Genomic DNA, 288,358 nt, shown 5'->3' on the forward strand with positions numbered 1-288,358 from the left:
AGGGAGGGTGAGACAAACTACACGAGACAGGATGACACACAAAATGGCGCCTAACCTAATAAGTCCTGCCCTTGAATAACCTCTCAAAACTCAAAACATGCCGCCAGTCCTAGCCCAACTTGGCATCCCAGTCAAGGTCCACTCCATCCTATTCTGGCCCCGTGGGCATCATTACTAGTTTTTGTAGTTTTGCTATAGTTTAATTTTAGATGACAATCACATACATACTCACATACATAGTTTACTGAGGGAAACCTTTATATTTTTTTAGGACAAATTAAGCTATTCATAGATACCTTCTTTATATCACCTATGCATTTGACTGCATGAGATAATTGTTAAGCTGGTGAAAGTTGCCTTTTTTGGAACCTCTTTCATGTGTGCAGTATCTCTAAATGTAATATGTGTTACAAACCCAATGGACAATTTCAGTCTGTGCAAATAAAGATTTTTGTTCTATATAGGATGAGTAAGTAAGATAAATGTTGAAATTGATGACTGGTTTCAGTTAAGCAATGTTCAAATATTTGGAAAACATTTTGGAAAAATCTATGCACATTTTAGGGCTAATTTATTGCTCTGCAGTTGTTATAGGGGCGCCGGCTTTCTAACAAGTGCCTCTTTTTCCTACAACATTGTTGCAACATCTTTTCATTTCTCTCACTTGGTTAGCCTCCTTCTTTAATTTCTTCTCCTCATTTTTCTTTTTTCTTTCTCTCTTAACAGGGGGCCCTCTATATCTCTATGGCTTCCTCTCCATTCCGACCCATTTGCCCCTACCACAAATAATGGGTCATTTTTTTACTGAGCGTTTCTAAATTACAGTAAGAAAGTAAGAAAGTCTTTCAAAGTAGGGTAGGACATTCCAGAGAAGTGGAACAACACATGTGAAATCCTGAATACGTAAGTGGGAATGGGTAATAAGAGTAAAAGAGAGATGCAAGTCATGGGAGGAACGAACAGGGTATCTAGATAGTAGATATATAAGTGGTTAAACAAAATGCTGTAAACAAAATATATGCTCTGTATTAATAATGTTACATGATATCTGTAGCACCAGGCAAACCAGTGAATGATTGAGCAAACAGTCTAGCTTGGCTAGCCATTTAATGTGAATCACAAGTAAGCCAGCTGGCCACTGGATGATGGTAATGGTGGCTAATCACAACTGGCTCGGTTTGATTATGTGTGCCTGGGATAGAGATAAACAATAAGGCAGAAAGTTTAGCTTGTGTTTAGGCCCAACCATAATCTGGGGTACCTCTACCCATGCCCGGACTGGCCGTCTTGGCACACTGGGTAAATGCCCGGTGAGCCGCTGGCATCACTCACATAGTGTGAGGCCACCAGCTGGATGTACACAGCCACAGACTACATTACCATAAAAACATATTGTGTGGCCTTTCATATGCAGCCATCGGCCACATTTACATCATTGGCGGCCACTGGCCTTAAAGTGCCAGGGCTGACTCCTCATCCCCTGGCCAACCTTGCCTCTGCTGATCAAATTTATTACTAGCCTACCTCTAGATACAAAATGAACCAAAAGAATAACCAAAAGTAGTTTGTAAGTTGATCTACAGTGGACTGTGAGCTACAATTTAGCACTGTGAACCCTATATTAATGATGGATGGTGAGGGTTTTATCTTTGTAAGGAACCAAATAAAATGCTTCAACTTTTCCAAAAGTTGCTTCTTCTTCTTCTCCTAATGTGTTGTTTTACCAATGTTCCACTTCCTCTCCTTTTTTGCTTTTGGTTGGGAGAAGGAACCAGGGTTTGCACGCACCTGTGTTTCACTTGATCGACAGTGGATTTAATTGTGCTGAGTTAATTTTGAATAGGCAGATGTTTTATGCTTGGTAGCATCAGCGTACAGACACTGGAGAATTAGTATTTCCATATGATCTTTCTCATACAACATATGGCAAGAGAAAATGTTTATCCTAAACATGGGATGCATTTGATACAACAACAAGGTATATGGGCAAAAATATAAATACCTCTCTTGAACAAAGCCCAGCCTCTGACAGATGTGAAAATATCAAATAGGTTACATTAAGTCTTGTGGGTAAATTGTAAAACTTTAGCATGTGCGTAGCAAGTACTTACTACTTCTCTCCTCAGGAGAGTGATAATGCACACGGAAAAGACCATTTAAAAACCATAGTGAAATAACCTAGAAAATTGGATGACTTGAGAGATGCAGCGGTGCTTCACCTGGAGCCTCCCAGCAAAACCCGGACAGTTCCTTCCTAGCTATGAGGGCAGTCTCTAGGGGCAGACTGTCTTATTGGGATCACAATCTATAGCTAGTGGTTAGGAGCATGGCTACGGGGCAGGACTTCACCAATACTTTTTACGCTGGTTTTTGACCAACTTTCGCCATTTATGTTATTTAGTAAGGTATTTAGAATAAGAATAATGTATTTTATTTACATAATTTGTGGGCACATTTTCTGCTATTTCTATGCACAGTAATGTAACTTTTAGGACTGTAGAACATTGCAATACACCCATACCAAGCAAACACTTTGAGTTCCTAGAAAAGGGGGAACACCAAGGGGGGAAAGAAAAACAAAGAGATTTGAGTCCTAAAGAGGGAGACTTGGGAGATATGCGTTCGTAGGGATATGGGGTGTTGCCATGCCAAATAAGAAATAAATTTATGTGGTAACATGAGTGAACTCTATAGTTGGAACCATGTCCAGAAACTGTCTGTTTTGTATGAGTATAATCTCCTCAGCATGACCAACCCTTTCATACATATTTGGTCATTCATCACTCTTCCAAGTGATATAATATCCAAGCCGTGTAAGAAAAGAGAGAGCGAAGCAATTTGTGTAAATATTTTGCATAACATTTGAAAATTTACGACTACCCCTTTCAAATTCTGCTTTAAAGATAAAGCTATCATCATTTGTCACTGGACTTGCCTATGAAACAAATCTGGCACTTGGTCTCCATTTCAATCCAATTGTTTCCACTATAAATGTTGGTATTGAGGGTAACTAGATAAGTATCTGCTTTTAAAAAAAAAAGCCAATGCTTGTTACATTGGGTGCTGCCCAGAGCTCGGTCCCACTGACAGATTTATGGCCTTCTCCGGGGCTGCTGTGGTATGATGGAAATGGCAGGTGCTGTACACCACAAAGGGGATTTCTGTCTCATGGTCTTGTGTTATGCACAGGTGCAAGAGCAGCTGGAGGTCAGTTGGCAATTCTCTGATAATGTATATTTGGCCTAAACACTTTGAGCATCTAGGTGTTGGTTTAAACTGCACTAGCTATGGAAATGACACACAGACCTACGTGGAGAAGGACTTTCATATTTATTTTTCTCCCTATGCTGCTGACAACCATTTCTCCTAAATGGGACAGATGGTGCACTTTTAAATTATAAACACACTAGTAAACATAGGCATCGCTTATGCTTATCATACTTGGATTTAGAGTGGCTTTATTGCGCCTAGGTCTTGGGCATGAATTTGAATAATGGTCCCCCCTGTCTAATTGAACAAATATTTATAAATACCAAAGCAGACCATAATCTGCATCGTTTAACTCTTCTATGTGCCTTATAAGGTAAGCTATATTGCTGAACCATGGGCAAGTCACCAATTTGCTCATTGGATAAAAAGGTCCTATATGGGAACTTCCCACCTCTCGTGGTTTCTCGACAATCTTTTTTTTTTTTTTGTCAGTTAAAGTTATTATTGAAGATTATTACTAGTATATAACCTTAACGGTTATGCAACAGATAATAGTGTAAATGCCCACCCCGCCTGCCCCCGACTCTACAGATAATTGGGGGGGGGGTGCCAGCTGAGATATCTTGTTATGGACAGTTAGGATGTTGCCATCAATTTTATACCCTGCCAAACCGGTATACAGCCCTAGCCAGTTGGTCCAGATAATCTCAGACGAGAGCATTACCAAACAAGCAGATGCTGTTGGTTTCATGCAATAAAACCAGACCTCTGTATGCTTCCTAATTTGGTCAGGAGTAATGGCAGCCAATTCTGGCATGCAACAGATCTCCTCAACCTGTTCCTCCAAAGCAAAGGAATGAGTTTGTTTGCTGCTGTGAGTAATTGTGCCACTATATTTTTTTTATAAACTGTCCTTGGCAGTGGTGTATGATGCAGCAACACATATTCCGGTAAGGATTGTGTTGGCCAATCAGTCAGCTGAGTGATTATGTCGTACACCTTTCTCCAGAACGGCTGTATCAGTTCCCAGCCTCACCACACATGGAAGAGAAGTGTTTCTCCCACAAACCGTAATGTTGGGTGGGATATCTTCAGTAGCCTGTCCGGTGTCAAATCCCAAAGTGTTAGCCACTTTAAAAAAATTCAAATGTTAGTCAAATAAAATATCTTTTCCCACTGTTGTGGGGTGAAGTAAATGTTTGAAATTGTCTCCCAATTGCCCACCAGGGAAAGAAGCGGGGTTATGTCATCTGTCAGCAACATTGAATATAAATGCAGGGGTGCAGTCTCCTACATGCAGAGCTTTTCAAAGCATTTTTACCAGCAAAAGATGAAAGATGAAATGATATAACTGGGATGAATATCCAGGTCCCCAGATACTTCAATTTTTGCAACCACCACCTATAGGGGAAGTTAGGCAACATCTGGGAAGCTTATGCCTGATCCAGGAAGAAAATCACCAATTTATAGGTATTGATCTTACGTTTTGAGAGCCTTCCATACTCTGTAAGCTCACTCTGAATGTTAGGGATAATTACTAGGGGCTGTGTTATCAGAAATAGGAGGTCATCAGCATAGGCCGCCAGTTTGCTTTGCCCTGGTCCACAGTACAACCCATGGATGGTGTGGATAGCGTGCAGGAAAGGCAACAATGGACAGCCCTGTCATTTATCATTTGTGATCTGGAACAGCTCAGGCACCACCCCATTAACTCGGACACATGCCACGACCGAGTCTATCCAGGTGCCTATGTTGGGACCAAACCCTTAATGATGTAATGTTGCCAGCATATGTGATGAACACGATGTCTGTGAAAAAAATATTATCTTACATACTGTAGTGGTGTTGAACTGATTCATAAATGTATGTTTGTGATCCATTGGTAGGACCGGTAAACTGGTTCAACTGTTGGAACCATTCTACAAAGTAGAGGTTTATGTGATCCAAGGCAGGCTCACCTACAATATAAAGAATTTATACAGGAGGCTCACAAGAACAAACATTTGTGTGAAAGGGGGGTTTGTTCCAACCCAGCTTTCACTGGCACTCCTCCTCATTTTCCACTGGAATATATGCCAGATTTGCCAAGTCCAGTCCAAGACTTTGATAAAGCCTGCAACAAGTGCAGGTGATGGACATTTAAACACAGAAAGTTCCCCACTGCACCCAGGACAAGGAGACATCCTGAAAGAAAATCACTAAGCCATGTGTGGCACTATTTGCCTGGACCTGTGTGTGTCTTGTCTTGATTTCCTGGAGATTTTCCAGAGCCTGGCTTAGCTTGGGTCTGACATGGAAGTTAAAGTTAATTGAGAGTTAGGCAGGTCAGTGTGGGCCAGCAAAGTGTAGTCAGAGAGGGCTTCAATTGGGAGCTAGGCTTTATTTTATTGCAGTATAAGTGAAGGTGTATCTGGCTAAGATACATTCAGATTTTTGGTTACAGGTTAGAAGCTTCTATTGTTAAAAACATAAGAGTCATAATGTGTGGTTTACTTGTTTTGTTGTGTTTATATTTTTAAATCTATTGCATTAATTAACAGATGAGTATTTGTCATTCGACTTCAATGATTTTGCCATAAACTCCCAAAATAAAAACGTGTATGCCCGTCCACATAGTTAGGAACCCACATCACATGGGAGCATCTACCTAAACTTCCTGTCCTCATGATCTGCATTCTATTAAATATTTTCAAAACCTTTTGTTAAGATGAGAAGAGGTCTTTAGGCTGAACTAAATATCTCTAAAAACAGTCACACTAACTCATACCTTGTCAGGACTCGGGTGATCAGGTCAGGTAGGAGCCCATGCGCAGGGGATACTTGGGGTTCAGTATGTAACCCACGGTGCATGATTATGCAAACAAAGACACCACAAACAGAAATCCAGGTAATGCAGTGTATTTCATGTATATAACAGGACCAGCAAACAAGGGTAATATAGTCTAAGCAAGTAACCGGACGTATGGCAAAATAAAATACAGGTAATAAGTCTTTTGGCAGGGAGCCCGCTTGGAAGGGCGCGACAGGCAGAGAGCCCGCTTGGAAGGGCACGAAAGGCACACAGCCCGCTTGGAAGGGCACAAAAGGCACACAGCCCGCTTGGAAGGGCACGAAAGGCAAACAGCCTGCTTGGAAGGACACAAAGGCAGGGAGTCCACTTGGAAGGACACAAAGGCAGGGAGTCCACTTGGAAGGACACAAAGGCAGGGAGTCCACTTGGAAGGACACAAAGGCAGGGAGTCCACTTGGAAGGACACAAAGGCAGGGAGTCCACTTGGAAGGACACAAAGGCAGGGAGTCCACTTGGAAGGACACAAAGGCAGGGAGTCCACTTGGAAGGACACAAAGGCAGGGAGTCCACTTGGAAGGACACAAAGGCAGGGAGTCCACTTGGAAGGACACAAAGGCAGGGAGTCCACTTGGAAGGACACAAAGGCAGGGAGTCCACTTGGAAGGACACAAAGGCAGGGAGTCCACTTGATCAGGACACAAAGCAGGAAAGCAGGGAACCAGGGAACCAGGAACAGTACAGGTGCAGAGGCCCAGCAGGAAGGTCCATAGACTTCAATACAAAGGCCCTGACTGAAGGGCAGGGCAGGTTCATAAAGGCAGGGCAATCCAGGTAACAAGGCCCAGCTGGATGTAGACTAGGGCTCAACCCAGGTAACAAGGCACACCTGAGTTCCGAGTGCTCCAGAGGGCGGAGGGTGGCCACTAGTGGTTGCAGATGTAAACGCCACAGGTATAAAAAAGCCATGGTTCAGGTAGCCAAATATTGGTTCCTGACATACCTATACAAGCAAATATTGTGCAAATTATGGACACATGCACAAAATAAATAGAAAGATAATCTAGCTTCTTGTTTTATTAGAGAAAAGGTAAAAGCTGTACAATGATGAAGTTGGGGAAAGATGAAAGTGTCAGTTTTTACTTTTAAGGATTGGCTCTTTATGAGCCCTGCTATGTTAATGTTTCCTGTGGGGCTATTGTGAATGAAAGTATTGCACAGGTGGCCGTCAGCAATTTATAGGTACAATAACCGAACAAGAAAAATAAGAGATGTAAGATTTAGAAACACATGGAATGCAGATGGCCCCAACCTTTTTAAGATAAGACATAAATTGTACATGACAGAGATGATTTGTAAATGAAAGACGTGTTCTAAGTTCAATGGCTTCCTCGCTTCTATGCGTACCGGGGAAAATACATATTCATATTCACGTAAATTATTGTTAAAGATTAGTGCCAGAGCTTCCACCAACCAGTGTGATTTACTCCACCTAATATTGATTTTGCACTTTTTAAAGGGTCTGATGGAGTTTTGAGGAGAATTTAGCACTTCAACTCCCTGATATCACTAGATATTAACAGGGACAAACTTACAGTAGGCTCCTCATGCACAAAGGCCTGAGTTGGCACTCCAAAATGTGGTTATGTCTCTTTAACTCCTATCACTGGCAGTGTATTACACAAGTCCAGCTCAGCTGTTCCTACAGGATAAGCTTATTTAGGAATATTCCTATGCATGTTAACATTTGCACAACAAATTGTTAGCAGGGCCCTCTTTACCTAATTTATCGGTTTGTCTTAGTCTGTCAGTTCTGGTTTTGTCATACCTTTTGAATGTACAGTATCTCACAAAAGTGAGTACACCCCTCACATTTTTGTAAATATTTTATTATATCTTTTCATGTGAAGAAATGACTCTCTGCTACAATGTAAAGTAGTGAGTGTACAGCCTGTATAACTGTGTGAATTTACTGTCCCCTCAAAATAACTCAACACACAGCCATTAATGTCTAAACCTTGGCAACAAAAGTGAGTACACCCCTAAGTGGAAATGTCTAAATTGGGCCCAATAATCCATTTCCCCTCCCTGGTGTCATGTGACTCATTAGTGTTACAAGGTCTCAGGTGTGAATGGGGAGCAGGTGTGTTAAATTTGTATGTACTGTAAGAACCGCTGTGTAAAGTCTTGGAGCAATTTAAATAAAAGATAATAATAATTCCGTAATATACAAGTTGCTTACGATTACATACTATTGTAGGGGACTTTTAAGTTTTGCGTGGTTGAATAGCAACTAACATATCTCAACGCAGGAGACTGTATAGCCTATTGTGGAGCATATATATATATACGCCAATGGACCTGCAGACCCAGGTGATGAAGGATGATAGTTGGACTTTATTTCATCTAATTTTCAGGACAAGCAGGACTCAAAGCATTCAGGCCAAAGGTTGAGGCCACAAGCAATACATTCAGATTCAGATGACATGCGGAGGTCTAACACAGAAGTCATTTTAAATTCAGGAAAACCAGGAAGGCAGCAGAAATTTGAATGTCATTTTCGAACTTAGAAATTAAAATTAGCACTTTCAAGCTGTACACAGATGCACATGCACATATGTAACACATGTTTAATACTTTTTTTTCCATAATTTGTAGTGAACTTTCCGATCTTACATAATTCATTCACCATCAGCATTCTTAGAAAACATCTGGGGAAAATGTATTGTGCATAAAAGGTACAATACAAACCATGTAGAGGATTTTAGTCAGACAAAAACCTTGCGGAACACCTGTGTTTTGGTTGCAAACTTTCATTAAAAGATTGTTTAGAAAAAGTTATTTTGAAGTATTGTGGATACTATGTCTGTATATAAAACCATGGGGTAGATTTTAGAAGAAATGAAAACCTGGAGAGTAAACAACCACATGTAATTCAGTACATGCATCTCTCTTTGTAGGAGTTAACAATTCAGACTTATTTCTCATTTTCCTTCTCCTCTAAGTAGGCAGCATACTTAAATATGCTACTAATGCATGTGCAGAAGATAAGATTCTGAAACTGTTTGAGGGGGGTCCTCCCAGTGGCGTAACTACCAGGGTTGCAGTTGCGACATGGCCTGTCCTTCAAGGGGGCCCGGGGCGATTCCTGCGGCCCCTTGTTCTTGACTCCTCCTACCGATTCAAAATATTTTAGAAAGTGCCCTTCCAACCTGGACCGTGAGCATGGATGTCTATCCCAGACGAGTTTCCAGCAATTACACAGAGTTGCTTTATTTTATTTATTTCTTTTTGGCAACTTTCCCAGAAAATGTGGTTACGGTTCAAAGTGGGTACATGTGTTAAGCATTCAGGGCACACGCAATCTAACAGGTGCTACAAAAGTATTAGCAAATGCAAACTCCACTGCTGTCCAATGAATTCTACGTATTCTGAATTAAGTCATCTAAGCTTCTTAAATACCACCAAATTAGAGTAGAAAATCAAGAAGTGGGGATCAGACTGTATAACACTGGAAATATGCTCATTTACCCTGAGCATATGACTACCCCTTCTGCCCCTAACCCTTTTATACTCTTTTTATCACCCCTTTCCGACCATCTTTTCCATATATACTGTATATGCATGTGTTGAGATAGATATGTTAAGGCATGAATGATTTTACATTTTATACATCTGAATCCATTTCATTGCAATCACTGTTACTCAAAAAAGATACAGGCTGTCATTAAAAGTTTTGTTAGTGCTATTAATAAAAAGTGAAGGCCGATAAAAGTCTGTTCCCTTGCTAAATGAAACAGTAATTCTAATCTAAAAAAGCCTCTGAAGGATTCTGCACAAGTGAATCTGCTTGGAAAAGGTGGTAAAACATATTAATGAGCAAAATTGTGAATGAGGCAGAAAAGCTTGTCCTGAGCACTGAATTGGAAACGATAAGGGACTAGTCAATATGACATGCTTTAAACTCGGATAAACATCAGTACCATTAATAAGAGATGTGCACTATTAACTCAGACTCTTTAAATTATAATAGAAATTGAAAAGAAAGTCTTAAGCTTGTAAACCATATATCGCATCTGTCTTATCTATAACATTTATCAGGTGTTTCAGGTTTCTGTTTTTATTTTCTACCTGTAATGCATTTTAATTATATGACTCCTGGGCCCGGTCACAACAGGGTTAATTAGTTAAGTATAGTTATATACAGTAACTTGTAACTTAGGCGTCAACATGTGTAGACCACTGTGCCGAATAGATAAGCAAACACCCAAGCACATAAGAACCAAATGCATTCATATTCGGGTGAACATGAAAACGAACACGAAGGGTGCCTTGTCGTTGTTCAGTCCGAATACCGAACAAACGAACATGGCGGAGGCAAAACGTATATGAAGACAAAGACACACAACACTAAAATCTTCGTGATCGTCTTCGTTTACTAATCTCCCTGGGCCCTTCCCCATCTACCCTACCTTATCTATTCAGCATCGCAGGGGTTAACGGGAGCAGAAATCCGTAGGTTCGCCGTCAGGAGTTAAAGGGCCGTGCGAGCGACTCTATTGGTCGCCTGCAGGGGCCTCCATCTGGTTGATAAGAGACATGTGGACCAAGCTCCCATACAGTAAAACAATAAAAGGAAAAGAAAGAAGGAAAATAGGTTATGCGTGCAAATTGCTGGACAGTTGACCATTTTAATGCTGGAGCTGGTCAGAATTCTTTATCCAGTGCCAGTCTATTAACTTGTGGTGGGCATTGTGGGGTCACAGCTGCATGTCAAGTAGACCAGAGACATTGCAGATCTGATGATCATGATGGAGTTAGTGTGTGTATCTATATTAAGCTGATGGAATGGCATAGCTGATGTGGAGTTGGGAGCTGTACTTGGCACCTGGTCCAAAACTCCTCCTGTGGTAGCATTCTAAATTACCATCCACACAGTTGCAGCTGGTTTTCGATGTGACTGTAGTAATTTTTTTCCAACAATGTAATGTAATGTAAGCAGATAGCTGCCCAATATTAAACATAGATTTCCACCTAGTACACAACAAGACTATTACTGTTTCAGTATCATAACTTGTTTTATTGAAAAATACGGTGAAGAGTTATGGGTTTGATGCCTATGGTTTTACATCAACAAATATTTTGTAATTAAAAAACATTATGGAAAATAATATATTAATATCTGCCAATTACTTTTTGGGTTTTTTTTTATATCAGGATGCACTAACAGAATTTATTAGGTGATTCCAAGCTGTATCCTTCATTATGAGCTAAACAAAGTGGAGTCTGTGATATGAAAAATGAATGTGTGTCTGATAAGAGACATGTGGGCCAAGTTCCCATTATTAATATATCCTGCCATTTTACAGATGTATGACCCTTTCTGCAGTGCACAAGGGAAACGCGAGATAATGCACAGTGCTTAGATATTGAATTATAAGCAAAATTCACATGCATTATACTAGCTATGATTAAAACAATTAGGTATTTATTTACAGTAACAAATACATTAGGCTGTACTGCGATGGGCTAATTTAGAAAACAGGACTAGGTGATGGATAGCAGTAACGCTATCCTGTGTTAGGCGTTGCATATGAACAAATACAGTCTTTAAGGTTTCTGAAAAGGTCAGCAGGTCACAGGAGGTCAGGAATGCCTTTTTAGGAGTAGTTGCAGAAATACAAGACAGTACAGTACCCGTCCTCAATATTAGAAGACACGGTTTAGGTTTAGAGGGTATAATAACCCCAAAGGCTAAAAATAAACGCAACTGAATATCTGTGATATAAGACATGTCCTTTTCCAAATGCATGGAAAAAAACAAAAGCTTTAGAATACCCTTGAGTTCCAAACACCTTATAGATCTCTTTTTATACATGTATATGGAATAGTTTTAGATACATTTTGGACTACAACAATTTTCACAAAACTTCCCAACTGCTTAAACTGTTTCTCAAATACACCTAACAGATTAATATTAATCAAGATAGAGGTTGTGAAATTGTATTCATACATTTTATAGAACATATTGGGTATATTTTTTTTCTACTATACAAAAAAATCTTTGATTTATATCTTATTTTGTAATGACTTTATTAAAGCATGTAACATATAATATGGAATAATTGACAGGAACACACATGCAAAATACTGTATTATCCTCCTTACCTTCAGACACAGAAATTAAAAAATAATCTTATTTTTAATAAACATGCTTCTGACTTATCTTTGAGATCAATCCACTCCACTATTCTTCAAAGGACAACATTAGATCCTCCACACTCACCGTATATGCATGCTGATGTGCCAGCATGCAGTGTAAACACTCGACCCACATGATATATACACTATATAGACAAAAATGTTGGGACACTTAACCATTACACCAACAGGGACTTATGACATTGCATTCTAAACACATAGACATTAATATGTAGTTGGTCCCCCCCTTTGCAGCTTCCACTTGGCTGGGAAGGCTTTACACAAGATTTTGGAGTATGACATGTTTGCCCAATCATCCAGTAGATCATTTGTGAGGTCAGGCACCGATGTTGGATTAGAAGGCCTGGCTCACAATTTCTGTTCCAGTTCCTCCCAAAGGTGTTTGATGAGGTTGAGGAAGGGCTGTGTGCGATCCAGTCAACTCATCCAATCGTCCTTTAAGGATCTTGCTTTGTTCAACAGAGCACAGTCATGCTGGGATAAAAAAAAGGCCTTCCCCAAACTATTTCCACAAAGATAGAAGCAAAGCATTATTATGGTATGCTGAAGGGACATAACAAGACATTGTGGACAATAACAGGTCATAACCTTTTTAATGGCAAGACTTGTGTAGTCCGCTCGCTGATTTCTGTTATTGAAACACCAGGATCCAGACACAAGCTTTTTGCTCTTTACCATAGTGATTTGCAAAATAATCTTCTAGTTTTTTTTTTTTAGCAAATGTAATAGAGTGATTTTTACATATAAATAAGACAGTCCCATAATTGTCTAAAAAAATGGTTTTGACAGATGACACCCTGCTGAGATCTGTTTGTAAAGGAGATGAAATTAAAGGAGCATTAAATGTCACAAAGTGTTAACGTATATTAATACACATTTGTAATGCTGGAGCGGGCATTTGTTTAATTTTACTTGTATAATATACAAAGAACGTGACAAGTCGCACTTGGAGTTCTATTTCAATCACAGGAAAGCCACAGTTTGTAGACTAATCTCTCAGTGAAGAACAAGAGCTGCCCGTTCCCTGCGGTTATAAATGGGAACACTGAGTTCACACTGTTCCAAATTATACTCCATCTTGTGTCATCATTAATTTTCCTATGTTAAAAATGACTTGGCCCAAGCATTAATATCCATCTGTCTTAATGGAATGACTGAATAAACAAAAAACCTCTAAATTGTTTAAAAAGAGCTTGCATTTGGAATATATTTGGAGAACATATTTGGTCTTCCAATAGCAGACTATATCTTTTCCTACAGGAATAGTAGGCACAAGTACACGTTGTTTATAGTGATTTATGTAAATTCCTTACAAAAAGTGTTTTGTTTTCTGGATTCATAATTTAAGAAACACATGAAGATAAAATGAATAGGTTGCCACAAATGAGGCTGCTTGCTTGGCTGTCACTGGTTCTACTGCTAACAGATGCTCATGGGTTAACTGCAGACCCAAAAGATCGGTAGTTTCAATGCTACTAGCAACTTAATCAAAAATGTCATCAGGCGTTGATAAAACACAAAAATTCTAAAACATGAATCCAACCAAAAATATCATTAATTAATATATATATATATATATATAAAATAAATAGTTATATAATCTAATACATTTCATAAATTGAAATCTTATGTAATGTTAAACAGTGCAGGACGCAGAAGCCAGTCTCAAACTGTACACTAGTCAAAACAAATTAATATAAATATTTTTTAATTATAAGTGTCCCCTATTTGCATATACTGCAGCAGTGAAACAAAATTCAACAGTTCATCTTGTCATTTTGCGTATAAAGTTTAGAAACACTCTAAAGCACCAGGTCTACAGTTTGCATAACAAGAAGTTGTTCTTTCCTGCTTGCATGCAACTCTATATATTGGACAACAGACCTTTCTCATAATGTTTTAATATTTTTTTTCAACATGCTTAAAATACACCCAAACTTCAAAAGTAGAACAGCATACAACATGTAACATCATTACAATGAGTTGACATGGAACATGATAAAAACGAATCAATTTTATATACTTGCTACATAATATAACGAAATCAATTCCATCCTTAGGTTTGATGCCATGGAAAGCATTTGGGCTAACAGTTGCTAAGCAATTCTAGATGGCTTGGAATGTGAACCCATCAGGCTAAGTACAATTTATTGCTATCACTACAAAGGAGGTTAATTATTGCTAAGTTAGCAATACAATCAAATGGCCATTTATGGTCTCTCCAGATAACGCAGGTGGGGACACGGACATCCGATTGAATAGAGCACTTACAATCACTAGTGATAGCTTGGCCAAGGATGGAGTTCTTTATACATTAAACAAATGCCACAATCAATAGCTGCATATAGACAAGAGGAATTGTGACACACATGTTTGCACAAAATGATCAGCAAATAGTCCACAAAGGAACAGTTTTAGCAGGTCAATCAAGTCATTATCATGTGATAAGGACATGAAAAGTGGTACGGTGTATTGACAAACAATCCTGACATAGATTAACGAAAAAGAGTATATATTTTATTAGTTCATAGCCAATGCTTACAGATTACATATAGGTGTTAATTATATATCTTACCGGCTATATTATTAGGTATATTTAAATGAAGCATTTTATAGTATTTCCAAAGATTATATATAGCTTAAAATTAATGGGTGATACACCAAAGGTTTTTGGATGAATACATATAGGAAATACATAAGGTTGATGTGTAAGGTTTTGATTATGCGCATAATATAGTAAACATAATAAGTAGTGAAATCAGCCTCTTGTATGTATGATATGTTTTAAAGATGTGTTAAAACGTTGCTGCCAACAATATCCCCTTCTGTAAATGTAGGCAGCTTCTGTGAGCAGACACTTATCAGGCAGACTGAAGCTCATAACTGAAGCTCAACAATGGACACTGAACTACACACCCCATGTAAACATGTTTGTAACCATTCTATCTGTATATTCCTACATTTATGTAACAGCTTGAATAAGTAAACATGACCAGGAGGAGTATGAGGAGGTTCTGGCTTCGGAGTATGAGTTATTATAGTAAGAAAAAAGTTATTATAGAGGGTTATGCAGTAAGGGATGAGTTGGCCTGAGACAGCCACTAGTACTCATTACATCTAATTTTCATCTGGCCATATTCAAGCCCAGACTGGCACCCCAAGCAAATGCCTAGGAGAGGCAGTGGCCAGAAGGCTCAATATGATGTTGGCAGTTCTTTTTTTCCCTCCTACAACTGCAACATTAGAAATGAGGAAATACAGTAGTTTGCTCTGTACCAAATTAAAACCTTCCTTACCATGGTGTCATCATCTCGACATCCAGGGGATTCCTTGATCTTTAAATGACCTATCTTCAAGAGGAACAAAATTCCCATGGTTATTTTCATGAAACGACAGTAATCTTAGGAAGAAAACCTATTTTCTTCTACTCAGGAGACTACCGTTGATAACAGTAAAAAATGTACACTATTTCAACAGCAAAAAAAAAAGTTCAACATTTATTTTTCTGCTGCATTTCTGTACTTTTCTACCACAACTTTTGGTTACTATTTCATATTATTGTGTTGCTGTAAAAAGCTACCACGTTGTAAAAAGGAAAAAAGTCTATATTCTTATATTTTCTTATTTGCAGCTGTGTAAGAGCCAGGCAGTGCAGGGATACTGTAAAACCTCAGCCCTTGAATTCTGCAGTGATAAGGCAGACTCCGAGGATTAGCAGGCCTGTCAAGTGTTAGTCTCTGAAGTGCTTATTTGTTTAGAAGGGCTGCCTAATTCGTCATGAGGGAGTGATAGAAGTGGAAGCCCTCTAACACAATAAATGAGGTCTACCAGAATGTGTGAGAGTGGGCATGGTTGTAACAAGAAGATTAAAGCGGCTATCTCATTGAGAAATTTATATTAAAACAAAATAAATTACATGTGTTCATCATGTCATATTTCAGATCCTTTATACATCTTTCTGGATGAAGATAATAAAGACTAGTCCGACAGAATATTTATTATAGTACAGTAAGTAAATAAAAATAAAATTACATAATGAAACTCACCCTCTTGCCAGTAACCCCTACTAATGTTCATCAACAAAAAACAAAGCCTTTTAATGTATCCTATGTAATTTTACTTTATACATAAAAATATATTTTTATTTTATAAATAGGTACTGTAATGCAAAAACAAAAGCATGGACTATGGATCTATACAGTCTACAAATGGCCTCCTGGATTTAACATAGCACTACTTGAGTCTCACATAAATGAGAAGAAGGAGAAAGGAACTGTTGGTCTAAGCGTTAAGGAAAGAAGAGAAAAAGGAAGAAGGAAAAAAGAAGAAATGGAAAATAAGACCAAGTACACCTGCATGGAGAATTTTTTTTAACTGGAAACCTCTTGGTGCTTAGAGGACTAAAACAATGATGTTGCACACAGTAACAACATTGTGTAAATACAGAGTCCACAAATGACATAGCGTCAAAGTCTTTTTGAGTTTATCCAATGGCCGTACAGGTTAATTACCCAAAAGTGTCAACTAGTATAACCACAAATGAATACCATTCCAAGTTGCCCAAGATATGTGAACATACAGATGCTTTATGCTAAGATATATTAAAATGTGCTTGCAGATTTTTGATAATAAAATATAGTTGTCTATATTGTGTTATTTGTGAATGGTAAACTAAATCTACTTTAATATTAGATCACTAAAACCGTCTCCTAAGACATCCTTACATAAAAGTTAATGCGTTTCTTTGTAGGTTTATTGTAGTCTGTTAAATGTTTATCTATATTTCTTTTACTAAGTTGGTGGTCCTGTAAGTTCTCACACTAATTAGTTCTGTACGGTGACGAAATTTACGATGTCTTTGTTCAACAAGGCATTTTTTATTTAACTGTGGTGGTAAAGTGTCATACTGGATACTTACCAGAAATACACCTCTGGTGGCATGGAAAGATAATGGGTATATGTATCCAGAACAAAATCTTCAAGAGCATAATCTGTGCTTCAGTGTAGTAAGTCTAGGGTAAACATAAAAAATACTTGGGCCTGTATAAATCTAGGCTTCGTAAAAATTGCTGTTCATTTGTACATGCGTTTAGTAATATGCATACCAGGAAACTCCTTGGGTAATCAGCCTAGATTCCCCGAGCCTATGATCTCCGGGAAGGCGTAAGGTTGTTTCTCTATGCCCGATCCCCAACTTCCTGTCTAATGAGGTAAGCTATGCCTCCATGACTTGGTTGTATTACAACGCGTGTAGACCTAGAGTTGGACCAACTGATTACTAAATGACTGTTTTGTAAATAATAATAAATTCTCATTTGTGTGAAAACTCAAAAAAATTTCATCTTGTAGTCTCTCCTTGACTATGTCAGCGCTTGTTAAAATATTCCTTAGTTATTTGACACCCTATTTCTTTTCCTGCCATAGCTGTAGATAGCAGCGAGAATGCAGTATAGAGCTCTCTGTTTTCACATACCGACATGTCCATTATTTGCATTATTTGGAGGTGACTAATAATGTTTATTTTAATTCAGCCCTCAGACCTCTCTTTGGTCATATCATCTACTGACCTACATATGTCAATATGTTTTTGTCTTCCCTTCTTTCTCCATACCACTTTTGGTCTGAATAATATGGAATGTCAGCAACTACAAATGCAAATCCTTTACTAATTAAGACAGCAGAACGTCTCAGGCAATGTTTGCACATCTCCTGTGTTGTTCTAGCTCATTTTGCAGTGTCTGAACGCCATTCATGAGGAAGGAATTAAAAGGAGTATAGTTTGAGCTCTATATAATCCTTTACTGATTAGTGAGCTTCTCATCAGCACCTATTCAGAATGCACGTCTCTCGCAGAGATGTTAAAGCCCTTCAGTAACACAGTATGGAGTTCCAAGCACAGCTTTACCTTCTGCATCCAATCAGAGGCAAACAGTCAGGTCACCTGGTTAAGCTGGCTAATCCTAAATCGGATTTTAGATTGTCACTTAACAACTGTGAGACACTCAAAGAGGATATGCTCAAATCCTATGGTAAATGATGCCTAGGCAAAGTGAAAAATGAACAAATAAAAAAAACTGCAAATGCAAAAAACTGTGCATCGAAATCTATCCCCAAAGACGTATTTAAACATGCTTTTTTAAAACTAGAATTAGAATGTTTAGAATGCGGTATGAGTTTTGTTTTGATGGCTTCATTGTGTTACACAACGTGTATCCCTCAGAATACTCCAAGTCTTACATTAACCTAACATTTTGTAGGTTATGTATGCATTCTAAAGAGGTTTAAGGTGTTAGTCAATATAATAAGTATAGGCTAGGAGCACCGTTATCAGACATCCTTATTCCTACTAAAACAGAGAGGGGTATCTATGAAGCTGCTCTGTAGTTTTCTTTAGGGCTTTTCACAAGCAGCAGCAGGGTTAAAATTGGGAAGTAACCTTTGTTCACACAATTGAAAAAAAAGGAATAGTGACATATTGGTCGAAGAGAAAAGGAAGTCTCTAGTTAAAGTTGATCCTACTTACCAGGAAACATAGGAAACCACTTTCAGAAATTCAAAGGTCTCGCCTCAAGATGAGAAGAAGAAGCCCCTGAGGTCCTGGTCTACATTGATACCAACTTCAACTAAATACTCAATGAATATAGGAAAACAAATACAGTTTAAGTTAATTCTATGTTGTAATTCAAAAACAGAATAATAAATATATAGCTAAATCTAGACATCAAAGTCCATTTACTATAAAAATTCAGTTACAACATGTGAAAAAAATATTAGATGAAACAAGGTTATGATGGAAAAAACCCAACGCTGTACCTTAGCTTGGCCTTGTCCATGAGCGGCAGTTTTAATATATGCCAGCCATACCCTCCTGTTGGCACATCTTAGTACATATAAGCGTATCCATTGTGTCTGTGTTCATTTCACGGAACATGTTTCATTAAAAATACCTATGAGTGATAAATATCAGGATCAATGTTCCATCTAATTTTTCTTAGTTGGCGTGCGCAGAAAATTTCTCTTGTCCAAAAATTTTCACAGAGCACAAATTTTGTGCGCACAATATCCGTGCCGCATAAAGTTTCAAAAAAATTATTTATTTTTTCTTTTTTTGGGAAAAACTGTTGTGCGCAATTTTTGGACATGTGCGCTCTCTAAAAAGCTATGTGCGCGCGCACAAGCGCACAGCTTAGAGGGAACAGGATCTTTAAGTATAGACAGTCAGGGATAGCCTGAAATGACTGAGAAACTTCATGGGTTGAAGACGAGGGTTCAAGGATATTGTTTGTCAATGACATGCGATTAAATACAAAATGAACCTTTAGGGAGTTCTTCCACCCCTTCCTTCCCCCTGCTCGGCCACTTTATATGCTATCAACATGCTTTAGCGCTTTGTATATTGCATGATATCCATTTATATCATGTATGATACAAGTCATTTTACTCTACCACAGGACTGCTTCAGGAAAAAGGGTAATGAATATGTGCGTTGTGCTATGTATTAACTGTTAAAGACATATGAACTACCAGAGAAAAACAGACATTAATAAATAATTGGAGCACAGATGTTCAGACAACATAAGTCTTTATGAAGTGAGAGTTAGAAATATATTGAATGCAATGTCTGATTTTAGTACTTGGCAAAAGACATTTAGGAAAAAATAAATAAAGTACATAAACATGGTGTGCAGTTGTATTCTTCTATTTTTTTTATCTGCTAGGACATTTTTAAACGTTTTCTAGGATTAAATGGCTTTCCCTGCTGTGGAGGACTTGATATAAACTCTTGTACCAAAGGCTTAAAGTCTTAAGCAAGTTAGAGGCATCCATCAATCACTTGGTATATGTCAATGTGTTAGTTGCTGATCTGACCAATTTGTTCTCAGTGGAAAACAGCAGCCAGAAATGACCCTAATCTTTATACCTAAATTTATTCCAAAAGAGGAGAAATGTTAGAAAAAGAGATCATAATCTAAAACTAGATGGTCAGTGGCTTTGATGTAACGTGATGATGTTTTATTTTAACGAGAGGGTGGTAGATCATTTAAAGATGCCCGGGCTAGGCAAAACCAACCAAAGCCCAGTTATGGTTTGAGGCAGTCTAGATTGGCCACCAAATCTGTTTCTATCTAGAATTGCAAAAATAAAGCATTAAATATTTATAGATGTATCTTTATTTTCCTCAAAAAGTCTTGCTCCCTGCACATTTTCTGACAATGTCCTCATTGTCATACCCAATTTGAATGGAGGGTCTCAAGGAACATTTAACTTTGTGAAACGTTCTTATTAATTAAGATGATAACTTTATTTCACTACGTGGACTTTTTCATCGATTTAACTCTAAATAACCTATGGTAAATTTTTGGGCTATCAGTATTGAAATAAAAGAAAATAAACACAACTTTCAATGCTAAATCGATTCAACATATAATAAAAGTCATTGTTATGATAATTTATAAACATTCAGGTTACAAGAGGGCCATGGAATTAGATTAGAAGAACATCTGCTCTGAAAAAGAATTCCAGTAATCATTTTTTTTTCTGTGTCTGATTACCCAGCCTCAAGGGTTTCATCCAAAAAAAGCAAATCTAAAATAAAAAAGGCCTATCTGCATACTCTTCATATCAGACAAAAATAACCACTTCGCTGCCAAAAAAGGCATTTTCAGAAATTATAGATATATTTATAAAATTTGAATTCACAATAGCGGGTGCTAAAAAGGACAAACATTTTTTTCTTAAACCTTCTGCTCTGTAATTAAAAAAAACATCATGATGGGTACAATGTCTATATGGTTATTAAATTATGTTATACAGATGGAGATAAAAAGGTCACAGTGTTATGGAACACTGTGAAAATGTATTTTAAGGCAAACAAACTGTATTAAAATATATGAAGCAACTTATCAAACTTGTTGGCTGACACTTACTAAGTGATGTGGCTGGGGTCTCTGAGAGAGCTGACATAGACGTAGCGTCCCCTGCACTGCCGGCACACTGCTTGCCACTAAGCAGGGATCAAGCCCACATTGAGTCCTGCATTTAGCCACTTGTACTACTGCCACCAGAATTAGCCACGTTAGCTGACCGCAACACTGATGCAAGGCCTCAGGGACCCCCGCCCGGACACCTCGGAGCATATGAAGAGTAAATCTGGCCCTGTGAGCATGGGCTGCTTCTTCCTTAGCATTCATCTTGCTGGGGAGTAGTAGAGAAAGCACATTCAAAATTTACCTACTTCCAATATTGTAATAATTGATTTTATTTATTACCTAATGTAGACTTTGGTTTGAAAGCACTTTCCATGTTCATTTGTACTTATCATATAATGCCAGAACATTGCAAGCCTCTTCAATGGCTTCTATTTGTTTCTATGCAGTGGTACTTTAGTCTTGGCATCTTAATGCTATTTCATTTTGTCACCTGGTAGTATGCCCTTGTTACTTATTAGGGGTCAGCTTGCAAGGGGGGCTAAATGCAGTTGTTCCCTAGGCCGCTCTTTTGTGTATTGTACTTGTAGTCCAACACAAGAGTCTTTAGATTAACAAGGATGTTATGTAGCAGTCATACAATTTCTTGTTAATGTCTATGCTCCTACTATGGCAGGCCTACTCTATGTAGCCCTATTTTGGTGATTTTATGTTATAACTCAAATACATTCTGATTTACTGTGTTAATTGACCACTTTCCTGGGTTTCCCCCGGGCCTTTGTTATCATTTAATCATAATACATTAATAGGGTTCATTTACTCCAGTGAGGTAAGCAAGAGTGGTTTAACTATGCATTATGCAGGACCAACTCATATTCATCAGGATAAACTTGACATGAGTTGGTTTTTCTTAGTACATTGTTAATGTGGTAAGAAGGCTTTTTTCATCTCAGAGCAAATACTCACAACCATACCTAACACTCCGGGTAAAGCATTGCTTCTCTGGGTGACCACAGAAAAACTCTGGGTAACACGAGCGGCGTTGCTCCATGCCCCACTTCCAGCCCACTGCGCATCAGGCAGCTTTCAGTGGGGTTGCCCACTGAGGTCTGCAGACCCCCCCCACCAAGATCAGAGGACCACCCAACCATGTCAGCGGTAGCCGGAGCCTGGATGTTCCCAGGTATTCCCAGGTATGCCAACAACTCCCACTCTTCCCACTCTTTTCTGAAGTTTTGTTCCTGCTGGGGAGGATTTCTTCTGTATTTTGTTTTCTAACAAGACAAAATGAATCTCTCTCTCTCCCTCTATATATATATATATATATATATATATATATTCCAATTATCTGTTTAAAGAAGTTTACTTAAATGCACAGTCAGTAATTCCCTCCAATACGCAACTTGTGTTTCCATCTATTCTGTTAACATTTTTTGTTTGAGATGAAGTGAAGGCGCTACTTTGTCCTACTTTTATTATCTAAACCATTTCCAGTAGCCTCATTAAATCCCTAGTTGTGTTTAGATTTCATAAGCTGAGGTCTTCTGGGGCATTAAAATATAATTTGTTAAAGCAAACCCACCAAGGGCTGATGTAATAATGATCCGTTTGTTGCCTAACCCATCTTTAAGAATATGTATTCTCCAAGCAAACAGAAGGTTCTTCTGCCAGACCTACAACTCCTCTATATATAAAACAAACATGACCTCTTCTTGTTTGTATGTATCACCCTATTAAATGATTAGCAAATCTTTAAAAGAAAGAATTCTTAGCTAGTAGCTACTTCTCCAAAGCTGTAAATGCATCGATACATTAGCAGTGTCAGGTTGCTTTCGGTATTAATCCAAGACAAAGTATAATGTCTTATTTTGGTAAAGCACGACTGATCATTTTAACTGCCTGTGCTTCAGACATTAGAGCTCAGCATGTGCTGTGTACTGTCTTCAAGGTGCAGCATCTTTCGGGAGTCCGACCAAGCCAAAAGAATTACACTAAATTATTTAAAGGATTAAGGGTGTTTAACTTGGGGTCATAAATAATGAAGACAGAAACATGTTAAAATTAAGCTGCTAAAGACTACGTATTACATTTGCTTGGGCAGTCTGGAATCCCTGGTTTAATTTTGGATACTTCCGTTTTAAAGTTATCAGACCCAAATAGAGTACAAACTAACAGAACAGTGAGATAACATTTCCAAAATATCTGAACACAATTTAGCACTCCTTAGATGAACTCAAAAGTGTTTTGGGGGTTTTTTCACATAAAAATAATTAACAATTATATTAGAATATTTTCATTATGTCTACATTTTCCTTCACAATTGGGTAGCGACAACTTAAGAAGAAGGGATACTCGTGTATTTTCCCATGATATTCATATACACCTTTACTGGTAACACATTTATATTAGTTTATGTAGCGTCAGAAATGTAGAATGTGGGAGCAACTGATGTTTCTGCTGAGTTCTTATTTGTAATAATGTAAATCAACATTTGGGTTTAATAACAGATCCTTGAACGTAAGCCTTTTTTCAAGTTTGATGCAATAGATCTAAACCACAGCGTTAAATACTAACATTTCCATTTCTCATAAATTGTGAATGGGAATTTGAGCCGTGAATACAATCTCTTGATTGTACGCTCATTTGAGCAGGGCCCTCCTCACCTGCTGTTTCTGTAAATCAAATTGTTATGTTACATACTACTTGTTCTTTTTACTTGTTATACAGTGCTACGGTATATGATGGTGCCAAAATCATAAAATAATAAATAATCCCTGGTCATGTTTTGCTAACACAATTATCATGGCGCATTTCAGAAAACATATTAAGCATATTCTGTTGGTGCTATATAAATAATAGATAATAATATTAATAATAATTAATAATAATAATAATTCAGGTCTTTATTTTTAACCCCCCCTCTCTCCTACCCTTGAAATCCAGCAGTAAATTACCTAGTTACCAGGCTGAAACCATTTCAAAGGCATTTTATTTGCTTAAGATAAAACGTTTAAGCCTTTATATTTATTAACATTTTCCCTAGATGGCAGCATTTTCCTTTCCATTATCTTTTGGTTTAAATAATGTAGACAATAAAATGTTCCAAGGTTTTGTACTATTTAAATATACACTGCCTTTATTTTTCCTTTATTTGATTTGTTGTTTTTTTCAGAGCTTTTTCAGAGATGTTCATGATTAGGTTGGTAACATTGCATTGCAATAATAACATGTCACTAAAGGAAAAGTATATATATATATATATATATATATATACACGCTACTGTTCAAAAGATCAAGTGGAGTATTTTTTATGCAAATACCAATCCGAGTTGGCAAGAGTTCCATTTTATGCCAATGTACCGATGTCAGAGCTTTTCAACTGAATATCACTAGGCCAAGAGTTTTTATACAAACACCAACAGTAAAAATAAGTTCCACTTTATTAATTGAGTTTTCGCTCCCAGCCTGGGAACTTGAGAGGTTCTGCCAACTCTATTAAAACAGTAAACAGTGGAATTTTAAGGGGAATATTCACTAAAAAGTGAATTGTGATAAATACAAAACATATGGGCAAGTTTCTTCTACGTTGGTCCTGGACAATCCATTGGTATTGTGATGGGATTAAATACTTCAACCGGTCATTTAGTCCTAATAACTCCTTAGCGACTAAGGAATACAGATCTGTGTTTAATAAATTGATACAGGCTTAATTCTAGAAGACAAGTCATAGTTTTATTTATGCCACATAGATACCGATATATGTTTTTAACATATAACAAAATTCAAAAAAAGCAGCGGAATAGAAGTGTGGAAGCAGCTAGCAATTAGACACATATTATAAGTTTCCTTTTTACAGTAGCAAATACAGATGATCTTTTCCTAACACAGAAGCAAGGGTGCTCTATTGAATTACCACATAATACCTGTTTATATAAGCTGCATACTTTAGATAAGTATTCAGTGGAAGAAAAAGGTCATCGCATTGAAATCAGATGCGGCCGGGCTCATAATTTCTCCCCATACTTCTGTCCTGTTTTCCAAGCCCTAGAAACATGCCTGTCTTTTCTCCTTCAGTTGACGTGACCTGTTAAATTATCCATGCGTTTGGGATACTTTCACGAAAACATCAATGATTGCTTGACTTCACAGCACATAAATCTAAACCATGGAAGAGTTATTCATTAGACCACTGATGCTTACATGCTTACTTCTCCCAGGCATCCAATCAAGCCCAAGTCTTCTGCTCATCAGATAATGTCAGCTTTTTTCAAGGCACGTTCAAGGCATGATAATCTCAAGAACCTGGCATGCAGAAAAGTTAAAACATAGAGCGTCGTTCAGTAAGGATTCACATTTTAGTTTTTGCTGAATGTTGATTCCTTGAATCATTTAAATTTCAATAAAAGTTTTAAAAAATGTTGACCTGTGTTTTTCTTCATTATTTAAGGTAACAGCTAACTGTAGCTTTTTTTTTAAAGTATTTTATGTTTTGTTTTTTCAACATACCAACATAACTACAAATGTGCCTGTAATTTACAGTTTTTAACATTTTCATTTGTAACGAATATAGAAATAAAATTTTGAACCAACAGTTAGAACTTTGAACTAGATTGTCTTGAATTAATTAAATAAATAAAAATATACATTTATCGTATTATTTTCATGTTCAAAGACAGAAGATATATCTTGTGTCATTTTCATTCAGCAGGGTTCTCCTCAATGAACACCTTCTCTCGTGGAATAATTTCCATATGTTGCATGCCATTGAGAAAGTTAACCAGGAAGGCCAAAACAACATTGAAAGACTTCGAAAGCTCGCAATCAAAACCTTATTGTCTTAAATGTTTCATAAAATCATTAAATGCTTAAGGCTGAGCCTAAAACCGTGTAGGATATCTAACATACTTTTTCTCCTCAAGGACCTCTAGTAGTTCAGGAATGCCTTTAAAAAATCGTGGTTTACTTTTTAACCGGCACACATGAATCTGTCGGGTAAACTGATTGAAACGCTTGCGTTGTTATGAAGATATCCCCAACTTTTGGGGGATGTTAAGGCTTTAAGATGTGAGTCACTAGACTAAAATGTTCATTTGTAAATCATGAGATTTTATCGTTGGGTGCTGTGTTATGTTCAAGCTAATTAAAACTCTATTAAAAGTGACATATTTAGCTTGGGCACTGCTGCAGTTCCCCAGCCATCGCTTTCTTACCCCTGCCTGTCAATGCCTATTCTTATAGTCCATTGATTGAGCTCAGTAAGGTGGCTGCTGGTCTGGGTAGTTGATGACTGGAGATTCAGAACAGATCTGGATAATTTTAACAATCTTTCACCTGGATATAACTGGATGAGCTGGAATGTCGGAATTAGGAACTCCTTAACTTATCTGAGACCCGAATATGAACAGTTTTGAATCTCAGTTATATGATTTTGGAGTTAGCATCCACTGAAGACAGAAGAAGGCAAGGCTCCCCACTGTGGGATTTGTTCCAATTGACAATGATCGGGGCTCCTCGAGGACAGCCATCATAGAAAATGGGACCAAACTGAAATTTTACGCCTCCTACTTTAAAGGGACTGCAAGTAAGGACACATGATGCTCGATCAGCAAATTATTTGCAGCTTTGTTCATTACTTACGGTGCAGAGTACGTTGTCCTCAATGAAAAATAATATATTCACAGCTCCCATTGCAAAGTTCTATTTGCACTGTACAAATACAAAAAATAGTAGCTAATTAATACATAAATTAATTTGAAAACTTCCAATATTATGTGCATTTTAGTCAATCACTCTAATTTGACTATATTTAGTTTAAAGGACTATTTTGCCTCAAAGAAGCTGAGATCCATGGCAAAAAGTAACAAAACAAGCAAAATACGTCCATCTTAAACAGAGCTTTAGTGCCAGATCCATATAAATGTACAAAATAAACAAACGTGTTTACTAGTGATATGCATTATAAGGTCCTAGTAAACTACAGCAGATGTTTGATGTTTCTCTTTCTGATTAGGCTAAAGAAAAATAATTATACTAACTTCTACAAACTACACCCTTCTTTAGTGTTTATTTTACACCTGTTGTATAGGGAAAGATGAAAACTCCATAGTTGAGGAGGAGTCCACTGGCAAAGCTCCAGCTTGCATGCTTCCACTTTTCACAGTGCTCGAACTCTGGCTTTAATTAGCAATACTTCTGTCTACAATAAATATTTTCTGACATCCACTGTAAAAAATTAATGACTTGAATATAATTGTTAATAATTGTTTTTGAGAAACGTAAAAAATATTTAATGAGCTTGACCTGCAGCCCTAGCAGGACTTTGTGCCCTAAGGATTCTTGGTGCTTCAAGCCGTAATGTCCACTGAGCGGGGGGGGGGGTAGCACCAAGCGCCGCCACAAGGTGAGGGGCACACTCAAGCTGCCCGGCCTCAAATCCCCTAAGGCTTCCGTATGGCATCTCTAGATGTGTGCCTATGAGTGAACAACTATTCATAATGGTAATCTTCCATAACAAAATGTTAATTTAAGGGTATAGCACAACTTACAATAACATATATTATTTTATCGTTTACATACTGACAGTATTGTCATTTGAAATATCATAGCTACAATGGTTACAAGTCACAAATCTCTGAATTTTAGAAGAGGGGATAACCTTGTGAATTTTATATTTGCAAGTTCTCATATTTTGGGTCTCCATTTGACTGGCTAATGGGCACTAAATAAGGGAGGAACTCTCTACAATTAAATTGTCAAAAGTCTTTCCTCAAGTTAGATAACTCAGGAGAGTTCTCACAGACATTCAAGTCTCTGTTGGTCAGTCTGGGCCTGACTGTCACTGTAAATCTTCCTAAATTGTCTTAATCACCTATAACGGGTTCATCTGGTTGTAATGCTGATGTATTGTGCTTAAGTGAGCTTTTGTAGGTTTGCAGCAGAGTTGCAGTTTTAGCAACTCTGCTGCCAGACTCGACATGTTACACCAAGAACCAAACTTGCCCGGATGATGTATAGTTCAATGGATGAACACGCTGAGAACATGCTGATACCATTATACATTATACGGGACCAACCCAGCTCTTCTTGTAGAATCTCATTGGGGTTGGCCCTTCTAGAGAACCACCTATTCTTAATATGTTTTGTGAATTTCCTCCGGTTGGAGATTGACATGATTTTGCTACAGTTTGAAATGTGATGATGTAGGGATCTTAAAAGGCAAAATGTTTCCCAAGCAGTCCCTAACGTACACTTTGAGCATATGTGTTTTAGAAAACAGGAGAGTCGTTGCCAACTATTTTGGTTTCGTGATGTACTCAAAGTAGAGGTTCCAGCTGCACACAAACACTGGTACTCAAAGTGTTAGCACATTACTGTGCACGCCTCGTTTCTCACTTCAAAGACCTGATGATAAAGGTTTGTAGTCTTATATGTTCTGCAAAGATCCTGCGGGTAATGGAACACCTCAGGTAAAACAAGCTAAATAAACAGTGTCACGGTTCTAGCAAATAAACGTGATAACCTATTCACCATGTGAAACAATTGGGATCCATCAAAGCTGCAAACATAAACCAAGTGTCGGAGGTGATCGTGATGTTGACTGGCTATTGCAATTTGAAGTAAATGTTTAAATGAATCACAAAATACCATTTTTTTTCTCTTTAAGTCATAAGAATGTAGCAGTTTCTCTTTATCACACATGAATTACATTGCATTTATTTGTATTGTGAGCGGATTGTGGAGCGCTGTTACAATAGGAGACAGTGAAAATATTTTAAAAGACAACTTAAAATGTATAATTTAAAATTAGCTCTCTGTAAGAAATATTTGGTACAAAAGAAGACACCCCTACTCCCATGAGCTTGCAATCTTATCTCCTACTCCCAAGAGCTTGCAATCTTATCTTAACAAAGCAGATCAATACAACACAAATATTCTCCTTAAAAACTAAATTTGAGACATTTGATATTTACAAGCAACACTTTTGCAGCTTTCATGATGCTTTGTAGATTACCCTGCTAATTGCTTTAGATCTAAAACATAATGTGGGGATTTCTCAGGAGCACAGATAAGTCTGATGATTTGCAGATCATGTAAGTGAACTGAATGTTCTAGAAGGATTGGACAGACAACACAGCACACACCAAGAATAACAATTTCTAAAACAGCCGCTTGTGTAGCTAATGTGTTATAAAAAGGCAAGCTAGGTTGCTGGAGTTACTGCAAATATGTATGTTAATAAAGGAAAAAAAACATGTTATTCATCAAAACATATGTACAATCAAAAGCCACACTATTATTCATCTATATTATTATATTATTATATATAAAACAAATCATGATTAATATTGGTGTGTAATGAGTGTAGTTCGTGAGTGAGATACATTCTAATAAAGATGATTAAAGTCCCACAGCACATAATTGATTCATACTCAGGGCGACAACCATTCCAAGGTGAACAAAAAGTAAAAAAAAAAAAAAGCAAAATAATAATAAATGCCAAAAATTAAGAAATGTCCCAAATCCAAAAACAACAAAATGAGTAAAAAAAATCTGAGTTTTTATACGATAAGACACAGATAAAATCATTTTTTTTTTAATTTTAAAGAAATAACATACCCAACTTCAACATAGTCAGTTTAATATTCCACATATTCTCGCCTAGGCTGACTAGGCCACACAACCAGGGGCCTGAATGCTCTATTGGTCGATCAGGCTCCCCGACATGCAGAGCCGGCCTTAAGTGTTCTGGCGGCCCTGTGCGGACTACTCCTCTGGCGCCCCCTTCTCACTACCCCCCCTCTGCCCCTTCTCACTATCCCCCCTCTGCCCCTTCTCACTATCCCCCTCCCTGCCCCTTCTCACTACCCCCCTCTGCCCCTTCTTACTATCCCCCCCTCTGCCCCTTCTCACTACCCCCCTCTGCCCCTTCTCACTATCCCCCCCTGCCCCTTCTAACTATCTACACCCTCTCCCTACTTCTCATTATCCTCACTTACCTTGTTGCTGGAGTCCTGCGGTGGGAGCGGGAGGCATTTCATGTTAAGCGCCGGAATATGATGTCATACTCCGACGCTCAACATGAAATGCCGGCACTGCGACGGAGTCACAGAGAGTGAGGGGCGCCGGTTGCTGAAAACTTTACGAGCAACCGCTCGGCGCCCCTGCCCGGGACTTAAAGCATCGGTTTTAATTTTTTTTTTAACTTAATTTAACATGAAGGATGTTATATAAAGTTTTTACAAAAAAAACAATGTTTTAATTTAAGTCCCGGGCTGGTGCCCCTGCTGCCATGGCGCCCTGTGCGGCCGCACAAGTCGCACACCCCTAAGGCCGGCCCTGCCGACACGCAACTTATCCTTGGGCCAGCAAGCCTTTTAACCAGATACAGCAAAAAATATTTTTCAATGAGGAAATAGTCAATGAGGCTTACAAGCTTATCACCATGTGCTCTTCTGACAAACTAGAGTAAGTACCAGGGTCAAGGCTTTTTGAAGTCCAGTGGTCATTTTGAAGCCAATTAATGTCAAACCCTTGTTATGGCTATTAGTTTGAGAACCACCAGCGGCATTGAGTGTATCTGACCCCAGCCTCTGTAACAATGTGACAAATGAAAGGAGCGACTGTTTAGAGAAGCGTATTGGCATTTTTTCCCCAAGACATGAATAATTGTTGTTTGTTGATGACCAACACCTATCGTTCAACCCTATAGTATGTTGAATGTACCAAGTCACAAAAGGCAATAAACTAATTAATTAATCATGTTTATATGTCCCCAATAATCCAGAGTTGTTCTTTATGTGCATGGTAGTCTGTAGCATGTCACAAATTAGATTACTGAAAAAAATGGCTGATATAGCAACCCTCATTTAGAGACAGTTTAGTGTTCTGCCATTTTGTTTGGGAGAAGTAGTATTTTGGGGATAAAGTACCCCAATTACCCCAATGCAGTTTACAATCTCAACCTCCTATTGCTTGCTGAAGCAGATTTTCTTTTAATGTATCTCAAGAACACTATATCTTCTACAGGCGCTCTTGAATTAAATCATTTAAAACACTTTAAAACAGATTTTTCATACATTTAAGTACCATTATTACTTTAAAACTAAATTATATTTTAAAAAAAAAAACACTTATTCTTTGCTATAGTTTAAGTAAGTGGTATGTAACCACTTTGCAGAAAGTATGTGGCATGAACATCTTAAGCAACAAATCAAATTAAGAAAAATAAATGCACAAGGAGGCTTAAAATGTAATTCCAATGCCACACATAGCAAAGTTTACTGCGAAAAGATGAATCCTGATTGCTCTTTGAATGGCAGGTATTGGGCTCCTGGATCATATCCTACAGGAAACTGATATGTTTAGAGATTTACAGTAGCTAATGACATAAGCATTTCCATCCATGCGCTGGAAATTATAGTAACTCAAGGGTTTTTTGTATTATTACTATTTTAGTCCACGTATAAATCTACAGAACAGAATTTGACTTTCTTCACTTATCACTGGGTGTTTCAATGACTTGGTACAGCACAGCGAAATATAAAAAAATGCTTCCACGTGAACCAGACGGGGCCCCAGGAACAAACTTTTACTTGGAGGACTTTCCTTGGGAAAATGACTAAGCACTGAACTAATAATAAGGTTAAACATTGTAATGTATTAGGTAAAGCAGAACATTTGTGTGCAGATATCGGTCTATTTACTAAGAAGTCAAGTGGTCATATGGGTTAACGGTTGCATTATTGTGAATGAATGAATTTATGTAGGACCTCTTATGAGTGTTTAAGAGTTTAATAGTATACAATGACATCACATAAGTCATATTGTTCTTTTTACATTTCATAGACAAGGCCTTGATTTTTAGTTTTATTCTATTTCTAAATAATTGTATGTTGGTGAATGAATGACTTTCACTTACCACCAGGACTGCTGCTAATATATAACCCCAAATGTGTTGGTATAATGCATTACCCATTCGGAATTGAGCAATCATAGAAACACTTATATGAATACTTATTATATAATCAATATACTTAAGATGGTGTAATCTAAATTTGTTTATGTTCTTTAAATAACAGTTCTGCAACAACAGCATTGGAATGCTCCGGTGATTTATTAGGTGTTGTAAATATTTGCCTATCGTTTTTTGACTTGAGATAAAGAATATGTCTCGTGAATCCTTATCTTGAGCCTGCCACTTTGTTTGTAGCATCTCACTCTTTGTTTAGACGTTTTTCTTGTTTCTGGACTGATTCTATGAGTTGCGATAAGTGTAATGTTTTGCTAAACAGTTTTACCTTTAAATCTACACATATACTGTGTGAGGGGTAAAATATTAGATTAGAAAAACTGAACGTTCAAGCAATTTAGAAATAAATCTGTACTAATTATTTTATTTTGGTTCCCACTATTAAATACTTTTATTTATTTTCTATACTATACAAGCAGTTTATTCAAGTTGTTTTGCAGCACTCTTAAATATCTTGCTAGCCCATAAATGATATAAGATTTACAATTTATGATAAAAATTAACTCAGGCGTCGTTTACCTAACATAGAACAATTGGACAATCTGATTACACACTGTTCCATTTGGGGAAACGGGGCATGATGATTTTAAATGTTTTAAATAATATATATTTTTAATGATCCTACGGGTGACAACACATTAATTATATCGTCTGTTTCTGAGGACATTTACTGCTGAACAAGGGGGGGATCCACCATGATATGCACATGATATCCACCGACACATCTGCATCTGTAAACCATGAAACATGTTACCTTGTTATAAACTCAATAATTAACATATTATATATGAGAAGCTAACTGCCTTCAATGAGGAGAAACCCCTACTGGACTGTTACCAGAAGCTTGTTTTTATTTGTTGTGTGTCCGACTTGTAAATTAGCATTGAGTACCAAGAGCTCAGACATCACTTGGGTGATCCTCGCCCTAAATAAATCTCTTTTAGTGTTTTCTTGTCTAACAGCGTGCACAGAAACGTAGAAACACACAATGCGATGGCAAATAGGAACCATTCAGCCCATTTAGTCTGCCCATTTTCCTAAGACTCAAACCTTTGTCTTAGATTTAGGATAGCCATATGCCTATACCATGCATGTTTAAATTCTCTTACTGTGTTAACCTCTACCACTTCTGCTACTCGGCTTTTCCATGTATCTACCACCCTCCCAGTAAAGTAAAACTTCCTTATGTTACATCTACGCCTCTGAACCTCTTTTTTTTTAGATTATGACCTCATGTTCTAATATTTCTCATCCTTTGATATAAACATCATTCTTGAACTTTTTTAAGTCACTGTAAGTATGTAAATGTTTCACCATATTAATGGCCTTCCTCTGAACTCTCTACAATGTCAACATCCTTCTGGAGATAGGGTCTCCAGAACTATACAGAATACTATAGATGAGGCCGGAACAAAGATCTGTATAGGGGCAGAATCACCTCTCTCTCCCTGCTACTAATGCATCTAGCTATACAAAACAAGCAGTGCTTGCTTTTTCCAGTGGTTTGTTGCATTGCCTACTTACCTTCATATAGTTATTGCTATATAAGCAATTGTGCTGTGATTGCCCCTAAGTCTAAGTCTGGCATGATAAGCTGGGTGGTTACATAATGATCACAGCCTTTATAATTTAATGTATAATGAATGATACATATTTGGATTGTGCTTTTATAAATGAATATAATCAATATGGAGCAGCCACAGGTCTATCCAGAAAAAAAAGAGTAAAAACAGTAGCTTTGCCTCCAGATTTTCAGTTCGTAGAAGGGTTTATCTCAAACTACAGATTCATATGTAATTTAGATTATTTTCTGAACCCTGCTTGACCAAAAATGGCAGTAGAAAGAAACTCACCTGTAATATCATAAACCCAAAGGTACTTCATGCAGTGACATAGCAAACCTTATCAGTGCATGTGTTATCTAGACCAATTAATCTTGGTGCTAGATTAACTTGATAAGGGATTAAAAGATTACCAGTAACATCTTTAAACAAGGAGCAACATGCCATGTGTCAACAGGGTAATGATAGAATTAACTCAGCAAGCCCTTTACAATCAAGCTCATGGTTTGCTCGCCTTAATTTGGGTTTATGGCATATTAATGACTTCAAGGAAAGCAAATAAATTGATTTAAATACCCCCGCTAGGAGCAAAAGGTTAGATTCACACAGAAAAGTATGCCCTGAAGCTTAACCATGTCAATTTAGGGCTTCACTCTATTAATCTCAATGGAAAATATCCCATATTTCAACAGAGGATAATGATCTAAAATTAACTAAAATGGACAGCTTCTGTAAAAGATCATTCTCTGCAGCTAATGATCTAAAAGGTGTCATAAATGTTTCTCAGATATCCACAATACTGTAACTTGAAAAACCTTCATTACTGCTTTTTCCCCTTTTTTAATGTCTTAATTTTGAGTTAAATCATTTAGAAAATTTGATTTAACGCTTAGCATTGCTCATTGCCCACCACTGGAAAAAGAAGAGTAATAGACAACAGGGACCAGTTATATGCATGATATAGCAGTAAAGAGGACAGCTTGTGTTTTTAAAAATTTAATTATATTTATATAGAGAGCGTTAGCAGATTCAGTAGCACTATTACAATAGGGGACACTGAATATTTACAACATTTAAATGGTCAATATACAATTTGAGAAAAATAGTTGCACAATCTCTTTATGAAAAATATATTTTTTTTATCTTCTAATTTTCTATGTTAATGCCAGCACTATAAGAAAAAAACATAAAAAATACAGTAAGAGGAATTAGAAAAATAATCAAAAACAAATATCTCAGAAATAGATTTTTAATTGCATAATTTCAAATAGATAGATAGATATAGATAGGTAGATAGATAGACAGATAGAGATAAATAGATAGATAGAGATAGAGAGATAGATAGATAGATAGATAGATAGATAGATAGATAGAGATTAGATAGATAGATAGATAGATAGATAGATAGCTAGATAGATAGATAGATAGATAGATAGATAGTATAAACTGTTGGAATTGTTTTTGTACATGAATTATTTCCTGTACATTAAAGTTGTAGAAAGCATCATATTTTTAAAGCATTAGAAATTTATAGGCACCTCGTTCCACTTGTCATATGCAATAAAATTATCTAATTTAGGAGTTCAGCTAAATGCACTTAAAATCTTGTGTTCTTTCCCAGTGTCCCATTTTGCTGACATTTACCTTGTTTTATTCGATGAAACATATTACTTGTTTTTCCTACTAAATGGATACAAGATCTCTGATGAAGGTACTGGAGGTCTATATACAAAACCATGGGAAAATAGGGGGATTGCAAACGGTTATGTTATCCTTAAACTTTTTAATAATAATAAAACATCTGGGGACATTACAGATTTGGATAAAAACATTACTTTCCATACTTTCCAAAATGGTATTTCTGAAGAAAGTCACATATTTAATTTATATGGCTACCCATCTGTTTTTCTGTAGTACATATATCTTAGTGGCAGATGGAAGCCAGTATTTTTCTGAATAGGATCAGAGCTTATTCACTAAACCCTTAGTTGCCTTGAGTTCACTCAAGTCCACACCGTTCTTAATAGTTGGATGGAAACTTGGCAATTATGGCCTTACCTAATCATTAAAGTGAAGTTAGTTTCAACTCCCATAAAGTTATATTTAAACCCAGGCAAATTGTTACAACTTTAAACTTTGCCAAGTTGGGTGTTAGCTCTTTTAATTTATTATTATCTGTATGACCTATTTTACAGTGTTACAGAATCCTTTGGTGCTATAGAAATAAAACATAACAACTCTAAAAACATTTTCTGTCTACTGAGTTCAACTAGATTACCATTGAAGTAAAGGAGAACTCAACAATGCATGGGAAAATTATTGTACTTGCCGAGTTGTATCTATTAAAGGTTATTGAATATCAAAAGTTGTATCCACATTCAGTCCATGCTAAGCTAGGTTGGCGAAGATGCCTTGAATCCAACTCAGGAATAACTACATTTCTCTAAAGAATATTCTTTGCTCTTAACACATATTTTGAAAGTATAGAAACTCTTGGAAAGTTCTCAATGGTAAAAAATTACACTTTCCAAACAAATTTATTAACTCACAATTCCCACTCCTCGAGACGGTGCTGCAATACAATTTTTTTATACTTGAATACTTTGTCAAAATACAACTCCCAACATCCCCAAGGGTTTCACCAAGTCTATATATTCCCTAATTAATTTAGATTAATTCTTCCTTTTAGGGAAACATAATTGACAGATTAATATACAGTGTCTAGAGGAGCAGGTTGCAATTTTTCATGAAAGCAAACAAAATATGTTTGATCAGAAAAATTTATTTAAGAAACACTTAAATATTTGCAGAATTATTGCAGGTTCACTCCATCTGCTGGCACAATTTCTGTCATTTTGAAACCAGCTCGTCACTAAAAAAATCTATGTAGCCAGTTTCACTCTATGAATAGTCCATCCTGGTACTAGCATTAATAAAATAATTGACTGTATGAACTAATCTTATTTTACAGGCATAGTGACACTTCAGGGTAGTGCTTTTTCTTTATGATGTCATGTAATGATATCACAGAATGACATAATGCTTATCTCCTACAACTGTGACACTTCAGGGTAGTGCTTTTTCTTTATGATGTCATGCAATGATATCACAGAATGACATCCTACAAATGTTGTTTTTTGTTTGTTTTTTTCTGAAAGACATATTTGGCAATTTCATCCCATTCATGTCCGCTGGTGTTGGACAAACAATAAATTTTTTTAATTGTCTATTCTTATTAAACTGTTCCATCAAATCTCCCCATGATGAGGCCATCAGTCATCCTTATCATATCCCTTTGTACAGATCAGTAACAATTGTAGATTAAGGATTGGTACATTGAACGCAGTCAAAACATGTCAAATGAGAAAGGTTTTTTATCATACTATGTTTTTATTTTTATGTACACAAGACAATAAACTCAAAGTTTTAAGGCACATATGCTAACCCTTTGGATCTGGTAGACCCTCAATGGTACCAGCTCAATGATACACATGGATTGCTTCCTTAAACACAAGATTTAATTTACAATACGTTCTAAAACTTCTATTTGATGTCAATTTACAGTCATACCAGTCTAATCATCTGCTGCAAGGCAACATAGACAAAAAGCATCCACGTTCAATAACGTGGGAGCGGCTTAGACAGATATGATAAAAATCATTTTTGAATACTAAAAAAGAAAATGTTAATGAAGATGGATTTCCAAATTATTAATGAATTTTTTTTGGTGCAGTTTCTCGAGAAAATGAAAGCTATGCTAGTTGAATCTCTCCTCAAACAGATTGCATTTTATTCCTCTGCAGTTTGTCCATCAGGTCTCACTCTGACAACATAATCCAAAACTAATCCTAGGCATTCAGTTTTCCTTGTTGGCTCTCATGCAGCCTGCTTAGACAAATCCTGCTACCTGTCAGCCCTCCTCTATGTGCCAAACCAGGCAGCCAGGTTAACCCCAGGGGAAGCCAGGAGACCCCCAGCTTAACCCCTGCTTCCCTCCTTAAATAATCCACTCTAAATACAGGATCAGCCCAGGGTTGGTCCACTCAGCATCTGTTTCATAGACAGCTCTTAAGAAGTGAGGATCTGGGGATCATTGTAGCTACTGTGGGGATATTTCAAAGCCTGGCTTCAAACAGTAGGCAATAGATGGATAGAACATACCGAAATCTCTATATCCCCTCATGTACTTTGTCACCTTGATGACTGTTTAGATATCCCCAGGATAGATAAAACCTCACTCTCTCCAGAAGCAGTGTCGGCTTCATTCAAATGATATATGTACCAGTGTACCCATTTACTGGATAGCCATAGTGACAGACAGGTACATTTTCTGTCTATTTTTCTTTAAACTTTGCTATACTGGACCATGAATAGCTTTTGTTACTACATCAAAAGACGAAAAGGGCTGTTTAAAATAAATAAATAAATAAATAAATAAATAAAAATACTCACTTTGCTGTTTTGTTAAACCCTGTTGTCTTCATTGGAATTCATGTCACAACTTTCCGTGGGTTGGTGGAGCATCCAAAAATCCGCAACAGAAAATGTCTTGCAGAAAGCACGTTATACCTAAGAACGTTTGAAAGATCTGCTAAGCTACCCACAAGGGAGAGGTAATAAACCATCACTCATGTGCTTTGATGTTAGGAAAGGCATGCTGTACAGGCTGATATCCACAGTGAAGACAGTGAAGTTAATGTACAAGCAGAATGACCCTAGGTTTGCCAATGGCACTGTCCATTGTGACTCCTGATAAGAACATTACTATTATCCCAATTAAGTTTCAGACATTCTCTGGAAGAGGAAAGAAAAGCTTTGGTGCCCTCCCCCATTTTCTTCACACTTCCTCACCCCCTCCTTAATTTCACACATCAAACAGGGGACTTAAGAGATGCTGCAACTAGGATGTACGTTGTTTGGTACACACCTTCCACACAGTGCTATTCAACATCTGGCATTCCTTTGGCTGGTTGTGCATTAGAGGAGTAGAAGTCTACAGCATTGTCATTACAAATGATCCATTGCATCTGTCACCCTTATACATCATTATACGGCGTTTTAAACGTAGGTGTACATTGTACTTACCCCTCCCTGTGATTGTACCTGTGTGTCCACCCACTCGCTGCTACTACTTATACTGTAAGTTCTATGGGGGAGGAACCGCCTTTCCTGATGTATTATTATACCCCCCCTCCGGCATTATATGTTAACATAAACCCCTAACCTAAACCTTTAGCCCCACACTGTAAAGTACCCCCCCATCCCATCTCCTGATCTCACAGATTAAATACCCACCCATAAAGTACAACCCCTGGTTTCTGGGAACTAATTAAACTTAGTAATAGGTTGCATAAAAGAAGGCATGACTGGGGCTATTCCACCATATATTTTACAGTTTCTTAGTTGATATATATATATATATATATATATATATTTTGCCCCTTGTATAAATGCGTCTAATAAACCGCACATTGACAATCCTCAAACAGGCAGACTAGATGGGCCAAGTGGTTCTTAAATATTAATCAATACACTCATCTAGAATAAGTCCCATGCCTAAAGGTAGTGAATGTCGAACTCTCTTTCGGGTGAATGGCCAGGCCTGAGACCAGTTTGGAGACCTATGTTGATGGATGAATTAGTATTCTTTGATCAAGGTCAGAAAGGGGAGTCTTCTGATATATAGTGTACATTTTACTTGTAAGCTCTGTAGAGGTCTAGCTGTAAGTCAAGGCTGACAATTATGTCAGTCTCACTGTGGTCACAATTTAATTTACTGTCTGTTTATTTAATATCACTTATGTGAATAAATTATGAGTAACAGGTTAACAGCGCTGAGTGCGGTGGGGTTAACCCAAAGGGCACCTGTTATTTTTCGGTTATTTCGTACACAGACTGTATTTCATATAACAAACCATACACTGCATTCAATAATAGCCAAACAGCAAAATACGGAGCGCATATATATGAGGGAAAGAAAAATAAAACACAATAGTGTAATATGTAAAAATCACAATATAAAATATGAATATAAGAACCACTCACAAATGAACTGAGTGTAATGAGCTCGTCAGCAATCCCATATAAGAATCTTGAATGCTGTAAATGAAAGTAGACAAAAAATGGTGCAGTATCTTCAATAGTCGGATATGAAGAAAACGAAAATGCACTTACAATTGCGGTGGCACCACTCAAAAGGAATAGTGCATGGGCGTGTAAATAAAATAGAATTAAACCAAATGTTGAAAAAGTATTCGGTTTATTGTATCCCTCGACGCGTTTCGCCGATCGTACGTCGGCTTCTTCAGGAGTAATAAAATCAATATATAAAATCATAAATTACAAAACATAAAATCGTAAATTACAAAACATAAACCTATCTGCTTGGAAAGAAAAGAACAGGAATCCCTGAAGAAACTAAAAGAAGAAAAACAAATTGTAGTCAAGGCAGCGGATAAAGGGGGGGCGGTAGTTATCATGGATAGGGCTTATTATATCCAAGAAGCAAACCGTATTTTGGACGATGAAACAACTTACCGTAAACTAACAAGCAATCCCACTAGATTATTTCAAACTGAATTTAGGGAATTGTTACAAGAAGGTAAAAATAATAAAGTGCTCAGTAAACATGAATATAATTTTCTTAATACGGAATTCCCTAAGGTTGCTGTATTTTATTTTTTGCCCAAAATCCATAAGAACATCACATCCCCCCCAGGGAGACCCATCATAAGTGGAATCAATTCTCTTACAAGCAACACTTCACAATATATAGATTTTTTTCTACAAAAATATGTGTGTTCCACTCCATCGTATATCAGGGATACCAAACACGTTTTGGAAATTGTACAAAATATCAGATGGCAACCTAATTACATGTGGGCTACTGTAGATGTAGCCTCTTTATATACAGTTATACCCCATGATCAAGGCATAGAGGCTGTCAAAAAAGTCCTTCAGGAGGATCAAAGAATGGATTTGTTGCAAAGTCAGTTTATTATAAATTGTATTAAATTTATACTACATCATAATTTTTTTTGGTTTAACGATAAGTTTTATCTCCAGCTTTGTGGCACCGCCATGGGGACCAAATTCGCGCCAAGCTACGCCAACTTATATGTGGCCGATTGGGAAATCCATCACATCTGGTCCCATAACCCGTTTTGTGCGAATTTGGTCCTCTGGCGGCGCTACATTGACGATATATTAATTATATGGAAAGGATCGTCAGATGAATTAAACCAGTTTCTTAGTTACATCAATAAAAATTCATATAATTTAAAATTTTCGTCATGTATCCATTCCCATGAGATTAATTTCCTGGATCTCACCCTTTATGCTGAGGGTGATAAGATCAAATCTAGAACCTTTTTCAAACCAACTGATGGCAATAGTTATATTGACTATGGGAGTTGCCATCATCCAAAATGGTTGCAAAATGTTCCAAAGGGACAATTTGCACGGATCCGCAGGAACTGTACTGAGGACCATGATTTTTTCGTCCAAAGTGAAACATTAATGGATAAATTCAGGGAAAGGAACTATCCGGATGAGCTACTACAGAAACAATTCAGATCAATAACAGAAAAGGAAAGAGAGCTCTCTCCGGGAGACAAAACTGACAAGCATAAAAGATCGTTCGATTTTGCCTTTCTCACTAAATATAGTGATAAGGCATTCGAAATTAAAAGGGCGATAACGAGATGTTGGCCCATCTTGCAACAAGACAGTGTTTTAAGAAATCACCTCCCAGGAAAACCTAATGTCATTTATAAAAAGGCAGAGAGCCTCAAATCCATCTTGTCTCCTAGTACCTTACCCGCTATAGAAATAAATAAAAGTGACAACTTTTTATCCAATAAAAATCCAGGTTTTTACAGGTGCGGAAGGTGCAAACTTTGCAGAACTTGTTATAAACAAGACAAAAAAATCACCAGATTTAAATGTTTTAATACAAAAAAGGAATATGGCATTAGGCATTTCATCCATTGCAAGTCCAAAAATGTGATTTATCTCTTAGAATGCCCATGTGGGGCCCAATATATTGGGCGAACAACGAGGGAATTAAAAATCAGGGGCTTAGAACATCTATGTGGAATACGTAATAAAAATCAGAAACATAGTGTACCTAAACACTGTAACACTTGCAGGGATTTTTCTCTGGCAGATTTTAAAGTAATAGGGATTGACCTTGTTTCACCCCATTGGAGAGGTGGTGACTTAAATCAGGCTCTGGCAAAAAAAGAAACACAATGGATCTTTAAATTTCATACACATAAACCTGGGGGTTTAAATATTGATTTGGACATTTTGGCCTTTATGAATGATTAAAAAATTAAAAAAAAATAAAAAAAATAAATAAATAAATAAATAAATAAATAAATTTACTTACCTTTATACACTATGTAGTCATTCCCATATATAGGGAGCCTTTTGTATTTTTGCCCTTTTACATTTTGACTGCACACAGCACTTTTATATTGGATTGCACATTATATTTGTAAGGAATGCACACATATTATATTATATATTTTTTTCACTTCATCTCTATTTCTTTGAATGCATATCTATGTATATTATGGAATCTACTTTACGGATATCTTCCTCCATATACTACAACATATGATTGCACTTTGCACCTTGTATTTCTAACTGGTTTTTATTAGAACCTCCTTTTAGTCGGATATGTATTTATGTATTTATTATCTTATTTCATATTATACTTTATTGTTTTATGCCTCTGCTGTGGGACGTTCCCGTGTCCTGATGAGGACCCGAGGAGACCTAATGTGGATGGACACACGCTCGCTCCGGTTCTATTGATGTAATGGTGGACACTGGACTCCGTCTGCGGATGATGGAGGCTGGAGAGGGTTTTCCCCGAGGATGACGTCGGCGCGCCCCCTCGCGCATGGGACCCATGAATTAAGGCTACACTCGCGGACGATGTGGATGGGGAGGATTCCGTTGCGGATGACGTCGACACGTCCCCTCGCGTGGCGAGCGCGATGACGCACCCGGAAGGGATTTAGTGTGTACATAAGGACTTACGGACTTCCAAGCAGATAGGTTTATGTTTTGTAATTTACGATTTTATGTTTTGTAATTTATGATTTTATATATTGATTTTATTACTCCTGAAGAAGCCGACGTACGATCGGCGAAACGCGTCGAGGGATACAATAAACCGAATACTTTTTCAACATTTGGTTTAATTCTATTTTATTTACACGCCCATGCACTATTCCTTTTGAGTGGTGCCACCGCAATTGTAAGTGCATTTTCGTTTTCTTCATATCCGACTATTGAAGATACTGCACCATTTTTTGTCTACTTTCATTTACAGCATTCAAGATTCTTATATGGGATTGCTGACGAGCTCATTACACTCAGTTCATTTGTGAGTGGTTCTTATATTCATATTTTATATTGTGATTTTTACATATTACACTATTGTGTTTTATTTTTCTTTCCCTCATATATATGCGCTCCGTATTTTGCTGTTTGGTTGTATATACACTTTGAGGAAGAGTGGTTTTGGAAGCTGCTATTTTGAGGGAAGTATTTATTTATTTATTTTGTTATTATTATACACGTGAGATTTTTGGCTTTTTCTTCTACTGCATTCAATAATCACTGCTTTGCCTGCTGCTTTATAACTTTACAGTGTATATTGATTAATATATATTAATACCTACATGTCTTTGTAACATTTAACATCCCCTTATTTGTTTTAAATTTTTATGGCTTGTCTCTTAAACAGGATTTTTTCCCCGAATGGAACAGATTACGGCAGAAAACATTTTACGAATTCAATAACAATAAAGTAATATGATAATTGGATAAGTATTCCCAAGAGGGTTTGCTATGTTACATCAAAAATGTCAGAGATTTAGCTTGCACGCAATTCATCCAGTGTTGTTTAGAAAACTATTGGTTATGTTTGATTGATATATTTATATGAGTTATTGAAGTATTCCTAAGCAAGGTTCACAGTATGGTGTATAACCATACCTGGGAACTCTCCGGGTTTGACGCCCCTGACGTCAGCGGGAACTCCCACTGACGTCATCAGGAACACCCACAACATCATCAGGAACGCCCCTGAATCAGAGGGGACTCCCACTGACGTCACGGGACCGCCCCTTGACGTAAGTTGGCAGTCCTGGCCCGCGTCCTGCAAGGGAAGGCTCCGGGTAACCGGAGCCCAAAAGTTCCCAAGTATGTGTATAGCACTGTGATGCAAGCAGAAAATGTGTACAGTCCAACAGGAAGTCCAAGGACTAAAAGAGCCCCCCTGGTTGTAGATCATATGGTTTTATAACGGTCTAAATCACGCACATATTTCTTCTAAGCTCTTATTGCTCCCCCTGTAAAAGAAACTTAGAGTCAACTAATAAAATACATATAGTGTTAATCGTACCTAGAACGTTACACTGGGGGGAAAAAACATGGTTCTTTTCAAAACTTATCGAAACCTCCAGGTGGTTATCGGACAGTAATCAGAATAAACATTATAGGAAGCCTGCTATTACAAAAAAGAAGATACTGTGATGGCAGTGAAGGGGTTACATCAGAAACAAGACAGAAGCCAGTAATTAAGACCAGGCCTAACCAATGTCACGCAGTTAGCCTTTTCACCTAATAACTGGTGATGGAATGAATAAAAATAGATGACCTTTCCGTGTCGGCAAAGACTTTTCATTATATTAAATATATATGAAAGCCGTATGCGAAGCTTTAATTAAAGAGATAAAAGGAAATTGAAATCAGATAACTTTTGTCAAGATAATACAAATCTGCCCGCTGGGATAAAGTTAAGAGGCTCAACTATTCCTCCAAAAAGAATACCAGATGCCAATAAAGCAAGTCCAAAATCCAGATTTATAAAAAAAAAAATATTAAGAGATATTTATGTAAAAATGTGTCATCTTCTTGGAAAAACAGACATTCTATTATAGACAACCAAAAACACATCTCAAATATATATTTTTTTACTATAAATGGCTACTGTCATGTTAAAGACTTGGAAATTTGTTAGGCACAGGTTTGGTTGAGACTAGTAATGACTAGAGGGTTGTCTGGAACTATTATTAACCTAATTGTCAGGCCAACACAGGACCGAGCCAAAACACTTGGAAGGTTGGATACACAGATACCAGAAATAACAGGAAAAAATCCATATTAAAGGAAAATTTGATCTAATTTAAAAGAAACAGAAAATATTTCTTAAATGGGCACTTCAAGCTGTACAGTACAATAAAAAATGTAATTAGTATATTGTTCCAGATATATAGATATAGGAATAGAAGTTCTCCGTAACCTACTCACCTACCAGGAGTACCTGTGAACGTTAAAAACATATATATATATATCTATATCTATATATATATATATAGATATAGATATAGATATATATAGATATAGATATATATATATATATATAGATATGTTTATAAGTGTTTATAGATCATATATAACAAAGACTAATAAACATGTATTTATTTATTACATAAATACTGCTTAGCTGGAAGCTGGAAGAATTTGGCTGCAGACTTTTACTTCTTTATACTTGGAATAAACTTTCAAAATTCCCCAAAATAACTGATCTTCTGTTGAAAAGGACTCTGCTAAAGATGATAAATGATATGAATTCATGTTCTCCCACTTTAGATGTTCAGGTGCTGCCAGATTATACCAGATTAGCTGGACACATATTCAATAACATACTGCAATAGCGCTATAAAATCGGCTAGTGTACTGTAAATAAAATGTTAATAATATCTTAGGTACTTTAAAAAGTCTCCTACTACTGGGATTAAAGCACATGACCACATACAATATTTGTTATTTATTGCAGTATATTTAATTTTTAGATCGCTAGCAGATTCCATAAGGCTCAGGGGAGTATCTAGAATAGTTGGGACCTGAGGCAGATGTCATATGTGGCGCCCCCACTTTAAATTATAGGATACTACTCCTTTCTATAAAGATAAAATCTCCCAAAACACAGGTCCAAAGTGACAATCAATTTACATTCTTTGCCTCGGAGCCTCAATTTCTGCAAAATGATCAATTACTTATTCAAAACTACAATAAATGTTACTATATAGTGAGCCAGACATTGACGGTGGTACAGCATAACGCCCATCACTATAAAATGAGCCAGATATTATTGGTGATACTCCATAACTCCCATCACTATATATGGAGCCAGATATTATCGGTGGTACACCATAGCTCCCATCACTTTATACTGAGCGAGACATTGATGGGGGTACAGCATATCTCCTACACACTCTCTCACACACTTGCTAACATTTGCTCACACTGCTCTCTCAAGGTCTCCCTACCTTTCCCGTGTCCCTATCTCTTTTCCTACAGCACCTTTTTCTGTCTGTGTTAATAAAGTCTTCAAGTCCAGAGCACTTCTGCATCTGGTGCTGGGCCCAGCTTCAGTGCTCAGTACCGCGATATGGCGTCATATGATGCCCTGCTCCCTTAATTTTGGCCCCCACAGAAATGCCACTGATAAGGCTTTTACAATAGGGGATAAACCAAAATTATTAGATACTTTTGTATAGATAGTAAAGGAACGTTCAATTAATTCAGCAGCACATATATAAAAAAAAAATACAAAAAACTCATGGAACAATAAAATATATGTATATGTGTAAAAAATATAAATTTAATCCACTCACACTTTACAGAGCAGATCAATTTGTTGCAATTCTTCTTCTTAACAGTAACATTAACATTTACAGTATACAAAGCTGGCAATAACAGAAGATCTCCTATCTGATGACAGCTTTAATATGTATTAGACATTTATTATAAGTGCTTCCTGTATGTTTTGTCAAAGATAAATTGTTTTCATTCTTAATAATTAATCATTTCATTTTTATTCTGGACCAGTCATGGCGTAATCAGCAGCCAAGGAGTAACACACACTTTATCAAACTGTTTACTATAAATGCCATTTGACATTTATTAGAATGGGTTAAACTTGGAGGAAACATGACTTGCTTACATTGGAGCCCTGATTGATTGCTAGATTGATGCGTTGATAGGCAACATCAGTACTGCCATGTTTACCCATTACCCAGCTATTTTAACTGGACAATGTTAGCTTAATGCTTGCTTTCCAATCCCTGTTTTGCACTGGGTGGTTATCAGCCTACAGCACATCCTCCACCAAATTTGTAAACCACAGTTTGTCTGCTGACATAAACTTTCATCCAGATTGTTGTTTCAGCCAGGTGTGCCATTTTATTTACTTTCAATTGTTTTTAATGTAAGAAAAAAGATATGTTGTATAGATGATATAGTATTTTCTTTTGATATAATAATGTAATAAATGATGTGTAAAAACAAACTATTTTTAAATAAAACTCATGCAACAATACATGTTTTAAAAAGGGCTAAGTTTATTAGACTGATTTTAAAACACTTTGTAATGTAAAACATTTCTGCTATTTTTTTTATATGATTTAACTTTTTCGATGCAACAAAACACAAGCTTACATTTTATAGATATCAATCATTTCATGTAAATATAATGTATTAATATTGTTAATTGTTTTAATCTATTTTCTCATATTTAATATTAACTAAATAATGTTTTCAAGACTATATTTTGTGACTATGTGCCATACTTTTAGTTTTACAGCAAGTATGAGATATATAGTATGAGATATATACAATATATATATATATATAAATATCCCCCCCCCCTCCCCCCAAGGTTCAGTAGGGTGGGAGAGCTAATACAAACTTTTAAAATTGTACATTTTCTTAAAAAGTAGAAATATCAAATAATATCATATTATCTTTCAGATACAATTGGGGATTACAAATTAATTAACGCTACTATGAACTAAACCCTGGCTAAGCCCCTCACTATGTGCAAATCCAAGAAGAAAGAAAATGAATTAAGTCTTAAAGGATCTATATAAGTAATTAAAGGTGTCCTGTTCAATTCTGATACACTGATTTCTCTTTGTAGATTCTTTTTTTCATCCAAATGTTATGAGCACTCTGAAAAGATAAAGAATCACAGAGCTGATTTTGAACAGGGTCACAGCAGGTTCACAACACAGCTCATTTTAGGAAGAATCTGGTAAGGCTTGTAGCGGAAGTATGTCACTCTCTTTTAGTGGAACCCCAAAGCGATAGTTCAGCTGGGAAATGCCCTGACTGCAGAGCCTGTTCAAACCTCAGGGTCCGGGCAGGGTCAATTCTGCCCTTCATCCTTCTAAGACTGATAATGAGTACCATCAATTGGGCAATTTGGTTTATTGCTCCAAGAAAGCCCATATAATGCTTGTTATTATGTTAGAGATTTTTACGTATATTCCTCAGCTGTTATAGTTACACCAACAGGCACAGATCTCTTCTACGTGTACCTGGTGAGTGTCTATGTTAACCCAATGACTGAATAGTTTGGTTCAGGTATTCTGTAACATTGAGCAAAAAAACAAACTTGGGAGTAGCTCCAGACCTGAAGTGTAGTAATCTCTCTCCTAATGGGTATGAAATCCAGTGCAGAAATTCACTAAGTACAAAGGATCATAGGTTGCCAGCTGACACCAAGGAATAGAGAGGAAGCATCCATTGTAAAATGTATCAAAATTTAATCAACTCCATAGACCATAAAATCAAAACAAGGGGTACATAGACTGCTCTATAGTTTTTTGTCCTTTCAATGTTTCCCTTATATTTGCATGGTTTGGGATATAAAGGGTGTCATTGTTTTGTGGGAGGAGATTTAAATTTGAATCTCTATATGCATTTTCAGTTTCCTCTATAAATGCACTGTTAAATTTTGTTAATTAGGAGCTATCACTCCCGCCCCCATATCTAATTACACACCTGGTTCATCTTTACCACCCAAATGCTTTTATTTGGTTTTTGTATATAAAGGTTGTGTGTTTGGTTATAGAGCAGGCTGCTTATGATTAAGCACTTCCTCGTGCGAAACGCATTAAGCGTCTAGACTGTGTTTCCATTTTGTGCCTGTCTATGTACCTCTTGTTTTCATTTTGATGGACTTGATTCAATTTTGATACATTTTACAATGGATGCTTTCTCTCTATTCCTTGGTGTCAGCTGGCAACCTGTGATCCTTTATTCTGTAACATTGATAAAGAGCTGGAACCCAGTGTAACTGGGAACCTCCTAGGAGAGGCTACTTGGGGCTTTTCATCTATTTGGGGATGCAGAGCAAGCACTGAATGGGGCAGGACCAGCTATGAATAAAGGCAGGGTTAGCCCCAGACAATATTAAATAGAAGGTGAAGTGGGCATGGCTAAATATCACTACCCCTAATAGGAGAAAGAGAGAGGTGACTCTGAGACCCTGGGAAACAGGTCCAGGTCGAGTTCGAAATGTGATGAAGCAACAACATGAGCACAATATGTCCAAAAACTAGAACTTGAAGACAGTGATGATTGACGTCAGGAACAATAAAAGACAAGCTGGAATGGACGAACAGGAAACAGGAGTTTTGATCATCAGAACAGAAGCTGGGAATCAGGACCAAAAGAACGAGAAACACCTGCATCAGGTGTACCAGTGGTTTCCATCCAAGTTCACAAGGCACACTTAAAGGGCAGGATTTAGTAATTACCCCATTCTATTACAACAGAGAGGGTTATATAAAAATCAGAGAGTTTACATAGGTCCTGCAAACTGCTTCGGAACAGGAGTCAGTATAGACATTAGCCATAAACATACAATGAACATGCAATTAATGAGAGGAAAGTTCTAAAGTTAAAGCAGCAGCTAATTCTATTGTTCCAGGTTGCCTGCTCACAGTTTTTGAGTCCTTTGAAAGAGACCTTGTGTTCCCTACTTTTGTGACCATCACATCACTTTTCACTAGACATTATGTGTGTAGGGCAACTGTGATCCTTTGGAAACTTCTATTAACATTCAGTGGGGCCTTTAATGGGGTAATTGGAATTCTCAGCTCCCTGATATAGCTATGTATTATGAAGGGAAAAACCTCAGTGAGCTTCTCCTATGGGAAGAGTAAAGCTGGACCCAAATAAATCAGGGCATGCATTCCATAGTTACACTTTTGCACATGCAAAATAGTATTCTCATTCTAGTCAATGGGAGATGAGCTCACCATGTTATTAATTTGGGTATCAACAGCCAATCAGACCTATGATATCTAAACACTGATTGGTTGTATTGATGCAATTGGCTCATCTCTTTGTCTTCAATGTGACGTATGCTTTCTGTTTACAGTTCAGTACAGGCTACCATTGAAAATATATGATTACTTTGTTTAAGTGCAAGTTTAATGTTTTTTAAGACAATTACAGACACAATTTCAGGAACACCTGCATAGCCAGTTTAGATTGTGGTGTTAATGTTAAATACAATGAATCCTCTTCATAGGGAGATATGATATAGATTTGGAGCCATTAAGACATGCAATGCTGTGAACTCTGCAGACAGACAGTCAATTGCATAGAGTGCTTTTGCCCATACATAGCAGTCTTCTGTTCAGTCCTGCAGTCCATAAAAGGTTATCAGGTCTGTTTTTGAAGGAAAAAAGTCTGCTTTCTACTAAACCATTTCATAGCTACATAGTCGCAAATGTTACTATTCAATATGCACAAAGATAAGAACTTTAGTTCTTACTGAAAGGAAATTATGTTATGTTCTATTTACAGATAAATATGAAATTTGTTTTTCATTTACATTTTGCCACTTTATTTATTAAGTGGCAAGCTTGTTTGAGCAGGGCCCTCCTCACCTGTTAGTCAATTTGTTATGTTACATACTACTTGTTATGTCCTGTCTACCCATTGTACAGCGCTACGGAATTTGATGGCGCTATATAAAACAATAAATAATAATAATATTATTTCAACATAACGTCTATATATATATAAAAGGGACACTCCTGTGCACTTTAATACATGTAATAGCTAAGTGGTCCTATTAAATTTACATGGCACCCCCAATGTAAAATCTAATAAGACCCCCGTGGAAATGCATGGAAAGCAATTTTATTTCTGGAACACTGCAGGAAGCTAAGTGATTTAATATTTTATTTTAAATAATGCATATCAAAGTATTTACAAATTACTTTAAAATGCATTCTTCTTTAGTGAGGCTGTGTGGGACATTAAACTGTCTATTTAAAGCTGGATTCTACTAGATTCTACTAGATGGCTTCTTTAACAAAAACCCATTTTCTTATCTGACTTGTAATATAATGGCTCTAAGATTTCAATCAAAATTATTTTGTATTAAAAGGCTTTGCCATTAAAAAGACCTATAATTTGTTTCCTACATATGACATAAGTTAATATTGTTCCTATATCCTTCTTTTATCTGAGCCATTCTACTATATCCCTTGGCCCAAAGAAGGAGGACCCCATGCTCGCACTGTTGATTCACAGAACACGAGCTGCAGTCAGTTCGTGGAACCTTGTAACGCTTGGTGTAGCTTCTGGCAAATGGGACAACTTGGAAAAGTACACTTATGTTCCTAATGGTTGAAGTGTACAATAAATACTGAACAACAGTGGATCATGGAAACAGCAACATTCATATTAAATGGGGATTTCCCAATGGAGGAAAATATAATGCAGTTAAAACATATATGTACCAACATTGAAACAATATATACAAACAAAAACACTAATGAGGTAAAAGGTAACAAACAGACCTGGCAAAGGCCTGCAGTCCTCATTAGACTTGTGCGGATTCGTATGAATTCATACTTATTTTGGTAAATTCAGCAATTCATACGAAGCACTGAAAACGAGGCCAGACCCCCTACAAATAAGATTAAAACAAAGAAAATTTTGTGGGCCCACAATCGGGTAGAGGACATCAACTAAAGAACCTTCATTTTGGCGGGGCTTGCGGTTATGTCCTCTCCCCAGTTGGAAGATCGGGCAGAGGATGTCACCGAGTGTGCTCTCATATTGCCCTGAATTCAAGTGAGGGTGAAATGACAGTGCTTGTGCCAGTTAGGCTTAAGTTCCTGCCAGGTTATGCCTGCAGAGGTGCGGACAAAGATAGAAGATGAAGAAGATGACAAAGAGGGAGTGGTAGGCAGAAGCGAAAGTGGTCGGCAGAGATGGCAGGGAAGAGATTGTGAGAAAGAAAGTGGACAAGAATGAGAGTGTGAGAGACAGAGTGTGAGAGAGTAAGTGAGAGTGAATGTTAGCACCGGGCAATTAATTTCGTTCCCAATTTAAAAATTGTTGCCCAAAAAGGAATGGTCAAAAAACGAACCAGAAAATGTATCCAAATCTTTTTTGGTCCATTTGCACATCTAGTCCCCATGTCCCCATTTCCCATTGGTCCAAGTCAGGAGAAGACTGGCACCATTAAGAACGGAGGGCATGTCCAGTGATGTGGCCCAATAAACCAGCAAAACAGAACACATACTCGATGTGTTCTATTTTGTCTGGTACAAAACACATTTTCACAAAGGGAATCCATTAAAAGCTCAGAAAGGAAACAGCCATTCAGGAAATGCGGCCTAAAGTCCTACTCGAAACAGCTGCTGGCTGTATGTGGAATTGCAAGTAAAACACACAAAATTGGTTGGAACTTTAAGATACCCAGGTTTTATCTGTAAAGTGATATAAGTATGTTGATATATCAACTCTGTGCATGTTTTCGTATTTATTACTGCATATGGACAGAGTCAAATAGCCAAAGCACGAACTCCAACTGTGTTTGGATAACTGAAAATATTATTATGTGCAGAGTCAGGCAAGGCTGTTCTAGCTTACCAAAGATAACAGACTCAACTAACAATGGTCTGTCAGTAGGGGTGGTATATAGGTTTTAAATAGCACTTGCTTTTGTCACATTAACTGTGGGAACCACGGTGCAAATACATTTAGACACTTGAAGAGCATAAGTTTTCAGATAATGTCGGGTGAGACTGTGTACAGCAAGCCTGAGAGCTAAATTGCAGACAGAAACTAAACATGACAGGGGCAGATAAAACACTTATTATGATTAATACCAGAAGCCTAACTTCCACCAACCCCAGGAAACCTCTTTTTCTTTTTATCAGATAATGCTTCCAAACTCCGTTATACTGAAATTGCTTGCACGTTTTCTTTTTTCCTCGTAGACAGCAGTCTCTTCTCAACGAACCAGTAGTAACATTTTGTAAGGCGTACCACATATTTATGTATAGCACTAAAATACTTGTAAAACAAAAAGTTACTTCTGTGACCGTAACCATTAAAATGACACCAGTGTTTCCTGTCTTTAAGTAACTGGCATGTTATAAACTAAAACTGCAGAAAATAAAAAATTTTTATCTCATTTTGTTAAAATAAACTGCTATTCTGTGAAGACCTGGAAGTCGCCATTGTTGGCAGTCATGTGATATTTTGGGTAACTTCCCCTGCTCGAACACCACACTGAGCTGATTACTTATGGCAATGCTAATGAAGTATGTAAGTAAGTCATTTTTCCTCCATATACCTTCTTTTACTTAGAGAGTCTGGCTGGGTGATTAAGACTGAGCTATTGTATTGTTTCCATCAGGCAGTATGATAAGGAATCGGGTGTTTGCCTTGTAAATTGGGCTAAGATAACAGGGTTAGAAAAATGTCTAATATGCAGCTGTATGGGAACATTATATTATCCAAAAAACTAGAAATGTTTTAAAAAAGAGAACACCACAATGTTTTCGAAAACTTATTTTGAATCTGATACTAGTATCCCTTTAAGGGATAAACCAGTATTAAAAAGGTTTTAGCTACTTGCTATTTGATGCTTTTGCAATTACAATGTAAAATCAATACATCAGCTTGCAGGTACAGTCCTGTTTCTTGGGGGCTGTCCCATCAAATACTGCCTATGCACAATGCGTTACACTGTGCACAGGCAGCATTCCGCTAAATTTGTTTATGTCTAAGAGACACACACAGTCTAAACGCTGTTAAATTAGCTCCAGACACCCCGGAACAGAGAGGTGGAGCTTAAAGTGGGTGGAGTCACTCAACACCAAATAACCCCGCCTGCTTTAGACTCCTGTATGTACCAGTACACCTGGAGCAAGTATGCCATAGTCCCTTCTTAAACAATAAAAAAGTTCAGAGGCCACCATCATACCTGGAACTTCTGGGCTGTGGCTACCTGGAGCCCACCCTTGCGAGGCTGCGCGCTGAAATTCACATACAAACTCATTCCACATTTGCAATGTTGTACATATACTAATAAACTCATAAATAGCAACAATGACTTTCAAACATATGCATTCACAACCTGTTAAATAAAACAGCACACCGTCATCTGAATACAGTTGTGGTTGTTCATTAAGTACAATCACCGTTTTGTGGCTCTGGATTATGTAATCAGTGGAATGAGAGTATGTGCTATTAGTGCTTGTAGCTCAGAAGAATGCCACATGATTCTTCTATACACTACAATACACAGGGAGCTCAGAGGACTCAAAAGGGATATCAACGACCCAATTACCATCATAGGCCTACAAATGGTTTATAAATGGGGAAAAACAGCTATGTTTGGAGTGCTGGTTAGATCTCAAATTTGCTCTCCAATCTCTTATTTCAGGGTCCCTACAAGAGATGCTCATAACCACGTATTGAAAAAGGATAAAAAATTCCTTACACATGGTCGTTTTTTAGGTTTTCTCCGTAGACAAACCCTCTTTTCACTGTAGAGTAATCAAATACTATATAAAAAAAGAATTGTTTCACATGGTATGCTGTGTCTTGGCCAGAAATGACCTCATCTTGCAACTTGGACACAGAGGATTCCTGTTCACTTGTTGATTCACGAACAGAAACAAAATCCTTGTTCTTGATAAGCTAGGTCCAACAGTTTTTGCCCAGAAAAATATTTAAGTTTAGTACACAAAGTGGCGATTTGATCAACATAGATACTTCTTTGATACCGTGCTAAAGAAAAAACAATACAACCACAGGGCACTGCAAATTGACACATGGCAACTAATTTTTTAAACCAACGTGCTGTGAGTGGGTCATTTACTGGCCCTTCTCACTTCATGTCTACTATAGGATGGGGTAGATAACTACGTGGGAGAGATTCCTGTTGCTTACTGCACCTTAGATAGGACCATATTTATAAGGATGACATAAAATATCCTTTGTTGCAATAGGGTTAAAACGTATTGAAATGTACATTCATGTGGGGCCTGGACAAATAAGAGTTGCATCTGCCCCATCTAAGCTACATGCTAAAGCAGTGGGCAACTTATTAATCTGATGTCTGTAGCTGCGTTCTCAGAATGGCTGGCAGTAATCTACGAAAGCTCTGAACGGGAGGTTTGAAACATGCAGACACTAACTAAATGTTGAACAGCCGTGATAATGTGGTATGAATGGATCTTGGCCAAGTCTCCTACAGTTTGTTTCCTGAGATCTGCATCCGTTGCCAGCAAAATGTGTGATACTCTGACAGTCAATAAAAGCCAGGTTTTCTTGTAACTTTCGGAAGAGGTTGGTGATGATAACATTCCGAAACATTTAGTAAACAGCTTTATGAAGGCCAACCCTGTGAGTTTATCCTTTGAGAAAGTGTAAACCTTGCAAAATGCCTGTCTATTCAGTGTGATTTTTGAACTCATTCTCACCTCTATTTTTCTTGAGTTTTACAAATTGCAGTGAATATTTGGTTCAGTTGGGATAAATTGTTCATTGTGGACTTGGGGTTGTTTGTGCTATAAGTGTAGCCTCCAGTTATTTAGGCATTCCCTCTACTTTTTTTATAGGATTAGAACAACATGGACCCGATAGGGGACCTGAGCTTCTTTGACCCATGTGGCCCCTCCATGCCCGGTGAAGTATGAAAAATACACAAAACCTTGGTTAGTGAACAATATACACTATATCTGTTGGACAATATACTGTATATTTGCCATACATTTGTATACTCAGACTTGCAACAATCATTGTAGGCAGTAAATTCTCAGAAATGCTAGGGGAATTATTGTAGATGTCTAAGGATGTTCTTTTCCTTAAGCATGTATTAAAAAATATGCTTACAGTAAACATGATGATTTGTCATTCATTTCGGGGGAACATGATCAGATTTCTTTTGATTTTAATGTGACAATCTTATTGGATCTAAAAATAATGGACGTCAATCCCCTTCATCTTCCTTCTCACTAAATATGAACAATGCATTATTGTTTGCAAAAGTAGTAGGCGTACTTACTGGTTTTAATGGTTAACTATGGTGAATGGTTGAATGTTATTCTACGTAGCTCACCTAGAAAACGAGGTTTAGTGAATATCTTTTGACACTTTAGTAAGCATACACTCAAACATAAACAGAAGGATGCCACAGGGTTTTTTGAAACTAGAGTAAATTGTGCAGTGCCCCCTACTGGATGGGGCCATGTGCCTCCATACCCAAATGCAAGTACATAGTGCCACCTAGGGTGAAGTTTGAAATGATGCCCCCCGCCGCCGACGCCACTGCTCATTATCTACCTTTTTGTCTCCCTACCTTCTCATTATCTACCCCCTCCTTCTCTATTATCTACCCTATCCCCCCCTTTGTACTTCACTTACCTTCCAGCAGTCCTGTGGCGAGAGTGTCCCTGCTCTTCCACGGTGTGCGCTGCTTCACTGCTGAGCACCGGAAATGACATCATATTACGGCGCTCAGCATTACAAGCCGGCACTGAGACCGAGCTAGAGGGCTCGCAGAGGAGAGAGGGGCGCTGAGCGGGTACTGACAACTTGATAAGTGAAAACCACTCGGCGTCCCTCTCTCTCCTCCGCTTAAAAAAAAAAAGGCGCTTGGGCCGCCTCTTCAAAAGTGACGCCTGGGGCAATTGCCCCACTCTGCTCCACAGCAGGGCCGGCCATGAGTACTGTGCATATGAAATGAAGCCAGAGAACGTATTTCACTTTATGTAAGAAGCATTTTTGCTTATTTAGCAATGGAGAATCAAAAGAGGTCAGTGGGAGAAAATGTGAAATGATAGCAAAATGTAAAATGAGGAGGAACTGTATCAGCAGACAGTAAATAATTTTCTTCTTACAAACAGTGCAAGATTTTTGTGAGGGTGGAAGTTCAAAGCCTTCCTTACTACATGATAGATTTATTACTACTTACACATCATACATCTATAAAGACTTTCCAAAATCTTTTTTTTTAGTCAGATTTTTGTCAGTGGGCACATATCAATTTGAAATTGATTTTAATTTTTACCAAGAAAAATAATACTTTGCTAAGTAGATCTTTCTCCACATTTCTATCCGGCTGGAAAAGGAGAGTAGATAAGGTTGTCCTGGTTAATGCAAAATATGCCTGCCAGCTTTTTTTAACTTCTACTCCTTTACACAAAAATGTACATAACTCATGGGGATGTTTGATTGCGAAGGGAAAATTCCCTGTTTGTGTTCCCTCACACTCATTTATGAAATGAGAGCAAACAACAATGGATATATTCTCTGCTACCTGTGACAAATGTATCACCACCATGTATCCTTACTATACTATATTACAAAGCACGTACCTTGGATATCTCATTTTACATGTTATTATTATTATTATTATCTTTTATTTATATAGCGCCAACAATTTATGCATTGCTCAATACAATACATCAATTCAAGGGATTTGACAAGACAAGAATTGACAGACTAAGACAAACCGATACGTTCGGTGGAGAGAGCCCTGCTCGCAAGCTTACAATCTAGAGATTGTTGTAACAAGTATGCTTGCAGTAAACATGATGATTTGTCATCCATTTCAAGGTCTATTTCATTTGGTTGTGCATGTATTATATATTCAATGATGTTGTAAATAATATTATTAAGACTTATAACATGTAAGTATGAGATGTATGGTGGTGTATATAAGGTCTTTGCACAGGAGCTAAGATGAGCCCATCGATGTATCTGAGAGATCCATTTGTTTTAACACTAAAGCAATATTTTACTCGGTATATCATTATTTTTGTTTCCATGTTACTTTTTTTATCCTATTTTTAGACCAGGATTGTTGCTCAACAAAGTTCAGATACCATAGTTTGGCACAAAGATCCATAATTTAAAAAAAACAACCTTCTATATAAAAAATTTCCCCTTCCTATAGAAATCAGAAAATAATTAATTAACTCGTACTCTGGGACAAAATTCCCATGGGACACACAAAGCATTTCATTTTGCCAAAGGTTAAGTGCAGTCGACTTGTAAGTATGGCAAATTGTTGATCATTTACTGTGTGTAAAAATGCTTCACAACTTTAAATGGTTAAACTATCTTAACAAACGCACACTACCCTAAGGGCCTACATTTCCATTTAGTGTACAGTAACTTTCTAAAACTCTATAAACAAGTTTTATAAAGTGACAAACTCCTGGAATGAGAATTGTCTGACCTAGATGCAGCTTCCTTCTCTGAAAAAAAATACTTTTGTTAAGTTTTAAATGTTTTGCAATCCTGTGCAGTGGTATATTTTGACTATATGGGCACCTATTGGACAATCATTGTTTCTCATGTGCCGCTGCTCGGTGGACTGGTTATAAAAGAGATATCTGATGTCCACAGCAGGCCTACTTAGGAGAACTGTGCCTAATGTGTTCATGGCATGGTATACCTTGTGTCCCCCATCCTTCTGAGGCCAGGCACTGGGTTATGATCCTGTGGCTTAGCAATGGGGATGGCCATGAAGGTGTCTTTCAGAGGTTGCTTGGGTATTGGGGTATTGAGTCAGGCCTAGGGTAAATACATCCCTAATTCATTTGCATAAAAACAAGTTAATGCAATGTAAATCCTTTTGTGTTAATAAATAGAGCAGGTGTGCATATAATTCAGTTGATATATTATTTAAAGGGAGATACGTAAGATTTATTCTTCAAAAGTAAACAGTATTACCTTTCAAAATGTTACTTACCTTGTTCTCTTTAGTGTATCTGGTAAATAATGAGATGCATGAGAATATTCCTAAGGTGATAGTTATGATGTCATTTGTGGATAACCAAGCTCCTTAAAGTGTTCTTTTTATGCCATTAAACCTTAGAAGAAACATTGGGTGTTATCCTCGGTGGTGCTCTCACATGACTTACATTTATTATAATACCGTCATGTATTTTTCCCTTGTCGTCATAAATATTGTTTACCTTCGTTTTGCCACAATTTTTTTGTTCCTTGTGTTAAATATGGATCCACCGAAAACTTTTCACATATGACTCCCAAAAAACAGTATTAACCAGTATAACACTGACCATTGCCTAGTATAATGGTCAGTGTTATATTCTGGCCTAGGTTGACTAAGCCTAGAATAGCGGGTCAGGAGGGGCAGTACCAGATCTAGAATATAACAGACCAATGTATGTATTCTTGAAAATGATAAGTTACCAACTTACCCTTTAACATTATTACTTAAGAATAAAACAAGTGTTTAATTTTGTAGGAGGCTATATAACATGACTCCCAGGTATGATGTATTGCTAAGAGTTTACGGTGGGGGCTGCGTAATCTCATGTAAGCACTCCTGTTTTACATCATTAATTACCAAAGCTATTCATGATCACAAAAGGACTGTATGCCAAGATTTTGAGTTTGCTCATACGCTCAAAATGTTTTGTTATTTACGCTTATAATATATATTGTTAAGACATGTACGATCAATAATAAGATAGCCGATAATACAGTCATTGCTATTTCTTCCAGAAATCATTGGATATCTAGTATTCTTCTGTCCCTGTCTTTTCCACATAGTTTCAAAATGCATTTGGCTGATTTTAGTAAGTTTTATTTAATATCAATATAATATAAATGATATTCCTTTACATTAGCACTCCAATTGTTTACATATTTATTATATATATATATTTTTTTTCCAGATATAAAGTGATTTTACCATCTTAAGTAGAACAGTTCCCAAACCTCACCTCTTTGGTACCATATGAGAATATTATGATGTCCTCTGGAAACAGATTGAGCTTTTTCATCTCATAAATGTGTTGTTGTTTGTTTTCCTCTTTACAGATCAAGTACGGGACAGTTTTTAAAGACGGTGTTCAAATGGCAGAAGGAAAAGTTCAAGCAAATCCATAATTCAAAAGAAAACAGCCAACAAGTGTATGCATTGCATGTATAGAATGTACAGTGTGTTTATATTACATGCCGTTATGTTATATGTACATGTATATGTCCACATATACACTCAGTTCATAGCATTAATGATAAACTAATGGATTAAGCCTGTAGCACATATGTGCTCTTGGGTAGGGACAAATCATGTAAAAATTAGCTAATATAAAGAAGGTGTACATACGGCGTCCCATCTAAATGTAGCTGTTTGTGCTGTCTGATCCTATGCCCCTACTTTCCAATGTTGTATCATTGTACCCATACAATGGAAGGGCATTTGAATATTAAATAACATAACCCTATCGTATTTAAGCTATTTCTATGATGTTCTCCTGCATCTGAATTTCGGATTTCCTTTGTATCTTAATTTTCTGAAAAATGAAGTCTCTGACAACAAAAAACGATATTCCATTGAAGTACCTCATCAAGCTGACTCGTACCTTTGTCACAGAGTAAGGAGATAAGGAGAATTAACACTCAGCTGTATTTATCAGTGAGCAGAAAATTAATCTCTAGTGAAAGAACTGGAACCCTGGTTGATAAATGGCAAACAAAAAAAGGGTGAATTGTGGAAATCAGTCAAAAAGTGAGATAGTGCAAGTGCACCTGGGTCACTGCTAAAAGCTGTATTTGAGAAAGAATGTACTTGTGTCTGAAGTGCTTGTTAATTTTCGAAGTGTATTCCTCCCACTTGCTGGCATTTAAAAAAAACGAGTTGCTATTTTGCTATCACTCAACTTGAACATTCCCCCAAACAAATTTGTTCTCCAGAGGTGAACCTGCCTGCCAGATGCACATATATCTTATCATGGCGTGATGGGGTAGAATGCTTTGTGTTTGGTTTAGGGGAGTACAATTCTTCCCACTGAGTAATAACCATCACTTAGTCATAACCCTGTGGCTGGCTTGTTCTTTGTGGTATTAAGTAAAGGCCTTGAGCTTCTTCAAGAACACATGAGATATTTCACAATGTTCTTTTCTCATAGTCAACATTACAATATTATTAATGCTTACTTAATAGTGATACAACGGAAAACATTCTTAAAAACAGAAATGTGAAACCACCACGTTCAGTGCTGGATTTACAACCCAGATGCCCCTATGGCCGGGTTATCTCCAGCAGTAAAATATACACATTGTGGCAGGATGAGAAATAGGTCTGCATAAAGTATAAGATGGACCCTTCTCTTTAGAGTGATAGGCACATAGTTCTGTAGTACTCTACAGGTACATAAGATATTTTAAATAATATTAACCCATGTGGTTAAAAATTACTACATTTTTTAATTGTTCAATTTATGAAGTACAACATTTGTCACCATGAGCCACATGGTTAAGCACAGAGTGGACACCAAAGATAATAACAACTGAAAGTTGAATGGCTGTCAGAGATATCACGGTTAAAAGAACAGATTGCAAGAATGGCTTTCAAAGAAATAAGGAAATGTTGGCCTCTGTATAAGGAAAGGTTTGACGGGAAGAGCTTTCTTCACTGGTCTGTAAGCTTTCAAATATTGTTTATAGTTACTGTCCTTAGTTTTACGATGGACAGTATATTTCTATATTTGTCTAGCGGACATTGTTGTCGTAGCTCACGGACTGTACTTCCATAGGCAAAGATACATAGTAGAAGTGGAAATGGAAAGTGTTTTCCAACCTAAAAAGGGGTTAAACAGAGTATTTAAATACCTAAAGTTAACTCAAAACTCGATTACTCATTTGATTTTGGAATACCAGATGATAAATCACTGTAATAAGTATATTATGGAAAAGGTAAAACCTTTGAAATGGATCACTGGCCTAAAAATAAAAAAATAAAGACATGAATCTAAATAATGGCAGGGGCCATAATACGCCACCTGCAAAACCATTAGCAAAAAAAAATCCCAGAGAAAATAGAACACATTTTATTGTAACAAGGCCACTATCTAGTATTTTAAATTAAATAAAATAATAAAGTATTAAATAAAGGCCAAGTTTTATTATATAGTAAATTGTATTAATCCCTTTTGCATTAATGTTGTAGATTACTGATAGATTTCGGTAAGTGTTATTTGTTTTCACTGAGGAGTGACAAAGCAAGGTCCATAAAGACCTGGTCGGATGAGTTTGGTATGGAAGAAGTTGACTGGCCCACACAGACTCCTGACCTCAACCCCATCGAACATTTTTAGGGAGGAACTGGAACCGAGATTGTGAGCCAGGCCTTGAATGGGCAAAAATTCCCACAGAAACACTTACCAAAATCTTGTCGAAATCCTTCCCAGCACAGTGTAAGCTGTTATAGCTGCAAAGGAGGGACCGACTGCATGTTAATGTCTATGTATTTAGAATGCAATGTCAGAAAAGTCCCTGTTGGTGTAACGGTCAGGTGTCTGAATACATTTGTCCATATCGTCTATATTTTGTCCATCTGAATATGTAGAAATGCACTATAACTATTACCGTATTTGCTCGATTATAAGACGAGGTTTTTTTTACCCCTCGTCTTATAATCGGGGTCGTCTTATAATGAGACCTCAAATATGTCTGACTATGAGACGACTAAGATCCAGATCCCCCGCAGCTGCAGGGGACCTGGATCCTCCTGTCTCCCCCCCCCCCCGCCCCACTTACCGGTGCTTCTGAGTCCCCGGTGTGTAGCTGGGGCAGCGTGTAGATGTCTACGCGATTCGCGTAGACAACTTCCGCTGCAGCAGGAAGGAGGTGTGGCTAGCAGCGGGGGTTGTCTGCGTCCATCGCGCAGACCTTCCCCGGCTGTCAGAGATCAGAGTTCCCTGCACTGGTGCCTCCTTCCGGCTGCCCCGGCTACATGACAGGGGAGTCAAAAGCACCGGTAAGTTTGGGGGGGGCGGTTAAATGTGCCTCCAGAAATGCCTTTTTTAACCCTCTATACGCCACTCTGCCTCCTGAATGCCTTAAACCTCCCTATATGCCACTCTTCCCCATAATATGCCTTTTAACCCTCTAAATGCCAGAGTGGCATATAGGTGTATAAGGAATTTCTGGAGGCAGAGTGGCACATAGGTGGTCAAAAGGCATATCATGGGGCACAGTGGCATATAGGGTTAAAAGGCATATCATGGGGCACAGTGGCATTTAGAGGGTTAAAAGGGATATCATGGGGCACAGTGGCATATAGGGGGTATAAGACATTTCTGGGGCAGATGTGCATAACTGGGGGGCAGGTTGGAAAATAGAAGGAAATAAAACCAAAATATTTTTCTCAATCATAGCTTTTATTAAAAAAAAATTAGTTTAGATGAATTAACATTTACCGGTAAAACTTTTTTCCTATAGGGTCGTCTTATATTCAGGCTTTTTCTTTTTTTCCTAAATTAATATTCAGATTTGGCGGGTCGTCTTATAATCAGGGTTGTCTTATAATCGAGCAAATACGGTATATATGAATGAGGAATCAACAGCAGAGGTCTACAAGGCCTTCCCCCAGGGTCATTAACCCAACTTAACATAGACATATACAATGTATTGAGACCTCCTAGTTTACAAAGCAGGAAGAGAAAAGGTGATGTACATTTCAGTTTTACTTTTAGCAGACACTTCCTGCTAAAACCTGTCCCAAACCATAAATATAGAGGGATACTGATAAGTGCTTACAACTTAGCAACAGCTTCAAAAGTATTGTCACAGCATATGCGACATCTTGAAACACAGCCAAGTGATAGTACATGATAATACTGTACAATTGAAGTAGCACTTCACTATCTAATGTTGGGATTAGAGCTGATCTAAAGGTTCGCACCAACGAAGCATCGCTGCTAAATCTGAATTCACAGTTCCACTTCTCCGATATAAATAACAGGCATGGATTAGCTGGAAAAAAAAACCTGAATAAATGGGGACGTTGTGCAAGTAATGGAAACTTGCTTTTTTGTCCAAGAAGAAACGAAGTAGACTTTCAAACAAGTTTAGAAGCATCTGTTTTCCACTAACACCATGTATGTCTGGGACTTTCCAAAGATGCTGACTCTCGATAAGGTCATTTTCTGTATTCAGTTTAGAACAAAAATGAGCTGGCCAAGACAGAAAGCGTTTGCCACACAAAAAACACATTGATTGATAGATGATCATCGGATTTGATTGAAAGTATCTGAAGCGGTGATTGATTGTTGATGGATTTATCGTCAGAAAAGGGAAGAGAAACTGAGAACAAAACCAATGCCAAAATACATTTATAATATATTTGAAATGCTTGCTCTGGTACTATACCATGGCATCTTCTTAGGTGGTCCTGGTTTCCAAGGTCATATTTAGCACTTTGCTCAATGATACAAAAAATTGTATCATTGGACATGACAAGCCACCCCAAAGAGTACGGTAATTTGTGGATCCCAAGTAAGAAATAAAAATAAAACAAAATAAAAAAGATATATAGGACTGCGGTAGTAGCTGAATTTAACACTTTTATAACTGAATGCACCATTAGAAAGCAGCCTAATTCATGATTTTTTACAGGAACACTTAATTTTCATGTGACATGAAAGGTGGTTGTTGCTATAGAAATGGAAAAGGTTTATTTAAAGTAACAGTTTATTCTCTAAACAGAGGCTTATAATTTTTTGTCTAAGTGAAACTGCATCTATAACCTCAGAACCATAATTTGGATCATCCCACATTAGGCTACCTGGCACTCTCCATCTTCTCAGAGAATGGTCCACGTAGGGGCAGTAGTATTCAGCTGTAGTTTTTCTGCCAGTGATAGGCTGCTTTGAGTAGCCAAACTGGCATGAAGTGCGAACAGTGGAGAGGGCATTGTGCTGCAGCTCTAGAACTGCAGCTTCTTCTAAAGATGCTTGTATGCCTTTTCCCCCTTACATGTTAAGAATGCATTTTAAAAAAACTTGCAAAGTGGTGGGGCTTTATGGGAAACTAGACTGTAAGAAAGAGAAGTTGATTTATTGTTTTCCTCTAAAAACTTCTGTATTACACTTTTAGACCATTCCCAAACTTTGCATTTATCGGATAGAAGCAAATATATAAACAATATTTTGACAAAACACACCGTATAAAACTATCTTCAAAGATGATCTAAAGTTTTCACAAATCTGGATAACAGAAAAATATTCAAGTTTTATATGTAAATGCTAGTAGGAAGACTTAATCAAAAATAGAGCCTTGTGTTGTTTTTCAGGTAATGCCTAGAAGCCATCCAAAATGGTCTCCAAATAAAAGGATTATGTTGTTGTCATGCCTATTTAGTATTAGTTATATAATAAAATGAGTGTGGATTCTGTTTGCTTTCTGTTGTTTTTTTTTGCCCAGTGATGATTTGAGTTAATATAAAAGAAGCCAATAGAAAAAGAAAACAAAAAGCAGTTAGGGTAGTAATAGGGCATCATGTGAATCATTGAAAGCAAAATACAAGATTAACCCTGCGCAAGTTGATACTAAAAATACGTAAAAATGCACCCAGATAAAATGTGTAAAATATAATTAACTTGGCACTTTTTAAATACAAAATACCGGTAATAAATCAAAAATAGGAAATACAATCCTCCAATCTTCATATGAGGATGCTACAATATAAGAGAACACATATAGTGTAAAATAGTATTGTAAACTCTAAAAAAAGATATAGGGTTTCACTCCCACGTTACCATTAGGAGCCAATCGTGTGATGAATTGAGTGACTACGCTCTTAAACACATACGCAACATACTTTGGCTATGGGGATTGGTACACTTTATTAGTAAAGTAAATTATCATGAGCGTATCATGTCTCCACTTTGTAGGTATTTTAATATGCATTCTTAACATGTAAGGGAATGCATCCCTGGTGCCCTTGCACCCTTTCAGCTATTTGCAGGAAATTGCTTCTGAATATTCTTCCAGGGTTGTATTCCTTCAAATACACAGATGTTGTCCAGAAATGATGTGACGTGATGATGCCCCTCTGATAGTATGTGTTGAAGATCTCTGTGAACTTTTTAACCGGTCATCAAATATGTTTCAGACTAGCATATTGAGTATGTACAGGTGAAGCTCCAGATCCTTCACCAATTTTAGCATGTGGGGGGAAATGTGCTCTGTGCTTGAAAGTGAGAACAAGCCGTCTTGGATATATATATATATATATATATATATATATATATAATACCAGGTTAAAATTGAATTGCCTCTAGGACTGTAACGAGCTTCTTGCTTCTCTATGCAAACTAGGTAGATGTTTATTTGCTAGGTTTGCTTCCCACAGTTTCTTCTTGATCGTATTAAGAGCATACATAATCCACTACACGGGGCACCACACTGAGTAACAAGTCACTTTATTAACAGCAAGAGGTTTTGGCTGGCAGGTCCTGCAGGGAAACAGAATCCCATCGCTAAATTCCTCGACGTTAAAAACCTAGCATCCTTACGGAAGAGTGAAAAAATACAGCTGCCTTCTCTGTCTCTTAAACCTAATTAGTGAACAAAGGCACCTGCATTCTTCGAAATAACCCCTTGATATCTCTGTTCTTGCTTTGAAAAAAAAAAATCTGCAAAACACTGATTAACACCTCATCACTCAGGGTAACTTGTGACAACATAAAATAAAAGCCACGGTTATATATAAAAACCATGTTATCGGAATATGGTAAGTAAAACATTAAGTCTATGAATCAACAGATAAACATAAAAGTACATTTTTATTAATGACACCAGTGATAAATTTTTTCCGTATACGTCAACTTCATAGCGCTACTGTCATGGCAGGATGCGGAAAAGAATGATTTCCCAAACCTTGCAAATTTTCTGCACGCAAAAGCTTGCTTCATACAAGATGTGTTATGTAAGAATCACAAACCAAACTTGAATAAAAATATATAAAAAAAATATATATAAAAAATTATCTAAAACATGATGCATTGTCAAAATGAGTTATGCTTTGTTACTACTGAAGTTGGTTAAAATTAATATCATTCGGATACTAGGAAAAAATATACTTTCATATAAATACCTTTATATTCCTTACACTTTATATTTGCATATCTTTTAGGGCATGTGTAAGTCTTCCGTTTTGTACACAATGCCATACAATGCCTTATTGCTGTTGGCTGGGGTTTGTGGGAGCTGTAGTCAATTTGGTTTAGTTAGCATGCAGTAGATCTAATTTGGTTGGTGTTACAAAAAGCCACATGATACAAGATGAATATATAAATAACAATATATGGTTCTGCGTTCACTGCATCTATTGGTGCAAATACTCCTTAAAATATGAGACTCAAAATATGAGATCATTTGGCTATTGTTATTGGTTTAATAACAGCAAACATATTCTGTAGCTATATAATGGGCTTTCTAGGGATTGATTTCATAAATGGCACAAATATACTCTCTGCTAATCCAGTTTTAATCCGTAATACACAAAGATAAAAAAATAATAATAATAAATGGCATCAAAGTAAATAAAAGGGCAAACCTTTAAAAACATGACCACAGATCCAAGCAATTCAGAAGTTATGTTCTAATTTTGCATATACATGAATGAATCCCTGATGGAAATAAAATCCTCAAACATCCATTATCTCTCCTGCTATCTCACCCCTAGGAAATGGTTGCTTACCTATTGACAGTCTGTAAATGTCACGGTAATTAGACAGACACTTAAATGACATGTGAGATTGCCCTTGTGCAGTAACCTGACCAAGCTAAAAGGGCAATGCTATAAATGGTATTACTGGACAATGTAAGTGAAAAGAGTGATAACATAGGAACCCCACTCAGTGTTCCTCCTGTAACCCTTAACTTAAAGAAAAGTAAGCTTAATAGCAAGTTATCATTACATGCTTTCCCACCGTGTCTGTGTGTGAGTGCTTTTCTCTCTTTGCACAGAAATATATGTAATATAACGTACATATTCACCTGCAGTATTTACCTATGGATCACAATGAGCGCGGTTCCAAACCCAGTTTCCTACTGGTTTAATAGGTGCAAGAATAACTGTGTCTCCTCCAACACATATCTCTGTTTTACTGCTTGCCATTACTAGGGAATCGTTATATGTCATGTCATAATGCCACAGGTTTAACCAGGAGTCTCCAGGAAAAGCTTCGCTTCCCTGCCTCAGTTTTTTCCTTCTCCGGGTAGGGGAGTGATATTTGGCCCTCATCCCTTCCACTCTCTACCCACTAAAAGCTCCTTGCAGCTAGACCTACCACTTCATATGGTTAGCCATGCGACTATACATGGCTAGCTCTGCCTCTTCAAATAGTTCAAACTGGGAAGTTCCCAGGTATGGTTGTAAGCTGGTGCTACCTATCACTCAACATGGGCTGACAGAGTAAGCAAAAAGAAAAGAACTATGTCAGTGGAGCCATAGATCTCATCAGACAACCAGGGTCAAATAGAGCTGGGTAAGATGGTGTGGGATGTTGCTAACCTCTTTCTTGCCTGGCTAGTCAAGAAGAGTAAAGACTACAGCCAAACTTGCCAACCTTCAGTCTGAAGTCTGATTTGGCTCATGGTAGACAACCAATCTCGCTCTGCCCCCCTCCAACATTCACAGGTAAATGCAGGTTACGTGATGAGCAGCGTGGATGGGACCCTGCAATCAAGTCAACTACTAAGTTCTATTGTACCTGAACAGGAATATAGATAGAAGTAGTATATTCACCTAGTAACCCTGGTGGACAGCACCTTGAAAAATGTAGGATGAACATGTGTGCCTGTATGTATCACATAATGCCTGGTGAAAATCTTGGATGGCCCTTATCTTTAAATTCCCCTGTGGAATATTAAAAAAAAAACATTTGGCGGTATCAATAATAAATTTATCTCAGGTGATAGAATTTGACCCACACTTTTTTTATGCGCACATGAAGTTTACTTTCTCGGAGTGAGCTTGAGCAATCATGCCTATAGTTTATGACTGGAAATGTGAGACTTGCTATAAAACTGCTGTCTGGCAAGACTCAGTTCTAAAAATGACAAGGAAAACTCCATATACTGGAATGTAATAAATATATATGTTTTAAGCTATTTAAATGTTAATTTCACTTTAAATATTTAGAAATATATTCATTCCAGAACAGACAGGACTGTACAAACACATCCCATCACAAAAGCAGTAAGTGTATAGTACTGATATTCTACAACAAAAAAAATATGGAGATCTTAAACAGTTCGAGTGTTACCTAGCAAATGCAAATTATAACATAATATTTTGCAGGTTCAATTGTATTCCTTTTAACAAGACAAATTCCTGTGCTGGTTGTTCAGGTTTCCGCTGTGTTCTTCATAACAGACAATGGAGCCACTTGCAACTTATTCTACAAAATATTTCTTCAAATAGTCCACATCTTTCTTTTTTTGGTGATTTTTTTTGTAATGTAACATTTGTGTGAATAATATGCACACATGACTTATACTTAAGAGTTAATAATACTTTTTTAGGCTACTCATCGTTAGCAAACAGGTTAGGAAATTACACATTTTTGGAAAAAAAATCTATTTCTGAAAAATATTATAATCTATAAGCATAATAGATTGCGATGTCTATCTATCTATCTATCTATCTATCTATCTATATATATTTATAGAGAGAGAGAGAGATATATATCTATATATATAGATGCTATCAGAGCCGGCCTTGGGCGTTGTGGCCCCCTGTGCGGACTACTCCTCTGGCGCCCCGCCTCACTACCCCCCCCTACCCCTTCAAACTACCCCCCCCCTTACCTTGTTGCCGGAGTCCTGCGGTGAGAGCGGGAGGCATCCGTCTTCTCGCTCTGCCGCGGTGCCGGCATTTCATGTTGAGCGCGGGAATAGTCCGGCGCTCAACATAAGATGCCGGCACCGCGACGGAGTCACGGAGAGTAAGGGGCGCCGAGCGGTTGCTGAGAACTTCACGAGTAACCGCTCGGCGCCCCTGCCCGGGATTTAGATTAAAGCATCGTTTTTTTTTTGTTTTTTTTTAAACTTTATTTAACATGAATGATGTTAAATAAAGTTAAAACAAAAACAAAAAAACCCGATGTTTTAAGTTAAGTCCCGGGCAGGCGCCCCTGCTACCATGGCGCCCTGTGCGGTCACACAGCTCGCACACCCCTAAGGCCGGCCCTGGATGCTATATTCTCCAACACCATGACAACCTGAAGATGTTGATGTACAAGCATGGAGACATTCTAATGACATTTCTATAATTGATGATTAGCTCCCACGAGACCACCCATTTTTTTAATACTTAACCGTTTAAATAAAAACAAAGTGGGTTTTGACCTTTTCCGTGACAATGGAAACGAAAAGAATTTGCAAATAACACCATGTGTAAAATTTACTGTTCTGAATGCAGTAGAGGATAGATAATATAAGTGAAAATGTGCAGTTTATGTATTGAGATTTATATACCTTTCAGGAAAGAAATGGATTGGAATGTAACCATGCAAGGTCATGCACTTAAAGTCACGGTGACAAGGAGCAGTCCTCCGTAAACTAGGTTAACTGAAATGAGTGTTATGTACCAGCCACTTAGTGGTTATTGTTTTGTTTTTTTAGTTAGCCCCTGACACAATCTATGCAGCCGCTCACTTTAAAAATTATTCCTTTAGCTCTTATTGTTAATATTTTATAATAGTAGTTCTTAAGAATGATTCATTTCAGGACATTATAAGCTTCTACAATGTTGCGTTTGCAGCCAAAATTGACATAAAGGAGGAACTATATAGTAAAAGTGTAATAAGGAATCAAATTAAATTTATATGATTATATATATACAAATATTGCAGATCAGCATTGCCATTTTAACACTTTTTACATGTTACCACGGAACCAACACAGACTGAATGAAAAGAAAATGATCTTCATCCGCAGAGAAAATTATCCATTGTTCATTTACATTACATCAGTAATGACTACTGAGAGCAGGGCAATGTTAACCTAGATTCTGACCATGCATTGTAAAAGCTTTTGTATAAAATCTCATCATTCCATGTCATGGGATAAAGGTGTCTGTTCTGATTGTTAGTCAACATTATTCTAGCTTGAGAGTATTTCTATTACTGCATACGGTTAAACTGACAGATGTTCGAAAGGGTTAACACACATCATTCCTGATATTCACATGCTTTAACTGTTTTTGGGTACTGTACAGCAACAATTATTGCCAGTGAATCCAAAGTCACAAGGTCATAAAGCTAACTTCTGTCAATAGTTTCTATTTAAAATTGTATTTAATACACAATGAGTTAATCAACTAAACGCATCATCGCCTTAAATAACAAACACACAGCTGTTGCAGGTTCAACATTCAAAAAGTTGTAAAAGCAGTTGTTTTAATTCTGTGTGGGTTTACTTTTAGTACATTTGAGAGAATCACAAAGTTAAGTTATGCTACTTTTGATCCAAACTACATGATTAAAATGTAAGCGTTGTGTATTACTTCAGTGATAGGGTGGTGGATAAATGGAGTTGCCTTCTGGAAGAAGTGGCAGGGCCTGAGGAAATGTATACAGATGGGTCTCAAACAGATAGCTTTCTAGCTAATTTTAACTATCTGGAAATCACTAACATAGTTCTTGAAAGGCTGGCACATTCCATGTTTGAAGGAGGGGGGGGTGTATCTATTCTTGCAAGTAGATGAAAATCACAGACATAAATGTGTTTCTATAGAATGCATCAGTGTTGATCAGTATAGATTAAAAAAAACACTTTTGACATTAAACGTTTAAAAGCCCCGGCAACCTTTATCGCTACAGCTATTTATTTAAAAATCTCATCGTTCACAGACAGTTGGAAAAAAGCTAATTGCACATGGAGTGATACAGTAAATCCGTCCCACCGGGGCAAAAAATCCTCATTTTGAAAATGATTTTTGAAATGAGAGATCAAAATTATTTTAGAAGCTTGTAACAATCATAAAAATGCATTGTAAAAATGACACCCACACTTATTATTGTAAAAGAATCTGTGTGCAATTAAGCTGAACCTATGCTTGGTATTCTTTACCAAACATGTAAGGGCCTGGAGCACATAAATTCACAGAGCTGCAACTATGTAGAGATAAGCTAGAAGTCATTTTTTTAAAGCCATAAGGTTAATGCATTGTATATTTTCTGTAACAGTTCCAGGTGAAGGGGAAGTCTGGACACCATAACCTGTTCTGCCTAAGAGTTACCCATCTAAGTCAATAGTTAAAAGTGGACATGCAGCCTAATGAAAGTCCATGCTGGCATAGCGTATTCTATCGCACCATTGGCTGATGAGGCTCCCTGTAGCGCCATTGCTCAATTGGGCGGTTGGAATGGATAGCCTCCATAATTTACTTCTACCTGGTGCCATGTGCCTATAGATATAGGACGCAGCATGGTAGAGGCGGTTGGCGGCAATATCCAGGTTTAGGCCTAGGGAACTGCTGAAGACTGATATGCCACTACACTGTGGAGCTGGACCAAGCCAGGACCTATTCTTTTGACCAATTATATAGACATTTTAGATGGCCAACTTGAAGCAAGCAGATGTTAGCTGAAGGCATGCTGATTTCTAATTCAGCAATACAAGTCATATTTAGAAAGGATAATAAATGTTTGGGGTCTCCAACAGATTAAATACTTATATTACATATCAATAGCGAGACCCATAACAGGTATTTAAACAATGGAACACATATTTCAGTATTAAAAATATTTTCTTGGTCAGTGACTAAAAAAGGCATGTTTTGAATGTGACAATTGAAAAGAAGTATAAACAATTCAACATGTTTCGGTATTAAATATAGCAATTATTCAGATATAAATAAAGGAGAAAAGTGACAAAATATTTACCACTCAATGTGCATAACTAACTGTGATTACAAAGCACAAAATGTGCCTGGAAGATGCAACTGACTGCAGTATCTCAGTGGCTCCAGATGGGGGCAGCACTAAGCATTATTTAATAGCTCTTGAGTCATTAAGACACACAGGCTTTTCTAATGTCAGGTTGTGGCTCCCTCTTCTGTTTCCAAATAGACTAATAACACTAATGACAAAGGAACATAATACATTAAAAAGCAGAAACAGTACCCTGTACTTGAAGGTACTCTCTACAAGGTAATCTCTCGAAGCTAAAATAAATATTTACTTTCATCATAGTTTAAATGCTACAATTACGTGTGGTGTATTTTAAGAGAAAGACAAAGTAACGTTTAAGATAATTATTTATGTTGAAATGTTTGTTCTTGTTTTCCAGCTTCATGCAAAGGATTTAAAGATTAGGTTTTTGATTTGGCTGCTTATTGTGATCATTTAATTTGATGATCTCATGCTAAAAAGCATTCTGGTCCTAAAAGTATTTTTCACAAAAATTACATTTCATATAAATGTATGTAAAAAAACCAGAGGCAAACATTTGCCAGAAAAGGCTCCCAACAAATTTGAAATCGTTGTTATTTTAACTGTGCTAGACCACTTGCTATTTTTGATGCTCCTGCGGCCACCATCTTGTATTACGTAACTTCCTGTGTATGTGAACATCAGCCTCGGCAGCCATTTAGTATGTGTTAACATACAGAAAACAATTACAGAGCATGTCATAACAATATAAACCTCAGCTATAGTTAAATTAAGTACATTTTTTGTACTTAATCATTGGGTTTTTATTATACATTAAAGAAAAGAGGTTGAACATTTTTTTCCACTAATAGCAACCATTTTTTTTCTTTCTTTTTCGTTTGTGTGGGCTCTAATTGTCTATAAACTGGGTACCAGAGCAAGAGAGAACATATTTTAATATAGACAACATGATTTCTAATAATATCAATTAAATCTTTATTGTAGTGAAGAAGCACTTCTACAGAAAAAAGTACATCATCTGAATGTTTTCTCACAGAGGATATTGTCTAAATTTGCTTAACTTTAGCATTAAACTTGAATCCTTTTATTTATGTGGTATGGGGAAGAATAAAGTAAATCTTAATTTGCTTCCTACAGCCAATTAACTTGAATAATAAAAAGATCTACTACGTATATTGCACGTTCAGACAGCCGCCCGGTAACAAATGAATGAAAGAAAGATAGCACTCAAAAGATTATTGACATTCCACAAACCGCCCTGTAAAATACATCCTTAACCTGTTTAGTGGGTGGCAAATAACAGGCAAACTAGCTGAAACAGGCTCAAAAAAAAATCTTCAGGCCCTCGGTAACTCTGCTTATACTGCAACATTTTTCCCTCTCATGTGTCTCCCCCTTCATTCCTTTCTTCCTTCCAACACCCGTAACACACAGAATATTATATACTTTTTATATATTTTCTTCATAGGTTCACAATAACTTAAAACAATAATTTTATCAAGCTGCATTTTACTGTCATTGTTATTATTATCTTTTATTTATATAACGCCAACAATTTACGCAGCGCTTAATACAATACATATATTCAAGGGGTAGGACAAGACGAGAATTGACAAAGACAAATCGATACATTAGGTGGAGAGAGCCCTGCTCGCAAGCTTATAATCCTGAGGGAATGGGGTGACAAACATAAGGCACAGAGAAAGGGTAAGAGGTAGTATGGTGGTTGTATCAATGACAAGGAGGTTCTAGCAGCTAAGATGGTGCGGCTTCTCTGAAGAAGTGGGTTTTGAGATGTTTGTTGAATGTTGGGAGGGTGAAAGCTGAAGGTTCGGTGGAAGTAGATTCCAAAGATATGGGGCAGCCAGAGTGAAATCTTGTAGACGGGAAAAGGAAGAGGTGATAAGTGAGGAGGCGAGCCTTAGCCCATGAGAAGAACATAAGGATCGAGTAGGAGAGTATTTGCTCATGAAATGGCACCAGAAATGCATGGAGGAGCAGTGTTATGGAGGGACTTTTATGTTAGTAGCAGGATTGTTCTAAAGATATTTAGTTTATGACCTCATAGGAGTAGAGATATGTTGTGAAAGGAGGCAAAACTAAATCAATACTTAATCAATATACTCATGTTGCCCCCCTTCTCCGTATGTCATTCTTACAAACAATGCCTAAACTGCCTAATCAACAGCAATCAACTTGATTGGGCCAGAGTTAAATGTGGAAGAATAACCATACAAAACCCTGAGAACATGAAAGTACTTTGTAACTACTTATATGTGCATTCACTAATGTTAAAACCAAAATAATAACTTAGTTTTATAGGGAAAGCTGCAGCTCCAGAGCTGTTATCAGATGTTGTGCACCACTGGTTGGCTGCTTGAACGCATGGCGGGAGATGTGCTTGGCCAACAACTAATAGCTTCTTCAGAATCCCTCCATGTATTTGGGGGACACCATGAAAATGATAAAAATGACCATTCATATGATCGTAAAACTTTTTTTTCAACTATTAAGAACACGGCATCTGGTATTGGTATCTTGAAAAGCTGGGGAATGTGTGTATACGTTTAGTATTTTAGTTTGAATACTTGGCCACTACATCTTTCTTTCCAAGCTGGCCTTTAATATTTCCATCTGCTGTTCTCAGACAGCTTTGCCTGTTTCTCTTTTTTTTTTTTTTTTTTTGCTTCAGGCGGTAAATGGCAATTTAGCAAAGCAGATTCACTGTTTTCCTGTCTCTTGGGTTTAGATTTACTCCAAAGACTTAGACTTTTGATATAAACGGTTTCACTCCATGCCACACAGCATAAAAAAAAATGAGTCAGGATCACATTGCAGTCTCTTTCACAAGGACTAATCCCCCCTGGATTTGGCCTACTCTTCCAGGCTGCATTTCCTGTCTCTACCCGCCTCTACGTTGTGAAGACTTTGTAAAAGCAAAACAAAACTTCGGCGAGGGGCCATATTTTTTTCTTCCAAAAAGCGCCAAAACATTTGAAATTCCGGGTAAACATCAAAGAATTTGTCAAAGTTGCAAACCAGACTCCTGGTTATTTTTGACTGCAACGGATAGCACAAGCATCTATCCGAGGATCAACCTTAAGCCCTGAATAATAAGGCGGAAACTACTGATCGATTTGACAGCACCGAGCGTTTCTTGGTATTATCCTTCCGATTAACCCTTTATTTACATGTTGCATGTCAGCCAATTCGAAATAACTTGTTGGACGTTTTATTTCAAAAATGGCTTCTTCAACTATGTGGTGGAAAAAAAATAACAGCTAAAAAAAGTGTATTTTAGTACTTGCTTATATCACAGAATCAGACACATTGCTCTTGCATTCTGACACTGAAATATTTTTGGTTTAGCTTTGAAATACTTTCATGGAGGACTCAGAGTGCAAAGGGGAATGGGTTTGTTAATCTGCTCTGCATACAAAAGTTTTAATACTTGGAGTGGCTTGTAAATCAACACTAAACAGAGCTAGTGCAAATAGACTTTTCACATCTAATATAAACCCACTGCATGAAACAAAATATCTATGTTGTTTAACTTTCACTTTTACGACTATTGTCTGTTCCTGAAATGTCTTTGTTACGTTTTTGTTAAAGTTTGGCGTAGCATGAAGGAAATTCTAATTAAATGTTGAGTAAAGCAATTAATTCCATTAATGAAAAATAGCTGTTGAGCGTGCATTGGTAAATAAAGCGGCATAGTCCTATGGAGTAGAAAGGGTTAAAATGCGGCTTGATTAGAAAAGTTGTTATGTGTTGCCTGCTAACCCTTTCATTACTGGAGGGGTTTGCAACTTTGGCTAAATGGTCTATTCCTGGTATATATTCTACATCAAGAAGTTTGTATTATGATTATTATTATAATTAGTATATTTTATTTATATAACACCAATAATTTATGCAGCCCTTCTTACTGTACATACACTCAAACGGTATGATGAAACTAAAATATATTATTATTATTCCATTTTATTTATATAGCACCAATAATTTCTGTAGTGCATTTTAAAGAACATATATTCAAAGTGTATGGCAAAACTAGAACTGACAGACAAAGACAATAATAATTTTCCACTGTCATGGTGTCTTTGCAAGTTATGTGCAGATCTAGTTACGTTCATGAGTAAAACAGGCAGATTACAGAAAGAACTGCATGGAACAAATCTGAACAATTCTTGGCCTTGCAAGTACCATGGATGCTACTTAGCTGATCCGACACTACAGCTACATACATTTATTTACAAGCCAGCATTTCCTAATACTGTCCTCAAGAAAGTGTGCTAGTTGGAATATAAAAACAATCAATTTAACGATCATTATTGAAAACATTTCATTCAATTCAAAAGGCTCAAATATATATATATACATTAAAAATTATATGTTATTTTAAAAGCTGGGGCATCATGTTTCTGTCTGGTGCTGTGAACTGACACCATAAGATGAAAAGCCTAACGCGTTTCGCCAACACTGGCTTCTTCTGAGGTGAGTACGTGTAGGTGCAGCATACAATAACCGTTGTTTTAGTAACTTGCTAATCAAAGAGCCAAAGGAATTCTGATCAATAAAATTCAGATGTTATATTAAAAAAAATGTATATAAGATGTGGACCACTAGTTGTAAGAAGTGTCGGTACAGCATCCGTTTATGGGCTCGTGTGGAATTATAGTATTATACAAGTAATAGACAGTTTCATGGGTGCCTGATACCTATACATTAATACAATTTTTATGTGCCATACAACGTGATGATGCTTATACACATTTATACTTTATGAGGTGTCTCAGGTGATAGAATAGCTCTCTATAAAAGAGAATCAAGATGTAGTTCCATTCTATAAAAAATTCCAGTCTCACGGCCTTTTCTAGGGGCACTGAAAGTATCTGAAGTGTCTAAGTTCAGAAGTTTGATAGTTCGGACCTCTTCCAAAGTTCTCTTGTGCTTTATCATTCACAAATGCCAGACACATTTTTAACATGTGTTCTTTCCAGAAGACGCGAGTGATTCCAAGCCATGCGCACAGTCACCACTCATTGAAATTGTTACACTCTGCAGAGGCCTGGATAGACATGAACATTTACATTTACACCATTCATACTGAATATGGAGAAAAGGCCAAGAACAGAAACTAGAAAATAGCATTCCACTGCAAAACCTAGAGCTGTGTTTCATGTTGAATAAAAAGCCTGTTAACCCTGTAATATACATATTGTACCGTAGGCTGTCTGTATAAAAAAAAAAATCACATGAGACAGATAACTCATATGAATGAATGTATTTTAATTTATAGTCCATTGATTGTATCTTTTTACAAAATGAGTACTACTACTACTACTACTGTATTAAAACCGTATTAGCCATAATCCACACTATGTTAAAACTTTGCATGTCCTCACCTAACATTACCCAACATATCATAACTCTTGTTGTAGGTCAGTTGTTCCCATTTAGTCTACGGTCATACATGATACATTGTAATTTCATATGTCTTGTTATACATGTATTCGTATATATATAACTAATAGCCCTTCACCCATGTGCAATCAATAAAAAAATGTTTACTGTTTAAACTATGCTCTTGTAGGCCATTCGCGATAATAAACTTAAATTCTCTTTATTCAGAATATATATTTTTGGCATATTAGGCTATTGTGTTTATTTTATTAAATTATTACCGCATGGTCTAGAGTAGAGAGATGGGCCTTGAAGTCAATGGTTCCCACATACAAAAAAGAATGATCTATACACCAGAAAAGCAGTTCTACTGGAAGTACCGTAAACTAGATAGAGTAGATACTGTAGATACATTTGATGCATTAGATAAAGTGATAGATCAATGCATAGATAAAAAAGGCAGTGTTGTCCCTTTTGGTTCATCCCTCATCTATAATTCCAAAGGCTGATGCAGGGTATAAGCATAGTAGACACTACTTTATAGAAGTTGATGTAGACGCATGGCCTGACCGTCGAGGTGTTGATGGCTGTTTAGGGATGACTGGTGTAGATAAATGACAGTCAATAACAACAGATATATTGCGGTACTTGACAGAATTGTACCCTTTAAGAGACACTGTAAAGCATAAACTCTCATAGGTACTTGAAATGAGGGTTATGCAAAACACACAGATTAACTAGGATAAAAAATGTTTGTCACCTTAGACGTTAAAATGACATGTAAATTGAGTTGTTTTCCATGTTTATATCTGCTATACTGTTGCCTGTACTTTTCAAAGCTTAACAGTCTAAAATATAAATAAGGGAGCTTTGGTTACACTGGCAGACGGGGCTGATTGTCAGTAAATATTTCCAAATCAATCCAAGGTTAACACGGTGACAGAATGATTTTACCCTCAAGACAACCTAAAAAAGAAACAAATATACGAAAGTGTAAAATGATTTCTCAGTTATATGGATGTAGTCTCATATTAAAATATTTAAAAATATATAAAGCATGCACCTATCTCTGCTGAGTAGGCTCTCACACCACTGGGATATGCAGTATGACTGAGGGTTCATTCATTTAAATGGAAATTGGTAGTGGAATTGGAGAAATTACTATGAATTAGATTGGGGAACAAGGCAATGAGACATTTCAGGTGTCCAAATTGAGACACTTTTGCTGGGGGAATGATTAAAAGTAGGGTGAGGGCTGTGTTGGCGATGGGGCAAGGGCATGACCACCTACCTACTTTACCTGTCCAGCCACGTTGTGGCAATCATTGGAAATAAAGCACCAATGTGGGAGAACTTATTGAGGTCTGTGTTGCAATCTATGCCATAGCTCACTGAGCTAGCCGGTGCGACCAGAGGCTATACCTAACCAGCCCACGATTCACACTGTATGTAAAAGCATGACAGTGTGTGAAGGGTGACCCCGTCAGCCATGTTTTCCAGGACATGCACTTTATCTGGGCTGGTCACCAATATAGAAAACTTGTACGTGTCTTGAAAAAAATGGCCGATGTAGTTATTTTATGTGTGTGTGCGTGTGTGTGGGGGGGTGTTTGACAGAACAGCCCCACAAAAAATGGGACAGTTGGGAGGTATGATGAACTTTCACTTATTTAATTATGCATTGTATTGTGCCAACTCGGCCCCTTTTGTATGAATAATGTGCCAGTGTTCGCCTTTCACAACATATTATGAAGCCACGAAGGACCTAATAATAACCTAATTAAACTTGGCAATATTTTGTGTATGAAAGCGGGCTCCATATTTTCAATGACTGGCTCATTGTTTGCAGATGTAAACGACTAAACAGGAAGGATGATCACTACAAGAAAGGAAAATAGAATAGAATTTAAATGTGTCTGCACAAAGATTTCCACTAGAGATTCTGAATAATACAGAATATATTAATAACACTATCCTAAGTGCTGAGCTGGTTCTTTCATAAATCAGCAGTCCCCTGTACCCAAAAGAAGAGGGCATGACTTCTATTCTTGCCTGCTCAGGATTAAGTAAGCAAGGGCTTTTAAGTGGTTTGGATAATCCAATTTACCTCCTCTTATCAGGCGGTCAACTAGCAAAAAGGCACAAAACTACCTACCCCTTGGCTGTGAGTCTGCTGTTTAGAGTGACCACATTTTTTCCAGGGCACATATCAATTTGACATATTGCTGGCCAGTAAAGGTAAAGTGCTGCCTCCTATTGCGTGTGAGATGTACTACTGGCGGATTCCTTTTATACATCCCATATACTGTAGGGGGCAGTACTTTGCCTGTACTGGTCAGCAATATGTAAAAATTATATGTGCTCTGGAAAACATGTGGTAACCCTAATGTTATTGCCACAACTTTAAATGGTCAAAAGCCTACCTAGATGGAGCTTCCTTATACAAAGATTATGAAGAAATTTATAGTTAACCGATTTTGGGGGATGGAGCCCCGAGGTGGCTCCCCCAGACTTGGGCTCTTAATATGCCGTTATGTGGGTGCCATTAAGGCTCCTGGCAGCTGCCAGTTGGTGGTTATATTGTGGTATACTGCTAATACTTAATATAAGTATTTATTTATAGTACATTTACAACATATAATAATTATATACAGTTAATGTGGATATTTTGGTGGGGGTTTTTTTATTTACAGTATTGAATTAATTGAATAGACTAATGTAAATGTTTTTACAATGACATACCCCAGCCATTTTCCCTGCTGATGACAGCTTCCTAGAAATCCTCTTGCAGCAACAAGTCAAGTACAGCATGAAAATATTCTAAACTATACACTGTGCAGTGCGACATATACCTGGCCTGGCCATCTTAACGTTCTTAACCCTTTCAGTGCAGAAGGAAAAAAAAAAAGCACCTCCCCTCCGTTCTTGGCAGGAAAGGGTTAGCTGCTGTTATCCAGCTGATAGATAACCCGAAAGAATTCAATTTGATCTTGATTGCTTTTAAAGACGTTTAACAAATACATGCCTGGAAATGGAGCCACCTGGCTTCTTTATGTGTTCATTGATTTGCAAGCTGCAAATGCGGTGTAATGTAAAACACAGACCGTGGATTAAAAATGTAAATCACACTCAGTATTTCCCCCCCCCCTCTCGAGGATGTACTCAATTTATTTTCTCTGTCCCTGCATGACAATAGGTTACCATGCAGTAAAAACCCTAATGCCCATTTGCAACGATTGACTGTACATCAGCATTACTTTGCAAATCCGTACGTTTCACGTCAGGCATTAAATGGGATGAATATTGATCTTCTAAAGAGGATTTATTTATTTCCAGCACTATCCAAAGATCAACTGCAAGCAGCTTTCAGAGGATCTGTTCGGCTCTCACAGCACAAAGCTATTGCACACATGACACTGGACTTGACATTTCAGTTCTGGAAGAAAACCAAACAGTAAATTTAGTGCAATAATCCTAGATAAATGAGATGATCACTAGGAAATCTGAGATAGTTAAGTGGGCTATCATTGAAGTCCAAAGGATGATATTGAACTGTTACACAAGATAATATTCGCTCTTGTCAATATGCACCGAATCACTGCCATCATTAGCCTCCTCCTGCTACGCTTGTTACGACATGTTCTGTTGGTTTAGAGAGGCATTGGATTTTTTTACTATTAAAAAAAATTAAGAAGACCTCAATCGTCTTAAAAGAGCGGTAGTGTCATTATGTAGAGACGCCGTAAAAAGTTACTTACCTATTACGCTTACTTCTTGCACTCATGCTGCCATGAACAACTACTAGTGTGTTCAGCTAGCGGTTAAGTAACACTCAAGTGGATATAGTAATAAGATCTAATTATGGTCTAATCATTTTAATATTCTTGGAATCATAATGATATGAGTCGATTATAATAAACTTCCCCAAATCCATATCCATAATGAAGTTAAAGAGGTAACGGTTAAATGGTTTGGAAAAATCACAGGTCTACCCATGGCTTTGGGATATTATATTCTGTATAGTGCTGAAAAAAAGGAAGTTGCATTTAAAGGTGGTATTTTACTTAGACAACCATTAATTGCGCTCATGAGCATGTTAAACAAAAAAACCTTTCCAATCTTTTATTTTACTCTTTTCTCTGAAGTTTTATTCCCATAAAAAAAGCACAGAAGCTTATTTTTTCAAATTCTATGGCAACAACCTATCGGTGCATGCTTTTGAATAGCATAAAAAAAGTGTTCCTGACAAAAGAATCTGAATTTAGCAAAACTTTACGTGATTAAAACTGTTTTGGTAACAGAAGTAGGTAGAACAGCATCTCTAATTGTTACATGAAGTCCCTGCGTATCATGTTCTAGGGCAGATCAACTGCAGCTGATCAAGGAGAAACATTTGCAATCTAATGATCCATAATGTTATATCAAAATAAATCAAAATCGAATTTTCCATCCATATCATACGATACTAGGATTTTGCATATATATAGTCATTTACCATTTGTTTGTGTCAGTTTTTATTTTGTTATTGTCGTAATATATTTTCATATACATATTGACCTTTCAATATAAATACATATATTTAGAACCTCAAGAAAAAAAAAAGGAGCAGGTATTGTGGACTCAGTCAGAGGCTTATTTAACTTCGCTGCCAGTATCAAATAAATAAAAATGTTCATTCTATCAGCAGGATAAATATTGCAATGCTCATGTTATGTGAGCCCCTGTTTGTCCCCTTGTGTACCACTTAGTGTGATTAAATTCTATTCGCGATCTAGAATGTCTTGTTTATCAGGGACAATTAATGCAGATAAGACAAGGTTGCTAGCTGCAAAATAGGACAGACTCCTTTACCTGACACCAGAAAATGATGCTTATGTAAGATATCGAGTAACCCAGTATTGGTTATGCAGATAAAATTTTAGAAACGATCTCCTATAAAAACCTTAGAACATGGGACATATTTTTGACATGGTTATACAAATGTAGATTATGAGGGATGTTTTGAAATAATCAAAGTAATACAGGGCATGTGTGAGGGGGATTAGGAATCTCAAAAGCACAAAAAAAATTCAAAAATATCAACAGTGTGCCTGAATGTGGAATTTGATCTATACAATGTATATATCAAATATACTGGCAACATAGATCAACAGTGATTTTACCTTTTATACTTCTGGTTTTTTTCCACTCATTGTAGCAAAGGACTAGATACAATAAATAAGTATAGAAATATAGATATATTTCATCAACAGGTTTGCTAGCGAATGGAATGTAAAAACCCTGCTCACAGTAATGTATTTTGAAAAGCAAAAAGCCTGTAAGGTCAACCTTATGGTTAATCCAGAAGGCGACACATTAAAGTCATTTCAAATTGTGCCTCTAAAAGGGCAAACAATTAATTCCTAATTCCAAACCTGATTTCTCACTTGATCGTCAACCTATTCTTAATCGTGACTTTATTAACCTTTATGTCCACTTAATATATATATATATATATATATAAATGTGTGTGTGCTTTTGCCACTGTCCTTTATTTTTTTAAAGCTAAGTAACAAGCAAAGCCTAAAGGCTGTGATGAAAATATATCAAGCATGATTTCTTCCTGAATAGATGATCTTCAATTGTTTGAAAAAGCTATTGCGTAACCGTAGCGCATCATTTCTGTCTCATGCTTGGAACACAGAACATTTATTTCTCATACATTTACCCGTAGGTTTCCTTACAGATGTGCTGTGGTATCCCAGGCCTTAAGGTGGGTTAACCAGATCATTCCTTTGCTTACCTATTTGATGGCTCTTTAGGGCACTAGCGTTGTCAACATGAAAGGATGCAAAAATCCACAGCAGCAGTAGCTGTTTTTTATGCATAATCAACCATAAATGTAACTCTTCAGTAAACCTGATTCTCATATACATTGCATAACACTTAATAAATCACTTGGAAACCAGATGGACGCAAGCCAACAGTGCCTAACTAGTAATAAGAGATTTATAGACAGAGAAGGTCTGTCTGGATTGTGCTCTGTATTAGACTCATGCTGTGCAGGAGTGCCTTCCAGGGCTCTACAATGGAACATCTTCACCACTATGAAATAATGACATCATCTTTTTTTTGTAGCCTTGCAGCCACACAAGTCTTTCCATTAACCACTAGGTGGCACTATTATTCTGATATCTTTACCAAATTTAGTGGAAACTATTCTGGAGCAGAAGATGTCACTGACCATTACAAAATGTTTGCAGTTCACTTTTAATTTCTGTGATTATCATATATCACCTACCAACCTTTTTTTCTTTTAACCACCTTTACCATGTTCAACAACAATCATCAATGATCTTGACCTTGACTGTGAAGACTAAGTATGAGAAGTCAACATTTCATAATCTGTATTAAAAGTTCTTATGTTCAAAAGAAGAACCATGCTTAGGAGGTACATAGTTGCTCTTATTTCAGTATATCCCTATAATATTTTTACAGATGATACAGTACTATAAACCTCTTTATTTGTATTATATGTATCAATAACACAGATAATTAACAGGGTCACCATAAGAAGTTTTGTGTCCCACAATCACTCAGCCACAGCCCATCATGTTTATACCCCAAAGTGCCCTCCATATAAAAAAAAAACCCTCACCCTTTCTCATAGATTTCATATTTGTTTTTTGTTGTTTTTTAAGCCAAATTTATATTTCCGCATGGTCATCAATATTTAATTTAAAAAGTCAACTGTCTTCCTCCAAGCTCCTCATGTTAAAGAAGAATAGTATCCCTGGTCCCCATGCTGCTAGTCCTTTCCTTGAAAACAATGTAGTAGTATTGAAGGTAGGCATGTAAGGAGAGTACACCAGTATGGGACTGTGGGGACAAGGACCCCTCCAAAAACTGGGACCCATACAAATGTACTGGATGTACCCTTTTTAATTAACCCAGTCTATATATAAGATATATTGGTATCACTCTATTTGTGTTGCACAGGCTAGAAATATAATGTTTTAAATATATAATGTGGATCCTAATGTCTTTTCACAAAAGTTCCATACACCTTTAGGTTTTTCCTATAATGTGTAAATTGTTAAGGCGTACTATAATACATGATGAACAGCCTATAAGTAACAGTTAACAGATTTGGTTGTACCCACAGTGCCAGAATCCAGCAATGAGTTTAGTTATAAATGTGAGCTCCATGCACATATATTGTGTTTAACTTGGCGCTTGTGAGCATTCAATTTCTCTGCAAATGAATTCAATTTATGAATTAGAGAGCAGGAAATTTCACCTAATTGTTACAATAGGGAAATATTTTGTAGTGCAAATTTAATTTGCTTGCTGTAAACTGGAGACTGGGACACTTTCCAAAGCCTAGACATCTGAAATAGATGCCTTGCAAACATTTAGCCTGAGGAACAGACATTTTTACTTATGTGGCCTTTATTAAAGTGGTTCAAAGAAACAATACAAAAGGCTAGCAATATGCAAGAACAAAGACTTCGGATATGACTTTGTTGTCTGCAGACAGCGTTGCTGTTTACAAAATACAGAAGGGGTGTCATGACAAAAGCAATCAAACATTGTTCCAGTGCATTTTGCATTTCCTTGCAATAAAATCAAAATATATATAAAATCAAAATAAATATGTTTTTATATTATGGCTTAAATATTGAGTATAGTAGTACGCAAATAAATGTATGTATAAACTATGTCAATACAGAAAATAAGCAAATGTTCAGGTGCAGTAACAAGCACATACCACTAGATGGCAACACTTGCTTGCAGAATAAAATACTGTCTCATGCCTGCTTGCAACAAACTAGTAGTGATATGTTAAGGGTTTGTTAAACAATCTACACTTTTTTGTCAAACATTTGTATAATTATGTGTTTGCATTGTGTACACAAGCATTTCAATTGTGAGTATACTTGTCAGTCATCCCTAAATGATGTGGTAGATTGTGTTCATCTGTGGTGAAGTTGTTCTACAAACCAAGATACCACATACAAAAAGAAAAAAAATCACGATATTAACCAGTATCACTGTTTGTAAATCTGAACTATTCTTCAGCAATCTATGGATTCACAATATCCATGGATTATATGGCATTAAATTTACGTAATGGTACGTTCGCCAAGCTGTAAACAATGTGAGACTGGTCTGGCTCATATGCTACAGTATTGCTATAAAATAAGATAATACAGCTAACAAATATTGCTAAAATGCTACTTACTTTACGACTTTCCACCAAGGGTGATATTATGAGACTAGCTAACCTGAGTATACACATATACAATAACAATCATAAGCATATACACTCATGTTATACTGCATTGAATAAATACAATTGTGTATTTCATTTTTCTAGCGAGGTTCTGATCAGACATACCGCTTTTTATAAGGTCAGCTTGTCAATTTTCATCCAGCATACAGCTTTACATAAAATGAAATATGCTTATCCATCCTTTTAATTATTAAGAGTGGCTGTGAATCATGTAATGAAAAAATTAAGTTAAAACACCTAATAAGAGTTCTTATTTGGCACAATCTAAACATCTGCAAAGTAATTTTTGTAATTAAAGATATTAACTAGGAATGTCCATCTCCCCTTCTGGCAGCTTTTCACCAACAATCTTTGTAAAATGGGATATAGCCTGCTCAAGTACTAAGATATTAGACCAAAAAATATATACGATAAAAGGTAATATAAGAAAGTAAATAATGTATAATTCATTTTTATATTAATTGCCCCTTTGTACATTAGAACAGTCGTCCTTATATATATAACAGAAATATTTCTATTCTTGAGTCTGTTCCATATTGTAAGTAACTGTTATGAGCCTATTCTAGATAAAAACAGTATTTGCAGACCCAGACGTTCCGGTTTGTAATATGGCAGCCATGTTCTCAGACTAAAGTTATTGGTCTGCATATTTCTGTTTCCTTTAGCTGAAAGTAAGCAGTAGACATAATCTAATGCATTTCATGGTATGTATTCCACAAAGGCTATATGTATCCCCCACCCCACCATTGCCTAGACTAGGCAGCGTGTTACTTTTTTTCATAACTGTGAATAAAGGTGGAAATGAAACATTTAAAGGAGCTGTTCCACATTAGGGGCCTCTTAAAATCTACCCAAATATGTTCTTCATCATGTAGAGAAAAATAAAAAAATAATCTGTCCTTTTGGTTTGTTTTTTTTAATGTTCCCTGTCTCTTAAAGACCATGTTTAAAAGTTTATTCAAATACTACAGTTGCCTAGCAACAGAGTCCTGTCATGCCTCCAAAGCCCTCCCCTATGTATTACATAAAAGCAGTCTGACCACCAGCAGCCACGTCCACCTTCCATTTCGTGCTCATGCATGTGAAACAACAAACCTTTACAGAGCCACATCCACACAGTGATGGCCAGTGAGTGTGATTCAGTAAGGTACTTTGTGTGATAGGTGCGATGAGAGTTATTAGAAGAGCTTAATGGCAACGCCCAATCTGTGATGTCAGAGATGGGCAGGCTTAGCGATGAAGACAGACAAGATTCAGAGGCCCCACTGAAATGTTTTCAGCAAAAAATACAGCAAAATTGTATGTTATTTTAAAAACAGAATAACCTTACTTAAGAATGCCACCATTTAGGCCTATAGTTTATTGGTACTCTATGCAAATATTGTTGAATCAGAGATTTCTATTTTTATGTCTGCCTATTGCCAGTTTTCTCCATAATATACGAATAAAGACACCAAGAACGATTTGTGTATTTTTTTCCCCCCCGAATACTTATTAATAGCATATCATTCACATACTTTAAACAGTAGTCATACTTTTAATGCTAAGAGATGCAAAAAGGATTCTGTTTCAAGGACAAAATATGAGTCAGATGGAAATGTCATTGGTGGCCTAAGCAGATATTCTAGTTAAGTGTTGGACAGATTTTGCTGGACTCTTGTCATTTGCTAAATGTGTACTTTCTGCATCACTAAAGGAGTAAGTTGACATGCAAATATTTTATTTCAATTTAAACATAATCTGTCGCTTAATATTTCAAGATCAATATAGATGTTGGGCTCAATAAGATTAGAACTATTTTACTAATGTTTTCAAAGTCATTGAAACTACGTCTGACTACAGTGCTGGGAACAAAAGAACGTTTGGGTCGGATCGGGAAAATTGATACATAGTGATCTGTGAGTGTCTCAGTAAACTCGCTGACCTCTGTGTGTAACTGAAAAAAGAAAACCATAAAAAGATTTTTAGCATTAGCTTTCAACAGATGTGAAACACACAGGTCATATGATAAGTTAACAGGCATACATTAAAGATGAATATGAAATAAAACAAAGAACATTTTTTATTTTGCCGCTAACCTGCTATACCTTACTTAATATTTACATGAACAAATATTTTATTATATTCATGGTATTTTTGTACTGCCCAGCTTTCGTTGCATCATAATTTTTCATTATTCACCTTTTATCACCATAGGCAAGAGTACTTCCTGGTACTCCCACCACAATCTTGGGAGCAAGACGAGATGAGCTTTTAGGCCAAAATTAAAAGAATTACAACTTCTGAATATAATACTTAAAATGCTTTAAAATTACCCAAAGAACATACTGACATTGCAGAGGCGCTAGCCTAAAAATGTAAATGTTATAAAATATTCAACAAGTAGCAAGCAAGGGTGTGAAAGAGAAAATAACAGAAAGAAAAATACCTATTTTTTTTAATAAGAAGAAAAATAAGTTATTAATAAATACACAACTTAAAAAGATGAGTAAAATCATTATGGTGAGGTTAGCAAATTCCTGATGATGTCCATTAACTAACACACAAACTTACCTCTCTTAGGCACCAGATAGTCTCAGATGGTTGCTGGTGTGAGGTCATGTGGCATCACATTACATGGTGCTTTTGAGAACTCATTTCCTGATTCTTCATTTGAGTTAAATCATGAACCTGGACAATTGGCAACTCTAAGCCTGGCACCCCTTTGGACATTTGGCACTAAGACCGACCATATCTAATTCACAGGTAACATTGACACCTTGACCATTTAAATCCTGGCACCTATACAGGTTAGTCTCACAAATGCTGCCCAGATAAAATTCATTCATTGCATTCAATACGTGTTAAGGGTAGGAGTTGTATGTAGCTAAATTTTTTGTAATATTCTAAGAGTCTTTGTGAACTGTGAAAATAATGAGGGCTAATTTAAAAATGTAACAAAATTTACCAATTTTGTCAATTTTTACAAATGTCCGAAAACGAGGACATTTTTTCACTCACATACCTTTACTCATGCTGTCTCACACTGTAATTTACACTCTCTCACACAATCTCGCGGTCTGTCTCAATGTCTCCTTATCTTCTCCGATGACCGATTCCGTGTCCCTGCCTCTTCTCCCGCAAATCTGCTTCTTCTCTTCATCATTTTTTCTGTGTCTTTTTTCTTTACCAGCTTTTCCATGAGAGAAGGTGTGAAAGCGAATGTAGGTGCAGGAGTGAATGAGGGTAAGTGACAACAATTTTTGTTTCCAGGAAACAAAATTTGTTGCTTGAAAAAGAATGGACCAAAACGAATGGCAAAATTAGTCTAAATCCTTTTTGGTCTATTTGGAAAAGTATAGTAGGCACAGATGATCAAAACGAATTTCAAATCAAACAGAATCATACTTGACTTTCAGGAAGTGTAGTATGACTTCTCTTGAACAAATACAATTCTCGTTATTCATTGACAATGAGAAGTAGGAAGGTTGTGGCAAAGTCAAATATTTTATCTCACAAACTTCACTATGCATTATAAAAGGATAACCCCAAAGAGTTTTTCCATTAAGTAATGTGTAGGTAGGAGAGTGTACCTTTCTTAATGACTATAAAGGGACCGTGCAATGTCCCATATAGCCACACCAATGGAGAGTGCATATAAGAAGGAATTTGTAAGTACTTTTATATGCATCATTTACCTGTAAAAAAAAAAAAGTTAACTTGCCATGTTTTAAAGCTACAGATCTCCACTTCCTCTGCTGTCCATATTTGGTGCCAGTAATTGGCAGGGAAATGTTCTCATTGAAATCTGTGGGAGTACTTTCTGTAAATGCGAAAGTTAGGATCTTGTTAAATCCAATAGAAAACTAACACGGCCTGTGCTTGATGTTGGTGAGTATACATGAACACATGTGCTTTGGTCTCCTCCAAGTCAAAGGGCTGGGATGCAGGGACAGAGTGCATTAATTTAAAAGTGCATATGATGGCTGGCGTGACCCATTAACTATGTTTTATGGTTGGCCCTTCCCATAGGAGAAACTATCCAGGGCTGCCCCTTCATAGTAAAGCCTGTTAGCTTAAATAGTTCTCATTTCAAGAACCGGCATGCATACCCTAATATGATGATCGCTGTCTTGAAATCTTGATATTTCAAGGTTAAAAATACTATTTCAATATACCACCATATTAAAAAATTATGACTTATAAATACATTGTTTCATTTAATAGTAGATCCCATATTGAAATTTAACACAAGGTGCTATTGACCCAGGTTTGAACACTTTGCCACTTTTAACTAATTTAAGGCAAAAAGATGTACAAGGTTTGTTATATATATCTATATATCTATATCTACCTATAGATAGATAGATAGATCGATAGATATATATATATATATATATATATATATACAAATAAGCTACTATGAACAAGCTACTTGACGATTTTTGTTCCAGACTTTTCAGGGTTAATGCATTCACTGGTTAATCTGAGACTTGCTAACTATGGAGGATAGGAAAAAAACCTGAAATCTATAAGTTACATAGTGAAAAATGTCAAAACTGAAATCAGAGACTTTAACTGTAATTTTCATACTTTTCAGTTGCTTAAATAAACCCATTTATTCATGTTCGCCGATTGTTGCATTCTTTCTCCTGACCACTACTTTATTAAAAATAAACCCTGATACATACTATACATACATACTATACATACATACTATAAAATAAACCATTTGAGACGAATAGCATGCTTTAATTACCAAGGCTTAAAATGCACAGTATTTGACTCCAAATCAAAAAAACTACCAGTTGGAACCAAGAAAGGTTTTATTTTTTCCATTCGAATTGTTTTGGTTTTGTCTGAATTTGCATGCCATAGTATCAATTTCATAAGAATACTGTTTAAATCACATATTTGTTTGTGAGAATCATCTAGATTTAATAATCACCAAAGACATTTTGTTTAAAATGAAGCACATTGGGTTTTGTGGATACTCATACCCCCATTTCAGGTGCCCAAAAAAACATTTTGGTTGGGAGGGGGCAGAGCTGGCGAAAAGATCTTCCTCTTTGCGATGCCTGAAGCAAAACTCTGAGATATGATGTCATATCCCTGTGAGCAGCTTCAGTGTGTCACAAAGAGGCCATGTGGGCGCTGTTATTGAGGTCTGTGCTGGAGAAGGTGTGGGGTAAAAATGTGCTCTGGCAAAAGCCACTGTGGATACTGGGTCACAAAACATTGTAAAGAGGCACTGTCTGAAGGGATATGCAACCCGTTCCTTCCCCTCCTCGGCTGAATCCTGCAGGGGCCAGATCATCCTAGTTTGCCTAAAGTAGGGCTGATAGGGGGACCACTGATGTCTTCCAGGAGAAGTAGTAGCCAAAGGCTATACAACAATGACTCTACTCGGACCTGGCTCCATTGTGGCTTTTTCAGTGCAGTACAAGCAGTGGCCATATGCATTACCATATTGTTATGATGCACAATAAATGCAATACAAAAAGCTCACAAAAATTAATGATTCACAAAACCAGAGAACTCAAAGACAAATGTGCACACACAAAATAAAGTGCCTTTAGTAGGCCTAAATTGGCAGTCTGACATTATAAAAATTCTTCTTCATCACCTGCCAGGGAGAAAGGGCTGTAAAAAAAAATATGTTGTTGAGAGGGTTCTGCCCTCCATGCATTTCTCTTCTTTCCCTTGCCATTCAGCTCTATGGTTTGCACTGGTTGCCGTCAACCGTCAACCATCTCCAGCACTGGTCTGTGTGAGAATTCCAGGGGCTCTGTCCATCTGCAGAAAGTCCTTCCACTGATATCAACCAAAGGCGGGGGAAAAAACCCAAATCACTAAGGTGTCCTGAAGCTCTGGAGCTGCAGCTTCTTCTAAAGGTAGGTGTGTTTTTTATATTACAAAGTACTTTACTATGCATCATTGGATAATAATTATCATATCACAATTATCCAATCATTATTGGATCATATTTATTCTTCCTAGCACTATATCCCTCAACTGCAGCCTCCCTGTCAGAGCACACACTGTACTTTGTCAACCTGTCACAAAAGGTTTGATAACCTTCACAATGGGGCATGATCCCCTCTGGATCCTGGCAAGAGACATCATCATCAATGCCATTTAAAAAAAGATATCGCTACAGAAAATAAATTTAGATCTCCAAGTTTTTTGCAACTAAGTTTATATTGACTACGAACTATCAAATAGTATAGTTATGAATCACTTCATAACAGAGACTGTCATTGAAGCCAAAAGAAGTATTATCACATTGTCCAGGCTGTGCTTGTCATCACAATTTAAGGAATGGGTGTTCATATTTAAAAAGAATGCTGTGATTTAGTAGCATGTCTACCAGAATAACATTCTTAGTAAATCACACCCAGTCCAAAAATTTTTTTTTTGCAATACAAGACCTTTTTTGTAGCTCAAGCAAGGTTTTGTATGTATAGTCCTTTAACAGTATTCCAGGATGACCCTAAAATGATTAATTTCACAAACAGCAAGAAAGGACCCTAAGATATACACTCAATCATTTCAGCAGAAAAGCCAAGAAAGTGTTAGTGTAGCTTCATGACATTTATTAATATTATGCAATGATCGGTCTGCTAGTTCATTGAAAATATATACAGACTGCGCTGTGTCTAGAAATGTGGTTGGCCCTTGTAAGTATTACCCTAAGAAAATATTCCACTGTCAATCTATTTTAAGTGGAAAACGATACTATTCGTACCATGAAACATTAATAATTTTACCACATCTTCAACCATGGAAATTAACCCCTGAATTGCAAATGCAATTATTGGAAAATAAAAGTCACCTGAACCAAGGCTAGCTATGCGGTTATCATAAAACATTATTGGTTTTACTGCAAACATTTAATGCATGTTTTGAAATACTAAGCTTGGAGTACCTTAACAAAAGGTTAAAAAATTCATTTACTGAGGTTAACATTTTTCTCCAAAAGTCTCCAATTATCATATAATTTCGTTATATTATTTGACAATCCAGTGTTCTGTTCAACCCCACCAATGATGAATGCATATCAAAGTAGTGTGTAATTTAACCTGTAGGTAAAATAACCAAGGTACTTACCTTTAGGAGAAGCAGACTTTTTTGGGGGGTTCTGTGTGTTATATGTCAGCTGGTGCTCTATTTGGAGCTCTGCCATCAGTCTACCATATAATAGTTTTCCAGCTATCTGGATCTTCTGAGCTGCTATCTTCTAGAAGGCAAAGTTAATTTAACAAAACTACGGAATCTGATATATTGCGGAGTACAAATGTCTGTCCCTGAATACGTACCGTGAGAGTCATATTTTGGGATCACTGATACTTAATTCACCCCAGGCTCGAAGAGGAAACATCTCCTACAATTAGTGAATTTACGAAAATCATTCCTCCATAACATATAAATTCATACGAATTTCTATACATTAATCCTACAGTCTAGCTATTCTTGGGGCAGGATTAGCCACACTTGGGACAGGGCTTGCCCTATGCTTGAAAGGGGCTGAGTATGTGTGGGACCAAACCCAACTCCTCTCATTGGGAGTTTAAACACTGACCCATAGGCCAGATAATTAACACTGATATAGAGAGCCTCTGGGCAAAACCCCGGAAAGTTTCCCAGTATGAAACCAAAATACAAAAGCAGAGGAGGTTTTTTTACCAACACGTCTCTATCTTACACTCCAATGCTTTTCACGAGCCAAGCTCAGCTAAAGGAACTAAGTTGTTAACCTGGTTTGACCCTGCTAAAACTATTAATGTAGCACTGTATATAAAAAGAAACACTATAACATTCAAAATGAAACATGGTCTCGGTATCTAATATTAAACTAAGCCTATCCAGACCCTCAACACAGGTGGGGCAAAAAAAGGGAGCACCCTCAGGCTGCCATCTGTTTAAACAGTGGGTCCAGAAGACCACGGATACTCTTTGGACTATCCTTCAGTGCCCATATAAACAGCTTCCAAAGTGTGGAATGATTTGTAAAACAGACCCTTGGAACATTAGCTTGGTTAATATATAAGTGTCCTGTGAACTATGTAAAACAATTGCCCCTGACAGATATTTGTTTATATCTCTGTGGGTGTGCATATTCACTGACATATGCTGAAAGATTAAGGAAACATACGCATTGAAACATAGGACAAAAATGTTGGTGTCTGAACAGAATACATACTTGACTTGTAATTGACAAATGCGGTTTGTGGTGGCTCTAAGCCAAGGATGGGTGCATTGAAAGGAAAATGGTAAAAAAAACCCACAACAACAAAAAATGATGTGTTAAATTATTTGTTGTGAAAAGGATTAACATTGAACTGTCGCGGCATGTGTATGTGTTCATATGTTTAAAATTGTTATGCTGACAAGCAGATGTTGAATGGTTGGGTATTGTATTTTCTTCATACTGAGAAAGGAAACCTGGCAGCACAAGTAGTCTATTAGACAATGTGAGAATGTCACATTTCAGGAAGCAGTTCTGTAGTATTAGAGCAAACCAACATATTTCGTCTAAAGTACGTTGCAGCTTTAAACAATTATTACCAAGTGCCTGTTCTGAGTAAAGCAGCCTGTGACATGGCATATCCATCTGAAAAATATCAACATTTATTCCCCTATCTCCAGTTGAGTTTACCTTTTTCTTTGGATTCTGACACACTTCTGTATAGGATACTGCTCGCTGTAGTGAAAGCTAAGAAAATGTGATTTTGCTGTTAAAGTACCATAGAATTTCACTGATCTTAGTTGTCGCATCTGCTGGTTTCCAAACAATTTACACTTCAAGAAAATAGAAACAGTAAGATGTTTTATTTTTCTTTCCTGGGTTATGCCGTGGGGTTTATGGCAGGGGAGTATGCAAGAGAGTCGGTCTTTCAACTCCTTGTCTTATACATTATGGAGGGCAAAGCCACCTTGAGCTTATGCTGTAGAAGGAGTGTGTCTCACCCGTATGGTAATCTATTCAACTATGCATTATGCAGGGCCAGCTGAGTCATTCTTGCTATAGAAACTTGTCAGTGTTGGCTGTTTATAATGCATTATGAAGTGAGAGAGATGAAACCATAACACTCCTGCAAACTCTCGTTTGACTTTTCTGTGAATAAGCCCCTTTGTAAACCTTTTGACCCGATACTTTTTAATCCTTTCCCTATGTCCAACATTTGGCCGGGAAAAGACTACAGCTAATGAGCCAGAAAGTCAGAGATCCATTATTATAAATTGATTGCTGTTCATCACTGGTCTAGAAAGTCCAGAAACACGCATACTCTGAAACATCCCAGCGTTAGCTGCTCAGAGCTCTCCATCTCCTTGGCGTGGAAAGTCATGCTTAGGGTGTGGAGTGAACCCAAGTTAGACTTTGGAGGGAAGGAAAATGGTTGGGACATGGACAAGATTTGTATGCATTTGAATTCGTATATATTTTAATTTTTTTTAAATTTGTCAATTTGTACAAATGTCTGAAAATGAGGATCGGCCCCAATTTTCAGTAAATAATCAGTAAATTTCTTACCAGGCTCCATAAGTCAGTTTTCAAAACTGTTCGCAATGTAAAAGTCTACCAAATCATAGTTTTTGAAAAGAAAAGGCTGCATTTAGAGCCACATTTTTTGAAAGCTATTGCAATTGACATAAGACACTAATTTAGTATCACGCCATTATTTTAGGGTAATCTATGAAAGATCCACTTAGTCCTCTAGCTGTTTAATTTATTTTAGGGGGTCCTTTCTATAATATTTCTGGAACCCTCACTGCTTCCCACATGTACTTACAAAACAACTTACATACAGTAACAGCTAAATCTCATGTCATGTCTCTGCTCTCTCTTGCATGACATATACAGTCCTGCTACGGATCTCCCCACCACATACCCCAATAGCATAATCTAGCAGTAGCTATTCTAAGGTCCTATGGCTAACCTTCTTCTTGTAGTCCATCTATGACAATTGGAAACATTGTCTGGAACTATAATATGGAATACACAACTTGGTAAATATCAGAAACATGGACAGTTAAGGTATTTCAGTTTCTATTTTAAAGATGTTGAATATGTGAAATCATCCAACATTATAAGAACATATTCCTTTATTATTCAATAGAAACCCTCACAGGAGCTTTGGTATATGTCTCAGTGAACAATTTGTAATCTGGTTCAGTAGAGTAATTAAGTTATTTCACGTCCCTCAGCCTTGTCCTATGTATTATGAAGAATTATAGTCACAGAATCTGTTATAGTGTATAAAAGTATACATTGTAAGGATGCAGTTTAACAATTTTATCTGTCTACCAAGTCAACTAGCATCCAACTCAAATGTATAGGGAGATCCTACACCAAACTATGGAGTGATGTATATATTGGTTACCTAATTAGTAATCTATACTCTAAAAAGAATATATGCTAGTATAAAAAAGAAAGTCAAACTATTTACGTATCATTTATATTAACTACTTCATATACAGCAAGAAAAGATCAGATACATTTTAGTTATTGAGGTCATGTGTGATGGGTGCAATGTATGGGTATTGTGTGAAAAGTCTACACACCCCTGTTAAAATGCCAGGTTCTTGCGATTTTAAAGAATGAGACAAAGATAAATCATGTCAGAACTTTTTCCACCTTTAATGTGACCTATAACGTGAACAATTCAATTGCAAAACAATCTGAAATCTTTGACCTGGCATTTCAACAGTGGTGTGTAGACTTTTTATACCCACTGTATATTATTAGCTATTATTAACACCTTGCTAATTGAAAAGCTGTATGAAGGTTTATACATATTTAATAAATAAACTCCTGTGTTCAAATACATTATGTTGAAATTCAGAAATTGTGGTAATACAGATTGTTTCTGCTTCATTGGTAAAATTCTGTTCATTATCGTAACTCATCAGGTCCATAGTTTGGCCCACACAAGAAGCAATTTGCTGGCTTCAACAATAAGTAAATGGCTAGCAGATTGAGACTGCTCACCACAGAACAGACGCTTCGAGGAACTGATGGTATTAGCCTACTTAAAAGCAGGTTGGCCTCATTACTGCCAATTAAAGATAATCAGCAACAGTTGCTTTGACCAAGATACAGATCAGTGCTGAGCACTAGTCTAACAAGTACTATAATAAGGGCAACGGAGAATAGAAAATCCTAATTGTGCATGCACTGTGCCAGGCAACAGAAAGCTCTCTCCCATCTCATCTGTGCTAAATACAAGCACAGCTCTGAATTATAATATACCAATGCTACAGTTAGGCTATATCACAGTTACCAAACTCCCCACTCACACAAAAGTGTTTATGGAGATTACTGGTCTTATGTTTTGCATTAGCCTAAAATGGTTGCGATCAAGTGGCCTGGTAATGTTATAGCTCTGCATTATGGTAAAGGCTGAAACAGGCTGCATAACATTTTAAGGAACAGTAAGATTCTGTTGCCTGAAGCTTACAAATTGCATCTGCAAAATGGAAAGACAAGACTCTTGCCCAAGGTCATGCCATTCCCACTATGACTGTAAATATCAGGTTGATTAATTCATTGGAGAATGGTGCTTAAACCTGCCAGCTACGTCTACAAGAAAACTTAAGGGCATGGTAAATAATAGTTCATCAAGATTATATTAGCCTTTTTGCCATTAGCAACTCTGTAAAACCAAGTAAGAGTGGAAAATATGTTTCTTGAATATGAGTTTGCCTGTCTCTCTAAGGCCAACACGAATGGATAGTCTCACCTGGCTTGCTAACAAATATCAGCCAAACTGCTAAATAAAATCTTGAACTTTTCCTTGTCCAGTTAGGGTGGAACATGATATATTTTTTAATTTTATTGAACTTTTTATTTAAAGGCCAGCAGTTAATTGTAGAATTTAAAAAAAATATATAATAAGTAGTTATTAAGTATAATGTTATTCGATCATCCTGTATGAGATCTAGTTACTACATGCACTTCTGTATTCTTAAAGTGAGTTATTGAATAGTTCTGCATATGTTACTGTGGTTGATTTCCTATTGAGGACCTCAGTCATGAGTTTCACATGCATCATTCCTCATCTTTACTGTATGGTCTTATTTGCCTACTTTGGGGGCCATTGAATCTGGTAATTGTACTGACAGTTCCTTGTAAGACAAATCATATCATTATATTATTAATAAAGCACATTTTTGGAACTGAAGAATGTGTTATCTCCCATAGCAAACTGTTGAGTATCCTCCTGGTTGGCCTTTTGCTTCAAACCTGCCCTTTGGCTTTCCTTTCACATTATCTTATGTCCCTGTCTCATGGGGATCATCATCAGTATCTCTCTCTCCCCATACCCATCTGTTCCAAAATCTGCTTTCTCAATCTCTAAAACCACTAAGCCTCATTTAAATAAGCTTCTTTTTAAAAATTTAGGTTGTTTGATCCCATGTTGAAAAATGTTGGCATTGTTTGATTTCAAAGGGATCACGCTCCCTTATTTTTTATACATAGACAAGTCATATAATATCAGTCATAATAAGTCATATAATGTTTTTTTTTAAATATGGGACAATGATATGGGTGAAGCTGTGATTTTAGATTTTATTTATATAATTGATGTCACTCATATTTGTTTTAATGAATTATTATCCATTATATTTTTTGTTAAGTATAAAATCATGTATGGTTAGTGGAATAGTGTGTTAGTAAGTTGGCACATACTTGTGAAAATATACCCAGAAGTACAAGTAGGTGCTACCAAGAAGTGTTTTACAATTAGCATTGGTCACTACTTGTGCACTGCACATAACACTAGGCCATCTTTCTTGACAGTCTCCTTCAGAGGGACAGCCAAGACTAGACTGTCTTTCTGAGATGATGAAGCAAATATTGTTGCTCATGAGAACAGACTTTTCCATACAGAGGTAATACTTAGCTACTGCTGCATCATGTTCAATAGGACAACTTGGTCTTCTGCTCTTGTGTAGAACTGGTCAAATCTTTTTTCAGATTGCCTACAGAGACAAGGGAACAGAAGCAGGCAGTATCTACCCACTGATGTCACACAGGTGACCTTTCCTGAAGTATCACATATATCACATCATGTACATTGTAACATCATTCAGCAGCATTCACACCACATACACATTGGCACATACTAAGACATGGGAACAAAGGAATGGCTGCCCCTTTGAGCTGTTTCTAAATGCAAGCCAAGATTGTATGTGAAGACTATAAAATTCCAATATACTTGATGTACCTTTTGAGGTGTGAAATAATCTTAAACCATTTCAAGAGAGCTTTTTTGAAGAAGTTCATTATGTATAACAGAAGCATTCTATAACCAGAATGCAGAAATTGACAAAATTAGAAATAGAATAATCCACAATATTTCTTGATCTTTCGAAATAGGACCCTAATTTGTTTTTCCACAAGCCTGTGTGTATTTTAACAAGATGTTTAATCTTAAGAGTTCTTATGTTTTAAAGCGTTTCTTAGTATGTTATAGAATGTCTAAATCATCCATCACACAGGGCTAAGGTACCACCGGGGAATTTCTGCTGTAATTGGAAACAGACTTTAAAACAATGAATTTTACAGAATGAAAGAATAGTGTATATTGAATGACAGGTGATTTAGTTTTGGCCATTAGAGAGAAAGTGCATGTGTTGCTTAATACTTTGAAGTATGAAGCTAATGTACGATAGATCATTTTTTGTCACTTTAGCTTCAAACATGCTTTTAAAATTTACCAAATTGGACCTGTTAGTAATGTTTACATAATTAAAGTGAAACATAAGCAACTATCGCACATTTTGCCAAATGAGAATGTCAAGATTGATAGTAAGAACGTGTTTGTTGGCTTAAGGACATCTTCAGGTTTTTGGATGGTATCTGTATTATTGCTGTGCAGAGAAGAATGACCAGTAATTCACCAAGGACTACTTAAATTTCTGTTTGTATTCTGTAAATGTAGATAGACATGATTTCAGTTCGTGTATTAGTGGTTTTATTTAAAATGTGCAAGGCAAAGGAATACTAATACAAAAAAAACATTTACTATCTTATAATTTTACGCAGGCCCTTCATGGAAATTGTTAGGGCACCGATTATATCACAGCCACTTATGTTATTCCCCCAGGTTGCCTTCCATGCTAAATAAAAGCATATACCCACTTCTGCCGTATTTATTCCATGTTTTAAAAATCCTGGAGGCTTTTCCGGGATTTTTGAAAAGAATTGTTATTAGGTAAGCTGAGTACCTTCAGTAGCTGGGGTTTGATGTTTTTCTACATGTAAATGGGTGGGATGGGCAGAATGGATAGTGAATAGCAAAAGGAGAGTGAATGATAGTAGTGGAAGTGCATGAAAATGTTTTTAGTACTCCAGAAGAAAAAAAAAGAAAAACATGAACGTATTATTTTTTCAATTAATGCTGGTATTGGGTAAAACGCATTACTGTATTGAGTCATCCCATCTGAACTGATCGCCCGGCACACTTCTTGGAAAAAAGATGGCTTGATAAGATAAATGTAAGTGTTGGATAGATAATGTCACAGCTCATGTACCTATGTTGTTCTTGTTTGTTTAATTCTTAATTGATTGAGTCATTACATAGTTTGTAAGAAGCACTAATTGTTTTGGAAGGAATTGGAATGTCTCAGGTTACATGACCTCAGGAACTGTCAGCAAACAATTGTAATCATATATTCTTTGCACCTTAAAAGACAACAGAGGGATGTTTTTTTTTGGGGGGGGGACTGAGTAAATGATCAAATCAAAATAAACCGATCAGTAACCAAAAGCATATGATTCAAAGTAAGACCAATTATTTTGTGTTACCGGCGTATGGATCTATGTAACATGTATATCGTGTTCCGCACAGGAAAAGATCAATAACGTAAATTTAAATGCAGGCATAATACAATAAAGTGATACTTTTTTTGTGCCAGAAGAATAGGAAATAACAAAGATTAAGTATTAGATACCTTAGGTTTATTAATGTTTTACTATAAAGCTGCTTAATGCACCACACCCAAGGGAGAGGTCCTGTTTTAGACTTGAGTTCCTCTGTCTGATTTGCTCATAATGATGATATCATCTGTATTTAAATACATATTTCTCTTAGTTTTGCAAAGAGATTAAAATTCCACAAATGTATTTAAGACAATAAGAAGCTTTACTTGTGCTTGCAACACAAAATACTGTTGACGAAATATGAACTTTAACAAAGTAAAACTTTCTTAGTAGAGTGACTCACAAAGACTTATTTTAAAAATGTAGAAAAATGTGGATTTCCACAGATTCAAAACAAAATTCTGATCATTGTGGCAATTATAACAAAATCAATATGCATTACTTTAGGCATTAGCAAAAACTCAACGCATCCAAACATGCCATAAAGCGTTTTCTATCATATAGAGAGTGGTAAATGTAATACATTTTATAATTAATTACTACTCCTACCTTTTATTATTTATAAAACAATTGTGTTAATACTAGACTTGTACATTTGTATTCGTAGAAATTGCAAATTTACTGAATTTTGGTAAAATAAGGCCAGCACCCCTGCAAAAAGCTCTAAATTTTTGTCAAAAATGTATTGGTTTCACATTCACTCACACACTCTCGTACACTCCTGCTTTCATATCTTCTCCGGCATCTTCTATCTTCTCCCTTCTCTTCTCTATTCTGTCTTCAATCCTTAATCTTCTATATTCTTTCTTTGTCCGCATGTCTGTGGAAATAACCCGGGGGATGTCATAGCAGCGCAGCAGTGAAGATTCGGACTACCCCCTCTCCCCCCCTTCCCAGGCTATCTACCTCCTCTCCCTCCCTTCTCACTAGCTACCCTCTACCTACCCCCCATTCTCACTATCTACCCTCTCCCTACCCCCTTCTCACTATCTACCCTCTCCACATCCCCTTCTCACTATCTACCCTCTCCCCACCCTCCCTTCTCACTATCTACCCTCTCCTTACCCCCTTCTCGCTATCTATACTCTCCCTACCCCCCATTCTCACTATCTACACTCTCCCTTCCCCACTTTCTCACTATCTACACTCTCCCTACCCCCCTTCTCACTATCTACCCTCTCCCTACCCCCCTTCTCACTATCAACCCTCTCCCTACCCTCTTCTCACTATCTACACTCTCCCTACCCCTTCTCACTATCTACCCTCTCCCTACCACCCTTCTCACTATCTACCCTCTCCCTACCCCCCATTCATACTATCTACACTCTCCATTCCCCACTTTCTCACTATCTACACTCTCCCTACCCCCCTTCTCACTATCTACCCTCTCCCTACCACCCTTCTCACTATCTACCCTCTCCTTACCCCGCTTCTCCCTATCCCTTCTCACTATCTACCCTCTCCCTACCCCCCTTCTCACTATCTACCCTTTCCCCATCCCCCTTCTCACTATCTACCTTCTCCCCACCCTATCTTCTCACTATCTACCCTCTCCTTACCCCCCTTCTCACTATCTATACTCTCCCTACCACCCTTCTCACTATCTACCCCCTCCCTACCCCCTTCTCACTATCTATCCTCTCCCTACCCCCTCTCACTATCTACCCTCTCCCTACCCCCCCTTCTCACTATCTACCCTCTCCCTACCCCCCTTCTCACTATCTACCCTCTAACCCCCTTTTGTAGCTCACTTACCGTGCAGTCCTGTGGTGGGGAGGCGAGGCCTCCGTCTCGCTGCTCTGCCGCGGTGCGCATTGTTTCACTGCTGAGCGGCCGGCTGATGCCTGTCCCCCCTGACTGGCAGAACTCCAGGGCCCGGTCGCGACCCCTGCGACCCCGGTAGTTCTGCCACTGATTACCAGTATGTGTGTCAATGACTTTGGAAAAAGCATGAACCTTTTACGCAATTTTTTTTAAAAATATTTAGGGCAATCAAATTCCTCTTTTAGCAAGCGTTGTCATATAAATAAATGTTTATGTTATTTAGTCTTTTTTTTTTCTTCTAAAGTTCAAATAACAAAAAGAAAACATAAATGTCTAGATTGTAAGCTTACGAGCAGGGCTGTCTTTAATGTATTGGTTTGTCTTAGTTTCTCAGTTCTAGTTTTGTCATACTCTTGTATGTATTGTAAGAAGCACTGCGTAAATTGTGGATGCTTTATAAACCATAGCAATAGTAATAATAAACAGTGCAATTGTTTTCAACAAAATAATAGGCATTTGTATTTAGGTTAAAAAAAATCAGATTGTAAATATATATTTTTTGATCCTATTTCTGCATGTACAATGAATTTATAAAGATTTAACTATGCATCATATACTCAGTTTAACCCTTCTTTGAGGAAAAGGTCATCAGAGTTGGTCCTTTAAAAAAGCCTATGATTGTAAGAAGCAAATGTGAAGTCCAGGATAATAATGAAAAGCCATGTAATTCCCACATCTATGATTACGAGTGACTACTACCTAATTTCAATGGGGTAAAACCTGCCATTAGTATTGTAAGTATTGTGTAGGTAATACAAATGGTCAATGCACGTGTCCGAATAGTGGTACATTTCTTTCTTTAGGATCTTTTTTTTCCCAAGCTGATAATCACAGACTGTGCACAGACAGACAGATCTTTTTCATTTTTTCTCCTATCTCATGTGCTGAACCTCTTGTTTGTCTTACTGCTGAGCTCTCCAGTAGGTATTCTGTTGTGCCATCCGTTCTGCTAAGGAGAAAACCACTAGAATTACCCAATAGGTAGCTACTAACTTGCCTTAGTTCCCAGGTAACATGTAAAATGTTATCTATTATGTCTGGGAGTCTATGATGCATACAGAACTGTCCCGTCTTAGGATAAGTTCTTTCAGTAGTTAGTTATGTGGGGTTCATCGTGATGGGGACATATTTAGAAGTATTTAAGCTAAGTCAAGGAATATTACCATATTATGTAAAAGGGGTAAGTTATAAAGCAAACATTGCCTTAAATTTAGAGACATATATAGTATCCGTGACATACAACAAAACAATGAATTTGCACACTCACAAAAATATTGGGATTCTGTCACTCTATATGGCCAGATAGTGCTTAGCCCACCACTATATCAAAGAACCCCAACCTTGGCGAGTGTTATCTAACGCTAATATGCCTGTATTGCTAACAATGGTACTAAATCAATATTATCGCAACACTTTAAACCACTAATACTGTCATGCAATGTAAAACCTTATCTGGACAGTAACCAATATATACATACATACATATGTCTATATACTGCTGATCTCACCACCCCCAGCAAGACCACAAAATTAGGTTAGAGGGAGTATAGGGTTATTGAGAATGCCGCTGTGTATGATCTAATAGCTTAGTAAAAAACGCACCCTATGAAATTGAAATATTCCATTAGCAGAATGGATATTTAAATATTTGGTATATAATGTTTTGGGATTTATTAAGTCTACATAGTTTTTGCATAAATATCTAGCAGTATTGTGAAATAATCATAAATAACTGAAAAGTTAATTATTACTTAACCTTTTGAAAATCTTTACCATTGGATAAAAACAGGCCATAGCCAATCAAAGCCTTTCAAAGTGCTTGGCATTTGGAGGCTTTGCATATTAGTCTGGATAATTGAGAAGTTCAGATAAAGCTTCTGATCTTATACTTGGCAGATGGTTGCAAAGTCTGGCAGCTGGCACCAGAAACCCTAAGGCACACACTATAGTACTGGTTTAAAATGAGTATCTTCACCAACTTGGCAAACAAAATTAAAAACATTGAATAGAATCATCCATCCTCTTGATAATTTGGGATATTTTGTTTGGCAAAAAATAAATATTACTTTAAGTAAAAAAACATACTTCTCTAATTAACAATGAAAACCACTTGGAAAAATAGTGGCATATAGAAATTATTTTCATGCAGTTTTCATGGCTGATTTAAAATGTCTCCTGATCATACTTGTTAGAAATATTGCTTACAAACTTACTTATATTACAGTGAATATAGTATAACTTTTCACCATGGCCAGTCCTAGGTGGCATTAACCAGTACATTGCACCCATGTTAGTGAACTGATTGCACAGTGCTAAAGAGGTCTGTAAAACCACCTGTTACTTAAGTGATCAAAACGAGTATTTCAGAGGCTATGGTTATTTAAAGGCTCCATGCTGACAGATACAATATAACAGTGCTTGTAACAAGCTTTGTTACATTTAAATGGATTTAAATGCCAGGACTACAACTACATCACATCAAAGCTGACACCATAGTATTGATACTTTGTGTAACAGATATGACACCATAACCGCCCCCGGTGCTACCTCTACCACCGCAAACACTGCCAGCACTCCCCACAGCAAAGTTGGAAAGTCAATGTCAGATGATAGCAGCAGATCTTTCTTTGGTCTAGAAGATTGTGGGGAAGTGGAGGGAAGGTCTACTCTTACGGTAGGTGGGGACCTTGCTCTGCCTTCTGCCCAGGTAGAAAAGTATATAGGCACTGACTATGACAATGTTGATGATGACAATGACCTGGATTTAGATTATAAGCCAGATGTGGAGGAGTCAAGTGACACATCTTCCAGTAATAATTTCTCTGTTACGTGTGTTGCTCCTTCCACTTGGCAGAAGCAACAGCAGCATAGCTATGTCACAGGTTCCCTACATGCACTGGCAGAACTACCGCCAACACCATCACAAGCATCACGAATACTTTTATGGAAAAAAACAAAACATCAGTACTGGAAAGTGCAAGTTGTGTCGTAAGGTAGTGAGCTGGGGTAAGGTGAAAGGACATCTGGGATGAATCAACACCTATGTACACACCACAGTGTAGCTTTACTTCAGGAAAAACTGGCAGCATTGACGACAACAGGAAATCCACAACAGCCACCACCAGCAGCAGCTGTCAGAGCAAAACAGGACTCAAGCGCCCTCCATTTACTAGGATTGTGTGTCATTGTTTTAGGACAAGCTGTCCAGGGCTGCTGGACAAACCATCCATTCCAACATACGGAGCGCCACTAGTGCGCAGCGTACCTTTTTTTTTTAACTGTAGGCTTTCAAAGCTGATTGAAAACTGCTGTCAAATTGCAGGGCATTTTCACCGCAGCGGGAAGGCAGGTCTACCCCACCACCATCTACGTCAGGACATCTTCATGTCCTTTGAGCAGAATATTGGGGCATTCAGCCCATTGGGCAGAGGTGAATGGGCATTAATGGGGCAGGTGGTGGCAGTCTTAAAGCCATTCAGGGATGTCACCGAGAACTTAATTCAGAGCACTGACACTTTGAGACAGATCATCCTGTTACTTGCCTACCTTAAACAAAACATGAATTAATTCCTGGAAAATGAGGTCTTTCCAGGTGACAGATTCATGCTGATAAGCTGATCAGTAGGCTGACAAAGGACCAAGGGCCAGTGTCCTGCTACTACTGCTCCTCTTTCACCTTCTTTACTCCGGGGGATCATTTTTATTTTGTTTTGATAATATTTGGGAAATTCAGTCCTGCACCAAGGGGCTGCATGTGCCAACCATCTACCAGGCCTAGTGCCTTATGGCTGCTGCTCCTCTCACACTCCTCTTTTTTGCTGTTGGCTCACACGAGTCACATGAGCTTTTAAGGCCTCAGAAATATCTTCCTCGGATTTAATAAGTCAGTTCCATTACATGAAGAAAGAAAATTTGAGGTCCAGAAAACTTACATGACTCTGCTTCTATCCTAGTCTACTTATTGAAATGATGGTTTTATATCAATTGGATCCATGCATTGTTTAACAATTACATAATGATGACTGGAATCACTAGAATAGTATTGGCAATATAAATAAACACTGGTGAAAACAGTTTATGGATCTATACTTAAACTCTTCTCAAGCAAAATACTGAAAGCAAAGACAAAAAGCCGCTATAAATAACATGAGTACAGATAAATTAGCTGTATATAAAAATGTTATTATTTGAAGCACATGTTTGCCTGGAAATGATACCATAGTGTAGCTCTCTGTTCTAGAAGTGGAGGTTACAGATTTATACTTATAAATCCCCTTCTGAGAGAGGTCCATGTTCTGTTTTATGGTATGTCGAGTGATTAATGCATCCACATGTAGATTTGTTCATACTGCATTGCCTGTTACTGTTTTCTGTCCACAATGAAATCATCTCTTGTCTCTGTCAATTTCTGGCAGTCATGTTTGGCCATGATGAAAATCAAAGGCTTGAAAGTAGTGGACCACATTGGATAATGCTTGAGGAATCTTAATATGCGCTACTGATGCCTTCTTATTTTCTCATCTCACATTCTTTCTTCATAAATAGACTTTATCAGGGGTGGATCAAGATCAGTTGGGACCCTGGGGCAACACTGCAGAATAAATACACACTATATGACCAAAATTACAGTATGTAGACACCTGGCCACCTATATGAGCTTGTTGGACATCTTATTCCAAAACTATGGGCATTAATATGGAGTTGGTTCCCTTTGCAGCAATAACACCCTTCACTCTTCTGGGAAAGCTTTCCACAACATTTTGAAGTGTCTCTGTGGCAATTCAGCCAAAAGGTCATTTGTGATGCACCTGAGGAAGCCGATTGGTGAAAGGCGTTGTGCTGAATAAGCCCATTGAGGAAGTGGACACAGAGGAATCCTGTGAGAACCAAGCTGTTACTGCTACAACACAGCATTATTCCGGTCCTTTCCACGGGAGCGTTAAAGTATTCTTATATGTAAGATACTACTTTTTTTAACTCTTTCTCCTCCGGTCTTTTCTGTTACACCGGTAGAAAGAAGAAACTCCATTCCCCAGAAGGGGCTCTATGGGCTTCCCAACATAGGAACCTATTGAAGAATCCACTTTAATGAATTTAAGTATTATTTAATTTCCGCACATATTGTGGTGTCGTTTGTAAATTTTGCCCAGCACTTTATTTCTTTGTTTTGTGTATTATCTTTTACACACTTGTGGTCAGTGTGTTGGTTCTGCAGCACCAAGGTATTATACTTGTTTAAGTTGTGTCATTACACCAGATATCTGGCATTTTTATTTTAAGCACTGAATATACTAAATTTTCCATTTGTGAGGTCAGGCACTGATCTTGGAAAAGAAGGCCTGGCTCGCAATCAGCATTCCAGTTCATCCCAATGGTGTTCAACAGGCTTATGATCAGGGCTCTGTGTGGTCCACTCAAGTACCTCCACCAAATGTATCATACCATGTTTTTATGGACCTTGCTTTATGCATAGGTGCACAGTCATGCCAGAACAGGAAAGGGTCTTCTAAAAAACAGCCCCACACCGTTATGCCCCCACCACTAAACTTTACAGAAAGCATTTTAGTAGATAGCGTTCACCTGGAATCCACCATACTTCTAGATAGTGAAGCATTCATTCATTACTTCAAAGAGCAAGTTTCCACTCCTTCAGAGGCCTGTGGCGGTGTGCTTTCAGTGCACTCCAGCCGAAGCTTGGCTTTATGCGTAGTGATCTTCGGCTTGTGTGCAGCTGCTCAGCCATGGAAACCCATTTCATGAAGCTCTGACACACATTGCTTGTGCTGATGTTGCTTCCAGAGGCAGTTTGGAAATCTGTAGTGAGTAATGCTACAGAGGACAGGCATTTTTTTCGCTTTATGTGCTTCATGGCTGAGGAGGCAACTTATGACAGTGGCATGTTTAAAGTCACTGAGGTCTTCAGTATAATCCATTCTATTGCCAATGTTTGTCTATGAAGATAGCATGCCTATGTGCTTGATTTTATACACCTGCCCTTACGAAAAATTACTGCAGTTTTTCTGAAGTAATACTGCAGTTTTTTGGACATGAAAAAACTGCAATACTGCACTTTTACTGCAGTATTACTGCACATTTACTGCAGTTTTACTGCATTTGTACTTCACTGTACTGCACCCTTTACTGCAGTTATTTTTGTACGGAAGTACAAATGCAATAAAGCTGCAGTACATTGAAGTACAACTGTAGGTTTGCAATATAAAAAAAAACTGCAGTAAATGTGCAGTAAAAGTGCAGTACAGTGAAGTACAAATGCAGTAATACTGCAGTAAAAGTGCAGTATTGCAGTTTTTTCATGTCCAAAAAACTGCAGTATTACTTCAGAAAAACTGCAGTAATTTTTTCGTAAGGGTGTTAGCAATGAGTATGGCTGAAACACTTAAAGTCAATAATTAGAAGGGGTGCCCACATACTTTTGGTCATATAGTGTATACATACATAGAGTGCATCAACAAGTCATTGTTTACTAAATTTTCCTTTCACATGTCTGGATTTTTTATTGATCCATAGAGGGCCACCGCACAATTCAGCTGTGGGTTTCATCACCATAAATCATATTTAAGGGGAATTAATGGAACCATAGACAAAGGTAAGGAAACCGTTGTGCAAAAGTAAGTTCCCATGAAGCTGCATGAAACTCTAAAAGCTAACTGAATATCCTCACATAATGAGATACCCATCAGACTTTGCATATATATGATGGAAGCAGAAATACTGTTTCTGTCACTGTGTTGCTACATTGATATACATAGACAGATTAAGGCATAATGTGCATACGTGCATGCCTACACACACAGATATGCTTAAAAGGCACAATCATATACATACAATACATCTTATATACAAAGATATCCCATATAAATAAACACACATAATTCTATTTCCATTTTACTAGGACTGGTGGGCAGATTTTGCCCTATATATAATGCATAATCCAGTGTTTGAGGAGACATTGAAGAAATTCAGTTGATTTAATTATACATTTTTGGAGGACAGCCAAGAACTTCATACAGGAGAAGCACACTGGAATTGGCTCCTTATCAATAATTTTGAATCCGAAATGTTGAACCTACAACTCTCCTGCAAACTTTCCTGCCAACTTTTAGTGAAAAGCCCTACTTACTTCTATAAACAAAAGTTCAAAATCCTATCCGCATAGGCTCTTGTTTCATGTAGCTGCAGCTTACTGGCTGAGAGATCCCCTTACCATCATTGGCACATCATTACCTCTTTTGCCCTATTGTTAATCTGCTTTTGGTTATGTTTGCTCTCTAACAAGTCCCATTTACATCTTCTGTTACACCCTTTTCTGCTTTTAGCAGCTGACACATCTGGGCCTGGCCCTTCCCTGCTGGTCCCTCTTTTTCCCTCCGCCATTTAATGTTCCAGGTGTCCCAATAATCATATCCTCATACCCTGCTGCTACTCTTGCTCCTTGAACCTTGCCTTCTGGAATACCTGTTCTGTGTGTAATAAAAACACAATCACTTCACGGTTAGTACCAACAACTTCTTTCTCTGAGTGAAACCTGGCTAACCTCATATAGCACTGTTTTTCTTGCTGATTTTTTCAATGGTGGCCTCTACCTCACTTACCTCCTGCTCCACGACTCTCTTTTTCCTCCTTTGAGGTTTGGCTATTCAATCCTATATCTCTATGCACTGGTGTTGTATACCATTTCCCTGGTCCTGCTAATATATTTGTTGATCACTTCTCATCATGGCTTCCCCAATTCCTCTCCTCTGATGTCCCCTTTCTCATGCTTGGAGATGTGAACATTCAAGTAGATACTGCTTTAGAGTCTTGTGGCTTCTAAATTATTTTCAGTACCTCCTCCTTTGATCTCACACAGTATATTAACTTCCCTATAATGATGGTCATACCCTGGACCTTTTTTTTGTAGCATCTGCTAACTCACTAACTTTCCTTTCTCCTTCTCTGACCACCACCTTTTTTTCTGCTCTCTGACTTTGCTTCCTACTCCTTCTCAGTCCTTCCAACCACTACGGCTAAACAGAGACCTTAGCTCAATCAATCCCATCTCCAACATACCATGTCCTAACCTAGCTACCTCTCTCTACAGGTCCATTCTCGTGTCTGCTCTTGAAGGCTTACCCGCAGCCGCTATTCGCTCTTTAAGAGGCTCATGTTTCCAGCTGGCAGAAGGCATTAACTGTTTTGGATGTTAATTGGTTTATATATGCTTCTGCATGATAGGATCTTTAGACCCATCCGTATAACTTACCATATTTCATCTATCTTGATACTGTGTAAACAGCAGTATTAACAAAAACAATATAGGGGTTCAAATCATTATAGCCCTGGGCTCACCTTCTATCATGGCTTCTCTTATGCAGATTCTTCTCCCAAAATATGATGTATTAGATCATTCATGATAAGAAACTTTTGAAGAAAGATTGTTTTGGTATTAGAAACTGTATATCAAAGTTTCCATTTGCTGACCATCGCCATAAATATTGAATATTTGTTTAAACACATTTTTTATCAATGATAAATGGTAGAAACAGTAATCCAGAACCTGAAATGTACATAACATCCTTTATGGATATAAGTCTAAAACTCCATATGTCCTGTCACTACTTTAATGATATCCCCATAAAACAACCAATGGCTTAAAATGGAAAAAAAATTTAAATGTGTAAAACAGACGTAAATCAGATGTTTGGCGCATTACTAGATAGCAGTGTAAAATACTGAAAAAAATAAAGATAGATTAGTCTAATCTATCTATTCATCTGTAAATTAGACTTGCGCATTCGGATTTTTGCGAACTTGTTGTTTTTAACAAAAATTGCTGGTTTCGCGTATTTGTACTAAGCTCCAATAACGAGGAGGTTCCCTGTTGAAACGACTGAAAACGAATTGCAAAAGTGCAGAATTTTGGTTAGAATTTGTCCATTCGTTGCCACATGTATCCGCCATTACAAGCCGTTTTGCAGCCATTTCAAACCGTTTTGGCGCTTGTGTGTAGGATGGTATCTATCAATGGCTGATAGGTAGAAGAAACCCCCCCCAAAAAATGGAGGGGAGGTGTCATTGATGGTTATAGTTGTGATTGATGGGTTCAACCAGAGCCGGCCTTAGGCGTTGTGGCGCCCTGTGCGGACTACTCCTCTGGTGCCCCCCCCTTCACTACACCCCCCCCTCTGTCCCTTCAAACTACACCCTCCCTCTGTCCCTTCAAATTCAACCCCCCTCTGCCCCCTTCAAACTACACCCCCCTCTGCCCCTTCAAACTACACCCCCCCTCTGCCCCTTCAAACTACACCCCCCCTCTGCCCCCTTCAAACTACACCCCCCTCTGCCCCTTCAGACTACTAATTTAAGTCCCGGGCAGGCGCCCCTGCTACCATGGCGCCCTGTGCGGCCGCACAGGTCGCACACCCCTAAGGCCGGCCCTGCGTTCAACAAATAAAATTAAAATAAATACTGTTCTGTTCCTGAGTAGAGTTTAGGGTACTAGCCAAACCTCTAATTTGTGGACAATACAAAATATTTTGTATCACCTTGCTATTGTATCATATATTACATATATTAATCTTCATCTTCATGGATAAATATTGGTGACAAAACTAGGAATGCTTTCAGTTGTTTAAAAGTTAAAACCTGTTCCTGAGTGGTTTAAGACCACTCAGGTCAAACCTCTAATTTGTGAACATGTTATATTTTTTATTATCATTTAATCATTCTTCATGAATAAATTAATTTTGGTGATAAAACCAAGCATTATAATATGTATAATATATAATATTGGGGAAAGTCAGTCCTGCTCCAAGGGGCTTCATGCTCCTATCATCTGCCAGTACAGGTCTACTCAGGCCCAATGCCCTACTACTGGTGCTCCGCTTTCACTGCCCTTACTCTGGGTGACCAACTATTTTAATTTGTGTAATGTTAGGGGAAGGTTCAGTCCTTCTCCAAGTAGCTGCATGGTCCTGTCATCTGCCAGGGCCTATCTGCCCAGGCCCAGTGCCCTACTATTACTACTGCTGGTGCTGCTTCTTTTTCACTGTCCTTACTCTGGGGAAACCTTTGTTTTAATTTCTATAATATTGGGGAAATGCAGTCCTGCTCCAAGGGGCTGCATGACATCATCTGCCAGTGCCCTACTACTATTGCTGTTGCTGCTCTTCTCTCATCGTCCTTACTCTGGGTGATTAATTGTTTTCATTTTTGTAATATGGGGGTGGGTCAGTCTTGTGACTGGATATGTCTGTCTGTGCCCGTCCTGTCCTGTTCCTCCCACCTGAGCCTCAATGATATTCCTTACTCTGGGGAACCAATTCTTATTTTGTCTAATATTGTGGAGGATCAAGTCTTTATATTGTAATATGGAGGGGGGATTGAACTTAGGGCTGGATATGACTCTCTGCCAGTGCTTGGCCTGTCCTTCTTTGTGCCCTGCCCTCTGCCTCAATGCCCTTCCATACTGTGGTGGATCAATTGTTCTTGTTGCAAATATGAGGAAGGGAATTTAGTCTGTCTGCCAGTGCCTGTCCTATGCCCTGCTCTGCCTCTGCTGCTGTGGCTCAATTTCTTTCCTTACTCTGAGGAATAAATCTATCTATCTATTGCAGCATTCCTCTAACAACTTATTGTTTATATATATCTGTCTCTAGATATTTCCAGGGAACATGAAGGAAAACATATTTGTGCAAAATGATTGAATGAAGTCAATGAAATGAAAACCACTCAGCCAAGTAATGTTTTACAAATCATATATATTAGTTGAAAAAATGCAGAAAATGGAAAGGCTTACAGTCAGGTCAAAGGAGTGGCATAATCATAGCACAAGTGGGTGACAGAGATGATAGAGTGATGGATTATCTAACACGAGTTGATCAAACACAGGGACACACTGATTTCTAACCCATAGTGCGTACAGTTGTGAATGGAAATAGCTGTAAGCTTATTGGTCCCTTTTCAACGCAACATCTCTGTTATTACTGTTGAATTGGCTAGTCTCCTTTCATCTATCTTCCATCTTGCCCTCTCTCCGTGCAGTTTCTGATTTTGCTCTAAAAGACAATTATGCATTTTATCTTATTTTTTTATAGGTTTGGGTGATATATAATACTTCATCTCTAGAATGAAAATCATTACCAAGTTACCTGATATTTGTATTTGGCATTATGCCATACATGTCATTTTGGAAAATTTACTGACAGTGTGTTCACTTTTGGCTACTAATAAACTTTGTTGGTTGCTTCCAGTTCATAAAAGGCTTGGAACTTACAGTATATATCATTTTGACACAACAATGAAATGTCAACATTTATCTTCCACATTTTATTTGTAACAGATGAACCAAAAACGTAGGAGAAATCACAATATATGCACCACTACTTTGCTTGTATTCACAAATCCCATGTCATGAATCAATTACTATTTTATGTTCCATTGAGCAAGCACCTGGTGATGGAAATGTGTCGTTCTTACCAGTAAAAATATAATACATTTTTGCTATTATTGCAAAATATCTACTTAGGGAAAATAATAATGATAAAAAAAATTCTAACAGGCCTGACCTAAAAGTCAAAGGTGCATCCGAGTCATTTGCTGTCAGTTACACTTTGCAGCAGATGACCCCCCCATCCTATCAGTGAGCGTCAGAGAGAGAGTCATAAGGTAAAAAAAACAAATATTTTATTACTATCTTTACATTTTATTTTATTACATCTGATTGCTGATTAGGGACACTTGCAATCGAACTTTTATTTTACAATATTTAGTTATTTTTTAGCAGCTTTTAAACTAATAAATTATCTCATCAATTATTAATGGTTCTTTAGGTCACTGATCATTTTTCAGGTTGACCATTTCATCCAGTGACCTAATCTGGGGGGTGCATATAATACACAGGTACTTTCCCACAACATTGAGTGTTAAACCATGCCTGGATATTATACACAGGTACAGTGGCGGAACTACCGGGGTCGCAGGGGTCGCGACTGCGACCGGGCCCTGGAGTTCTGCCAGTCAGGGGGCCCAAGGGTTTCAGCAACCGCTCTGCGCCCTTCTGTCTCCTCTGCTCCCTGCCGCCACCTGCCTCAGCACTGCCACGACTGCAGTGGTGGGAGCGTGAGGCGTCTGTCTCGGGTGCGGGTGCTTCACGCTGAGCGCTGGCATATGACATCATATCCTGGCACTCAGCAGTGAAGCCTTTGCGCACCGTGGCAGAGCAGCAAGACAGAGGCCTCGCGCCCCCACCACAGGACTGCACGGTAAGTGACCTACAAAGGGGGGTAGGGAGAGGGTAGATGGTGAGAAAGGGGGTAGGCAGAGGGTAGATAGTGAGAAGGGGGTAGGGAGAGGGTAGATAGTGAGAAGGGGGTTAGGGAGAGGGTAGATAGTGAGAATGGGGGGTAGGGAGAGGGTAGATAGTGAGAAGGGGGCAGGGAGAGGGTAGATAGTGAGAAGGGGGTTAAGGAGAGGGTAGATAGTGAGAAGGGGGGTAGATAGCCTGAGAAGGGTGGAGAGGGGGTAGATAGTGAGAAGGGGGAGAGGGGGTAGATAGTGTGAGAGGGGGTAGATGGTGTGAGAAGGGGGTAGATTGGGTTGGGGTGGGTGTGGGGGCCTTAACAGATTCTCGCACCGGGTCCCTGAGGTACATATTATGCACAGGTACATATTATAACGTAACGTTCTTATATGTGTCCTGTTAAGCACTGATTTGCTCTTATGAACATATGGTATTTTTGTGATCCAACATATAAAGCCTAGTATAGCAGGTATGTGGGTTTACACTATCTTAATTTTAGCGTTTATTATAATCATGTTTGTTTTTGCATATAGTGTGTTGGAATTAGAGATCATGAACTTTGTCGAGAGACAACAAAGACAGAATTAACAATTACTTTCACTTACTTTCAAATTCAGTGCCAGGGAGAAACTGAATTCTGGAGTTTCCTGGTAATCTGGCCGAGTGCCTTTTTGGTTCAGGAACATTTCACTCACCACTTATTTTGTTACTTCTTTCATATGACTATGTAAAGAATCTCTAATTGTTTGCCTTTCATCATCTTTTTCCCTGGCCACTTGAGCACGTGTCTACATAAACATTAACACATTTGCGAACACCATTTTGACAGCGCCACACACATTTTACGATACATCATGTAGCATAGTCTAACATGCATGGTGTCAAGATGTGCTGTTACAGTTCAGCTTAATGAGGTATGCATATTAAGGTACTTTAAAAGTAGTTTAATATGCATTATTATTTTAAGGAGAAAAATAATAGGTTTATCTTAAAGATGTGCTTCACTACACATGCCAGTCAATATATGGCTCTGATACCAACCACAGCAGGTGGAGAGTCTGGAATGTGTTTATTGTAAGGCATAAACTAGGGTTTAGGAGATTTCCCAAGATTCTGATCAGTCCCACATCTCGTGCAACTGGCTGGTGTTATGTGCCATTATGCCTGAGACCAGAGTAGAAGGAGTAGGTGCAATGGACTTGAGTTTGAATGAATGATGACATGTGATGCTAATAAATGTTATAATAATTTATAACCAGGCATTGATGTGGCATTTGTTATGTTATCTTTGCATTATTTTTATGGAAAAATCAGTTTGGTTTATTTACTCTATATTTACTGATTTCACGCATGCAATGACACATTCCAATTTTGTATCTACAACAGGCTACATTCAACAGGACAGTTCAACACAACTTACAAGGGATCTAGCACAAAAGTTGAACAAAGTTTGATTTTGTTAAAAAAGTTTGTCTATAATAGATCACACACACACAGTATAGCACACACCAGGTGGAAAAACCTTTAGTAAAACATCACTCGGCTGTACCCCTTGCCCTGAAAAGCTTCATATAACAACACTGATTGATTATAAACATTTGGAAATATTTGTAAAATTGTCATATAAAGCACTTTTATGAAAGGTCACAAGCTCTGAGCTCTACACCATTACACATATGTTTTTTATCTGTAGGATGAGTGAATCAAGTGGTATTGTAATATAGTATCTTTAGAAAGATCTTACTGTAAGGAGGCCAGACACAATATTTACATGTAAAATGAGTAGAGTCGTGTAATGCTAATTAATTACTAATGGAACAATTAACCCTTTCCATTACCATTCAGTCTGCTAGTGCTTGCTGCAGTGTTACTCCGCCTTGACTGCTTCTCCAATAGGTTGTAATTAATATATCATAAAAGTTATGTTTTATTGCGGGCTGGGGGTAGTTAATATTATTATTGATTCACCACTTTTTGTCACTCTTATCTATAGGGGAATTTGTTGTGCATATATGGATCTAACACAGAAAAAATAAAACATCTTTCCTGTTTTTTTATATACCTGTGTGAATGAAACTTTGTCAGGAAAAAAACATACACACGAAAAAGTAAATAATAATGAGGCCATTTGTTTCTCTCAATCCAAATGCATCCCATATACAATTGACCTCAGTATTAATGCTGTATAAATGAACACAATATTATTTATTTAGTTGAAGTAGCTTCCTCATTTTGGCTTTATTTTTATTGAATAAATTATGACATGGTGTATATATGTCATGTGGTGGTGTATTTACCTTATTTTTAGACGTGCTAATGAACAGATGATTGTTATTATGCCCTGATATGTACAACCAAAGAATTCAAAGAGGGTGTACTTTCTTTTTCAAACAACTGTATATTGATATTATGCTGAGTATAATGTGATTTCCAATGCATATCTGCCAATTTAAGAACAATTTTAAAAGGATGTAATTTGTCCAAAGAAATATGGATACTGGTAACATAAACTTATTTTCTGTTTGATTTGGTGGTCATAATCCCTGCCATGGCCAGCACCTGTGATGTGTAGGTGACATCAGCATGCATTGGTAGCAAATTCTGATTTAGGACAATACCTTTTTTACAATGTAATGTGATACTTCCTTTATCCAGAAGAAGAGAATTATGTTACTCAAAACAATAGCGCTATGTAAAATAAATAATGTCATTTGGAAAGGGTATCCATCAGACTCCATCATCTAAAGGTAAAACTGAAATATTTTTGGAAAAAAAGGCAGACAGGCTTTTGGAACAGCTATAGTAGAGTTGTGCCTTAGAAAAGCCATTCGTTATTTTTTTCTCAGAAACCTGAGTGTGTGCTGATGATTTGGTAAATATACATGACTCAATGTGTACAGTAAGATTACAGCAGGCTTTTGGAAGAATTTTCTAAACTGTTTAAGCATTAAGAGTCTGTGTGTTTAGCCCACCTTCATTGTGTGAACTACGACTTTCTCATTAAAGGTTTCTGATTCTACGTTGCTTGTATAACAATAAACAAATCTTGGATTTCATAAGGAAGACAACCAATATGTTCATATGAATGGTTATAAGTACAAGGACGTATAATTGCAGGTAAGCTAGATTCATACTGTATGTTTGCTATAAAAACTATTTTTGACAGGCAAGTAGAATTATTAAAACATTTCAGTTTCAGAAATCACTGATTGACCGTGGCTTCACTAGAGCTGAAATACCAAATAGAAAAAAAATACTTGTTCTAAAATAGTGCCATTTTCTATTCCAAAGACTCTCAAGGTACAAATATTAGTCACTCCTTACCCCTTCAATAAAGAGTAACACTAAATACACATGTACAGAACACGTGTGCATGTAATGAACGTTGTGACGACAACAACAAGGCAACTAACCAGTATTTACATTAACTTTTGTCCTATCAAGTAGACTTGGGCACCAGGGGGCTCTTCGTCTTCGTGCTCGTCTTTGGCAAAAAAAAAAATCTTCATATTCCGTGAATATTCGCCCGTTCCTGTCTTCTCTTCGGGCGAATATTCGTGTTTGATTTTTCTTTGTTTTTTTCCGGTTTTGTATAAGAGGTTAATATGGGGTTAACTCGTACCGCAGCAGCTCTGGCGCCAAGAGTTTAAATGTCCGTATGAACAACTCTATTGGTCGCCAGCCATCGACCAATGGTTGATCAACCATCATGAGTCGCTCATACGGACATTTAAACTCCTAGACCAGTGGTGTTCCTGCTCTATCAGTTAAATGTCCGTACCAGCGACTTTGTTGGTCGCTGGCACTGACTTTTAACTGCTGCAGCAGGGTCCCAGGTTGTTTTATTTTTTTTTTTTGAATAGCAACCAGTGGTCAGGTTGCACCTTAGGGAGTTAAGGGGCCGTGCTAGTGAGCCTATTGGTCGCTTGCACAGCCCTTTAACCTACGGATTTCTGCTCCTGTTATCTAACGCAGCATCGCAGGGGTTAACGGGTTCGCTGTCAGGAGCTAAAAAGGCCGTGCGAGTGAGCCTATTGGTCCCTGTAGGCTCACTCGCACTGCCCTGTAACCCCTGGCGGCGAACCTAAGGATTTCCGCTTCCGTCAACTCCTGCGATGCCATGAACTTAAGGTAGGCTAGATGACTCATCAGGGAGATTAGTAGACGAAGACGATCACGAAGATCTTCTTCGTTTTGCCGCCGCTCTCTTCTTTTCTTCGTGTCTTCGGAACGAACACGAAAACGCACTCTTCATGTTTGTTTTCATGTTCGCCCGAAGACGAATGCACAAGTCTACTTTCAAGTAAGGTTCAGATAAACTTCTAAATTTGTTGGGATTGGATTCAGCATCATCTCACTCTCCATTCCTTATTTATTTGTACTTTATTTTGCTGTTCTTCTTTCTCTCTGTCTACATTGTGTCTACTTTAAGTTCTGCATGTCATGGGTTTTCCAGCGATGAACAATGTTTGGCTATGTTAATGTATCGTTATTTGGGAAAGGTATTTTGATGTCCTTCTCTCAAGATCTTCATGATTATTCCTTCCTTTTACATTATTGCCCGCTTACTGTTTCTGATTGTTGTTGATTTGTTAAGGGCAGGTGAAAGAAGGCAATTAATTAAAGACACATGCCAGCTTCCATGAGGTAAACTTTTGAACTCTCCAAAACAATTATACTAATTGCCAGATAAAGCATGTGTATATAGTTTTAATTAATTTAGTTATACTAGGTACAGTGCCACATTAAATCTTTTTTATCTAAGTGACTATGTAGCATTAACTGTACCCAGCTAGGACATGACATACCCAACACATTTTCCAGATACTTATTGACAACCATGAAAGCTTATTATTTTTGTGAAAAAAAGAAAATCAACATACACAGTATGGTATTGTACAAAATCAATAAGGTAATACAGAGGCTGACCTACATAGATGATAGTAATAAATAGTAATTCCAGAAATAACAGCATGGATGCAGGAAATTTTAGATATATTGTACCAGATATAGGTACCGGGTTTGGTACCTGCTCTATGTGAATATGCTCTGAAAAGAAAAAAAGAAGCCTTTACCTTAAATTGACCTCCTCTAAACAAATTTAGCACCTATTTTTTGGCAGTTTGCCCTTTGATGCAGACAAAGTTGAATTTGATATTAAATATCACACTCATTTTCTAAGAGGGAAAGGGAGAGCAAGGAGGGGCAGTCAGGTTCTTAGGTATTTTAACTTAAAATAGAATAAATGTAGAGATAATCCCTAGTCAGTGAACGTTCTTTTCACATGAACAATTATATAGTTACTGGAGAGTTATGTGTATAATATATATATACACACACACACACACATATATATATATATAAATACTGATCAGCCATAACATTATAACCACCTGCCTAATATTGTGTAGGTCTCCATTTGCTGCCAATACAGCCCTGACCCATCGAGGCATGGACTCCACTAGACCTCTGAAGGTGTTCTGTGGTATCTGGCACCAAGACATTAGTAGCACATCATTTCAATCCTGTAAGTTGCGAGGTGAGGCCTCCATGGATGCATCCTGGTGCCATGTGTTCTCCAGGTAAGTAATGCACACGTACCCGGCCATCCACATGTTGTAAATAAAAACATGATTCATCAGAACAGGACACCTTTTTCCTTTGCTTTGTGATCCAGTTCTTATGCTCTTGCTTTCGGCAGCCGACAGTGGTCAGCATGGGCACCCTGACTCATCTGTGGCTACACAGCCCCATACGCAACAAACTGCGATGGGCTGAGTGTTCAGACACCTTTCTATCAGAACCAGCATTAATTTTTTTAGCAATTTGAGCTACAGTAGCTTGTCTTTTGATAGGTACTGACCACTGCAAACGAGGAAGACCCCACAAGAGCTGCAGTTTTGGAGATGATCTGACCTAGGCGTCTAGCTTTCACAATTCCGCCCTAGTAAAAGTTGCTCAGATCCATACGCTTGGCCATTTTTTCTGCTTTTAACACATCAACTTTGAAGACAAACTGTTCACTTGCTGTGTCATATCCCATCTACTGGTGCCATGATAGTTATTCACTTCACCTGTCACTGGTCATATTGTTATGGCTGACCTATGTATATAGTATATAAAGGTTAAAATATAAATTCACTGTTACAAAAGCGTAATCTAAAGATATTATTCACATAATCTTGCACACTTAAAATGAATACCCTTTTATTTCCAACCCATGCCTCAGAGCTATAAGGTAGTAAGTAGACTTGGGCGCCGGTCAACTCTTTGTGTTTGTCTTCGTGGGGAAAAAAAATCTTTGTTTCCGGCGCTCAGCATTACAAGCCGGCACCGAGACCGAACAGGGAGACTCGCCGCAGGACTGCTGAAAGATAAGTACAAGGGGGGGGAGGGAGAGGAAGGGTAGATAATGGGGGGGCGGCAAGGACGGAGGGAGAGGAAGGGTAGATAAGGGGGGCGGCGACATTTTAAAATTCGCCCCAGGCGGCATTTTGCCTTGGGCCGGCCCTGGCAACAGGTTTTTAAAGGTCTGTACGAGCAACTCTATTGGTAGCCGGCAGGGGCCTCCTCTGCCATCAACCAGTGAAGTGCACAGGGGAGGGCTGGCAGCCTAAGGCCTGGGGGGCAAGTCAAGTGAAGTGGCTCCGCCCCCTCGCACTCACCTTTCACCCCTCACGCTGCTCCCATCACTATGCGGCCGTCAGACTGATGGAAAATTTATCGAAACGGCCGCTGGGTGCTACTTTAATCCTTTTTTTATTTATTTAATATGCCGGATCAGCTTGCCATATTAAAAATAAATAAATAAAGTATTAAAGTAGCTCCGGCCGGCAGCATCAGCACCCAGCGGCCGTTTAGATTCGATTTCCAACAATCTGATGGCCGCATAGTGATGGGAGCAGCGTGAGGGGTGAAAGGTGAGTGCGAGGGGGCGGAGCTTTCACCCCTCAAGCTGCTCCCATCACTTGGCGGCCATCGCATACGGCCGCTGGGTGCTGATGCCGCGCTGCTTTAACCCCTTCAGGACCGGGATTTTTAAGCTAGGGTGTCGCTAAAGGACCGGAGCCGTTTTTGTGTTTTTGCCATGTCTTTCTTCAACTGTAATTTCTCTCTTATCAATTGGTGCACCCACACAAATCATATATTGTTTTTTTCAGCACAAGTAGGGCTTTCATTTGAAACCATAGTAAGCTGGGTAGTACATTGTTTTGTTTGAAAAAAACTGGAAAAAGTGGGGAAAAAATGAAAAAAAAACGCATTTTTTTACAGTTTTGTATACATACAAATTGTACACACATTAAACCAATGGGAAAAAATTATCCCAAATATATTCATTAACTTGTCCTGATTTGGAAACCACCCAACATGGCCAGGATTTTTATCTATTTTGACCAGTATAGGGCAAATATTGCAAGGCATGCATCACGTTTTTGAAATGTAATTTTTTTCAAATTTGGCATGGTAGTCTAATAACTGCAATAGTTGTCACAAATACTGATTATCCCCCCAAAATTATATGTTTATGAAAAGTAGATAAGTTGTAAGGTGTACAACTAGGGTCATTTTGACACTTTTCAAACAGGGATTTTATCGCCAATTGCTGCCAAATTTTGAGGTATTTTTATATTTTTTTTGTTTTTTTTGCATATGTTGCAATGTTGCTTTAGATTTTATATTATATTTTGTATAGAATATGTGCAACTGCAGAACAAAACACCAAATTGTGTTCACCAACATCCCCCAGTTCCAACAAGGCCTCACATGCATGGTTCATGCATTTTTTGAGGAAGCTATGAGGGCAAAACTGGAACATGCGCATTTTCGTTTTCACATATGGAATTTTCAGAAATTGGTTTCCTGGGCCCATATCCCATTTGGGACATTTTGGAAGCCCCCTGCTGTAAATTACCCCATAAAAGTATATATTTATGAACAGTAGACAAGTCAAGGTGTTCAACTAGGGTAGTTTTGACAGTTTTCAGCTAGCCTTTTCTTCACTGATGTCTGCCAAAGTTCACGGAAAATTTATTTTATTGCGTTTTTAACAAATACATTTCAATGTTAAAATTTATTTCTTGCACAGCATATGTGCAACAGTGGAAGAAAGCACTACATTTTGTTCACCAACACCCCCCGGTTCCAACACGGCCTCACATGCATGGTTCATGCATTTTTTGAGGAAGCCATGAGGCCATAACTGGAACATGCGCAAGTTTTCAGAAATTGGTTTCCTGGGCCCATATCCCATTTGGGACATTTTGGAAGCCCCCCCACTGTAAATTACCCCATAAAAGTATATATTTATGAACAGTAGACGAGTCAAGGTGTTCAACTAGGGTAGTTTTGACAGTTTTCAGCCAGCCATTTCTTCACTGATGTCTGCCAAACGTCACAGGGAAATTATTTTATTGCGTTTTTAACGCATACATTTCAATGTTGCAATTTATTTCTTGCACAGCATATGTGTAACACTGGAAAAAAAACACCACATTTTGTTCACCAACACCCCCCGGTTCCAACAAGGCCTCACATGCATGGTTCATGTATTTTTTGAGGAAGCTATGAGGGCAAAACTGGAACATGTGCATTTACATTTTTTTAAATATTTTTTTTCATCAGATTACTTGTAAGTGACAGGTTTAGGCCGATCAGGGAGGGAGACCGATCAATAATCAGCGACTTAAAATGTCACCGACAAGTGATCAGGTAATAATTATGATTTTTTCATTTATTAATAATTTGTGTTTTTTCATAATTACCCTAGATGACCCCTCTCTCTTTGTAGAGCAGGGTCATCCGTGGGCTGCCATAATGATCCGATCACTCCTATTGGCCAGGAGTGATCTGATCAGCCCAGCATTTGACCTGGAAGCACCCTGGACTTTCAGGTCAGTGCTGTTATTTTTTTTTTATTATTATTTTATTATTTTTTTTAAATTTATTTATTTTTTTTACATTTTTTTTAATTATTATTATTATTTTTTACATTATTTTTTTTAAACTCTTTCAATGCTGATGCTCCATTGAAGCACAGCATTGATTGATATTTAGTCCCCACAAGCTTGTGGGGACTAATATTAACCCCTGCAATGCTGCGATGGGGGTCATACACAATCGCAGCATTGAAGGGGTTAATTGAGGAAGAGGGGGGTAGGGGTTAACTGAGGAAGGGTGGGGGTGGGGGAGGTCTGGTCTCCACACTCATGTGGAGACCAAAGAACCCTGTCTCCCTGTCCCTGAAGCTGCCTCTGGCAGCTGGGACACAATCTCCAATAGACTGGAGATTGTAGGGGAGGAGTCTCTCTGATCAGTCCTACAGGACTGATCAGAGGACTTCTGGGGGCTCGTTTTTGCTGTTGCTGGTCTGCCTGGGCTTCCAGGCAGACCACCAGCAGCAGAACCCCCTAAAAAACGGGAATTAACCCCTTCAATGCCGCGATCGCGGCATTGAAGGGGTTAACGCTGCACTGACGCTCTCATGGAGCGATCAGGCAGCAGGGGGGTGTTGGATCAGGTCCCCACACTTGTGTGGTGACCCATTCAATACCCCCCCCTTCCCTGAAGCTGCCTGTGGCAGCTGAAACCGCGATTGCAGATTTTTCTGCAATCGCAGTTTCTGCCTAGAGAATCACTCCGTGGGAGTGATCGTGGGCTTGGGGGCGGGCTTATACAGGCTGTGCTGTCTGCCCAGGAGTCCTGGGCAGACAGCAGCAGCAGCGCCCCCACGATCACCGCGATTGTGGTGATGTGGGGGCGTTTTTTGGAGGAGACGTACCTGGTACGTCCCGGTCTACCGGTGACTGTTAACCAGGAAGTACCAGGTACGTCCCAGTACTGAAGGGGTTAATACTATTTTTTTTTCCATTTAATAGCCGATCCGGCTTGCCATATTAAATTTAAAAAAAAAGTATTAAAGTAGCGCCGGCCGGTGGCATCAGCACCCAGCGGCCGTTTAGATTAGATTTTGGGCGGCCTGGGAGGCAATTGCCCCCCTGCCCCCCGGCCCAGCCCGCCCCTGGAAGTGCACCTGCTGATGCTAGAGGAAGCCCCTGCTGGCAACCAATAGAGTCACTCTTGTGAACCTTAACTCCTGACGGGGAACCTACGGATTTCCACTCCCGTTATCTACGCAGCATCGCAGGGGTTAACTGGAGCGGAAATCGGTAGGTTCCCCGTCAGGAGTTAAATGTCCAAATAACATCTACATCTCTTGCAAAATCCAAATTTTGTTAATAAACCCTATGGAGACCTATTTATGTTCTTTTACAAATACATGTACCAATACAATAATAATAATAATAATAATAATAATAATAATAATAATACACAATAATTAGAGCTGCCTAAGTCTACTAATTGCACAATATTCAAAACTAGACTTGTGCATTCGTCTTCGGGCGAACATGAAAACGAGCACGAAGAGGCCGTTTTTTTGTTCGTTCCGAAGGAACGTAGAACAGAATACAGTGCCGGCAAACCGTAGGCGAAGACGAAGACTCACAATCACGAAGATTCGAAGATTCTTCGTGATCGTCTTCGTTTTTGCCGCGCAACCGCCAAAATTTCAAACAGGAGTGAGCTGATCCTCGTCTGTCCAATCAGCTCACTCTTGTGACGTAACGCTAAGGGTCTCGTCCAATGCCTGTGCTGCTGTTTTTTTAATTCTGAAGGCGCCTTTATAAGACCAGAGCTTGCCTGAGAGATCCATTCATTTTTCGCTGTGACTGCTTTGGCAACACTGCTGTGCTGCATCCGAGCGTTACAGAGAGAGATTGTTCTGTTCTGTGTGAGACTGGTAAGCCTTAGCCTGCCATTTCTCACTGTGTACTTCATCCTCACTTCAGTGCTACTTAATTAATATATTTAATAATAATAATTTGATTAATTTAATTTTTTTAAAATTAATTTGTCATCAACTTTAGTGTAAGTGCTGTTGAGTTGACAGTGCACCCAGTGCCTCAGTGGCACTGGGGTGCCCTTGCCCTGGGCTGGCACTAGTGCCTATTGCCTGTCCTGCTTAAATAAATTAAATAGAATTTATAAATTACAATTTAATAGAATCTATAATTTAATAGTTCATTATAATATTATATATATATATATATATTTGTCAGTCATATATATATATATATACTATAGTATACTAGTGTAGAGTGTACTGTAGACATTCATCTACTAGTGTCTAATTTAAAATCAGTAATATTAATTAATATAATTAATAATTGAATTCATTATAAAATTATATATATATTTGTCAGTTATAGTTAGTAATAGTATACTAGTGTAGAGTGTACTGTAGACATTCAGAACATCTACTAGAGTCTAATCTAAAATCAGTAATATCAATAATTCTCTAATTCTTTCTTATCTTAATAGTTAATTAAATTAGCTATAAATAAAAGTAATAATATTAATTAATTACTACTAGCGTATAGTTCAGCTAATCTTATTAGTACTGGTGCTGCAGCTCTATAGTTTGTGCTTTGTTTTAGCAACAGTAAGAGACCAAGTCAATTTTTCTTAATTAATCTTTCATTTTATTTCATTTGTTTTGCTCACCTCAGTCCATCAGTGAAGTGAACTTGTTGGGCTAGTGAGTGCAGCCGCATAAGTGCTGTGTTTTTTTTTGATCAGCAAGCAGTGACGTTAACTGTTTTGCAAAGATTTTCTCATTTATTTTACATTTTATTTCAATTTTATTAAAAGTACCCTTAGTGTTTTGCTCACCTCAGTCCATCAGTGAAGTGAACTTGTTGGGCTAGTGAGTGCAGCAAGCAGTGAAGATAACTGTTTTGCTGTGACATTTTATTTTATTTCTAATTCTTTTCAAGAAAAATTGACTGTGACGAGCTGTACTAAGCAAAGCTTCAAGCTACTAGCTGTAGTACTAAAATAATTCTAATCTTCTTTAATCTTAATCTATAATATATTATAAATAATAATATTCTAATTCATAATCTATAATATAAGTAATTCTAATTCTAAATTCTAATTCATAATCTATATTCTTCTATCTATAATACATAATATATAAGTAAATTAGTTCTAATCTATTAATATTATATAACTTAATATTAATTAATAAATCATATACTGAATCTGATTTAACCTCACTTTAGCTTAGTGGGTTTGAGAGCGTCTGCCTAGAGGTAGACTTATAGTAAGGAAATATAGCTTTAGGCTAGCATAGTGGTAGGCTAAGCTCTTAGGCCCGTGTAAATTCAAATTAAAAATAAAATACTGCTAGTTATTAAATAGTTAATCTTGAGTTAATAATTTCAATAACTTTAGGATTTTGGCAGATTGCACACAGCACAGTGCAGTAGTGCATAGTTTTACTTTTTAAGCAGTAGCACTGAAGAGAACTTCCTCTAATTTTTTTGTCTTTAATTCGTTTTTCCTTTTTTTTATTTTTATTTTTTTATTTTTTTTTTTATAGTTTTTTAAACACTACACTACACTACACTACACTACACTACACTACACTACACACACAACACAAAATTTGAAATGGATCCTCCTTTTGGGACTAAGGAGGGACAAGCTCCATCTACCACCACCACCACCACCACCAGCACCACCACCAGCACCACCACCAGCTCTAAGATGCAGCCTTTGCGTCAGTCTAGTCGGCCAAGTAGGCCAAGCTCTCGCTTATCATTTGGGGAAGCATTGCTTGAAGGATCATCAAGTAAAGGAAAGGCACCAAAAGCAGGCAGTAGTAGTGCGGCTAGGCCCACAAGCTCTATGGTTTTTTACGGAAAGCCTAAAGCACCAGAAGCACGTTCAAAGTTAAAGGGTAGCACAAGTAGTACCAGCCCAGTGACTAAAAAGAAGTGCCTTTTGCCCCAAGCAGCATCTTCCCCATCCACCAGCAGCATGCAAGGTACCAAGCAGAGCCAAATTAGCAGCAAGACTCAGAGGGGTCCCAAACCAAAGCGATCTCATTCCTTTGTAGGGAAAACCACCACCACCACCACCCCCGCCTCTACCACCACTAGTGCTGCGCCTACTGTTCCCACTGGTACCGCCACGCCATGTCCTCCTAGTACCTCTAGCAAGCCACCAAGTCCTTACAAAATTTTTGTAAAGACAGTTAGAGAGAGGGCTACACATAGTGGAACTCCACCTAGCGAGGTAGCAGAGGAGCCTGAGACTGAGAGGCCAAGTGCAGAGTCTATTCTTCCTGCTCGCACTACTACTAGTCACGAGTCTCACGACGATATCAGTCTTAGCTCCAGCCTAGCAGGAATTCCATTCGATCTGGCTAATGAAGAGCTAGACTATGAGCCAGAGGAAGTAGAGGAGATGAGTGGTCAGGAATCAGATTCCTCAGGGAGCAGTGTCCAAATGACTAGTGCACAATTTTCCCCTGAGCCTCCACCTTCTCCGCTACGATCATCACCATCACCACCACCAGCAGCAGCAGCAAAACCTAGCAAATCTAAAGCAATTAGCAGTCCCACTATGGCCAGTACTGTTACCACCAGTCCCACCACCACTAGTTCTGCCTCTGTTCATCCACCCCGAGCAGTAAGAGCAGCACCCAAGGCACACTCCAAGGCTATGCGCGCCCCAATTTGGGAGCACTTTGAAAATGTTGAAGAAGGGCGCTATGGAAAGTGCAAACATTGTGGGAAGCTAATAAGCAGAGGGAAAGTGTCTGGCCATTTTACCAGTGCTAGCATGAAGCATCACCTCAGCACTCAACACAACGCTGTGCTATTGGGGAAAGATGCAGAGGTAAAACTTAGTGCAGGCAGCATAGCTGGTGGCCGTGGAAAAACCCCAACAGCTTCTTCTTCTGAGCCAATAGCAGCAGCAGCAGCAGCAGCAACTAGTGCTGGCAGCCAGAGACCAAGGCAGGTTGGAGCACTGCATGCCCAGCCCACCCTGGAAGAATTTGGGGCATTCCACTCCAAGAGAACGATGCCCAAACAGCAGGCCAATAAAGTAACGCGACTTATTGGTCAGTTCATTGCTGTTGGAGGGGCATCCTTCTCCATGATTGAAGGGGAGCCTTTCAAACAATTGATGGCGGCTGTGGCTCCACAATACACAGTTCCGTCACGTTCCACTTTCAGCAGGAACATTGTCCCCTCGCTGTATCGGTCCTGTGTTGCAGCAGTGAAAGAGGAGCTTTCCAAGGCTGCTGGTCAGTGTGTTCATTTCACTACAGATTTGTGGAGTGCACCTAGCGCCCAGCATGCCTTTCTTTCTTTGACAGCACACTGGTGGCAGCCCGGTGTGTCTAAGGAAGTTGCTGCAGCAGGCTACCGATCATTCCTTCTCCATGCAGAAGTGATGGATGAAAAGCACACTTCCCAAAATATTCTGCATGCGATTAGGAAAATGTTTAGCCTTTGGGTGGGAGCAGAGGCGGGCACCAATGTTGAAGTTGGTTTTGTGGTAACTGACGGAGGTGCCAATATGGTGAAAGCGCTGCGAGATGGTCATATTGTTGGTGTGCGCTGTGCAGCCCACATCATCCATCTTGTAGTGAAGGCAGCAATGTCAGAAGGAACTAATGTGGCAGCAGTAGTTCTGTCCCGCTGCAGAAAGATCGCTGGGCACTTTCACCATAGTGTTAAGGCTAGCCAACTTTTGAGGGAAGAGCAAGAGAGGTCAGGTCTTCCCGTACACTGCCTACGTCAGGATGTCAGTACACGGTGGAACTCCACGTTAGACATGCTAGAGAGGATTTTGGAGCAGCAGAGGGCAATCCATAATCTTGCCTCAGAGCACAATATTGGGATTACCTCTCCATTGAATAGGGAGGATTGGACAGTGATCGCCCAGCTAGTGGCAGTCCTTAAACCATTCAGGGATGCCACAGAAAATTTAAGCTCAAACACTGCCAGTCTGGCCCAGGTAATCCCAGTGTTCTCCCATCTAGGCAGCAAGATGGATGTGTTCCTTGGAAACCGTGAGGCTGTTCAAGGTGGCACTCTACATCCTGACGTAGCAGCCATAGTCAGGAAGCTGAAGGATCTGCTAAAAGTACACCTTCGCAAGCGAATGGAAGAGAGTCCCGAAATGATGCTAGCGTGCCTTTGTGATCCAAGAATTAAGGGAAAGCTAGCTTTGAAATTCAATGTTCTCAGTAGCTACCGGGAGCAATTGGTCAACAAGGTGCGTGACTGGCAGCGTAAAATGGGAATGCTGTCCGAGGAGGGTGAGGTGCAGGAGGAGGAAGAGATGATGTGGTCTGCTACCCCTAGCAGCAGCATCAGCAGCAGTGCCACAAGCAGCACAACACAGCTGAGTGGAGCAGCTGCGTTTTGGGAAGAGGCACTTGGCAGTATAGTTGGACCATCTGACAGAGCTAGCAGCAGAAAGGAGAGTAGTGCTGCTGAAATGGTCAAACTTTACCTCTGTGAAGTTCCTTCTGCTCCTAATGTTGATCCTCTTAGCTACTGGGATGAAAAGAAGAGTGTGTGGCCTGCACTCTCATGGGTTGCGCAGCAGCTTCTATCATGTCCGCCAACCACTGTTCAAAGTGAGCGCGTGTTTTCTATGACTGGAAACATACTGAGTCCACAGCGCTCACGCATGGCACCTCATCTGATGGAGCAGATTGCCTTTCTTAAATTCAATCTGCCCAAATTGGGTTACCCAGCTCTTAGCTTGGAAAGTTAAATTTTTTCTCTCTAATGTTTAAGGTAGTTTCTCCCCCTGGTTGCACTTGCTGCGGTGTGGCAATGCCTGCTACCTCCGCTGGTGTAGCCAATTTACGCTAGGGCCTAGTGTCTGAGCTCTGTAAGTCCGCTCCCAAACGCCTAGGACTGACAGTCTTTGGATGCTTTGCCCTGGGGTGAAACAGGTGAGTGGGTCGTCAATTGCCCACTCATTCACCTTTTTCCGTTTCCAACGCTGCTGCTGGTGGTGGTGCCAGTATCTTTTGCCAGTTCGCTTCCTGGCTGAAATCATGCCTCAGATGTCCCTAATGGAAAGGGTAGTTTCTCCCCCCTGGTTGCACTTGCTGCGGTGTGGCAACGCCTGCTACCTCCGCCGGTGTAGCTAGCTTATGCTAGGGCCTTGTGTCTGAGTTCTGTAGGTCTGCTCCCAAACGCCAAGGACTGACAGTGCTTGGATGCTTTGCCCTGGGGTGAAACAGGTGAGCGGGTCGTCAATTGCCCACTCATTCGCCTTTCCCAATTCTGCTGCTGCTGGTGGTGGTGCCAGTGTCTCTCTTCAATGCCAGTTCGCTTCCTGGCTAGTGTCATGCCTCGAATGTCCCTGATGGTAAGGGTAGTTTCTCCCCCCTGGTTGCACTTGTTGCGGTGTGGCAACGCCTGCTACCTCCGCCGGTGTAGCCAGCTTACGCTAGGGCCTTGTGTCTGAGTTCTGGAAGTCCGCTCCCAAACGCCAAGGACTGACAGTTTTTGGATGCTTTGCCCTGGGGTGAAACAGGTGAGCGGGTCGTCAATTGCCCACTCATTCGCCTTTTCCAATGCTGCTGCTGCTGCTGCTGGTGGTGGTGCCAGTGTCTCTTCTCTGCCAGTTCGCTTCCTGGCTAGTGTCATGCCTCAAATGTCCCTAATTGTAAGGGCAGTTTCTCCCCCCTGGCTGCCTCTGTCTGCGGTGTGGCAACGCCTGCTACCTCCGCCGGAGTGGCCAGCTTACGCTAGGGCCTTGTGTCTGAGCTCTGGAAGTCTGCTGCCAAACGTCTAAGACTGACAGTGTTTGGGTGCTTTGCCCTGGGGTGAAACAGGTGAGTGGGTCGCCAATTGCCCACTCATTCGCCTTTTCAATGCTGCTGCTGGTGGTGGTGCCAGCATCTCTTCTCTGCCAGTTCGCTTCCTGGCTAGAGTCATGCCCAAAATGTCCCTAATGGTAAGGGCAGTTTCTCCCCCCTGGCTGCCTCTGTTTGCGGTGTGGCAACGCCTGCTACCTCCGCCGGAGTGGCCAGCTTACGCTAGGGCCTTGTGTCTGAGCTCTGGAAGTCTGCTGCCAAACGTCTAAGACTGACAGTGTTTGGGTGCTTTGCCCTGGGGTGAAACAGGTGAGTGGGTCGCCAATTGCCCACTCATTCGCCTTTTCAATGCTGCTGCTGGTGGTGGTGCCAGCATCTCTTCTCTGCCAGTTCGCTTCCTGGCTAGTGTCATGCCTCAAATGTCCCTAATTGTAAGGGCAGTTTCTCCCCCCTGGCTGCCTCTGTCTGCGGTGTGGCAACGCCTGCTACCTCCGCCGGAGTGGCCAGCTTACGCTAGGGCCTTGTGTCTGAGCTCTGGAAGTCTGCTGCCAAACGTCTAAGACTGACAGTGTTTGGGTGCTTTGCCCTGGGGTGAAACAGGTGAGTGGGTCGCCAATTGCCCACTCATTCGCCTTTTCAATGCTGCTGCTGGTGGTGGTGCCAGCATCTCTTCTCTGCCAGTTCGCTTCCTGGCTAGAGTCATGCCCAAAATGTCCCTAATGGTAAGGGCAGTTTCTCCCCCCTGGCTGCCTCTGTTTGCGGTGTGGCAACGCCTGCTACCTCCGCCGGAGTGGCCAGCTTACGCTAGGGCCTTGTGTCTGAGCTCTGGAAGTCTGCTGCCAAACGTCTAAGACTGACAGTGTTTGGGTGCTTTGCCCTGGGGTGAAACAGGTGAGTGGGTCGCCAATTGCCCACTCATTCGCCTTTTCAATGCTGCTGCTGGTGGTGGTGCCAGCATCTCTTCTCTGCCAGTTCGCTTCCTGGCTAGTGTCATGCCTCAAATGTCCCTAATTGTAAGGGCAGTTTCTCCCCCCTGGCTGCCTCTGTCTGCGGTGTGGCAACGCCTGCTACCTCCGCCGGAGTGGCCAGCTTACGCTAGGGCCTTGTGTCTGAGCTCTGGAAGTCTGCTGCCAAACGTCTAAGACTGACAGTGTTTGGGTGCTTTGCCCTGGGGTGAAACAGGTGAGCGGGTCGCCAATTGCCCTCTCATTCGCCTTTCCAATTTTTCAATGCTGCTGGTGGTGGTGGTGGTGGTGGTGGTGCCAGCATCTCTTCTCTGCCAGTTCGCTTCCTGGCTAGAGTCATGCCCAAAATGTCCCTAATTGTAAGGGCAGTTTCTCCCCCCTGGCTGCCTCTGTCTGCGGTGTGGCAACGCCTGCTACCTCCGCCGGAGTGGCCAGCTTACGCTAGGGCCTTGTGTCTGAGCTCTGGAAGTCTGCTGCCAAACGTCTAAGACTGACAGTGTTTGGGTGCTTTGCCCTGGGGTGAAACAGGTGAGTGGGTCGCCAATTGCCCACTCATTCGCCTTTTCAATGCTGCTGCTGGTGGTGGTGCCAGCATCTCTTCTCTGCCAGTTCGCTTCCTGGCTAGAGTCATGCCCAAAATGTCCCTAATTGTAAGGGCAGTTTCTCCCCCCTGGCTGCCTCTGTCTGCGGTGTGGCAACGCCTGCTACCTCCGCCGGAGTGGCCAGCTTACGCTAGGGCCTTGTGTCTGAGCTCTGGAAGTCTGCTGCCAAACGTCTAAGACTGACAGTGTTTGGGTGCTTTGCCCTGGGGTGAAACAGGTGAGCGGGTCGCCAATTGCCCTCTCATTCGCCTTTCCAATTTTTCAATGCTGCTGGTGGTGGTGGTGGTGGTGCCAGCATCTCTTCTCTGCCAGTTCGCTTCCTGGCTAGAGTCATGCCCAAAATGTCCCTAATTGTAAGGGCAGTTTCTCCCCCCTGGCTGCCTCTGTCTGCGGTGTGGCAACGCCTGCTACCTCCGCCGGAGTGGCCAGCTTACGCTAGGGCCTTGTGTCTGAGCTCTGGAAGTCTGCTGCCAAACGTCTAAGACTGACAGTGTTTGGGTGCTTTGCCCTGGGGTGAAACAGGTGAGTGGGTCGCCAATTGCCCACTCATTCGCCTTTTCAATGCTGCTGCTGGTGGTGGTGCCAGCATCTCTTCTCTGCCAGTTCGCTTCCTGGCTAGAGTCATGCCCAAAATGTCCCTAATGGTAAGGGCAGTTTCTCCCCCCTGGCTGCCTCTGTTTGTGGTGTGGCAACGCCTGCTACCTCCGCCGGAGTGGCCAGCTTACGCTAGGGCCTTGTGTCTGAGCTCTGGAAGTCTGCTGCCAAACGTCTAAGACTGACAGTGTTTGGGTGCTTTGCCCTGGGGTGAAACAGGTGAGTGGGTCGCCAATTGCCCACTCATTTGCCTTTCCCATTTCCTTTTCCATTTCATTATTTTCCTTCTGATACACAACCAACCAAACATAACACACACAATAACACATATAACACATATAACACACAGTGACATCACACATAACACACATACACACACACTTACAATGCACAAAACACAAGGACCTTTTCCTTGTTATTTGCCCTGGCCTTCACTCACTAATAGCATTACATTAACACTATAACTCACACTTCACCCTATAACATTTTTCCATCCACATACCTGCCAACAGACCCAACTTTTTCAGGGACAGTCCTGCTTTTTTCCAGTCCTGTCCCATCTAATTTAGCTAAACTAGGTATGCAAAATGCAAATACACATAGGTAGTTATAGCTCGGTAGGTAACGCTACTATAAACATTTAATAAATATAATCAAGTACTAAATAATAAATCTAACTAATTAAAATACATTTAAATAAACCCCTATTTTTTTTTTAAAAAAAACATTAAAATTAAATTATTATTATTTAGACATAATCCATCTTTAACCAAACCAGTGCACTGCTACTAATCTTAAACATAACCGTACATTAACCCTAAGCTATTTTTTAGTTCTTGTCCAACATTTTTCCATCAGCATACCTGCCAACACACCCAAGATTTTGGTGGACAGTCCTGCTATTTTCCAGTCCTGTCCAATAAGTAAGTTGGGTTGTTGCAAAGTATGCCATTGTAAATAGGTAGCAAATGTTAGGCATGTAAAGTGGTCCAAAATCAATTTAAAAATGTAAAATATTCCCTATTCTTTTATTAAACATCTATGGACAGTACACCTCGGTATGTGTGTGCAACTCTATTGGTCGTTTCGGCAGGGGGCTCGCCTGCCATCAACGAATGAAGTGCATTCTGCAGTTCTGCAATTCACTCGTTGATGCCAGACCAGCCCCCTGCCGAAACGACCAATAGAGCTGCACACACGTACCTTCACGGCAGCTGCTGCTGCTGTGATGTGTTATTAACCCCGTATTAACCCCTGCTAGGCAACCAGGAGGAAAACGAAGATTAAACGAGCACGAAGAATGTCCGCGAATATTCGCCCGAAGAGAAGACAGGAACGGGCGAATATTCGCGGAATACGAAGATTTTTTTTTCCCCGAAGACGAGCACGAAGACGAACACGAAGAGCCCCCTGGTGCCCAAGTCTATTCAAAACTTGATTATTTCTTAATCCATGCACTTAGCATCAAGATGTACAGGTCATGACTTGTGTTCTTTCCTAAACTGTATGGAAATAGGACATAATGGAAAATAAAAGTTAAAAGCTTTGTGCCAAAGTCTCACATACTTAGGTGTCTATTTGAATCTAGGAATACAATTCATTCTTTCCTAAAGATCAGTAACATATTTCTGCCTTAATTGGGTTCTCATTGGGTGTTACTTGCCTAGACAAGCGTGTGTGATTTTACAACAAGCCTTTGACTTCAGTAAAATACATAAAGGATATATATATATTTTTGAATAATAGCTGGTATGGGAGTTGTAGGGGGGGTGTCCTTACGTGAGCCTTGAATGGAGACTCTCAGGCAGGAATGTAATTGAAAGACTGAATCACCATAAAGAGAAGTAACACCAAAACACTAATCTCTTGAGGAGAACCCAATTAAAACACAAATGATGTGAAAAACACTGATGTTTATAGTATTATAGTGTTATGGTGTCTGTAGACTCTGCACTGTGAAGTCAAATCTCTATGTCACATGCTTATTTTGAGATTATTATTATTATTATCTTTTATTTATATAGAGCTAACAATTTATTCAGTGCTTAATACAATACATAAATTCAAGGGGTATGACAAGACAAAATTTGACAGACTAAGACAAACAGATACATTAGGTGGAGAGAGCCCTCCTCGCAAGCTTACAATCTTGAGGATACTTTCCTCTTATTATTTGTGTATTTATTATTTGAGCTAATCATTAGTTTAGCAAGGGAAATATCTCAATTGCATTACAACATATAGTATAACAGCTTACGGTTTAGGGTAGATGTATGAGGTAGAAACTGACAGAAACTGTATGGAATATTGATCTTACCTTCAGTGAAGGATCTAGGTTGTCACTTGCATGCAGATATAAACATAAAATGTGGTCTTGGTTTAGAGTCAGGATAGGCTTCTACCTATCCCTTGCATGTGTAAATATCTTCACTGTATTAGCATCTATGACTTCTGCTGGGAAGCTGTTCTATTTACAATATCTAGTATCTACCACCAACTTGGTAAAATAAACTTCCTTACATTGCATCTAAACCTCTGAACCTTTATATTATGACCTCCATTACCCCATTTCATTTTGGTATTACAAAATGTTTACCTTATTCGGTTTGTTCCCTATTGTGTATAACCTTTCCAGAATAATTATTATCATTTCTGATGTGTTTTAGATTTTTTTCTTATGGGTTAGATCACTGTTGAGGCTGTGACTTGTAAATTATCTTGTTTAAGAGGTACTTTAAGAGTCGGTCATTTTTAACAAAACTTTTTTCCACTATTTTAAAAAAAAAAAAAGATTTTAAATAACAATTACAAGGTGTTTTTTTTAACATTCCTATAGACTTGGGTCGACAACGGTGTATGTAAGGTCATTGTTAAAGTGCAATTTCTTAAATCTCCCCCAACTCTACTTAAAATAACATTTCAGTAGAGAAAGGTCACCAAGTACTATGACACAGAGCCTAGCCTTCAGAGGAGGGACAAATTAAAAGGAATGTAATTTTGGAAGTTGCCTTAAGGTGTTACGTACATACCCTTTTAGATGGTAAAAGTTGCATGAGTCAACATCTTATTGTGTAGAAAAAGCTCATAACAGCAGACTGTACAACATTTAGCCCTTCTCAGGAAAATTGTTGTTTATACATAAGCCTCATAGGTTCTGTAAATCAGCATTGTACACACACTATGTCCCTACTGCTACCTGGGGCATAACATATATGAATTATGATTTGGGTGGGTGTGATGATGGTCGAGGGCAGCTCTACACTCATACATGCATACACACACATACTCACTAACACCTTACATACACACACACAGCCACTCCAATACCATACACTTACACACACACACATACACGCATACATACACACACTATACAATTACACATACACAAACATGTTTTTATTATAATTATAGATCTTTTTAGGATATTTATTGTAAACATTTTTATAAGCATTTCTGTTAAACTATGTGTTTCTTGTTTGATCTATACCTGCAATACAGCAGTTGCATGTGATATTCAGTTAATATCTGTTTCCATGTGGTTCCTATTTCAGCTGTACCTACAATGCAAGGTTTGCATGTGATAGCTGATCTTTATGTTTTTGTATGTGGTTCTTATTTGATCTATACCCACAAGTCAGGGTCGGCATGTGATATTCAGTTGATCTTTATGTTTTCTATGTGATTCTCATTTGATCTATACCCACAATTCATGGTCTGCAGGTCGCAGCATTTAGAAATGATCTATCTATACATAGATCTTCGTCATGTTATATCTATCTTGTGTTGGTGTTTTTGGGGGTTTTGACAAGACAATGGAAAGAAGTTTCTGATTTTGTAGCCATGTGTCAGTAAAGTTATTTATTTTATATGTAATTATCTAATATTGCCAGTAATCTAGTAAGGCACTGAAGTGAGTAGGACACTGCAGTAAGTATGAAGCCTGAGTGAGGGAAACTGTTGATACCTGGATTCCCAAAAATACAATATTTTCCATTATGGTCATATGGAGCACATGTAGGAGTTTGACATAGACAATTTATCGTCATGGCATTCATATGCTGACATGCTTGTGTTTTCGGAAGCTAACAAGCGAAATCATGTTTCCAGAAGATAGCTGTATTGCAGTTTTGTTACCAGTTTATACAGACAGACTTGTGTGTGTGGAGCAAAGCAAGCTACTGACGATACAAAGCAAGTTTCTTATGGCAGAGATCCCCCCAGATGTCCCTTCAAAAGCCAGCTGTCCTGAAGCTCTAATGCTGCTACATCTTTGACAATCCTTGGAAATATTTCAGGTCATGATAGTCCTGTACATTTCAGCCTACATTTTTATATATCATAAAATTGAAATAGTAATTATAACCAATATTTTACCTAGAAGTACTCTTTTTGTATGAAAACGTTTTCAATATTTCTGAAATAAGAAATCTGAATAACGAGGTTTATCAAAAATGGAAAATGTTCAGTTAAGGGCTGACAAAAATATGTCAGTATGTGCCAACACAAAAGATAGGCAACAAAATCCCATTACAGTAAAATATAAAAGAGAAAAAAATGTAATATTGAGAACTGTGCTATTTCTCTAGATTTTCATATGGCTCCAGACAAGATATCTATCTAATCAGTTTACATAAAATACTAGGCATAGCCTATGACACTGCCACGAGTAATTAACTATACTTCATGAAGGAAACTAATAACTGGAGAACTTAAAAATTTTAAGTGCTTTTTGAAGCTGGAATTCAAATGCTAAACGCCAAGATTTACTTTCACGATGTCACAATAAAAGGTCCAGCTTTTAACTGTGATTCAATTTTTTAAGGCCTGCAAAGAAAACTTCACTTGGTACACTTTCACTGTTCTTTTGGCATAAGAAATGTATTTCTAAAAAAAAGTAGCCAAGGTGTCTATGACATTTTACATTTTCTCAGCATGATGAGATCTCTACGGAATGACTAAAATTAATGTATATATTATTCCCATAAGCAAACATTCCAGTTCTGTGATCTAGAGTATTGAAAATCCCAGTGGTAAGCCACAAATTGTTAATGTTCTAATAAAAATAACTGTTTGATGGCAGCTCATATACCTGATAATGTTGTCTTTGCGTGCTACTCTCTACTAAATAATCTGTAGAAGCTATCTATAATGTTTTAGAATTTCTTTTCCTGTTTTACTCAATTTGGGTCCAAGTAGGAGATAAAATGCAGGCTCTCTTTAGCAAGCAGAAACTGCTAAGCACTGCCATATTTTAAAAGTTATCAGACGAGACGCTTATCTTCTAGAAAGCTAGTAAAAGATTCACTGTTTATTGAACCTTGGGTAAATTAAGCGGGCTCAAGAAATGCATCTATGTATTTTCGAAGATTTGTGGTTCCACTCTAGATTTAAGGGCATATTCCAAATAAAGTGTTAGGTGTAAATCCTGATTGACGATAAAAGGAATTTTGATTCAAGAGACTTATCTGGTTGCTCATAGAATGATTTCTAAGACGCAGTAACCACTTTGTAACCAGCATTTGTCCTACAAAGAATATTTTTCATTTATTTATGTGTTTGGTACATTTAAACGAATGAAAACATTGATTCTGTGTGTGTGTGCTTGTTTTCTCCAACTGTTGCTAAATAGAGCTCCCTAGAAATGCCCAATGGCTTCCTCTATACTAAAATGCCCCTATATTGCCATTTACCGACTGCCCTCTCAAAAGACTGGAATGCCAAAACTAACATGCAGCTCCATCTAAAATTAACCAACTGCAGCTGACAGACCATGGGTGTGGATAACAATTCTGAGGGTTTTTGATTTAATATTAAATATCCTAGGTACTCAGGGCCGGCCCAAGACAAAATGCCGCCTGGGGCAAAGTTTAAAATGCCGCCCCCCCCATTATCTACCCTGCCGTCCCCCATTATCTACCCTTCCTCCCTATTATCTACCCTACCCCCCCTTGTACTTACCTTTCAGCAGTCCTGCGGCGAGTCTCTCTGCTCGGTCACGGTGCCGGCTTGTAATGCTGAGCGCCGGAAATTACGTCATCTCGCAGAGGAGAGAGAGGGGCGCTGAGCAGGTACTGACAACTTGGTAAGTGAAAACCACTCAGCGCCCCTCTCTCTCTCTTCCGCTTTAAAAAAAAAAAAAAGGGCTTGGGGCGGCAAAGTGCCGCCCCTTTAAAAGTGCCGTCTGGAGCAGTTGCCCCACTCAGCTCCATTGTCGGGCCGGCCCTGTAGGTACTAACTAAAAATTGAGGTAGCCATTGAGTTTGTGTGGTAGTGCATATGTTAGTTATTGGGGGGGACAAGGAGCCGTTAGGGCTATACCTGCACCCCATGCCAAAAGGTACCAGCCCTCCCTTGCCTTCACTGTAGTCACTTCTATATTTCTGTATTTAAGGGCTTACCTGATGCCATGGAAAAATCCAAGACAGAAAAAAAACATTGTAGACTTTCACAAGTCCAGTTCCTCCTGCAGGTACCACAATTAACTGTAGAAACAATTGGATGTAAATATAAGCATGGGAGCACAAAGAATAGAAGGAGGCACAAATTAGCTTCCAGTAGTGAACTTTGGTCCAAGATGGTCAACTGAACGACAACAAAGGTAACTCCTCCAAGACCAGCATAAAAAACAGAATGAAGTTTGCAGGTGATCAGCATAATGAAAACCTAGCCAGTTATCGTTCCTCCTTCAGGGTGAAGTCTTTCACATTTAAAAGTACATACAAGACTTCTGTTAAATAGGATAGCTGTGCGTTTAATATTTAATGTGCTAGCTTCCCGAAATAAAGAGAGAGAGAGAGTTGTAGATCGGTCATAAACTGATCATCGGCTTCTCTAACAATAAAACTGCACATTCGCTGTCTTTATCGGCCATGGAGCAGGCAACCTGATACATGGCTGCTTGCTACCATGGCAACAGATGCTGTAGCGGTGTAGAGGGGTTAAAGTGGCAGAATGCATCCAGGTGACTTCTCGTGATATCAGTTGGCTAGCATGCTGGTAAAACAACTGACCCCTGCTACCAGGCAATGATCAGGGATTGGAAGAGGACAAGTGTTCCACCCAAAAAAAAAACAGTTCCTCCCATTAAAAAAATGTTTACAAGAAAACAAATACATTAATAAATTACAAAAATATATGATTTTAAAGAAAATAAACAGACAGATAAGCTTTTGCTGACTTCACTTCCCATCACTGTAAAGTTAAACAGGAAGATTGATGAGTGTAATGGAAATTGTAGTCTTCAAAAGCTGGTGTGTCACAGGTGAAAAGATGGTCGACATACTGGCACGATTAAGTATTTTCTATATAGAGTTTGAGCCTTTAGCAGGATTAGGAAATTTAACCGCTTGCTATATGTCTACCATGCATTATATTGTGTAGTGTGGCCTTCATGGGCTATGTGTCCCAAAGCCAAAATTTTCTGCGCACAATATGCTTCTGCAAACGTTAAATTTAAATTGTTATTCTATATTTTTGGTACAGCTCGCTCATGGTTAATAACACTACATTATCACACTATAATGTAGTGTTATTAACCATGAGCGAGCTGTACCAAAAATATAGAATAACAATTTAAATTGTTACACAACAGTATTACTTACTGTAATGTTTTTTTAAAGGTTAAATTCTCACTGCATAAGTAAATTATGAGCGAATCGCGAGCGGAGGCTCCAGGCCGCATAAAGGATAAAAAAAATTTGGGACGTACTTAGAGTATTTGGCACCTGGGGCGGATCCTGTACGTGGGACTCACACACACACTTTAAAACTGCATAGCTTCTATCGTTAGGCAAACATTGACAGGGGTACAGCATAACTGTTATCATTATTTACTAAGGCAGACATTGACGGTGGTACAACATAACACCTATCACTATATACTGAGGCAGACATTGACGGTGTTACAGCATAACTGCTATCATTATATACTGAGGCAAACATTGACGGTGGTACAGCATAACTGCTATCATTATATACTGAGGCACACATTGACATTGGTACAAAATAACACCTATCACTATACATTGAGCCAGACATTGACAATAATGCAGCATAACCCCAATCACTATATACTAAGCCAAACATTGATGTGGTGTAGGCATACCACTTTAGTGTCTGGCCTAGTATATATATATATATATATATATATATATATATATATATAGGAATGCACCGAAATGAAAATTCTGGACCTGAAAATTTAGCATTCACTTGACTGAAACTGAAACTGACCCCCCCACACATTTAAAAAAAAACAACAAAAAAAACACTTTTATTAAAAGTAAAACCAAAATTGCTGTTAGCAATCATTATATATATATATATATACATATATATATATATATATATAAAAAAAAATTAATATTGTTATCGAATTTTTCTGTCCAATTTTGGTGTGTTACTTACTTTTCACAAAGGTGTGGTTGACACACCAAAATTGAACAAAAAAATATATAATTGCTACCAGCAATCTCACTCCTATCATGCCCAGGCAGCCAGTACATGCTGGAACCTGAGCATGATAGGAATATGATTACAGCCTCCCTATGCCATTACTATCCCCCCACACACACACTTACACATCCATGCTATCACACACACACTCATTCACAAACATTCAGTTTAAACTACAGCATAACACCCATCACTCTCACACACTAATTCACTCTCACAGAATGTTTTCCTACCTTTTCTCTGTCACTTTTCCTCCTCGTCGTTCTTCCTCTTCTATGTCCTCTCCTTCCGGTGCAGTAAAGACGGTGGGCGTGGCTTCATTGCTGTGCACATCGCAAGGGAGCAGGATCGGAGGTCTGTATTAACAGACCTCCCGCTCCCTTGATTGATTTTAAGCCGGTTAGAGGGAGATCCTTGATCTCCCCAACCGAGCTTGCTCCTCTAGCGGCGGACATTACTGTCCGTCTCTGGAGGGGTGCTGTGCACACAACCGGTAGCGGACCGCCCCCCCTTTGGTACGCTACTGGTTGTGCGCACAATTTCTGTTCGTGTGCGCTCCCTCTGAAAGCTATGCACAACAAGTATAGTTTTCCCCTAGTTAAAACTGCAAGCTGTGTATAGAATTGTCACCTCAACGTAAATATAGCAAAATCGGCCTCTTCCCTGGTGGAACCAGTACATAAAGGTTGAATGCTGAAACTTTGATTTTTGTGAATAAACCATGCTAAACTTTCTTCATCAAACCCCGAGAATGCTTACTATTTGGACTCAATCAGCCATGTTTTTTTATGGACCTTGCTTTGTGACCACTATATGGACAAAAGTATTGGGACATACCTCGTAATTATTTAAATCAGGGCTTGGGCTGAATCTTAATGCTTCAGCCTACCAAGACATTTTGGCCAATGCAATGCTTCCAACTTTGCGGGAACAGTTTGAGGAAGGCCCTTTTCTATTCCAGCCCAACCGTGCCCCAGTGCACAAAGCAAGGTCCATAAATACATAGTTGGTTGAGTTTTGTGTGGAAGAACTTGGCTGGCCCGCACACAGTCCTGACCTCAACACCATCGAACTCCTTTGGGGTAAACTTGAATGGAGATTGTGAGCCAGGCCTTGTCATTCAATGTCAGTGCCTGAACTCACAAATGCTCTACTGGATGAATGGACAAAAACTCCCAGAACATTGGAAGCTGGTATAGCTGCAAAGGAGGGAAGCAAGTACACATAAATGTCTATTTATTTAGAATGCAATAAAAGTGTTGGTGTAAAGGTCAGGTGTCCCAATACTTTTCTCCATATAGTGAATCAAACATGTGATTTTTACAACAAAAATGCATTTAAAAAAGAATTAGTTATCATTTTAATTACATTTGTTTAGTTGTAGATTACAATGTGCAATAAATCCAGTTAAAGGAATAAGGCTGCTGTAGGAGACCCACCTATGAAAAGCTGTCTGAACGCCTCTAAGTGGAGAATTTAAACCTGCAGGTAAAACGGCTGGAGAAAAAATGCAATTGTGGGACAGCTTTTGGTGGCAAGGCTTTTAAATTACAATAAAAAGTCAACAAATTCAAACAGTAACATCCTTCATATAATTGAAACCATTTAGAAGCTCTGTACCTAAGCCAAGGATTACCAGTGATAACCATCTACTTGGTTGAGTTTGTGAAGAAAATGCCCCTCCCTAAAAAAAGCTAGTTTAAAGCCAAATGATTCTGACTTGCATAAATCTTTAATAGGAGCTGCCCTACAAAGATTGTCTGTACTTTCTTTTCTCAGCCCAAGGGATACGCAATATGTCTTAGAAGAGAATAATAGGAACTCCATCTTGTGTGTTACATGATATCTTCAAGTAATCCAGAGGATTTTGGCTTTTGTCTGCAATAAACAAAAGGCCACCCATACATTATGTGTCCAGGCTTTACCAGACTCCTCACCTTTGCAGGTGGCACTGACAAGATGGACGTAGAAGACTTAACTGTCTGCTAGCTGCAGGCACTAGTACTTTCAAAACAATTTAGAAGATTGAAATCAAAAGCAAATTTCTCGCCTTGTAAGAACAATTGCCAGGTTTCCAAACAGTTGTCATTTTTTTTTTTACCTGAAGCTTTATGAAGAAGTTAGGATCATTAGCCATATGTTTTAACACTCTTTTCTTTGTATTATTTGTTTTGGTCTTTCAATTGATGTAGATGACATTTTCTTCCAAAAACTAAATTAACAACGATGTCCGCCTCTGTTCTTGTGGACCGTTGTTCCGTTTTATAATGTAAAGGCATGAAGTATACCCTGTTTTTTTTTAGCAATGTCTTTTACTTATCTGTGATAGATCAATCATGCGTAAATACAAAATACAGATAATAAGATTTGGCATGACTCATGAGGCCAGATCAAATTAGCTTCCTCATGCTTGCCCTTTACAGAAAAAGAGAATCGGTAAACCTAAAAACGACCTAAACATTGTGTTAAGCACAGCGTATGTCAATTAAAAAAAAAATAATTGACCTTGTTTTAACATTTTATATATTTCTGCTAAACAGGATAATGTATCCCCGGTTGCTTATTTTATGTTGTTTTAAAAAAAAAATTAGCAATTTAAATGAAAACGGTGTGTATAATAACAGGGTCCTAACACTCTAGTTAGTTTATATAAATGAGAAGCAGTTTTTTAGAACCTATAGCAGGGAGCATATAGATCTTGCCTAAGTACAAAGTTGTTTTTTTACATTGTGTCTGAATTTATTGAGTTTTCTATAATGTTAAACCACTTTCTTTTTCATACTAAACAACAACATACTAAAAGAGAATCTTGTCAATGATAAAAGAAAAAAAAAGTTTTTAGAAAAGGGTTACTAAAAGCAAAGCATTTTACGTTAGAGTGTGTATATGCTTAGTGTAAATAGTATTACGTAGCAAGAAACTAGAAACCCAGAATGTTTAAGCTCTGGATGCCTATGGCCGGATCGGGTATCCTGCCCCATGCTGATATCATATCTGCCTTCTATAAATGAGGATGGACTACTACTTTTATCAAACTTTATGCCACACAACATTTAAATGTATAAACAACTTAAAGCACATATAGTGCACACTTATGGATGTGAATGATTGTTCTTGAAATTATTGTGGAAAAAATAACTCTGTTTTAGAAGCGGATATTTGCTTTGTGTTTGTTTTTTTAGTCTTTCTAATGTAATGCAAACAACTGTGCATTTAGATTCTAATAGAACATGAAGAGGAAAGGACTTAAATCCTCAAGTAATGAACTATTGCCTGATCAGTAGAAAACCTTTCAGGTGCAATTATAATGGTGTCACTTACCCGCCCCCCTAATTAGAAAAAAGGACTACTGGTTAATCTGTTATTACAGAGGAGTGGATTCTGTCAATTAGGATTACTACTATGCCAGAACTCTGCTGTCTGCTGAAACTGCACAAAATCTGGAAAAAATAAAACACTCTTACAGCTCACGCGAAGTGCAATAGGAAAAAGTATCTATTACACATTATGTTTCAGCGGTTTAGAACCACAATGGCGGGATCGTATTGGTTAAAATGTGCATTTATTTCTAAATAGATTGAAATGTGATTAAGCAATAATAAATTTAAATTAGAAAATATTCATGTAAATAAAGTGTTCTCAGTGTAGTTTCTTAAATGCGTCCTTTTTGATATAGATAGCCATAATAAATCTAGAAAACAAAGGTAGATTGATACAAGTGATTATCATTTTATCTCTATCCTATTTTGCTAAGGTGTTTTTCATCATTAGTGGCGCTGACTTTTTTTAAATGTAAATAAATTCTAACATTATAGGTCCCTATAGATGTTCTGCACAAGTATTTTCTATGCTCAATTACAGCATTACTTTCACAAAAAGTCATATGCAAATGTCTTGTTTTTTAATCAAATTTTTATAGAACACGACAAGATTTTAATTAAAAATCTGCTTTACATCTCTAAATGAAGTATGTATATTGATTAAAATAACATCTGAAGCAATATATATGGAATCAAATTAACTGTAAACTATTTTTTTTTCCCCATGTACTTATATTATTGGTATGTCTCCGTGTTCTGGCTCAGTGTAAGAGCATAACTCCTGACCCTAATTCTCTAAAGTTGAGAGTATGGGTCGGCTGGGGAGATACTATGATTGAAATATCATTGGAGGCCTGTTCTGTAACAGCATTGCATGTTGGCTACCTGGGTAAGGTGATCGAGTGAAAGATGTGACCATTCCTGGTCACTTCCAACCCATCACCACACCCAACCAACACAGGTCACCAGAAATGTTGAGGGGTATGTAAAAATGCCATGATGCCATTTCCCATCGCTAATCTCAGATAAGATCTGAACTACCTGATGTTGCTTTGTTTCGATTTTCTAGATGTTGTTTCTTATGTTGTGATAATGTTTTCAGCTTTACCTTTTTTATTTGTGATAGATGAATATGAAATCTTGGTATTTATATCCAAGAGATATTAAAGACGGTACACTTTGCTGCTACTTTAAATGTTTTCAGAAAGAAGTGGGGTTAATATAAGCGAATGCATGTTTACGTTTAATAGCTTTTAGCTATTTGCTCACAGTTCAATGCTTGCTGTCAGCTTTAAGTGATAGGTAAGGAGTCAAAGGTTGCTGTTATTGTCAGCCTACATTTGTTATTGTAAATGTATTTTTTAGTTCTCCATCAATTAAAGGGTTAATCGGAAAGCCTTCTACAGTATCTGCCATCTCCTGTATTAGAACAAGGCTTGAAATCAAACAGCATTGTCATCCAGGGGAATTATTATTGTGTCTTGTTTAATTCCCGCTTAACAAATGTCAGCACTAATGTATTACAGATTATTCAGTCAATTTGACGGTTCCAGGTAAAAGAAGAGGACACAAATCTCTTATTTTAGTGTAAAAAAAAGGGTCAGAGGGATGACATCCACTGCAGGAGTTGAGATGAGCATTGACACGAATCAATCAAGCCGGCTCAATTTTACAGTTATAGCACCTAATGCCTAAACATGAGTGCGTGGGTAGAAATTAGCACCCGATTATGAGCATACATGATCTTCCCCTGGAAGACAATAATATTGGCATTAAGCTCCTCGAGGGAGAAGATGCTACTGCTTTTTAATATATCTTAAATTATGTCAGAAAAAACACTGGAACATCACACAAAAGCCACAGTCAGTGTATATTGCTATCTCATAAAGCTGGAGATCTCTACAACAATATTGACACAGGAGCAAGCAAGCAAATGTCAGCCAATATAACATATGAAATACTTAACGTAACCAATTTTCAGCTGTCAATCAGCAGGGAATAATGACTGATGCGAGGAATCAATACACCACAATTGAATTCCAGCTCACAAACTTGTTTCGTTCTGCACTATAAAAGACTGTCAAATGTCACACCCCAAGAGATGCAACAGGATTCCAAAGATTTATTTATTTAAAGCTCTGAAGTCTATTAGCAATGGGCTTCTTTGGCTATTGGAAAGGGTGCTCTGAAAGACCTTAAATTCTCCAATTTGACATCTCGTTGTAAATATATGAAAATAATTATAGGGAATAAATTGCACCCTGTTTTTGTTGGGTACTATATTATTTTTGGTATATTTTGGTATATTTTACATAGATTTTTTGAACAATAACAACTGAATGTAATAAAGCTATGAGTATTTAAATACACAAAGTTTAAAGGTAACTTAGATATTGAAATGTTTAATGATTTATAATTAGTTCTCATATACTACCACACGGGGCACATCAGAGATCTACTAATGCTCCATTTAAAATCTATGATAATGGCAATCAAGCTTCCGCCAGAAAAACACAAGATGGCTGCATTAGGTAGACTGTGGATCAGCAAATCAAAATTCCAGTTCATGTACAAAAAAATATGGGTGGTTTTGGAGTGAATGATCACATACTAGTATTTGTAGCACAAATGTTTATGTCATATATTCCTTTATCTATACTTGTATGCAAGCAGTTTTATGTTTCTTTCATTTAGCATACCTCCCAACAGTCGTGGCTTTCACTATCCCTGACCCACTGCCCCGCTTTTGCATGGGTCAGCTGGGCAGATACACTGATCTTCACTGACCAGCCCAGGAAGCTGCAAAAATAATGGAGGTCTGTGTTGGTGCTGCCCACTTCTTGCATTGACCCTTTTTTGCCACAGTTGTCCCAATTTTGAAGCCTGAGTGTGATATTATGTCTCTGATGTCATTGTCAAAGTGAAAGTTTTACTGTGTGCACATTTTCTGCAAATGTTTGCCAAGGTAAATCATTAAAAAAGCATTAGGAAGATGATATTTTAATAAATGTAATTCATAATGCTAAAATTTGTGTAGGTGACAGATCCATCTTGAGACCAAATGCAGATATTCCATTTAGTAGTCTACCTGCCATAAAAAGTAACAAAAATACTTACCATTTTTGTTTCTTCTTTTATAGAATAGCACAGTGTCAACTTTATCTATTCCTAAAATAACAGAACCCACCAAATTCCTACAATTTCCTGTTACAAATGCATGGGTGCTGGATCCGGTTAGACTTCCTGTTCAGGGGCAAGATCGAGCTTTGAACTTGGCTTAAAGCAGATGGATATTGTAGACAGCTGTTAGGCTTTCTCTTTGGTGCCATCTGTAGACACAACTGGAAAACACAGGGAGAATCACAGCAACAGGCTCTGTACAGCAGGCAGATATGGGCAATGGGGTCTGTATGATGATCAGACGGAAAGGGGGCCTGTAGCACGAGCAGATGACAAGAGGGTCTGTAGCATAAGCAGAAGGCAAGGGGGTCTGTTGCATTAGCAGACGGCAAGGGGGTCTGTAACACGGTACCAAGGGATAATCCATGCCAATAGATCAAAGTCCAGATGATACAACTCAGTCACAATACAAAAGGACAATTTCAGTCCAAGCGAAGGGTCAAAATCCAAATACAAAGTAGTGATACAGCAATGTTCAGGATACAAGCAGTGCCACAAATACAATGCTATAGCGAGCCAAGGGTCATGTAGAACCAGGCAAGTATCTTATGTCAATGAGGAGGAAGAGAGACATCCAACTCATAGCCACCTGTTTTAATTTTTAGGTGTACTAACTACTGCAGGTAAGTGGTGTAAGCAAGGGCACAGGCAGGCTCTTTTGGGGCAAAGATGGCACAAGCAGATTTTTTAGGGGCACTGACAAGCTGTTTGGGGGGCAAAGACGGTACAGACAGGCTGTTTGAAAGCAAAGATGGCATAGGCAGGCTGTTTGGAGGCACTGACAAGATGTTTGATGAACAAAATGGCACAACCAAGCTGTTTGAGGGCACAGACAAGCTGTTTGGGGACAAAGATGACACGGACAAGCTGTTTTGGGGCACTAAAAAGCTATTCGGTGACAAGGATGGCACAGACAAGCTGTTTGGGGCACTAAAAAGCTATTCGGTGACAAGGATGGCACAGACAAGCTGTTTGGGGCAGCGAAAAACTGTTTGGGTACACGAATAAGCTGTTTGGGGACAAGGATGGTACCAATAAGCTGTTTGGGGGCACCGATAAGCCGTTTGGATAAAGATGGCACAGACAAGCTGTTGGGGGACAAAGGTGGCACTGATAGGCTGTTTGGGGACCAAGGTGGTACTGTGGGACATGTTGCTTAGTGAATTCAGAAGTATGGCTTCTAGTTACACCTCTGCCTCCAGCCTCGAGATGGTGACCTTGATCATGGACTCTCAGATCTGTGTGCATCCGCTGCGGAGGGTTGAACTCTATGTGGCAAGTCTGTGCTGACGATTCAGAGAGGTGAACGCTAGCTGGACCCTGGAGAGTGTCATTGTGTGTCCCCTCATGAAGGCACCCCACTAGATCAACAGGTAGCAAATAAGCTAGTCCAGGGGGTGAACAAAGGGAAGAAAAGTGTTGGGATAAAGTATTCAAATTTGTGTAATAAATATTCTTGCAAAATTCTCTAGATACACACCTGAGATTAACTGCTGAGATAGTATTAGCTATGCCTCTACAAAATGACCCTAGAACTGCAACAGGAATATTTATTGAAAGTTTAAGCCATATATATATTGGTTAGTTATGAAGGGTGTTTACTCCTTGTTTTTGTTAGTGGATATTTTATTCTTATTTCTTATTATATGTAATTTCCTCTTTTTTATTTGCTGACATTTTCTTGTTATTCATTTTTGCAATGTTATTATTTTTTACTGTTATATTGCCAAAAAATAACTACCTGTTTTTTTGATGCATAATGTATACTTTTTATGTATGTAGACTACCAAGTTGCAGCATTCATTTGATTATGTAAAGAAAAATCACTAGTCAGATTTGAAACCAATAGGAATTAACCAACACCAATAATTCATAATATTATACCCTCCTTTACACCCAGAAATTAATTAAAGCTGTCTTTTGGGAAATAAGTTGGACTTTTTTTTCCTCGCCATCTTTTTATTGTTCAATATTTAAGGACCCTCATGCCATTGATCTGGAGATAAAACACCGGGAACTTTTGACTTATACATGACATCTTGTTGCATGGTTATGCTGACCCATTAAGAGATATTACAAACTGCTATAAGCTATTTCTCCAATTCTAACAAACAATTTTGCTAACTTATATTTTCTTCTTGCCATGTACATACAGTCTATATTCATGCGATTATCTTGTGTAAGTATCCATTGGCTATAACTTAGAAGTGATTTATACAGTCAGAAATATGAAAGATTTTGGGCCTCTAAAAAAAGTTTTCCTTACAATTCTGTATACATCCACTAGAGTAACTAGCCAAACAAGGACTTCAGCAGGCACTTGCACCACCGCTGAACCATTTTTGTGCTTGCTTTGAGAAGTAGCTATGTAGTGTATGTTGTATACTGAATAGAGTAATTGAGAAGAATGATTGCCAAATGTAATTTGGACTCCTATATTACTCATTTACGCATGCCCCTGGATTTCTCGATAAAGGAACCATCTGGTCACCCAATGGCTGAAGGCACTTTGCCTCAACCCTTAAAACACTAGCCTCCACCAATATAAAGGTGCTTACTTTATGCTTCGTTCTAACTTCCAGTGCACATTTTCCTAACCAGGTCAATGGAACATAATTCTTTAGGGCTAGACATTTTTTTTTAATATTTATGTCTAGAAATGTGTACAGCACTTTATGTTAATAGGGAAACATGAATAAAAATATGCAGCCTTCATATTGCTGTAAATAGATCTGAATGCTCTGAGTAATATTTCTGAAGTACAGTCTTTGATTGACTGCAAAATACAACTTATTCCTGGATGACACTATACACTCTTGATATTAGGTATTATTCCGTGTTATTACATATTATGGTAGAAATTAAAACGATAAGCAGGCCTCCCAGTAGGCTGTTTAAAATGTTACTGGTGTCATGGATATCTTCATCATATTTAAGTAAAGGAAACCGAGACATATCCTTCCGAAGGCGATAGGAACCCAAATAAATATAAATTTTTCTTATGAAAAGCATCATCCTCGATTTGGTATTTTACATTTATCATGCTTATGTATTCCTGTGAGTGTATCCAAGGTTTTAACTGGTATTATCTGTTTGTGATTGGTATATGAATAGCCTAGACTGGTGTGCGTAATGAAAAACACTATTCATTTCCAGTTTTGGAAATATAGCGGGTCTATCGTTAAGCTTGCTGAGGGAGCAGAAGCTGTGATGATGGAAGCAATATATTTCTATGTACCTCACATCCACCAGTCAGAATGTCAGACTGATAACAGTAACCTACTGTTTGTTTTGAAATGATAAGTGGGGTAACAATATAACAAATGTAAGAATGTTAAGGTACAGTATTTCCTGGGCATTACATATTCAAATGATTGTGTTGCAAAGTTTGGACCAATCAGCACCATTATTTAATTGGCTGCTATGATGCTAACAACAGATTTCAGGCTTCTATATAACCCCCCATATGTCAGTTGACCATGATTTGGTAGCAAGCATTCTGTCACGCCAGGTATAAGAGTGAGGGTAGGTATCCGAAATGCAGACCTATTATCACCTGATAACAGGAATGTAGCACAGAAGGACAAAGCAGAATCTTAGTCGAGTCTGGTATAGGTTGGGTATACCGCAACAGGACTTGAGACATCAGTACAAAGGGATAAGTCAGGGATGAAGGTCAATGCCACACAGGGGCCTGGTGCACAGTTCACTCCTGAACAAAGAACTGGAAACCAGCACAATACTCAAGACAAGGCAAGGCATGGGCTACAAGGTAAGTGAGGGTATATATAGGTATAAGAGGTATAAGAGGAAGGAAGTGCACACCCCTTTAAAAAGATAGGGCAGGTGTTGCCCTTTGAATGTTTGCTCAGCAGCCCCCCCGGAACTACTCCAGCAGCACGGCAGGGCAAGGTAAGAGCAGGCCTACCGTGCACCACCCCGTGGCAAGGACATAAAGACCTTGCCCCCTGCTGCTGGTAGTCGGCAGACAAGGTAGAGAGTGTGAAAGAGTGAACGAGAATGAGTGTTAGAGAGTGAGCGTGAATGTGGGCACCAGACAACTAATTTTGTTTCCGAATGAAAAACAAAATTTTTGACCCATTTGCATATGCCTAATGGAGACTGCATGGCTAGGCGTTTGATCTGTGACAATGGGTCTGATTAAAGTCCATCATTCTACAGTTATTCAAAAGTGGAAAACATTCAAGGCCAATCTTCCCAGAAGTGGACATCACAGGAAATTCACCCCAAGGTGAGACCGTGCAATGCTCAAAGAAATTGCAAAAACCCCAAGAGTTACAACTCAGACTCTACAGGCCTCAGTTAGCATGTTAAATGTTAAAGTTCATGAAAGGTTGCCAGGAGACAGCCTCTTCTGGCAGCACAGCTTGAGTTTGCTATGTTGCATTTGAGCAAACCACAAGACTTCAGATTGTACTCAACATAGGACAAGATAGTAAATACTAGATTTGTGCGTTTGTTTTCATATGAGCTTTATTTTTAACAAAAAATGCCTGTTAAAAGGGCGATATCCGACGAAACTGACAAATACGAATTGCAAAAGTGCTGAAAATGTGTCACGATTCATCCATTTGTCGCCACGTGTAGCTGATGCCATTTGGTGCCATTACAAGCCGTTTTGGTGCTTGTTGATGAGGTAAAGTGGGAGGGACTGTGTGTAAGAGGGTACAGGGCAATGACTGATAGGTAGAAGTATAGCCCAAAAAACATGAAAGGTGGTTCCATTCATGTTTATGGCTATGGTTGTGGGAGTTTTCCTTCTTCTTCTTCATTTTTCACTCTAATCAATCAGCATTTAAAGGGGGGAAGGGACAAGCATTAGATATATAAGTGTGCTGACGCCATTTCAACTTGTTAGTAGCAGCAGTTATAGAATGATGAGAGTTGAAGTGTAGGACAGTGACAGTAGAGGCTGAGATTAATGCTTATTCCTCACCTACCATACTGAAAATTAATTAATAATCTATTTTAGTTGTAGGGTGGATTGGAGATACTGTAGTGTATTACAGGGACTACAACACTCTACTCAGGAACAATTTCCCCCCGTTCCCGAGTAGAGTTTAATTGATTGCCTATTTATGCTACCAGCTAAACAAGTTGTTTTTTAGCATCTTTCACATCATACCATATATTATTTTTTTATTGATAAATAAATATTGGTGACCAAACCAGGCATTATAATATGTATAATATATAATATTGGGGAAATCCAGTCCTGCTTCACGGGGCTGCATGTTCCTATCATCTGCCAGTGTCTGCCTCCCCAGGCACAGGGCTCTAGGGGGAACCTTTTTAAACATTTCTATAAGTAAAGCTGAGTCCAGAAGGTGTCAGGGATTTCCCCTTTGGGAACACCCCCTGAATATCCTTCAAAATCAAAAAAGCAAAAAACTAAATTTGTTGCCTGAAAATAACTGTGGCAACAACAAAGCGTTTTTGCTTGTTGTGCACAAGTCTAGTAGATACTGTATGTCAATTTGCTAAAATGTAAATATTCACAAATATATGGGAAAGTGATATAAGTTTGTGTTTTGAAACCTACAAATGTGATATAAGTACTAATCAGAATGGAGCAAACAAAAAAAGTTAAAGCTGGAAAAAAGTAACTAGCAAAATTAAAATAACATGGGAAAGAATACCATTTGAAAATGATTTGAGGACAAAAGAAGCTGACAATTTAAACACTGTTTTTGGGTTAGTTTTATTTTTTATAATCTATTTCTAGTCATGTGGGAATATACATTGGACCCCTTATTCAATAAACAATATAAAATGATCAGTCAAACTTTTGACATTAATTCAGATGCATTAATACATTTGAAGCTTAGAAAGGGTGCATTGTAATATTGCTGCCTACATTCTGACAATCTTTTTGTTGTTTACAGTCTTGGGTATTTCAGCCCAGTTTATACATTTCTACCTGACCTTTTCCTGCATAAAATACACATTCACATGTAGATAGATGCACATCTGAATCTCAAGAGAAATACTGTATGCCACAGAGTTATACTGCAAAGTATTTTTTTTCAATCACATTGACAAATGTAACTTAAAGGTCATTAGCTTGGTTAAAAAATATTATTTTTTTAAGAGAAACAACTAAAGAAACATTATAATTTTGAATATGCAATTTATTTCAGCCACTACAAACTGCTGTGTCTCTACATAGATACAACTCATGGGATGTAAATGAATATATATATATATATATACCATACTGCCCACTGACGTCGGTGAGAGTTCTCACTGACGTCGGTGGGAGTTCCCGCTGACACAGAAGGCGTTCCCGCTGATGACAGTGGGAGTTCCCGCTGATGACGGTGGGAGTTCCCGCTGACGTTGGGGGCGTTCCTGCTGACGGCAGCGGGAAACACCCCCTTTTAAAGGGAGAATGGAGAGGGGTCCACGACCCGGAGGATTTGGGTCTTGACCCAGAGAACCGGAGAAGCGCCCCTTCACCCGACAATCTCCGGGTCAAACCCGGAGAGTTCCCAGGTATGATATACACTCTGATCAGCCATAATATTATGACTGCTGACATGTGAAATTATTTAACACCGATAATATTGTTATCATGGCATCTGTCAGTGGGTGGGATATATGAGGCAGCAAGTGAACATTTCTTCCTCAAAGCGACTTTGACATGGGACAAATTGTGATGGCTAGACGACTGGGTCAGAGCATCTCCAAAACTGTAGCATGACAGGGTCATGGCGGCCAAGGCTCATTGATGCACATGGTGAGAAAAGCTGGCTTATGTGGTCAAATCCAACAGACGAGCTACGGTAGCTCAAATTGCTGAAAAAAGTTAATGCTGGTTCTGATAGGTGCCAGAACACACAGTGCAATGCAGTTTGTTGCTTGTGAGGCTCCGTAGCTGCAAATCAGTCAGGGTGGCTATGCCGACCTCTGTCCACTGCCGAAAGCAGGCACGTGAACATACAATGGGCACGTGAGCATATGAACTGGACCACAGAGCAATGGAAGAATGTGGCCTGGTCTGATGAATCATGTTTTCTTATACATCATGTGGATGGCCGGGTACATGTATGTCGCTTACCTGGAGAACACATGGCACCAGGATGCATCCATGGAGGCCCCAGCTCAGAACTTACAGGACTTAAAGGATCTGCTGCTAATGTCTTGGTGCCAGGTACCACAGCATACCTTCAGAGGTCTAGTGGAGTCCATGCTATGCATTTGGTGGTAAAAGGGGACCTACACAAAATTAGGCAGATGGTCATTATCGCAGATGTATATTAACCGTATATATTTATATATATATGACTCCAAAATTGTACTATGCACAAACTTTCTGATCAAAGACAAGAAAATACACTGTATGTGACTTTCATTAGGTATGTGGTATGTAGTGTATTTATTTTCGTTTAATGATAAACTTAACTACATTCTGCAGGGAAGCACGGTATGGGCATCAGGCATCACATTTTATATTTTAACCCCTTTATCACACTGGGTATTAAGGGAGAATAGGGGGCTCCCGTTTGGGTTAAAAAACAGTTTAGAAGACACCTGTTTTATCCTATTTATTTAACTTTTTTAATTAACATTCTAATTTGCAATGGGTAATTCATATTCCACATTACATTCCATTAATGATTCAACTCACAAGTAACTTATGGCTAAATAAATCTATGAGTTGATTTTTTCCCACTCCCTTGGTGACCTACAAATTACTCTTTTATTGCTTTGGTCTAACAAAGCATACCAGGTTCCACAACACAAACTATCTCTATATAACTCCACTATTGCATCTGCTCTTGAGAAAGTCGCCCAAACCATGATCTGTTTATTACAACACTCGAGTTTTCAACCCAGGCATACAGCACTAACCAGACATCAGATTGTTCCTGAACTGCTGGAGGAAGTCTCGATCAGCGTCAGTCTACCTGGTTAAATTCATTAAATTACTCAGTCTTCAACAAGTGAATATTCTTGTAATTTCAAGCACAAACGTAGCCCTTATGTACAGGATTTGTTCACGTTAGTATATAAATATTAACTTTTACAAAACAAGAAAAAAATTTATGTTTTCAACTTTCTTGAAGAAATACAAAAAATTTAAAAATTACCACCATCCGTTTTGCCTTTCCTAGGAAGTAACCTCTTCAGATAAGGAACATTTAACTAAGGATCTGTTTTTCTAATGAGTTGATGGGAAACATTTTGTGTTTGCTGATTATAACTCATAAGGGTGCTGTAGAGCTCTTGACTTGGGTCATTACTCATCACATAGTTGCGTCATAAAGACATGGATTTCTAAGTGTGATGGTAATCGTAGCCCAACAAAAGTCACCCTGGGCATCCTTTGAAAATGTATTATTATGCAAGACCTTCATAAATGAATGCTATATGTTTCTTTTCAAGGCTTAGCGATATGATATGCATCATTAACACAAATTGAATTATCAGTATATAATATGTGTGGATCATCGAGGACCTAACAACAGAGGCCAGTTTAGCATTAACAGCCTGTATTATGATGTCAATATTTCATATATCACCTGAATTTCAAAGTGGTTTTCATTAGTTTTCCCCAGACAATTTTCATTGCAGCTTATATTTTATAATAAATACGGAGAGAAATGTCTTTGCTTGGTGAAAGGAAATAATAGTTAAGCCTTCTTTATGCAGGCACGTTTGCTTTCATAAAGCTATAAATTCTAAATATGTGATTATTGTTTTACATGAAGATAAAAAGGGACAGAAAAAGTCTTTAACCCACACCCACACACCCCATGTGTGCATTCATGTAATTAGCAAAGCACAATTCTATTTTATCACTGAGCAAAACTGTATTCAAACATTGCAAAAAATCTGCTAGAAGACTCCCTTTCTTCTCAGGAAAAAGAACATGTGCCATCTCACGTTTCTAGCTTTCCCTAAAGCCCAAAGAAATGTTTGGGATCATACGTCTTTTAATTGGAACACAGACCATGCTCCGGGAATGCTGAAACCATACTGTAATCTTTGGTGTTCATAATCATTCTGTTGCATTTTATCAAATGATTTATCATGGAATTGTCAAGTATGCAAGTTTCTTAAAAGGGAGGATTTATGACCTTGGAAAAATAAAGATATTTCGGGAGTGGAAATGTGTTTTGAACTGGTTTGATGAGAATATGTGAGTGTCTTTGTATAAGATATAAAGTTTATTAACGGAATTTTCAGTTTAATACCCTTGAGAATGTATTGTTTAAGGTGATTATTATTGCTGAATTTAATGTGAATCTATAACAACCTTTATTTCATGGTAGTGTTTATTTGTATGTAATATACATGTTTTAAAATGTAAAAATTTTTGATCTATATGCCATGGTATAAAATTATATATGTGTGTATATATATATATATATATATATATATATATATATATATAAACGAGTGGATTATTTGTGGCTTTTAGTACGTCTTCACATATGTCTGTGGTCAGGCTACTGATGAACAGACTGTTCAAACTAATGCAATATTTCTCATACACAATGTGGAGAGGCAAAGGGAAGTTTGACATTTTTATGCTATTACTTATCTGAAATGGGTCTGTGTAAAAATTTTAAAAACTTTTAGATCCTTTTAAACCTGAATTCATCTTCAGAGAGAGATTACTTGAAACATTGTTTTCTGTATGTTATTATGGGACATGATGAAACAATCTGTTTTGCTGTAACCCAGGTCAACTCACTTATGATATACTTTTTTTTTTGCATAAAAAATAACCAATAATCGGTTACCACCCTGGTAACATTTTTACTGGTCACAATTTGGATTAGTCACTCAGGTTTTTTTTACCTGATGTGGCTCTCAGTAACCTGTTGCGATATGTGGCTTGGGAAGCTGGCTTGTAACTTCATTATGCTGGTTGAAGAACTCAGATATCAAGGCTGCTATGGCGAGGCCGGTATAGGGACACTGCAACATGGAAATTTTGGATTTTTGCCTAAAGTGAAGTATTGTAAAAATGACACTACCCTGATTTTATGGTACAATAGTCAGTAGCTTGTGTGCTCAACTCTACTTCCAACTTCCATGCCCTCAACTATAATTCAGCAATCCCTCCCCATGTTAATACTAATAATGCCCCTTGTTAATTAAAGGGGTGCCCCTTTCTAACTCCACCATGTATGCAAGACGGTTAATAATATGTTCTGGGGTGGGGTTGGTGACTCTCCATAGTCTCGCAAACCAAAATGCAAGAGTCAGATTGATGCAAGTTGAGTTGAGTTTCTGTCAAGTGTAAAATGTTGCTCCTAATCTTTGGGATTTTATGGACTTTTTTATTGTCAAAGACCACAAGCCTTCATGTTATCGAAAGGGTCCACTGTGTTTGATAGGTATCAAGCAGATGGCCAAAAATGATACATTCGTCCTCAAGCACTAAAATAGGGTAACAATTTTGATTGAATAAACTGTAAGAGAACAATGATTTTTCAGGTATATTAGAAACAGCTGAAACTGATAATATTATATGCCTTCTTTATAATGTTTGACAGAACAAATTAATGAACTGTAAGTTTTACAAAAAAAAGCCACTTTCCTCAAACTGAGGCCAGTGAGAGTAACAGATGGACAAAGCACTAATTCATTATAAAACACATGTTCTAGAAACAAAATTCAGCACACATACACAAAATGTTTATTTTCAATGCTAATGAATAATAATATCACTGTTCTGAATTAACCACATTTAATTAGATGAACTTTGTTGAAAGAATACCTCTACCTTGTTCCATTAATGTTTTAATATGCCTTCAATGTCTTGACATTATAATGGCTTCTAGAATTTTCAAGCACGGCCTTTCCTTGTGTGATGACAGTATATAGCACACACAAATGGACATGAGTGTTTATTATTCCAGCTGTTCCCCTCTGTATGTTTTAGGGTAGACATAAAGAAAACTGTGAAACTATTTTGTTTTAGCAGATTTATGAGTCACAAATTAGTGACAATGGTGTGTTGAATGTACTTTGTTATGAAGTTCTATTGTCACCATGAGAAATTGATAGTCTGATAATTATGTACCTGATCTGATGTACACAGCCAGATGGAATCCTTCATAGCAAATGTCATATAAAGTAAAACAAAATGTAAGCAGATAGCAAAATACATTAAAAATTCCCTGTCTGCAAACCTTTTGAAATATAATAATACAGTCTGCCTGCTTTGTCTACTGTGGTGGTCTACAGTCATATTATTTAAGTTCTCCCAACATTCATATATATATATATACAGGTTTGCTGGACTTCCATACAGTGCATCTATCATGGTATGTTGGTTGTATCCTTTTTTATCACTCAGGGAACTGTAAAATTGGTACCGACCCTTACATTTACACCCTAATTACCCTTTGATTCTATATAGAACAGCAGATAAAGTATAAAATAAAAAGAAAATAGGTTATGCATGCCACGATCAGAACAGCCCAAGTGGCAGTTACCCCTCTGCCTTCTCGTATCATATCTAGACATTCACTCATATTATATATGTATATATTTTATAGATCCACTTGATGAGTGAGTAGTATCTGAAAAAGCAATACTTTGTTCCAAGGCTTTTACTACTAATGTATTAAGATTTAGTGACCCTTAAAATAGGGTCAGAAGGTGGTCTCCTCTAACTGAGAAATTAATCAATATAATTTTAACCCAGATGTGCTATCCACGTATTCAGCTGTATGTCCCATGCCGCTTTCCCCTAAAGCACACCAATGATTAATTTGCATCCAAATAGCGTGGTTTTTTTTTGAGGCTGTCTCTTTGGTTTTACAACATAAGCTATTTTTTAGAATTTTGGTCGACTATTGACCAATACTGCAGAAGAGATTCAATTATGTAAAGTTAAGAGACCAAAGAATATATTTAACAATATGGTTTGTAGTGAATCATATGATAAGATAGCTGTACAAAGTGACTTCTACTACAATGGATTCAGATCAGGTATTTTTATCAAGAAGAAGAGCAAAACAAAGGGTAAAAGGTCACTGGTGACTAATTTTCTGAAAACTATCAGCTTGTGTAAGTAATAGAACATTTATTGCATTTCTCTGTCATCTCGGCAATGAGCTAGAAAAATCCATAAGAATTCCCAGCTCCAGCCTTTATTAAGGTATGGACATGGATTAGTTTAATGTGCAATTTAAAGTCACTGCCTGCACATACATTGTGTACATGCTCTGTGTGCTCATTTCTCATGATCTTGCATTCTTCTTATAAAAACAAATCTCAAACAATGTTTTGGTTAGTACGTAATATTTAAGTTTTATTTGGAAGAGTTTTTTTCCTTAAAAAAAATGCATGGTTTTCAGACATGATGGATATTTGAATTTATAATTTATTATTATTATATTATATTATGCTTGTTAACACATTTTCATAGTTGACTAATTCTTGGAACTTTGACATGACAGATCCTTAACACAGATTTTAATCATACCATACAACATACCGCATTTGCTCAATTATATAGACGACCCCCCAAAATCTGAATATTAAATTAGAAAAAAAAAGAGAAAGCCTGATTATAAGACGACCCTAAAGGAAAAAAGATTTACTATCAAATATTAATTCATGTAAACAATTTTGCCGTTTAATAAAAGCTATGATTGAGAAAAACATTTGTTTTTATTAACATTTTTGTTTTTATTTCCTTTTATTTTTATCTGCCCCCCCCCAGTTATGCACATCTGCCCCCAGGCCTGCCACTCTGCCCCCAGAAATGCCTTATACCACACTTTATTCCACTTTGCCTACCTGATATGCCTTATACCCTCCTATATGCCATTCTGTCCCATGATATGCCTTTTAACTCCTTATATGCCACTCTGCCTCCAGAAATGCCGTATACCCCTATTTACCACTCTGGCATTTAGGGGTTAAAAGGCATATCATTGGACAGAGTGGCATATAGGGGGCATAAGGCATTTTTGGAGGCAGAGTGGCATATAGGAGGGTATAAGGCATATCAGGAAGGCAGAGTGGCATATAGGGGGTATAAGGCATTTCTGGAGGCAGAGTGGCATATAGGGGGACACTTACACACCCAGACACTTACCTACCCACTCAGACACTTACATACCCACTCTGATACTAACATACCCAGTCTGACACTTAGATACCCAGACACTAATATACCCACTCTGACACACTTCCAAGCCAAGATACCGACTCAAGCAACTAAGGCACTTCACTCACAGCAATGCCTCAGCAGGCGCGTACTGCAGCTCCCACGGGATTAAGCAATGACGCTGTGTGACCCCGCTAGGCCCCGCCTCCTCCAGAAAATTAAAGAGGTAAGTCTACCGGATCCGCCGATGACATTGGGACGGCACAGTGCCGCCCGGCACGGAGGAGGTGTCCCCCATGCTGAGGGCATGCCAGGCCGGGAAAGGTACGCGTTTAGACAACCTCCGCTGCTGCCCGTGCTTTATCCAGTGCTCGGTGATAGACGCCCGGTGGAAGTGCCGGCAGCAGCTGAGGTTACCAGACAGGAGGATCCAGGTCCCCTGCAGCTCAGCGGGGGATCTGGATCTTAGTCTCATAGCCAGACCTCTATTTGAGGTCTGATTAGAAGATGATTATAAGACAAGGGGTATTTTTCTGAGCATTTGCTCTGAAAAAAACTCGTCTTATAATTGAGCAAATACGGTATATGGATTTTTCACTCAATCAGTGTATGAAAATTCCAGTTCTTTCTTAAGAGTACTTTTTAAAAAAATTTGGTGTTTAATAAAAAGGTGTAAGTAGGTAGTTTCATAAACTAGTTGAAGGGAAATATTAAAGAGAAGACAAAAGTCTGGGATTCTAAGAAAGTGAGTAAAACAATCACTGCCCCGTTATACATAGTTTAACCATATAAATTAATTTAAAGGTTCTTTTTTTGAACAAGTCAATAAATTTAATGGATATATATAGATATATATATAAACTATAAGTGATTATGAGTGATTTTCACCTGTGGATTAATAATTTAAGCAGTTATTGCTGTAATAAACCATAGTTTCACTGTGGAAAATGTCAAAAAGGGAAAAAAATCGCTGCTAAAACATTAAAAATAACAAATTTCAAAATCAGATAATCCATTAAAAACACAACATAGTAATAACTAGTAAATAATGTTGCTGTTGTGTTGTTTACCAGTAGCAGGATCACTAGCTACAGGGCTTCCTTCAATAGTCATTGAAGCCCTGGGAATGTATCTATTTGTGGGCAGATTCACTGGTGCTCTGGGCCCTTGTTAAATGCTTAGGCTCTTGGCATCTACTTGTTTTACCCTGCATTATAGTTAGCCATGAATGTGTAAACCAATGTAAAATTCAACACTTAATTCTATTATAATTAAGTTTACTTAATTTGTATTAGTACTTAATCTAGTAATTTAAAGGGCATGTGCAATGTAAAAGGCTGTCACTTTTTCTGAAATGACGGCACTGGGTATTAGAAACCTGATCCAGAAGAAAATATGATAATCATGAGCTAATATACACTGGGGAAACATATCAGGCGTTATGTGGAAGAAGTGATTGTGATGCCACCATTATTTGGCCACTTCTAAAATCTCCCATCAGAATTACTTTTATACATAACCACGATTGGTTCTAATGGGAAGCCAATAACCCAACATTTACGGTGATGTCAGCTGTGGCTGAAAAAACAAGAATATATAATTATTGTCAAAATAAGTGATTTAATCCTTAGTGTTTGAAAGGTTGATCCACTAAGTCTCTCAGCAAAGGCAGATATTATATTAATTAAAAATTATGATGGATTATGCATGGAATTTCAGATTTTCCAATCTTTAGAGATCTGTATCTTTGGCTACGCATCCAGATAATTTGCTAGTGATTGATTGACACTGAACAGTTAATTATTGACCTTTTCCTTGGTATTGATATATATATTGATATATGATTTTATATATATATATATATATATAAAATCATGTACATATATACATTGTGTACATGTATATAAGGTTAAAAGGGATTGCTTTAATAAATATGACCATTAAATCAACTGCAATTAAGGAAAATAAACAAGGGAAATCAGTCTAATATCACTCATATACGAAGTCATTAATATGCTGATATGCCATATGATGAATATACAAACATTTTGATTTGTCCTCAGTTTCAAATTCAGCTCTTTGACCCAGCATTCCTCTATTTTCTCTTTGGTGCATGTTAAAGTACCACAACATAAAGCAAATATATAAATATCATGTACTATTTATACACACACACACATATATATATAAGTGAAAATACAAGTTGCTATGTCTCATATCAAATGTATAAATATGATACTGTATTGCTTTTAAGTCTTATTTTGTGATTATGCTACTATATTCTTCGAAGTCTTATTTCAACAATGTTTGCAAGAGTTATAGTTAACTATACCTTAACATACGAAAGAAGTTATAACATATGGCCTATATTGTAAGCTGGTTTGAGCAGGGCCCTCCTCACCTGTTGTCTCTGTTAGTCAATTTGTTATGTTACATACTACTTGTTATGTCCTGTCCACCCATTGTACAGCGCTATGGAATTTGATGGCGCTATATAAAACAATAAATAATAATAATAATAAAAGTATAAGAAAGGTTGTGGCTCAGTCATAAACCCTACTTCTCCATACAGTCCTATCTGTCTCTTCCTCTATCGGACTCTCCATATCTCTGTCCTGCATTGTGGGAATTACATTTTTTTCAAATTTCTTGTGGAATGGATATTTTATATCAATAGTTCCTTTGAGGATTACATTATGTCATAGTAGCTATGTCAGACCTCATTGCTGACAAAAAGTACAAAGAAAAGTTTCCTAAATCTGCTTTAATTTTTTAATGCTTCAAGCTAACTGGTTATAATCCTCTAAATTCTAAAATGTATGAGTAATCAGTAGTAATGATGTCACATAATCCTTTAATCAAGCCCTCATTAGAGAACTAATCCTATAATCAGAAGTGTAGATGTCACAAAAGATGGATTCAAGTAACACTGATGTCACATATGTTGTAAATAATGACACAAAAACACTATGATGGTATCACTAGTCAAGCACTAAACCAGTACTCTATGCATACTATTAAAGTAACTCAATACATCAAAGTTACTGATACAGCTGTATCAAATGGCACAAACTATTTGTGGTAAGAAGAAATAATTCATATTATGACATCTGTCCTTTATCATCTGATAATCTGGCACCTGTATATTCTGATTGATGAACTACATAAGTATACTGCAGAAATGACAAATGATAACTTGAACATATAATATAAGACCATGAACCATTAATTACTTATTTTAGTGAATTCAGGGAGTAGTAGAAGTATTATTAAACACTCATCTACAGACACCAGAGAAGCCAGAAGGCTTGTTTTTTCCTCAGAAACCTCATGGTGCTGCCACAACCACAAAAGATTCTGGGTAGGCGCATGCAAATAAGGTCAACAATAATCACCTTTTGCCTCTTTATCCACTTTATACATGGATCCCTTGAAAGTAATTGCCCGCTGTACAAGACAGCGTTTATTTATTGAATTAAAGAATTCACATATTCTTAATAGTTTCACAGTTTCGCTGTTACTTGAAACAAGCCAGTTGCTCAGGATCTATTATTTCTGTTATCTTGGATGCAACAATTGTTTCAGATACATTATGAAAACACAATCTATTGTGTGTTATGGCAGCAAGTAACTATGGGTTTAATAGTAGTATGATTGCCAGGTAGAATGGTTCAACCTAGAGAAACACAGTATTATGATGATAAGACAACGTTTCAACCATTTTTATACATATACCCCTTAGTTAATGTAATAAAATGTTTATGTCATTGTATGAAGTCAAAGACTGTCAAAATAAAGTATATGTCTTTACTTATTTATGGTACTTAACGGTCATGCTGGGGAGTGCCTAATATCACCGAGCCACTCTGGGGAGATCTCAAACATGTGGTTCATACAAGATGACCAAAGACTTTGCATGACCTGAGGCATTTTGTCATAATGAATGGGCAGCTATACCACCTGCAAGAATTTGGGGCCTCATAGACGACTATTACAAAAGACTGCATGCTGTCATTGATGCTAAAAGGGGCAATACACAGTATTAAGAACTAAGGGTATGCAGATTTTTGAACAGGGGTAACTTAATTTTTACTTTGTTGCCAAGTTTTTTTTCATTCGGTTAGACTTGGGCACCGGCCAACTCTTTGTGATCGTCTTTGTGTGGAAAAAAATCTTCATATTCCACGAATATTCGCCTGTTCCTGTGTTTGGTTCGGGTGAATATTTGTGTACATTCTTTGTGTTTGTTTTTTTTCCTTTGTTTTTCTTTATTTTTTGCCGTTTTTTGTAGAAGGGGTTAATACGGGGTTAACACGGAATGCACTATGCAGCAGCTTTGGCTCCAGGATTTTAAAGGTCCGTACGAGCAACTCTATTCTAAGGGTCCTCCTCTGCCATCAACCAATGAAGTGCACCTGCTGGCAACCAATAGAGTCGCTCGTACAGACTTTTAAAATCCTGGTGCCGAAATTCGGCTAGAGGAGACCACTGGTCTCCCCGCTCCAAGAGTTAAAGGTCCATATGAACGACCAATAAAGTCGCTCATATGGACCTTTAATTCTTGGAGCGGGGAGACCATGGTCTCCCCAGGCCAAGTTCCACTGTCAGATGTTAAAGGTCCGTGCGACTCTATTGGTTGCGGGCAGGGGCCTCCTCTGGCATCAACCAATTGAGTCGCTCTTATGGACCTTAACTCCTGACAGTGGATTTCCGCTACCGTTATCTAAGCAGAGGAAATCCGTAGGTTCACCGTCAGGAGTTAAATGTCCATAAGAGTGACTCTATTGGTCGCCGGCAGGGGCCTCCTCAACCAATGAAGTGCACCTGCAGAAAAGGAGGTGGGGACATGAAAATGAGAGAGAGAGAGAGAGAGAGCATGAGAGAAAGTGTGAGAGTATGAGCGTGGATGAGATGGGGGGAAAAAACAAATGCAAATGAACATTTTGAGCTCCCTGCTTCCTTTTTCTTTATTTGGTTGAGGCCACCTTTGTATATGGACATTTTACGAGATTAAATTTGTATGAATCCAAATGAACAAATCTAAAGCATATTAATCAATAGTGGGAAAAGTGCTCTCTCTGAAAAAACCCAAAAAGATCTCCTATGTGAATGTCTGTAATTCTAAGACTCCTCTCTTCCCAGGGGATATCATGCCAGGGAATTTAAAGGGAGAGTCAGTCTAACCAGAGGTAAGACAAACACCCAAATCTTCCAATATCACAACATAGGTTTATTTCTTTAATTATCCCTAATCATGTTATTTATTAACTAGGTATATATTGTTCTTAATAAATGTATCATAGATCCAAGCTCTATTAAATTCAATAAAGTCACTTAGAGCTAAAACCATCACAGCATGTGTAACACCATAATGTACAATATAAACAATATAGTCCCCCCGGCTTGTAGGCTACTTTTTACATATCACAGCCTGTATCTTATAAAGTAGAACTAAAATAATGCTAGACAGGAAGCAATCATAAAAAATACTCACATCTTGTTTCCTTATTTTATAATCCTTAGAGTATGTTTATGTATTAAACACAAGTACAAAATAGTATGAGCTAGTTAATCATACATATTACACATTAGTGTGTATTATACCCTTTTATGGTGCATAGAGGGCAGCAAGATTACTTTCTAATAATTTGGTTTTTTTAAATCAAATCTTTTTGTTTAAAGTTGACACTCATCAACAAGTCAATAGCCACACCAAATAATTATATATATATATACTGTTCAGGTGTTCAAAGGCATAATACATCAAATATCTAGGTTATTTAAATCCTATTTTCTTACTTAATTTTAATTACAAATCAAGTTATTAACACATTCCACTGAATAGCCTCACCTTTTGTTCATTTAGCAATGACATGGATATTTTGATGTGGAGATTGCACATGAATCCATTTAAGTAGAGACCATGTATTACAGGTAATGTGTGAAAGTCACTGATAAAAAAGTACCCAAGTTGTTAGTGGATTTCCTTCCTTAACTTATTATTCCTAACACAATTTTCTCTAGTTCTGTTCTTGAATTTACATTTGCCACAGTTGTTGTGTAATCCTAAACAAATTAGACATTGATTCTCTATATTATGAATTTACCTTGAATAGCCAACATCCAGCAATTCCTCCTGTGACAAAAAAGATTATCATTTCTGATTATTGGCCATTGGCTCTTCATCCATTATCTTCTTGCCAAAGCTACACTTATGTAAATTAAAATGAGGTAATTTAATAATATTCTATTAAAAAAAAAATTTAAGTATTTTTTAATGTAACATTAAACTGATATACTGCCCAATCCATTGACCAAAATAAGATTTTCCTTATATTAATTTGTATATGATACCTATGTACGAACAAGCTTGAATGGTATAGATAGGAAAAAGAGCTCATTCATAGTAAATTATTGCTTTTTGGTAAATTTAAGAATTGGTTGTATAGCACGTACCTGGCGTTGAACTGAGATCACAGTTCTACACAGTTGTTTCTGCTTTAGTTTCAATGGAAAGCCATAAACCTGTAGAACCGATGACAAGCTGGGAGTGATATACACGTGATGGTTATCACTGTATATTGGGTGTCTGCAAGTCAGAAGGTCAAATATGAAGGACAACCTATTTTGGAAAAGGATGGAAAAGTCATGTTGTTATAAATATTCTTAACTCTCCATGCTAAAGTCATCGTGTGTTTTATTTATGGTTTGATTTTTCAGCTTTAGAACTCAATTTACATTACCTTTTTTCTCTAACAGTTTGGGATTGAAACTGCCTTCTAATCCCTTGGGCATGAGTAACACCAGTATAATACTGAATTCAATAAGAAACATTCCTATTATGCCTAATAGTGTGCAAATGTGTTAAAATCAGTAGTTTCTAGCAACTAGTTATGGAACATATTACAATAAAGGCATTTGTTCATGGCGTGACAATGATTGGCCTCTAGCCACTAAAATGTTTTATTTAATAAAGTGGGAATTTTGCTATGTTTTTCTTTCATTATTTTGAACTTAAAAATAGAAACAGACAGCCCCTTGCTTTAAAGTATTTTTTCTTCTAGACTGTCATTGGCAATATAAGCATCTGGACATTCAAATAACAAGCTTTCGCAGGATGTTCATTTAATACACTGGCATATTTCATGCATACTTCTTATATTTTATATGGTTGAAGCCAGGCTTAGAGTGGCCACCCGGGAATGGTACATTATTTTAACCATTTCATATCAAAAGACTAAAGGCAAAGCATTGCAAAACAATGATAAAGCCCAAAACTGTTAATGTAATACCGTCATATGTGAGGAATATGTATCCGAATCAGCAACATATTACCTGCTTATTAAAGCTCGTGCCTTGGGCTGAATTATATCCAACAATATTAAATCTAGAAAGGTTTATAAATTGCCTAAAATGATAACATTTGGTGCCCCGGATGCAGCAGTTTCTTCCAGAAATGATTTGCAGATGAAGCCTGCTAAGCTATGCCTGCATAACCTTTTCTTTAGTAAAGTTTTCTTGCAGTCATGATGATTCCTTACCTAAACTTTCTGAATATGATACACAGCAATATTGTGGTGGCAAGAAATGTTTGCCCATTATTGATGCAAGAAATAAAGAGTGTCTAAAAAATACACGTACAAAAAAACTATTACATTTTAAATAAAAGCTGTATGGTATTTTGTCACTCACCAGAAGTACAGGTTAGAAATTAATGGTGGTGGTTGTCACATCGACTGAAAGTAAAAAAAAGGCCATTAGATTTTCTTTATGACATGCTTCAGTTCTGCACGTCCCTCCTTAAAAATTAAAAAACTATATAAAAATAAAAAGTATTAAAATAAAAGTAAAAATAAATACTTAGGGGGACCCCAGCGATGTCACCATGATGTCATCATGGTTATTCTCTCATACCCCAGGTGGTGCCCAGGGAGATCTCTAGTTATGTTGCACTAAGACAAGTGCATAAAATAACAACAAGAGAATAAAATAATAACAACATGAAAAACAAAATGCAAAAGAATTAAAAACGTATAAAATAGTGCCCCCAAACCTGGTATCCCTATCACTAGAATTATATATTTTTTAAATAAAACCTTTGCTGCCTACCAACCTAAATCTAAAGATAGTATCTACAAAACTATCCGTGTATAATACCTGATGGTTGTTCATGAACATTGTGTTTGTTTCCAGCAGTGGCAGTTATTTTGTAGAATTAATCCTAAAACAAATTGCAATAAATGTTCAGTTTCGTTATTTTTTTTAATAATAATAATAATGATACTTTGCTATATGTATGAATGTGGTTTTGAAGATAGCCCCATATTCCAGAAAACACTATGTACTATATGTGTATACACTATTCACTGAAAAGGGGAATCATGGTTGATCAAACATATGGTAAAAATGATGAAAAAGCTCTGTTTTTAAGGGTAGGAAAATCCTTTAGTCATAATGAAGTTAAAGGGCACTAGGTTGTCGTCTTACACTATATACTGAGATATGCTTAGAGGGCTTTGCCTTATTATTAGAAGCGGCAAAACCACAGCATTTTCTATTTTCCCATTTTATCTCCTCTATTTTTCTTCATTTGCCTTGCCTTATGTATTTTTAAATTAACTCCTCCTTTCATTTTAACCCCTTAAGGACAATAGGCGGTCGCTAAACCCATTGAAAACAATGCATTTTGAGCCTGTACATGTAGGGGCTTTGTCATTAAGGGGTTAAACCTACCCATCCTTCCTTCTGTCCTAACTATTGCTTTCTAGAAACCTAAAAATGTTATTGTGATAATTATTATTTCAATTAACATTTTACAATGCTGTTAAGCTTGAACTTACTTTAATATTGGAACCTAGCAAAATAAATGTAAAATAATAAAAAAAAAACATACTGTTTGTATTTTATAAAGATATTTTAAAGAAAAAAATAAAGATTTTCTCCACTACTTGAATAAAATAGGATGATTATTGAAGTACCATCTGGAACTAAATAATATCATTCCATTTTGGTTCCATTTTCATAAAAGAGAAGATATACAGGTAGATTTACATTACGACATACAACACTACACATATATAGAAAGGAAAGTGCACTCATAAAAAGAAGCATAATATCAAATGAACTGCAACACTTTATAGAATTACAAAGTATTTGCTCATAAAAAATAAATATAGGCATCTAACATTAACAGTTGATTTAAACATTTCAAAATATTGTATATTATGGTGGAACATTTTATAGTTCACTTTTTGAAAGCGTACACAATGTTTTGAAAAAACGTAGAATACAATGGTCCCATTCTTTAAAGTAATTATCATGGTCTTATTTACCAGTTCACTACGCTGACGTATTCATTAATTTAATACATTATGTGAAATATGCATAGCAACCACAATAATGGAGCTTTGCTTGATATTTCTGGAGCATAGTATGTGCCAAATAATTGGATGGGGTTGGATCAGGACAAAGAATGTGTGTGTTTTTTCACAACTTTTGTGATAAAATTATCGCTGGACAAAGTCAATGGAATCCATGTTTAAAATATTAAAAGATGATTCCTTTTTTTCTTCTTTCAAAAAAAGTGGTTTCTACCAATACTGAAATTCATGAGAGGACACACAAATTTTATTTTTAAAGTGTACCTATTTCTAAAAGTGGCAATTCCCCAAAAAATATTACAATGACAGAGATGTAAATTATGTGTATGTATGCATTATAACCCATTATAACAGTAGTAAAAAAATATATATTATATACAAAAAAGGCTAGTCTTAAGGAAGTTAACATCCATAGAAGTATGTATCCAAACATACAAATTATCAATGAAAATTAACATGCATTTTTTGCTTTTTTTTGCATTGTTTTAAAATGTTCTTTGTAACTTTAATATTTACATGCATTTTAATGTTAATTTAATTATCTGAACTTTGATTCTTGTATTTTAATATTTAGATAATACAATGAAAATTAGAACGCACAACTAAATCAATAAATTACATTAAAAAATCAAATCTAATAAAAAAAATTTTTTTAAATGTTCCTAGAAGAGTATTTAAAATATTACATACCTTCATTCGTACCTGGCATCCTCTCACAGGCACATATATTTTGAATAAATATGTTTTTAGGATTATTTAAGAAGCAGAATGCTTTCTGTAAAAATCATCATGAAAACTACACTTTACAATATATGAATAAAACAGAATAAATGCACACAATAATATGCAACTATGGTTGTTTTTTTGCACTTCTTAAATAACAATTACAATGGTCTTAATATTAAGTTACGCTAACATTCATTACACTGTAACATCAGCTATGATGTCATCAAGTCCTGGGCAAGCTACCAAGCTAAACCCTCAATGCTTGGAATATTTTACTTTTTTCACTAGGCGGGAGCTGCAATTAGTAGCTATAACCCTTGTGATTGCTTTGGCTCCCAGTAGGGCCCTCATGCTTTCCCAGGGGGCATAGCAGTGGGATTCTGCCTTAGGCTGGACCCAGGACAGTGCCCCAAGCCAATCCCCAGGATCTATCATTAAACAAGGACTCTTTTTGTCCACACCACACTGCTGAGCATCATGTCACATACTAGATCTCCACCTCAGAAGGACACATCTTGAAGGGATGAGATACTACTGATGATGTGCCAACTGCTGCAAACTTGCATTTTCTAAAAACTTTAATACAGTTGAATTTTAGTAAATAGACCTGCCCCAGTCATGATAGTAACCATCTTTAAAAAGTTAATTTACATATTGAATGTATTTATGTGTTCCATCATATAAAAGGTTAAGGGATTTATCTCATGTTTGTATATTTCACCAATAAGAATTTTTTGGGAACAGTATGAAATATTATTTATGGTCTTAATAGCTGCTACCAGTTGCCGATGATATCACCCTTGGCTTCTTTTATCCCTTTTGTCACCCTGATTTTTTTTTCCATGTAGGAAACTCTAGACTGCAACGAAAGGCAGAAAGATGTCAAAAAAACATGTGCTATAACTTTTCACGCCCAACACGCTGAGAACACAGACACTATGTAATGCTTCATGCAAGCTTTTGCACCAGGATATCAACAGCTTTCCGTCTGTCAGTACTACTCAACAAATTAGAAGTTAGCTGTTCCACAGTTTCTCGGTCAGATGCCCTGTCAGCAGCTTTAGGGTTGGCCATCTGGGGAATGCAAACTCTTGGCCCACACTAAGGTGATGTAATACTGAAGGAGCATCGTTCAGGACTTGGTTGATTATCTTAAAAAAAAACTATCATATTTGTTCACTAACCATGGATGACAACATTCAACTACACAATGAAAAGCCCTCTGATTCTGCATAAATCCCTTGAGTCTGCAGCACTTGTATGCATCTTATGCTTCATCTATTGGCATGAAATGAAGGAAAATACAGATCAGCCTCGCTCCGACTAGAAAAATTCTATTATTTATGCTTATAAAATCTTACATAGCGTTTTAACATGAAACGTCATGCGTGATTTCACATAAACACACCATACATATTATTGAGACGTCCAGCTTTAGAAGCAGTTATCCAATGCTGCACCAATTATAATGATGACTGATTTGGTTTGATTGTATAATTAAAAGGCTATCTGAGATGTCATCAACCTTTTTAGATTACACAGTATTCAGGAACAGCAAAGGTTGATGTTCAATACAAAACATAATGTCACTATTAGTCTATACCGTTAGTATATATATATATATCTATATATCTATAGATATATAATCTATATATATATATATATATATTTATTTTTTTTATATATAATGTTAGTGGTAAAATTAGATTTTCTTTTCTTTTTTTAAAGAGAATATGAAATGATTCTCTTAAATTGGTTAGTTATAGTCTTATTCAACTTCTCCACCAGCCTTCTCTACCAAAAGCAGGGATCATACTGTGCTATGCTTCTTGCACATGTTTAGTAGGACTCCTGCTCTAGTCAATGAGAGCTGAACTGTTATTTCACTGGCATATATATATACCGTATTTGCTCAATTATAAGACGAGCATGTGCATTTTTGGGGACTAGACTGTTCCTTTAAATTACATGGTTTAACTGTATGATCATTTTTTTATAAGTTTGTTAGTGTGAAATGTAGCATACAAATGGCTGCCCTTCCCTATGAGTAGCATGAGGTCACATGTATACAGAAGGCAGCCACATGTATGTAATTTACCAGCCACTGGCCTTAAAGTGCCAGGGCTGATTTTGATTCCTTGTATGTTCCTAGCTTTGCATAATGTATGCTTAAATCAGAGATATTTCTGAAGTCATCCTACCATATGAGTTGTTTTATGAAGGGCCAGCTCAACATGAGAAACTCAGTAAAGTTGATACTGTCATGTATGGTGTTGTCAATGCTATGTATGACAAGTATGGTTTTTAACAATTAAACAGGGCAGTAATGGCAAAGTTGAGTGTGCTTAGGTTAAAAAATGAATTGACACATCTTTCAACATCCTACTAATTATGACCATATTTACTTGTAAACTGAAATTATTTTTAATAAATATTCACATGGTTAATTTATTGAAAACTATAATTATGTAAAGAAGAGAAAAGGAATATGTAATTTTTAGTATTTTTACATGAATTTATTCATTGTATCGTTCAGATATTGTACTGGATTAAAAAAAAAAGTGAAATTTATGGAAAACTTGAGCACCCAAAGAACCTGCCAGATGGAAATGTCCCTTACTTGTTCTGATTTATCAAAGGTAATATATGCAGACAGAAAGTCAAGTGACATCATGATAAACGTATTACCATAAATCTTTCTGAAAACATGCGCATCTGTTTGCTCACTCCTGGCAAGAACAAGGTGTTATGGGAACTGAATTCAGCTAGGGAACATACAAATGCTTTGGGTAGACATAAAGCTATGCTGATAGAGCACAGCCAATAATGGACATATGATATGTATTTGATACTAATTCATATTACCACAGATAGGGAAACAGGACAACTAGTTGGGCTAAATAGTTCTTATCTGCTGTTACAATTCTATGTTTTTGTCTTTAAAACACAATATAATAGATTATATATTTTATACTTTCTTGTCAGAATAAATACTTTTGCACCAATAAGCTGCCAAGTCTGTCTGAATGGCAATGTTGCCTGCACAAATTATAATTTAATTTTCTCAAGGTTGTGGTTATGTTGTTTGAAAGGAGAACATCAACATTTGTTGTATGAAAGTATGAAATATCTGAAATGATGTAAAAGCTAGCAAAAATACCACCTACCAATAATAATTGCTTTAGGTTCCTCTTGATTTTTCACCTTTGAATTAAAGGTTGCAGCCAATAGTATATATTGATGAAATATGTGAAAAATTATACTTTCTAAATCATTGGTAATTTTTCTAATAAAATGTGAGCATTGGTATTTTGCCATAAAAATAGCAAACAGTAGTTGACACAATACATACACAATGTGTGTTTGAGACAGTTTTAATGTACTTTGACGTAAATGATGTAGACTTGTTGTCATGGCAGGTTGGACACAACCCCCCACTAAATAGTTGAAGGTAAAATAAAATCTGATAATTTCTGTAATTACAGAATAAAGGAACATAAACGCGTATGATGACTGGTGAACAGCTGCCACTCTGTGATGTTTATCGTAGCATCATGTTTACAAGCACTGGAAACCTTGCATGGCTAAATTCCAAAAATATAGACTTGATTTATCTTAATTCATACCAATCTAAATCAATTTTCATGCCAGTCTTAAGAAAATTGCAGGAAAGCCAACAAATGAAGACTGACTTGGCAATCTTGTTTATATTATTGAGATGTGAAGCATAAGAGTTCAGTAACCTTGAAGTAATACATCTCGAAGGAGGCCAGTGAAGTGCATAGTCTGCATTAGATGCAATTCAGAGATTTAATCTTACATACCTACATCATGCTAAGCATCAGTGATTACTTATAGCTTACCAATGTCTCTGCTTGTCGAAGGTCTATTCTTTTGATAGTACCTTGATGTGATATAAAGAGCTGCAAGATGAAGCGACCTATCTCACAGTCTGATAAATACAATCTTTTCACATCATTATACAAAAAGACACAAAGAAAAGAGTTAAAATGTCATTACATCTGCAGAAAAAGACATTAAATGCCTTGAAAGCTTAACCAACTTACATCTTACTTTGTTCAGTTCTCAATTCTCTGACTCTCTGACAATTGGATACTTAGAATGATGTAAAAGAGACCTTAAAATGTGAAGACCAAACCTTTGATGACTTAAAATTGCATGTAAAATGTTCTTATTCTAACAATGTTGGCCCACTAAAAAGCATCATTATTTCAGCTGTACTCTAGCATACATTAAGAAAAGGTTGTCTAGAACAATATTTCATAATATGGCTCTGTTTAATAATAAATATAGTAGATCCCCTTTAACTGCTACTATCATACTAGATAGGATTACATTTCTGTCAAGCAGCGCCGGACTGGGACTGAAAAGCAGCCCTGGAAACATTTGGAGAGCAGCCCCATATAGTTTATCTCGCGATTGAGCTCTTATGCCCACACGCACCCCTTATACATACCCGAGTCACACTATTTGCCGTACAAATAACTATAAAACATTCTTTTTATCATATTATTTGTATTAAAATACCAGAAAGCAAAACTGTTAAAAGGCCCTAATAAATGAAATATATTACACATAATGGAATCAAAACATTTACTACTGCAAACATTTTTAGATTGAGACATTTTTTGTTTTTGTTTTTATTTCCTTTTATTTGCCAACCTACCAACAGCCCCTTCGACCCCCTTTTTATTTTCTTTTGCACAGAGCCCCATGTCAAGGAGCTTTCAATTACTTAAGTTAATAGAACCTGGTTAAGTTAGTAGAATCTGATGTCTTTTCGTATTGCAGGGTACATCCAGAAAACAAACACAGATCAATTCTGGTGGAGTGCCAGACATCTGCCCCAGGCTTGCCACTCTGCCCCCTTTTAACTCCCTATATGCCCCTCTGCCTCCAGAAATGCCTTATACCCCCTATATGCCACTCAGGGCCGGCCCAAGGCAAAATGCCGCCTGGGGCGAATTTTAAAATTCCGCCCCCAACCCCCCCCCATTATCTGCCCTTCCTCTCCCTCCGTCCCTGCCGCCCCCCTTGTACTTACCTTTCAGCAGTCCTGCGGCGAGTCTCCCTGTTCGGTCTCGGTGCCGGCTTGTAATGCTGAGCGCCGGAAATCTTCCGGCACTCAGCATTACAAGCCGGCACTGAGACCGAACAGGGAGACTCGCCGCAGAGGAGAGAGAGAGGGGCGCCGAGCAGGTACTGACAGCTTGGTAAGCGAAAACCACTCGGCGCCCCTTTCTCTCTCTTTCGCTTTAAAAAAAAAAAAAAGTGCCGCCTGGAGCGGTTGCCCCACTCAGCTCCATTGTCGGGCCGGCCCTGATGCCACTCTGCCATATAGGGGGTTAAAAGGCATTTATAGAGGCAGAGTGGTATATAGGGGGTTAAAAGGCATTTATAGAGGCAGAGTGGCATATAGGGGGTTAAAAGGCATACCATGGGGCACTCCAGAAAAGCCTTATACCCTCCTATATGCCACTCTGCCCCATGATATGCATTTTAACCTCCTATATGCCACTTTGCCTCCAGAAATGCCTTGTAGCCCCTATATGCCACTCTGACTCCATAAATGCCTTATACCCCTATATGCCACTCTGGCATTTAGGGGGTTAAAAGGCATATCATGGAACAGAGTGGCATATAGGGGTATAAGGCATTTCTGGAAAGAGAGTGGCATATAAGGGGCATAAGGCATATCAAGGAGGCAGAGTGGCATATGGGGGGCATAAGGCTTTTATATAAAAAAAATATTATACAGTTTGTTAAAAAAAAAAAATTTGTTTATTTACCTTCTACTTCTTCCACTTTGGGGCTTTTTCATCCTGGCCTCCGTCCTCTGGTAGCTGCAGGCCGCCGTTTTCTATGTTGACAGGATGTCAGTGACAGGACATCCGGTGCTCCAGCAGTCTGAGTGTGAGGGGGCGGAGCTTTCACCCCTCACGATCCTCCCATCACTATGCGGCCATCAGATTAATGGAAATTTAATCGAAACGGCCGATGCGTGCTGACACCGCCGGCCGGAGCTACTTTAATTCTTTTTTTTTAAATTGAATATGCCGGATCGGCTTGCCATATAAAGTAAAATAAAAAAAGTATTAAAGTAACGCATCGGCCGTTTCGATTAAATTTCCATTAATCTGATGGCCGCATAGTGATGGGAGGAGCGTGAGGGGTGAAAGGTCCGTGCGAGGGGGCGGGGCTTTCACCCCTCATGCTGCTCCCATCAGTAGGCGGCCATCGCACACGGCCGCTGAGTGCTGATGCCGCCGGCCGGCGCTGCTTTAATACTTTAATAAAAAAAGAATTGAAGTAGCGCCGGCCGTTTAGATTAGATTTCGGGCAGCCGCCCGGCCTACGAATCTGCCGGCCCACCGGGAAATTTCCCGGTATCCCGGTGGGCCAGTCCGGCCCTGCTGTCAAGCAGTACTGCTGGCTGTTGCTTTTTGTTTTTTCCATCTTTTGGTCAACAATGTATCTGAAATACAGTATTTTTTCTTATGATGTCCTAAATTATGCATTGTGACATGCTAAATATTTATATTAAAACCAATAAGAATGTAAAAGATGCAAACCATTGGCTGCCTGGTGACTAGTCTGGAAACCAGAAGTACATTAAGTAATGGGTCTTGTTGAAGGGGTTATTTTACTATGCTTCCCTTCAAGATAAGTTCATGTAACTATGCCAACCACTCCATGAAATACAGTGCATGGTGAAGCCACAATCTAATATTTTGTTTTAAGGGCTCATATACCAATGAGTGGTCGTGTCAGGCCATCAAATTGTTTAGCCCACCACTACATCAAAGTTCCCCAGTCTTAACAAGTCCTATTTAATGCCTTACTTGTTTACCATAAAACTGTTCTGTGTGCGCTGATTTCCTGGTTTGTCGTATATACGTATTAGTCACTTCAGCAGCCCCAACAGCTATACATATACAAACATTGATATGTTTTTTTATCCACTGCATATGCATGGGAAGTTCTGGAGAACATCAGTAGCCCTTCAAGGTGTTCCTCACGGTGTCAGAGAGTAAGGAAGAGTTTGTGGTATTGGAAGAATATGTATACATAGACAAATTATGGAATCCAAAGTAAAGGGTTCTTGTCCTACACTTATTGGAAATGTAAAAATCTAAATTTCACATTGCGTTCAATATTGTCTGTAATATTTATGGCTGTATCTCCAAGATGGTTCTTGGAGATACAATATCCACTTAAAGCGATCCTTTGACGTAAACAGTCATATCGGCTACTAGACTTGTGCATTCGTCTTTGGGCGAACATGAAGAGTGCGTTTTCGTGTTCGTTCCGAAGACACGCCGAAGAGAAGACAGCGGCAGTAAAACGTAATCTCCCCGGTCCCTTCCCCTTCTAACTTACCTTATCTTCGCGGCAGTTCATGGAAGCGGAAATCCGTAGGTTCGCCGTCAGGGGTTACAGGGCAGTGCGAATGAGCCTATTGGTCGCCTACAGGGACCTCCTCTGGCATCAACCAATTGGTTGATGCCAGAGGAAGACCCTGCAGGTGACCAATAGTCTCCCTTGCACGGCCTTTGTAACCCCTGATGACGAACCCGTTAACCCCTGCGATGCTGCGTTAGATAACGGGAGCGGAAATCCGTAGGTTAAAGGGCCATGCAAGCGACCAATAGGCTCGCTCGCACGGCCCCTTAACTCCTTAAGGTGCATCAAGTTACGGCACCAGGAGCCTAAAAGTCTGTACGAGCGACCAACAGAGTCGCTCGTACACACTTTCAAAAGTTAAACCCTAATGAAGCAACTTGTCCGGCAGATCCCACTGGTCTCCCTGTTCTATAAGTTAAATGATAGAACAGGGAGACCAGTGGGATGTGCCGGACAAGTTACGGCACCAGGAGTTTAAAAGTCTGGCAGACGAGCCAGACGAGCCCCCTGCTGACGACCAATAGAGTTGCTCATACGGACATTTAAACTCCTGGCGCCAGAGCTGCTGCGGTACTCGTTAACCCCGTATTAACCCCTTAACCGGAAAAAAACAAAGAAAAACCGAACACGAAGAATGTCCACGAATATTCGCCCGAAGAGAAGACAGGAACAGGCGAATATTCGCGGAATACGAAGATTTTTTTTTTTCACAAAGAGGCGCAGGAAGACGAACACGAAGAGCCCCCTGGTGCCAAAGTCTAGAGGCTACGGCGGAAGTGCCAGCAGTAGCGGGGGTTGTCTGCGTCCATCGAGCAGATGTTCGCCGCCTGCCAGAGAAGAGAATTCCCTGCAGCGCTGTGGTGAATTCTCCTCTCTGGCAGCCGGGGAAGGTATGCACGATGCGCGTACACAACCTCCGATGCTGCCTGCGCTTTCGCCGGTGCTCGGTGATAGACGCCCGGTGTAAGTGCCGGCAGCAGCTGAGGTTACCAGACTGGAGGATCTAGGTCCCCTGCAGCGCTGCGGGGGATCTGGATCTTAGTCTCATAGTCAGACCTCTATTTGAGGTCTGATTAGAAGATGACCTCGATTATAAGACGAGGGGTATTTTTCAGAGCATTTGCTCTGAAAAAACCTTGTCTTATAATGGAGCAAATACGGTAAGTGTTTAGGCCACTTACAGAATTGTTTTGAGTGAGTGTCCTGGATATTTAGTGTAAATTACATTTTTTTTGCAGCCCCTTTGGTAAATATTGGACAATATTGAGCAGTAGTTCTAAGGTGTGTTCTGCATGTCATCTGTATATAGGTTCATTATATTAGTATAGGTGAGACCCATATGGTTCCAGCTCTAGCCTACCAACATCCACATGAAATTAAAAGTGATTATACTGCTTCCACTACCACAGTAAGACTGAATGTGATTACTCTGGAATGCAGTGATGGCCTTTGATTGCTCCCATGCCTCTTTAATATTGTAACATTGTATTGATTAGCTGCCTGCTAATTATGGATATGGTTTTAAATTAAACTGTGGTTGACTTGATTCATGTTCAAGATATTAGAACAAGAAGTACAGTAAAATCCTTTAAAGGTCATTAAGGGGACAATTTAGTGTCCTGACAACTCTTCTAAAAGAAGAATGCATATTAAAGTACTCAAAGAGTACCTTAATATGCTTTGTTAAGAAAGGGAAAAAAAATCTAAAAAAACAATTACCTGAGGTAGTCTGATGATTCTTGCCACTGCTTAGCTTAGCTAAAGGGACCACACGGCTATACTATGCATTAAACTGCATACAATGGTTGTAGTGTCCCATAAATTACACCTAATAAAATGAGGGATTAATCAATCAATATACAGCACCCACCGAAATGTTAATATTTTTAACATGCCATCTATTCTGGTTATGTATAAACCTTTTATATAGCTACCCATTTAACAGATTTTTTTAAAAATTTTGTAAACCTATTACAGCTTGTACCTCAGGAATTTAATATGATTATACCGATATACTCAATAGCACAGTAACACACTATTTGGAAACCATCCCAATTTGATATTACAAACGGCTTTGAATGTTTAGTTGATTAAAATATGAAAAATGTATTATTTTTTGGAATTAAAAAAAAGAATCCATAGAGGTTTAGAAGAGACAAAATGTTTATGATCTACCTAAAATGTGATATTTACAGAAGGCACTTAATCCATAATAAAATAAATGCAGCATATATAGTCCTAAAATGCTTGTTGTCACACCTGGCTGGGACCCCTACTTTACCAAGGGCTCTAGGCAGTAGCATGGGACGTTTTCTTGATAACTTGGATAATAAAAACATAACTATTGTTAGATCGTTACATTTATCTTACAGTTAGAGAAGCCTCTTGCTTTACTAAACTGTATTAATTTCAACCACTATTATGGGAGTCTAGCCCATGTGATCCCAATCTTATACACAACATTATGTAATCCACAACATGGCAAATTATTACTTTATAGGGAAGTAGACATTTTAAACATATGGTTGTAACTTTTAGAACACTGATGTGATGACATATTTTGTAGATTCAAAACAATGCTTTGAAATTAAGCATTCAGAATGTTTAGATGTTTCATTAGAACTTTCCTCATTCATATTTTGCTTCAGAATAGTGCTTCCGTAACTAAACAAAAGGAACAATTGCTGGCCTGAAACATATTGGTAACAGATTTTTTTTCATATTCTAAAATAAGACAATCTACATCAGCAATCACATTATATCATTTAAAAATGAACAGGTCAGGGTTTTATATGATTATTTCACAGGATATGGTATTCCAGTTGTATATAAGTATTTGCAGCAAGGTATTTACCTTTAGCACTACAATAGGCCTGAACCAGGGCAGCTCCCACAACTACTCCCCTCCAAGGCCACCATCCCCCATTACACTATAACAAACACACACATATGGACAAAAACACATACACACCAACACACACTCTAACACATGCATTCACTTACAAACAAGCACTCACTCAAACACTCTGTTCAGAGAGTTCAGCCCAAGGGGCAATTGCTTGCCTCGGCAAGAACCCTTCAAGAATTGAAGTGTGGCACTGAAATCTACCCATAGAGAGGTCTTTAAACATTTCCTAATGACCAAAGCTACTATAAGCAAAGAAGATACACCAATGGTACAGTAATCATTTTTTTCATATTCGGCTTAGCAACTATGGAATGATGACATACACTATATGTGGACACCTGACAATCAGACCTATATAAGCTTATTGTACATTCAATTAAAAAACAATGGGCCTGGAGATGACCCCCTTTGCTTATATAACGGTCTCTAATTTTCTTGGATGGCTTGGACAAGATTTTGGAGTGTGTGCGTAGGAATTTGTGCCCATTTAGCAAAAAAGCATTTGTGAGGTCAGACACTGATGTTGGACGAGAAGGCCTGGCTCACCATCCTCATTCCAGTTCATCTCAGAGGTGTTCAGTGGAGTTAAGGTCAGGGCCCTGTGCAGGCCACTCAAGTTCCTACACATCAACATACCTGGGAACTATCCGGGTTTGACCCGCAGATTGCCGGGTGAGCACCACTTCTCCGGGTTCTCCGGGTCAAGACCCGAATCCTCTGGGTCGCGGGAGCGGGGTTTTTGACATGCCCCTCTTCCTCGGGGTGTTTCCCGCTGGAAAACGGTGGAACACCCCCGACGCCAGGAGGAACTCCCATTGACGACAGTGGGCAGTCCTAGCCGCATTCCGCAAGGGAAGGCTCCGGGTAGCCGGAGTCCAGAAGTTCCCAGCTATGCTCATCAAACTCGTCTTTATGGACCTTGCTATAAGGGCACAGTCATCCTGGAATAGGAAAGGACCTTCCCTAACCTGGTGCCACAAAGTTGGAAACATAGAATTGTCTAAACTGCATTTGTATGTTGTAGTATTATTCTTCACTGGAACTACGGGGCCTAGCCCAAACTCTGAAAAGTAGCCCCAGGCCATTAACCCTTCTATAGCAGGCACTATGCATTCTAGTAAGTAGCATTATCCTCACATCTCCCAAACTCAGATTCATCCATTCAGACTAGTCAAGCGTGATTCGTCCCTCAAGCACTCGAACACGTTTTTACTATGCTTGATTTTATACACGCATACACATAGCAATGGCTGTGGCTGAAACACCTAATCTTAGGAAGGGTGTCCACATACTTTTGGTGACAAAGTGTAGCTCTGCTGGGGTTACAGCCTAAAGATTTGACATTTAGTGCATGAAGTGTATATACCTTGGGTGAAATAATACTGTTAAGAAATGTATGATTTTATCCTGAACAACGCATGGCCATCTCCTGGATTGCCGTCTCGGACCCTAAATGAAGTGTATGTTAGTGCTGATACCCTGTCATCTGCAAGGTCTACTACCTGTTTGAAGTATATGTTGGTCCAGCCCTTTCATGTAGACATTCCAAGCATGATTTTTGGACTTAACAGTAAGTCAACTGCGGATATTTGAGCCCTCTCTATGACCCTTTCTATACAGACCATATGAGACTACAAAGAATACTGTTTCCGATTTAATCGTACTTGCTGTAGTTTCTCAGGCTTAACTTTTTTCAAGTCCCATGTGTTATGTTGCTGCTATAGTACATTATTTTGGGAAACAAGCGTGAGCAACCTAATATGCTTACAGAACAAGCAAACCTTAAAGTTCTTTATTCTTCACAAACATTCAACAATAAACAGGCCCTGTAGTGTCCATTGCAGTAAGATATATATATATATATATACATACATACATATATCGGCCTGACTAATGACCAGGCAGCTTACAAGTACTAGTAAGTTATTAGTTAGATCTCTACTTTCCACACTCTTTGTGTAGCCAACCCTCAGTTCCAACTTGAATTAATGTCTTTACTCTGGTATAACACTTTTATTAAACCATTACAAGGTAGTAAAAAAAAAGTTAAACAAAAGAGAAGGAATGATAAAGAGAAAGAAATTAGTGAAAGAAAGGATAGAAAAATACAACACACATTCCAGAATGAATGAGTTTTATACTGTGGAATGACCTGGAAAGAGTTACTATGCTATGTTTCAACTCTGTGCTATGCTACTATGCTATGCTATGCTACGCTGCTTCATCACAGGTCTGATAAACACAGTACAGACAGAATGTTTAGTAGTGTTTTATGAGAAATAATCTCCCAGTGGAAAGTAACTGTTTGTGTACTCCTGTTTACAGAAGAAAAAAGAAAAACACCCCGCGGTGTATTGTACCAGCTGAAAAACCTAACTAGCCTTCAAGACTACTGTTAACAAGCAAATTAGCTTCAAAATTGAATGACAGTGGGTCAATAGCTGCAATAAAACTACAGAGTTCTTGCTGATCACATATTGTCCTTGAATGCAAACTGTAAAAAAGCTCCCCAAAGGCCTTGGACAATAACCTACAAAAGAATTAGACACAACGGGTATTGAGCCAAAAGATGGATCAATTTCCCCAGGCAGCCAGCTCATGTCACATCAAACCACCTATTAGTCACAAACTGGTAGGACTAAAAATTTGTCAAGCCCCTTGAGGAAAGCTGTCAACTTGAAAGTTATAATTCTCATGAAAGGCACTGGTGTCTTCACTAACCCCTTCAGTTTATTGTTTGTCAAAGATTCTAGCAATTTTTGTTCTACTGTTTGATAGAGAAAACAATGCATATATTACAGACCACTGTCAGAAGTCAATCACAATATTATTGTCAATACTTCATGTTAAATGTGTATTCTGCATCAGCCAAGGCTTTGATGAAATTTAGCAGTTTTGCTTTCTAGGCTTCAGATTCGAACCTCAAATTTTTATTTTAAGAGCAATGCTTTGAGATCAAGATCACACTAGTTCATTCCAAGAAGAAAGAATAAATAAAATTAGAACCAGTGTGATATAATGAATCAATAGAAACATCTTTAAGCTAATTTTATATATGTATTTATATATATAGATATATCTATCTATATATATAAATATATATATACATGAAAATAGCATATAAATAAACATTTAATCTGGATTATTTTTGCGCTATACTTTGTATATTCAAATGCTTTATTTTGTTTGACAGATTAACACATTTTTTTCTTATTTTCCAATTATGTTTATTATCCTGAGTATATATGATTTTCCTGCTCATTTATACAAAACATAAGAAAGAATAGCCCTATCCGAGAAAGTTTATTTTATCATGGAGGTAGAAAAGCTCTAATCTAATGGTTCTTTACACCTTTATGGCAGTATTAGTAAACGTATCTGTCAGCGCTCGCAGGACAAACATGATATGTTACATACAATGTTGGAACATGACCCTCTTCACACTGCTGCTATTATTATGTAGAAAACACACATGACATCAGAGAAAAAAAAAGATTATCTGTTGGTGAAAAAGAGCCAGATGGCAAAGTTATCCAGGGGCAGTTACTCAATTCAGGTTCTTCAACTCATACACGTGCAGCTAAGTGACCTGTCTAAGTATAATTATATTATTAATTTCCTAATTAATGTCAGTGGTCATTTTGTACATGTAAATTATCATGAACCCTTGGAGGAAGACAAATGAACAGATAACTATAACCAAAATCAATTGGGGATTTCATTTTTACCTAGGAAGATTGCTTAATATCTACACCGTGAATCAACAGCCTGTACATTACACTTGTTTTATTTGATTTCTATAAAGAAATTATTAATTCATGACATCATGGAAACAATGAGAGTTATATATAAAAGTGATTGTGGTGCAAAAAGTTTGCACACCAGGGTAACAAAAAGAATGTTTTTGATGAATGGACTATTATGCTGTTTCAGTAGGAACGGTTGCTTACAAATTGATCCATGAAAGTAGAATAACATTTAAATTATTAATAGAAACATAATATTTGATGGGCCATCTAATCTGTCCATTTTTTCCTGAGATAAGGTATTCAAACCCCTGTAAATCCTTGTTCAGGTCTCATAGTAAGGATACCTTTATGCCAATGCCATGTCTGTTTAAATTCCCTCACTGTATTAGCCTCCACCACTTCTGCTGGGAGACTGTTGCATTTATCTACTATCCTCTCAGTAAAGTAGAACTTCCTTACGTTACATCTAAGCCTCTGATCCTCTAGTTTTAGACTATGACCTCTTCTTTTAACATTGCTCTTCCTTTCCAGTACGCTTGCCTCCTGTACTTCATTAAAACCATTTAAGTATTTACATGTTTCTATTGCATCCCCCTTCTCTCTTCTTTCCTCCACGATATACATATTAAGATCCTTTAATCTTTCCTGATAATTTCTTTCCGCCAAACCACTTACCATGTTTTGGTATCAGGCAAAATATTGAAAAACAAGCTCTTAAAATCTGTAAAACAACATATATATTTTTCACGTTTAACAGATGATCACTATCTGACTATGTAAAACGTTCCTCATGCTCAAAATAACTTTATATATTTTATTGCTTCTTATGCCCCCAAAATTTCAGGTGTCTAAGTACACCGCTCTTCTACAAGAAGAATAAAAAGGCTTTGATTTACTGTCAAAAAAACACAGGGTTTAGCATCAACATGTCAAAGTAAACAAACTTTGTCATATCAATTCACTTAATAATTAGGGTACTTATCCCCCACGATGTACTCTTAACCTCTACACATAATTTACACTTAAAGAACACTTAACCAATAAAAAGCAAACAAAACATAAGATTGTGTCAAATGAAGTCTTGCTTGTTATTTACAACAAAGACAAAATTTGGGGTTATAGAGTCCCCCAACGAATGCGGCATTCCCTCTCCCCGAGGACAGCAGCTGAGTCCCAGCCCAGATCATCCTGCATCTGACGTGACAAGTAGGCCCAAGGGGCAGGCTAGGCGCTTAACTAGCCGTCCACCTCTTTCCAAACTACAGCGAGCTGGGCCACCCAAACCGGCTGCTATCACGTTGGATTGTCGGGGCATTATCATAATGGTCCCTCTATTCATACCCTGGTGTGCTTCTAGCAAAAGCCCAATTTATCCCTGAATACCGTCACTTGAGGAGTATGCTTGCACCCAGCCATATGTAATTGCCAGGCCCAACCACAAATTCATTGCCCAGTTTTGTCCCAAACCTAAATGTAGAGAGTCTGTAGAATCTCGCACAGACGGAACTGTTCTTTCAAAGTAAACACTCGTCTATTTTAAGATTGTGGACAAAATATTTGAGTATACTAATATGTTGCTAATAACAATATTCGTTTAAGGTGAAGGTTAAGTAACTGAACGGGAATGGCAATAATTCAGAAACTGTAAATGCCAAATGCAGATGGAGAAAATATGTTTTTGCTTGAATTAACAGCTGATTTTATACTTAGTGTAAAACTTTTAATAGAATGTCTGTACATCATTAGAACATTTGTTGAGTTTCTTCACTAAGATATCTAATGGCAGGATTTATTGGGGCACAATTCTTTGTTTTTCTTTTTAATTGCGCGTTTAATTTTAATTGGAACCAAAGATAGACTTCTGAAGTTAGGACGTCAATTGTACTTGTTTTACATTGTAAAGATCTTTTTCAAATAACACCACTGGCAAATGTAAAAGTACATAAAATATTTTAACAGTGAAAGTAGTTAAACTTTCCCAAGAAAATGCTGTGGAAAAAGCACCCCTTACAGTGAAACAAATTGCTTTTTCTTTTCCCAACTTTTCCCTGTTCTTTTCAATCTCCACAGAAATAGAGAATGCGTCTTAAAGTATACGAAAATGGTAATGCAAAAATTGTATTGGAGTAAAATCTTTTTAAAGTGCCTTCTCTCTGGGAATGGAGATGAAAGAGTTTTTACCAGCTTGCTTCTATTACTGAATGTTAGTGTAGAATAATTACTTGCTTGGCAAAAAAAAAAATACAGAACATTCACCCTGCAGACTTATTGAATTCACATTGCTTGCCTAGAGGCTATGTCGGGGGTTATTCAATTTTGCCTGAGGAGGACATTCTATTATGAGAGATGAGTCAAGGAGGCATCCTTGCTGATTGCCAACCAAAACTATTATCAAAGCACAGAGAGGGCATCAGAACTGAGTGGACAGACATGACAACACTGATCTCCATTACCCAGGGACCTGATACAATTTACATTACTTGAAGCAATATGGCAGGGGACAATCAGCCCAGGGAATAAGGTTGAGGGCACAGAGTAAACTAGATCTGAGCACTACTAAAGAAAAATAATTGCTTATTCTACACACAGCCTTTAGCCCTTTTTCCAAAAACAACTGATTAGCTTTAACTGTAATTGTACAAAATGTACATATAGACAAACAATTGAAGCCATGAGGTAACAATGTATGATCTACAGTCCTACCGTTGCATGTCAGTTTAAAACACCAATGCCATTACACATTAATATACAAGGGTGAGCTGGCCCGAGGCACAGGAGGGCAATTACCCCTGTCTGGTCCAGATTCTTAAAGCAGGGTTGGTCCAATTTGCGCTGGCTTGCTTGAAGAAGGGATATTTTAATATATGTTATGCTACACAACTCTATGGTAGTAGCATAGCAGCTCAAACTGCTCTGAAGATAGACTCTGTGCATGGTAAATGAGTGTGTGTGTGTGTGTTACCTTGTGTGCAATGTGCGTGTTATTGTTAGTTCTGGGTTGGAAGTGGGAGTGGGTGACTACCTAATATAACTTGCTCCCCTGACAAGAAGGTGCCAGTCATCCCCATTACATGTTTGCCCATCTGTGTTTCTTAATACAAGTAACATCATGGTATGCTGGTCTTCAATAGACATGAGACAAGTAAATTCGTTGCAGAAAGTTGAAACTTTCAATGCGTCAGTTTCCCGTTCTAGTTTCCATTGCAAACATTTCAATGGTTTGTGTAATGTCATGTAATAAAGTTTTGCACATGCAATGGTAAACATTTTACAATGCCTAAGTGATTTTTAAACATGAGTTGTATGGAAGGAGGGTGCAGACAATAAGGTATCTGTTGATACCAGTTGTTCAAGTTGTTAGCTATCAGACAAAACTTGCATATACTTGCAGGCCACAATTTGACAAGCAATGTGAGCATCCATTAACATCTGAGTTGCTCTTTAGATCAAGTGACTGCTTACAATTTTAAATCTTGGCAATTGCAGTTGGGTTCATGTGTGTTGGAAGTCAAGTTCTCCCTTTGTTATTAGTGGGTCCAGGGGATGTCTGTTATATTGTTTTCCAACTTGGATCTCTATTTGACTGCCACTTGCTAGCAACTTGAGGGCAATAGAGTTATTGTTCATTTCTAGACACGAATTGCAAATTTACAGAATTTTGGCAAATTCAGCGAGACATACAAAGCAACAGAAATGAGACCACACGAAGCAGATACAAACAAAGCAAAAAGCTCAGCATTTTCATCCAAAATTTGGGGGCCCTCTCTAGATGTTTCCCTGCCTTCTCTGCCGACCACTTCCTCTGACCATTTCCGCATCTTGTTGTTCTTCATCTTCTCTCTTCAATCTTCGTCCATGGACATAACCCTCCGCGAACTTCCGCCAAATGGCGACACTTCCGGTGACATTACTGGAAGCACTGCCATTTTAGCAGAAGTTCACACCAGGTTATGTCCGCGAAGATGCAGACAAAGGATAAAAGATAAAGTAGACAAGATGAATGACAAACGGTAGAAGAGAGAAGATGAAAAACAAGAAAATGCGGAAGTGGTCGGTAGAAGCGGAAGTAAATCAAGCACAAGATCAGGAGGTCTGAGATCATGGCCAGCTGAAATATGTTTGTGGGTAGGCAAATCAAATGCTTAAATCTAGGCAGAATCCCTAAGGAATTTCAGGGTATTACCCAAATCAAATCACAAGTTAGAAGAGAAAAGAGAAAAATAACATGTACTCACTCCACCTTAAGAACTAAGTCTCAGTAGTGGGCTGAGTTTTATGTAAAACAATGATATATAAACTGGAATAGATCTGGAATAGATTATTTTTTCAAACCTCGGTATGTAGATCTCCACAGTGTGTGCTTTTATAGTACATTCTGTGTAGCACACATGAGTGTCATGTTAATTTAATAGTTCCCCCGGTGTGATTGTCAATCTTAGTAATTCTCAGCATCCAGTCTTTTTAAGATTTTAAAAAAAATGTTTCGTTCCATGCAGCCCTGTGAGTATTTAGGAAGGATTTTGAAGACAAAATAGAACTCAGGGCTTAATCGATACAACTCTAGGTGATTAAATTGTGGGCCAGGGTACCAGTAGTACTCCACCTTTTAGATAAAATCTATGATTCTTATTTGGCTGCCAGTGGACGTGTTCAACAATTAAGTCTGACATTGGAACAAGATGTGCTTTGGAACATCTTATGATTAAATATATTGCTGAGATCAATGGCTACTTCTCTTATTAGGCCATTAGAGAATGTTACTGGAATTGTGAGCGAATTAAAGTTTAACACTGTGATATGTGCAAGGTTATAATATCACATAATATAATAATATGAATCCTTTAGAATATTCCATATAATAAATGCAGTGTAGTAACCCATGTTTGTTTTTAGTATATGGTGTTATTTTCATGGTTAATAACATTTATGTTATAAATGTACTGCCCATGCTTGAGACTAAAATTGTAGATTTTGTACAACCTTACAGATGAATATTAAACTTGTAAGTACAAACGTGCAGTTGAGTCCTATTTAATATTGTTTGGGTCAAAGACTTAAGATGTCCATGCACAGGTGCAAAGCCATAATAGATGGAGAATTATGTGGACTGCAGTAGGCCTCAAGGTTATTAGTAATTTCCATACTATTATGAGCGCTGAATATATCTCATATGATGAGATTTATAGCAGAAAAAAACATGACTTTACAGCCATCACTCTGTCCACTTTTGGATATCTGATAGACACTACAGGCAAAAAAATCATTATTGTTGATCCATCCATATCTTAGTTTATAAAATAGTACTGATGAGCAAAATATAGTCACCTCTTGCACTGCCAACATTTGGGAGTGTTTTACCAAAGGCATTTTGTTCAAAATCAGGGCAAATTATTTGCAAAGTATTTCTTTATAAAAACTAAAATAAAAACCAAATGTTTGATCAACCCCTACCTTTTTTTTTCAGTAAGTCCAGGTTGTATATCCTGTATACCCATTGAACAATATTGTGGAAAATAATTGTAATATTTAAATTAATTATTATATATTTGGTAGCCTTTTTTAGCTTGAAATATAGTAAATATGCATCTCATTCAAGTAGAATCAAGCCTATGCCACTTATTTACAATAACTCTTATATACAGCAATATCTGTGCCACATTCTAGGTAATCAAAATGTATTCATTAAAAGTCCCAAAAATGAAAACAGTGGTCCCAAATATAGTCAGAAACAAATATGTTACAAATGTCCAAATCTATAAATAAATATATAAAAATTTAAAGTATCCAAAAATAGTAAATGTCTGTCTATCCAGTGAGTAATCGAGATGTGCAACCTTATATGGTACCATTTTCATATATTTTACATTGTATTCAAAGAGCACCAGCAGGTTCCGCATCATTATTACAATAGGGGAGATTACAATATTAACAAGGAATGATAAGGGGGACCTTTTTGTTGCAAGCTTTTAGTCTATCAGGGATCTTTAAAATGAGCCATGTAAAACACAGACAAAATCCACTTTTTCATTCTTCAATCAATATTTATATGCAGCAGAGCTGAGACTAGACATATTATACCTGCCAAAGTCAAAGCTGGAAAAAGCAGAGGGTGCCACAGTTGCTTCAAAATCTAAATGCAGAAAAAATTTTGATAAAGTCAACTTTGGTCACCTCCTTGCACTTTGTACATCTTTCTAAAATCATGACTGTTAACCTCAACTACTCTCTATTCAATTTAGAACAGGGTACCAGGCAGGGATGTCCTTTGTACACTTTACTCTTGAATATTGATTTAGACCCCTTCCTATGCCTGGTCTTAAACCAGGGAACCTTAAAATGAGTGTGACAGCATTCGCAGATGATATGGCTGCTTTTTCTGGGTGCCCCCGGACAAAACTGCTCCCTTTGTTTTATCCTATTTAAATAGTTTTGAGAGAATATCGGTCTTTAAAATTAATCTGGACTAGTTAGTAGTTCTATAGCTATCAGGCCACCTCTGCGAATCAGATAGCGTGGCCATTTAAATGGGCACAGACGCCCATCAAATATCTGGGTATTACTTCCTCCTCAGACCTCTCTAGGCTATACAAGCTGAATGTGGTCCTCACAATCACAAAATGTACTTCCTTGGCAAAATCCTCCACTTAACTTTCTAGTAAGTGTCAATTTGATCAAGATGATCATCTTCCCCCATTTAACATGTTGTCCTTAATGCTCTCCAAACTAGATTTGCTGAAAATAAAGTAGTCTTTTTCAACCTTCTACAAAAGCCAAGCTTAATGCTCAGAAGCTATCCCAACCAAAAACTAATGGAGGCTTAAACCTCCCAAACATTAAACTTTATCAAATGGCATGCTTTCTGTGCTTTGTCAAGGACTGGATTTCTCAAACAAAACTCTTCACCTGGCAGAGAGATCAAAATTTCTGTCCTGAATGGGACCTGACATTTCTTCTATGTGCAACCACACAAGAGAGTTCTTCGCCCTGAAACACCTAGCAAAGGGTTGAGCCCCAAGATAGCCGGACAGGGGCTTTGATGATCCCAACAGTGAGGATGCTAGACAGATAGAAATTATTAATAAACACCAAAACCTATTGCGAAGAGAGCATGTAAGGAAAAAAGGTATATATACAAAGTAAACCTTTATTAAACAATATAATTTAAATACATATAAAAAAGTGTATATAATAAAAAAGCATCTCGGCACCAAGACACATATAGGAAGGTACATATGAACAGAGGCACAAGACTACAGGAACTAGGATGGAAATACGTATGTATATGAAGGCACAAATAAGAAATACAAGGATGACCACAGCGATAAAGTAAAAAGGAACAAATGAAATAACATCCTGCAATGGTACATCGGTGCTCAAAAGTTACTAACCAAACCTAGAAACAAGGCTGAAAACAGCAAAAAGCCTGGTGATGAATGGTGCCAAGTCCAAACGTACCAACCCCAACGTACGTTTCGCTGCAATGAGCTTGTTATTGTTTGGTAGCAACACCTATCAGAGCATTTCTACTAATAGTTTATGCGGCTGGAGCCCTCATTGCGAGCAACACTCTCTCTAGGCTCACTATAGTGATGCTCTTTGTTTCTCCTTAGCCTCCTTACTGTGTATAGGGTGATAGGTGAGAACCATTGATGTGGACAACTGTCACTTTGTGTGGATGTAGCTATTCTTTTGGAAAACTAATAAAAAGTGTTTAAAGAAAACCTAAAAAAAACTGAATACAGAGTTCATCCCTGTAGCAAATATGTGCAGTCAGAAATTCTTCTCCTTTGAAAAAAAGTTTTTAATCTTAATTATTACAACTAAGAACTATATGTGGAAAGGTATAATTGGTTTAGATATTAATTATAAAGCCCAATGTTTATAAAAGAAGCCCAATATTTATTATAGAAAACTATTATAACATGTTGATTAAAATTGCTTATTTTTCCAAGTAATGAAAAAATAAACCTTAAAGATCAGCTAATAAAAAAGCCAAATTGCAAATACATTTTATGATAGTTTCCTTTGCCTGAAATTTAACATAAGAAATTGGTAGATTTCACATATAGAGAAAAATACCTTTTAAGAAATTGCAAATATATTTGGTCTGCGAACAAAAACTATCAATAATACTAATGATTTAATAAACATTGGGATACTCTGGTCATGTTTTAGAATTATTTTTTTTTGGTTTAGCACCCACAGCATTGTTAATAAATTATTACATTTTATTTGAAGGAAGAAAGAGAAGTGCTAATATTGCAGTAACAACATATGATGAAGTTTTGATGTATATGTTAAAATTAAAACACTCAGCTGGCCAATTATGTTATTGATCTTTGAACTATTGAACTGCTATGTGTACAAAGATCACTTGAAGGAAAATCTCATGGACTATTGAATTTTTGCTGCTCTAGTTTCTTCTTTTTTTTCTTCTTTTTTCCTACAGCAAAATTCTCCAAGGCAAAGCAAGTAAAAGAATTTGCTGGAGGGGATTCTTTGCATTTGAGATGCGTTCGCTGTAGCACACTTATAACAAAGAAATTAAAATCAGCACCAAAAAGGGTCTGCAAAGCTGTTTTAATATTGATTTTTAACTTAAAAGACATAAAGTTTGATAAAGACAAACACACTTCTTGTATGCAAGTCATCATTCTTGAAACAAAGCATTTTTTCTTTTATAGCAATTCCCCCCTAGTTCCTAACATTTATGCCGTTATTTTTTAAAAATAAATGTAAATTAGTTATTTAAATTTTTCCTAATCATAAAACATTACAGTAAACGTGTTTATCAGCACTGCAAAATATGATGGAACTATATAAATCGATATATAATAATGGAATTAATGTTACTGTAAAGAGCATATGAAACCTTAACCTTTAAGCAAAAGAAGAGAAAAACGTTTATTTGCTATTGTATTTCTGACCAATTAACACGCATGTGCTGTAAAAGCGTAATGAAACAGCAAATATCTCTATCATCTATTTATCTATGGTTAAATCTCAGAGATCATATGCACCTTTGTATAATACACAGGTATAACTTTACACCCAATTGACGTAAAGAGTGATTAATCATTGATAAGGTAATTTATGAGGTTAAAAATAAAATAAATATGGTAAAATAATCAGATCAATATATATTGAATATGATCAATAATCAGTGACATAAAATGCAATAGAAGTCTAATAATATTAATAAAATATTTATTTCTTATTAATAATATGTGATTTTTTTATATTTTACCTTATGACCTGGTTGACCCCTCTCCCTCCCTGACTCTCACTGATGGGAGGGGGAGGGGTCATCTGCTGCAGAGTGTAACTGACAGCAGATGACCTGGAAGCACCTTTGACTTTCAGGTCATTGCTGTTGAAAAACTTTTATTATTATTTTTATAATTGTTTAACTCACATTTGAGCTGCATTGGTTGTGTCTTGGTCCCCATGAGCCTATGGGGGACTGAAAACATAAGCATCATCGCAATTGTGGCGTTGAACGCTACACTACCACTCTTATTGGGCCATCGTCCAACATAAACACATTTTCACTCATGTATAATAATATAATAATAATATTTTTTTAGGAATCTATTGATTGCTATGTGTCGATCTACCTATCTAGTTATCTAATGAAACCAATAAAAATATTTGTAATCTCTAAAGCATTATGATAAACAAACTCCAGATTTGTAACCCCATTTTGTACCCCAAGGACCAAAGAGTTGTTGGCCTTTTTTCCCCCCCAATGACTGCTCAAAGTTGTAATAATTGTGATACGCTCACTAAAACTGTATGTGGCTTTGTGCACTGATTCCATGTCTAAACCACTCTACGTCTTAAAAAAAATTTAAATTGATGTTAGTGCAGGTCTTTACCACTTGTGGAGCTCAGTAAAGCTAATGTGGTAAGGTAGTAGCGTGTGCATTTTGTTTGCTATTGTTCAAATGTCTCAAATGTGACATACGTCTCAAATATTGGGCTGAAATGGAATATATGAGTTATCTCCATGGAGACAACAGTAAGAGTTGTGTGGTAATAAATAACAATATGTAACACAATGCAAAAGTATAGTTTTGTATACTTTTTTTTCCTGTCTACGCATGTGCAGGGGGAATTATTTCTACTTTCTACAGTGTGTTAAATGTATTGACCGTTCTAGAGGACGTTTTCCATGGGCTGGAATGCACATGTAATGATGTATCCACTTAAAGTTAAGAGTGTTGAATCTCAAACGATTCATTTTTTATTTTTAACGCAATTTGGTTATTCCACTGAGATCCTGTAATGATAAAAATTGTTCATCACAGAGAATTTGCCTAGTTATATGGAAAAGATCTAAGAATAAAATGATATGTTAGGTGTCTAATTTAATAACTCACAGTGGCAAAATCTAATTATGCTTGTGTTCCTCGGTAGATGTAATGATATTACCTTCAAGTGTCTTTTACCATGTTAAGTAGCCTTATCTCAGGAAAGTAGACGCAGAACATCTGACCAGAAATGAAGTGCACTCGTCTCTAACCCATATATTGCGCTTTGATTTACAAAGGCTGTTCAAGAAATCATCTGGCAATCTTCGGTTGATTGTTACACAAATGATAAGGGAAAAAAATGATTCTAACACCGTTATTGTTTAACATATATTTCACACTGTCAGTATTTAAAATACAGTGATACATAGAAAGCAGAGGGAGTCATCTGTGATATAAATTAACATCATAATTGGAGAACTGTCCTCAGGGGACTAGTTTAAAAAAAAAACACAGGGTGGAAATTGCATGTAACATAACTTTACATTTATTGGAATTGTCTCTTTCCCCATGAGTTCAGAGAAAATGTGCCTAAAGCCATTACTGCATCTATCGACTCTGTGGGATTTAAATGAACATGGCTGCCATATCCCATGTGGTTAAAATAAAACCAATCTGTAAATCAAAGTTCAAGCCTAGAGAGAGCTTTGATGCACAGATTAGGAAACCGTCGGCTGTCTGCAGGGATAAACGTGTAAAATCATACGTGCGACCAGATACAATCATTTTATCCCAGCTACAAAATATTGCTAGAATGATTGATACATATTTTAATTCCACTTTCTTAGCACATTCGCTTCTGATGAGCGGCATCCCTTAAGCCTTTGCCTGTGGCATCTGCATAAAAAAAAATTAGAGAAATAAAACTGTTTACTGTTTAAAATAATTATAAGATTTTCCCTTTCCGCTTAAGTCACAGATCTTTTTTACTGGACTGTATTGTTATTATAATAGCTAGTGCTGTATTTAAAATATTCACTTTGCAAGTGCCGGCATATTCTACAACTCTTATAACGAAAGGAAACATCGAGCTTATACATCATAAAATATGTTTTATGTAATCTATTATATAAATATATATATAAAGCAGGAGTTTTGTTTCCGCCTATAAAAAAAATCAAGCCATGCATCAGTTTTTAGGCTGTAAAGGACAGTGGAGTCCTGGAATAATGCACGTCAATGTGCATTAAGAAAATGTACTTAGGGACTAGAATGTCTATTTAAGAAAAAATGGTTCACCTATATATATATATATATATATATATATATATATAAAATCTATATATTTTGCTTGTTGAGTGCAGATATGAAACATCTCCATTTTGAAACTCTTGTCAGAGGCATTTTATACACTTTTTTGCTTATGAATTGACTGAGCAATTCATAAGCAAAGGTTTTCAGGTAAGTTTGGAGGAGAATTGCTGTTTTAACTCACCTGCTTTGTTATGCATTACAAAGTGCTGAACGGAGAGAGGATTGTAGTAGCTCTGCATTATGTACAGTATAGTTAATCCAGTAAAATAGCTTTCAAGAAATCTCCTATGCATTACCCAAGGCCAGCTCAACCTTTATTAGAGGGTAAGATCACTTTTATAATCCATGGTGAAGTCCAGGACTGGAATGGCCATCTGACACAATGGCAAATGTGTTGCTGGTCACAACATTTTATACTCTCCAGATGCAGATCAGCACAACTGGGAACTCTCCGGGTGAAGCATTGCTCCTCTGGGTCTCTCCGGGTCACTGCGGAGAATGTCCAGGTCACAGAAGCGGCGTTAAGGTCACGGAAGTGATGTTGAGATCCCACTACCTGCCCACTTCCCCTCCTACCACCTACTGACAGCAGCAGGACCATCCATGGAACTTAGTGGACCACCCACCAATATCAGCAGGACCGAGCACTCATGTGAGCAGGACCGCCCACTCATGTGAGCAGGACCGCCCACTTATGCCAGTAGACCTGTCCAACCACATCCTGAAGATGGAGGGCTACAGGTAGCTAGACCCTTGATGTTTGCATATACAGATCAGGTGCTGCAGTGTGCAGGTGCTGGATGGATAAGCCCTGCATGACTTCACATGATAACATTAGGTAGCCCCGCATATCCAGCCACACATTTTATTTGGCTGTGTGTGTGTTAAAAATGATTTATACACAAATCAACCACTTTTTTTAATCACATTAAAAACTGACAATTCCTATGCATTATAACAAGTTTAAAAAGTGCTAAATAAATCAAACACTTAATGTTTGAAAATCTCATGCTGAAAATCTTCATTAAACAAGGTATTTGGGGGATTTACTTTGAATTATCTATGATTGTATTTGGTTTCTTTTAAGTAATTCAAGCTGCTTTTCTACTTAGCCAGGTCTGAGCCCCTAAAAAAGAGTTGCCAATACCCTGAAATCAGTTATCTCATTCTACTCTTTGGTTTTGCGATTAACACATTTGTTATGCCGTTTGAAATGATGCTGTCAGGTATAAGTGTGAAAAGCTTCCAAATATGTGGCTTTACAAAACAGGAAAAAATATTGTTGCGGATAGCACAGTATTTTTAAAGCAATTTAACAACAAAAAAAGAAGACACAGTGTGACTGCACCTTTAACAAACAAGGACCTGGAGATTCCATTTTCATTCCTACAAAAGCGATCTCTCAAGAAGAATAATACATGCTCTTGAGCGATATATTATATTATGACAATGATATACAACTTAAGACAGACGGGGATGAGAAGTTCCTGGACTTTATTAGCCCATGCATTGTAAAGCATCTTAGCAAGTGCTTAAGCCTGATAAAGCTGCCAGGTTGGAGCCACTGTGGCTCAGGCTATAAGTCTTATTGCAATCCTCTGGGCCGAGTTGGAACAAAAAGCAACCATATTGCTGTCACTGTCACTTTACACAGCAGGTCTCTAAAGCTCTGTTTGTTGTTTCATTTTGTTCTATGTCTCCCTTAGGAAATTCTTCATTTTAATATAAATTGAGCGCTTCATCTTGCAATGGCACAAAATCATGGATGGTACCGTCTTCAAATATTTCTATAGATTGTGCATACAAATTTGTTTTAGGTTGAAATCAAAAAAGTACGAACACTAAGAAAAAACAAACTAACAATAGAACAAAGTTCACTATTAAGCATCAGTCCACTTTATTTTGTTGAATTTGGTTCCAAATAAAAAAATATAGTACAACAATTAAAATGTTTCTTTTTTTAAAAAAAAAGTATGTATATTATAATATGATTTCATACATTGCATGAATTAATCAAAGGTATTTTAAAACATAAAAAGCAAAATCTATATTTTATATATATATATATATATATATATATATATATATATATATATATATATATATATATGTATATCTGCACAGTAAAAGCATTTACTGAGATAGAGTTAGTTATAAGTGCTACATTTATATATTTAGGTGTTCTGTGTGGTCCTTACTGAGGCAGATTAAGTAGTCTTTAAGAGAAAGTAGTTTTAACTACCCTCCATTTCCTATACATCTGGACCTTTACTCTAGTAACCGAGACTATATTTGATAGTGTTTTCTATACTTGCACATGCATGTTCAGATACTATTGAGTTTTGTGCCCAAATAATTGGCCAAAGGTTCCACACTGGAACATTCATTGGACCCTCTTTAATAATAATAACTATCTAGGTTGCCCTGCAAACATGCCAAATAAGCATAACTGGGAACTTTCTAAATGAACTGGCCCTGAAACTCTTGACATATTAACCCTTTAATAACCCGTTTCTATGTAGTGATACATCAAATGTGTTTACCAAATTGCTCACACAGCGGTCCTAATAGAAACATTGACTTGCCATTATTTCAATATATAGTTAATTGGGTCAACTGCATTCAAGCAGGGATATCAACCACATTCTCTAAGAATCTCTGTGTTCTCTAAGAATCTGCCTCTTAACTCTGAGACTCTGAGATTGGGGCAAAAACCCTGAGACTCAGGGTCAAACCCTGATAATGCCCAGGACTTCAAATAAACATTTACTATCCATGAACCTAACAATGGTCCTTCCTTCCATCCTTTATGAGTACTTAATTCACCAGGCAGTAAAATGTATCGAGTACCTGGAAGCAAAGTAATGCATTTAATTTAAGGTGAATTTGCTGCAAGACAAATATCATCTCTCTCCCTTTAAGTTACAATATTCCAACTTCATTTATATCAGTTGGATAAATAACATTTAGGGACTTGAATGCGATTTGTTCTTTAGTTTTTCTTGACAAAGCAACAGTGCAAGTATGCTATATATACTACAAATTAAGGTTAATCTGGATACATAATGCTCCCTTACTGTGGTAGTATCTAGTTTTCCATAGCAAATACAGGCAAAAAGCTTTAGCTGCCCTTAGTACACTAGTGTCAACAGTAGTGTCCATCACCATCATCTAATGTTACATATAAAGGGATAGAAGGACAATCAAGGCTGACCTTACCTCTCTAAATAACCCTTTATTTACAATATATGTTATACTACATTTCCCTGGGCTATTACCTGAAAATAGATCTAGAAAAGCTCTAGAAAAGAAACCAAACAGTTAAGTGGAAAATGTTAGACAGCTGTACAACCACTGTTGTATTCTCCCATCTTCTTAGGAGACGGGGAAATTAAAACAATGCATGAACTCTGTGTAATATACAAATGGTCCTCAATGCCCTTTATTTAATATAAAGCTTATTGTTTTTCAATTTACTCAAATCCCTATTATCCAACATACCAAATGTTATTGGCATTTTACAAACAAATTATAGTAATAATAATAAAATGGATGCATTGGAGAAATACTTTACTCTCTTATTTTTGCCTACTTTCCATATGAAGTCGATATTCCTTTCCAGTTTTTATTGTATCAATTTGGGTTTAGATGTGTTCTTTCTTTTCTTAAACAATTTTATATTGCTTATTGTATTTGGAATTTATATAAAAATAATCCTTATGCTTACAAGATGAGAAGTAAATGTTTTCTATACTAATTATTGTGGACAGCAATTTAGACAATTCTTCTAATTGGCCATTTGACATCTGACAGCCTCTTTGTTTTGACATACTGTTTCAGCTGGTGAGACTCTCTAAACTTCCATTGGAGAAAAATTATAGTCAGACCGACACAGCCTGGGGCACTATCTGCCAATAACTGTCCTAGGGAAAATGGATGTATGGTTTCTGATAACATGCACCTTGAGCATCCATTATTGACTAAAAGTGGTTCATCTTGATGTAGATCTATCCTAGCTAACAAGAAAACACTAGAGGTCTTCATTTAGTCATTGAGTTTGATCCCAAGACATCAGCTCAGCTGTCGACCTTCTTTCCAATCAACTTATCAAAAGCTTTGGAATATATTTCATAGGCAGACTAGATGGGTGGAATGGTACTTATCTACGACAAACTCTCTTTCCTGGGAAGAATACATGAAACATCTTTTTTGTACTGATTATGTAGAAATATAGTACTACATCTTTCAGCTGTTCTATTTAACACTCAAATTACTTAAATTGCGAATACATTCATTTTGCTTGAGTTTCAGTAACATAGTTAATTAGCTCCATACACACCCGATCTGCTGCTCCAGCGGCAGATAGGGTGCTGCAGTGTGAGGTTACGTCTAGATATGCCCGGCCACACACTACGTGAGCATAAAAAGTCATTTGCAGGCTCTCACATCAAAAACGTTGGCCGCATTTATGTAATTTGGCAGCCACTGGTCTTAAAGTGCTAGGGCCGTCACATTATTCCCAGTCGTGCCCCCAGGTAGTGAAAGGTCCACATGGTCCTAATGTATTGCCCCTCATGGGACTGAGCTCGTGATTGAACACAACCCTTATCCACTTATGAGTTTGACTCGCTAACTAGCTAGAAAGGCTTAGGTGCCATATCACTGAAAGGGACCACTAATCACAGGTCAGGTGCCGTATTTTACATATATATACTGTTCAGGACACAGGAAAGCTTAGTGGGAATTTAATCATTTTTCATTAGGTACAACCTTTGATTCCCAGTTAATAAAGTTGCAATGATATTGAAAGGAAGGTGAGAAATCATTAAATGCGATGCCTGTGATAATTCCTGTCTCTGTACATTTATTCCCATAGTTTCTGCTTTATTGACTTCCAAGCAGGCGGTAAATATCAGAAATCAGCTTGCATCTTAGTTCGTTGAGTGGTGCTTGCGTAACATCCTATTTAACAATTTAATCAAACTGTGGAATATGTACAGAATAAAAATATTTTTCGAAACCAATGATCACATTCATTTAAGGGACATCTCGGAGCTCTGTAGAAAAGCTATTGTACTTTGATAGCATTACCGTGGTTTTCATGGCGACAGAAAAAACACGCTAAATAAAATATGGTCTTTAATTTAATAAATCCAGTTGTTATCAGACCTCTTGAGAGTGTCAAAGTTAAAAGCGTTTGTTCATTGACAACACATGTGACATGACCAGGGTAAACACGGTGTTTTACCACCTCATAGACCACTTTTCAAGCTGGCTGCACTCAATTTCTTGGACAATCTATATACTATTTTCAGATATGTAGTTCAATAATTCACAATAATACCTCAAGCATACAGATCAGTAGGGAAAATGAAAGCAATTTACAGTATCAAGATGAAAGAGGCTGAACTGCTGGAGAAGACTTTCTATGTAAATCATTTCCACAACTTCAAGGAATGTTGACAATATTCTGGATTTAATTTCTTGCCAGCATTCCAGAATGGGTCATACAGAGGTAAATCCCATTCTACCTCCCATCCACTATATCTGGAGTTGTTTATCAATATGTTAAAAAGGAAATTGATTCTACCTCTTCCTTTCTACGCTGGCAATAAGAACCTTATGTAAAAGTCGCCGCGATAAAAATAGTTGCAAATTAGTCTAAATGTTACCTTTTTTATTTGAAAATGTTTTAAACATTTGTAGAAGTCATTCCTATGAAGTATTACACAGCATATGTACAACTTTTTTTTCCAAACCATGTCAAAAAGAAAAAATATATAGTGAAAATTTAGTACACGGGGAGTATAATTTAAAATCCTTAACTAATAGCCACCAAATTTCTTCAATCGAGAGCTCATTTTTGAGTTAAGCGTTTGCTTTTTGTTCAAATTATTATTTTATTAATACCACTACATAGTTCAGAACAATGAGAAATAAAAACACATTAAATATGTAACATATACTGTATATATCAATGCAGAAGGGTTGCATTTCTTTTTAATGCATTACTCATACATAACACGTGAAGGAGAAAGGCGTTTAGTCTTATTTAAGACTTTTAATAAGCTATGTTAAGTATAATGTATTTAAATATTCTGTTTCGTGATCTATATTTTGATTAAAATGATTATCTTCTGAGGACGTCGGAAAAAAACATTGCATTAGAGTTGATTTAAAAGGGTGTGATGTGCCAAAAATTCCTGTCAAAGTTACAGAAAATTGGACCAAAATAACGGAAAACCGACAGAATTAACTTGTTAGCGATAAGTGCGCTAACCTGCTAAACGTGTTGGATTTCTGTGCTGGTAATTGTACTACAGACCCAAAATGGCAGCTGGCGGATGCATTAACCAGCATCATTACAGGTGATTACATCTAATCCTTGTGTTTAATGCATCCCCTCCATTGTACTCAGATTAAATGCAAAGAATAATGCATTTATTTTGATTTTTTTCTGTTTTATTACAAATTTGAATTACATTTTAGAAGGCACTTGCAGTTTTTCCATGGGGTGAGCATTGACAATTGAAATTTTTTTTAATAATAGATAACATCAAGCATCTTGAAATTGCTATGGAATGGTTTGAATTTTGTTTTATATCCTGCATATGATTACTTTTGGATGTTAACCTATTAACCGCCTGTTCTTTTTGCTTTTTTTTAGTAAAATTGTGACCATGTGTGAAAAACACACTTGCATGTGTGTTAATAAGGTAAGGTTGTGCATTTGTAGAATAGAGAAAATACTAGAAAATAATAAAGATGTATGGAGGAGATGAGTTTGTATGCATTTACTTGCTTCTGAAACATGAAAACAATACATAAATTGTTAAAATTGTTAAAATGTTTTATTAAACTGAATTTTTTTACAGTTCTTTTTTTTATCTGTTGTACATTTACTCATCACAAATAGAAAGAAATAATGGACAGAAAATTACTTGAATGTTACGTGAGTATTCAAGAATGTTAAACAGCAGATCTTAATTTTCATCACTTTACACTTAATAAAAAACTGCACAAATTTGAAATGCTTGTTCTGTTCCTAAGGAAAAAAAGCCATTCAGCTTCTTCCAGTTTGCGTCATGTGATTACATTTAAGCATTCCCTCACCAAAGCAAAAAGAATATGGTAATTGTTGACATAATTAAAGAAATATTTCTGAGCAGAAATTGAGCATTAAGTAGTAGTAGTGGTGATGGTCCTAATTCAATACTTAGTTCTAAAAGTGTTAAATTTAGAAAAGTAAGTAGAACAACTCTTTAAAGCATAACAATAAAAATGAACAAACATATTTCCAACATCAGTGGCATCAGTGGTTGTAGTAAAAAAGTTTTTTTGTAGTAAAAAAAACAATATTGTCTTAATTTGTCCCTACCTATGTCCCTGTGAAAAACTTTCTGGAATCAAGGATGTACCAGCAATGTACCAGCGATGTACCAGCTTGTGCCACATGAACATGTTTTCATGTAGATGTTGGCAAAACACACAAAAAGTGGTCCAATGGAGGAGGTAAGTGTAAGGATGTGTAAAAGCACAAGATGCAAAGTCAAACACAAGTAATGGCAACATTAGCAGAGTCCAAGGAACAAAATGCAGTCAAGCAAACAGAACAGTCGTATTGAATGTTGAATGTGCAGTGTGTATCTTGCACCAACTTGCGTCTGCATCATTACTTTGTTGATGGGGTCAAGGTACTCGTGCATGGGGGAGTGTGAACGTACAGATGCACAAGCAAGTGTGTGTCGGGTCATGCAGATAAGATATTAGGAAACAGCAGGTAGTGGAATTGCAAATATAATTTATAGTGCTTTAAAATGTTTCATACTTCAGTCCAGAAAAGCATTCCAGCAGATTAAAATACATATTTCAGTGAACTCTGACATCAATGCTACTGTTTTCAAGATGAAAAAACTTTTTTATTTTATACTTTGACATTGCATATATTGAAAATAAAGGAATCTTATTAACCCCAAAATAAAAAAAGGTTCTATTTTGATTCAGTAAATATAATTAACTTCCTTGGCATATATCCATTCAAGTATGAGGCAGCATTTTTTTTCAAGAACAAGAGTATTACAGATGTAATTGACTTAATTAATTTTATTTGATTTTGTAACAAAAACGCAATAGCAGTCTAATGAAAAATGGATTATTAATATGTATATGAGCCCAAAGGAATAACAGGTGTATTTAATTAAGTATTTTTAATGATACTTTCTACAGTGCAAATTAAATTTTTATTTTAAAATATGAAATTACCAAAATATGTAAAATCAATGTTACTTCTATATCTCTCATGTGTCAACTATGACACTATTCTGTATGCCCACCAGTTTTCCAGTCAATCCACAGTGTTCACCACTGGGACCATAGTTCGACTATGCCATCATTTGTGGCATTGAAAATGAAATATGGATTATTACAGTCATTGGAGTAAGCCTATAAGATGGCCACCTAGCCTTATAGTACTTTTGTATAAAGTTACAGTCAGAAATCGTGGGCTTTTGAGGGCCCCACTCGACAGCTTACAGTCTACAGGAATAGTATGAGTAATTGAAGCAAAAGGAGGGGTGAAAAGGGATAGTAGCTCTCTTGTAGCAGTAAATAGGGCCAAGTGGTTTCAGCATGGAAAAAGAGAATGTGTAAATAAAATGAACAGGGGGGGTGTTTGGATTTCTGTATTAGAGCTTGGCTTGAGACTCGTGCATTTGAATTTGTACAAATTGCTAATTTATGTAAATTTGGTGAAATTGCAAATTTTTGTAAATTTGGTGACATTGCACAAAGCCCCGAAACGAGGCCAGCCCCCCCAAAAAATTGGACAAAAATAAAGCAAAATGCTCAGAATTTTCGTCAGAAATCTGTGGGACCACATTCACTCTCTCATTGGTTGATGCACCTGCTGGCGACCAATAAAGTCGATCTTATGGTTGTTTAACTCCTGACGGCGAACCTACAGATTTCCGCTCCCGTTAACCCCTGCGATGCTGCGTAGATAACGGGAGTGGAAATCCGTAGGTTCACCGTCAGGAGTTAAAGAGCTGTATGTGCGACTCTATTGGTCGTTGGTACAGACCTTTAACTCTTGGAGCGGGGAGACCAGTGGTCTGCCCCAGCCATGTTGCGACACCAGGATTTTAAAAGTCTGAACGGGCGACTCTATTGGTCGCCAGCAGGGGTCTCGTCTGCCATCAACCAATAAAGAGGAGGCCCCAGCAGGCGACCAATAGAGTTTCTTGTAGGGACCTTTAAAATCCTGGAGCCAAAGCTGCTGAAAAGTGCATACCGTGTTAACCCCGTATTAACCCTTCTACAAAAAAACGAAGAAAAAACGAACACGAAGAATTGCACGAGTATTCGGCCGAACCCAACACAGGAACGGGCGAATATTTTTTTCCCCACAACGACGCCCAAGTCTAGTTTTAACTATATGTTTGTCGGGGAGAAACTAAAAAAAATATATCTTAACCAGAAACGATTAAAAAAATGTCTACCATTATCTTGAATATAAACTTGAGGAAAATAAATTAATTATGTTTTAAAAAGCTAGTTTACCTTAAGAATGTAAAAAAGTTGTGTTGTAAACATATTGCAAGGAGCTTATAGGAATTTGGCATCTGAAGCAATAGGTTCCTGAAAAAAGGTCCTGTCTGACCTATTGTGCAGATTAAGCTATGATGAATTTGTACAGTTTTCATGGTTGTCCAAGGATATGCGTCTTTGTTTTAGTTGTCCGAGAGAATTAAAGTATTATTGCAGCTGCTGGTACATGAGATGTCTGTGATGTAGCCAAGATGGACATGGCAAATTCACCATCAAGTTTGCAAAGGTAGTCAATTATGCATTCAGTTCAAAAGGTTGCTCAACATATCAGTTTTAACTTGAATTAATAAAAATTTTAAGGCAATGTGCTGCGGGGATATCTAACACGTTCTTTGTCATCCTATCGTCTCCCCTCCTAAAAAGATACTAAGGGCGGAGGATGCAAGCTTTTAAGAAAATAATATAACTTCTATAACTTTTACTGTTTCGCGTTAGGCATTTGTGGTCATTAAACATGTAGAGAGGTTAACCCTTTGAATACCTGAAGGAGGATGGAACCAAGATATATGAGCACTGATACCCCCTGAACACACACTCATTCTGACACCCCACACAGTCTAGCATTTTACACTACTCATTGCAGCACCATATGCTTCCCTCACAGTCACACTATATGCTAAGACACATAGTCCACAGCTTAGCTTGTACAATGTCACCTCCACAAACACTTTTCTAGCCCTGTACACTGATACACATACACATTCATAGGCAAAACGGTTCATGGCAGACATTTTCATAGTTGCTGGACTGAGTGAAAGACACTCAATTTACTTAATTTAAAACAATACTAAATTGTGCCACCGGGTTACTCGGTTAAACATGTGCTAGAGTGAATCTATTCCCTTTAGGCCCAAACAGTTATAGTATAGATAGACTGTCAAAATACACACATGCACATTCATGCTGGCCTTAACACACAAACATACTAGCTCACTAACACACATACTTACACATCTACATTAAAACATATTGACTCCATGCTCACTCCGTAACACCCCACTCACCTCACACACCTAACACACTGCACAAGCAGCTGCTCTTATACCATGACTGGCCTGGAAGTGTGGACTGGCCAGAGGCAGCCCACCATTAGTTGACTGGGATATTTTTATATTTTTTATTTTTAAAATGTCTTTTTTGCTTTACACTTCACAATTTAATACTTGGTTTTCTGTTTAGCTATCCCTTGCATGTTTTCAGGGATTTGGGAAATGCCAAAGAGACATAAACTAGGTAGGCCTTGTGCTTCAGTACCTGTGAGTCTAATTTGAATAATCCAAGTATAAAAGCACAAATAAAACTTCAATCTCAAGTATTTTCCCACAACTCAATATAAACACAATTGAACAGAATGAGAAAAAAAAAGTTTAATGGCAGAACATTTTTTTTCCATGACTCCTAGATTTTTCTTAACTCCCCTAATTCATAATACTAAAACTGTCTTTAATTAAAGCAATACACAAATGTATTATTTACTATAAGTAAGTGTTTCTCTGTGTATTTCCCATGGCTTCCCATGTGTACAATATTATACTGGATTGTAGAGTCCAGTGTTCAATCTGTCAAGTTTTTTGACAATCAGCAGCCGTGCATAAGTGCGTACAGATGCAGTGACATGGTGTTAAGCATTGTTTAAGGCTTGTCCCAGATGAATGGTATTTTATCCAACCAGAAGCAGCCTTGCAATCCAGCTCTTTTTAAGTGATCATCCTTGTATCATAACAGATTAAGGTTGCAGCTACTTTGGATTATATTTAATCTAACCTTTATCCATTCACATCTTCACCTGAAACTTACAAGGACCAAGAGTCAATTGCAAGGGAATAATTCACAATGACACTGATCTTCTCTTCCTCGCTCTAATTATCTGGATTAAGAATAACACTTTGAGTAATTATTTTCACATTGGATAAACATTAAGCTTTCCTGGATTTATCTGAGCTCTTTCTCTAACATGAAATAGATCCAACTAGGCTTATAAGAACATAACTGACAGCAATGACTGCTTAATCATGGAGCTCGAAACAATAGGAAAATATTTGTTTCGCCACATTGTGAATTATTCAAAATATAAACTTTTTAACCTATAAGACAAATAGTTTTGCTGTAAAATGTAATTCACTTCTGGTTCATTGTCGAGTGGGGATATATTTTTTTCTCTCTCCTTAATACCAAAATAAAACTACAATAGCCTGAAACATAATTTAGAGACAGCAGCAATAACTGGCTTACTATCATCTTTCACAAACAAATTGTCAATCAAATACATTACACACCGAATGAAATTGCTATTGACAACAAGTTAGAAAAATCTAACCAAGCTTGAATTTGAAAACTGTCAAAGATCATACACAATTACAGACTAAAAGCATACCACAGAACCCAATTACACTCTGGCTTTGCAGATCCAAAGATAACCTATTAAAGAGCAAAATCTTTCACTGTGTCGACCTTTGACCTTAAGATCTCTTTCCAATCTTCAAGGATACCATGTGTTTTTTTCCCTCTCTGTTTCTTTCCAGCAGCAGCAGCACCAGCACTCGTGAATTGTCATAGAGGGGCATTTATGCATGTTTTTGGGCACTTGTATGCTGTCTGTGACTATGTAAATAAAATGTTTACATTTTTTTTTTTTAATTTAGAATAAGATTGTGACCGGGGCCCTCTTTACTTAATGTATTGGTTCGCTTAGTCTGTCAATGCTAGTTTTGTCATACTCTTTGAATATATGCACTGATTGGGACTTTTGTATTCTATTAAATATATTTTTTTAATAAAAACATGCAAACATTTTGTCTTTAAAATATTCCATGCCAGCAACCTTTTCAAGATGCAAATTGCCATTTAGTCTAAGAATAAATGCTTTTAACATATTTGGGTTATGATGCTTTCATATATTATAATGCCTTGAAAAATGAATGTGCACCACAGGTTAGAAAACATTGATCATGAAATCAATAGAAAAATCAATTCACTTCTTAAACTTGATTTGACGTTATGAATCATTCATAAGGAGAAACAATCTACGGTTTTGAATATATAAAAAAACATCGAAGTGCAAAGGCATTGCACATATTTAGCTTTTTTATGTATAAATTACTTAATTGTAACATTAATAGCGCATAGGGGTTTCAGAAAGTGTCATTTTTAATTATATACCTTTAACTGAGAAGGTGTCTTCCTTTAAGATGATCTCAAACATAGTCCTGTATTCTTAGTCATATTTTGTAGAATATCAGAACTGTCTTGAAATGTAAAACTTTGACCACCAATGAAACCAGTTGTACATTTATTTCAGCTCTTTAAAGCAATAAACCTGCCATCAATATTTATCTAAAAGGCAGTAAACATAATAAAAAGTATAGGGGACTAGGGATAAAAAGTTATCCTGGGGCAAACTTTCAAATGTTGTCTTGTCAATGGAATGGACCCATCAGCAGGAACCATTAAAGGAACCTTTACAGTGTTTGGTATCATTATTCGACTAGAATTCCGTTTTATAAAAAAATTGCTTTAACTAAAATGAATTAATAGTTGTTAATAGGTCATGAAGCTAAACATCTTAGTAATCACCTGCTTCTTAGCCACACCTTCAGCTGTGCTCCAGAAAAAAATAATTCAAAATTGTTCTTCACTGGTCTACAAAGGTCCCTAGGGGATCCCTTCTTATATTACACTGCTAACTAGTGAAAGCTGTTAAAAAAAGAATAAACCCTCCCCCTCCAGAAATTATATTATAAATGATTGTGGTGGATTCTATGCCAAGATTTCAGTCTTTGCTCTAAGAATGTTATATACCATTCACCCAGAGAGTTTATTAGATTTTCCCTAAGCACTGAAACACACTCCCTATGTGTCACCTGCACAGTTTTTGCAGCATGATTTGGTCGGTGAGCAGCACATCTCATAAACTGATCGTGTTTAATTTTTCTGGAATTCCAAATTGAAAATCAATCTTCTTTTGATAGCACGAAAACTCCTGTTCCTTACCTTGGAAATAAATTTATATTGCTATTGGTTTTTCCACGTTCACCTACCATCTTTTTTAATAGTCAAAACCACATGTGATTTCACTTTGAAGTCCGGTTTGGTCCTCGAATGATGATTTCACATACCGCAATATCGTTGTGCTAACTCCACGTTCACCTCTATTAACTTACTTCATTGAAAGCATGACAAATGTCTGTATAGATATATGATGCTGACTTGATAAATCATTCTAGGGTATGAAGTTACAAGCTGAGAACAATGACAGCAGCTCACAAAACTACATGTGAAATTAAACCTTTCCAAATGCTTAATATTTATTTTCCCTGGTTTGAATTAAATAATACATTCTTATCTTTTGACAAATTATATACTTACCAGGTGAACCTGCATGGGACGAACAACCATAATTCGTTTGTCCTCTTTGTGCCCCTGCAATTTTCCTCATTGTCTTCCTTCACTTTGCCCACTTTCAAAGTTCTCTTCCATTTCCCCCTACATCTCCCCTTTTCCTAAAATTCCAGAAAATGTTATTCTTTTGCAATTCCCTTTGCTTCTCAGCTTTTTGCTTTAACCTTTCTGTTTGCCTTTCGCCTTTGTAAGACTCTGCATATGTTTTCCACGTTTGTACCTTTTCATAAATCACTTCCTCAATCACAACCTTCTCCCAGGCCATTTCGCTTGCTTCCGTGGTAATTCATGCCAGCGCAAAGATGTACAAATGGTAGCATTATGGCGAGAATCATGGTGTCACAAGCAGTCGTGTGACATAACTGTTAAAGACACTCGGAACACAAAGGCCAAGAGTTATTTCAATGGGGCAGAAACTGCTACTTTTCATAGCTTTTTAGAAATAGGCAAATCCTTTCCTCTACCCAAACCGTTGCCTCAACTTATACCCTAGTTCTGCAATCATAAGTTATTTTATCATAAAGAAATTATGCCCTTATGAATCATAACGAATTGGAGTTTATTTTTATATTGCAAATGAAACAGTATAGGCATACCTGGGAACTTCTGGGGTCCAGCTCCCCCGAGCCTTCCCTTGCGGGACGTGGCCAGGACTGCACACTGACATCAGTGGGAGGTCCCGCTGACGGCAGTGGGAAACACTCCAATTTAATGGAAGAATGGGCGGGGAGCTGGGCGTGTCAAGACCCCGCTCCCGCTACCCAGAGGATTCAGGTTTTGACCCGGAGAACTGGAGGAGCAGCGCTCACCCAGCAATCTGCGGGTCAAAGCCGGAGAGTTCCCAGGTATGGTGATAGGAATGCTACTATACATTGGGTGCCCTGGAGCCTACAGTATGTGGGGCTTATTCAATGAAACATCTAAACCATAACCGGTTTTAAACGCATGATTTATGATTCAATTGCCTAAAAATCTAATTCTCAGTTGCAAAATTCATACAATAACAACAAAAAAATGCTGCACTGAAAACCCTTCAATCAAGCAACGGACTCCATGGAAAATTTTGTAGATGATAAAAAAATCAGGTCAAGAAGTCTGTAGACAACTCTAAAGTCAATTAACATTTTAACAGCTGGTTAAGTTACTTTTACTACTCAAGACACATGAAGTAGTACAAAAAGCTATGTTTAAAAGTTAGCAGGCCTGTATTTGTTCTGTTTTATACATCTACATCAACAGATTTTCTCTTAAGTATTCATTTTTTATGCTGTATTTTGGATATATCATACATGCATCTGCCACATCATCAATTTTAAAATGCTGCTTCAGTCTAAGATATATCTGATTAAAGCGTGACTAGCTAAGTGACCTCATAGGCCTAATAGTGTGAAAAACTTGCAGGCTGGAAGTTGCCTTTGAATTTTATTCTTTGTTGGGTATCCCTGCTGCCTTGTTTCATTTAGTGACTGCTTTTTGGACTATGCCTTGCTATAATGTACACTACCATTCAAAAGTGTGTTGTCACCTAGAAATGTCCTTGTTTTGGTTTTTTTAAAGAAAAGCAAATTTTGGCCATTAAAATAACATGAGGTATATCAGAAATACAGTTAATTGTTAATGACTATTGTAACGGGAAACAGCTGATTTTTAATGGAATATCTTCATAGAAGCGTTTTATCAGCAACCGTCACTCCTGTGTTCCAATGGCATGTTGTGTTGGCTAATTTAAGTAAAAAACGTAAGCATTGTAAGCATTGTTTACGTTTTATCGTTGATTCAAAATGGCCGTTTGGTAACAGAGCAAAAGTGAACTCCATTTAAAACCAATGATGCATGTTTATTACCTTTCTATTTTTTAGCCAGACCTGCATTTTATTTAATGTGAAAAAGGATTTGTGTCTTAAAAATGTTCTTTACTTTTTGTAAAAGACGCTGCTATATGATTCTCTGTTTCTGTATTATTGTAATTGTTTTGTCCCCCCTCCTTTCTTTTTTTCTGTACCCCCCCTACTTTACAAAACAGAAAACATCAATAAAGTCTGATTTACCCTAAAATGTTCTTTACTAGTTAACTCTACACACGTCTTTCTGTGTTTTACAGTCGTGATTTGTTAATGGATACTTTTTTGTAGTTATAGGTAATCTAGGGGGTTTTAAGTATGCATTCTCTAAGGATTGTAAATCTTATTGGCTTACGTTTAGAAATGTTCCGGCATTTGATCTGTGAAGCACAATGAAAAGCTAAAGAAATAAAAATAAATGTGAAAGAAACATGTCTGTATAAAACCAAACGTTGTTTTTGTAGTGAAGTTAAAAAGAAAACTTTCATTAATTTGTTCTGCTGAGAATACATATTACTGTTCTATCATGGACCTTTTCTCTTTTTAAGAGCTTTCTTCTTCTTGGCCATCTTGCAAACACAGCAAGAAGTTAAGAATAATACAGTTTAACTTCACTTTTATCAAGATTATCTGATGGAAATTAAACTTTTTCATGCTTTGTTGATTAGCATGCAGGATTTCTTTAGGTGCCAGGTCTATTTCAAGAATATTTAATAATGTGTTAGTGAAGTTTTTAAATAAAGAAGAGTGCTAGAACAAGATGTTTTGAAATTTGAATTTGTAATTTTAAAATGTGGGCAATGTGGATAGTCCTTATAGCAGTCTACATAAGTGGACTGTTAAAGAGACAAGATAATTAGTTGCCATGCCCAGGAGCTCATTTGGAAGGTTTCATAAGTCATATATATATGTTTTAAAATACAAATGGTTCCACCCTGCATGCGGGGACTATGTCTCTGTCAGTTATTCCTATGTCCACTTGCTAATGGTTTTGGGATCTCTGGCTACAATTTGGTGGTGTCAGCTTGGCCTTGTTTACATCCTCATTACTGATGTAGCACCACCCTTTAAGAGGGTTTTCCAGCCACAGCGTCCTGTCTAAGCGCTATCCAGCCACAGCGTCCTGACCGAGGGCTATCCAGCTAAAGGGCTCTGTCCGACTGCTATCTAGCCTGTGCTATCCATTTAGCCTAGTCGCAGTCTTGTCAGGTACATCCATTTGTAACTGCTTGGTTCTGTCTGTGCTTTCTGGTTATTTATCATGCATCGTAGGGTACAGAGTCCTTGCTTCCGCTGCATCTAGGCTCCTCCCTAAATTCCTTGGCAGGGTCATGACACACATAGATTGTTGCTACTTTAAGTTTTTATAGACATAAGTTTTACTAGACATTTTATAATTTACTACTGAAGCAAACTGATACACACTACTGAATCTACCCTTCCTATGACTGCTACAATTAACTAACTGGTAGATAAGGATCACCTCCATAGTGGCCATCTACAAAACCATCAGGTGCCCATAGCTGCAATGTACCTGTGGAACTATGTATGACTAAAGTGTTAACAAAGCTATAATAAAGTGTATTTTGTGATCTAAAACTGCATGGACATGATGATATCTAAATGATACCAACATAATATTTGCTAAGATTAAATGTGAAAGGGCAATTCCAATGTCCCAGGCAACCCATAAAACAAACAATGCAGCCAATCAGTGGCAGGAATGTGCTTCCATTAAAATCAATGAGAGCATTTAAACATACAGGCAATTCCCTACAGGTAATCCATTCCAGTACACTATTACATTTACCTTGTCTGTTCTACTTTGTATATACTGTAGTTTCCCAAGTATAAGACGCTCCCATGTATAAGACGCACCTTAATTTTGGGTCCCGAAATAAAAAAAAATATACCACTGTATAAGACGCACGCAGTTTTTAGACCCCAAATTTTTCTAAAAAACGTGCGTCTTATACATGGGAAAATACGGTAAATAAAAAATATAAAAAATTTGGTTTTTTTCACATTCTATTTGCAAGTGGTATGTGATCTAGTTCAGCAGCCTTAGTTGATCTGTAATCAAAGAAGAAAAGACACAATGGCCTAAAGAAGGAGCAAATGCAAAATACTCATTAGTAAGCAGATCAGCTCAACGGGCTCAAAATCAAATAAGTGATAACTGCTCAATATAACACATAGCAAACATAATGTTGAACTTCTTCACATACAACACTATCTTTCATTAGAAATCCCAGCTTGTCTAAGCAATTCAAAAGAAACGAATGAGGGGCCAATTGAGATTAACTCAACTAAGCTAAACTATCCAGACAAATGCATTCAGATTCCCTTTGATATAAACTGAAAATGATACAAAGGCAACCTTTGCATGTATATTTTTAACCCAACACATTATCATCATATTGATGTTCCAGCTGTTTTGCATACAAGTGTGAGTAAATTAAACATGTGTATGATACATGTATCATTGCATTTAATAATAAATATTATTATCTATAATAAATAAATAAACATAAAAACTTGTGAATAAATAAAAAAAGGTGCAATACAGCCAAAAAAACATTAAATAGGTGTAAGCCAATTATGAAGAGTCATCTGCCAAGACTTCATTCTATCTTTATTGACCGGATGTATTGTTTTTACCATTGATACATTATAGCAAGTTGTGCTATTAAAATGGTTTTAATACGCTTAGTTACCGTATTGGCTCGAATATAGGCCGCACTTTTTCCCCCCACTTTAAGTCTTTAAAGTGGGGGTGCGGCCTATATTCGGGGTCTAGCGCCCGGCAGGCAGCGGGGTTAGGATACAGATCCCCCGCAGCGGTGCAGGGGACCTGCATCCTACTCTCCGATACGCTCAGACAGCCTCCCCTGCCAGTACTTTCCACGGGGGGGGTGCCGGCACGGGAGGTTGTCTAAGCGCATCGTGCGGACGGTCACCGGCTGCGGAGGTTGTTTACCCGCATCGCCGCATCCGGTGACCGTCCGCACGATGCGTTTTACCTCTGCCCCCAAGACTTTCCAGAGCAGACTCCCAGGTGTCTTGCAGGGCCGGCGGGGGACATCTACGCAATACACGTATACAACTTAGTGCCGGCACCGGAAGTTGTATACGCGTATTGCGTAGATGTCCCCCGCCGGCCCCGCAAGACACCCGGGAGTCTGCTCTGGTAAGTTGGGGGGGGGCAGAGTGGCAGCATATCTCGGGGGGGGAGGAGGAGGACAGTGGCAGCATATATCGGGGGGGAGGACAGTGGCAGCATATCTCGGGGGGGGAGGAGGAGGAGGACAGTGGCAGCATATTTCGGGGGGGAGAAGGACAGTGGCAGCATATCTCGGGGGGGGAGGACAGTGGCAGCATATCTCGGGGGGGGAGACAGAGTGGCAGCATGTTTTTTTGGTGCTTTTTTAAAGAAAAAAAAGTTTTCTTTAAAAAAGCACCAAACTTTTAGGGTGCCGCCTATATACGGGGGCTGCCTATATCCGAGCCAATACGGTATATCGACAAGTTGCTAAAAAACGTCTATTCAGGGGGAAGAGGAAAGAAAAAAAATATTCTAATGCAATAAAAAGGGTTTTGCAATGTTGACATCTTTTTCATCTTTTAAAAAGAATTAAATATGGTCTATGCCTGTACTACACTAATCTGTATTCCATGACAGTGCTGGCACATGTTAAATTTCATCCGGTGTTTGCTTCACCTTCCAATTTGTAGACCAATCTTGTGCAGGAAAATCGGACTAAAATGTATCAGTTTAACATAGGCATCCATAAACTCCATTAAATCACTTAAGTTCTTATGTTTTCATTGTAGATTTTTTTTTATTGGTTGTAGTCTAGATTTTACAACTGAAAATGTGTTTTTACACAGGTCATTGAATCACTAACCATGCATTTTCTATCACCATTAAATCCAATTATGGTTGAGATGCGTCGTTGAGTCAAGCACGATAGGTGCACATGGCATGGTATTCACAAAGCATTTGCATCACAATTTTCTAAACTATTTCTAGCTGGTTAAATTAAACGATGTCCTAGGTCAACATAAAGTATGAAACGTTGTTATTAGATTGAAGGACTGTCATGATACCTTCATGGAATCATGAAGACAATTTCCCCCTTCCAGGCAAAATAGCCATGTGCTTAAGAGTTTGTTTGTCTTATCTTCACTTGGATCAATGCAGTAAAGGATATTTTTTAAAGGCTAATATTGATGTTTTTTGTCTTTACAATACTACTGCTGCCGTTAATATGCAATTGAAGTACTTCAGAGGTCAATTAATTTGCATGTGATGCGAACGTCTTTTAATGGGATTTAACATGAACAATATATTAATTTATATTTTATTTTATCAATAGATATCCCAGCAATTCTACTAGCATGATACTGATACCCCTTAGCTGTGTTCCACGTTACCATTACCAAACAGCCAATATCTCTTTAATATTCATCTAAGCTCATTATAAAATAAAATAAAAATCCTCCACTGTTTCTTTTCCTATGTTTGGCTAATAGTAATAAAAAAAAACAATGGGGAAACACATAAATCAATTTCTTGGCATATGCATATTTTCTATTATTATAAGCATAATCGGATCTTTGGATAGTCATATTTTTCTTCCTCTTCAATGTCTCAAGTACATTTGCTTTATAAATTTAGATTTAAACGCTAGAGGTTATAAATTTATAAATGCTGTTTTAAAAGTTGCATTATACATCTTCAGTTTCTGCAAAAGTAAACCGTTTTCGTTACCTTATTAAACCGCATTGGCATCGACCTTCTTTTCATTAACATTAATTCTTTTGAGTGCTCTGTGCATATACTGTGATTGATGACAGGATTTCTTCAGCAGAAGAGAAGGGGAATCTTATATCTGAAAAGGGCTAATTTAAATTTTATTCTATAATAAACAAATCATTAGAGATAACACTGTTTCTATAATCCTTGGTGTATTTTTAAAATAAGGTATTGAGTCGTCAGTTTTTGTTACTATCTTAATTTATGCCGGGACAAACACAAAATGAGAAATCTATCAATAAGTGCAAAGGCTTCATACTTCCTAATACCAAAGTGAATTAACAGGGAATGCAGGGTGCTAAGATCCTGCGCCATTTCATTATAAGACACCGAAGAGGATAAAACATTTCCATGCGAGCCCTTTTCATTTAATAGTTTATATAAAGTGCATCCACCCATGTAACGCCTGAAAATGCATGTTCCGTTTACAATATACACATACATAAAGTCAAAGCTTCGTATATGCCTGACAAACCGTGATCAATATTATGGATTAGGAAAATGGTGAGTAAAGTTAAACAAATATTCAATGCAGCAGTTTAAATTGCATACACATTAGGTTACTTTAACTGCACGGTAACGAGTGGAGATGTCATAAATCAGTGTGTGTGCTTCCGATTAATTGACACGGAAATAACCGTTTTCATTTCAGCAGAGCCATGAAGTAATGACCATTGGCAACCTTTCATTCATGTGGATCACAGTCCTAAAAGTAATCCACGTGTAAATTGCACTATAGATAGATCACTGTCTAAATGTTATTTGGTTGCATCGGTAGGGGAAGTTAGTTTATAAGATTCAATAGTTTTAATAATTAATTGTTAGCGAGAATGATATACAGTTACTCTTGAACACATGTTTGTAGTCTTAGCAGTTCACAAAGAAGGATATAAACTGTGTGGGATACGGTGGTTCATTAAAAAAACATCACTACTTAGTAAACAACAGTTATAAGTTATAAGAATGCATTTGTCAGCCTAAGCCTTTCAACTAATTACTATTATAATAATACGCCTCATATTTTTATGCCCCCTCGCACTTCCGTTCTATGTCCTGCTTACCTTTTCCTAAATGTGTACGCCCTAGATCATAGGGATTTAAATGAGAGCAAAATAAATGAATACATAAAATGTTTTGCATTTAAAACATACTGCTACTCAAAGTAATTTATCTTGCAGCCAAACAATGGCTATAACAACCCATACTAAACACAGAGGACTCTTCAGTGTCTTGGAAACACTTTGACACCTCCATGGCGCTCACAAAAATTGGAATTTGCAGTTCATGACTGTAGCCAATTTCATAAATTAGATTGTGAGCTCTGTGGGGCTGTGATTCAGAGTCAAATGTTTTGAATGTACTTGGCTGTATTAAGTATAAGTAATTTCCCTTTAGTTTTGTGCCTGAGGGTCCAACAACACAGAATAGCCAAGTGACTAAATGTCTAAATATTTTAATATATCTAGAAAAATATTTTTTTATGCAAACATTTTCAGCCATAGTTTGGTAAATTCAATGTTACCTTCTAAAACTGAACGCCTTTTCCATTTCTGCAAATTAACTAATTTAACTAGCAATACCAATGTACAGAGAGTAACAGACTATTGGACATCCCACACCTCGAATACTAAAGGCTTCAACTAAGAAGAAAAAAAATAGATATGTAGATAAATATTTAGATAAAAGAGAGCAATATTGAAGGATGAAAGTGTCTGGTGTACATGAGCCATATCCTCTTACCAAAAGTACAACACCCATACCTAACCCACAGTCACAGAGGGTGCAAGTGTTTATTTTATCTGCACCGCTACTAAAGCCAAGAACGAAGGGGACAATACTGAAGTCCAGCTGTTGTTTTTCTTGAAGATGTCTTAGCTCTCCGTACAGAGAAACTATGCCTGAGAGATGAGCTGGCGGAGACAAATGTTCTGTCTACACATTAAGTGGCAGCTGGTCATTAAAATGGCTCCCAGAAGGATGAACACTTGCTATTGACAATAAGGTAATATAAGGACCATGCAAGGCAATCAAGATGGGAATGTGAATGAAAAATCTTTAATCTGAAATCACAGCTGTCAAAGTTATATTAGAGAACATGAAAGTTGCGTTTGCAGTTAGAATAAATGTGTCCCTAATGCCAACTTTCTTATAAAGTATGTCTTCCAGACACATGTTTTTTTGCAAGGCCATTCTACCACCCACAAATCACCACTTGGTGTGTGGCCTTTATAGGGGAAAAATGAAAGATCTAAAAGTGTTTTTTTTTTTATTTTAGTAAAATATTGTTCATAAAAGGGACAGTGTAATTCCCCCAAAAATATTATCTTCTCATATTCTTAATGCCTATTGGAGTCCATTTTCCTTGTGTGTCGCTGTCCCATTCCCTCTGACTGCCTCTACTGAAAGCCAGGACTGCAAGCAGGGAACATACTTAAATGGACACTCCAGCCATCATTTGCACTCTAATGCATATGATATCTAAGAGGTTTATTTAAGTTCTCATGGTGTCAGCCAGGGGTGTTGCTACTGTAGGTCTCCAAAAGATCTATGGCTAGAGCCCATAGCAGATTTGATAGCAGTGGAGTTGGGAGTGGTTTCTGCGTACACAGAGCCAGCCTTAGGTGTTCCGGCGCCCTGTGCGAACTACTCCTCTGGCGCCCCCCCTCACTACCCCCCTCTGCCCCTTCAAACTACCCCCCCATGCCTTCAAACTACCCCCCCTCTGCCCTTCAAACTACCCCCCCTGTGCCTTCAAACTACCCCCCCTCTGCCCCTTCAAACTGCCCCCCCTCTGTCCTTTCAAACTACCCCCCCTCTGGCCCTTCAAACTACCCCCCCTCTGCCCCTTCAAACTACCCCCCTCTGCCCCTTCAAACTACCCCCCCTGCCCTTTCAAACTACCCCCCCTCTGTCCCTTCAAACTACCCCCCTCTGCCCCTTCCTTCAAACTATCCCCCCCCTACTTCTCCTTATCCTAACTTACCTTGAGGAGTCCTGCCGGCATTTCATGTTGAGCACCGGAATAGTCCGGCGCTGAACATGAGATGCCGGCACCGCAACGGAGTCACGGAGAGTAAGGGGCGTCGAGCGGTTGCTGAGAACTTCCCGAGCAACCGCTCTGCGCCCCTGCCCGGCACATAAATGAAAACATTGTTGGGTTTCTTTGTTGTTTTTTTTTACTTTATTTAACATCCCCCATGTTAAATAAAGTTAAAAAAAACTTTATTTAACATGGAGGATGTTGAATAAAGTTAAAAAAAACAACAACAAAAAAAACCAACAATGTTTTCATTTAGGTGCAGAGGGGGAGGCAGCGGACCCCGCGGCGGCGGCGCCCCCTGGAGTGTGGCGCCCTGTGCGGTCGCACAGGTCGCACACCCCAAAGGTCGGCCCTGTGCGTACACTGCACATATATATATATATATATATACATACATACATACATACATACACACATATTTGCAAAGCATTTTAAAATAAATATTTATAAATTAACAAAATTCTGAATTATTTCCAGCAACCTCTGCTAAATATGCAACCAAGTCTATCTGCTTTAGACATAAGGTGTTGCCCCCGCACACAGATTGCAGTTTAACCACGGGGTCACATGACCTTGCATTACATGGCACCATTCTGTTCCTATCTCTTTGGGCCAGCCACAAATTGTTCACAAAGTGCGGGCACACTTCCAGAGGGAGCAGGGAGATGGAGGTCAGTTAAACAGACCTTGCAATCCCTTTATTTGGGCCGGTTACCATGAGATCTATGATCTCCCCAACTAGCCCATAGCCCCAAATGAAGACACCGGGGCTAAAGTATGTTTTAGGGGATCAGGCATATTTTAGCACCAGAGTCTCCATTCGGGGCTATGAATGTGATATTTGGGACTTAAGTGCCATTAGCTGCTCCCCCATTGATGCCACTGGTAATTGCAGATTCCCCGATGTGCATTTTCCCTGCATGTAATAAAGTACAAATTAGCTAATCGAAGTTCGTGGGAGGAATAAAACAAGACCCCTCGGTGTCTATTGAGAGCAATTTCCTGTCACTGATTGGCTTCTACAAGCAGCTGCCATTGTTTTTAGTTTACATTGTTTTTATGAAGCATTGATATGTATTATCATGTTTTAAAATAAGCGCCACATATGGGGGCCAAATAAAGTATACATTTTACTGTTTTAAACTACATCCAGTCCCTTCTCTATGCTTTCTATGCTCCTCCATGCTCATATTTGTATTCCTGCACCACAAGGGCTGCCATTATTCTATGGGGAAGGATCTTCATACAGTTTGTGATTTACAATCCATATGCAGCATAAACCATAGCCTGGTTTTTAAGGCGCTAGAGAATGTAAGTCTGATGTGAATATAACTGAGATCTATTTATATAAATCACACGTTTGTATTGTATGTGTTTTTATTTTCTTTCATATGCTTGGATAATTTCTCTTGAATTACAACACCGATATTATGAAAGATTTTTTTCACTGATTTTTATGTCTGTTTGTGTTTTTAAAGGCAAAGAGCACAAGAGTTTTTCCTGCACATTTTATTGATAAAATAAGTGCCTAGTTCACTTTTTATTAATTGATAATTTGTGAGGGTGCACGAAATGAGTTAGTGGGAAATCACAGCTGGATAAAGACATAGCAAAACACGGAAATTGCTCTGGTTGTTTTTGTAAAACATTGTAAAATAACCCTAGTTCTTAAAGAGTTAATTAGTTCTAATTTTCTCTCCATCACTCTTCTTAAGGTTGCCAGTAGACAAACACGAAGAGTGCATTTTTATGTTTGTCCCGAAGAAGCGAAGATAGCGGCGGTAAAACGTACACCAAGACGAAGACACACAACACGAAGAATCTTCGTGTTCGTCTTCGTCTACTAGTCTCCCTGGTCCCTTCCCTAACTGGCCTACCTTATCTCCGCAGCATCACCTGTACTTCATTGGTTGATGGCAGAGGAGGCCCCTGCAGGCAACCAATAGCGTTAACCCCTTCTACAAAAAAACGAACACGAAGAATGCACACGAATATTCGTCCGAACTGAAGACAGGAAAGGGCAAATATTCGCGGAATACGAAGATTTTTTTCCCCCATGAAGACGAACACGAAGAGTTGGCCAGCGCCCAAGTCTAGTTGCCAGGACCGGTTAGCTGCCACCAATAATGAAAAGTAACCTATCCCTCTCCTGCCTTTACTTGCCACTCCCCCCACAACTTCTTAAACTCTCAGTCCTGTCTAACTGCATTTTGCATTGTTCACCTCTATTGTCTCCCCCCCCTTCTACCTACTTACTTTACCTCCATCTTTCTTTCCACATTCTTTCCTGCTCACCCTACATGATTCCCTCTTTTTTGCCCAGCCTGTCCCTAAGTGGTCAATTCACTGAAGGCGGTGTTGGCTAGAGAATAGCAGAGGTTTTTTTTTCATCTATGGGTATTTCAAAAAGGGGTTTTTATATTGAACAGTGGTGTGAATGTTAGGTAGTTGAGATACTTCCTTCGTGAGATATTTCCATCTCAAAGGACATATTACAATTCCCTTCTCACTGCTCCATCCTGCCTCTTCTCTCTCTCTTTTCGTGTGTATCTCCTACCTTTGCTGCCTTACCTTCCAGCAAATGCTTGTTGACAAAGACTTTGTTTGCCTATTGTGTATTGCCCATGACTATGTTCTGCCCTAACTACCCCACGAAAATCAAGGAGTAAGTGTACTGGATTTTATTTTTATTGAAGCAAATAAAAAAATAAGTTGCCCTGCAACTAACATTATTATCTAGGATGTATGTCTAGTGTTTTGATTGTATTAGTGTTTGATGAATGCATGTTGTTAATCCCTTTAGATGCATGTAATCACTCATTGTCTCCATGGAAACAGTCTACCCTCTTCTGGTGTAAATCAGGGAGTGGATTACATAAAACTGTGTGACATCATACGGATAACATGGAAAATGAAGGGTGTTTCTGTGTGCTTAAGATATTATGTACTAGAAGGTGCCTACTCTTCCGTGCTTCTAAATTATGTTTTACCTTTTTGTTTAATGTGGACAATGGATCATTTAGGCACTAATATAAATTCATGTCAGTGTTTTGCCATTGGAAAACTGAGAGGTAGTTTTATCACATGGTACATTTCTCAAAATGATTTTGAAAATCTATGTATTACTCTTAATAAGTCCTAATATTCCACATAACTAATAAGGGGATGTTGCTATATCCTTTATCCACAAAACAAATTTGTCTGCATTTTCCACTCCGAGATACACCTCAGTAACACAAAACTAGTATAAGCCATCCGATAATCACGAAGAATTGACTAAGATCTATAAGCTATTCAGAACCATTAAACTGATACATCACATGCTCATGGAACCAACCCTTACAAAAAATTACTGCACTTTTTCTGAAGTAATACTGCTGTTTTTTGGACATGAAAAAACTGCAATACTGCACTTTTACTGCAGTATTACTGCACATTTACTGCAGTTTTACTGCATTTGTACTTCACTGTACTGCAGTTTTACTGCACATTTACTGCACTTTTTTTTTTATATTGCAAACCTACAGTTGTACTTCAATGTACTGCAGCTTTATTGCATTTGTTCTTCCGTACAAAAATAACTGCAGTAAAACTGCAGTACAGTGAAGTACAAATGCAGTAAAACTGCAGTAAATGTGCAGTAATACTGCAGTAAAAGTGCAGTATTGCAGTTTTTTCATGTCCAAAAAACTGCAGTATTACTTCAGAAAAACTGCAGTAATTTTTTCGTAAGGGAAGGTCTTTCCTGCTAAAATGGCCATTCCATAGATGCATATCCGGATGCTGATTACATTTTGCAAAATACCTTTAGCTTCCCAATACTGATAACACAATTATTTTTTGTTTTGCTGGAAAGTGCTAATAATCATTCATGGAAACTCTTCCAGAGTCTCTGGATGAAACACTACTTCACTGCGTCTCCGAGTCACTCTACTTTTTTAAGAGGAAGCAGAAGCGGCATTTAGCCATACATACTCCTTGCCTATTTCCACTCCACACAATTCTTTGCCACCTGGGACTAGCCCTGCCCTTATCTGTGGCTAGCCACAACCGCTTACTAAGCCACTATACTAAAGAGGGCTGCAGGTAGCCTGACCTGGGAAGTTCCCAGCTATGCTAACAATACATGCAGGTCAAGGATCCAGTTGCTCAGGTTCGTGTGTATACTATACATTAAACTATACTATATGATACATTATACTATACTATATGTTAAACATTCTGTTATAATTGTGAGGACATTTTAATAAAAATACCATTGAGCTATCTCTATATCCCCATTAACTTTAAATCAGACGAAACACGGAAATGTAAATATCATCTGATTTATAGACGGTGCTGAGGATCAGCATGATCACTGAAAAGAGGTAAAATGAAAAGAAACATCCAGCAGATTCCAGCAGAATTACATTATTTCGCATTTGTAATTTTAAATAGCTATTTCATGGTAAGAAACCAATAAGACAGAAATAAAAGCAGTGGTGTTTATAGCGTTCCGCATTGTATCAGACATTCAGAAGCCAAGACATGCAAATTCTGTTTGAAAATAAATTCGACATCCCTGCGAAAGATCAAAGGTGAAGGAAAAAGCAGATGAAGGATTAATACAATCCCAAATTTAAGATGTTGCTCTCAATGACTTTAATAAAGCGGTTTTGCATATGATGGCATGTTTTAGATGACATTTCAATTGAATGAGCAATTTGCATTATATCTGACATTAAATAATGTTCCCGTTGTTATGAATTCTGCCAGCATTTTCATTTTAACAGCATCAAGACATGAACTACCAAGTACTTCTTAATGAAGGTACTAAGTTTCCCTGTCAATCTGGAAACTGATACAAGGATGTTTCTGGACTAAACCTGTACGGTCTTTATTGCCGGCTTCCTACTTCTGACATGGTACAAATCTCCAGCTAAGGCATTCTTCTTATTAAATAAAGATCTATAACTGAACACATGTATCCGTAATATCACTACAATCCAAAGAAAATTAAAAGACAGATTATCTCTAGGATATTACATGCAGCTTCACAGAAACCTGCGCGAATCTGGTATGATCCTGTTGCTAGGATACCTGTCCAATGCCGCCGGAGCGAACCCCTCTTACTAATCTAGTAGAATCCATGCATGCTTCCACATATTTTGGCAAGGGGGAGTAAGAGTCAACTGAAAATGATTTGGAATATTGCTAGGCAGTGTTTATGAATTTATACATTTCTTTTAGCCGTTCCTCTAAGCTTCGGCAATCTTCGCAAAATAAGAAATGTAACACTCTGTTAATAGTGTTGGGGCTTTTTTATGCCATTCAAAACAAAAAAGATTATTTTTTTATCCTACTACATAGTCAATAAAATTGTCCGGAAAAGGTAATTATTTAAGTTCTTTTGGTTGCAAAATAACAGGGCTCCCAAAATGATCCCCCTTAATCTACGTAATTATACCGTAATATGCACATAAATGAATAAATACGTTTCTTTATCTTTGTTACATCAAAGCGAATGAGCTGAATGTAGAATGGGAAATACAGGAATCGGGTTTCATAGAAATAACTGAACTAGCATCTATTAGTAACACATTTATATCGTTAGAAACGGAAGCTACGTTCCTATATTTTAAAAATTCCCTATGAAAAACAGAACAATGGTGAACGCACACACTCTCTTCACAATGAAAATGAAAAACTATTGTATTGAAAGAAAGAAATGCCCACGTATTAGACATAAACACAATGGAAAAAATTGAAGGAAAAATATTTTACCGAAAATAGCTGAGCCTTAATTGCAGATTACAGAGATTGAATGCTTAAAAGGAAAATAATTTGATATGTATATATATATATATATATATATATATATATAATTATATGCTTAATTGGGTAAGCGCATAAGCACATTATTTATAATAATATTTAATATTATTTTGATACAAACTTCACGTTTCGCTTAGATTAAAAGCAGATCTCGTTGACATTGCTACGTGGCAACAAAGGCTGGTAACAATGTTAATTATGTTTAGTGATGCAAAATTAGTACAATCCTCTAGAGGCCATACATTTATTAAACTAGATCAGTGATAGATAATAGATAGATAGATAGATAGAGAGATAGAGAGTATATTTGAACTTTGGATTGAAAAGAGAAAATTTTCTTTATTTGCTTACTTTTTATCTGCACGATGAATGGAATTCATTTGTTTCACTGGAATACAAAGAAAATACTAATATCTGCTGGTAAGCTTTTGTCTTAAAAATGTAAAGAAATATTAGTCATTCAAAACAAAATTATGGTTAATCATGATATTTGACTATAATAATGAATTTCCAATAGTAATTTATATATAATTTATAATAATTTCAAATAATTTTATATGATGGAATATAAGTCATAATTGTAGGTAGCTGTAATAAATGTTTTAATAAGTAATATAAAAACTAGTACAATATAAAAAATATAATGAAGAAATAAAAAATTAAATGATTCTCATAATCAAAAACTTTAGTTCCTGGTAGAATGGAAATAAATCATAGGTTTCAGCAACTAAATTTTGTTTTTTCTATGATGAAGATGACAATGATGATGATTGTTGTTGTTATTATTATTCAAAACAACTATAGTCTTGCCTATCAGTATAATTATTTTGTAGTTATTTAGCATAAAATTGACCCTTAAAATAAAATAACTCTAATCTTTATTCTTATTTAAACAGTTAAAGTGAATTTGTTAAAAACAAATAAATATCAGCAATAAATAATAAATAAATAGCTCATTAGATAAAGCAAGTTTCTAGTATTACATAACAATGGTAAATGATTGTGTGTACATGCCAAAAAATACCAAAAATATTCAATTTGTCACTCAAAAGATTGCTTTCTTGATTCCCATTCTGAATCCTATTTAAGTTTGGTCACATTGTATATTTTTTTATGATTGTAAGTGAATGTAGATGACAAATCTACACATATATAGTGTACCAAGAAATTTTGCATATTTATAAATCACACAATTAACACAAAAAAAGGATTTTAGTGTAAATGTAATGTAAATAAATATAAATGTTCCCATAATTTGGAAAATAATCCAAAAATGAAAGGGGAAGAATGTAATAATAAAAAATCTAAACTAGCATAACTAAGAATCATCTCTCTTCATTACTACCACAAAAATGTCAACAAGCCAAGCTATGGAAGGGAGAACTAAGCATTCTGCCATTTCTTATATCTGATAATTACTTGTATCAGATTTAGATACGTTTTTAAAAATATTATGCCGTTTTCTCTTTTTTAAGCAGATCTAGTTTTTGTGTAATGTTATGTTTAAAGGCAGTTGCGTATTAACCATCTGTATGTGCTCTAGCTGTGTTAGCCTAGCCAAATCTACTAAACAATCATTCTGACTCCTTATCATACTGACTGTGGTAACCAATAGAATGGATCAGATGTAATCAACCAGCTAGACTAATGCAAGTCTATGTAGAAACAGACTTTAAATTAGCATTTCCATAAAGAATCAGCTCAGTGTTTCATCAGGGAAAATCACACAGAATATGATATGACCGACAATAATGGCAGCCCTCCAGGTCAGCAGATAAAGGGAAATGCAAACCTACATTACTGTGTTTTATACCCAAGGAAAACATGTTTTTATCTGTGGAACGTTCCCTTTAAACTGTCTACCTAACACACAATGATAGGTAAGAAAGTAATGTGCTTGGTCCTACTCACTTTGGGTAAAATGGCTAATTGATATATCTACTGTATGCACCAATAACGTCTGTTGACATAACCTAGAAGAATGACATAAAACAAAAAAACAGATTTATATGATTGTAGGGTGAGAATAAATATATGGCTTTAGGACTAAAACCAGTGTAGCCAATGCAAGACCACAAACACATAGAGCCCAATAGCTATTAATAATTGAGGTAACATGATTAGGAACATTTCAAAAAAGTTGGTAGAACAATGGTAAAAGGTAAAAGGAAACATGCCATTTATATAAGGGCAGGACTGAGAATCACAAATAGAGCTAGAGAGATTTCGAGGGATGCATCAAGGGAAATTATTACATTTTCACTGCCATAAGCCGTGAGCATGATGTGTTTTAGCCCAATGATGTTGTGCTGTATGAGACACTTCCTAAAATAATGCATCACATGCTCATTATATATATATATATCACCAAAAACACAGAAATGGGACCAGGGTCTTTCCTGAAAGAGTTTTCCATGGACAGTTTTAACTTTGGTGACCTAATTTTTGGTCAAAATGAAATGACCAAGAACAGTAGATAGCAAATACTATACTTTGGGATACTTTGGATAACTTTGATAATGCCAAGCAAGGGTAAGAAGGCAAAGGGAATTGGAATTTATTCACAACACTGAAAAAAGGACTAAAACACAAGGGACTGAGAAACCAGATACATTGAATAACAAAGAACTAGACCAAACACATGTAACTGGATAGAGGGGAAAACCCAAAAGATACACAAGTTGTAGGCAATTTACCAGGGCAGACAAATGCATTAAAATAGTTTCCTTGGAGAAAAACAAAATTGACTAAAAAAATAATAAACTTACTGATTGTTTCAATGTTTCAATGACTTGTTTATGGTTTTTTTTAGTATTAATGCTGCAAGATTATTGGGGTAAAGTATGTGTCTACTTCACTTTTAAACAAACATTTTTAAAGATATTAGTATTTATTTCCATATTTATTGTGTATAAGTATATATTGTGTGTAAGTAGATCCAACACTTTTAGGTAAATGTCAAAGCATTAAAAATCACTGCAGGCATACAAAAAAACAATAATTTGACACATCATTAATCCTTGCTAGTATATCATTTAGTGCAGTGTTTTTTTTTAATTATCAACAAATTATATACCCTAATGTTTCTGGCATTAGTCTAAAAACTACCAGGCCATAGTATGTTAAAATTAGAACCCCATGTTCGGTCTGGCAAGTTATGCATGAGCCAAGTTGGACTTATCTACAACAGAAGAGCAATCCTTCTCATTCAGAATTCTTACTAAAAAGAAATGATGACTCCAGCTTATATGTTTCATCACTTAATGAGCATAACAGAGCCACAGCAATGCCAGTTCAGTCAGTTACATCTAAACTTATGATGATTCACCTATTCACCTGGCTATTTGTTGAACATCATCAGGACCAGCCACATGCCCTTTGCTGCCTTGAATAAAAATCAACAAGAGGGAAGCGCTCCCAACATTTAGCCTGGGAAATAAAATGGCAAAAAGATATTTGGCAATGTACTCAATGTATATTATCTAGTTGTGTCACAAAAACCCCACTACTGAAAGTGAAGTCATACAAAATTCATAAAAGGAGCAGAAAAGTGGGCCAGTAATTGTGTAAATGCTGGAATGCCTAATATTCTGTTATTCTAGATAGCTTCAGACAGTAGCCTATAATCTTAAAATCAGAGTAGTGCAGAAGGTAATTGCCCCCATGCCACCCATGTCAGTCCTCCACCACTTTAAACCAAAATTTAAATTATTACCATCATAATTGACATAACATATTTTACATTTCTACGACTCCACTTCTACAGTAGTAGTTAGTAAGATTTCTTTTTGGGCTTGAAAATGCAAATCATATACCAATTACATACTGAGAAAAGATAAATCAGATGTACCTTGTATAGCACCAGATACTGAAGAAAGTTAGCACACTGGGTGAGTCAATAGTTTAATGATTAATTTCTAATATACTTGTACATTAATAGATTGAGGCTAAATGCATTTTTAGCATATTAGATTATTTAATAATCAAGGTAATGCAAAACTAAAACCAAATTAAAAAATAAATAATTGATACAATTTAATAACAAAGTTGCTAGTAAATCATTCCAAATGTTTATCCAAATTAAGTTGGCCACTCTAAAAAAAGACAAAAAAAATCAGGTCTTTCCTATAAGAGAAAGTCAATCCAGAAGAAGAAATAGCTGTTTGCTTTAAATAAAGCGCCTGAGACATCACTGTGAACCTGACTGTAATGGTAAAGGATGGTGCAGATCAATATCTATCTTCTTCATTGCTGGAGTAATAACTTTCAATAGGAAAATCTATTTGGTTTTACTTACCTTTATTTTATTTCATTTTGGTTTAAAGAAGTTCATTCCAGAGGGAGTGTTTAGATTGCAAACACCCTTTAGCAAAAATTGATGATTTAACTAAGGGCCAAGGGGCTAAAGAGGTTTTTCTCCCCATATGAAAACTTGTGATGTTTAAAACCTATTTCCTAATGTAATACATTATTTAATATTTGACTGATTTTGAACATATGAAGCACTAGGGGAAAAAAACACAATTGAGAGAGGTTTGGCCACTCATAAATAGAAATCAATTATTTATTTTTAAGGACACAAATTATCTCGCGTGGCTTTTATTTTGTTATTTTTGTCGCTATTCTATGAAGTGTTTTATTGGTATTTCAAATATAACTGCTGAGCAGGATACATTTTATCATATTTTAAAAATATTTGGAAAAAAATCCACCTAACCTTAATAGAATAAAGTCAATTATGCATGCAAATTTTTGAAGGTAACTAATAGTTGTTGAAGGTAAAAAAATACTATATCTAATTCTGTTAATGGGGTTTATTAACTAAGCTTCTAGTGCTTTCAAGTCGGCTTAAATGTAATTTTGTATCAGAAAACCCACACAAGTTGGACAAAAGTGCAATGCTCCCTTTTGCGCTCTAGTCATAGAATAGATTCCTTTTGTTGTTTTGCCTTTTGTTTTTGCCTTGTGCAGAAGGGATGGCCCCTTGCCCTGGGCTATAGTCTAGGTAGCCCTAAAGATGAGATGAGTCCTTTCTCCTAACAGGTTTTGCACCCTTTGAGTTCCAAAGGATCTAGACCATGATTTTCTTCTCTTTTTTTTTCATCTATTCTTTGGGTATAGGGTATATTATTATAGCCCCACTTCCCCATGCGCATGGGATGGTGGGTAGGATGGTATAGTTGAGGGCTGAACACCCTTCAGGGTTGTTTTTTTTTTAAACACAGGTGCACACTTCATGGGAAGAGGGATACTTATACTATATTTAGACTTTTAGTTTTCTTCTAGAACTTTGTAGATTTGTTTTGACATTTTTGCCATTTGTATTGAAGCCCTGTTGATGTCATAGTATCATCACTGAAAGTTCACCTGAAGTGTTTTTATTATAATTATAAATATTTTTATTTTGAAAAGGGATATACTTTCTTTTCCACTATCATATTACAGTTATGTCAATCATTATACATATTACTGTACAAATTAACATATCAGGTACTTCAGAGAAGTAGTATGCTGGTATTCCTTAACCAGTTCTTGTGCATAGACATGATCAGGATCCCATTTTTCTCTTTTGGTATTCGACAGTTAAAAATAATATTGCCCTTATTAAATGCAGAACTACAGAGCAGCAGTTATCTGGGCTTATTATGCCAAGCTAAGAAAGATTTATACTAAAATTCTCTTCAAATACCCTCACAATTTAAATTTAGTTCTGTGCAGGGCCGATTCAAGGCTCTGGTGGGCCCTGGGCAAACAATATAATAGTGAGCCCCCCTCCCATCCTGTAGTGGGGGGGCAGGGGGCTTGTAGTGGAGGGCCCACTAGCCCTGTTCCCCCCACTACTAGCCTCTATTCCCCCCCACTACAGCCACTGCCCCCCCACCCACTGTGGGGGACAGGTGTTATAGTGGAGGGGATAGGTAGTGTAGTGGAGGGGATACGTGCTGTATAGCTGCAGGTGACCACATTTTTTTATGCCATTCAGGGACACACTATGAAGCAGGTGAGATTACACCAAACAGGTGTATATATATATATATATATATATATATATTATACATTGATGCACACCGTCAGATACGCATAAAATGCATTATATATATCTCACATACAACCTGATTCACATATACTATTATATATTAATTATTAAGAAGTCTTGGAAACTATGTTGATTTCAGATTTAATAATATACATACACTCATTACTCATTACAGACATGAGTAGATATAGCTTTTAACCCCTCTATTACCAGGCATGAGCAGAATCAGAGGATTAACTTCTTTATTACCAGACATTACACACACAGTCACATAGACACAGTAACATACAAACACAGTCTGACAGACAAACACAGTTACACAAACACTGTGACAAACTGACAAACACAGTCACGCACACAGAGCCAAACACACATACCTGGTGCTGGCTGCAGCTTACTCTGAGTTGGTGTGAAGGAGGGACTTCAGGAGAGGCTTCTGAACCCTGAGGCAATCAGAAGAGATGAGAAGTCTCTCCTGATTGGCTTTGATCTCCTTCACTCAGACTCCTCATTCCGCCCGGGACCCGGGCAATACGGGCATGTGTTCACCCTAGCCCCAAACCGGCAGTATGACTCACAGCGGGCCCCCGAAGGTTAGTGGGCCCTGGGCAAATGCCCACTTTGCCCGCTGTGTGTTCACACCAAGGAGTGATCTACATATGTTATATTGACCTCAGTATCTTTGCTTTATGTTTTTTTTAACATCAACCCATACAGTACATACAGATTGGACTTCTTCATGTTATGATGAATCCCCATATGATAATTGCCTGTCCAATTACTTTGGTGACTTTGGTAGCCTACTATACCTACAATTTTACTGAACCCAGTCAGAATTATAAACCTATGCCATTTAATATTTTGGCCAGTGTAGAAACAACTTGTATAACTCAGTGTATAACTGACTACATCAGGAATCTTTGGTTGACCTTTTACTGGGTCAACATAGAAATAGTAACATGATTCCATTTTTAGAAGATCCTTTAAAAGTCCTAAAAGCTTATCTAATGTTTAATCCTTTTCTATGTTGGCCAAAAGTTACCATCTTCAATTGAGGACTTTTCACTTGGGCGAATATGACTTTTCTATTCTTTTTTTTACTACATCATTAAATGATCACATGCGAAAATGGAATAAATGTTGTGTAGTGGTGTTGGCCACAGCTTTATCTGCCTATTAACTAACATAACCGTCTTACCGTTAAAAATTATATAGAAATTGCTAGTAGCCAATCCAAAAACAAACAGCTTGTTGACCTCACCAGATTCTATATTAATTTTAGTTTAGTTAGTAAATCGGGTCCACTATTTTTCTGTTTGTTATCCCACATTTTCCTTTTACGTAAATGACCACATTCTGAGGACATACTTGCTACAATGATTGGAAAAACTAAGGGACCTTTGCTCAGTCTTATGGGTGATTCTGTGATGTCAAGTATGATTCTTATGTCTTTCTGTCTGGCTTGAGCTATAGCTAGAATACTGGACTACGCAACATGCTGTCTCCAATCTTTTGGACAGTTTTTGTGTACATGGCTTTTGGATTTCCCTTCTGGTGTTGAGATTATATTATTTTAGCATAATCCCATGTCTTTTCTATAGGTTGCTTACTAAATAAATATTTTATGTAGTTTTGAGCAATAAGGATTAAAAAGGAGCCACCACATCAGAGATAATACAATAACTAAATCCAGCTCTGAAAACATTATTCATATTTTTACTTAATGTTCTATTGAGTCATTTAGCTGAGGCATTTTATGTACATTTCCATCCATTTCCCATGATACCTTGCTGGAGACTGCATTTGGGTTCCTTCAGGAATCCCTAGCAGGAAGTTATAGCATATTTCCTGGACTCGATTTATACTGGTTTAGCAGACAACGCACAAACTTCCAGCATTAGAGGTCGTTTACTACCTTGCAGTTTGTCACCAATAGTGGCAGCAACTTAACACTTGCGTAAAGTAACAAGAAATCAATTACCACGTGCAGCCCGATAGAAAATAACATAATAAAGGCAATACAATGTATATTAATAACTAAATTAAAACAATCAGAAAACCTCATTGTTGTTTATAGATGTAAGAATTAGGATTGCGGATCATCTATATGATCAAATAAGTGAACACTTCAGAATTATAAATCTGGTCCTATATAATGTTATTATTATTTTTGCTGCAATTGGTCATCTTTATTAATGTGTCTCCCAATACAGTCTGGTGTATTTTTCCTCATAATATATTTCCCATACTATATAATTATCTTTATTTTATTAGATTCCATTATTGGGATGGATTCTCTTATTTTTGCTACAGGAGCGATGTACTAGTTTGTATCAGCATTTCTAGAAGTGATGCTGTTGGTATCATACAACATTTTACATGGAAGTGTGATGATAAGGCGTTGTCTGTTTTCCGCATTTGCTTATAGAAAGCTTGATATTTACTTTATGTAATATGAACGTGTATGTCTTGCTTTTCTATTGATGAAAGCTCTTTTATGTGGGTTAGTTTATATGTTCCTACGGTGCTCTGTACTTACATCTGTTGTACTTACATCTTTCTGAGTTGTAAACCCAATGGGGCTACCTTACTGAAGTAGGAAACATGTTTAGCTGAGAAGCATGGATCGCTTCTCTTACTGACAAAAACAGTCTACGCTGAATCACTTTGCTTGGTTAGAATATTTTCTCTGTTTCTTATTTCTGCATTTCCAAGATGCTTAATTTAAAGGTAAAAAAAAAAAAAAAAATGGTAACCAAATTGTTGGCTTTTATTTTCTGGACTGTTTATGATTGAAATTTGCCCTACTGCCTTTGTGGCTATAAGACTCAGTGTTTTGTTGCCTCAACATTTTATGCTTGTGTAGACTCATTTTATCATCAAAACCTCTTTCATAAAAGATCTAGGATATCGGTGACAGCATGTAATTATAGATTGGATGGTTTGTGCATGCCCTTCTGTGTGATTCATTTTTACAAGCTGAAACGTGCTTCTGTATAACAAGAAAAACTAGAAAACTTTTATAGGCTTGAGAATAAAGTAGCATTGTTAAACCTGAGAACGGAAATGTATAATTACAAAACATTAAGATAATTATGATGATGCAGTTTAGGGCCAATAAAAATACTGTGCACCCGTGTTTTACATATAACAAAGAAAATGAAACTCGCTTTACATAAATATATAGTGATTATTATTTATTGTAAAAAAATAAAAAAGATACAAGAACATTAACAATATAGATAATTAAGTTTATTATAATACATGAACAATTTATTGTAATAACTCATCTCATTGTATACACGAAGCTTGCAAACAATTTTAAATTCCAAAAAAGAAACAAGCTAAATCATGTTCATAAAAGCAAATTAGCACCCAGTATCTGAAGACAGGACACAATTAAATAACACAAAGATGCCAAATCTAGCAATTGGGCAGATTGGATGGGCCTAACTTTCTATGATGGCCCTATAAACATAATACGGTACATATACAGTAGTATCTGGGTACCAGAGGTGTATTTACCTTTTGTGCTGCTCTATGCCTGACCTTGGGCAGCCCCCCAGCCACCCTCTCCACTAACAGTATCTTCATTACATTAAAAGTCGCACAGTGCCTTTAAGACATGGAGCACCAGGATATGACATCAATAGTGATGTCATTTTGAAAATGATCCTTTTTAAAATATAAAATATATAGGAAAATATTATAGGGAGATCTTTATTATTATTCTTTATAGGAAAGTACTCACCAGGATTGTCAATAGAAACAAAATATTATCAACATAAACCTTTTTCAATAGGTACCCTTTAGGGTGCATCATTCAATTAAAAACACAAAAACGGCTTGATTTGCTTTATTTATTTTTGGATTTATATGATTTTACTATTAATGTCAATGGGCATAATAAAATATGCCATGCTCTTCATCTTAAATAACGCCTAATGGTTGGCAAAACAATTTGTTATTTTTGATAGGATCCACATACTTACCATGACCTAAGTATTCACTATTAGGTGAAGTGAGACACTTACAAGAAAAATCAATTTATGGTAGCATGTTGTATTGTATTGTCTTTGATGTAACAGAAACCAATAAAAAAGATTTGGAGAAAAATGATCCATGGTACATTAGAGTGACAGCCAATGTTTCCTTTTAGTGGTACTGGGTACCCAAGTGAAAGATTAGCCTTTACCCCAAAAAAAGATATATTTCAAACCACAGCTTCTTAAATAGTTGGTAGCCAGATTTAAACATTTCCTTGATATATAATTTAAAGCTCAACTTTAAAGCATAGGGATGTTATTAATTACACATTTGTCCAACACAACTATTAACATGTCAAATAAAAAATTGATTACTTGTACAAGTATAAGTTATGGGAAATTAACTAATCAGATGGGTAAAACAAATTCCATACAATTCTTTATCTGAGATTAAAAGTTTGTAGTATTGTAAATAGAATCAGTAAGAATCATTTAGTGCAGCAGATTAAAGATATGACAAACCATAGGAAAATATGAACTTCTATTTTGTATAACCTGTATTGAAAACATTTAAGAAATATCTTATGAATGACATAAACATTGTAATACAACTGACCCTATGTTCCTATGTCTCAATAGTAATAATTACTTTATTTTTTAATGCTGGATCCTGAACTTACATCCTGAAACTTGAGAATATATAATGGTAACACACCTCAATGATGTAAGCAACATCTGCATTAATGATCTGGTATGTTATGGAAGGTGTACAGATGGATATTTTGATTGACATGAAGATAACTGACATCACTAGTAATCAACCTGATTGCTTTTGTGGCATTGTTCACAGTTGCAGGCCAGCTGCAGCAATGTTGTTCATTCAAGAGTTTCCAGGTACTCAGGTTAGCCCGTAATACAATCATTACTTCGTTTTTCATTTTTTTAAGGGAAGGGTCCTATGCAGAAACACACGCAGAGGCTTCATTATTAAACATAGTATTTAGTGACAGATAAGAACCATTCTAGTCTGCCATTTTCCCTAATGGAAGACCTTAATCAGTCTTTTGTCTTGTCTTAGATTCAGGATAACTTTATGCCTATCACTAAATTCCCTAAATTATCGCTAATCTGGATTCTGAAAATAAATGACCTAGGACAACTCACATTGTAATCGATTGATTTCAGTAAAGGTATCATAAGACTAATTGGATCAATGTCCAGATCCATATTGATGTTTTCAAACCATCAATACGAAGTATAAACAACCCAAAAAGGAAGTACTGTATTTAAGATGATATGTTTACATTAATCATAATATAATATTCAATACTATTAATATTTCTTTAGGCTAAAGGAATCTAATAAGAAATGCAGTTAAATACTAAATAGTAGCTATGATAAATCTCTTACTGTTTTCAGTTCTAACTTGTTTCCACTCCTCCATAATGGCAGACCACATAAGTAATCAATTGGAAATTAAGTGGTAAGGTGTGTGATTGAAAATCTAATTGGATTGGAGGGATATGATTAACTGCTATGGGCGAGATATGACAATACCTCTTCATTATCAATGTATTCAAAGGTCTGTCCATTGTGACCAGTACAAAACTACAAAGCTCAAAAGAATTTTACTTGAGGTTGTTTCTCATTATGTAGAAAATATATTTGTCCTGATACACAACAGGTTGAGTGCAGTCAAGAACGCTGTAAGCACTGGTTGGAAAAAAGGTGAAATGTGTAAAAACTTTCCTGTGTAACTAGTGGCTAAATTATGAACTGTATCCTTCAGTTACTGAAATACACTTTGCTGAACACACTGTATTGAAGATTGTTTTTTAAAAGGTTACCCCTTTGGATAACAAGGGCATATAATGTATCTGGGGCACATAGGGTGGGGGTAGGTAGGGATTTTACTGAGTATGAGATAAACCATAAATCTAAATATAAAACATGTAGGGCTTTTAGTTTCTTACAACTGTATTAGATATATGCCAAGTCTTCTTTCCTCTTTTCCATTTTTTTTCTTGAAAGCTATTAACTAGTCAAGCATTCATCCAATTCACCTGGATCTTCTTTATTTCCATATACTCTTTAACATGGAATGGGGACAGGGACACATACAGTATTATATCAATAATTTTCCTTTCTCCAAAAAAAAAAAAAAAAAAGTATACACCAGCAATATATTCTAAGAGAGTAACCAAAGGCAAAAGGAACCTACTGTTCTGTGAAGATCAATAATTAGTATTATTAATAATAATAATAATAATAATAATATCAAGAGTAAAAATAAATCCAGCACCATAAGAATGTCTTTAAAATAGGGCAAATTCAGCAGCTGCCCTGGATCCAGGCCTACCTGAAGTGTTCATGGCGGCAGTCCCTTGGGCCCTCAACAGCCATCACAAACTGGAGGTGGAGGTCTGGGCAACTGTCCCTTGTGTCCTGCGCAACACTTGCCAGTACAGGTCACCAGGACATGTTAGGTGTATGTAGACTACGAAGAATAAAGCATTTGTGGAGAAGACCTTCACTCGCACAGTTTCAATAGGTTGTGGGTGAGGGGATGGTGCTATGGCTCTGTAATTTCCCCCCTAATAGCTATAAAGACAGTCACGATAATGAATGTGGTATGAAAGTTTTTTTTTTAAAAGATTGTTTTCTCAGTGGGAATGAGAATGTTTTCAAGTTTCTTTGCTGTTCTACACCGCTACTATATATACAGTATTTTCTACAACTAAAATCTTATTACAGTATCATTTACAGTATCTGAATTTGGTTAGTTCTTCTGATTCTTGATCAGATATAATTTATGAGACTTTTTGATGATTTACTTCTATGATTCTATGATTTTTGCCCTTTCCTGCCTCTAGGAATGCCTAAAAAGTAATATTATAATAGAAGCATCTCTATCATGTTGATTTAGGACAAAATAACCATTGCATTTTATAAAGTTTGACTTCTTAAGGTTGAGTAACTGTTTAAGCATCTTTGGTCATTAGGATGATCTCCTGTATGTTTAGTAGACTTGTGCATTCGTCTTCGGGCGAACATGAAAACGAGCACGAAGAGGCCGTTTTTTTGTTCGTTCCGAAGGAACGTAGAACAGAATACAGTGCCGGCAAACCGTAGGCGAAGACGAAGACTCACAATCACGAAGAATCGAAGATTCTTCGTGATCGTCTTCGTTTTTGCCGCGCAACCGCCAAAATTTCAAACAGGAGTGAGCTGATCCTCGTCTGTCCAATCAGCTCACTCTTGTGACGTAACGCTAAGGGTCTCGTCCAATGCCTGTGCTGCTGTTTTTTGAATTCTGAAGGCGCCTTTATAAGACCTGAGCTTGCCTGAGAGATCCATTCATTTTTCGCTGTGACTGCTTTGGCAACACTGCTGTGCTGCATCCGAGCGTTACAGAGAGAGATTGTTCTGTTCTGTGTGAGACTGGTAAGCCTTAGCCTGCCATTTCTCACTGTGTACTTCATCCTCACTTCAGTGCTACTTAATTAATATATTTAATAATAATAATTTGATTAATTTAATTTTTTTAAAATTAATTTGTCATCAACTTTAGTGTAAGTGCTGTTGAGTTGACAGTGCACCCAGTGCCTCAGTGGCACTGGGGTGCCCTTGCCCTGGGCTGGCACTAGTGCCTATTGCCTGTCCTGCTTAAATAAATTAAATAGAATTTATAAATTACAATTTAATAGAATCTATAATTTAATAGTTCATTATAATATTATATATATATATATATATATTTGTCAGTCATATATATATATATACTATAGTATACTAGTGTAGAGTGTACTGTAGACATTCATCTACTAGTGTCTAATTTAAAATCAGTAATATTAATTAATATAATTAATAATTGAATTCATTATAAAATTATATATATATTTGTCAGTTATAGTTAGTAATAGTATACTAGTGTAGAGTGTACTGTAGACATTCAGAACATCTACTAGTGTCTAATCTAAAATCAGTAATATCAATAATTCTCTAATTCTTTCTTATCTTAATAGTTAATTAAATTAGCTATAAATAAAAGTAATAATATTAATTAATTACTACTAGCGTATAGTTCAGCTAATCTTATTAGTACTGGTGCTGCAGCTCTATAGTTTGTGCTTTGTTTTAGCAACAGTAAGAGACCAAGTCAATTTTTCTTAATTAATCTTTCATTTTATTTCATTTGTTTTGCTCACCTCAGTCCATCAGTGAAGTGAACTTGTTGGGCTAGTGAGTGCAGCCGCATAAGTGCTGTGTTTTTTTTTGATCAGCAAGCAGTGACGTTAACTGTTTTGCAAAGATTTTCTCATTTATTTTACATTTTATTTCAATTTTATTAAAAGTACCCTTAGTGTTTTGCTCACCTCAGTCCATCAGTGAAGTGAACTTGTTGGGCTAGTGAGTGCAGCAAGCAGTGAAGATAACTGTTTTGCTGTGACATTTTATTTTATTTCTAATTCTTTTCAAGAAAAATTGACTGTGACGAGCTGTACTAAGCAAAGCTTCAAGCTACTAGCTGTAGTACTAAAATAATTCTAATCTTCTTTAATCTTAATCTATAATATATTATAAATAATAATATTCTAATTCATAATCTATAATATAAGTAATTCTAATTCTAAATTCTAATTCATAATCTATATTCTTCTATCTATAATACATAATATATAAGTAAATTAGTTCTAATCTATTAATATTATATAACTTAATATTAATTAATAAATCATATACTGAATCTGATTTAACCTCACTTTAGCTTAGTGGGTTTGAGAGCGTCTGCCTAGAGGTAGACTTATAGTAAGGAAATATAGCTTTAGGCTAGCATAGTGGTAGGCTAAGCTCTTAGGCCCGTGTAAATTCAAATTAAAAATAAAATACTGCTAGTTATTAAATAGTTAATCTTGAGTTAATAATTTCAATAACTTTAGGATTTTGGCAGATTGCACACAGCACAGTGCAGTAGTGCATAGTTTTACTTTTTAAGCAGTAGCACTGAAGAGAACTTCCTCTAATTTTTTTGTCTTTAATTCGTTTTTCCTTTTTTTAATTTTTATTTTTTTATTTTTTTTTTTATAGTTTTTTAAACACTACACTACACTACACTACACTACACACACAACACAAAATTTGAAATGGATCCTCCTTTTGGGACTAAGGAGGGACAAGCTCCATCTACCACCACCACCACCACCACCAGCACCACCACCAGCACCACCACCAGCTCTAAGATGCAGCCTTTGCGTCAGTCTAGTCGGCCAAGTAGGCCAAGCTCTCGCTTATCATTTGGGGAAGCATTGCTTGAAGGATCATCAAGTAAAGGAAAGGCACCAAAAGCAGGCAGTAGTAGTGCGGCTAGGCCCACAAGCTCTATGGTTTTTTACGGAAAGCCTAAAGCACCAGAAGCACGTTCAAAGTTAAAGGGTAGCACAAGTAGTACCAGCCCAGTGACTAAAAAGAAGTGCCTTTTGCCCCAAGCAGCATCTTCCCCATCCACCAGCAGCATGCAAGGTACCAAGCAGAGCCAAATTAGCAGCAAGACTCAGAGGGGTCCCAAACCAAAGCGATCTCATTCCTTTGTAGGGAAAACCACCACCACCACCACCCCCGCCTCTACCACCACTAGTGCTGCGCCTACTGTTCCCACTGGTACCGCCACGCCATGTCCTCCTAGTACCTCTAGCAAGCCACCAAGTCCTTACAAAATTTTTGTAAAGACAGTTAGAGAGAGGGCTACACATAGTGGAACTCCACCTAGCGAGGTAGCAGAGGAGCCTGAGACTGAGAGGCCAAGTGCAGAGTCTATTCTTCCTGCTCGCACTACTACTAGTCACGAGTCTCACGACGATATCAGTCTTAGCTCCAGCCTAGCAGGAATTCCATTCGATCTGGCTAATGAAGAGCTAGACTATGAGCCAGAGGAAGTAGAGGAGATGAGTGGTCAGGAATCAGATTCCTCAGGGAGCAGTGTCCAAATGACTAGTGCACAATTTTCCCCTGAGCCTCCACCTTCTCCGCTACGATCATCACCATCACCACCACCAGCAGCAGCAGCAAAACCTAGCAAATCTAAAGCAATTAGCAGTCCCACTATGGCCAGTACTGTTACCACCAGTCCCACCACCACTAGTTCTGCCTCTGTTCATCCACCCCGAGCAGTAAGAGCAGCACCCAAGGCACACTCCAAGGCTATGCGCGCCCCAATTTGGGAGCACTTTGAAAATGTTGAAGAAGGGCGCTATGGAAAGTGCAAACATTGTGGGAAGCTAATAAGCAGAGGGAAAGTGTCTGGCCATTTTACCAGTGCTAGCATGAAGCATCACCTCAGCACTCAACACAACACTGTGCTATTGGGGAAAGATGCAGAGGTAAAACTTAGTGCAGGCAGCATAGCTGGTGGCCGTGGAAAAACCCCAACAGCTTCTTCTTCTGAGCCAATAGCAGCAGCAGCAGCAGCAGCAGCAACTAGTGCTGGCAGCCAGAGACCAAGGCAGGTTGGAGCACTGCATGCCCAGCCCACCCTGGAAGAATTTGGGGCATTCCACTCCAAGAGAACGATGCCCAAACAGCAGGCCAATAAAGTAACGCGACTTATTGGTCAGTTCATTGCTGTTGGAGGGGCATCCTTCTCCATGATTGAAGGGGAGCCTTTCAAACAATTGATGGCGGCTGTGGCTCCACAATACACAGTTCCGTCACGTTCCACTTTCAGCAGGAACATTGTCCCCTCGCTGTATCGGTCCTGTGTTGCAGCAGTGAAAGAGGAGCTTTCCAAGGCTGCTGGTCAGTGTGTTCATTTCACTACAGATTTGTGGAGTGCACCTAGCGCCCAGCATGCCTTTCTTTCTTTGACAGCACACTGGTGGCAGCCCGGTGTGTCTAAGGAAGTTGCTGCAGCAGGCTACCGATCATTCCTTCTCCATGCAGAAGTGATGGATGAAAAGCACACTTCCCAAAATATTCTGCATGCGATTAGGAAAATGTTTAGCCTTTGGGTGGGAGCAGAGGCGGGCACCAATGTTGAAGTTGGTTTTGTGGTAACTGACGGAGGTGCCAATATGGTGAAAGCGCTGCGAGATGGTCATATTGTTGGTGTGCGCTGTGCAGCCCACATCATCCATCTTGTAGTGAAGGCAGCAATGTCAGAAGGAACTAATGTGGCAGCAGTAGTTCTGTCCCGCTGCAGAAAGATCGCTGGGCACTTTCACCATAGTGTTAAGGCTAGCCAACTTTTGAGGGAAGAGCAAGAGAGGTCAGGTCTTCCCGTACACTGCCTACGTCAGGATGTCAGTACACGGTGGAACTCCACGTTAGACATGCTAGAGAGGATTTTGGAGCAGCAGAGGGCAATCCATAATCTTGCCTCAGAGCACAATATTGGGATTACCTCTCCATTGAATAGGGAGGATTGGACAGTGGTCGCCCAGCTAGTGGCAGTCCTTAAACCATTCAGGGATGCCACAGAAAATTTAAGCTCAAACACTGCCAGTCTGGCCCAGGTAATCCCAGTGTTCTCCCATCTAGGCAGCAAGATGGATGTGTTCCTTGGAAACCGTGAGGCTGTTCAAGGTGGCACTCTACATCCTGACGTAGCAGCAATAGTCAGGAAGCTGAAGGATCTGCTAAAAGTACACCTTCGCAAGCGAATGGAAGAGAGTCCCGAAATGATGCTAGCGTGCCTTTGTGATCCAAGAATTAAGGGAAAGCTAGCTTTGAAATTCAATGTTCTCAGTAGCTACCGGGAGCAATTGGTCAACAAGGTGCGTGACTGGCAGCGTAAAATGGGAATGCTGTCCGAGGAGGGTGAGGTGCAGGAGGAGGAAGAGATGATGTGGTCTGCTACCCCTAGCAGCAGCATCAGCAGCAGTGCCACAAGCAGCACAACACAGCTGAGTGGAGCAGCTGCGTTTTGGGAAGAGGCACTTGGCAGTATAGTTGGACCATCTGACAGAGCTAGCAGCAGAAAGGAGAGTAGTGCTGCTGAAATGGTCAAACTTTACCTCTGTGAAGTTCCTTCTGCTCCTAATGTTGATCCTCTTAGCTACTGGGATGAAAAGAAGAGTGTGTGGCCTGCACTCTCATGGGTTGCGCAGCAGCTTCTATCATGTCCGCCAACCACTGTTCAAAGTGAGCGCGTGTTTTCTATGACTGGAAACATACTGAGTCCACAGCGCTCACGCATGGCACCTCATCTGATGGAGCAGATTGCCTTTCTTAAATTCAATCTGCCCAAATTGGGTTACCCAGCTCTTAGCTTGGAAAGTTAAATTTTTTCTCTCTAATGTTTAAGGTAGTTTCTCCCCCTGGTTGCACTTGCTGCGGTGTGGCAATGCCTGCTACCTCCGCTGGTGTAGCCAATTTACGCTAGGGCCTAGTGTCTGAGCTCTGTAAGTCCGCTCCCAAACGCCTAGGACTGACAGTCTTTGGATGCTTTGCCCTGGGGTGAAACAGGTGAGTGGGTCGTCAATTGCCCACTCATTCACCTTTTTCCGTTTCCAACGCTGCTGCTGGTGGTGGTGCCAGTATCTTTTGCCAGTTCGCTTCCTGGCTGAAATCATGCCTCAGATGTCCCTAATGGAAAGGGTAGTTTCTCCCCCCTGGTTGCACTTGCTGCGGTGTGGCAACGCCTGCTACCTCCGCCGGTGTAGCTAGCTTATGCTAGGGCCTTGTGTCTGAGTTCTGTAGGTCTGCTCCCAAACGCCAAGGACTGACAGTGCTTGGATGCTTTGCCCTGGGGTGAAACAGGTGAGCGGGTCGTCAATTGCCCACTCATTCGCCTTTCCCAATTCTGCTGCTGCTGGTGGTGGTGCCAGTGTCTCTCTTCAATGCCAGTTCGCTTCCTGGCTAGTGTCATGCCTCGAATGTCCCTGATGGTAAGGGTAGTTTCTCCCCCCTGGTTGCACTTGCTGCGGTGTGGCAACGCCTGCTACCTCCGCCGGTGTAGCCAGCTTACGCTAGGGCCTTGTGTCTGAGTTCTGTAGGTCTGCTCCCAAACGCCAAGGACTGACAGTGCTTGGATGCTTTGCCCTGGGGTGAAACAGGTGAGCGGGTCGTCAATTGCCCACTCATTCGCCTTTCCCAATTCTGCTGCTGCTGGTGGTGGTGCCAGTGTCTCTCTTCAATGCCAGTTCGCTTCCTGGCTAGTGTCATGCCTCGAATGTCCCTGATGGTAAGGGTAGTTTCTCCCCCCTGGTTGCACTTGTTGCGGTGTGGCAACGCCTGCTACCTCCGCCGGAGTGGCCAGCTTACGCTAGGGCCTTGTGTCTGAGCTCTGGAAGTCTGCTGCCAAACGTCTAAGACTGACAGTGTTTGGGTGCTTTGCCCTGGGGTGAAACAGGTGAGCGGGTCGCCAATTGCCCTCTCATTCGCCTTTCCAATTTTTCAATGCTGCTGGTGGTGGTGGTGGTGGTGGTGGTGCCAGCATCTCTTCTCTGCCAGTTCGCTTCCTGGCTAGAGTCATGCCCAAAATGTCCCTAATTGTAAGGGCAGTTTCTCCCCCCTGGCTGCCTCTGTCTGCGGTGTGGCAACGCCTGCTACCTCCGCCGGAGTGGCCAGCTTACGCTAGGGCCTTGTGTCTGAGCTCTGGAAGTCTGCTGCCAAACGTCTAAGACTGACAGTGTTTGGGTGCTTTGCCCTGGGGTGAAACAGGTGAGTGGGTCGCCAATTGCCCACTCATTCGCCTTTTCAATGCTGCTGCTGGTGGTGGTGCCAGCATCTCTTCTCTGCCAGTTCGCTTCCTGGCTAGAGTCATGCCCAAAATGTCCCTAATGGTAAGGGCAGTTTCTCCCCCCTGGCTGCCTCTGTTTGCGGTGTGGCAACGCCTGCTACCTCCGCCGGAGTGGCCAGCTTACGCTAGGGCCTTGTGTCTGAGCTCTGGAAGTCTGCTGCCAAACGTCTAAGACTGACAGTGTTTGGGTGCTTTGCCCTGGGGTGAAACAGGTGAGCGGGTCGCCAATTGCCCACTCATTTGCCTTTCCCATTTCCTTTTCCATTTCATTATTTTCCTTCTGATACACAACCAACCAAACATAACACACACAATAACACATATAACACATATAACACACAGTGACATCACACATAACACACATACACACACACTTACAATGCACAAAACACAAGGACCTTTTCCTTGTTATTTGCCCTGGCCTTCACTCACTAATAGCATTACATTAACACTATAACTCACACTTCACCCTATAACATTTTTCCATCCACATACCTGCCAACAGACCCAACTTTTTCAGGGACAGTCCTGCTTTTTTCCAGTCCTGTCCCATCTAATTTAGCTAAACTAGGTATGCAAAATGCAAATACACATAGGTAGTTATAGCTCGGTAGGTAACGCTACTATAAACATTTAATAAATATAATCAAGTACTAAATAATAAATCTAACTTTAAAATACATTTAAATAAACCCCTATTTTTTTTTAAAAAAAAACATTAAAATTAAATTATTATTATTTAGACATAATCCATCTTTAACCAAACCAGTGCACTGCTACTAATCTTAAACATAACCGTACATTAACCCTAAGCTATTTTTTAGTTCTTGTCCAACATTTTTCCATCAGCATACCTGCCAACACACCCAAGATTTTGGTGGACAGTCCTGCTATTTTCCAGTCCTGTCCAATAAGTAAGTTGGGTTGTTGCAAAGTATGCCATTGTAAATAGGTAGCAAATGTTAGGCATGTAAAGTGGTCCAAAATCAATTTAAAAATGTAAAATATTCCCTATTCTTTTATTAAACATCTATGGACAGTACACCTCGGTATGTGTGTGCAACTCTATTGGTCGTTTCGGCAGGGGGCTCGCCTGCCATCAACGAATGAAGTGCATTCTGCAGTTCTGCAATTCACTCGTTGATGCCAGACCAGCCCCCTGCCGAAACGACCAATAGAGCTGCACACACGTACCTTCACGGCAGCTGCTGCTGCTGTGATGTGTTATTAACCCCGTATTAACCCCTGCTAGGCAACCAGGAGGAAAACGAAGATTAAACGAGCACGAAGAATGTCCGCGAATATTCGCCCGAAGAGAAGACAGGAACGGGTGAATATTCGCGGAATACGAAGATTTTTTTTTCCCCGAAGACGAGCACGAAGACGAACACGAAGAGCCCCCTGGTGCCCAAGTCTAATGTTTAGCTCTACATTGTATAACTTTTCAGCACTAATGAAGGCTATTATTTGAAATAAAATCAAGACTTAATTATGAAAAGAGAATGTCTCCTGTTTTAACCCCTTAATGACAAAGCCCGTACATGTTTAGGGACCACCTATTGTCCTTAAGGGGTTAAAATGCCGCCATCTTTTTTCATTGTGATCGTAACTGAACCTGGAGCTGCTTTATTCAACGTACCATTATGGGGTAACCAACAACCACAACAACTGTTTCTGTTAATTTGATTGCAACTTACAAAGTGTACATCCAACAGGTTGAAACCTGAAATAAATATTACAAAATTGAATATACCACGAAGACATGCTTTCGGAGCCATCTGTGAGGGTGGTGGACGTATATTTTAAATGGACAGGTGTTCCCTAGGTCACTTTTGAATCCTCATCCTATGATTTGCATTGAGGGACCAGCTCAATAATAGTGGAATGCAACTTACAAATATCATAGATATTAGAGCAAAGTACCAATTTAAAATGGGATGCAGCTGCAAGATATATTAATGTGACGGTGGAAAAAACATTATTAATTTTGTACGAACGTTTAATAATTAGAGTTAGTTAATCTGAAATGTGACAGCAGCCCTCTGCTTTGGATCTGATTAATCTTGTGATACAATGTGATATCCTGGAACTGAAAGTGTTAAGCTTAATCACCGTTGTGTGTGTTTTAAAATTAAGAACCTTGAAATGAAGTTTGTTTCAATTGTAAATGAACAATTCTTGCGCACGCAGTTCAACGAGAGTCTATTACTTACAGGGCTTCACACATGCATTTTTAATCAGGATTACATTTCACACAGATCTATCATCGCTCACAAATGTAGCAGGCAGACTAGTTCTAGTCATATCAGTTCTTCATGTTCCCCTTTCAAAAAGTTTTTTTTTCCCCCGATTGTATAAATCTAGTGCTTGCTGACCTGTGAGTCAGTATTCTCTTAGAACTAAAATATTTCTGACAAGGAAGAACAATTAGTTTTTTTTATACGCAGACAAAAAAAAATCTTTAATGTGGAACAATATCCAGGTCACCCGCGCAGCAAAATGTGAGGAATGCAAACAGATGCAGGGGTTGCTTTTCAAAGCAGCCGAAAATATGCTGAAGTCAGGCAACTGCTCTTAAAAAGTTACTGTACAGCTCTGCCTTTGATTTGAATCCTTGTCTGTTTTTGTTTGCATTCTTTTACTTATTGTAGTGGAAGATATTTTGCTAAGTATTTTTCTTCTATTAGGCCTTATAAGTATACGATAAAATCAAATTACTTGCAGAGCTGTTAGATTTTACTGTTTTAACTGTTAGAGTTACATGATATCAGAATTGCAATGGCTGGTAGGTCCTTGTGAAACAGTAATTGTGATTTTCCTAGAAAATGATGCAATAAAAGCCCCTGACCAGCATACCTGGCTTCGTCTGGAGACTCCGAGTTACACAGGGAAGCGGCAGGCCCACTCGCCGCCAATTTCCCCTCCAATAACTTTGTGTGTCCCACAACATCACCACCCATTGACATCATCAGGACAGCCCACTAACGTTAGCAGGACCGCAAGCCTTGTCAGCAAGACCTGCTACCGGCATCCTGCAAGGCGGGCTCGGGGTAGCCAGAGCTAGAAAGTTCCCAGGTATGCTGACCAGGCCAGGACTGGGCATATGACACACCAGGCAAATCCCTGATGGGCTGTTGGCTGACATCACTCTATGGGCAGATCAGGTGCTGCAATATGCTATGACCTGCTGGATATGTCTGGCTGTACCTACACCATCCCCAGTACTGTGTTGCCCCACTTCAGTAAAATATTATTCTTAGGAGCTCAAAACGATCCAGTCATGCAGACTACCTCAAGTTATTTTTGCCTCCCCTGTCCAGCTTTTCCCTCAGCCTAATATCTCAGAGCCTTTTGGCTAGAGGACATAGTCAGGCCTTTCTAGGACAGGTTTTACTAAACTATTTCTGTATATACCTTGTTTCCTCCCTTGAAACTTCCTATTCAACAAAACAGTGTCCCAGTGAAAGCATGACTCTTATTACTGTTTCTCCAAACATTCTGCAGAAGCTAAGAGCTTCTTCACTCAAGAGACGCCAGCTGATGGACTGCTGCTTTTTCCATCCCTGTATAGATTTAGTGGGAGGTTGAGAGTTGCATAAGCTAGAACATTTGTAGTCTGATGATAATAGTAAAAAGTGCTACTGTTTTGTTTTTTCAGCATTTTTCATTATAACGTGTAGCATCAATAATTTAAACATATTTTTAATATTAAGTATAATTTAGAAACTGTTGCAACTGATTCATACAGTATAATATTCAACTGAAGCAATAACATAGCCCAAAGTTATATTGTCAGTGCTGTATTTTCATTGGGGGCTTTGCTAGGCCTGACCTAGGGCAGAGCCCCCAGCTTGCTGCCTTCACTGATGTCCTCTCTGATGAGTGTCAGGACATAAGATCATACCCCAGCGCTTCACCTCTTCAGGAACACAGCTACACCATGATAAAGAGGCTGTGTTTGCTATTTTTTACATTCCAAGGTTTTGTGCAGAATACACAGGGAGCTATATATACCAACTGCCAAGTTAAAGTATTATAGGAATAACAAAAATAAAGCAAAACATGTTTTGGAATTCTTTATGAGGAATACGAAGAAAAGAAATATATTAATGGGTTTTCACAATTACTTAGAGGCGGTTTGGCCCAGCTCTAAAGCCTTTCAACTAAGGTAAGTGTATTCAGTGAAGGGTGATTTTAGATGAACAAGCAGTTGGTTTGGGATCCCCCATATACAGTGTAACTTAATAGATAAAACATAGTATTTAGTAAATAAAAGCTAGTCACTTTTTTCAAATTTTTTCAGTCTTTAATGAGCACCCAGCCTCTATAGGAAAGGTGGAGCACTAAGGTGCTTGTGGCTACATGAACCAAATATGCTTTGAGAAGTCCATGTAACTCTTTCTGTGCTGATGTTCATGATTTAAGTGTCCTTAAGTTAGTGTTTTATTTTCGTTCTAAATACAGACTTTTGAAAACGACTAATTGTAGGCAGCAATGTGAACACATGCATATACGGCTGTTTAAGGTTATAAAAGACCTTGGTTGTATAGGTATCTATAAAGTTTAGCAGTTTTTTCACAACACACAAATAAAACCAGAAACACACATATTGTGTCTTCTAAGTAGACTATCTATCGCTACAGTCAAAGCCTGGAATACATCTTTAAATAGAAGCAGTTGTACATGAGTCGTGTATCAGGGAGATTGGAGAACATTTAATGTAAACATCATTTCAACCCATAAAAAGTAAGGCAATAAAGTCTTTTTTTTAAATCTGTCTCCGTTGGAAACTACTGTCTCTATACCTACATATGGCCAGAAAATATCCTGCCAGCAGTACGAATTGCACAGGAGATCCGCCATATTGAGTAACTATATCTATTATTGTCAAGCAACTGCTCATAAAAACACCAAATAAAAAGGCATTTGAAACTTGAGACGATTCAAAGTGCCACAGCTGATATTTTTTATATTGTGTGGATTACAACAGAAAGAAAAGGTTTTAGGGGGAAAAAAAACACACACACATTAGCACTGTTCTAAATGTCTAATATGAGAGTAGAGTGCAGCTAACACCATATGATAACAATGTAATCTCCAAAATATTTTATTTTTAAATATACTACATAAACTTAGATTCTAAGAGACCAGTGTTTGACACGTTTAAAATCTGGAATCGCTAATAATTTAAATGAATCTTTACAGATGGATAGTAATTGCCATTAATGGATTAAGATATGTATGAAATCCAAATGGCATTGTAGTGACGTTGTGAGAAACTTGCATATTTAATACTCCTTTTGTTGACTGACTATGAACCAATTGTTAGTGATGGATCTTTACAAATGGAGAAGCTGTTTGCTGCATGCACTAGAAAATTTGCCCTGGCATGACCTAAACTAGGAAATATCTTGATTTTAGCTTAACTGCATGGGATGCGTGCTAGATTTGCCATGCTGGATTATATAAATTAGTACAGTATATGAAAACATTATAGCACAGTACATGTAAATGCTATATCCATTCATACCTAAATAGAAACCATAATATTTGGTACTCGAAAAAGCACAGGCTCAATGATAATTTCTGTAATTTGAACTTCCCTTTGAAATGTTCTCCACCTTTTCTGATTCTATGGAAATTTTCAAATTCATTCCCCGTAGATAACATCACGTCTTATATTCCTGGCATTTTTCCAATTTGTTTTTACCAAACCCAATCGACCTTATATAGTGAACCGAATGCAAAAATACTGCAGTGTATACTGCTCACGATTTTATTTTTTATGTATAAAAAAACATCCTCCAGAGTGATTCTCTTTAAACATGACTGCTTAAGCCCAGATTCTCCTAAAGGCCAAATCCAACACCTTCACCCACCCGGCGTAAATAAAGACATAACTCACTGGTGTGGGTGAGGGCATTGGCCACAGCTTTATTAACAAATCCCGCGTAAAAACACAACATTAACATAACCATTAACAACCCGCCAGCTGCTAGGCCTAAGCCTAGCAGGCGGTTACAAACCACGTGATACCAAGAGTTCTGGCCCAGCGGGTGCCATCAGCCACCCGCTGGACCCGCCTCCCCAAGCCCATTCGGGCGCAGCTTCCAGATGTCACCACTTCCATGCTGACCAAAAAGGGGGGGAATCTTCCGCGCTGTGACTACAAAAGAACCACAAAGAAACAAACACATGCACAATGAAAAGTACAGTACAGTAAAATAGGGAGGGAGGGTGGGACAATGCCTGACCTTAGGCTCCAGGCAGGAAATGAGGTAGGACTGCCTTTGTCCTGCACTTTTACACCCTAACATGCAACAATGTTCCGCCCCACTAACCAATGAGGGCTAAAGCTAACCTGACCTCCCAGTGACCTGACCTGGGCCAGCAGTCATATTCCCCCTTTCCTTATTTTCCAGGGGGGCCCTGACTATATAAAACCAACATGGTTTATCAGCATTATAAAAGGGAACTTGGGACATACAAAGGTTTAAGCTTATGCTAAATAGTATAATGCTTAGGTTTCAGCATTAGATTATTCCCCAAAGACCAGCTCACTAATGGTGTTCTATTGAAAAAAAAATGCTTAAGAATCTCTATTTCCATAGTGAGCAAGATCTGGCATCTGAATCTAAATGACAACCTACAGGTCCAAGTGAACAATTCTAATGTAAAAATTAGGACTGTCCTTTTCATAGAATAGAGCTGGGCAGTTACCTGGGGCTCTGTGCTCCGAAAGGCCTTGCACTTCTATCGCAAGTGGCGGATGCAGACAGATACGAATGAGACTGCGAGCCCTACTAAAGTGAAGTCATCCCTTATGGGTAACAATAATAAGCAAAAGCAAAGTTTACATAAAATTTTAAGAGCAAAAAAGTGTGATTATAACCCACCGACATATAGCTCATAGGTGCATTTTACTACTGGTGTTCACGGAAAATACTCTGTATACAACATCCCAACAAATGGCTTTTACCTCTGCAGTACAGGTGATATACTATAACATATTGTTATGTTAAGGTGAACCATTCTTGTCACTTGGTACAATGGAACCTTTCCTGACACTTCCTTAGTTCCTTCACAGGCATGCTAAGCACGTAGCTGTAAGACAAAGCAAGAAGTGAAATATATAAAGAACATTTTTATATATATATATATATATATTTTTTTATAATAGCATACACAGTATTAGATATATTCACACACAAACACACACACATATATATATATATATATATAGATAGATAGATATACTGAATACTTGTGTGTGTGTGAGAGAGAGAGAGTTTAAAACAAAATACATGTACTGAAACTGAGTAACGTTGCTGTTTAATTAAACCTTGAAAAAAAACCTGGAATAGAACACCTACAGCATATAATAAGGACCCCTTTGTAGTTCAGTATGTTAAAACATGGTTCTGTGACCTTGACTTAATACTACCATTAGCTTAGCCACTTCTCAGCTCAGCCTTCAGCACAATATTCTTAAACATTTCAGTCACTCTCTGTTATAGAGAAAATGTAATAAATGCTAACTTGCCGCCATTGAGTCCCGGAAAACAAGAATTTTGGTTGGGAATACAGAATTTGATCACTATGCTTCATATTTCAATTAGTCTTGGTCTGAATCACTAAACTGTGTGATGTCTACAAATTCGTGATATCAGATGTGGGGCTACAGGCTCCCACAGCAAGACACCATTGAAATGTCTTTTATTAGCAGCCAATTAATGGCCAAAAAAAAATGGCATTGCTGTTCAAACATATAGCCTCCCATTCCAGCTGCACCCATGTCTCCCCATACATTATACACAGTGAGATACAGATCACTGTCGAAAGTCAAACAGCTGCAAATAACACTGTGTCTGAAAAACTAAAAACGGCTTCTAAAACAGAAGCATTTTTTTTCCGCAACCTCTAAAAAGTCATTTTCAAAGTACGACAGCAGCAGAAGAAGTAGCCACAGTGGTTTTGTGACAATGGCGATTTAGTGCAGAAAAAAGTAAACCAAGCCCACACCGAGGGGCAGCCTCTAGGGATGTGCTGGTTTTTCAAAAGGCTCCGACTCTATGGCTCTGACACAGCACAAGGGCAAGTAAAGCTACTATCCCTAACCGAGGCTAAGAAAACAGAAGTAGATAAAATTGGTAAGATCAAATATAGTTAGTCTGTCACTCACTCAAACATTGTAACACAAATTCATGATTAATTAATGACCGGCTTGCAATCTTTGCACAGAATAATTGACATATTATTATTTATGATTAAACTTTAAGAATGTATATGTAGAAGCCAGAATCTGTATTTTGTCAGCCAATAGAGATTTCATGATTTTTTTTACCCTTTTTTTTTAATTCTTAATACACATATGAGGTTTTTTTTTCTTCTTGGACCAATTCATGCCTCTTTGCATGTCTAATAAATTAGATCTGCACCGTAGAATGCAGAAGTTTAGCAAAATAAACACAGGATGCTGAAAGCTGAGTTATTGTGTTTACAGAGGTTTTCTATAGAAAAATAGGGGGTTTCAAGTTTAAAAGGGATGCTTTGGTTACATCTAATTTAATTTGGCATTTAAAGTAATATATTCAAACAGTTAAACATTGGAAGTTTTCAAGTGTTCTGAGAACAAATTCTAATTTATAAGAATCACATTAGTTTCAATTAACATTTAATTTGGATGGCAGAAAAGTTAATCTAGTTGCCTACAATTACAACAGTGGCCATGTTTTACTATATAAATGTACAGACAGGTTATACATTAGGTAATCTGATGGATAAAACAAGGTACATTCTCAAGATTGTAAACTTGCGAGCAGGGCTCTCTCCACCCAATGTATCCGTTTGTCTTAGTCTGTCAATTCTCGTCTTGTCAAATCCCTTGAATATATGTATTGTATTAAGCGCTGCATAAGCTGTTGGCGCTATATAAATAAAAGATAATAATAACAATAATAATACTCTGCAGGCAGAATGTACATGGTGTCATTTCATTAACTTATTTACATGTTGTCAATAGGATTTGACTTTTGGGACCTAAATTTTGAGATTAAGGTTTACAGGTAGGAAACAATCATTTTTTAATGATAGCAAAATGCATTCATTTAATACAAAAACTACTTTACATAATACATTGTTATTTTGACTTTTACACTATTTTTCATTCTGTTAATCATTGCCTAAAATATTAAGTCAATGCTTAGTATGAAATACCATTGTGAAAGAAACATCTTTGCACAATGCATGGAAGGTCCATATTGACCCAAGGATTTTTTTTATTTTATTGTTTTATTCCTTTTACGTTAATACTATTATTAAAGCAATAATAATCAGCACACATAAAAAGGTTAACAAGCAAATCCCCAAATCAGATACTCAGATTTAAAAAAAAAAAAAAAAAAAAACTATAAAAAAATATATAATTTAATTGATCGAAAGGCTGTATCTTTGGAAGAGATTCATTTTTTTCAGTCTATCTCTCTCTACCCGGTGTGTAAACAGACAATTTTATTAGCAAGAGGGATATGCAAGAAGAGTTGGATAATGTGTTAAGTCACTCAGATCTGCATAAAACAATGGGTGGAAAAAAACATGTGCACTTCACCGATAAGGATGTAAAATGGGCATAAATGTAAAAGTGATGGGATAAAATGAGTCGGTGTTTTGGCCTTTTCAAGATATTAAAGTTCTCTAATATAAAAATCAACCACTAGTAACAGGCTTTCTTTCCATCCGCTTAAATACTGCACTAAGTCTTGTAATTCCACTGTGAAATCATAAGTCAGTTCTTTAGCGTGGTTGTATCTGTTACAAATTTAATCTTTGCTGCTATGTCACAACTGATTTTATCCCAGGAGCTTTCACACACCGTGTAAAAGCATTTTTGCTGTTCGAGACAACCTGAAACTGACTGTTTTGAAAATACCTCTTTAAAGATTCATTATAGCAGCCATAGGGTCTTCAGCTGCTATAAACCCAGCTATAATGACCGTCTATTTTCAGCGCATTTTGGTAACGCTGAAAAAAAAAAATCAAGATAAAAATTGACACTTTTCAGGAAATCGGAACCAGAAAGGGTCAAATGAGGTGTTAACATAACAGCAAACGACCAACTATTTTTGAAGACATTAGATGTGGAAATTGAGGTCAGCAAAGGTTTATGAAAGCCTACCCTGTTTTAAAAAAAGGTAATAGGGTAAAACAAACTAACTCAAATTATCCTAAAAACAACCAGATTAAAAACTATCCATATTTTAATTTTTTGGGTGAAACTACGCTAAATTTAGAAAGAACAACATCTTAAAATATGCCTATGTACGGCTCAAAAATGAAGTCACTTTTACTTAGTGTTTAAAAAAGGTGCAGTAAAATTGGCCTTAAATCACTTTAAGTGGCAATAAATAAAAATGTCATTTGAATGTATGGGCCTATCTTAAACTTATATCTGTCCCTTCTGAACTTGTACAGTGAAGACGGAAGCACAAGTAACTACACAATAGTATTTTACTCTCATAAATTATATTTGTACTTAGAATAAGGTCTGTTACAAGTGTAGTATTATAAAGCATAATAAAAAAAGACACATTTCAGGTGTATTTTAAAATATTACTTAAGACTAAATTTTAAAATAATAATTAGATCAGCTTTCTGTATTTTTTTTTAAGAATGTGGAGGGACTAACTGTGTTGCTGTTGTCGTACTTTCGCCTCAGTGTTGCCATTGTACATCAGCCTAATTTAGTTTACCTTTGAATATGCAAGAAAGTACTGAGTTGCACATTGACTATAACCGCCACGGTTTGCGACGTGAAATAATAGCTTAAAACAGTAGATAAAAACCATTTGGCCTATCTGAACTGCCAATTTCCCAATTCTCCAAATTCTAAATGGCACAAACCTTATCCTTGATTATTTTTTTGCATGCCTTAGATATCCACGTGTCCCTTTCAGGGATTTGTGGACTACATAACAGGACTCCAACCTCAGCTGCAAATAAGCAGGTCACTACCACACTTTATCTAAGAAAAATAAAATAGATATTCTCCGTTTTAAGCAGTTTGATCTAAAAGAAGGCTATACATTTTTATTAAAATCTAACCAGTTTTATGTATTTCACATGTTCCAAAAATTGCAACGCATCCTGACATCCTTCACATTTCAGATCCCTGCTGTTCCAACACATTCCAATGAATACTAAATTGTGGGTGACAACTACTGTTGCTGTCATATCCTTCAAGCAATTCAATACTATATATAAGGTGGTGTGCCTGGTCTTTACATGAAAGTAATTTTCCTTCAAATATCATCTATTTCTCGGATGCCTATAACACATTGTTTTTGTCATGAACACACAATACCTTGGTGATATGACTGCATTATGGATGTAGAATGAGTAGCTGAATATGCAATAAAACAGAGCTTACAGGTGAGACGCAGCTTTAGAGGTCCTCTGTACTTTATGATCTCAAGCACTTTGATGAGATTTTTTAAATCTATATATATATATAGATATCTTTATGTAAAGAATAATACATTATATTTCATAGAAACTTACAATGTTCAACAAGTAAGTTGGATTTTTAAAACAGCATTTCCATTAGTACAGAAAAGGGAAGTGGCTGCTGTTATAAGCTGCTAGGTTTCAATAACAAGAATACATTAAAGTAATAAGTAAATTAGTTGCTAGCTGAAAGTTAACTAAAATACCTATACACCTCTCTTTAAAATATATGTTTGTAAATCCTAACCTGACAAAGTGACTGATTTTAAAAACACCCAAATGGCTCCTCTCTTTCTTAATTTATCCTAGCCATTGTTTTAAGACAACGTGGTAAAGAATCATGAAAGTCAACTTCGGTTGCCTATATTGTATATGTAAACTGCATGTACCATATTAAATTGATGAATGTCTAAGCACACATAAGTCTCATAAAGCAGTGATCCCATAACTAGCACGGATTATTCTATATGTTCTGATTTACAAACTTGACAAGAGAAAACATATCTTCAACACGGCTGGAAAATGAATGCTTTTCATGGCTGAAATTTCAGTACCGGCAAAACAAACCATGAGCATTAAGAATACGATCTACTAAACAGTCAGCTTGTTAGAACTGTCCAGTGCTTCCTGTATACAGTAGGTGCTCACAACTAATAGTAACCTGAGCGGTGTCTCAGCTTTAACAATTTAAGAAATTATCTGCTCTAATCAATAAAGAAAAATGACTCGTAATATATACTTTGTAAGAAAAAACAGACGTGCATGAGGAATAATTATTTTATATTCGTTCTTTTTATTATCATGACAATAATAGAAGCACATTTCAATACATAACAAGGGTTATTATAATCAATATTGTATTTCTGAAGTCTTTTTCTACTTCTTATTTTTTCTTTAAAAAAATACCAGCAGCCCCTTTTTAATTGTGTTTAAAAAAAAAAGTTTTAATCTCAGAGTTCAAGAAATGTAAAAGGTAGCAAATCATTGTCAAATTTCAGGTTCGTTGATTTTACTGACATTTTATTCCATTTCAAAATGTTTGCATCTTTTAGTATTCTAAAGCAAAAATACAAAACCAATTCTAAATGAATCCCCCCTATGAATAATCTACAGCAAAGTTTACAAAAAATATATATTGAAGGTTTGACTTAAAAATAAATTTCCCTTGAATATTAATGCCCATTATTTACCATGAATAATTTGTCATTTATATTGCATACATCAGTGCATTAAGATCTTCATATTAAAAGCAAAGATACAGGCAGAAAAGGATATGGTCAGAGTTTTAGTACTTTTATGCTTACAAAATACAAGCAGTACAAGCAGTAACATAGAAAATGAATTTAACGCACAGGGAGAATGCATCAAAGAAAGGACAAAAGGTCAAGTCTTACAAAAAAAAGAATTGGTTAAAAAATGAAAGTTAACTAAATTATTCATATCCTTCTTACCAACACTGACGATCGTGATAATGCACAATATAGAAATGTAAAGTTTTGTTAAAAAACCTGCATATTCTATCTAATCAATGTTTGTAAATTTAAAATTCATTTTCGGACAGCTTACGCATTGTTGAAATTATGGTTCATACACAAATTACTATAATTATAATGTGTCAGTCTCTCCATAAAGTGCCTATTTTCAATGCTTCCAATGCTTTCATGAAAAAGGTGCCTTTAAATTTTGCCTCTGGCTATGAATCTAAAGTTTGACTTGTAAAGGAAATTTCCCACGCTATTAAAAGCAATGACTTTTTATGCTATATTCAGTAGTCATTTCTACAGCAGTTATTCAAGTATATTTCTTCACAAAAATATCTTATTTCTCTATATTTTTTTTCTACTTGTGTCGAGTTATCAATTTGGTGGTGTCATAAATAGCTCAGGGAATTGCCTTTTCTAAGATAGCTATTATTGAAAAGCATTCATAGCATCTGAAAACAAATACGATGCTATTATCCTGATTAGTGTGTATATAAGTTTAAAGATATTTTGTGCAAGCAAACCAATATAGGTTTGAAAGCATAATGACTATTGAGTACAAATAACATTTATTAAATAAAATATGATACATATACTGCTTTTCTTATTATACTATAATATAAGCTGTGTAGTCTGCCTGGAAACAATTGTTAACGTAAGAGGAGGAGAGTTTTAATATTCATCAAGTCAATTATCTGGCTTAGTTTTGTATATATATATATATATATATATATATATATATTTACACACATTGTGCAAACAGTTTACGCAGTGCTTCTTACAATATACATATTCAAAGGGTATGACAAAACTACACCGTTAAACCAATATCTATCTATCTATATATATATATATATATATAATTATTATTATTAAAATGATTATAATTAAAATCAATATTATCATGTTTACGCAATTAAACTTTAAAATTATTTATGTCATATCGGCATAAAATTACATTTTATCACCTGTTATGAAGCAACAAGGAGACATACTACTAGACTAAAATCTATAATATTCTAAGTACTAAGTACTCACAAGATAAAACACGCACTTGGCTAATAAATGAAATACGTCCAGCAGAAGGCAGTGTTACAGTAACTTTTTAGAGCAAGGCTACTCATTTACAAAGCAATAAAATATTCTATGACAGATCAATTATATCATAGCACTTGTTTTATATTTCTTATATTTTTTAGACCACAATAATAAGAGAATAAAGAGAATCCCCTTTTCAATGCAAAAAAAATCTTAGTCCATGAATTATCATGTTCCACACACGTGGCTGGCTCACTAAAGTCATCAGACTTACCATGTTAAACAAAGGTGTTGTTAATGATCTGTGTCCTCAGCAATTGGAAATTACATTCTGCACACAGGAATTATCCCCACGCCAGCCTCCATTTTTAATTTTAAGCGCAAAGTTATTAGCCTTTTTTCCGTGATGATGAACATATGATTCTGCAGCTCCTGTATGACTTGTTTTTATAGAACACCTGCAATGATGTGCTATAACTCTAGACAAAAACAGGAATAATAATTTTATTTATCATGTTATGTATATAAAGTCTGCCGAGTACAAGTATATCTTATTTGAGAAAATCCATGTTAAAGAAATTTAACAGCATATGTTTGGATTTTTGTATTTCAAAGTCCCGGCTAGTTTATCTGAATTACATATTTAGAGCTTTGCTATGTGTGGTAGTTATGATAATATGATCACAAAAGACACCGACACAGGCAAATATAAATCCCTCTGAAAATCCCTTCCTCGAGTTCCTGCAGCTGCGGCAGTAGTTTAATATCACATAGGATGATGAAAAGAAAAACAGGCCAAACTCCCGTTTTAATAAAAAATTTTAACAGGTCTACATATAGTAATGGAGGATGTTATTTGCAATACCATACTTTAATAATAATAATTAAAAAAAAAGTTTTGTAAGTCAAAGACGCCCCAAGAGTAAAACCAATATGAGGGTTTATTATTATTTTCATTTAGTATATGTTCATCTTAAAGCTCTTCAAAGGTTCTAAAACTGAGGACTAAGATTGAAAATATAACTGTATTGTGCTTTCTGTTTAATTTTTTTTATCATTTTTTAACATTGTTTTACTAATGAGGACCTTACTATTACACTTGTCCAAAGTACAAATCCAAATATTTATAAACAATTAAAAAAATATACCAACTAATTGCACTAATCTTAAAAAAAAAGAATAACTGTAATTAAAATTAAAAATTCTATTGCGCATTTAAATAATATTTTAAGGTTCCCCTTATTTTATGATATATTTGATCCATGAAATGCTGAGCTACCCTAAATTGTCCCACTGTCTTTCTAAAATAGGTGTGCGCCATGAACTGTAGTGACTGGAATGCAGATATTCATAAGAACACTCTAGGACAGTGATGGCAAACCTTTTTGAGCCCAAGTGCCCAAACTGCAAACCAAAACGACTTATTTTTTTCAAAGTGCCAACACTGCAATTAAACCTGAATAACGAGGTTTTAGTTTAGAAAAAACAATTCGTTGTTTGGGGGGGGCAAGTCAAGTGAAGTGGCTCCACCCCCTCGCACTCACCTTTCACCCCTCACGCTGCTCCCATCACTATGCGGCCATCAGACTGCTGGAAAACTTATCTAAACGGCCGCTGGGTGCTGATGCCACCGGCCGGAGCTACTTTAATCCTTTTTTTTTTATTTATTTAATATGCCGGATCGGCTTGCCATATTAAAAATAAATAAATAAATAAAGTATTAAAGTAGTGCCGGCCGGCGGCATCAGCACCCAGCGGCCGTTTAGATTCGATTTCCAACAATCTGATGGCCGCATAGTGATGGAAGCAGCTTGAGGGGTGAAAGATGAGTGCGAGGGGGCGGAGCTTTCACCCCTCACGCTGCTCCCATCACTTGGCGGCCATCGCATACGGCCGCTGGGTGCTGATGCCCGCCCCTGGGCGTGGCTTCAGTGTTCTCTGGGGAGGGTTCTCCCCAGAGAACTGTGGGAGATGTAGTCCGCGGGAGCCGACGCCGTGACTACAGTGTATGACTGTAGTCACGGCGCGCCCACAGAGACGGCTCGGCGTGCCAACAGCGGCAAGCGTGCCACGCGTTCGCCATCACTGCTCTAGGACATAAATATCAAATACCTTCATCGGATCTCTCCTTGTTCTTCATGGCGTGAAAATACCAAAAACATCCTGGTGTGTTTGGTATTTTCATAGCGTGTCAAGCTGTTTTCAGCTTTACGTCTATTGGATGACAACTGATAACTTTTCAATGAATATCCATATTGTCATATTGGTCACAGGGAAGAATAAGTGTTTGGTAATACCTTTTAGAGGGCCAATGTTCATAGTAGAACCTGTAGAGTCATATACGTTTCTAAACTTTAGAAGTCCAGACTGTGATCTGAAGAAAGGACCGATGATCCATCATCTCACGTGACTTTCCATCATGTTCAGCAAATGCAATGCCTATCAAACATTTGCCACAAACGTCTATAGACTTTCCTATAGACTTTGCATCCTATTTAGTGCAAAAGGAAAACCTAATCAGAAATAGATTGACTCACAAAATGTCTAATAAATGCCGAGTCATTATTGAGTCATTATTATACTGAAAAAATAAAAACTACAGCTTTAGTATTTTGCATGATTATCCTGCATATCACATAATAAAATAACAGAAGCATAAGAGGAGGCCCTCTTTCCCTTGTATGTATTAGTTTTCCCCAGTGTGTGAGTTAACACACTCATGTACTGCACCAAGTGGTTCATAAGTTGTTGGAGCTGTGTACATTGTAATAATAATAAAATAATAATATCAAGGTTCTGAAACAGTACACTACAACGTCATATATATATATATATATATATATATATATATATGGCATGTCATAGATAGGGAATCATACAGTAAATACATCCAAACTTACAGACCCCCAACACAAAGGAAACACTTCATTATATGTATGGTGAAACAGATGTAAAAGGCTTTGTCTCTCTAGTAGTAAAGTTGTATAACAATAGTTAAAAAAAATATTTAATTAATTTGATAAGGACGATTGTTAAATATTTGTTAAACTGCACTTATTGTATACATACGCAGATAATGATACTATAATTCTGTGCATTCTGGACTTCCAATAGACTTTTATTCTGACCTTTTAAATGATAAAATGGACATTTATTTCTGTTATTGAGTATATGTAAAATCTGTTTCAGTATTAGTAAGTGAGCTCAAGTGAATCTGGTCAGCTATGTCTCTTGAGAAATCAGCAAGCAAACCTTTCAAAAATAATTTTTCTGATAATATATTAGCAGCCCTAAAACATTAATACCTACCATGATGTTCAAGTTCAAGTGACCGAATACTTGTTGAAGCATTATAAATCAGTAAAGGTTAGAACCATTTTTTACCATTTTTGCCATCTGAAGAACTAAAAAAATATATTCAAGAAAAAAGTAATTGCTAAAATTTGATATGATTTCAAGCCCCATCCCCGTCTAGATTAATTAAAGTTTTTTTCTTTGACTTTTGTATTTAGAGATTGACCTGTAAATAAAGAATTGACCTATGTGAGTTCCCCAAGGGCATACTTGAAGATTGAAAGGACAAGGTCACTTATTAGAATAAAAGGTTAATTTCACCACAGAATGAAAGTTGTTGTTATCATGAATTGAAGCAATACTGTTGGATTACCCTGGACAACTTCTCTGTCTAAATTGTCCCTTTTCCAAATATATATATATATATATATATATATATATATATATATAATGTATTATGTGTATGACATTAGACCAGCTATTTACACATCATATTCTCAAAATCCAGATATTTTTTTTTCTATAATGTAATGTTGCTGAGTGCTTTATGCAGCTTTTGTAAGGGTGGGCTGAGCATAATGGAGATAACATTAGGACAGAACATGAATTAGATAATATTGATCTATATTGATATTTAGTAGACTTGTGTATTCAGATTCATACAAATTTAAATGTTAACAAAATTCATACAAATATCTGAAAACAAGGAAGGACCACCAACAAACAAATGAAAACAAAACAAAGAATTTTCGTTGGTTCTTTCACTCTCATTCACATTCTTTTACATTTTCATGTTCCTTCTATTGAGGGAGAAGGTGTGGCTGGAGGCTCCGTCCTTTTGCAGAAGTTCACCAGGAATCCATGTCCACAGAGGAGAGGACAAAGAAAAAATACAAAAGGAGCAGCGGATTAACAAAAAAGACAGAAGAATAAGATGCAAGAGAAGAAGCAAAGCTGTGCAGCAAGGAGACAGGGACACAGCAAAGGTAGGGAGACATTTAAAGAAGGCTGGAAAGAAAGTGAATGAGAGTGTAAGAGAACATGAATGAGATTTTGAGAGCGTGAGAGACCATGAGTAAGAGTGTGAAAGAGCATGAAAGAATGAATGAGGGTGGATGACAACAAATTTAATTTCCGAATGTAAAAGGGCAGGAAACAAAATTCGTTGTTGGAAAATGAATGGACCAAAAGCTGATTTTTTTTTGTTGGTTCATTTGCATAAGTCTAATAATTCTATTTTTTGCCACTTTACTTATACTAAATGTCTTTTAAAACAGTTGTGTGGTTTAAGAAGCAATATTTCAAAAGAAAGTCCAGTTCAATGTAATATTATATGTTGGGAAATATTTTTTTTTACACCTGCATTTATTCTTTTTCTTAACCCTTTGGATAACGTGTTTTCTCTGTGTTATCAACGTACGCACGTTAAATAAAAATAAACTTTTATAATGTACTGTACAGTTTATTATATACAATATATGTTACAAAAAAACAGACCATCCCCAATACCTGAACATCATCTATAAAATAAGACCTCCTAAACCCAATAACTGGCTGTGCTGACCTTGGCAAAACAAATGCAATTAAACATTTGCGATAACTGGCAATGAGTCTTACATTACATTGATGTGAAGGAACTTAGGCCCACTCTTCTTGACAGCGTTGTTTCAATCACCCACATTGGAGGGTTTTTTGAGCATGAACTGCCTTTTTAAGGTCATGCCACAGCATATCAATCGGATTCAAGTCAGGACTTCGACTAGGCCACTACAAGACCTTCATTTTCTTTCTTTTGAGACATTTTGAGACTTGCTTCTGTGCTTCAGATCACTATCCTGCTGCATAACACAACTGCACTTCAGCTTTTGGTCATAAACTGATGGCTGGACGTTCTCCTTCAGGATTTTCTAGTAGAGAGCAGAGACCTGCAGTTCTTTACATGTTAGTCTGGATTCTTTTGTGGCCTCCTGCATGAGGAGTCAATATCAGTTTGCGAAGGTTTACCGGGATTTCATGTGCTCAGAGATGTGGATGAAAGAAGAAGAAAGACAGAAGAGAGAAGAACAAGAAGATGACAAACAAGAAGAGGAAGAGGATGCTAAACATGGAAGCGGAAGCGGTTGTGGAGAAGGTAGGGAAACACAGCGTGAGAGAGTGAATGAGGGTATGAGAGAGTGTCAGAGGATAAGTAAATGTGGATGTCAGACAACTTATTTTGTTTCCAAATTTAAAAAGCTTCTCAATTTTCATCTGAAATAAATGGGCAGGAAAAAAATTTGTTGTCCAGAAACGAATGAGCTAAAAATTAACCAAAAAAATAGTCTGAATAGTTTTTGGCCTATTTGCACAAGTCTATTGTATACCACCATCTCCTTTTGCCAATAACTAGTTGAAATCATAAAAATAATTCAACATAAAATGTTTGTAGATGTCAATTTAAAAAAACAAATGTGTTTGCTATAGGGGAGTCACTTTTTCTTAACACTTATTCTGTTTCGGTTTGATTTTTTTGTTTGAATGGAGAACTTGCAACTTACAATTGTGGAATTACTAATATCATCTTGTTATCAAACAATCACAGCAGGCAGCAGGTTGTGTAGAACTGGTTTACTGCCTACAAATCCCTTTTTTCATTTCCATTGGAGAGCTATAGAAATCGAATTAAGTCGTAGTAAAATTCCTCTCATAATCCTCTCAAAGATCATTAAATTAAGTTTATATTTTATTTGCCAGTAACACCAGATGTGCTACGTTGTAGTTAGTCTATACAATATTAGGAATATACCCCAGCCTATAGAACGCGGTATCATACTTCATTCTTAACCCCTTAAGGACAATAGGGGTTATTACTCGTAGTACCGTATTTGCTCGATTATAAGACGACCCTGATTATAAGACGACCCCCAAAAGTTTTCTCATTTGTGACCTTAGTATTTAGCGATGTAGTCTTTGAAGCCACACATTTTCTGTCCAACAGATAAGACACTGCTATATGTCAAACATTTGCAAGTAACACAAAGTGATAACAAATATTATTAACTATATATAATGCACACATAAAACATAAAAGACAACCATTGCATTATCTCACCTTAAGGATTTATAATACAATCCAGTCGATGTCAAGTTACAAGTCTTGTTATTTGAAAACAAACAAATTTGAAAGACTACATGCATTGTTGCTTTGTGTGACTCATGACTAGCAGCTACTGATTTCTAGCCACATCTGAACAGGGCATAGGAGTGAGACAATGTGGCCATTGGTCCAGAACCTATTTTTTTTAATTGTGCAGAACATGTAACATGCCTGGTGCATTGAAAGTCTGCTCCAATACTTGGTTTCAGTCTGGTCATGGTACAGGCATATGCATCCAGAGGATAATTTATTAAGATAAAATTAACCTAAACCCCTGTTTACAATGTATATGAAAATTGGGGTATTGAGCCATTGAGTGCAACTATCCACTTCTATCAATCAACTGACAGCTTTTCAGCTCATCCACACCAAATACAGAATTTTTATATAACACAACATATTTTCTGGTTTATAATTATAGTCAGTCAATGGAGCACCCATAATTAAGCCCACATGAGGTAGGATCACACTATGTCATCCCAATTGTGTTCTATTTAAAGAAAATGGCATAGTTATATATTTTTTCAGACCTTCAATTGATTCTTAAGCAACTAAAATGACTCATTGTGATAAAAAAAAAAAGTGTTTCCTATTATTTGATAAAATGGTGCTTGGCCAGGGTAGATTATAACTAACTCGCGCAATGTGCAGAGAATTTAACTGAAATTTGAAGAAAATATGTCACTAACTCCTTGCTTTTACAGTTAAGCTTAATGGGGCTAATCACTAATAGGTTGAGTGGTTAAGTTTTATTTGCTAAAATGTTTGTGAGGGCATGTGAGTATTTGTGGCTTTATGTTTTACAAGCTTCATATGAGGCATGTTCTATTAAATCGTGTATGTCTTTGTCTGAAACTTGCAAAAATGTATCAAAAAAATTGCCATAACACCCTGTTAACCAATTATTCAACTCCTTCGCCCCCCCAATGGTGCATTGTAGGGTGAGAGGTAATTAAATCAACCGGAAATGGGTTATAGTGTCCAAGTATACAACCATTTCCTGCTCAAAGGGATGGTGGGTTAAAATATATAAAATTACCGTATGGGAGGCATGGACCCCAAGCCATGGCACTTTGAGAGAAAACCCAGCGATAAGCCACAGACCTATTGATCGTCATTTTCAGCCCAAGAAAAGGGGCTATCTTAAAAAATAAAATAAAAATTGCAGCAGATTGAAAAATGCCTACTGTTGACTTGAATAGATGCAACACTTGTTGTTTTTTTTTAATCTGCTGCCATCTGGTGTGGGTGAACTTTTTTATTTATTTATTTTTTGCAATGTTTTATTCATTTTGTGTAAGCCCCCCAAAGCCTGTTATTGTATTTTAACCTTCCCATCCCACAAGGAATGGTAAGGGGTAGGGGAAGGAATGCACAGCTTGGGGCCATGCTCCACCCATAGGATACTTTAACCACCCCATGCCCACCAAAGGCGATAGGAAAGAGAGCATATATTTCTGGTTAACACCCCCTAGCTGATTTAACTGCGTACAGGCTGGAAAAAGGTGATACATAAAACATCCTTTCAGTTTAGTAAATAGGTCTATGTTGGGTTTAGCCCCTAACGTTATTTGGGAGTTATTGTCTTGGGATTTTATGTAATGTTTGATAATTGTGACAACTTTTTACCCATAGGTAGCAACCCTAAACTCAGCTCCCATTGACCTCCGTGAGACTTCTACTGAGCATGTGCAATAAGTGCAAATACTAATTATCCCTGGTTTTAGTGGATGCAGCCAGGAGGGATTTAAATGAGACAAACTCATTTTCTAACTCTTATAATGAAATTTTGCAGGCATGCATTTGAATGTAGTAACAACTTCAAAAAAAACAAATAAATTTGGGGGCCAAACTGTTGCAACCCTAGTCATATGCAAGTACATGTATACTGATCACTTATAAACCATATGTCTCACATATACCCTACATTCTTTTAGACTATAGACAAATGGAGTATTGTTAATTGAGTACATCACCCCAATTATATTGGATAACCATGAATTATGTAATTGCGCATATAAATATGTTTGAGTCATTTTGAGTTTATGCCTATAAATGCCATGTAACACCATTTGTGGTCCACTTTGGTTTCTTCTATAGTTCTTGCCAATACCAGCTGTTACACAGTAACTAGCTACCCGTGGACTTTGTGTCAAGGACTCAATGTTTAGTCTTCTTGAATCCATGACCTGATCTCGTAGACAACATTTGTCTTCACGTCTTTGTCTTTGTAGGTAATCCTTTGATTTCTTCTGTAAAAAAGGTAATTAACTTGTTGGTATACTTGTGTTAAGGCTTCTGGAACGCAAAACAGGCCAGGTTCTTAAATATTTCAGGCTATAGAAGCATTTCAAAACTCCCAAGTGATTTCTTACAAATAGTTCATCTAATGTGAAGTTTATACTTTTGTTACCAATAAGACAAGCACTTTGTATCAAAGAAAGCATCAGTGTTTTATTTTACAGTATGATATGGAATATATTTTTTTATGTTTTGTGCTTTTTTTACAGCATTCATAATACAACACAGCTAAGTTATGGGACTCAACAAGATTAGCAGCTGCACAAACTGGCTGTGACAAAACAGTTATTTCAGTTTTGCATACAGAAAGAAAAAGAAAAATACGGGAAGAATAACAAATGAAAGAAAGGAAGAGAAAAGAAAGGAACGAGAGAGTCCGACAAGCCTCAACCCTGTCTCTAATTATCCAAATTTCACTTATAACCATTTTCAGGTTAAAAGAGGAATGAAGTGTGGCTTTGTGCCCTCTCTGGCAACTAGAGGGTAACTGAAATAAATTCAAGTGTTTTCATCCGATTCATTGGGGTGTCTGGCCTCGTTTCCGGGGCTTCGTACGAATTGCCAAAGTTACCAAAATTCAGTATATTTGCAATTCATACCAATCTGAATGTTAACGATATTGACATTGCATTCGTTTTGAAACCTATAATAATTAATAGCAAGACTAATGGCTTACTATTATTATTATTATTAAACACATGAGAAATCAGTTGGAAAGCACATCATCTGATTGACAGTTACAATTCCTGCAGCACCATCTCATTTTATATATTTTTTTTTCTTGGCATTTCGCACAGTTTAACATTGTTTAAAAATCCCTCAATTAGCTAAACAGAAAATAAATTTCCTCGCCATTTCCAGAAAAAAAGGACATCCCTATTCCCTGTGAGGCTGTTAGTTTTCATCGCTCCCGTTAAAAGCTTGAGAAATAGACATAACTATTTTCTTGACAAGTCCACGGAGGCTGCCAGACACTGCAGAAAGCATTTTGTTTTTATGAAGAAGATATTCGCAGCCAATACATATCCAGCTGTGGACCTGGACTCTGCTCTCCTCGTGTTTCATGCACTTGTGATTGGACGCAGTTTGTTAAAACCAATAAATAAGAAGGGGATTCCACAAAAAAGTGACAGTAATTCTCCAAATATTGGAAAAGGTTACAAGGGATTTTTTTCAGTCTCACTCACATCTTTATCAGCACGGTAATAGAAAAATAACCAAATCATTAAACAAGGCAGCTTTAGGCTGTCCATCTTGGAAGTGTCAGTAAGTTTTTTCATTCATTTGAACCTGGAAAGCATTGATTTATGGCTTACTTAAATCTAATAACACCCTACAAAAACTATTCTACAATAGGACCATAATATTGGGGAGTTTCAGATTCCCAAGTTTCTTCAATGGTTATTTTGCATCAACATAAGCAGGTATTGAAGAATTCTTAGCTCTGGACACATTAGTTGAATAAGTGCTAGCATGGTGACCACAAGACAATTTGTCATGGGTTTCCAATACATAATAGAATGCCTAAAAGTATAGTGTTTTCATATCGAGATCAACCTTTTTGTTTAGTAACCAACGAAACATAATAAGTATGAAGAAAATATTACTTTATCATCAATAGTCATCCACATGAGCCTAAATGAGAAGCACCATTGCAGGTTTATACTAACAAAAATTGCATAGCAAAACTGAAAAGGTTATTATTGTTTGCAAAAGACTAGGTGGTCTATTCACTACAGAGAGTTGGAATTTGCAGGTGAGTTAAACATTTAAACTCTCTGACATCACCATATAATCAAGGGCAAATCCTAGTAAGGTTCTTCTGCGAGGGCATCTGAGTAGGCCCTGCATAATGGTTAGATAATGTAGGAGACTTCTTAAACCTCTTCTCACTGATTTAACTTTGCATTATATGGGGTTTGAAAGCCCATTTTACTGTTGGTTTAGTAACACTATATTTGAATCCCTTTCTATGGGGTGCCTTGGCACATGGCAGGTGGTCTGGCACCTTTTGAACAGCTTTGTAGGGGAACAATGCCCCCCCTCTCCAACCATTAACAATACCCGACCTCTCCCAACCTGGACAGTCAAGTGTTATTTGGCCAATATTAACCCCTTATGGACAATGAGCGGTCCCTAAACCCATTGAAAACAATGCATTTTGAGCCCGTACGGGCTTTGTCATTAAGGGGTTAAAGCCTCAAGTTTACTGAGTGTATGCATTTGTAATACTGGATTTGAGAGCTTTGAACACTCGTAATTTTTTCTTCTTTGTTATGTCATTGCTGCAAGCATTTGGGAAAACATGCAGACACAATGTGCATACCTGGGAACTCTCCAGGTTTTGCCTGGAGACTCCTGGAGAAGCGCTGCTTCTCCGGTTCTCCACGTCGATACCCAAATACTCGGGGTCAGAGGAGCGGGGTCCTGACACGCCTCATTTACAGCTCTTTTCTCCCTTAAATGAGGGTGTGTCCCTTGACAACAGCAGGAATGCCCATTGATGTCGGTGGGAGTGCCCACTTATGTCATTGGGACCACCCCAACATCAGCGGGAACGTCCATTGACGTCAGCGAGTCCTGGACGCGTCCTGCAAGAGTAGACTCTGGGTAGCTGGAGCCCAAAAGTTCCTATGCATCATTGTGCAAAAGTCCAATTCAGCTTGTCTTATAGGAGAAGCTCACTGGGGTTTGTCTTTCATAATATATAATGACATAAGGGAATTGAAAACTCCTAGGTCTCATTAACTTTTATAATTAATTTCCCCTTATTATGTCAATATTTATCACATAATCCTGAAATGTAGGTGGGTAGCGAATGCATAAGACACACACATTACATTCATGAGCGATGGTATTATTTTAATCGGGTAGCTCCAGTTTAGGAAGAAAGGGTAGTTAATGCTAAACATTGAAACAGGTCTGTCCTCGTACTGTCTGGCTTCAAATGTACAAATAACAATTTTATTATCTCACCTACTTCATATTTTTTTAGTCTAATATAGTTTCAGGAGAAAAAATAGATCACTGTACAAATCTCATGAGAACAACAGAACAATTAAGTGTATATTATCATGTGTAGAGTATTTTCTTCACCTGGCAGACATACACACAAATTCACATTTCCTAGTTCAGCTTCAATCTACTCGACTGCAGAATCAGATTAGGACCACTCCAGCACGTTCAGCGTCTCCCCAGCAGCAGTTATTTCATAATGGAAATAATGACAAGAGCATCAAGGATAAGCATACCATCGGGTACATCTACACACAACGTGAGTTTTATAATTAAAGGCCAGCTCTCAATAAAAAACGAACAAAACTGGCTTTTGCCTTTTAAGTGCAAGTAATTCTGTACAATGGTATCATCAATAAGAATCTACAGTGAGCTCCTTTGGAAGCGTGTGACTGGCAAGCAGTCATATACATTTTTGCTATACTATTAATGCACTTAATCAGAAACAACTGGACACAGTAGAACTAGAGTAGCCCATTTTTATATATAATTACATGTTTCTATTTTATTATGAGATTTTAGTATGAAAATAATCCTATAAAAACATTAATCATTTAATTGCATTAACTAAAATCAGGTATCATTTTAGGGAAACCTCCATGCAGCCTCACATATTCTAATTATAGAGTGGCAGATTGGGTAAATATAAGGCACTTTTGGCCAGTAGTCCACCAAGCATTTGCCAGTGCAGCCCTGACTGGTAGTTATAGGGTCCCCAACCCATTGATTTTTCCTGCAGCAGGTGGCTTGATCCCTGGAGTTTAGTGATTTGTGTAAAAATACAGGTCTATTCCTCCACAGGCACAGAACTCCCCTACCTGTGCATCCTGCTGATGTAACGCACTGGGATATGACATCATAACTAAGTGATCTCTCTTAGTCAGGAAGACAGGGAGCTTTAATTGAGATCTGAGACTCATTCATTAATTCGACCCTTAATAATGGTGTTCTAGACAAAAACATTGTAGTTTTTAAAAAAATGACCCAAGCTTACGTCTTTTATCTTTTCTTTACATAGTTACATAGTTATATAGGCTGAAAAAAGACATGCGTCCATCAAGTTCAGCCTTTCCTATATCTGTTAATTTGTTGCTGTTGATCCAAAAGAAGGCAAAAAAAACCCCGGTTTCGCTCTTTCCAATTTTGCACTAACCAGGGAAAAAAAATCCTTCTTGACCCCAAAATGGCAGTCAGATTTCTCCTTGGATCAATAAGCTGTTACCCCATAATTAAAGATTATATCCCTGAATATTATGTTTTTCCAGGTATCCATCCAGTTGCAGTTTAAACGTCTGTACAGACTCCGATAAAACTACCTCTGCAGGCAGAGAATTCGACATCCTTATTGTCCTTACTGTAAAAACCCCTTTCCTCTGCCTTAGACTAAATCTCCTTTCTTCCAGTCTGAACGCATGACCACGTGTCCTATGCATAGTCCTGTTTATGAACAGATTTCCACACAATGGTTTGTATTGGCCCCGAATATATTTATATAATGTTATCATATCCCCTTTGAGGTGCCGTTTTTCTAAACTAAACAGATTTTTATTTTTTTAACCTTTCTTCATAACTATAGTGCTCCATTCCTTTTATTAATTTTGTAGCCCGCCTCTGCGCCCTTTCTAGTGCTATGATATCCTTCTTTAGAATAGGTGCCCAAAATTGCACAGCCAAACTTTTGCACCATTCTTCAGTTTTCTCTGCTCTATCTAGACCATTTGGCCTACATTTCTCCCAGCTTTATCTTTTTATCCATGTTCTCTTCCTGCATCACATATCCACCCTTTTATTCCTCATAACCTTTTTTCTTTCTCCATTTACCGTATTTGCTCGATTATAAGACGAGGTTTTTTTCAGAGCAAATGCTCTGAAAAATACCCCTCGTCTTCTAATCGAGGTCGTCTTCTAATCAGACCTCAAAATGTCCGCTGGGGCCATGCTGCTTACCGGGCTTTGGTCGCGAGCAGCGGGAGAACAGGAAGCTAGAAGAAGTTGCTCGCACAGCCGGGCCCCTGCAGAAGTCTTCGAGTGAGAGATCTGCAGTTCAGGTAAGGGGGTGGGGGAGGGTTTCTGAGTATGTGTGATTAATGGAATGAATGAGTATTTAAATGTTTGTGAATGAGTGTGTGTTAGTATGGATGTTTAAGGGGGGTGGTGGTGGTAGCATGGCATAGGGAGGCTGTACTCAGACTCCTATCATCCCCAGGTTCCAGCATGTACTGGCTGCCTTGGCTTGATAGGAGTGTGATTGCTGTTAGCAGTTATATATATATATACCTCCAGAAATGCCTTTTAACCCCCTATATGCCACTCTGCCCCATGAGATGCCTTTTAACCCCCTATATGCCACTCTGGCATATAGGGGATTAAAAGGCATCTCATGGGGCAGAGTGGCATATAGGAGGGTATAAGACATTTCTGGAGGCAGAGTGGCATATAGAGGGTTAAAAGGCACATCATGGGGCAGAGTGGCAAATAGGGAGTATAAGGCATTTCTGGGGGCAGAGTGGCAACCCTGGGGGCAGATGTGCATAACTGGGGGGGCAGGTTGGCAAATAAAAGGAAATAAAAAAATATATATTTTTTTTTCTCAATCATAGCTTTTATTAAATATGAAAATATTGTTTACATGAATTAATATTTACTAGTAAAACTTTTTTTCCTATATTCAGGCTTTTTGTTTTTTTCCTAAATTAAAACTCAGATTTTGGGGGGTCGTCTTATAATGAGGGTTGTCTTATAATCGAGCAAATACGGTAATTACTTTACATTGTAATTTCTCTTTAACCATGTCTTTCTTTTGATTCATTAGCTCCTTTCTCTTTTGCTCTAGAACCCTTCTCCTTAACCCTAAATATAAAGAAAAAATAAGACACAAGTGTCAGTTTTATCCACAGGCTAATATTTAATCAATTAATTGCAACTTAAATAGATTCATATGGAACATAAATATAAATAAACCAACAAATAAATATGTAAATAAATAAGTATATAGATAAAAGCGATCAATACATCTCAAATGGATTTGTAGAATAATTAAAATAAATGCCTTTTATTTTTATGGTGCCTCTACTGAGAAATGCTGATCATTACTGACTGACCCATCAATGAATTCTTACATTTGAATTGCTGTAATTTAACCTTTTTTTCTTTGCATTTATTTACTTATTTATAGATATATTTATTTGTTGGTTTTATGTATACTTATGTTTCATATGAATCTATTTAAGTTGTAATTAATTGAGTTAGCCCCAGCCTGTGGATAAAATTGACAATAGTGTGTCTTATTTTTTTTTTCTTTTTGTTTAAGGTGTTTTTGATGAGTTATGGACACCTGAGTAGCTATATTTGTCTTACCCAATTTATTTCTCCTTTATATTCTTTAGACTTTTCCTTAACCTGTTACTCACTCTGCCCTTTTTTCTGCTCTATAAATTTCTCCTTCTATCTGTTCTATTCAACGTTTTGTTCTCTTTACCCGATTTTTGTCCCTTTTTCGTCATTTGCCCCTTAACCCTTTCCATTCCCTTTAAATACAATTTAGGTTGCAGGAGAATACAATATCTTTATAGGGTAAGAAAGAAAACAGTTTTGCAAGAAATCACACACATTGACATTTAGTATAACAAATACAAAACAGTATGACAAAATATGACGTTATTTCAAAAGATAGCATTTAAACTGAAAATAAAGAAATAAGAATAGGGACTTACAACTGGAATAAAACACAAGTAAAATATGACCAGGTAACCAGATATACTGCACTTTAAATGGTAATTTAGCTGCTTTAATGTTCTATTAGTATGGGAAGAGTGTTTCTGCTCTTTCTCAAGCTTGAAGCACAGACATTTAAAAATATTTTAGATAGGAACATATGTATGATGAGTACAGTGTATACACCCCTGTGTCTGGGTTTCCCGTACATTCCAAGGACAGAATCTTCTGCAGAGCTGCATCAGGAATGAGTAATAGTTTGAACATTTAACGCTGGGGTCTTTTTTTTAGAATCTCCATTACTATGTTGCTCCGAATTTCTAAAATACAAACACATTTGGAGCTTCATTATTTTGCTTCACCCCTTTATGGATATTATAAGCCGATAAAAAATAATATTTACAAAAAAATTGTAAGTAACGTTGTTTATCAAAATATCTTTAAAAAAAACTTTGCATCCATTGACTGCTTTAAATTACAACAATGTATGCTGTTTATGTAAGAAAATCATCTCACGTTGGTCACACAGAGGTCTGCCAGTCCAATACACACACAGACATTTCTACAGGTCTGCTAGAGAAACACAACTCATTATAACGATGATTAAGGATGACATTGAGTAAGATGTTGAAAAGATTGTGCTAACCACTTGTCATGAATGAGCTTGTGCTTTACCAGTTGAACAAGCTGAGAACATCTACAAAATCACATGCATGATACGGTGTAGAAAATATTCTTTACTAGAAGCAGATCTATCTCTATTTAGAACCATCATATGTTACTGTTAAGTGTACTAAATTAACCTACATAGTAGTGTTACCAGATTTGTATAAGCAAAGTATATGTATTAGAAAGCTAGTTTACGTATATGATTTGGAACAGCCAAGTTGCTGTTCACAACATTAATATTATTCTTCCTCCCCATCAACTCATTGTTTACCTTCTGTTAACTGCAAGTTTAAAGGTGAAGGTGTTAAAGGGAATTTGTAAGTGAGCTAGTAGGAGTTTACCAACCCCAAATAACTGCATTATGATAGACCAGTGAGCTTCTCCTACAAGAAGGGCTTGTCTGGCCTTCTGTAATGTATAACAAATGTGGGAATTTTCTTGAATCTTGCCTTGCCGATTTACCTTTACATTAAGGGCCAACGCACAATGTCTTGCAGGAGCAGATGAACTCTCCTGCAAACTCAGTTTAGTGAATATATCTGAGTAAGACCAAATGACCAGTTAGTTCCAATACATTAGGCTAAAGGCAGTGAGAATAGCATTTTCCCTTTATTACCTAAATACTGGTGTACAAGCACTCCATGAAAATTATATATCTCGCATATAAAACTTAAATCAGGTGATTAAAGGTTCCATGGGCCGACTAATACCAAAACAAATTAGGTTGCTAAAAATGCTTGGATTCTTTGCACGATGACAGCTGTCAGTTAAACTGTCAGCCAGTTTTCTTATAATCTCACCCCATAGCCAGGGGACAATTTCCCAGGATCTACGCGACATGGCATCACTACTGTTTTCAGATAAACAGATCAGATTTCTTAACAAACAGACTACTACAGCCCCTTTTGATAACAATGCAATAATTCAAAACGAATGAATCTAGGCTTTGATGATAGCACTTTTATGGGTCATGCAGAAATCCTCCCACCAACATCTGTTTGATTTTATCTACTTGAACTTTATCCTCCAGCTGAAGATTTATAAGCTGAAATCATCCTAGCCTATTAAAGTCAGACTAATGTTGGAGCACCAACCACTGCAAATGAAAGGGCAGTTTTTGCAGACGTCTACCTTTTGAAATCACTTGGTGAGAAAAAGTTAGAAGAAGTTTGTCAGAGGGCTCAGTTTTTAAAAGCTTATATGAGTCGAATCTTGACATTCCTTGCAAAACCCTTGATGAAAACAAATCTCTGAAGTAGCAACAGAAATAAGTCAATTGCAATGCTATTAAGTTGGCTATTAAGGAAAAACCTTTCCCCCCTCTGTTTACATAGACCAAATGTTTCCTCCCCAATTTACCCCAGTGGCAACTCAGATGGAGTTCCTGTCTCCTAAAACCACGGTGTGCTCTGATTTATTAATAACACTATATTGAATACACTTGTTGCTACTTATCACCAATAATAAGTTTTAGTTAGAGTCCCTCTAATTGGAAAATGTGTCACGTAAACTGTGTAGTCAATGCGACAAGTAGAGGTCAACTGTCTATTTGTGTGCCGTGACACCCAAGACCCAAGTACTGGGTTAATGTGCCACTAATAATATTACCCTTAGTACTATTTTGACTATAGCTCATAGCAAGGTGTCACAATAACAAGGGCAATCTGACAAGGAGACCTACATTATGATGTTGTGTTTTGTAAAAAAATATTATCATTTCATGAGTTGAATAGGTTCATTAAAATAAAAGAAAAATCATCTGATTTTTTTGTGTTTTTTTAGATCACTTTATTGAAAAATAATTCTACGACTATCTGAACATTTTTGATGTGCCATATCTCCCAAGTGTCCCACTTTAGCCAGGACAGTGCTTTGTCAGGACCCGCATTATTCCTGCCGATCTTTATTCCCTGATATGCCACCATTCTGTGAAGTCAGAATAATAAACATGGGCGATGTTTTTAATCCCCTTAAAGGCCAAGGGTATTTTTTTACACTTAAGGACTAAAGGGTTTTGAGCACTTTTCCTATCTTGATTTCATGTCCAAATTCCCTCCTCCCTCCAAACAACACAAATTATATATCTTTATTTTGTAGGGCTTTCTTAAGAAACCGTATGCACGTAGATAAACTATCATTTAGTATGAAAAACATATATATATATATTTTATGGTTTTACCTAAATAAATGATATATAGTCAGTGAAGATAAAGAAAATATAAGAACATATATTTAGCTATTTGTCTTTATTTCGGAAATACCTTATGTATGGTATGTCATGTTTTTTTGGATGCAGCATGGTTAAAAATGTTCATACCGTATTGGCTCAAATATAGGCCGCACTTTTTCCCCCCACTTTAAGTCTTTAAAGTGGGGGTGCGGCCTATATTCGGGGTCTAGCGCCCGGCAGTGGGGTTAGGATACAGATCCCCCACAGCGGTGCAGGGGACCCGTATCCTACTCTCTGATACACTCAGACAGCCTCCCCTGCCAGCACTTTCCACGGGGGGGGGTGCCGGCACGGGAGGTTGTCTAAGCGCATCGTGCGGACGGTCACCGGCAGCGGAGGTTGTTTACCCGCATCGGGGGCGTTTTACCTCTGCCCCCAAGACTTACCAGAGCAGACTCCCGGGTGTCTTGCGGGGCCGGCGGGGGACATCTATGCAATACGCGTATACAACTTCCGGTGCCGGCACATCCGCGGGGGGGCAGAGTGGCAGCATATCTCCAGGGGGGGGAGAGGATAGTGGCAGCATATCTCGGGGGGGGGGGGGGAGACAGAGTGGCAGCATGTTTTTTTCTTTAAAAAAGCACCAAACTTTTAGGGTGCGGTCTATATACGGGGGCGGCCTATATCCGAGCCAATACGGTACATACAAGTTTTTTTGTTTAGTTCTATTTATTGTTACCTAACTCTATGGGTCTACACTAAGAAATTTCCTTCTAGCCTTAAGTGTAAGAAAGAGGAAAGTGACCCGGAGACACAGGGAAGCAGGGCTTCACCTGAGACTCTAGGTAAAATATGGAGAGATTCTTGGTCCATCTCCCGTTAGCAGAATTTACGTTATTAATTTTATTATAATATAACATTATTTCCCCGTGGAATTCATTAACCAGAGCTCCCTGAGAGTTATAAGTGAAAGTTTTAACTAATGATTCAACTAACAAATTTTACCCTGTCTACTCAACAGAAGATGTAAGGCAAGTTTAACTCCCTCCATACACATAATTTAAATAAATAAAGAAAAAAGAAAAAAAGAAAAATGGTAGTCCACAGGATCCCCTATGCAACAAGTAGAAACCAGCAATAACGCCCTCTTTGGCCTCAGTGAGCATAAGAAAATTTGGGACTCTTGTCAGCTAAGTTGCAAATATAATAAATAAGTCAATATCTCTCTAGAGACACTTCAAATATATTCACTCAGTGTCCTATATGTAAAAACTACATAAAAATCAAAGCAGTAAAACATGACCATACACAAAGAGGGAAGAGGTAGGGCATAAGGAATGGAATTTTACTTTTGATTTATTTCTTGTGTTAACCTTCTCCATTGTAAACAGTTGTAGCATGTGATGTATGTGAGTTAAGTCAAGTAACATCGGTCAGACTAGACTTTTTTAGTGAACCCTTAATATACCCCATTGTCAATCTTTCTATGTATCAATATGAATATGAATTAATAAATGAATGAGTGAATGAATGAGTGAGTGAATGAATGAGTAAATGTGAAGTGTGTGTTAGCATGGATGTGGGATTGCACAGACAGGCTGTTTGGGGGTGAAGATGGCACAGGCAGACTGGTTAGGGGAACAGACAAGCTGTTTAGGGACAAAAATATCACAGACAAGCTGCTTGGGGAAAAGATAGAACAGATAAGCTGTTTGGGGGCACTGATAAGCTGATTGCGGAGCAAAGGTGGCACTCACAACTGTTAGGGGGCAGAGGTGGCACTGTGGGACATGTTGCTTGTGAAGCCGGGGTCCCTTGTTACTTATTTGGGCTTTTTAACATCTCCGGTTCCTGGGATTTTAATAATATGTGGTATTCTGTTATCATTAAGGGACAATTTAATATACATTTTCACTCAGATAGGTATGTACAAGGGGTGTGAGCACAAGAGCTTGACCAGGTGATAAAATATATGGGGCGGGTGTCCAAATATTTCAAGGACAGGTTTTCATTCCCAGTCCCAGTTTTGTACTTGGCATAATTTCCATGATGTGAAGCACCTCAGAAATATTCTTGCTTTTGTTCTCCAGACTAATAAAAACGTTTTTACAGAAGCCTGCCATATTAATGATGTGCGGTGCAATAGTTTGTGTTGGGAAGAGCCCTGGAGTGTGATTTAGTGTGTGGTTACGAGAATTGTTTGGATATTGAAAAGGGAGCTTGTTTAGACAACATATAAACAATATAATCTGGACTTGGTCTGAAGATAAGACCTGGTATAGATAATGATAATGAAATAGGGGAGGCAGTTTGTGGGAAAGACATTAAATCAACTTCTTCAAAAAATGTACAGAACCGTTTCTTAAAAACGTATTTTCCCTAGATATAAGGAAACTGCATATATACAAATAAGAGTGCATTTATATTTTTTTATGACTCTTGTATAGGTATTTTTCTAATCTATCTGATGTATTGATAAACATTGAGAAATTATACTGTTTAAAGGCTCATACATCACTTGGTACATTTTCAACAATTGTTAGCCCCACTTTAGGTGGGTAATTGAAACAACCCTAAGAACTCCAAATATTCATACCTACATGCACAGTATCCTTTAGTATTCAAAAATCAGTCATGCTACTTATTCACTCATTCACTCTAATTTTATATCCACCTATTTTTCCTCTGATATTTTAAAATGAATAACTTAAAAAAAATAACTAAAGATTTTTAACCCTAACTTCTTGTTCTTCTTCATCTAAACCTTTATAACCTTGTCCACATGAAATAAGAACACACCTTTTGCCTATAGTAAAAACAATATATCCCCATATTGACTCTAAAAAAATACATTTTGATGTGTTCATTGAGCTGGCATACCAAATGAATCTACACATCTCCAAGTGAACACTTACACTACATATTATATATAATATTTTTAAGCCCCGTCACTGACTTTCAGGAAGCCTGTGAAAATATGCCTGTGGGAATCAGTCTTTTTCAGACACTGACACAGTCTTTTTCTTATGACAGGCGCATAGTCGATCTGTGGGCCCTCTAGAAAACCCAAACAGAATACCCAACCCCCAAAATAAGACACGGACAGCAAAATTGCAGTGGAAAATTATTTGTAAATCCACAGCTTAAAAAACATAATTTACAAAAGGCATTGTCACACAAAATACAATAGTGATAATAATAGCCCGACACCACCCACACCATGACAATGACCCCAAACAATAATTTAACAATAACCAAAAAACATAACAATAAAGTGCCAATAATTTACTTTGCCAACTCCTTAATAGGGGTATACCCAGATACCCCAACACCCTCAGGTTCTGAGCCACAGACCAGCTCGAAACCTACCAAACATAACAACCAACAACCTTTCGTTAACTTTTACCACGAAAACCCCCATTCAAACTCTCCAAACTTGCCTCTCCACCCCGCCGCTGTGACAAAACGGGAACCCCCCCAAAACCATAAATAGCGAGGGAGGGAGGAGCAACAACAGGTCTGAGAAACTGATTAGAAATGTGATAACTAAAATGGCTACCACCTATTTATATAACTCAGCCCCTAACCTAGCCAACCAATCGGATTAAAACAAAACCCCCCACTTCCTAGCACTGTCAGGGCCCCCTCCACTAAGCTGTGCTTGCTCCAGTGGCTTCAGGACACTATATTGCAGGGAACATGAGTAATAAAATCCTTAAACTTTGACCAGATGTCTGATTGAACTGTGTAAAATACTGTAAGTTTGTGTAACAGAGGTTTGAAAGATTTTCATACAGTATCTATAACCAAGATGCCGTGTACCTGCAGAGATGGCTCTGGACAGATTAGCCTTTTTTTTTTGCATCTCATTTAATAGATGACTGTGACAGAATGACCTGTCATACAAGGCCCCAAGGTAGTCAGAGATGGCTCCAGCCTGGCTGCCAAACAGGCATGAACTCTATTGTGTAAACTAATCCCATTAACAGGATGGCTACCAGGGGGATATTCAGTAGCTAAAGGGGATTAAAGGTTGGGCTGTATGCATGTATCTGTTAATTTATGTTAATGAGGTTCTGTGGCTATATGAGTCTATGTTTTACATCAATAAACTGTTCATTCCTGCTGTACTCAATTCAAGGTAGTTGTGTCTACTTATTGGGTACACATAGCAGGGTTCCAAGGTGCGCATGCTAGCTGGTGCTGGAAGTGATTCCGGGGACAAGAGGAGGATACATGTGGGTGATCTCTGGGAGTTACTACAGCTCTCTTGGTGAACCCATAACAATGACTAATTAGCGCTCAGACCTTTCCATTATTCTTGCTACTTCAGATAAATTCAGGTAATTCAGTGCATCTGATCAAACATATACTTTCACCTATACAAGGATCGTGCTTACATAGGAAATACAAAAGATTTTTGGTTTTTATATATGTGGAAAACAGCTACCCATATACCACAAGAACAGAAATGCTGCTCACTGCCTACACAGTACTCAATGAAATGCATGGGTTTCTGCAACATTATCTCGATGTTTGCCCTTTTAATTCTGAAGGCTCATCCCATCAACGAGATCCAATGCCTTCCAATGCCTATTAGTCAGTGCTCTGATGACCAATACTGATCCATATCCCTCAACATTTCAAATGTCCAAACAGGAACAGCAGGACACTTGGAAAGTATGCTGATCAAAGGCCACAGACAAAGGCCACAGACAGACTAGTTTTCTTCTTCCTGTAAAAATGCCCGTGAACACCTATGATGACATAGTTATAGTTTGTTTGGAAGAAAAAAATTAAAATGTAGGAAAATACCACCAATTTTATTACTAATAACAAACAATATCCTTCAAAGGGGTGCAGTAAACTTTGCATATCATAATAACAAATGATTCTGAATTTACAGTTCCTTAGCTAGTTTCTAGTACCCGTCTTAAGACGTGGGATTTTGTGTTAAATCAATTATTCTCAATTTCATTTAATTTACAATACGTGTAAAGTGTCACTTGGGTCCCGGCTGACAGCTGTTGCTCAAGATGGAAGTCTTCAAATCTTTCTTCTCTGAAGTCGTGTTGGATTTCACTCTATTTTTTTATGTAGCTGTAGCAATAAAAATCACTTAATAGAAATAAAAAACATGCAAATTACCTTTTTCCTTAGAGTTCATATGCCTGTTCCATAAAATTTACATCACGTCTGCTCAGATTACCATTAATGCCCCTTTTATTTTGCACCGAAAATGAAATATTTATTTTCATTTTCACCATTAAAAGTTAGAGATCAATTATCAATCTATAATCCCTTACATGGTCACTGTTCTCAAGTTTAGACAAAAAAAAAAATATCCTGAATTCTTTCACCCATTTTGAAAGATATTGATTTGTGTTTTATGTCATGAATAGTTTGAAGAGTATGTGTACGTTCTGAAATAGAATATATACAACACAGAGGTACATGGCAGAAATGAGAAAACAAACAACAAATGTAAAAAATAAATCTATAAGAAAAAGAGAAATGTAAATTGATGCACAGGAAAGGTACTTAAATTAGCACCCTTGATGTGAGAGGTGAATTTATATGCTCTGGCCAAACTATAGCACTGGTTTTGTTTTTCTGTTCTTTTTTGTTTTTAAATATGGCAAATTTTCATCTATTACTGCTGTCTAGTAAATTGAGAGTGAGTACCGACATAATGTATCCCTGAAAATGTAAAATAGCACTCAAAGCAGGGGATAAAATCTATTTTTTAGATAAAATCTAAACAATAATTATAATGCCCCCTAGGGACAAGCTTTCCTAGGTACTAGTGTACTAGGCTGGAGCTACAGACAACAGCTGCAATGTTTAAATATTGTAATATCCTTTTACATTTTGTGCTTTTCTAGTTTTAACATAGTATTATGCTGTAATACCAAACTGGATATAAGCCTCTGACAAAACAATTGCATCATCTAAACTTTTTTTCTTCTTTGGCCCTAGTTAAGACGGTGAGAGAACTGTTTCTTTTAATCTGAAAAAGACCTCAGACATCCCCCAACTGGCAAAACCAAATATAATAAGAGCCATGGCCGTAATGAAAGTTGGAAGTGAAGGTGAACATTCTAGGAAACATATTGCCATAGAACTGAAGACTGATTTAGAGATGTTACCTGATACCTACATTCTCGCAGACCCATTCATGTTCCAAACAACTGCAATCCACATGTCTAAACTTCCTAGTATATTTTACTAAAGAGAGAAATCAAAAATAGCCCATACTGCTAAGTCCTCCTAGGACTGGGACAAGCAATCCTTTGGAATGTGTGTCCATCAATGGGCACAAAAATCCCATAAAAAATTAAACACCAATACTACTAAGGTTTCTCAGCAAAAATATCTTTTTATATGAGATCTGATATACCTGTGAGTAATGTCAATATTATTCACAGCCATTGATATAGTCTGTTACTTAAGACATGTCACTTTACTGGCAGAATAAAATGTCCTCTGTTTTTACCATGGTCTTGCTATTAAGCATAGCTGTTTAGTGCCAATACTTTAATCGAGTAAGAGAGGAAGAGGCCATAAAACTTAAAAAGGTAGAGGGCAAAAATAGAGAGGATGAGGGCCTAATGTTTGTTTCAGAGACAGGTTCGAATATATATATATATATATATATATATATATATATATATATATATCGTGTGTGTGTTACATTTAAAAACACAAAATAATTATAATATATATACTGTTGAAGAGCTGTTGAAGAGCTTTTTTTCATACAGCACAATTAGTTTAAACAATCAACATTCAATAACCAGAACTCCATCAGAAGAAGCTAGTATAGCAGCAGAGCTGACGCAATGGGTTTGGGTAGAGGCCTGACCCTGGCCAACATCACCAAAACCACTTCTTCCCTACATGTGGCACTGGATATGCGATACTATGGGAGCTTGGCCAGTTGCAAGGAACATCTTTGATCTCCGCAACCAACTAAGTAAGATGCACTTCATCCTTAGAGGCTGATAATTTAGGTTATCTGCCCTTGGATCTGCATTCCGAGGCTTGGTCGGCTCAGCTGGTATTTGCCACTGTTTCTTGTACTCTCTGTTCTAACTTCCCTAATTAAAACATTGCTATTAACTGAGAATCTCCCTCAGTCTATATATATCAAGAGCTATCAACTGGTGCGCACCACTATGAAACTATTAGCACAGACCTCTCCATTAAAGAGTATATGTGATGTTCATCCACAGGAGCTGTTAAAAAAAGAGACAAGGGTACCAGTACCAATAATATAGTGATACAATAAATGTATAATAAGTGTGTGGAATCTAATATTTATCAGGAGGTGTGCAGATTGTGAGAGAAGTAGTGTTGGAAGCATGGTAGTTGTTGAGAGGACCCAAGGGACAGCTGCCATGAGCCCCCAAGGTAAACTGTCCCATTTTCCCTGGGTTAAAGACGACCATCTACATAACTATTTGACATTAACATTCAGACTTGTACTAACTGCAGATGTACCAAACTTTGATATATGTTGAGATTCTTACGAAGCTATGAAAACAATCATATGAAAATCATATCAGATGAAAATTAAGCAAAAACCTCTGAATTTTCATCCAAAATATGTGGGCCCACATTCACTTAGATTCATATAGTCAACAACTCAATGGTAAATATGGGAGGTGGCTATTTTGCCTAGCTGCTCAAATGCAATTGACTATGCAATGATCCAAAGGATGCAATTTGGGAGAATCATCAGCGGTGCTCTTTTTCCTGTATTGGTCACGCATAAAAATAATACCCAATTGGCTTTGTACAGATTTCAGTTAAAATACTTAGAAACAGTCTGTTGTAGCTGAATGCATTTACTTTATGATTCGGGAGCGCCGGGATTATGTTTTGCAAATCAGTTCACTTCCTAGCCTGAGATTAAGGTAAATTCTGCTAAGGACTAAGAGTTGACTTAGAGCATTAAGAAGGATTAATGTTTTTCAGCGGTGAAGCTGAAGTACTATGTTAACGTGTTTACACAATGCTGTGGATCACAATTAATCCAAAATTTGTATAAAAGATCAACAGTAACTGCTCTTACATGCCAGTGTTATGTGGTCTTAAAATGAAGCACAATTTAAGGGGCATTTGGTAAGCAAAGTTGCACAGTGTCTGCTCTAATAGAATGAAAGGTTTTGGAATTACCTTAACATTTTCATCACTAATTTCTTTCAACATTTTCATGACCACAGTCTCTGCATCTATAATAAGTCAAGCTTATTTTTGTTATTTACATATAATGCCATTAGATATTTTTTAGACCAGTTGCTTGTGATTCTGAGCCTGGATCTTTTGGGTGAGAATGCACTAAGGGAACTATGTAATATAATGTCATGTAAAACCATAGAGTTATCAAATTCGCTCAGCTGAACTTTGATTTCTATGCTAAGCTGTGCAACTGATCTTTCCTCTTCAATTTTAAGACTATGGAGAGCTTCAACTGGCACCTAAACTTGGCCAAAGTTTGCAGCTGTTCACCGACCAGACAAGTTCTAACAGAGGATGGCTAAAACGCCATGTCCTCGCTGATATTTGCTCTAAACCTTCTAGGGTAAATGTTAATATACTTTATGCTTATCTGTTTTGTGGTCGGTCATCAAGGCCTCTTGACCTTGTCTGTTCATTATCTGATCTTACCTTACCTTTCACTGCACCTACTGTATAGGTGATGTTTTGGAGAAAAGTTGGCTTGTTCATAAAGCGAATCTCCAAAGCAATACAGTAATCACTGAAAGCTCCATTTGGGAAGTCTCCCATTTGGATATTTCCCTCTT

Source organism: Sceloporus occidentalis, unplaced genomic scaffold (genome assembly GCF_023333645.1).
Source record: "Sceloporus occidentalis isolate IW3139 unplaced genomic scaffold, rSceOcc1.0.p SCAF_46, whole genome shotgun sequence".
NCBI lineage: Eukaryota > Metazoa > Chordata > Lepidosauria > Squamata > Phrynosomatidae > Sceloporus > Sceloporus occidentalis.